This window comes from Emydura macquarii, unplaced genomic scaffold (assembly GCF_026122565.2).
Source record: "Emydura macquarii macquarii isolate MOO-44397 ecotype Brisbane River unplaced genomic scaffold, CSIRO-AGI_Emac_v2 contig_2636, whole genome shotgun sequence".
NCBI classification, from domain to species: domain Eukaryota; kingdom Metazoa; phylum Chordata; order Testudines; family Chelidae; genus Emydura; species Emydura macquarii.
The window spans coordinates 33,736,667-33,980,459 of record NW_027132773.1 but is presented as its reverse complement, the minus strand read 5'-3'; the positions used below and the strand labels follow the sequence as shown (position 1 = coordinate 33,980,459).

At 42.4% G+C, this 243,793-nt stretch overlaps 1 protein-coding gene and 1 long non-coding RNA gene across 3 annotated transcripts; one reads left to right on the top strand and one right to left on the bottom strand.

Moving 5' to 3' along the window:
- Positions 1-8,959: 8,959 nt before the first annotated feature.
- LOC137163704 (uncharacterized) lies at positions 8,960-15,834 on the bottom strand. Its single transcript, XR_010922799.1, has 4 exons — positions 15,158-15,834; positions 12,073-12,210; positions 10,183-10,341; positions 8,960-9,588 (listed from the first exon to the last, which is right to left on the bottom strand). It is a non-coding gene; the product is annotated as an uncharacterized lncRNA (long non-coding RNA).
- A 76-nt stretch (positions 15,835-15,910) lies between these two features.
- On the top strand, positions 15,911-163,536 carry GRAMD4 (GRAM domain containing 4). Of its 2 annotated transcripts, XM_067564397.1 has the most exons (20): positions 15,911-16,108; positions 55,911-56,121; positions 66,553-66,615; positions 80,726-80,846; positions 106,399-106,519; positions 115,820-115,881; positions 120,861-120,993; positions 121,851-121,876; positions 123,313-123,404; positions 126,410-126,501; positions 127,986-128,034; positions 128,942-129,013; positions 131,031-131,074; positions 131,177-131,286; positions 138,949-139,103; positions 142,997-143,144; positions 143,653-143,746; positions 155,444-155,528; positions 157,505-157,573; positions 159,196-163,536. In XM_067564397.1, exons 1-20 carry the CDS (start codon positions 16,080-16,082, stop codon positions 159,295-159,297), a joined length of 1,878 nt encoding a protein of 625 aa, XP_067420498.1. In that variant the 5' UTR covers positions 15,911-16,079; the 3' UTR covers positions 159,298-163,536. The 2 variants fall into 2 exon arrangements, with proteins under 2 accessions (XP_067420498.1, XP_067420499.1); XM_067564398.1 differs by lacking the exon at positions 66,553-66,615.
- The last annotated feature ends 80,257 nt before the right edge of the window (positions 163,537-243,793 follow it).

Genomic DNA, 243,793 nt, shown 5'->3' with positions numbered 1-243,793 from the left:
TGAAGGTGCATGTTAAAAGAGATGGAGAGCAAACACAAGAAAGAAGAAGAAGAGATGTGTAGGTACACACACAACTATAGAAAAAATATGTACAGAAAAACAAACCCTCGATCAATTTAGGTGCATATTTGATGACTGTTTTTGGGAAGGGATGAGGTGTGGCCTTTCACTCCAGGCCCTTCAGACATTTTGGCTGTTGGGCCAGACTTGTCTAATTACGTACCACTTTACAGCATGGCCAAGCTCTGCTTAGAAATACGACATCCACATTGCACCGCAGTATATCAAAAGTTGACAGTATTTTCTGGAGGAGCAGATACCCTGCATGACCATGTCAGGTTTGCTTGACCACTTTCAGCTTCCAGCGCCCCATTTGCATGAGAGACCCTAGTGACTATAATTCCTCATTACAGTAGACACTAAGGGCCAAATCTTTTGGCCAAAATAAGGGCCTTGGAAGGTGCTGATTACAGTGAACCCAGTGTTATTCCTCTATGCAGGAGCAGGGCAGAATGGGGAGAGTCAGTACAGGGGTATCCAACCTGCACATCATGGAGCTATGCCACCTGGGGATACTTCTGCTTTAGGATGGGTGGGGGTAGCAGGAGCACAGTCATGGCTCTGCCACTACTCTGCAATTTGGGACAAGAAGGTTTAATCCACCTTCTGACCTTGTGGGGCATCCCTGCATGATGTCTTTTTATTCAGAGACTAAAATTCAGTACTAAAGGAGCAATGCTTCAGTCATTACTCTGGCAAAACTCCCACTAACATTAATGGGAATTTTGCCTGAGTATGATCTGAGAGCCCTATGCTTCCCTCCATTACTGCATTGCGTAGCAGACAAGATAGAATACATTATTACTACACAGCACTTTGAAAAAGCCAAGCTACAAGAAATATGTATGTAACTCTCTAACCATGCCAATGAACATCACCTCTGGGCCAGAAGCTCAACACTCTCCATAAAAACAAACAAATATAATTTTTAAAAACTATATATACATACACACAGAACCTCCAAGTCCGTGGAAAAATTTAGACAGGGAAAAATACAAGTTCAGTAAACTGTACTCAAAAACTAACATCCTGTCACAACGAAATAAAGAAAAGTAGGAAAACAGATTGAATGCTATTGGTGGTTTTCTTTTAATTTATTTAAGAGTGAGAAGTTGCTGTTGTTTGATAGCATTTCATGAAACTAGATTCTATGTTGTTTTTAACTCTTGATTAACGCAGATTGCTTGCTTTTAAAGGGAAGGTATAAGAGGAAGTTCATACATACATCTTACCAGATTGATAAGGAGGGTCCGGACACACTGCAAGATTACAGTAACTCCCATTAAAGCCAATGGGGAGTCATTCATAGTATACCCTTCAGCAGGCAAATCAGGCTCTGGGGCTTTACACAGCAAAGCATTCAGTTTTGAGTATCTGAATAAAACAGTGTTGCCTCTGCACTTTTCTGAAACCACTGATGCAGAGGAAAGTGAACTATTTCTCCAATCCTACCACCATCTCCTCTTTCTTAATTTGTCTAGCATGTTGTCTGGAGTAATTCACGACCATAAGTGCCAATTGCAGGGCATATGTCAAAAACCAGGGCAGACATCCTGAACTGGTGGTATGTACTATAATTAGATTTCACCAACCCAGTAACAAATGTGAACTCCTTGACCACTATATTAATTTGCTATGGAGCCCGGACAGTCCCCTTGGGTGCTCCTGTTTATCTTGCCACCCAAGCAAGCTGGACTTAGAGATAAATGGTCACTTATACCAGAGATCACAAAATATTCAGATTGCTCCTAATCCCAAGAGACCAGTCACTTATCCCATGTCAATTTGTACCTTAGATTTCACACCAAAGACAATGCTTGTAGCCAATCCTATAGTAACCTAACCAAGGATTTAATAACTAGAAAAAAGAAATGAGAGGGTTATTTACAGATTAAAGCAGGCAACATATGTACACAAATGAGTTACTGTCTGTGGTTCCAAAAGGTGACAGAGATGTAGTAATCTGTACACTGAATGTCTTTTAGGGCTAAGCCAGGTTGAGTGTGGGGATCTCTGCTTTTACCAACCCTCTGAGAGTTCAAACAGGAAAGATGAAAAATTTTCATGTCAGCTATCTTTATTTCCTTCTTCTAGAACTCAAGATGATGGGATGAGCTTTCTTGCATATAGCACCTTCATGGGTGTAAGAGCATCATCAACCCAATCTTTGTATTGTGATGTCTCACAATGGCCTACTTAGTTTTGATAGTCCTTGATGGGAGGGAACCACTCCGCCTGCCTCTGCCGATTCACAAGTTCACAGCAGGCATTTTTACAGTTATAAAACAAAACTTTCATATTACCTTATAGCATGGGATACAGACAGTACAAGTAAGATTAATGCATACAGCAACTTAGAAGTGTTTTATAGAGTCTAAACACATCCTGAAAAGTCTAACACCTAACTTGAACAATATTAACACACCAGGGAGCTGGTCTCGTTTCCAGCTATGAATTTGTCACTGCTCAGCTGACACCTGGTCTACCTGTCTCACACATGTTCATAAAGTTCATATGGAATGCAAGGGTTTGACATTTAAAATTCTGCGTTGACTCTCAAAATGTTTAGAAGCTCTGAGATGTGGCTACTTACACAGCTCTTTTCCCACCTTTTGTGGGCCTCTTTCTCAGGAGTGGCCTGGAAAAAACATCAAACCACTTTTCTTTCTTGTTTGGTAACTTGGGATATTTCTTTTTAAGGGGAAGGCATTTTTCCAACAAAAGAAAGAACTGTGTCCTTGTCCCTTTTCTTGGGTTGGCTTCTTGACAGAAAAATCTCACAATCATGATTCCGCAGGATGTTTCACATTTCGTAACTTTTTAATACAATCTTTAGATATTTATTAATCTTTATTCCCACCTCTGCCCCAGTTTAAAAGTAAACACAGGGCTTCTGAAGGATGCCAGATTGTCCACCAGCCACGTATAGCATGGGCAACACACTGCCCCATTAACTTCCTTAAGCCCACTCCTGGATATTGTGGGTGGGATACTCTTGGCTCATTTATAGCTCAGACATCTGCTTTTAGACTAAACTCTGTTTGCTTTATTGTTACTTCATCTTTTCAGTTCCTATCCCATCCCTATTTTTCTGATGTGTCTTGTCAAACACTCTAAATTATCAATTCCCTAGGGCAGGGACTGTCTTCCTTGTAATTTGTCTGTACAGTGCCTAGCACAATGGGACCCTGACCTTTGACTAAATAATGCTAATAATGCTAATAATGGCTGAAAGGGCTACCAGTGACACTATAAGTGGCTTTAGCAGCTGCCCAAGGCACACCAAAGAGTGACTGCAGCCTATACTAGTATAATACAAAAGGCCACAGCATCAGGACTAGCTGAAAAGTTCCCACTGAAAAAGGTTTTGAAAAATTTGGGTTATAGACTAAACAGTCAATTTTTTTTTGCAAAAACTGTCTAGTTTCCATGTTCAATTTTAGTCAAAAAGATAAATACCTGAAAACTTTTCAGTCTTTAGCTACAAACTGAAAAATTATTTAGAAATGCTGCCACTAGGTCTCCTGGGAGTTGTTGTTAAGGTGCCTTATGCCCTCATATTCCTCTTCCGGCTGGGATCCCATGCTGGACTACATCTCCCATAACACACCATAGCCAGGAACTCCCATGGTGCACTGCAACGACTCATCAAAAGAGGAAACCATGGTGCATCATAGGAGAGGTAGTCCACCTAGAGAGCCCAGCCCAGCCCTAGGAACAGGTACGTAACTCCCATGAGGCACCAAGGAGAAATTTTTCAGCTGAAAGTTTTGGGTTTGTGATTTTTGTTGTTGATGAAAATGATTTTTTAAGGTTCTCATCAAACTCTTCTGCAGAGTAAAAATCATTTCCCAACCAGTTCTAAAGAGCAGGCTGGCTGCTACTACCCACCACATCTAGGACAACCAGGAGAGGGTCAATACAGTAAAAGGTGTCAGATATGTCCAGCTCTGTGCCAATTGTCATTTGCTTCAGTAAACTGAAGAAAATCATTCACATGCTTCTGGTTTTCCTGGTGAGGAGTTAAGCAAAGTGGGGTAGAAAACAAGCTGAAGAAATCTATTATATTTTAAAACACAAATTACTATAGTATATAGGTACCAGTGGGGGTCTAAAATAGGACGGGGAGTCAAGCCAAAAAATCATATCTCTGTCTACATCTTCCCCAGGTCCCGTAAATCCTGTCTGGAGCTCTGCCTAGAGAGACCCATCTCTAAGGCTGAGATGGTGGTTCAATGTCTGTGATCTTTCCATTCTTGGGCTCACTGATTAGATTGAACAAGGTACCAGCTAATATCAACTGTGGTAGGAAGGGAGTTGATTTGGTCATTTGGACTATGAGCCCCAGCACCTTTCACATATGGAGCCAAACAGCTGTCAGCTTTTCAATTCCTATCAGGTTGGACCAGACTCAAACTAGTGACCTTGAGCTGTTCAGCTCCATAGCCCATTCTAAATCACCAGTTGCTCTCCAGTCATAATACATTAATGAACCTGACAAGTTATATTGGCATAATTATTACATTGTTTTTCTGAGTTTTTTATAGGAAAAAAATGAGCATGTGTGGGAAAAGAATGAGATCTTAGCCTTCAAACTTTATTAGAGTTTGAATGCTCCTGATATTTATTAAACTTTTGACAAGCTATTTCAGTCCTTGTTAGAGTAAATAAAAGCCATTTGGACACTGTCACTTACTCAGCTCTTTACATCTGAATTGCTTTGTTAGTTCTGTCCAATTAATTCTCCTTTCTTTAATTTCCTCTTGCAGAATAAAATCAAGCAAATCTGGCCTTAATCCTACATGTCAAGGAATTTAAATAGAAATTTGCTGCTACTCTTTGTGTTATCATCTCCCACACACGAAGAAGGGTACAAATGATATACGTTCCCAGGGAAAAAAAGTAAAATCTTGTTGTAATGGGCTCTTTCATCTGTTCAAAAACATTTATAAAAGCATAGACAAAACATTTGTAAAATGCAATTTAGTAATGGCCAGACTGCCATCAAGTGACAGGGCTATTATTGGAACACTGTATTGCTGCAAACTGCAATCCATTCCTGTTTATGATACATGGTATTCTTTCTTAAAGGGACTCAACATTTGGAGTTCTCTAAACCTAATAGGTTAGGACTTGCATTAATGGAATTCTAGAAAAGAAATGGACACTTTTAGATTACTTGGATCTCAAGGGCATCTCAGGGTATAAATGTTTCACAGTGATGCCTATGGGGATGCCAAATAAAAAGCAATTATTTTCACTTGCATTTATTGTTAGAGACTGTAGCATTGATGTTATATTTGCTTTCTTCTGGAGCACTGAGAAGGGACCATTTATTAGGACAAGATGAGCTTACTCCAAATGACTAATTTCCTGCAATTGCAGAGCATCATGGGGATTGTAGATACCAACCCTCACCTTCTCTTTCCAGGCCTTCTTCTTAACAGACCATAATTAAAAAAAAAAAAAAAAAATCTAGTAGGGAGAAATATGGCATTTTTCACAAAGTGATCATTTTATCACCGACAGCTAAATTCTGCATTTGGATACGTGAATGCAATTCCTTTTGATTCTAACCAGATATATTTGAGCAGGAGAAGATTCAAAAACTACCAGATCTGGATTTATATATACACAAATATTACATAGGCTGGCAACAACTAAGGATTTCTCAGTTGCTGCCCGCCTGTATAATAGTTTCACAAATCCTATGTAACCTTAAAAGAAACAATGTCAGAAACAAATGTTATGATGTATTATAGCCAGAGGGCTTGGTTCCCCCACCACATGACTGTGCTTATACTTGTGTTTGTTTTCCTATACCTGTGTTTATTTGTTGTTTGGGGAAAACATGTGTGTTTTAAATACCAGAAATAGCTATTTTTGTGAGGCCTCTAAAAACAATGCTTCCTGTTCTCTCTGCCAGGGCTGTTAACTCTTCTCAGGGCTATGGTGATCATAGATGCTGATGCACAAGCAAAGAAATTGGAGTGTCATGAGATACTGCATACAGGATGTATAATTTGTATTTTTAAATAAGGGAAAGTAAAGTTCAGCCCCACTTATAATACAGGGAGAAGTAAATGTTTGAATAATAGAAAAGAGCACTGTTGGTAGAAGAAAAGCTATTCTTAGTAGGCTAAATACTGTTGTCTTTATGATGGCTATTGAAATCAATTAATGTTTAACCCGGATTGAGCCTCAGAGGCCTGATTTTCAGAGATGCTGGACTCTCATTAACTTCAGCTGGAGTTTGGGATGTTCAGCACCTTTGAAAATCAGGCACCGTATTCTTTGAGGATTTTACTATTATAAATAAAAGCATTTTTAAAAAAGCCCTTTTAAAAATTACATTTAGCTACACGTTAATAAGAACACATCATTTATTTTGGAAGCTCACTGTTCAGCACAGCTTGACTAATAAGGCTAATACATGCAAAAAAAAAAAAAAAAGGAGAATTAATGTTTTCTATAGATCAGTACACACCCAATGTTTTATACAGTACATCCAGTATGGTACATAGCAGAAGCTTGAAATCAACACTCAGCTAGCTCTCCCTAGAAGAGATCCAGGGCTTTGAAATGTATAGTATTATATTACACCTGAAGAACTCTCTCCACCCAGGCCAGTCCTGAAGCATGCATGACAAAGATGAATTTACATTAAGGGGAGAATGGATAGGCTGAGTCCCTAACCTGTACTTCACAAAGCACACAGATCCTGAGTTACGGTCCAAACTCACTCCCAGTTTGGTGTTATTAGTAAATTAAAAACATTGCAACAGATCCTGCCACTCTACGTTTCACTGTTTCTGGGATCGCCCTCCTTTGTCCTCGATCACTTTATCCAAGGGGAGACTCCTAACCCTTTTATAGCCTAGTTAGAGCTAACTAGATTCACCTGTCAACATGTCAGCAGTAATTACCATGAATCTTAATGCAGGATTTAGCATCTGCCTGTAGGGTGATTTAGCAGAGGAGTCCTGCATTTTCAGATAGGATTTACAGTCTCCCAAGCTCTTCTAAAGAGATGACCTCAAACAGAGCTATAGCCATCTAGCTTTGTGTAAAAAGAAAAAAAAGCATCTCAGTAGCTCAGCAACCATATAGTAGTGCCCAAGCCTGTACAAATTTTCTTTAGCATTTACAAAGACACAGAGATGCCAATTTGCAGGATGAAAATGGATGTGAATGTTATACTCATAGGCAACTAGCTTCCTGAATAATATCTACAACATCATACATATTAACAAGTTATTCTCTCACTTATTACATAATACCCAGTTCTATTGCCATTAAATATTGGAGAACTGAAATATAGATGTGGTAAAGTAAAGTATTAATACCAAGGCTAGTCATAAAGACCTAGTAAAGTATTAATACCAAGGCTGTTATAAATCATACTATATTTCTAACCGTCATTTGGGAAACTAAAAGAATATACTCCAGCTCTCTCTCTCTCTCTCTCATGTTTGTACAGCACCTAGTACAATGGCGGCTCGGTTTCTCAGTGCTACCAATAGTACAAATAACAGGTAACAATCTCCTAAGCTTATTATTATTATGCCTTTTATGTGAACCATTTATTAAGTCTTTTCACAATGGAAGGACTACTGAAGTCCCATGTTGTATTTTACATTGGTGCTGAAAAAAAGCATCTGTCCAAAATATATTAAGTCAGTCATGACTTGCAACTCATGAGGGATGGGGAGATGTGGAAAAGGAGAAGAGGTTAAGGCAGCTTTAAGCCATCTGGGGGCCTGATTCAGCTGGCTCTTCATGCTGCCTTATGGGAATTTCCATAGCACTAGGAGTTGTGGTGCTATCCCTGACATGTCCCTTCTGGCCCTAGGTAAGGTTTGGTAGGGGGTCCTTGGAAGATAGTCTTATGGCTGTCTTCCAGAGTGTTAGTGCCAGGGCAATCTTCCTCCAGCCAAACTGAGGCTTTTAATACCCTTTTATGCTGCTCTGGCCTCACCCCAACTACTTACTGTGATCACATCAGTTGGACTGCGTAAAATATGCATAGATCTAAAAACCTTCTGTAGTAGAGATTCATAGCTAAAGCCCATGACATTCTTTTAAATGTTGTTTTATTTTGTATTATTGTCAGAGGCCCGGAGAGGAGGGATGTTGGGTCCTGACACTTGGTGTTTGTGTGGGAGGCCTGGGGGAGGGGGGGATGTTTGATCCTGACCTCGAGGATGTGTGTGGGAGGCCTGGAGGCATTGCAAAATGAACCCACCCCACAGTGGTGGCTTCTGTCTCATGGGGCTGGGCTGGGCTCCCCACTCCAGGCATTGTGACCTGACACATGGGGTCACAACGCCAATTACTCAGATTGGGCCTGTCATGATGGAGGGGCAGTTGAGCCAAATCTGAGCAACGCTATGACCCGGTGCACCAGATCACAACACCCAGAGCAGGAAGCCAAGCCCAGACCCATAGGACAGGAGCTGCGGATGTGGGGTAAGGTTTTTTTTGTTTAATTTTATGGGTTGTTTTTAATTTATTTCACACTTGCATAAAACTCAGGGCTCCATTCGCAGCTATCTGTTACTGTGACGTTATTCTTTAAGGGAGGCACACCGAAATTGCACTTTTGTCCAAATTAAGCTAAGAAGGGGGCAGGCAAACCCCCAATACTGGTGATTATTTCTAAAAATTAGATTCACCAAGCCAGCAACAAACTGCTTCTCATTACCTCACTGGTTATCCAGAAGCCAACAACACAGTTCCCTTAAAAGCATCCAGCTCTCTGGCTTCCATCCAGACAGCCAAGTCAAATATGATGGGGATTTATGAAAATCTTGTCCATCATATAAACAGTTCTACCAATTGCAAATGACTGGACACGTTACACACCAGGTCAATGAATATTTCAGATCTTAGTCAAATACATGTTTACAACCAATTTTTATTAACCAAAGTAATATATATATATTTTTTTTAAAAAGAGTAATGGTTAAATGATTCATTATACATACAGATGAAAATAAATCCATAGGTCACTTTCATAGTATAGATGTTAAACTGAGTTGCAAAAGTTCTTTTAGGATTAGGATTGCAGCAGTGGTGGAATAAACTGCTAAATGTGCAAAGTCTCTCTGGAAATTACCCAAACAGCTTGGGGGTCATCGGTCCTTGTTTAGAGCTTCCTTGTTAGAAATTCAGTACAAAGAAATGAAGCAGGAAATGAAGACAAAATGGAGATGTCTCCAAGGCCTTATATACTTTCTTCCATGTAGGTGGGTACTTTTAGTCTTAACTTGTGGAAAATCACAGGACCAAGATGGAATCCAGGGTCACATGAACAAATCACATGTCCTCGTATGCTTTGTTGAGTCATAGGAGCAGCCATTACCTTTATTCTGGCTAAAATCATCACAAGAAGGCTCACCAGATGGGGACAAACTCCTTCTATGGTCTACTGTGCGAGCTAAGCATCCTTTAATGTGCCATTAACTTGTATAGTCCATTCACAATCTGCTGGCAAGACAATATACAAACTACCTTGTGGATGTTACCCTAGGAGCAAACACATTTGAAATACAGATAAAGTCATATTAATAACTTCTGATACAAAGATAATACATGCATATAAACAAGATAATCATATTTGATAGATTGTAATTTTTCTATTGATACCTTGCATGACATACTTCGTATAAGATTGCAATTATATAACAGTGATAGCAACAATTAATTATGCATGGTCATATTTTAATCATAAGCCATCACAGATGGAAGAACATGGGCAATGATCATACCTTTACTGCCACTAAGGTTGCTTACAGAAGTTTCAATGATTGTAGTGCCCACAACAGAGCTAATGCATTGTTGTAATGGAGAGTTCAGTTCTCTGTATCGTGGAAAGCATAGCATAGACTTTTAAACTGTCAATGTCATGTGTATACACGTGACATGTACAAACACAATCAAAGAAGATACCAATTTGGCAATAAATACCATGAACTTCTCATTCTATGGTCAGACTCTATGCAGAGAATTCTTATTGATATAAAAGGGTGTTCCCTTTGAAGACTTGAGGAGAGGATATGCCTGGTACCTGTACACCAGTAATAAATAATGAATGACATTTCTTTTAAATGAGTAACTTACCCAAAAGTATACAATCATCTCTACATTTCAGACGACTCATGAAAGATTAGCAGTGTGTGTTCTATTAATGAAAAGGTCTGAAATAAGTGAAGGTTTCTTTGTCATTACTGTAAACGGCGCCTGCTTCAGAGTGTAAAATTTAAACTCAGGCATTCTGGGCTGAAGAAGAAAAGAAGTAAATGGGTACAAATTTAGAATTATTACATACTCTGCCAGAAACTACAAGGCTCAAACTAGGACCTTCTTAGTTCATAAACAGCAGTTCTAATATGTGAGTCAACAGCAACCAACCTGTCCTTGACTGAGGCAGAGGGAGCTCTGCTGAGTTCTATCATCTGAAACTTGCTTTTGTGTATTTGACAACACTATGTCCATACTGTCATTTTAGAGACAGTTGATCACTCCCACCTCTGCCACTTGTTTTCATGACTATACTCTCCCCATCTGCTCCTTCATCATATTCATTGATGATTGCCTTTCCCCCTTCCCTTTCTCTGCTGATGTCTCCTAGTGTTCTGTTATTCATCCCCTCCTTCTCTCTTTCTGTACTCACTCCTGGGTGAGCTCATTCCTGCCTTGGTATCAGCTGCCACCTCTACACTAATGACACCTAAATCTCTATCCTCATGCTGACTTATCTCCCTCATTGATTATTGCTCATTTAATAACAAGAGAATAATAATCAGCATTGAGCTGAAGGCCAGAATATATGCAGTTTTTTTGGAGGAGTAGGGGGAGACTAGATGGCTGCTGCATTTCTTCCTGCATCTTTAATATGTAGTAAAGACATCTTTTAATGCTTATATATATTTCAATCAATAACATGGCACTCTTCTGCTAAGTGCTGTATAAATGTATAGGAAAACATGGCCCCTGCTCCACAGAGTTTAAAATTTCAGATCTTCCACAGCCTCTCCAGCATCTCCACATGGATGTCCTATCACCTCTCAAACTCTGCATGCTTGGAACTGAGTTCTTCCTCTCCTTTCTGTCTTTGTAGTAACTTTCCATTCCTTTCAGGCAAACTTGTAACATTAATGATGATATGAACTTCCCCTCCTCCACCTTCATCCACATCCCTTCTCTTGCCTAACTTTGTTTTAGAGTAATAAATGTTTATAACATTTCTCCTTTCCCCTACTGCTAAGACTTTTGTTACAGATTTCAAGTTCAAAATAGCTTCAACTACTGCAACTTCTTCCTCTACGGCCCCCCTGGATCTCATTTCATCCCCTTCGAGTGACAAAATGCTGCTAAAATAACCTTCCTTTTCCTTTTCCTGGCTTCCTCTTACCTTCCATGTCAAATTCAAGATTCTTGTCCTGACTTTCAAGATTCTGCATAACTTCCTACATTTTGGTACTCAGTTCCTCTTACTCTCCCTCCCAATGCCTACTGGATGTTCTGCCTAAACCTGCATCTTACTGACACCTTTGTATATTTCTCTCACTCTCATCTTCATGTCTTCTTCCCTGCAACCCTTATACTTGAACCACCTTCTGTTTACTCCAAATGACTTCCCTCCTCAACACACACTTATTTCACTAAGTCTTTTGGTGATGATCCTCTGCATCATTTTGTGACTGACCTTTCAAATTATGTACCGTATGTCTGAAATATCATGTCTCATTTCAATGTTAAGCTCTTTGTGGTAGAGCCCGTACCTTCTTTTATGTTTGTACAAGGTTAAGCAAACTGTCAGTGCTTGATAAATAATAGCAGCATAATAATATATTTATTACAAGAACCACTTGCACATTTGTTATAGATTTAAATAAACTTTTTTACATGTAGGGTCAAAGATATTTAGGAAGATAAATATTCATTCCTGACAGATCATACTTTAGAGAGGGTCTGTGAAATGACATAAGCATGATGATTAACACTCACCACAAAGGAAAATGTTGAGTTGTTGTAGGAGGCACATAGATTCCCCCCACTCTCTTTGTGACTCAGGTAAACCACCAAAGAGTGGAGGTGGATACTGTGGGATGGAACTGTTTTGACTCCAGCCAACAGCTCATGTGCCTTTTTTTTTTTAAAGGAGAAGATAAATTGTTAATCAGAATTTTTATTAAAATTCTTATTTAAAGATCCAAACCCAATACTTGGCTTTAGCACTCAGTCAAATTACTAGTGCACACTGAGTTAAAGGACACTGTCAACTGGAAGCCTTATTCATTTAAAATAAAGCATTTAAAGTAGCTTTCCAGCAACACACACTTGTCCCTCAGTCCCCCTGATGATACATGTGGTTCCACAATCACATTTTATTTCTTGAAGCTTTTTTTTCCTCCCCAGCTGCCATATAGAAACCACGGAAACTCACTAGCTAAAGTCCCAGTCTGCAATTACTTCCGTAGAGGCAGACCTTACACCAACATGGAGCTCTTTACAGGTTCTGAGACTTACTGACTGAAGAGAGAAAACACTGACAATAACTATGCAAGAAGTGCTTTTCAATGTACAAAATAAAACTGGGGGCAGGTGGGAGAGAAACTTACTGTCCCCCTCTAATTTATTTCAATTCCAATACTCTTAGGAGTTATTTGTAACAATAGTAGCTAAAAGTGTTCAATCAGAAGTGTGATATTTTTTAAGTTGACAGTATACCGTTAATCTAAAGTCTTAAAGAATTCAACCCAAAAGAGACAAAGACGACAATCAGAAGCTGAGAGACAATGCTGACAGTTATGGCTGTGGTAGGTCCTGAGTAGTCCTTTGGCACTTTCGAGGGGTGCAGGAAAGTCTTCTTGCTTCCCTACATTCATACAGTAGGCTTGACATGCTGCTTTCAGAAGTCCATGCCTGAATCCTCCAGAACTCCTCCCTTTATCTGATACAGGTGTTTTTGGGAGGGCAGGGAGCAGAGTACTTGAGAATCTGACAAAGTGTGGATCAGGAGATATTATAGGACTGCACTAGCAGTCTGAGTTAGCCCATGTGACAGCTAAGAAATGAAAGATCTGGAGTGGATTAGAGTGGGTGTGTAAACTGGAGAAAGGATGGTGTGGGGTGGAGAAGGGCCAGAGACCAAAGGATGAACAGAATGAAGGGGAAAGAGTGGCAAAGAGGAACATGGAATTAGGAGCAAAAAGAGAAAAACTGGCATGTGAAGTGGGATGAATGACAGTAGAAAGCAAAGGGGAATGCAAAAGCAGAGAGGGATAGAGGGAGAAAAGACAGAAGGGCAGGACATAGTAGGGACTAGAGAATGAGGGAGCAAGCACGAGAGGGCAAAAGTGGAAAGAAGGGGGAGTCTGCGGTGACAGATCTACTATTAGGCGGGATGGAAGAAGAGAGAAACAATGGATGAAAAGCAGGAGAGAGGAGATGGGATGAGGAGCGGAGGAAACAGAAGAGACAATGGGCTGGAGAGAAGGTCTTCTGCCAGAACAGCACTTTTGACAGTCACAGAGAGGAGGCACTGCTGCTTCAAGGAGAGATGATTCCAGCATCAGAAAGTGCAGAAGATTAAAAAAAGATGGAGAATAATCTCCTGACCTCAAATAGGACATAAAAGAAGAGACCAAAGGGAAGAAGATGAACGACTGTTCTGTTGGCTTCAACATGGTTTCATACTGCCCTCCTTTCTTCTTCCTCTTTCTTCCCTATTAAGAGTCCAAATCTGCTGCAGTGCCAATAATTGGCTATAGTTACATATCAGGAATGTGCCTCTGGGCCTCATTACAGCTAAATCAGCCTTTGTTCCTTGTGTTCCTGGGCGCTATTAAAATAAAACCTGAGTTTATAGTTCCTGCTTCTCCAAAATAACCACTACACCATTGCAATACAGTTTACGAGAGGATTAAGAAACAAATGGATGGAATTTAGAGAAAAGTTAAACAACTAAAAAAAATCCAAAACACCTTACCAATATGTAAGGAAAAATTAAATTGCTACTGGGTAAATAAACTCTTGTTGCCTTGCATGGCAAATACTATGAACAAAAGAGGGTGTAGGAAGTGCATTCATGTTAACAAATCCTTATTGTAATTAGCATATGTTCAGTGAAATATTAAAAAAATCAGGAAAAGAACAGGCTGTAATAGAACGGATACTGGGAAATGGAGTAAAACTCAGGAAGACCCAGCAAGATTCTCAAGTAGCACCAGTTTGAGAAACCAGAACTTTATTAGTAGTAACAGGAGCAGCATATGGGGGATGAATGAGACCATATCTGTAAACCTGATATGCAATTGCTCAAACTCCTTGGTTTGATTTTCTACCAGCTGACTCAGCCGTTGAACAGATTGACTCTCCCACCTTTTGATTCATAAATTCTTGATCATGTAAAAATAGAGTAAAAAACTTCATGTGAGCAAAAGGGCACAAGATGACGTGAAAGACAATAATGCTGAAGGACAAGGAGCAAGCAATGAATCACCACCATGTGAACAAAAAAACAAACAAAACACCCAACAACCACCTTCAAAGGAGAGTGCAAAAATATAAAAGTCAGTATCATTCTCTGCAGGAGTCCGAAGGATACAACACATAAGAAGCTAAATCCTGTCTCCATTCTACTAGAGATACAGAATGAGGTATATCAATATATCACAAAGCATGTATGACATATTGTTTAAATTGCACAAGAAAGTGCCCAATTATGTATTCCTTGGGTAAGGAAAGTCAAAAGAAGCTTTTGAATGTACAAGGAATGCCATATAATAGGTCCTTAAGTAATAGAACTGTCTATATATTCTACCATGTACAAAAAAAAATAATATTCAGGACAATATGCAGCAAATAATGCATGATAAATTATATATAATATATAACAAAGATATGCAGTGTTTACTAAATAACTACAGTACAGTATGTATAAGGTATTCATTAAATGTGTGTATTTGAATGACTTTCCTCCCACCCTCTTTATGTCCTGGTCTACTGAGGGTCTAATCCTCCGAACAGTTATGCACGTGAGTAATTCACTAAGATGAATAGCACCCCGGATCGCAATGGGACCACTCACCCGAGCCATGTCTGCAGGGTCAGAGCCTTAGACTGTGGGGCCCCGTGGGCAGGGACCTCCAGCCTTACACAGCGGGTCCTGAACGTTCAGGCTGTGGGGAGCCCAGCTGACGGCCAGGGGGAGGGGACTCTTCACGCGCGTGAAGCGAAGCCCATGCGGGGCGGCGGGGTCCATCCGAGCCGCAGGACAGGGCTGGGGGAAGCCACGAGCGCAACGCGGCCTCCGGACTTTGCAGGCGGCTTCTGGGTGCCCGCCTAATAGAAATGGCTCGTCGTGTGCATGAGATGAGATGAGATGACATGACATGGCTGCGCCGCTGCAGCAGAGAGCCGGGCACCTGGCAGATGGCAGCCCGGCCAGCGGGGGGCAGCGCGCCCGCCCGGCGAGACTCGCCCGCAGGCAATCCCCGGCAGGCTCCGCGCAGCGGCAGGTGCACGGGGCGGGGCCAGGTTCCCACCGCCCCGCCCCACGACCCTGCTGCCGGGCACCGCAGGGGAGCGGCACCCAGCTCTGCCTCCGCCTCAGGTAGCGTGAGCAGCGGCCGCGCAGCAGCCCGAGGCGGAGCCGGCTGGACCGCCGCCGCAGCGTCGCCCCTCCCGCGCTCGGAGCCCGCCCCTCAGAGCGCTGACGCGGCGGCGGGGCGCGGCTGCGCAGGGCTGCACGGCAGGAGGGAGGCGGACTGGCGCTGGCGCTCAGCGGCGGCGGCAGCAGCAGCAGCCCGGGCCCGGCGGAGGGAGGGAGGCAGGCAGGCAGGCAGGCAGGCAGACTGGCAGCGCGTCCACCCGCGGGCGGGCAGCGGCTGCGTGCGGGGTTGAGCAGCGGCCCGCCCGGCCCGGCCCGGCAGCGGGGTCCTTCGGAGCCGGGCGTCCCCTGGGCACGGCGGGGACGGGGGGAGCCGGGCAGAGCCGCGTCGGCTGCGTGAATGAGAGTGTGCGCCGAGTGCCGGGCAGGGTGAGTCAGTCCGCAGCGCCCGCCCGCCCCGCTGTCCCCTCCCCCCGGCCGCGGGGAGGGATGGCGGAGCCCAGCCCCGTGGGTGACCCTCTCTCTCCTTTGAGGGAATCACTCCCTTTTCTTCAGATCCAAGGAGCTCCCGCCCCCTTCCTCTCCAGTGTAGCGGCTCCCCTGCTCTCTCCTGGCGGTAAGGAGACACCCACTCTGCGCCCCCAATATCCAGTCCAAGGGGCAGGGAGCTGCTGCCTTCCCGTCAGTGGGGCCATTGCCTCGGCTGCCTTTTGTCTGGCATATGGGGAGTGGAGAGCAGCTTCCCTCTCTGCCCCCGAGGGACCTTGTGGAAGGAGCGGACTCCCTTCTCTGTGGCTGACTGATAGCCCCCTTTGGCTGGGCCCGTGAGAGCAGCGCCCTGTGTAGATACCAGTGTCATTTGTGCAGTGCTTTCAGGATGCGAAGGGTTAAGTATGTTGTGTGGGGTTGTGGTGCGAGGGAGGGAGGGAGCTGCTGTGTTGCGCTTCACAATTTGCATGCAGTTGTGGATTGGTGTGTGTTTCACTATGGGGGCTGTATGGTGGGTGTTGTGGTGTTTTATTCACTATTGGTGGTTGTGTGTAGGGGGTGGTTGTGTTTCACTAGTGGGTGTGACATCAGCATCCTGAATATTGGTGGGTATGCTGTGTCTTACTGCGTGGAAGCAGCACCCTATTTGTAAGGGTAATGGGGTGGTGTATTTGCTGGTGAAAGCAGCACTGTGTAAGTATGTGTGCTGTTGCCTATCTCACTGGAGAGCATGGAGGTGATTAGTCAGTTTATTTGCAGTGTGGTTAGAAATGGGAGGGGGGTTGTTTTTGTTTCACTTATTTGCTCTGTCACCTCTGGCAACTATCTTCTCTGGGCCTATGTTTTTCTCTGTTTAAAATGAAGAGAATCATTCTACTTTTTTGGGCTGCTTGTTGCTTTTGTTATGCTTTCTTTTCATATTGCTTTGGAGGGTCCTCTAGCTCTTCCACATGCAAGTTGTAGTGAGATTTATTCCTGGCTCTTGTGTTATTGGAGAGTGTTTAACTTGAGATTCCTCTCAAGGAGATAGATAAATCAAGGTTTACAATAAAGAACTAGTTTATTTTTGTTTTTCTTGATATTTCAATAGCTATGAAGTAAGACTTAATAGTGCTCTTTAAGAACACTACGCAGGATGCTAATAATCTTCATAAACGTCACATATTGGGGGAGATGAAGATACTTCAGATGCCCCTAAAGCACACAGGAACACTTTAAAAATAGCAACCTCCCATGCAGGATGCATTCATTTATGTAGTTTCAGGATTGGGGTTGATGGTAAATTGTCCTTCGCCAGACCTGCCTCTTTTCTTCTCCTGAGACTTTACTCTTAGACCTCTGTGCAGATACAAAATTTTGCATCTGCATCTGATCTGCAGCTGCGGTAATTAACTTGTATCCGATCTGTGGTCCATGCTTTATCTTTTATACATAACCACACCTTCATCCTGTGTGGATACAAAAATTTGGAGCCCAGCTGTGATCCACCTTAGCACTGTTCCAGAAGGGTAGCCATATTAGTCTGTATACAGCAAAAACAACAAGAGTTCTGTAGCACTTTAAAGACTAACAAATTTAATTTCAGCAGGCATAAGCTTTCGTGGGCTCCAACCCACTTCCTCAGATGCAAGTCTGTAGTGCATTCCTTGGGCTGTCTAATAGGGCTCTCCTGGAGCAGAAGTGAAGGACAGGAGTGACCAGCATGTTACTGCTCTGGTATATCACCAGTTTCTTGTATAAAGATCCTAATCTGGTCACTTCATACAAACTGATTAAATTTTCATTTGAAAATTCTTACCTAGTGGAGTAACACCTTCTGCAAGGCATTGTCTTTTTCTGATGTCTAGTTACTTCATTAGGTAGAGAATGAATGTTTATCTTCAGTTTGAATAAACATGCTTAAATGCCATATCAACAACGTATTATCTGAAATGCATTGATCTTAGCAATAAGGTGTATCCAAAATGACTGCCAATGTGGAGCAGGAGGCAGAGGAAGAATGGCAAGCAGGGAATATTTCTCTGAGGCTTTCCTCTGTCAAAGAGACTGAGGGGAGGGGGATAGATTGGAGGGTAGAGGCTCACTGGAGTTCCATTGATAGATGTCTGATGTTATACAGGCTAAGCTTTGTATCAGTAAGCTTATTTAGTAAATGATCTTCTGGTGAGGTATGCCCACAAATATATTGGTAGATTCCTCTCTGCAGCCTTTGCTGAGTCCATTTGTAGGCAAAAAATGATTACTCTTAAAAATATTTGCAAAGTGTTATCAAGGGTAAATCTAATTGCTGAAGTTGTGAACTCTTCTATTCTAATACATTTTTAGATTGGGAAAACTTGGTTATTAATGTATGTACTGGGGGGAGGAAAGAGTGGGGGGGCAGGAAAGATTGATTGCATTAGACCTTAACTTTCATGTTGGGCTGAGGGAGGGAGATGAGCATGTTTACTAAACTAAGGAATCTAGGTTAGAATGTCATATATGCTAGAGCAGCTGCAGACTTTTGTCTCAGAGCTTTTATCTATGGATGCTAAATTCTTGTTTGACTCTTCTCTTTAATGTGTTAGAGGTCTGTACAGCAAACCAGACTCTTGAGCACCTCCGTGTGTTTGTCTGCAGTTACTGAAAATGCAGAAAAGTAATATCTTTGTGGAAATGCATTGGCTTCCAGAAACACATTTTTTATGGAAGCCCTTATAATTTAAAGGGGCAATGTCAGTTTTACAGTTACAGTTCTTAAACACTCAATATCATGTTACTTGTAATGAGCAATTATGCAAACTAACTAAAAATCTGATTTACATTTCAGCACTTCCTTATGCTGCCTGTTATGGAGGCGGGAGGGGCATGTGTGAAATGCATTTAATGTGGATGGGGAAGATGAACTAGAAAGTCTTTCAGGTTCTCATGCCCTAACACAGTGGCACAGCATTAGACACTGCTCCAGTGAGGAGCAACATGCTGCCAGACCCTAGGTACCTGGTTCCTTCCAGGATTCTGCCCATTGGTTGTAAACGTGTCAAGAATATCCTTAAATCCAAACACACTTCTTTAAATGGAAAAAGGCTTTTGTCTTTCTTCCATGCTGGCTCCCATAGATACATCACAGGGATCAGCCTCTATAGTGACTGGTGGGGCCCTTGGGGATGGAGTGGAAGGGGGTCTGGAAACAAATCTCCCTCTGCAGCATTGTTCTTGTCTGACTCTGCAGATATATGTTGTGGAGCTAGTTGTCTCAGGTAGCGCAGCAACCAATTCCTGTGGAATGCCATTCCCTCTTTGTGCTCCTGCCCCCTGCTCCTCCCAACCCCCACAAGGTTTTTGGATTGTTATGAGGGATTCAGGTAAAGACAGCAGGTTCCTAGTGGAGTTGTGCTCTCAGGATAGAGGTAATTGGAGGAGCAGCAGAAAGCGATGCCTGGAGGTGACTTTCTTTTAGATTGTACGATTTGATGCATCTAGAGGTGATTTTTTTTATTTGACTCTAGGAGTAGGAGGCAATACCTTTTTTTTTTCTTTCTCTCCCTCCCTCCCTGTGATCTCTTCTCAAACCTCTGCCAGTTGATGGTAGGAGCTCCTAGGCACTGAATCCAGCTTCAGTTTTCCAGCTTCTCTGTCCTTCATTTGTTTTTTTTTCCATGGGAAAGGTTAACCCTAGTCCTTTGTTAGGTGTAAAATGGTCTCATCTCAAGCAGAACATTGATATTTAACACAATGTCTTGGCTCAGCTATACTAAGGCAGAGACTAAAGTGTGCATAGAATAACTTACAGCACGTTTCCCTACACAAATCTTACAGGATGACCTCGAAGCAATGGCTGAATAGCTCAGTGTAAGATGAATAGTTGAGGCCATTTCAGACATTCTTAGGCAGTGCCTGTATTGTTTCAAGAATGTTTGCAGTGGTGTTGTAGCAGTGTTGGACCCAGGATGTGAGAAAGACAAGGTGGGTGAGGTAATATCTTTTATTGGACCAACTCCTGTTGGTGCAAGAGACAAGATTTTGAGCTTACACAGAGCTCTTCTTCAGATCTGGGAAGAAAAGCTCTGTATAAGCTCAAAAGCTTGTCTCTTTCACCAACAGGAGTTGGTCCAATAAAAGATATTACCTCACTCACCTTGTCTGTCTTGTTTCAAGAATAGCAGCCAAGTGGGGAGGAGGGATGGGGACAGATACAAACTTAAATAAAACTTCTCTAAGTAAGTTCGTGTTTACATATTTCTTTTTTTGTGTATATCTCCATATACACTCTTAAAAAATGAATGTAGTGCCCTTGAAAAGTCATGGTCTGATTGACCTCTGGAGACTGAACTTCATGCACAGAATACATGGCGCATTGTCAGAGACAGTGCAACATTCCTTTGATGTGCTGCACCTAACGGCTTCAAACCTGACTAGGAGGGATCACTTCTGAAGTGAGTTCGGTCTCCAAACCTATTCAGCTGGCTTCCTCTGCTGGGATGGAAAAACCTGTGATTCCAGTTCTGTGATTCCACTTCAGGCAGGAAATGGACTGAGACGCCAACTTCATTTCACATAGGCTACCAGAAAGCCATCAGTTGGTGATGACTTTATCACTACCAAACTACACTGTATTACAGTTGGTGATTAGAAATGAAAGGATCCATACTGCATGATTGTCCAGTTCCAATAATCTCTTATTGGAGCAACTTGTATTGGTGAAAGAGAAAAGCTTTTGAACAACACAGAGCCCTTCAGATCTGGTAAAGGTACTCTGAGTGTCACAGCTAGATACAAGGTGGAACAGATTGTTTCAAGTGAATAGTTAACACATACAAGAGACCATTCAAGGTGAAGTGGCCTGTTAACATCTCTGAACATGTAGGACAAAATAGGGGGATTAGTGGGTTACAGATTGTTGTAATAAACCATAAATCTAGTGTCTTTTTATTAAGATCATGAGTTTTAGTGTCTAGTAAAGTTATGAATTTAAGCTCCCAGGCTCATCTTTTGAAGGTATTGTGCAGCTTTCCTTTGAGGACGAAGACTGAGAGGTCTGATATGGATTTATTGTTTTGTGAAAAGTTTGTCCACAAGTGATATGGTGTTTTTAGAGAGACCAAATGAGGGAGGTAATATCCTTTATCTCCATCATCTTGTCTCTCTAGCATCTTGGGACCAACATAGTTGCAACAACACTGCATACAACAATGGTGTTTCTCTCTTTATCGTTTTTCTGTGGGAGTTCATTTGAGTATGTAGTGATTGTCTGGTTTCACCCACATAGTTGTTGTTGGGGCAGTAGTCGTGTGTTAACTACTTATGCTAAAGAATCTGTTCCACGTTGCATTTAACTGTGACACTTTGAAAGCTCAAAAGCATGTCTCTTTCACCAACAGAAATTGATCCAATAAAAGATATTACCCCATTTACCTTGTCTCTTTAATATCTTGGGAACAACACGGCTACAACAACACTGCAAACAGTTCGAATAACTAAATCTCTTTTCACGTGAAACTACTCTGTTCAAGGGAAGCAGGTATAAATCATAGCTTCCAAGATATTTCTCTGCTGCTGTTTTGTGTTTATGAATTTGGAATGCTATTTAGAAATGTTGGAAGCCTTGCCAAGGCCACTCGTAACTTGTTGAGTTTTCTTTAAAGCTAGTTGCTGGGTTGGGATCCTCCCCAGTTTATCAAGCTTAGTAAGGATGCCAGCAGTAATTGAACCTTCCTAAAGCAGTGCTAAAGCATAAAGGGCCCAGTTCTTTACTCAGAAAGCTTGCAGTTCTCCCATTTGGGCTTGGAGAATAGGGTCTAAAGTTAACAGGTTCAAATGGCTATTCCAAAGCTTTCATGCCTGTACTCTGAGCCACTATCTTCTTTTCCTTCCCTTGTAAACTCTTATTTCCCTCATTTCCAAAACCATCCCATATTCTATAAACAGTCTCTAAGATTTCATTCTCACTAGAGCTGGTTGGAAATCTTTCAACAAAATGTTTTTCATTAAAAAATGCAGATTAATCAAAACCAAAACATATTATAAGGAAGTGTTGGTTTTGATGAATTTCCCATTTCAAAATTTTTTAAAAAAGCTTCAGAATTGGAAAAATATCCTGTTTTGGCATTTTGGAAACAAAGTTCTGTGTTTTTGCTTCAAAATGATTGTTCATTTTGAAATTTAATATATATAGTGTTTAAAAAAAAAAAAAAAAGAAGTCAGTCAAAAAATAACACTTTGACCTGAACTGATTTTTTTTATTTTTTATTTTTTGGTGTGTAGATATTTTTGTGATTTTGACTTTTATCCACATTGGTAAAAAATTTCAAAATCTCAGATTTTCCTGGGATGGAAAAATGGCTTCTTGTCCAGCTCTAGTTTTGATTATGTTGCTGGAAGTTACTTTCACTTTACTCTCCTAATGTTATTCAACAAGAGGTATTAGACCCCTGATGTTACCACTGAATTATGGTAATCTAAATCTATAACTGAGTTTATCAAAACTTTTTTCTCTACCTAAATGTTTGCTGGTGTGACAAGTCAGCAAGCTGAGCATTTTAGTTCTATGTATTCAGAAATGCAGCCGTTAGCTTGTTTTTGTTTTTGGAAAACAGTATTTGGTGCAGATAGATACATAATGCAGTACATGACATTGTGACTTGTTTAAAAAGCTTGAGTTGACCTCAAAAGTTATGTGTTTTCCTCCTGATTCTGTAAAGTCATTCTGTATGTATGTTAAAAAAGTGTAGACCCCTTTAACTCGTTAAAATTTGATGGATCACTAATTCGGCATATTTTTTATTTAAGTGATTTTAATAGATTGACAGCCGATGTTAAGGCCTAAGCTTGCTATAATTTTGAAGTTATTTTTTTAAAAGTATTTAGTTTTAATTAAAAGCCAATTTAAATACAAATCTGATTTTTAATCCAGTGTTTATCTACCCTATATGTAAAGCTCTATATATCCTTATGTGTGTAGATATAATATATCCTCCTGGTTAATACTTTGGCAGCTTCAGATAAAATCAGGTTTGGGTTTTGGATTTTTAGTATTTTGATGGTAAACCCTAATATGCTGAAAAGGCTACCCATTTTTGACACAGGTAGCAAGTAATCTGTGTTCTGTCTTGTACAGGAGGTCAGATTAGATGATCATAATGGTCCGTTTTGGATTTAAATCCATGAATCTATAAATATTGTATTAAGGATAGAAAAGTCCTCAGAAAAATCATGAAATTTACATAACTATAATCCTGATTTTCATTCATTTGAGAATAGTATATTTTTATCTGTAACTGTTTTTTTTTTTTTTTGTTTTAGTTGGACTGTAGTACAAATCAAAATAGATTTGGAAATACTTGCAGTCTCCTAATTCATTTTCATCTTCATACCTTGGATAGAAAAATAAAATTGTTAATAATCTACATATCATTATTGACTTATTTTTAAATTCTTTAATTGACACAGAATGAAAACCACATTTTGCTTCATTAGCTATGTCTTGATGATTATCATGTGTGAATTTAAAAAAAATCATTTTGTTAATAGCTATTTTGGGCTGTTTTTAGTTTAATATCAATAGCTATTTTGAGGATACTGCGAATAATTTTAAGGCTGATGGTTGCTTTTTATTTTAATGGAATGAAATTTATTCAAATAAGATATATCATTGTACAAGTGGTTACATCTGTTGATCACACCCTATCTAACATTCACATATAGACAGTGTAAATTGACTGCTGAAATCCTTGCCAGATGTTGTTAGTAGTAATTACCTCCTTTGACTTGGGTTCCCTTATGAAATCTGAAGGGAATCAATATGCTGTATTACCAGACTGATAAACAAATGATTACTTTTGGCACTCATGTAGCCACAATATGTAGCAAAGATAATACTACATATAAAATATTCTAATTTAATTTTGTTAAAAATTTGGAAATTTCATAACTGGAGGTTGATGTGGAATCTTACGTATTGTCTATATGGGGTGGAGGGGGGTTAGTTTGCACTGAGTTGATATATGCTATTTGGTAATATTATACATAAGCTGTACTAATAGTGTGCACACAGGACAGCTGTGCCATCTTTCAGTTCACAACATTGTGTGTCCATGGTGGGGGCTTTCAGTATAATAAGCAAGTGGCATTTTCGGAGGGTATCCCATGGTCCTTTACTTTGCTGTTGAGCAGTGTACATTCTGGGATTTTTCTCACTGCGTATTGTGGTACATAGACTGGAAACCAGTTGGAAGTCAGTGAAATTCTGGGACTTAGGATCAAATTAAAAAAACACTCATGATTCTGCTCTCTGTCCCATGCTGCTTCTCTTTCTGGGTGGGCTAGTGCAATTTTTGAGTTGTCTGACAACTTGGTCTCAGCAATGCTCAGCATCACTATGCTGAGAACTGTGAACATGCAGGGTCTGGTTGGACTCTCTTTGAGCTTTTGAAGCCAGGTAACTTCAGTTTTGGATTTCCCCAGTGCACCATCAAGCAGATGATGTGGTTGCAGCAGCAGCAGCTTCAGCAGCAGTGGAGGAATGAGGATGAGGAAAAAGTGGATGACATCGAGCAACTGCTACTGCAGGAACTTTTTCTAGAACAATTCCACACATTACAGTGCCATTGCTGGGCTTGGGAAGGTAGCGTTGATTGATGGAAAAGACTAGTTCTACAGACCTGGGATGGCCAGCAGTGGTGAGGGAAATTCAGGATGGCAAAGGCAACCTTTTTTGAGATCCATGCTGAACTAGCCCAAGAGCTGCAGCAGCAACATACCAACATGTGGTGTCCCAGACCTGTTGAGAAGTTGGTCACTTTTGCCGTCTGGAAGCTGGCCACCCCCAAATGCTGCCAGTCCACAGCACACCTATTTGGCATATGGACATCAGTGGTTGGGGCCATTGTCATTCAGGTTTGTGGTGCCATGCATAAAGTACTGTTGCACTAGGTTATAAAGCTTGTTAATGCTTAGGAGACTGATGGCTTTGCATGTATGGAGTTCCCAAACTGTATTAGGTGAACAAGGCTGGGTAAAGCCTTAAAGAGAAGGGCAGACTTACTTGTTAAGCAGTTACATCACTTCTGTTCATTCTGCATGTTCATATGCTATAGATTATGTGTGCATAATACAGATATGCAAAAATAGTTGCACAGCATGAGGAAAGGCAATATTTATCTTGAAGAGAACAAAGCCATGCCCATGCTAGTCTTATGCATACAACTTGTGACTTAAGTGCAATTAGTTTCCAGCTGCTAAGATTGTCTTATCAGTCCTGTAATATAAGACCATGTCAGAAACTTGCGTTAGAACCTCATATTATGACTTGCCATTTATACAGTGTTCTAAAAATCGTTTCTCAATATCCCTTTCAGGTATGATATTACTTTTACTTATATTTAGAATTTTGAATTCATTATTTAAAAAACGAAATAACAGAAAAACCAAGTTTTGAAGGCTGAAAGTTGGCATTTGAGTTTTCAATGATGAATACATAACCTGTGTATATAACAGTCTTTACCTAAGCCAAAGATAATTTGAAACTTGAAGTATTTAGAACTTTGTGGCAGAAACAAATGCTGGTTAGTCTGTTTCCTTACTAGAAGATGATGTGGTGGGTGAAAGAGCTGCCTTCCTCTATCTCCAGCCTTGCTTTGTCTTCTGGAGGGAGGCCTTCTGCTCCATACCACTATTGCTGTTGCAGCGACAGTTGGCTAACTACACTTTATACTTGCTACTGCTAACATAGTGGAATGTTGCTTATAATGTAAGAAATGTCTTGGCATGACTCTAATGTTAGGGTGGCTTTGGATACTGTTGTTCAAATCCAAGATCTGATTGGATCTGGAGCCTATTTTTATTATATTGTCAAGCCATATACCAGCTCTGACTGAATGTATAGCTAGGATTCTACCATTGGGAGTGGTAAGCGTTAAAGGAATTTGTCTAACTGCCTCTGTGCTCAACCTGACTCATAAAGAACTATTTTTAGGCTTTATTCCAGTTCTCTTGACCATCATTTATCACTTCTAAAGTACCATTCATTCAAGGACTTCAAAGTTATTTTTAGACATTAATTTACAAAGACCAATCCCCTTGAGGGACGTGTGGGATTACTTCCTGCAGCCACCTCTGGAGTGCAACATAATAGTTTGACAGCAGTGCTACTCAACAGTGTAGGTCAGAAAATGAAGACTATTGAATCCAACAAACTACAGATAGGCAGAATGAGTTAGCCTCTTGGGAAAATTACAAACTTCTATAGTATCTTTCATAATTACAAGTTGTTAGGACCTCTGTCTCAGATCCCAGGTGAAATTCAGGAGCAGAGTGTCCCTTAACACCATGCTGGGGTGCTGATTTATTAATGACTTGGAGATAAGAGTGACATCTATTTAATGTGCCAACATCACCTCCCAGGTATGGGTGACCTAGTCCAGCCCTGCTTTGCTTCTGAGACCTGAAAGATTCATGGCACAAAGCTTTATGGTTACAGACAAACTTGTATTCCTGTTTTACATAGGTCTAGGAGGGACTTCCTGGGTCATGGAATCCAGGCCCCTGCTAATGCAGGTAACACCGTCATATAATCTTGTCCATAAATTTATTAGCTTCATTCTTAGCTAGGTTGCTTTTCCCAGTACTCCTGTTGGGGAAGCTGTTCCAAAACTTCACTCCGCTGATGGTTAGAAATGTCTAATTTCCAGCCTAAATGTATTCATAGCCAGTTTATACCCATTTGTTCTTGTGCCAGCATTGTTCCTTTATCTTAAATAGCTCTTCTCCCTCACTGATGTATTTATAGAGAGCAATCATGTGCCCTTCGTTTTGCTAGGCTAAATAAGCCAAGCTTTTCGTCTCTTCTTCTAAGGTAAGCCCTTCATTCCCCTGGTAATTCTAGTAGCCCATGTTACTTGTTTGAATTCATCTTTTTTTGAATGTGGGTGAACAGAATAGCATGCAGTATTCTAAATGATGTATTAATACTTCCCTGTCTTTACTGGAAATGATGCATCCTAGGATCACATTTGTTTTTTTTTTAATGGCTGTATTACATTGGTAATAAAAGAGGGCAACCTTTTTAATTTTGTTACTTACGGCTTTTTTCTTTATATACTATACATGTTATTGTTTTTGCCTTTTAACTTTTTATGATGGGAAATTTTATTTTGTAGAATATTGTATTGCAGATGTTTTAATATACATACAAATAGTTAAAGGTTTTATTAATTTTTTTGCTTTTAAAAATACAATACACGAATGCTAATGCTCGCTGAAATACTTGCTTATGTAATGGATGCAGTACTTTTCATGTTAGCTTTTGTTGAAATGCTTGGTCATGGTTTTTGTTTGTTTGGTTTCACAGTGACATACCAGTCCCAAACAATTCAGTTCCTGTGTTAAGCTTCCTCCAGTTTTGTTGCTGCCCCACCTTGCAGGCTTTTGCATTTTTAAAAATTTTCTTTTTTGTCCATAAAGTTATTTTAATAGTTTTTAACTATTTTTTATTAAACCCCAGTAACTGCAGATTGGTGAAATTTAGTAACAGTTGGCACATTAATAAACTAAACATTTATTAAACAATATTTCATTAATATATTTAACCCTAAACCATTAGTTGGATTTGTTTTTAATTTAGGGCATTTTATTTTTATACAGTTGCTTAGTTTTAATGCAGTTATTCTTTTTTCTTTTTATAAAACACTACCCATATAGGTTTTTACTTTTTAACAGCATTTACTTTACACTCCAATTAAACAACTTTTGTATAGGAGTGTTAATGTTAAGCTCCATTTCTTATATTCACTGATCTTTCTTGGTGTTGTGTTGGTTTCTGCTCTAAAGAACACAGCCATGTGAAAAGAAAACACTACTTACTGTGGCTCCCTTTTGTAGCCTATATAGGATTTTAATTAAATAGCATGTTTTTACATTTGATTTACCCCTTTTAGGATATACGCTGTATGTTCCAAGGGAATGTAAATATAACTTCCTTCCATAGTGCAACCCTTACCCTTTATTTGACATAAAATCATGTTAACCACATACATTTTCACACCAAGTGTAACTTTGTTTCATGCTTATGGAATTTCCATGTACCTTTATTAAAGTGATTTGTCTAATTACTCAGAGCCACCTTAAGGCTCTGTGTTCCTAACTTTCCTACTCTTGTGACAGGACCTTTCCCCTTTACACTTACTCCAGAGGTGCACCGTCTCTCTTTAATTTTTCATTCTCATCTGTAGCTCTTCCAGCCACTGTTTTATTATTGCGAAAGGATCCAGAATCTCTTCCTACTGTCCTGGTTCTGGCCCATCCCTGCCACAGCTATAACCATATAGTCTTTATTTCAAAAGATGTTGAACTTTATAAAAACATTGAGGTAGCAAAGGCTGATAACATCAACTACTTGTGTTTGACTTGAGAGGGAAATAAAAATAGTTTAGCTGACTAGGAGGAAACATTGACAGCTGCTCAAGAAGTGTCTGTCAGTTTTTGCAATTTTGAATGAAAGAGTCAAATGGATTTTTAGTGGAATCTTTAAAAGAGCCAATTAATTTTAAACATATAAAGTGGGTTTTCCAAGTCAGGAGTATTTGTTGAGGTCCTTAAAATCTTGAATAATTACACAAATGTATTTGCATTCTTCTTGTTTAGCACACTTTGTGTTGTGCTTAATTGTTTACACAACTACACCCAGATTGCATTCACTACTTGTACATTTGGAGGCAGCCAAGTTCAAATGGAACCCCCTTATTTCCTTTTAGTGATTTTTTGACTCTATTGTCCATTGTCAAATGATTCAAATCAGGGTGTCTGTTTGTGTACAGCAGTCATTTACAATTGATTATTTACAGACCATTTGTTTTCCTTCAGAATGGCTGTAAAGGTTTCTGGGGACAAAAGCATAATGGTTATAGTCATTACCACCTGAACTCCTCTTGCATAATTTGTTTTACTACCAAGGTTCCAACAGGCAAGATTAGACTGAGTTGTACTGTCATAGCCAGGTTTTATTATCAAACCAAGCATTCTTCTTATTTAATGTTACATCAAATACTTCTACTACACCAACCTGCTTAATCCTTTTAGCACTCTGTAAAATGTTTAACATATGTATAAATATGCCCTTTAACTCCTCACTTTCTTTTGTTAAATCACTTGCTTATTTCCTAAAGTGACACATTTCTCAGCTATTCCAGAGGGGTAGCCGTGTTAATCTGTATACAGCAAAAACGAGAGTTCTGTGGAACTTTAAAGACTAACAAATTTAATTTTTGTAGGCATAAGCTTTTGTGAGACTCAGCTCACTTCGTCAGATGCAGAGGTAGAATGATACAGTAAATAAGAAACATAGATATACAAGTGCATAGAGAACAATGGAGGAGGTGGATGAAAGCCGGGTACTTGAGGGCTAATGACAGTCATTGAGTAGGAGGTGAGAATGGTGAGCAAAGCAATTTACCTCTTGTAATGAGAGAGCCATTCCAAATCTCAGTTTAAACCCAGTTTGAATGTGTCAAGTTTGAAGATCATTTCTAACTCAGCAGTTTCTCTTTGAAGTCTGTTTTTGGAGTTTTTTTTGGAGAAGTACGGCGACTTTCAGGTCAGTGACAGTGTGTCCTGGGAGATTAAAGTGTTCTCCCACTGGTTTATGGGTGTATTATTTGTTATGTCTGATTTGTGTCCATTTATCCTTGTGCGTAGTGATAGTCCAGTTTGGCTAATGTACATTGCAGAGGGGCATTGCTGGCACATGATGGCATATATAACGTTAGTGGATGTACAGGTGAATGAGCCCCGTATGGTGTGATTGATGTGGTTAGGACCAGTGATGTTGTCACTAGAGTCGATGTGTGGGCAGAGCTGACAACGGGGTTTGTTGCAGGGATAGGTTCCTGGGTTGGACTTTTTGTAGGGTGTATGGTTGCTGGTGAGTATTTGCTTCAGGTTGGGGGGCTGTCTGTAAGCTAGGATGGGTCTGTCGCCCACTGCCTGAGCAAGAGATGGATCATCTGCTAGGATAGGTTGTAGATCTTTAATGATGTGTTGGAGAGATTTTAGTTGGGGACTGTAGGTGATGACCAGTGGGGTTCTGTTGTTTTCTTTGTTGGGTCTGTCCTGTAGTAGGTGACTTCTGGGTACCTGTCTGGCTCTTTCAATTTGTTTCTTTACTTCTCCAGGTGGGTATTGTAGTTTTAGGAATGTTTCATAGAGATCCTGTAGGTGTTTGTCTCTGTCTGAGGGATCGGAGCAAATCCGGTTGTATCTTAAGGGTTGGCTGTAAACAATGGATCGTGTAATGTGTCCAGGGTGAAAGCTGGAGGCATGAAGATACGTATTACGGTCAGCTGGTTTTCGGTATAGGGTGGTATTAATGTGCCCATCCTTTATTTTTATTGTAGTGTCCAGGAAGTGGATTTCTTGTATGGACTGGTCCAGGCTGAGGTTGATAGTGGGATGGAAATTATTAAAATCCTGGTGAAAATCTTCGAGGGAGAGGCTAAGCTTCCCACTGCCTTTGGAGAACTCCCTCCTCCCCCCTGCCTGGCGCTGAACAGCTTTTCTTCCTTCCATGCTGAAACCAGAAGTGTCAGGTCCAAATTGGTGTCAGGGAAATTGAGCTATACTGTTTTCTCTTGGTAAATGTCTTTACAATGAAAATGAATAGTTGCTTTAGAAAATCCAGCTTCCTTCTCAGGGGCGGGGATTTCTGGCTCTTCCCTGTCTCTGAATTTTTTTGTGTGTGTGAACTTTGTCCATATAGCAATCTCTTGAATGAAAGGAGACAAAAAATTAAAACCCTTTACCATAAACAATCTGCATGAGGATTTGCATCCCCTTGAACCACTTGTGCATTTCTTGGGCGATGTGGAGGTCCCCTTTCTCTACCTCGTACCTTTGTGTGCATCTTTGTTCATGTCTGTTATAATATGGTAGTGCCCAGGAGCCCTGACCAATATTTGGGGCCCCTTTTTGCTCGGTGCTCTGCAAACATGAAGGACACGGTTTCTGCTTCACAGAATTCACTGTTAAAACTAGCAGCCTGCAGAGGGTGGGGAGAAGGAAATTATTCAACATACACTTGCTACTTTTGTAATTACATAAATATTGGCTTCCTTAACTACCTACCCCCTGAGCTGTCACTCAGTATAGCTGTGCTACCTTAGTCAGTGGCACAAATACCCTGACTAGTTCTCCTACGTCACACATACCGCTATACACCAATGACCCAGGTTCAGTTAAGGCATAAATCATTATCTGTGGCTTATTGTTTAAATAGTGGCTCTATTTTTTCCACATAGTTTACATTCCCTGTTACGTCTGTTTTGCAGGATAATCCTGATTCCTTGAGTAAAACAGATGTAATTTTTATCTTGCTGGTTAAGAGAAGCTGCACTGAGGGCTAAACTTTCATATGTCTGGGATTTAGTTGCATTTTAAGAGGAGTGTCATATGAATGCCAATACTGAGTCAGATCAGGGTCCCCACATGGGGGTGGGGGGGTGGAAAAGGGTACACTTTACTGGGGACTGGCGGCCCTGGGGGGCCTGGCCCTGGCTGCAACCCCTAGGAAAAAACTTTTAATGGCTCATGAGATTGCATGTATGGGATGAGGGATTGTGGTATGTGTGTGGGAGGGGATCCGTGTTACAACTTTATACTAGGCCTGAAAAAATTGTGCTTGGGCCCTCAGTCAGACCAATGGTCCACCTAGCCCAAGATCTTGCGTTCTGACAGTGGCTGGTGCCAGATGCTTCAGAGAGAATGAACAGATCTGGGCAATTATCAAATGAGTAATCCTTTGTCATCCAGTCCCAGTTTCCGACAGTGAGAGGTTTAGGGACACATTGAGTGGATGTTTTCAGGGGACTGTCCACAATGATGCCAAGATCTTTCTTGAGCAGTAAACACTAATTTAGACCCCATTATTTTGTATGCGTAGTTGGGATTGTTTTCTATTGTGCATTACTTTGTGTTTATCAGTATTGAATTTCTTTTGCCATTTTGATGCCCAGTCACCCAGTTTAGTGAGATCCCTTTGGGCTTAACTATCTTGAGTCATTTTGTATCATCTGTGAACTTTGACACCTCACTGTTCACCTCTTTTCTAGTTCATTTATGAACATGTTGAACAGTGCTGATCCCAGTACAGATCTTTGGAGGACCCCGCTATTTGGTGAAGACTTACCACTTATTCCTACCCTTTGTTTCCTGTCTTTTAATCAGTTACTGATCCATGAGAGGACCTTCCCTTTTATCCTATGACTTCCTACTTTGCTTAAGGTCTTTGGTGAGGAACCTGGTCAAAGGCTTTCTGAAAGTCTTAAGTACATTATATCCACTGGATCACCCTTGTCCATATGTTTTACCCCCACCTCCACTCAAAGAATTCTAATAGATTGATGAGGCATGATTTCCCTTTACAAAAGCCATGTTGACTCTTTCCCAACATATGTGTCTGTTCTGTAGTTTCAGTCAATTTGCCTGGTACTGAAGTTAGGCTTACTGGCCTGTAGTGGCCAGGATCGTCTCTGGAGCCATTTGCCAGTATAACCTCTGGAGCCTTTTGTCACAGCTAATTTTTGAAAAAGCGTGTTGTGAAAAACTGTCTGTTCTTGAAAACTGTCTGCTCCCCTGCCCAGCCCAAGTTCAGGTAAGGTATAGCTGTTTGAAGCTTTTTTTAAAATAGTCCAAGTATGTGTAGATTCAGATGAGCCTTATTTATATGTAGTTGTCAGATACTGTGATTAACAGACTGATATCAATGTCAAAGCTGACTAAGACATTAGGAAATCAACACCATGTTTTTGTAAGCACAGAAGACAGCTATATATAGATCAAGTAGGCAAAGGAACCATAATGAAAGAAAGGGATGGATTTTCAGGAGGGGCATAACTGTCTGAGCCACCAACCTCAGCTTGCTCATTATCTCAATTCTGCAAATAGAACTTTTTTAGCAATTAATCTGTTCATGAGCTGTGAAGGAAAAGAGAATTAATACCCTTGCCTTTTTATTTGAAATAAAGTTAAAATATTGTAAACACACTTAAATTCTTTTGGACTATTTAGATTTGAATTGTTTGACCCAGATGAACATGTAAAATTAACTTTTTTAAAAAAAGTCATGCTTTTGAAATGTCTGGGATGACAAGCTTTTCTAATCATGTCTCTCTATTTGAGTAGCTTTGATATTTGTGCAGGTATAAATATTCACAAAGCTTTTTTTGTGGTTTTTTTTTTTTTTTTGTTTATTTGTTTGGGGGAAGAAAAGAAAAACATAATAAATCTTGCAGCAACTTATTAATTACAATTTCTTCCTTTATTGAAAGGGACACTGCCCTTCTGTTGGCATCCAAAACCAAATTCTCTTCAGCATCCCTAGAGGATTTCCTCTTTGTTTGGTTCCTCTGTGTCCTTAATGTGGTATAGGGAACATTATCACAGTAGCATGTGTGTGCCCTTGCGAGGCATGCTAGCATGACAGTGTCAAACTCCCATCATTGCCTTAGCCCCTTCACTTGTACACTGAGTCCATTCCTCACCCTCCCCAGTCACGCATCATGTTTATATAGTTGGACTTTAAGATGTTTGGAGCAGGGACTGTGTCTTCGTATGATTCTTTCTCTTCTGATACTAGAACAGTTACCGAGGACCCTCTGTTCTGCATGGGCTTTTGGGCACTACCATTGTTTGTACATAAACAAAAATAGCCTACCTTCTTGGGCATGCGAATATCTTTGAAAGCAGCAGTTGCACCAGTAAGTGAATCCTCATGAAATTTCTCCATTGATGCAATTAGTTTTTATGAGCTCCAACACATCTAAATGACACACTGTTGGGCAGTGGAGCTGCACCTAACAAGCAGATATGGATGATGAGGGACTCACATAGACACTTTTATAGGGATGGTTACAGCTATTGGTCTTGTTTTAGAGTGTTCAGTACACATTGCTGTAATTAGAAAAACAAAACCAAAAACTTTAGCCCCTTTTAGGAATAAAAGAAAAAGTGTAACTGAGCTTCCGGTGTAATATGTATTGTCATGCTGAGGTATGTAAATTAGTGACTACTAAAATGTGTGTTAAAGTGCTTTGTTTTCAGGAGTTTTAACTAAATTGGAGAAACCCATTCATTTTGAAAATGAACTTCAGTCACAAGTTTGTAAACTACTAATTACAATACGAAAGCTTTTTAAAAAACAAAACTTAAGGTAGTAACAAACCCTATTGGAAATGAAATATTGATACACTTGTGATAGAATGTAGCCACTTTTTCAAAATGACTCTCATGGTTAAAACCTCCGCATAAATGATGTTGTTATAAGTGCAATTTAATGAAATCTAAAATATTACATGGATACAAAGTAAGAAATAATCTGAACATTTTCCGTAAGAATTCTGTCTTGCTAATGACCTGACCAGAGATATGTAACGAAGGCAACTAATGTAGCCGAGGAAAAACTGTTGTCCCTCAATTGCTTGCATTATTGTAGTGTAGGTATTTTTCTCAAGTATTCAAGGGTCTTGTAATGTATTGGGTTCTAAACTCTAGACTTGCATGGATGAGGGGGAAAAGTACTTGTCAATATGCTGTTGGAAAAATTGGTGTAATCATTTAAAGCAGAATGGCTAGCACTTCAGTTTGATACCTCCCCGGTCTAAAACCAGAGCTCAACTCTGACAGCTAGTTAGGCTTTCGAACCCTTTCTAATAGATTCTCATTAAATATTTCAAGAGACCTGTGACACTTCAGGGGTTGAGTACATGAATGGATGAATGGCAATGGAAATGCCAAACCAGACAAGTAAGTTACAATTTGGAAGAAGTGTTTCTTTATGCTTTTGTCACTTAAAGCAAAAATAACAAAGAAACAGTAAGGCCTCTGCCTGTCTATTTCTGCTGCTCTCTGAAGCTTCATTTCTACTCCCCCCTTCAAATATCAATATCGGAGTGTACAAGATGTTAATATAGGTTCCTGATCGTCTCTTTGGGGAATTCCTATATAGGGGAGTGCAAACACTGGGTTTTGATTTGTGAAGTTGCTCTTATGCTTCTGCCATGAGGATAGAGTTGACATCTTCTGCTCCCCTTTGCTGAAGTGGCACATGATTTAAACATTCCAGTATCGGGGGTAGGGGACTATATCTGTTGGTGGCAAGGTGCATCTATACAATGACACATTATCCATCTACATATAATCAAACTCTTAGAATGGATATAGCAAAAATGTTTTTCTGTGACTTCTTCTGGTTTGCCTTCATTGCATTATTTTCTTGACTATTTAGGCAGATGAAGCATGTTTATAAATAAAATCTACTTTGACCTGGTTGTCAAGAAGGCTAATAGCATATTGGGCTGCATTAGGAGGAGCATTGCCAGCAGGTCGTGGGAAGTGATTATTTCCCTCTATTCGGCATTGGTGAGGCCACATTTAGAGTATTGTGTCCAGTTTTGGGCCCCCCACTACAAAAAGGATGTGGAGAAGTTGGAGAGAGTACAGCGGAGGGCAACAAAAATGATTACGGGGCTGGAGCACAGGACTTATGAGGACAGGCTAAGGAAACTGGGCTTGTTTAGTCTGCAAAGGAGAAGAATGAGGGGGGATTTGATAGCAGCCTTTAACTACCTGAAAGGGGGTTCCAGGGAGGATGGGGCTAGACTGTTCTCGGTGGTGGCAGATGACAGAACAAGGAGCATCGGTCTCAAGTTGCAGTTGGGGAGGTCTAGGTTGGACATTAGGAAAAAGTTTTTCACTAGGAGGGTGGTGAAGCACTGGAATGGGTTACCTAGGGAGGTGGTGGAATCTCCATCTTTAGAGGTTTTTAAGCTGAGGCTTGACAAAGCCCTGGCTGGGATGATATAGCAGAGGTTAGTCCTGCTTTGAGCAGGGGGTTGGACTAGATGACCTCTGAGGTCCCTTCCAACTCTAATATTCTATGATTCTATGACCTCTGGACCTTATTGTGAACTGAAGTGCCAACATAGCAATAATACACCCTTAGATTCTGACTGCTATAATTTTGGCCCCACTCCCAATTTTAGAGGCATATATATCAACCACCTTTCAGCTTGCTTGAAAACTGGTTTGTCTGGTTATGGTTAGGCTCAAGAATGGATTAATCGTTTTCTGTTTTGGTGTGATTTATATTTTTATTAAATTTTCAAGTCCTAGTTTTTTATGAGTTTAATAGACTTTTGAGGTAGGACTTTTATGATCTCAAAACTGTGCTAGATCATTCACCAGCTGTTGAATTTCATTAGTTTGTTGCAACATTTCAGAGATCTGACAGTTTACATAACACGCTCATTATGCTGTTTCCTTTGTGGGGCAGGAAAATGTTTTATTTAAAATTAAGTTTGGAAGAATTAGGTTTTTATTAGTAAGTGTCAGTAAATGTCAATTTCACTGTACACACAAGCCAATGGAAAAAAAAATATTTCCATTAATGGTAATAGAAATTTACAGATAGGCAAAGTAAGAAAAATGCTGCTTGAGAACTTACTAGACTTGGACTTATGGATATTTATTTGTATATTTTGGCATGTGGAGTTTTTCAGAGGTTCCAAGGCCAGAAGGAACAATTGTGATCACCTAGTCTGTCCTCTTGTATAATACGAGCAATAGAATTCCCCAAAATAATTCCCAGATTGTATCTTTAGAAAACAGCCAATCTTGATTTAAAAATGGTCAATGATCAAGAATCCACCATGACCCTTGGTAAACTGTCCCACTGATTAGTCTCTTATTAAAAATGTAAGCCTCATTTCCTGTCTGAATTTGTCTAGCTTCATTTTCCATCTCTTGATGGAAACACCTTTCTCTGCTTGATTTAAAAAGCCCATTATAACATGTGTTCCCCATGTAGGTACTTTTAGATTATAATCAAATAACCCTCTAACCTTCTCTTTAAACTTGATTGAGCTCTTTGAGGGTGTCACTATAATGTACATTTTCTAATCCTTTAATCATTCTCATGGCTCTCCTCTGAACCCTCTTCACTTTAGCAACGTCCTTCCTGAACTGTGGGCACCAGAACTGGACACAGTATTCCAGCAGTAGTCACACTAGTGCCAACATAGAGGTAAAATAATCTCTCTGCTCCTGCTTGAGATTCCCCTTTTCATGCATCCCAGGATTGCATTAGTTCTTTTGGCCAGAGCATCACAATGGAAGCTCAAGTTCTGCTGATTACCTACCATGACCCCCAAATCTTTTCAGAGTCACTACTTCCCAGGATGGTGTGTCTCATCTTGTAAATATGGTCTATATTTTTTGTTCCTAGATGTATAAATTTAGATTTAGCCATTTAAAATACATATTGTTGGTGCTCAGTTTGCCAAACAATCCGGATTACTCTGAATCAGCGACCTGTGTTCTTCGTTATTTACCACTCCATTTTTTGACATCTGCAAACTTTCAGGTGATTTTATGTTTTCTTCTAGGTCACTGATAAAAAATATTAAATAACATAGGGCCAAAGAACCGATTGCTGCAGGTTGCCAATGGAAATAGACCTGCTTGATGATGATTCCCTGTTTGCAATTAGATTTCTGAGACCTGTAAACTAGTTTTTAATTCATTTAATGTGTGCCATGTTCCGGCTGATAATTTGTGTTTTAATTATTATAAAGCTTAAACTTGAATCTGTGTCTGTTGTTCATTATTGTCCCCCTCCCTCTGGATATTTCCCACAATTGTGATAATTTAAGTTGATAAAAATTAAAAAAAAATATTTAATATCCAAAATTTTGGGAACCGAATTTATAATCTATTAAAATAGAAAAACATTTAAAAATCAACATAGGTGATATCCATTGAAATATTTAAAAAATTGAATTCTGCCAAGCCTATTTAAAATAGAGCGTGTTAGCAGCAGTGTGGATCAAGGAATGTGAAATGGATATAATACTGTTTTGCTTAGCATTTGAAGTGTTGCTCCTCAACTGACAGATAACAGTATTGCTAAACTGGAGTTTAAAATTGAAAGACAAACCTAAGTAACCCATGAGCATTCCTTCTCTCCAAACACTGCACCCTCCCAGGCTTGTCTTGTACATGTGTATTAAAACACCATTGCTAGTGGCAGTGTGTCCTGGAAAGAGCATATTGAGGGAGGTGGTGATGCCTGATGCTACACTCTGTTACTGTGGGACATAGTACTGTGGGTACATAGCTGCATCAGAGCTCATTTCAGCGCTGTGTATCTGTGAGAAAGAGAGAATATAAAGGGGAAGGGGAACTGGATTTTTTTGATCTGACCCTGTTTGCTTTAAGACTTGCTCTAGGATATCTGATCTTTGAGCTTTCTCCTTGTTTCAAGCTCAAAGGAAAAATTATGGAAAACTGAACTCTGAAGGATAAAATTAACCACCTGTGCATTTTCTTACATTGACAGTACATCTGATTGTAACTCAGCTTAGAAGAAAAGAAGGTCTATAAAATGATAATTTGCTGATATGATTGGGTACACGCAAAGGTACCTTATGCATGAGGAAAAAACTAAGCCATGGTGCTCAGTTGATCCTGCAGCAGTGTTTTGAAGTGGTTTTTCTTTTTTCTTTTTTTTAAAAACACATTAGCTCTATAGATCTGTAATTTGGCCAGTTTTATTTTAAAATTTGCTTGAAACTTGCACAACAATTGTCAAACTAGACACAAACTTGTTTTCCTAAATAGAATTTAAATCAATTATTCATTGGCAGGCATACTAAAATAAGTTTCTAAAGCAGTCATTCAAATTCCTTTAATTTAAAGAATATAAAAGAGCTGTCCCATGTAGTACCTATGAGACCTCATAAGTGCTGGGAAGCAAAACCACAACTCCATCATATTAATAGTGGGAACAGTAGAGAGAGCTAGAGCCCTGCACAGATACAAAAATTTGGATCCGCAGCCGATCCGCAAAGATGATGATAAATACATCCACATCCATGGATGCAGATATCCATGGATTTGCAGCGCTCTAGAGATAGTTGGGTTAAATTTGGCTAAAACTTTGCATGTTAAATTGGTGTGACTTTTTGTCAAATTTGTCAAAGAGCTAGTCATGAGGTCAGAGGTTCTGTTCTTAGACCCTCATGAAAATTTGCCAAGATTTTGCTGAGCTAGCAAGTCATGGAAAATCATCATTTGCACATGCACAGTTCTCACAATTGTCGAAAGTTTCTGGCCATATTCCAATTTTTGCTGTGCTGGATCCTCCTGGATTCTGCACAGCTTTCTGTGGTGTTTGAGTGTCCATGTAGAATGATAGCTCTGTGTGAGCCACAAGAAAAATGAACGCAGTGGCTGATTTTCCCCATCACCAAATAGCCTATTAGAAGAAACACTGGGGCTGGGAGTCAGGAGAACATGTTTATTTTTACTAGTTCCATTGAGTGACCTTAATTGTCTGCACTTCATCCCTATTGTGTAGCAAACTCTCCCACTCTCTTATATGTGAGTGTAAATGAGGGTCAGAGAGGTTGCACAAGGTCACTAGGGCTGTTGGTGAAAGTATAACATGTCACTATAGAATTAGATTCTCATCATTCATTAATGGATAAATAAAGGCTGCTGTGCTACCTTGACTTTGGCATTTACTGACATTGACTGACTGCTTGTTCTCTTAACATGGTTTTTTTCTATTAAATCTTTTGGTATTGTTTTGAAAAACAATGCAAAATATAAAACAAGATGAATGGAATTGATGCCAAACATACACATGAAACCAGCAACTATGAGAGAACATCCAATAACTCTCAAGAATGAACAGTTAACACATAGGCGTAACAGGTGGACTGCTTTCTCTGCTGTCTCTGACCTCTGAGCTCCAGACATGCCCTATCAAGCAATCATGCTGTCTGGTCTGGTTGACTGTTCTACCCAGTAGCCTCCTCAAAAACCCACTGCAATTTGAAATTTATGAATGTGTTCAGTTCATGTGCCACTTTGTCTGTTAAGGAGCAGCTGGCCAACATACAGAATGTTAAGATGATTGAAATGATCTCTTTAGAAAACTACTGAACCAGCTTCCAATTTGCTTGAAATTGAATTGGGGGAAGTAGGGTTTCAATAGGAAGTTGAGTGGGTAGATGAACTTGGGAGGACTTCCTTAGCCAGTGTAATTGTTTTTAACTGAATGATGGAAAACAAATATATCTCAAATTCTCAAGTTTCTGAATGGAAAATGAAAACAGTTTTTAAAAAAATTGCAGCTAAGTGCCCAACATAGGCATATCTAGGCAACAAATTTTGAAATCTTTTAAGCTGTGCTTTTATTTAATTAAATATGATAAATAACATGTCTCTTGAACTCCTCTTTGGATAACATTTTCATGTTTTTACAGTACATTATTTCTGAGATTTAAAATAATTTCACGTCAGGCTGCAGAACAGTGCAGTTGTTACTGATATACAGGTAAACAGCAAATATTTTATTCATAGTCACTACTGTCCTTGAAATGTGTGATCTTCATGTGAAAGATCACCTCTGATGGCAAAAGGGATTCATGCAACATCTACTTAATAGAGCTGTTGGGGGGGGGGGGGGTGATTTCAGTTGAACATTTTGTGTGTGGTGGGGTGGAGAAGGAATTTTCCTGAAATATTTCCTGGTCAGTTAGTGTAGAAATGTTAGTTGTTACTGAATGCAGGGCTCTCGTCTTAGATTGGATGCTGTTAGTGTGGTGAGGACGACTGAGGAAGATAACTGTGGTGTTACGTAGCAAGATTTGTTTTCACTGCAAAGTTAATTCTTGTGGCTATACTACAGCTCTTCTGTTTTCGCACCTTTTGATAACTTGCTTACTGCAGGCAAGAAACTTACTGAAATGTGACACCTCATCCCACATGTGGATGCTGGGGCATGTGACTCGTTTAATCCTCTGAAGTCTTCCTGTAAACCTGTGCATGCACAATTTGTGCTATGTCATTATATGACTTCCTGGGGAGGTAGGGATGAAATGAGAACAGGAGGGTGAATGATCACTGCTGCAGCAATGTAGCTAAACACAAATGGCTGTAGCCAGACCCTGGGACACTTGGGGGTGATCAGTGGAGATACTTGGCACACCCATAGCCTGCTTATCCTAGGTCAGGGTTTTGATACATAGTCATACTCTTAAATGAGTCTTTTGATTTATGTGTTTTATTATGTTCTAGCCAATTGCAAGGTTGGCTATTAAAATGAACTGAGTTAAGGTGGTGAATTTTCACCTCTTGCTATTTATCCCCATACTTATTTAGAGTATGTTTTGCTAATCCTGGATCCTACTAGTCTTTCAAGATAGATTCATTTAGATCTTCAGTTTCTGAGATTTAACACCTGGCTTCTGAGAGGTCTTGCCTCCTAAACCAGGTCAGTTCTGAGAATTCAGTAAGTTTCATGCTTCTGTCTACAAAGCCTTCAATTTACCTTGCTCTCTTAAGGGAATTTGGAGAACACCATTCTCTGGTTGTGAAAATGAATTGTTCCTTTTTCCAAACACGTCATGCTGCCGCTGCCATCACATGCACATTTTGTTAATGTTAGCAGAGAGAACCAAAATTGACTTGGTTGGTATCTGAAATGGCAGTTTGCTAACATGTCTCAATCCTCCTGGTCATTGTTGAAGCAAATGCATAGGGATAATTGCAATGATTCTGCAAATGGTATAACTGTTCTGTTCTAATAAGCCTTCAAAATTCTGCCTTGCAAAGAACTACCAAAATGGCAATGTCTTAGTTTTTATTGCAAATCTGCATTTCTAAAGAGAGCATTAGAGGATTATTCTAACTGACACTGCTGCATATTCAATCTGAAAGTGGAGCTTGGCTTCTTTCTACTTTCTTGTAACAAAGATTCTACAGGCTCAGTTATGGAATGCAGAGGGTTTGAACAGATATAACTGATTTGACCCTGGTAATTTAGAAATTCACATTCAGAAAAAGTGATAGTAATCATCTCACTCTTCTGTTGCTGTAGTAGCTCTTCAAAGCTAGCAGGATTAACAAGCAGTGAAAATGTGTACTTATTAAATAGGTGACATTAATCCTATTGAGTAAGAAGGTGCCACTTCTTGATATATCATACAGGTTCTTCCACAATAGGCCTGCATGTCAAGTGTATGGGTAGGAACTGGTATCTCTTTGAAAAGATTTCTCTGTTTTTAACTTCTTCCAGGTTGGATCACAAGTAGGGGAGGAGGAGGAGAGACTGGGAGTGGAGGCTGGCTGGAGAGGAAAGAGGGAAATCAAGACTGGGAGTTGGGGGCCTGGGTGGGAAGAGAACTGGCATTGGCTGGACAAAAATACTAAGACAAGGAGTCGGGATTGGTGGGACTCAGACTGAGAGTCAGTGGATATGGGAAGTTGGGGTGGGTGTGTGCTAGTAGAAGCTGGGGCAGGGAAAGGCAAATTGGATGATGAGCTAAAAGGGAGGGAACTGGAACTGGCTGGGCAAGGAAATTGCTACAGGGATGGGAAGCCAGATAAGTGGAGAATGGGACTGCAGCAAGAAGCTGGGGTGGAGAAGAATCAGAACTGGGACAGGGATAGGTTGGAGGAGGTGGGGCAGAAGAGGTCAAGGTTGGGGGAAATGGGCAGAAGTGGCTGTGCCCACTGGAGTACATTCCATTGCAGAGCTTGGAATGGAACCCAAGATCCCTGAGTCTCACCATTCCTCTGTCAGCAAATATCTGTGAAATCCCTTGCAAAGTGTGTCTCATCCCTGTCTATTACTGGCCAGTGTAGAGGATGACCATCTCTTACTGCCATCGGTTACTCCATTAGCTCAAGTGGCTGAGGTCTGTGTGTGGTGGATCTAAAGGTTCCAGCTCTGGGAGTATAAATGTGATGGCCATGAATGATGTAATTTCTGACTTTGTTTGCTTTTTTAAAAATTTAGGAAATTACACATGGAAAAAGAACATTATTAAGGTTGCAAAGTCAGGCACTCAAAAGTTCAGAAATCCCAGGATTAAGATTGCCTATGCAACCTTAATTTGGTCCCTTGTGCGAATGAATTATGGTAGTCTTTATTTACATAATATACTGTTTTTCTGCAGGAGTTCCTCTCATTCACCGCACAGGGTAGATGGTGCTCACTTAATGAGCAGTTGTTCAGAATTTTGTTTTATCCTAATTGTTCGATATGTAGTCCCATTCCTTATTTACTGCAAACCCTGCTCTGAACAGAGAATTATTAATTTTCTCATGGAGTCTTCTGTTGTGCTTGTCACTATAGTATTTTGACTGCTTCACAAGTATTACTGAATTTATTTTCACAACACCCCATGAGATGAAGGGGTGGAATTATCCCTATTTTACAGATGGGGAAACTGAGGCACAGAGATTAAGTCCACAGTATCCACTAATTTTGAGGACTAATTTGAGACTTCTAGGACCTGGGTTTTTTCGTGTACTTAGCATTGTATGCTATTATGTAGCACTTCATATGTTAAAAGTACAGTTCCATTGACTTCAATGGCAGTGAGAGATCAGTGCTTCTGGAAAACAGACCCCAAGTTCTAAAGTCAGGCACCCAGAAAATATGAACCACATGCAGGTAGTAACCACCCGTGAAAAGTTTGTATTAAGTGACTTGCTTTTGCTTAGTATCACCTAGGTTCTATCCCTGCCTCTGCCACAGAGTTCCTATCTCCCTAGGGAGAAGTATTGAGGGGCCTTAACCATAAGACCATCCTTTCTCTTCCTGCAGTTCCTTCCTCATTCACAGCACATCTTCCAACTTCTACAACAAATGAAGGGGACTACAGACAACAGCCTTCTTCACTGCACAACCCTATTCTGCTCCCCTGAGCAGACTCATCCTGTGCACTGAGCAAGGCAGGAGTCTGAGGGGGTGTGTAAATCTGATTTAAAACTGTATCATAATGCATATGCCCAAGGGGGCTGAATTAACACAGGCACAGGTTTAATTTTGGTATTCCTTAACTTTTGAGTGCTTGCCTTTGCAATGTTAATGTTCTCTTAACATAGTTTTGTATGTAGTAATGTATGTAGTTTTACTAATATTTACTCTTCCCTTCATACTAGAGTGTAGATAAGTGACTTAATATGGCTCTTGTTATTGATTAAACTTGCAACATATTGAAACACTGTTTCCTGCTCTACTCTCCAAACCACTTGTCAAAGGGCATAGGGAGTGATGGTTCTCTTTTTTTAGTCATCCTGTGATAAGTTTAACTAATCAAATCTGTTTAAAATGTTTTTGCCAAATCTATCTCATGTTTAAGCTTCTTTTTCCCTGGAGCTTAAGTAAGTGTGTTTATAATCAGAGTTTCTCAAGGGTGAATGGGGGAGCAAGATTTTCTTCATTTTAGATTGTGGTTTTAGAAAAAAATTCAGCACATCACAACCCTTGTGATTTGCTTTTTGTGACCAAAAGAATAAAATCATGGGAGAGGAGTTTTGTGTTAAATTGGTAGTGACCTCGGAAATACCAATGATATCTTTCTTATTGATGGTCTCTCTGGGCTAAAGTAATAGAAATGTAGAAAACATAGTTAATTGAGTACCAGTTGCAGAGTTCAGCCCTAAGACTCCCCTTTTGTCTTTGGCTAAAGTCCAGTAACCAGCAATAACATTACTTGTGTGTTAAAATGTATAAAAAGCAAGGTTTCTCAGGGGTTTCTTTGTTAGAGCTCTCCTTACCCCCTTGGAGTCACGCCATGATAGGAGGGTGTCTCTTGGGCCTGAGCCTGTTGTAAGCATGGGCAGCATGTGTTGCCTGCCTTTGGGGAGGCTGAGTGGGGGGGCCACCGGCCTTCCACCTGTGGCCCCGCCCATGCTCCACCCACGTTCTCCACGTGCTGCTGTGGGAGGAGTTGGCCCAGCCTGCCTCCAGTGGCTGCTTCTAATCTAAGCATGGCAGACCCAGCCAGCCTGGCACGGGCGCAGTCACGGTGCCATAGCTACCCCCTCCAGCTACGCAGGGAACACAGTGTGGGGCCTGGCGCGGGTGGGGCACAGGCTGTGTCCCTAGAAAGCAAAGAGCGCCCACTTCCGATGGTGGTGCAGAGCCCAGCTGGTGCGGGGAGGATGTTCAGGCAGGCCTCACTCCCACTCGGCTTCCTCCCCTGCCCATTGCTCATGCCTTTCCAGGGAGAGGGTGAAGAGGCGTGAGCGGCAGAGCCTCCAGGGCTTGATCCCCCCCTCCGTTGCCAGCTGGGCTCCAGGCCACTGCGCAGGGAGGGCGGGTCAATGCTTCGTTCTCCGGGGGCGCAGCCTGTGCCCCCCTCCATCCTGGGCCCCCTGCTGTTTCCCTGCGGTGCTGGAAAGCAGTAGCTGTGGTGCCAGGCACCCCAGGCTGGGTCTATCAGATGCTGCATGTGGCATGTGGAGGCCAGGGGGTGGAGTGGGGGTAGGGCATGAGCCGGGCGGAGAGATGGAGGAGCTTCTGGCAGTGGCTGGTTGGGGAGGCGTAGCTTCCCCCAGTCTATTATTCCTGCTGTCTATGGTTGTAAGTATTTTGGCAGATGCTTATAATTGTTGTTTCTAGGGTATGGAATATAGGTATTGTGTATGTGCTTATATTTGTATTTTGGATGTAACCAATGTCAAGTGGCCTTTGGACTAGTAAAGGAATGCTTGGGTGGAAACCAAGTCATGGTAAACCTTAAACTTATTTCCAACACCTTGCCTTCTGGGACACCATTTCTACTTTATTTGGTCACAGTGCACACAGTGAAACTCTAGTGCAAAAGGCCCTCACCAGCCCCAAACCACACTCAGGTCCTTTAATGCTGGGTTTGAGAGGTGTAGGAAGTGCACCCTTTGAACAGGTGTGAAACTAACTCAGAGTACGCTCCAGGTTTGGAGCTCAATAAAAAATACTGGTGTTTACAATCTTCAGGTCCTGTATTCCCCCTCCCTACTCAATTTTACGGCGTAAGGAAACAGTTACGTTGCCTTGGGCAAGTCAATATATTGCCAGTGGCAGAGTTAGGCGGAGCTCTTCACTCTCTGTCTCATCCACTAGATCATGCCTTGCTTCTGATTTAAGATTCCCCATGGCCAAAAAGCAGTGGTAGCCAGAAAGCAGGTGCAAGGAAAAATAATGGAAATCTATAATTCACTTTGAGATCACACTCAAGGCTGGATTAAGGTAATCTAAAGCCCTGTGCACACATGGCTCTACCTCCATTGTGTGGTCACCACCCCCACCATGTAGAGAGGTGGTGGGAGTAGGGAGGATGTCCTCTTTTGTACTTCAGGAGTGGCAGCAGGTGTTCTATTCCTGAGGGAGAGGGAAGATGTTTATCTCACTAATGAAAAGGCAGGGGTGTCAGCAAGGGGTCCCCCAGTACATACCGCAATATATGGGGTAAATCTGCCAGACTCGCTGTGTTCTTCTCTTGCTGCTGCATGCTGTGCTCTCTGTAGGAGTGATGGGTTGGGATCCCCTACAGCAGTGAGTCTGGGAATTAATACCCCATTAAGATGCATGGGGCAGGTTCTCTTCTTTCTTGAGCCAGCCAACAGTTTCTTGCTTCTTGTTCACTTTATAAATATCAGTAGGGAACAGGAAGAACCCTTACACAAACAACAATTTTTATGGAAAAGTTTAGGGAAATGTCAAGACCCTTTAAATAAAGGGTGAAGGATCAGAAGTTGGATTTTTTTTTTAACTAGTTAACTCAAATTGCATCTCTTTGGAAGCTTCTTACTATTCCCAAATGTGTCGTCTTGTTGAATGCTCTGAAAAATGAGTCCTGCAGCTTGATTCTTACAATTCTGATGTCTTCAAAGGTTTAACCTGTGTTTATCTTCTAATGGGAATTAAAAAAAAAAAACTGACAAGAAAATCAGAATAACTTGAAACTTTTAGTGGCATTCTGTGATGATTAAGTTAATATCCTACTGTATAATACAAAGCATCAGAAATATTTGTCACTGCAGTGTAAGATAGACTTAAGGACTAAGATTTTTAAACCTGAGTGGTTAAATGTAGCTTTGGAACCTAATTTTTAATCACTGAAATATAAGTGGCATGACTCTTTTCCCCTTAACCTGCTGTCACCCCACCAAAGGTGCTGAGCTGTTGTAACTATCATTGACTTCAGGCTTTGTGCACGCTCATTTATTTCTGAAAATAAAGCTATTGAATCTGACTTTAGACACCCACTTTGAAAAAGTTGCTCAATAGTTTTATGGTCTTTCCATAAGTAGTACAGTTTTGCTTGCGGAAGTGTGCTGGGGATAGAGGAAGGAGAATGGGAGTGTAATTGACAAATTTACTTACTTACTTACTTACTGCCCGTGACGCCAGTGGCGCATAGGGCAGCAACAAAGTCCTTCCACTTCTGCCGGTCACGGGCCAGAGCGCCTATTGTTCCCCAGGTGTGGCGGTGGTCTTTTAATTCTTGTTCTATCGTTCGGCGCCAGGTTGTCTTTGGTCTTCCTCTCTTTCTCTTCCCGTCTGGTTTCCAGTGGAGTGTAATTTTGATAATGGATCCGTCCTCTCTTCATAGCACATGACCTATCCATCGCCAGCGTCTTTTCATAATTATAGTGGCCATGTCTTCTTGTTTGCACTGAGACAGTAGATCTTCGTTGGAAATTTTATTTGGCCAAAATATCCTGATTATTCTTCTAATTTCCACGAACAGGTGTGATGGGCCTCTAGGGTCTCCTCAAGGGACTTGTATGAATGGAGCCACTGACAGGATGATAGAGGTCTTGAACACCAAAACAAAGACAAGGTTAGGATTTTGGAATGTTCGTACACTGTATCAGACAAGCAAGCTGGCGCAAGTAACAGCAGAGATGCGTCGTTACAGCCTGCACATTTTAGGCATTAGTGAGAGCAGATGGACTGGATCTGGCAGAATGACAACATCAACCGGGGAGACAGTTTTATATTCTGGAAGAGAGGACAATCAGCATGAAGAAGGAGTAGCCATCATCTTGAGAAAAGGAATTGAAAAGAGTCTGATAGAATGGAAACCTGTCAACAGCAGATTGATAAAAGTGAGAATGAAGGGAAAGCATGTAAACATGACCATTATCCAGTGCTACAGCCCAACCAACGACAGCGATGATGAAGTAAAAGACTTCTTTTATGAACAGCTAGAGGTAGAAGTCAAGTCAGCACCTCGACATGACGTGATGATTATCATGGGTGATTTAAATGCAAAAGTTGGGAGTGACAACACCAACAATAAGCGTGCAATGGGAACACATGGATGCGGGATAAGGAATGAGAATGGAGAAAGACTGGTTGAGTTTTGTGACACCAACAACCTGGTTGTTGGAGGCACGTTGTTCTCACACCGTGACATCCACAAACTGACATGGTACTCGCCCAATGACAGAGACAAAAACCAGATAGACCACCTGCTCATTAATGGAATGTGGAGGAGATCACTGCTGGATGTGAGAGTGAAACGTGGGGCTGACGTTGGAAGCGACCACCAACTGGTAACAGCAATGGTACGACTCAAACTCCGGAAGGCGCAGAACAAACCTCACATACAACGAAGATTTGACACCCAAAAATTACAGGATTCACGCACAAAACACAGTTTTGTCACACAAGTGAAAAACAGATTTCAAGCGCTGCAGGATCTAGTCACAGAAAGCAATGCTGGCAACATCAACACAGTCTATAATAACATAAAGACTGCATACCAACAGAGTGCTGAAGAATGCTTGGGCTATAGGGAGAAGAGAAAATCTAAGCAATGGATCCAACCAAACACCTGGAAAGTTATAGAGGAGAGACGCAAGCTGAAGAGTCAGATGATCAGCACTCGATCAGCAAGATTACAAGAACACTATAAACAACACTATAGTGAGGCCAATAAGACAGTAAAGAGAATGGTGCACGCTGACCGCCGTGCTTTTGTCGACGACCTCGCAAAAGAGGCAGAAAGTGCTGCAGCTCAAGGAGAACAAGGACAATTGTACAGAATTACTAAGCAAGTGTGCGGCAAGTACCACTCCACAGTCAGCCCACCCATCAAGGACAAGCAAGGAAAACTCCTCACAACACAAGCGGAACAAGACGCACGCTGGGCTGAACACTTCAAAGAAATACTCAACAGAGAATCATCGGAAGAAGGTGCTAACATATCAGGAAGGGAGACAGATTTAGATATCAACATCGATCCACCTACCAAAGAAGAAATTATATCAGCAATCAAGAAACTGAAGAACAACAAAGCCCCAGGAAAGGACAACTTGAATGCAGAACTTTTTAAAACAGACCCAGAGACAGCAGCTGGAATACTGGAACCACTTTTCAGAACAGTTTGGACAGAAGCCTGCGTACCGGAGGATTGGACCAAAGGGGTGATCATCAAGATCCCAAAGAAGGGCACACTCAGTGACTGCAACAACTGGCGTGGAATCACCCTTCTGTCAATACCCAGCAAGATCCTCGCCAAAGTCATCATAGGTAGATTATCAACAGCAGTTAATGAAATGCTGAGAAAGGAGCAGGCAGGTTTCAGAAAAGGCAGGAGTTGTACAGAACAGATTTTTGCTCTGCGTAACATCATAGAACAGAGTGCAGAATGGCAACGACAACTCCACGTGAACTTTGTAGACTTTGAAAAGGCCTTCGATAGTGTAGACAGAGACAGATTATGGCAGATTCTGAGGGCCTATGGAATACCGCATCACATGGTGGAGCTCATCAGGAGCTTCTACAAAAACTACAGCTGCTGTGTCGGAGGAAGCGACATATGGTTTGAAGTTAAGACCGGAGTTCGTCAAGGCTGCGTAATGTCGCCACTGCTCTTCAATCTTGTCATTGACTGGGTGATGCGACGCACGACTGAGGAGGGGCATACCGGCATCAGATGGACGCTCTTCTCCACACTTGAAGATCTGGATTTTGCCGATGACTTGGCACTTCTTTCTCACACTCATCAGCATATGCAAGACAAAACAGACAAATTAAACCAGTACAGTTCACAAGTTGGCCTTAAGATAAGCCAGAAGAAGTCAGAAGTCATGATCTTGAACACCACAACACAAACCCCCATCAAGATCAATAACAACGATCTTCCCTTTACTGACAGATTTGTATACTTGGGCAGCATCATCACCCCAGATGGCGGAGGTAAGCAAGACATTCAGAATAGACTGAGTAAAGCACGGAATGCCTTCATCAGCATGAACAACATCTGGAAATCCTCGAAGTACAGCGTGCGCATCAAGCTGAAACTATATAACAGCTGTGTTCTCCCAGTGCTTCTCTACAGAGCAGAATGCTGGTGTATGACACAACGGGATCTTACTAAGCTGTCCACATTCCATACCAAGAATCTTAGAAGAATTGACAAATATAGCAATTTATTAATGGCTGTGTATCATAAATTAAAAACATTAAAAATTCTTCATATCTGTACATATCTTTGTACTGTAGTGGAAAATTTCTATTCCTCCAGTTATACTATATCATTGGTTTCCTTAGTATCTCAGGGAGGGTATTAATTCCAAATATTCATGTTAGCTGTACCAACATGACAGAGTTGTACTGATACCGCTGCTGCTAGTATGCTGTATTGTGCCCTGGGAGAATACGAAACTATGCAGTAACCAGTAAGGTAAGCTGACTATTTTTATAAAAACAAAACAAAACCCCAAAAGCTCCAAACCCCATACTATGCTGAGCGTGATTCAGAAGTCTGTTGCTTTCTATTAATTTTATCATTCTTGAAGACAGCTGAGGCTTTACACTGAGCTTTGTTTTGAGCACCCTCTTTCATGTAAATGACACAATCTGCCACTTTTATTTTGCAATGTGCTTTTTTTTTTTTTTTGGAAAGGGCTTAGGTTCTAAAACCAGTCTATTGTAATTGTAAGGAGGAATGTTTCACCACAGAGCCAGTACTGAACTAGTTACCTCTTTCTGGAATTGTAGCTAGTTGGTAAGAAATTAGAAATTGGTAAAAACAAAACCATTCATTACATAGTATTATGTTTTAGTTCCTGGACTACACAGATATATTCTTGACCATGAGCATTTAAATAAAAGAACATCTAATGCGCTGTTGATGGATACAGTTTCAAAACAACGTGATAGTTAAGCTCAGAAATCTCATAAGCAACTAGAATTGTGACTTGAGTTCCTTTTTTTCATGCTGTGGAAATGTAACACGCGAGAATCAAGATAATTTGATGGGCAGTGTAATGAGTTTCCTGTTACCAGAATTAACTTTGCAAGCGGGAAGGATGGGGGAGGGAAGCTTTTAAAACTATATAGTTTATTAATTGGCAGGGAAAATATTGCTCTATATTTTTGGTCTTGGGCACTTTATTTTTCAAAATCTGCTTGTAGGTATGACTTTGTGTTTAAAAGCTAATAAAAATAAATCTGAAAAACTCAATATTAGCAGATATTTCTGGCTTGTTGCTTTTTTTTTTATTTTTGAGAAGGGTGTTATTTTCCTATAGTCCTACATACACAATCCTGTTGTCAGCGTTGACACTCCCTAGTGGGGAAAATGACTAGAAGCAATATGAAACTGACAGCTGAGCTAGTGGAAATAGGGACATGCAAGGCAAATCTTTTGGGGACAAGATGGGATTTTATTGTGAATGTTTGCAATGTAGCTGTAATTTACCAGTAAATCCAGTTCCAACCTTTTCTCCCATTTTTATAGGTATTGCTTAAGTAATAAGCAGAAGACTTTTTTTCAATCTGAAGTTTACTTAATTTTGTAGCTTGGAATATGTAAAGCAATGAGAAACTGATTCATAATGATGTTCTGAGCAGACTACCTAAGTGGTGTCATGTTTGTTGCCTTCATGTTTTCAGCAGCTAGTTGCAGAAATGTTAAACTAGGCATGTTGTAACCAGAACTTTTGTATTAAAAACTGAGTTTACTTATGTCCTAATAGTGTTGCAAACATAGATTTTTGAAAGGAATAAATTGTGAAGAATGTTGTAGCCATAAGCAATATTACAGAATCAGAAGTAAGGAGTTCTCAATAATTTTCAGACCAGTACTGGACAAAATCCTACTTTAATTTGTACCACCCTTTTCAGTTTATAACTGAAGAAAACCATACTTTTAAACCCATTTAACTCTATTCTGACCAGTAAATTCTTTCCTGAAAAATAGAGAAGATGATTAAGAACTATTTCCTTTCCTTTTCTAATGGGCTGCCTGATGAGTTGTTTTGGTCCCTGACAATGTTTGTATTTTGTGGTAGCCTATTTTTGAGCTAAATTTTAAATTGAAGACTTATTTTGATCAGCAGAGCAAGTTTGTTAGTGTTTTACTTTTAAATATCTTGCCTTTTCAAAACTACAGATGGTAATAATACAATTAAAGGTGGGTATATCAATTACAGTGGCAATTTAAACAATCTGACCATATTTTCATAGAATCATAGAATATTAGAGTTGGAAGGGACCTCAGGAGGTCATCTAGTCCAACCCCCTGCTCAAAGCAGGACTAACCTCTGCTATATCATCCCAACCAGGGCTTTGTCAAGCCGCAGCTTAAAAACCTCTAAGGATGGAGATTCCACCACCTCCCTAGGTAACCCATTCCAGTGCTTCACCACCCTCCTAGTAAAAAACTTTTTCCTAATGTCCAACCTAGACCTCCCTCCCTGCAACTTGAGACCGTTGCTCCTTGTTCTGTCATCTGCCACCACCGAGAACAGCCTAGCCCCATCCTCCCTAGAACCCCCTTTCAGGTAGTTAAAGGCCGCTATCAAATCCCCCCTCACTCTTCTCTTTTGCAGACTAAACAAGCCCAGTTCCCTCAGCCTCTCCTCATAAGTCCTGTGCTCCAGCCCCCTAATCATTTTTGTTGCCCTCCGCTGGACTCTCTCCAACTTGTCCACATCCTTTTTGTATTGGGGGGCCCAAAACTGGACACAATATTCTAAATGCGGCCTCACCAATGCCGAATAGAGGGGAATAATCACTTCCCGTGACCTGCTAGCAATGCCCCTCCTAATGCAGTCCAATATGCCATTGGCCTTCTTGCCAACCAGGGCACACTGCTGACTCATATCCAGCTTTTTATCCACTGTTACCCCCAGGTCCTTTTCTGCCGAGCTGCTGCCCAGCTCGTCGGTCCCCAGTTTATAGCTGTGCATGGGATTCTTTCTTCCTAAGTGGAGGACTCTGCACTTTTCTTTGTTGAACCTCATTAGATTTCTTTTGGCCCAATCCTCCAGTTTGTTTAGGTCACTCTGTATCCTATCCCTACCTTGCAGGGTATCTACCACTCCCCCCAGCTTAGTGTCGTCCGCAAACTTGCTGAGGGTGCAATCTACCCCATCCTCCAGATCATTAATAAAGATGTTGAACAAAACCGGCCCCAGGACTGACCCCTGGGGAACTCCGCTTGTGACCGGTTGCCAGCTAGACATGGAGCCATTGATCACTACTCGTTGAGCCCTATGCTCTAGCCAGTTCACTATCCATTTTATAGTCCTTTCATCCAACCCATACTTCTTTAACTTGCTGATAAGAATACTGTGAGAAACCGTATCAAAAGCTTTGCTAAAGTCAAGGTATATCACATCCACCGCCTTCCCTACATCCACAGAGCCAGTCACCTCATCATAGAAAGCAATCAGGTTGGTCAGGCATGACTTTCCCTTGGTGAATCCGTGTTGACTGTTCCTGATCACCTTCCTCTCTTCCAAGTGCCTTAAAATGGATTCCTTAAGGACCTGCTCCATGATCTTTCCAGGGATTGAGGTGAGGCTGACCGGTCTGTAGTTCCCCGGATCCTCTTTCCTCCCTTTTTTGAAGATGGGCACTATATTTGCTTTTTTCCAGTCCTCATGCAAATATTTGCATTTAAATAACAGCAAGCTGTTGTCATGTCTCTACTAGATGCAAAGAAAATATTTTTGTCAAAAACTGAGTCTTTAAACTTATTGTGTGCCATGAATCAAAACATGTGCCTAAAACTAGTAGCATACCTATAAGACATAACTTGGAAAAGACTTGTTTTTGTCACAGATGTTGTTTTTAATGCTTATTACATGGGTTTCCTCACACATCCTTTCCCTGCTCTGACCCCCGCAACCTATATTTGCTTAATAGGTAAATACTTTATAGACTATGGAAAGGAGTTACTCTAGGACTCTCATCACTTTCAAATTCACATCTCTGATGTGTCAATAGTCTTGTGGACATATTAAAAGGACTTTGCCCAGTATACAAATGATGTGCCTTCTAAGACTTCACATCTGTTTTGGACAGACCAGTCTTTTAACTGAGGTACTATACTGGGAGAGCAAGGATTGTTTCAGGCTACTGGCCAATCCCTCTGCTGGACTCTTTTCCTCCAGTCTGTGCTCCCACTATGATCTAACATTTTGTTGGAATGTAAGGCTGAGAAAGGATAGAGCAAGCAGTGTATCATTACTGAGGATGACAGCAAGTACAAGGCAGGTAAAAGAAAACTGACTGGATAGCAAAGAAGGCTAACTTGTATTATTAGGCACCCTGCATGGGAAGTGTGGGGCTCCCATCATGACTGGAGATTTTGAAGGGCTCTGGTTCTATTTTCCTGAGGATAGGGAGGATGCACAGGCTTCTGTATGATATAAAGAGGAGTGGGCCAGCAAGTCTGCTCTGCTCCAGTCTCTTGATAAACAGCAAATACACTTTCCTTCAGCTTTGTGAGGTTAAGCTGCATCCTGTTCAAAAGAAGCTTTTGAAATGTCAAATGCTTTTCTGCCTCAAACAATTGAATCTGTGTTAAGAATTAAACTGAGCCCCTACAAAAATCAACCCCTTCCCCCAAGAAAATGCCTTGTATGTAATGGGTGGATTTTTCTTATTTTAAGTTTAGCCTGGATACAAACTGGAATGGCAAAGCATTTAAACCTCAGATCTTATATTATACTTTAAAATGCAGGTTAAAAAATTAAGACATTAGCTATAGGGATGTTGTGGATGGTAACTAACTTACACCTCTGTCTTTGATGGAAGACTGAGTTCACAAATTCTGCAAAAGCTAATATGGTATACAAACGATTCCATTTATAGCCAACTCTTAGTTATATATTTTTCTCAGTTCCATTTTTTTCAGTGCTAATTCTTCATGAAAGTGTTCTTTTAAAAATAATGGTTGAGACATTTACCCTTCTCCTGCTCCTGAAAAAACAAGAAAGTCTTTTTTGTTTCTCTAGAATTCTGTATGGGTCAGATAGCAGTGGCGGTTTTTTAGATGGATTTGATGACTGCCCGCACAGAGTGAATGTAGGTCACTGCTTCTCTTGAATACTCTTAATTTTGGTGAGTTCTTCAATTTCAGTTGGTCGTCTTAGATTTCTTCAGTAAATCCTATGCAGTATCTGTCTATGCAAGTCCGTGAGTAATACTTTGGCAGTGTGCTGGCCTCAAAGCTACTAATTTCTTGCTATGATTTGAAAGTCTCTTTACATATCTGATCTCGGCTATTCAGTGCAGTTGTATATCTTTTGATTAGATGGGGCAGCAAGTCCTGAGAGTAAATTCATACACACACTCTCGAATAGACTTAATAAAAAATCAGAAAGTCCAAATAAAACAAACAAGTCCTTTGCAGGTCATCGTAAGCAAGTTACTACGTGGTGGGAAAGGTCACCACCAATTATCAGCCATTAGAAACAGGCTCTGCCTGTTGTCATACTTGAAAATAAGTACTTCTTTGAAAGCTAAGCTTTATTACAGTTTTCCTTCTGTAAATAACTGTTTAACCAGAAAGCACTTGAAAAATTATTACAAGCACTCATCGTAATTAGAATGTTTATCTGTATTCGGGCATACTGCAAGTGTTTTTAAAATAATCTTTGGTATATCGTTTTCTTTTGTTTCTTGCAGGGACTCCGACCGTCATGTTAAGGTAAAGCAGAAAAGAGCAGTGCTGAACATGCTAAAGAGGTTAGACAAAATAAGGTTCAGAGGTCACAAGAGAGATGAGTTCCTTGATTTAGCAGAGTCTCCAAATGCTTCAGACACTGAATGTGGAGATGAAATTCCAGTGAAAATACCTCGAACGTCACTCAGAGAGAATGATGAACTAAGAGACCCTGTAAGTATTCAATCTGGCTATATTTTTAAAGTTATTATCAGACTAAAAGAAATAATGGAACATGGTAGCTGTTAATGCTACCCTCCTGTTTTTGTTTTTATTTTTTTTGAAGAAATATTCAGGATTAAGAAAGCAAATAAAAGGGTTCACAGTTTTTAATATGTTCATATTTTTGAACATTTCAGTTCTTTTTGTTTGTGGACTTTAAGCCTATTTATTTTAATAGTCCACTGCTATCTATGTCATGGAAGTGTAAAGTTAAATATGTGGTGGTTCTTTAGTCATGCTGTCTACTCTTGCTTCCCCTGGCTTTTGTGGTTTGATAGACTTGTGAATGCAGTTAGCACAGGAAAGGATGGCCAGTGAAACTTAGCAACACCAACTTGGATTTTTAGGGGCAGCAGAATGTTAATCAAGACGCCCTCAACGAACTAACATAATGTTGGAGATTTCTGTGAATATTATATGTCCCTTAATTTACCTGCTTGATATTATTCTTTCTAACTGCATGGAGTTAAATCACAGGAGATATTAGGGGAAAACAAGTGAAACCTAGACACAGTAAGATATCTCTAGAAAGAACACCAGCAGAACAATGGAGGGGGCAGTTAATTGGGAGATACTCATCTGCCTTTTTCCCAGGCCCGAGCCTAGCATCAAAGAGGACTAAACCATTTAAAGACCCCTGTCTATTGAGAAACAGGTGAGCAGGCAGCAATGCTGGAGGTGAGCCTGACAGACTCAGCCACGAACTTATGGCCGACCCTGGGCTTCTTCCTCCCCGAAACCACCGGCACCTGCCTCCTTCGGGTGGTGTGGTAGTCCTACAAGGCCGTCCTCGTGCACAGGTGGTAGCTCTGGCAACTCCATTGGTTCCTCCACAGAGGGAAGTTCTTCCAGGTCCTCTGGCCCCCAGGCTGCGGGCAGGGCCAGTAGGTTCTCCAGGTCCCAGGCTCTGTACTGCTCAGGTGGGCCCTCCGCCGGCTCCCAGGCAGCGGGGTAAGACCGGGTCGCTGGCCTGGGCTTAGCTGGGAGATCAGGGGGAGAGCGTCCTTCTCTCTCAGCCGTTCTCTCGACTGGGCTTGCAGGCCTGGGTTTTAAAGGCGTGGCTCTGCCCCCCTGCTTCCGGTCAGGTGGTGTCCCTAGGGCTTCTAAAGGCCTGGACCCGCCCACCTGCTTCCGGTCAGGGGTTTTCCTTTGGGGCTCTACCAGCCAGGGTGGGTCTGGCTCCCCCTCAGAGTCCTTCTCAGAGGGGGACCACCCCTCCCAGCTACAGGCCTGGAACTCACCCCCCTTCTAGTAAGAAATATGATGTGTTATCTTTATTGACCAGTTGTGGACTGTTTGTTCTTATGTTTTATCTGAAATTTGACATCTCAAGTAGCATGGTGCTCTCTAAGTACTTTCTAGGACACTAATTCAGTATTGGTGTACTAACTCATACACACCCAGTTCTTGCTGCACCTACATGTCCAGTGGTCATATCTACTCTATCCCATTTACTTAAAGGCTGCTGGTAACCATTTGTTAAACCAGGTTAGCTTGATCAGTGCAAGACACACGTATTTTTGTATTTTTCATGCAATGTTGATGAAATATAATAGCTGTTGAATTAATCAACACACTACCTGACTTTTAAGTAACCAGATCCTATCAGATGTCATGCTATTTCTTCAGAGCATGTCAATTAATTCAGACAGGAATTTGGGCTATGGATTTTTTTCCAAAGTTTTGTGCAAGGATTTAATTCTGTGTGCCCCATTAAATTACATGGAAATAAACAGCTAACTAGCTATGATTGCTTTGGGCAGGAAAAGTTCACCAGAAAGGATATCTTTCTTTCTATATAGGGAATTGCATCATTCTGCATAGACAGTTGAGAATATATCTCTTCCCATTAGACTTTCTAGACTGAAAAGCAGTTTGGTATGTGCTTATGTTCAGCAGCCCCATGTTCTCAGAAATGGCACTTTGCTGTATTTGGTCTATTCAAGAGAGTGTTTCTTTCCAGACTGATTATATAAATGCAAGCAAGCTACTCTGATTTTCCTTCTAGGGTTTAGCAGAGTTTCTGGTTAAAAAATAAAAGCCTTTTGTTTCTGGCCTTGCTAATGACTAATATGGAATTCTGAACTGCACCTAAGCTGGCAGTGATATTGGAGCAAGATGAGAATGTCTGTAGTGTTTGTCATGGGTGACAAATAATCAGATTTAACAGAGAGGAAAGAAAGCTTTGTGCTTCAAGGTACCAGGCTGTATAATGGGGATAAAATAATTCTCTATCTCATAGGGTTGTCCAGGGTAAATACATTATTTAGTTTGAAACACCAATACTACAGTGATAGGGGCTGTGCATAAGTGGTGATATCATTCTGGTGGAAACCTAACCACTAATCAGAATGTAGGTTCTGCCATGAAAACTCTTATTAGCTGATGGTGGCGTGTGCACATGCGTAAGAGAGAAATGGTGCCTGCTTTTAAGGACAATGGCTGTAAATTGAAGGGATTAGTTACCAAATGTGGATATCTGATGCCCGAAAACTTCAGACGTTATTGCAATATTAGTACTTCTGTCCCAAGATTAGTGTTTTTTCTAAGGCTAAATGTTTGGAATCTGCATGAATCTTTTTAAATCAGTACCCAAAACTCAAGTAAATCTGAATAGCTTGGTTCAGGATCTCGCTATCATGGGATTCCCCACCCCTACCCCCGAGAGCTACTAACTAGGTAAAACAATGTACAATATGCTCTCCTCATGGTATTTTCAGGAACAGCGATAATGTACAGTGCAATGTAGACATTACAGTGTCGGAAGGGGTTCTTCCATCGCTGTAGTAAATCCACCTCTCCAAGAGGTAATAGCTAGGTTGATGGAAGAATTCTCCCATCAACTTAGTGTTGTCTACACTAGGGAGTAGATCAGCTTAACTACATCTGTCAGGAATATGAATTTTTCACAGCACTGAGCCATGTGGCTGGATCAACCTAACTCTCTAGTGTAGACCAGGTCTTAGTCTTAATTTCTTCACTTTCCTGTATATTTTTTCCTGCTTTTGATGCTTCCCTTGACGGCATCAAAAGACAAGACAGAGTGCAAAACTGTTCTAGGCCATCACCCATGCTGTTTCAGCCAAGCAGAACTGAGAAAAATGGAGTACAAGTTTGATTTCTTATGAAATTAGTCTGAGCACATACTCCAGGGAGTACTTGGCAATGCTTTGGGCCCCACATTTCCATCCCTTAATGTATAAATGAACTCTTCTTGCCAATAGTGGCAGTTCCACAGTGTATCAAATGCAGTATAGTTAAAAGGGCTAACTGGCAGTTCTCTTAGATAAATAACTTGCTGAGGGGACTGTTGCTCTGCGTCTTAATTTCCTTTTTAACACTCATTTTTGTGTTTGTATGAGATCAAATTGATGGCTTTGTAGATTATTGCATCTTGTCTATAAAACTATAAAATTGGTGCAGCATAGGCAGTGTCACCTCTGTATTGTGCCATGAACATGAATGGAATGGAGCAAAAGGGAGTTCAGTCTCTTCCTTTCGGTTCTTGCCTTGTGAATTTGCCAACAAGAAAGCCAATTTAGGGCAGGCTTTGTGATGTGGACACTTGCCCACTACGAACTGGACTAAGGCCACCAATTATCTCTACGCAGCCCACTAAATCATTGTTAGATGGTGACTTTCAGTCACTACTTACCTATGTTGGGTTTCAACCAGTGACCTAGTGCTCAGTCCTGTAAATGACAGAGCATAATTCCCTCTACTGTGAGTACTTGCTTCAGTTCGGACTACTTACTTGTAAATGTTGAAAAGATGGGGCCCCAGAAGTGAAAAACTCCAGGCCCACTAAAATCCCTTGAGCCATCAGTTGCACAGCAACTCATGTGTTTTAAGATATTTTGGACTAAAACTTGACTCAAGCTGTTTGTAGAGAGGACTATATTTTCTTATATAATTAGGGTTGGAGATGCAGGTGAAAACTCTGAGTCCAGAAGGGGGTTCGAGCAGATGATGGAGCAAAGGAATGAGGAGGCTGAAGGGAAAAACCCAGATCTACAGATGGAAGCAGGACCAACGAACTCTGAGGGGAGAATGCTGGGTGAGGAAAGAGGCCAGTGGAAGCATGTGACTGAGAACCCGGCAGAGGAAAAGACAGGCTATTGAAGGAGAAATAAAGCTCAGAAAACAGGTTTTCAGAGTTGGAAAATGAAGAAGGGACACAGCAGGTAGTTGCTGAAGGTGGGAGGGCAAGGAAGTAGAGAAGAGCAGTTAGTCCTATATGAAGAATGGATGAGCCAATACCACCAAATAAGAGCCCCAGGAGAATACAGGAACGGTTGCAGAGGATTGCAAAGGAGAATAGTAGATGAGATGGTTTGTAGCCAGAAAGAACGGGATAGGCTGGAGAATTGCACCGTTACCAGGAAAAGGCAGGTCTACATGATTGGGGACTCCCTGCTGAGAAGAAAAAACAGGCCTGTAACCAGAGCTCAGAAGGGTGTGCTGTCTGCTGGTTGCTAAGTTACGGGATGTGGACCTGAGGCCGAAGAGGATCCTAACAGGAGTGGGAAAAAATCCTGATTGTCCTTCATGTGGGTACAAATGATATATCTATATTCTTGCTGGAACGTATCAAAGGAGACTGTGCCAGACTGGGGAAGACTCTTAAGGAAATAGAGGCTCAGGTGATCTTTAGTGGGATTCTGCCTGTCGCTAGAGGAGGACAACAAAGATGTGACAAGATTCTGATGATCAACAGATGGCTCAGGCAGTGGTGCTATAAGGAGGGCTTTGGGATGTATGGTCACTGGGAGGCATTCATGGACAGAGGACTGTTCTCTTGGGATGGCCTTCGACTGAATAGGGAGGGAAATGCACTTCTACGATGGAGCCTGGCAGAACTGATTGAGAGCTTTAAACTAGGGAACTGGGGGAGATGGTTGGGAGATGCCTGGGTAATCTCCATGCCTGATTTTAGCATTGAGAGGGAGGAAAATAAAGTGAGAAAGGGCACAGCAGTGGGGAGCAGAATGGACATTAAGAGGAAGGATAGTGTAGATACCAGTCTAATGGAGATATTGGCAATAGAATGACTGTGCCAAATCAGGTAAGGAACATGTGCGAAGCTAAACAGCAAAACTTAAGATGTTTGTACACCAATGTGAGGAGCCTGGGTAACAAAATGGAGGTGCTAGAGCTACTGGTAGAGGAAGTGAAACCAGATATTATAGGGATAACAGAAACATGGTGGAATAGTAGTCACGACTGGTGTACAAGTATTGAAGGGTATGTGCTGTTTAGGAAAGACAGATATAAAGGCAAAGGTGGTGCAGTAGCATTATATATCAATGATGAGGTAGACTGTAAAGAAATTAAAAGTGATGGAATTGATAAGATGGAGTTTGGGTAAAAATCACCAAATAGTTACTGAACCAACAAGAGGAGATGCCATTTCAGATTTGGTATTGGTGAGTAGTGAGAACCTCATAGAAGAACTGGTTGTAGGGGACAAACTTGGTTCGAGTGAACATGAGCTAATTCAATTCAAATGAAATGGAAGGATAAACAAAAACAGATCTGTGACTAGGGTCTTTGACTTCAAAAGGGCTAACTTAAAAATTAAGGGAATTAGTTGGGGAAGTGGACTGGACTGAAGAACTCATGGATCTAAAGGCAGAGGAGGCTTGGAATTACTTCAAGACAAAGTTGCAGGAATTATCGGAAGCCTGCATCCCAAGGAAGGGGAAAAAATTCATAGGCAAGACTTGTAGACTAAGCTGGATGAACAAGCATCTCAGACAGGTGATTAAGAGAAAGTAGAAAGCCTATAAGGAGTGGAAGATGGGAGGGATCAGCAGGGAAAGCTACCTCTTGGAGGTCAGAACATGTGGGGATAAAGTGAGAAAGGCCAAAAGCCAAGTAGAATTGGACCTTGGAAAGGGAATTAAAACCAATAGTAAAAGGGTCTATAGCCATATAAATAGGAAGAAAACAAAGAAGGAAGAAATGGGACCACTAACCATTGAGGATGGGGTGGAGATTAAGGATAATCTAGGCATGGTTGAATATCTAAACAAATACTTTGCCTCCGTTTTTAAGGAGACCAATTTTGAACTTGGGGATAGTGGTAGGGTGGCTAATGGGAATGAGGATATGGAGGTAGAAATTACTACATCCGAGGCAGAAGCCAAACTCAAACAGTTTAATGGGACTAAATCGGGGGGGGGAACGGATAATCTCCATCCAAGACTATTAAAGGAACTAGCACCTGAAATTGCAAGCCCATTAGCAAGGATTAGCAAGGAGAGTCCAGCGGAGGGCAACAAAAATGATTAGGGGGCTGGAGCACAGGACTTATGAGGAGAGGCTGAGGGAACTGGGCTTGTTTAGTCTGCAAAAGAGAAGAGTGAGGGGGATTTGATAGCGGCCTTTAACTACCTGAAAGGGGGTTCTAGGGAGGATGGGGCTAGGCTGTTCTCGGTGGTGGCAGATGACAGAACAAGGAGCAACGGTCTCAAGTTGCAGGGAGGGAGGTCTAGGTTGGACATTAGGAAAAAGTTTTTTACTAGGAGGGTGGTGAAGCACTGGAATGGGTTACCTAGGGAGGTGGTGGAATCTCCATCCTTAGAGGTTTTTAAGCTGCGGCTTGACAAAGCCCTGGTTGGGATGATATAGCAGAGGTTAGTCCTGCTTTGAGCAGGGGGTTGGACTAGATGACCTCCTGAGGTCCCTTCCAACTCTAATATTCTATGATTCTATGGATTTGTAATGAATCTGTAAACTCAGGGGCTGTACCCTATGACTGGATAATTGCTGACATTTTGATTTTTAAGAAAGGGGAAAAAAGCAATCCAGGTAACTACAGGCCTGTTAATTTGACCTCAGTAGTATGCAAGGTCTTTGAAAAATTTTTGAAAGAGAAAGTAGTTAAGGACACCGAGGTTAATGGTAATTGGGACAAAATACAACATGGTTTTACAAAAGGTAGATCGTGCCAGACCAACCTGATCTCCTTTTTTTGAGAAGATAAGATTTTTTGGATAAAGGGAATGCAATAGATCTAATTTACCTAGATTTCAGAAAGGCATTTGTTATGGTTCCACATGAGGAATTATTAGTTACATTAAAAGAGATGGGGATTAATATGAAAATTGAAAGGTGGATAAGGAACTGGTTAAAGGGGAGACTACAAGGGTCATACTGAAAGGTGAACTCTCAGGCTGGAGGGTGGTTACTAGTGGAGTTCCTCAGGGATCAGTCTTGGGTCTAATCTTATTTAAACTTTTTATTGCTGATCTTGGCACAAAAAGTGGGAATGTGCTAATAATGTGCCCATGACAAAGTTAGGCGGTATTGCTATTACAGAGAAGGATCGGGATATCATACAGGAAGATCTGGATGACCTTGTAAACTGGAATAATAGAAATAGAATGAAATTTAATAGTGGAAAGTGCAAGATCATGCATTCAGGGACTAATAAGAATTTTTGCTATAAACTGGGGACGCGTCAGTTGGAAGTGACGGAAGAGGAGAAGGACCTGGGCGTATTGGTTGATCACAGGATGACTATGAGCCTCCAATGTGATGTGGCTGTGAAAAAAGCTAATGTGGTCCTTGGATGCATCAGGCGAGGTTTTTCCAATAGAAATAGGGAGGTGTTAGTACCATTATACAAGGGGCTGGTGAGACCTCGTTTGGAATACTGTGTGCCGTTCTCGTCTCCCATGTTTAAGAAAGATGAATTCAAACTGGAACAGGTGCAGAGAGAGGCTAATAGGACAATCCACGGAATGGAAAACCTGCCTTAAGAGAAGAGACTCAGAGCTTGGCTTGTTTAGCCTAACCAAAAGAAGGCTGAGCGGAGATATGATTGCTTTCTGTAAATACATCAGAGGGATAAATACCAGGGAGAGAGGGGAATTATTTAAGTTCAGCGCCAATGTGGACACAAGAACTAATGGATATAAACTGGCCATCAGGAAGTTTAGACTTGAAATTAGATGCAAGTTTCTAACTATCAGAGGAGTGAAGTTCTGGAATAGCTTTCCAAGGGGAGCAGTGGGGGCAAAAAACCTACCTGGCTTCAAAACTGGGCTTGATAAATTTATGGAGGGGATGGTATGATGGAACAGCCTAGTTTGGCAATTGACTGTGATCTTTGACTTCTGGTGGTAGATATGCCAATAGCCTGTGAAAGGATGTTAGATGGGGTGGATTCTAAGTTATTACAGAGAATTCTTTTTTGGGTGTCTGGCTGGTGATTCTTGTCCACATGCTCAGGGTTTAACTGATCACCATATTTAGGGTCGGGAAGGAATTTTCCCCCAGGGCAGATTGACAAAGGCTTTGGGGATTTTTCGCCTTCCTCTGTAGCATGGGGCACAGCTCTCTTGCTGATGGATTTTCTGTACCTTAAAGTCTTTAAACCATGATTTGAGGACTTGAATAACTCAGTCATACGTCAGGGGTCTATTACAGGAATGGGTGAGTGAGGTTCTGTGGCCTGCGTTGTGCAAGAGGTCAGACTAGATGATCATATTGGTCCATTCTGACCTTAGAGTCTATGAGTCTATTAGATCATCTAGTCTGACTGCTTGTACATCCCAGGCCATTAGATTTTACCTGTTGTCCCTGTATTGAGCCCAATTATATGAGTCTGGATAAGCACATCTTCCAGAAATGCATGCTGTGTTGATTTAAAGACCTCAAGAGACAGTCCACCACTTCTCTTGGTAGTATGTTCAATTGGTAAATCATCTTCTCTGTTAATTTTTTGTCTTTATTTCTAATTTCAATTTGTCTTTCACTGCTAAGTTAAAGAGCCCTTTAGTACCCAGTATTTTCTTCCTGTGAAAATACTTGTACACTGCAATCAGGGTGGATTAAAAATCAATTAAAAAAATTATTAAAAATCTTTTAAAAAGTAAACCAATTTAAAATTAAATTTGAAATGACAACTTATTTTAAGGTCTAAACTTACTATAATCTATTAAAAGAGTTTAATTGTAATAAAAATTATATTCAAGAAGTTAAAGTTTACTGGCAAAGTTTTAAAGAAAGCCTGACCACTGAACTGGTAGAAATCACTGGCTAAATACTTGGAACCAGAATTTGAAGTGCTACACCAGCTTTTTACAGAAGTAGCATCTTCTGTAAGTGAAAAGAAAATATTTTCTTAATTTCATTCAGGTCATTTCAAAGACTAGTTCATTCAAATAGGTGGTTGAAAAAGAAGGAAACTTGTTTTCTCTTCTAATCATAAATAAAAATAAGGTGTGAAGATGTAAAATCTCAAATGATATGGTGACCAGACATAATAGGATCAATGCATTGACTGCAGATAATACTTCCTTTGCTTAATCAGTTTTAAATGCAAAATATGTTTTGATAAACTTTACTTATGTATCCAGCATATTTAAAGTAGTTTTAACTAATGAAAAATAATTGTAAAATGCTGTTTCTGTGCATTTTTAATTGAATTCCAATTTCCGTTCAAATTCAGCTTTGTAATAAAAATAAAAAATTCATCATCAGATAAATAAGAAATGGTGATAAAAGTAAAACTTAAGAATCTAAATATATGTGTTGCAAGGTGTATAAGTGCTTAAATAAATGTGTAGATACAGCGTATGCCCCTGGTTAATAATAAGTATCAAATTTAGTATGAAGGCTATATTTAGTTGCAAATGAACATGTTATAATGCAGGGGTTGGCAATCTTTGGGAAGGAGCGTGCCAAGTCTCTCCCCCGCCCCTCTCCCACGTGCTGTGGGCCCAGTGCCCTGGCCAGTGACTTACTGGGTGTTTGGCAGCAGTGCCGGCGGCGGGGTGTGTGTGTGTCTGCGGGCCATTTTCTGCTCTCCCCATTTCCCTCTCCTGCTGCAGGGATGGTGGGGAGTGGAAGTGAGAGGGGGGAAGGCTGCCTGGCCTCTGCACGCCCAGGGTCCCCAGAAGGGAGGAGCGGCCGCTACGCGGCCCTGCTTGGGGCCAGGAGTGGCATGTCTCTGGCCAGTAGGGCACTGCCGGGTCCTGGCCCACTTGGGAGAGGGGCGGGGCTGGAAGGGGGAGCTGCCGCCATGTGGCCCTGCTTCGGACCGGGAACGGTGCAATATGCTGCTCAAAATCATCATGCGTGCCACCTTTGGCACACATGCCACAGGTTACCAACCCCTGTTATAATGGATACCAATCAGTGAGAATCAACCTGTCTTTAGGAAAATAGATTCAAATCAGTTATTTAAATACAAGTGATGATAAATATCACTAATTTAAATCGGTCCAGTTGTAGCCCAGTTACCTCTGTCATCTTTTTTATAAGCTGAATAGATTGAGCTCTTTACATTTCTCAATATAAGGTATTTTCTCCAGCCCTTGAATAATTTTTGTGGCTCTTCTCTGCACTCTTATGTTTCAACATCCTTTTTAGGAAGTGGACACCGGAACTGTATGCAGTATTCCAGTATCTGTCTTACTAATGCTGTACATGGAGGTAAATACTTCACTACTCCCCTGTTTATATATCCAAGGGTCATTCATATTAGTCCTTTTTGCTGTCTCATACTCTGACTCATGTTGTTTTGTCCTAAATCATTTGCCTTAATCACATCACAATCACAATTAATCATTTGCCCTAAATCATTTGTCACTGCTTTCCAAGATACAGTTTCTCGTTCTGTAGGTATGGCATGCATTCCCTATTCCTATATGCACAATATAACTTTGCATTGGGCTGTATTAAAATGCATTAAATCATTGCTGTTGCTGATTGGTTTGTTAAGATGCAACATGTTCTAGTGGCTAGGGCTTTGGACTGGTAACAGCAGACTTGCTTTTTATTCCTCAGCTCTGCCAATTACTTGCTGTGACCTTGGTCAGTGTCTTGACTTCTGTCCCTTAGCTTTTCCTAACTATGAAGTAAGATGGTAATTCTTATTCACCTTTGTAAAGCTCTTTGTGTCCAAAGGATGGAGAACATTTTACGGAGCTAAGTGCTATTTAATTGGATTCATTAATATTTGTGTGCAAAGGAATTGTGGATAGTTGGTTTGTTGTTAGTTTGTATAGTCTCTTGGAAAAACCAAGGTTCTGTGCAAAACTTAAGGGCCTGCATTAAACTGACAAAGTGAGGACAGCAAATTAATGCTGGTACTTTGTCTTTAACTGGATACTCTCTTGCATGTTATCTGAAAACACCTACCATGAAAGTAAGTAAGTAGTGTTACTTACCAGCTACCCCCCTACCTGACTCCTAGGATTAAATCTGACTGAGTTATTGTAATGTACAAGATGTGCTAAAAATTAGTTGCTCAGCATCATTTTGGCATTTCCTTACTTTTGTCGATTTAAATCGAATCTTTAAAATTAGTGTCACCAAATTATTTCTACGGTGCTCTGAAGATGCAAAGCACCGTATGAATGCTACTATTTCTGTAAAATATCTTGTAGTATTTAATATCTAAACTAGAATAGTATTAGATATTGGGTTGTATGGCATGCAAGTGGATCCTCAGTTTTAACTTTTTGGTGCTCTTCATACTCTGGAAATAATTCAGAATTCTGAGTATTTATCCAGAGAGTTTTACCAATTTACACACTTCCTTTAACTTTTCTCTTGTTTTAACACCTCATCCCCAGAGCCCTTTGTCCCAGACACACTATCCTTCCAGTCAGACGTCCTGGACAGTACTTGACTCCCTTTATAAATAAGGCCACTCTTTTGGTGGCCAAATAATTTACCTTGAAACGACATGTAGTATTGATATGTGGCCACCTCAGTCCTCTCACATGCTGTTGCCTTGGAAATGGGAGATTGACTTCGTGTCAGTATCTAAGGAGATACTTGTTCTATGTGTAAGTAGATTAGTTTACAGTGCCATTTGGTAAGCCCCACCTGACACTATCTTCTTATCCCAAACCAGTCCTTTTTGTCTGTGATTTTCTTCGTTCTCCTTGGCTAAGTGCTTAGATAGCAGCTGCAGACTCAGATGTCCAGATGCTCATTTTTGCATATAGTATTTTGATTGAACTGAACTTTCTGTATTTTTAAGTCCTTTAGATTTATGCTTCCTAAAAAGTGTATCATATACTGCAGGCATGTTTGACATAGTGCAAAAGTACATGCCAAGAAAAAACGCCACATGCCTGAGCTGTGCCATTTACCATAAACTAAACCATCAAGCCAGGCAAATTACAACTAAAGTCACCCTCCTTCACCAACAGTGCACAATATCCACCATATTAAGATATATTTATAATAAATAAGAGGCACTGTTGTACAATAGATAAAGCCCAGGATTGGAATGAGGTGCACTGGTCAGTGACGATACTGGCCAACATCTTGATATGTCTTTTATCTTTTCTTTAAATAAGAGGCTTTGGATGTTAGATGTGAATGAGTAAAAAATGAGACATTGGAGGAATATAGCTTTGAGTAAAGCTGTTGCCCTTAAACAGTCTATTGCTTCTGATATTTTTAATGCAATGGATTGCCAACTATCATGCTCATGCTGTAAACTGGCTTTGTGACTGAGTGGTGTAAATATCCTCCATACTTAACAAGCAGAAGACAGAGTTTTTAGTCTGAGGAGTTTGCAGTTTGAATTTGAATACAGACTGAAGCTGAGAGATGATATTTACTGTGAAGGTCCAAACTGCAGATGCTTTTATACACACTAACCTTTAATTCCTGAGTTGGCGAGTTCCTGCTGAAACCACAGAACTTTGATGGTGATTTGAGGTAAGGGTGTCACCATCCTCCTTCCCCTCCCCCACTTCCGTTGTTCAGCCTTCACTCTCTTGTCTCTTGTGATGATGTCATTTCACTAGTTGTCCAGTTTTGTCATAGAGTCTTAGATCTTTTCTTCACTACAAAATCTAATTGTGTTAGAATGTTAACTAACTTGATGCTCCCTACAACTCTATATACAGGAATACTTTGTGGTCAGTATCGTATCAACTAGTCCTAGTTTTGTCCAGGCTAGAGGAACTGAACTGCTGCTAATGTGAGAAATTAGCAGAAAACTATTCTTTGTGGAAATCTTTCCAGGCTTTCTCTGCACATCACAAAAGTTCTACTTCCCTCCTCCACTTCCTTTCTAAGTGAGCTCGTTTCCTGTGTTTAGCCTCACTGGCAAACCTTGCCAACTCCTTTGTATTCTGAATTACTAGTAGCTTTGCTTCCCCCTTCCTGGTCACCCCCAGGCATTTGGGGATGTATTACATATTTGATATTAATCCTGTTCTGAGATTTACTTGTTTTTAAACTAAGAAAATGTAATTCCGTGGTGGCGTCTGGAATCATGTGGAATTGACTTTGGTAGAGAGATTGAAGAGGTGGAGACTGGGTTGTAGCTCATTGAAAGCAGTGTCCTTAGAGATTTCCTGATATGGTTCTGCTGGCCAGTGAATATTTCTGCTCAATATGGCATCCTATGCAGTTTGAGATGTGACATGCTGTGGCAAAGTTTCTTAAACAACTCTGTATTATCTCTTCTACGTTGGGAGTTGAGAATCTGTCACTTGTAAGTGCTTGATGCCAACTGCATAACTTATAGCTGAAGTGACTGACTTGCCAGCAACAAGGGAAAAAATAGCATGTTAATGCTTACCTTTGGGTGGTCTCATAGACCACCTGTCCTATTTTATACTATATGAGGCCAAAAGGGAATAGTTGTGCACTGTATAGAATAATGTATTGCCTAACAGTTAAATGTACACCTCTGTGCAACAGCTTTCCTTCCTGACTGTTTACAAAGTGTATTTTGGGGAACATAGGTAATGGTGCTGTTCATGATTAGCAGTTCTGCATCATCTGTCTTTTTATCTATAGTGGGGGGTTACAGATGTCACTGTAGTAATGCCACCTCCCCAGGCAACAGTAGCTAGGTTGAATGCTTTCGTCAACCTCGCTGCATTTACCCCAGGATGTTAGGTTGGCATGGCTGGGGTGTGGCTTTTTCACACCACTGAGCACGGTAGCTATGTTGACCTAAGTCTTAAGTGTAGACCAGGCCTGAGTTTCTTCAAATGTTCTACAAATAACAGCAAATGAAGCTTTGCAACAGCTTTGTAAGTGTACTAGAACAGTGTTTCTCAATCTTTTAAGTAGCAAGTACCCCCTAACTTCTGAAAATTTTAATAAGTACCCCAACACTCAATTTTCCACGGGATTTTGTATTTACAGACTGATATGAGCCATATGTTGGAAAAAGGGGCTGAGTATATAAGGCTGTGATATGACAGATGTCAGATCTAGTGGGTGTAGAATTATCACCTTTACACCAGGGGTGCACAACTCAAGTATGTACCTGGGCTAGAGGTGATGTTGGCCAAAGCTAGGAGGCTTTGAGCAGCATGCCAATGCTGGGGAATATAAAACGCTGCACCAAATTTTTTGCCATAGATTTGAGAGGAGGAAGGGGTGAGGGAGAGATAGGGAAGGAGGGTAACTGGTAAAATCTGGGGCTGTCATAGTTGTCAATTTCACTGTTCAGCTAGAGCAGTGAAATTGACAAGTTTTCTGGACACTGGGCTTTGAGCCAGGGAGGGGAGCTGCCACCTGGGCAAGTTGTAGGCGGCTGCCGCCTGGCTGTCAGCCCAGGAGATGGGTGACTGCCACCCAGCTGGGACAGAGGAGGCTTCCATTCTGGCTGGGACCCAGGGATATGGGGAGGCAGCTGCTGCCCATCTTCAAGCTGGGGCACTGAAGGCTGTCCCTCCGCTCGGAGCCGGGGCGCAGGTGGCTGCCGCCCAGCTCAAGAGACATAGGAGGGTGCCACCAGGCTCCCACTTGGGAGCTGGCTTCCCAAGTAGTCGGCAACTGCCAGCTGCCTCCCCTTCACTCTGTTTTTCCCTGGGTATCCCCTGCCTGTCTCTTGCATACCCGCAGGAGTACGCGTACCACAGGTTGAGAAACTATGTACTAGATGACCCAGCTTTACAGATGAGGAAACTGAGATGTGGGGATGCTAATTACTTGTCGCATTCACCTTACAGAGTTAGCCAATAAGCTAGTTTTCAACAATGATTTGAAAGAGGGTGGATTGATTTAAATCAGTGATTTTAAATCACCAATTTTAATCATGATTTAAATCAGCAAGCATTTGATTTGTAAATCATAGATTTTAATCATGTTTTGCCTTTGTACTGTATAGTTATTTTCTGAAAGATATGTCGATTCTCATTGGTTAGTAAGAATTAAAACATTTTAAAAATAAATGTAGCTTTTAATCTAAATTCGGAGCTTCTTTTGGCTAGCCAGGAGGCTACACGGTATCTGCACACATCTACAGTTGCTTAAATAACTTAACTTACATTTATTGAGGTTTTTAATTTTTACATTTTTATTAGAAAATGGTGAATGATGCATTTCTTATTTACTGGATTGATATTTTACTTAAGACTTGTGTCAAGCTCTAGTAATACTTAAAATCAGTTAATGCTTAAAAACAACAATTTACTTTTATTTTTCTAATTGAATAAAAGCTACCTTAAAGTTCTTGGATACATAAGGAAATTTTTTTTGCATTTAAAACTAATTGATTTACTAAATAAAGGAAGCGTTATCTGTAGTTTAGTGTACTGAACTGATGGTTTCTGGTAACCATATCTTTCAAGAGCTTAGAACTAGTAAATCTGATCCTTTTACACCTAGTTTTAATGGATAAATTGGAAGAGGAAAACAAGCTTGCCTACTTTTTAAACTTCCAGGTGAGGTTTCTTAACTTTGAATGAAGTAATCATCGAACTGAACTGTTTAATTAACTGAATTGAAGAAAATAGTCTCTCTGAACCTGCAGAAGAGGTTACTGCTGTCAAAATCTGGTTTAGGGCTTTCGTAAGCTCTAGTACTTAGTGAGTGACTTCCACCAGCTCAGTTGTCTGACTTTCTTTAAAACTTGGCAGAAAACATGTACTGTTTAATATTTTTTGTGTATAAATTATTTTAATAGATTACAGTAAGTTTAGGCCTTAACATAGGTTGTCAATTTCTAATTTAATTTTAGGTTTATTTTTTAAATAATAAACCTTTTATTTAATTGAACTAAAAATAAAATCCTGTTTTGTTTTTTATAAATCGATTTTTATCAACCCAGGTTTGAAACCATGTCAGAATAGAATCTGTTATATCACAGTTCATCAGTGTGAGATTCAAGTTCTGCATCTGTATAACTCTAGTTTAAGAAAACATGTACGTGTAATAAAATGGTACCGTTATGGTTCTCAGGGAAACTGAGAATCACATTTCATGAAAAACACCTGCTCAACAAAATGTCTCTTCAGTGAATGGATGCAGAGGCTCTTTCTCTTCCCTCTCATATACTGAATCAGTCTTTTGTCTCTCTTCAGAGACAGGGCGATCCCGTCTGTTATGTTTCTTTTTACCTTCAAGTGGCTTTGATTGTTTACAGTTGGTTTTCCATTGACTGTTCTTCTTTGAGTGCTTGCTCATGTCGACTCTATTCTAGGTGCGTGTGCACCTTCATGCATGGTTACCGGAATTTTTTTCCCTTTAGTAGTATCCATAGGGCTGGTTCTGGCACCCCCTGGAATCCCACGCACATGCCACGGTATATTAGGCGCCCTTCAGTTCCTTCTTTCCTCCACTGACGGTTACTGGAACTGCATTTTGCTTGCAACTGCAAGTGCCTCTTAGATTTTTGTGTTTAAGTGTTCCCTTAAGTAATTGTTAATTGAGTAGTTAATGTGTTTTGTTAGTCAGTAGTTGTAGGTAGCTCAGTAGTTAAGGTTTAGTCCCCTTAGGAATCTCCGCCCAGCAGTGGGGCATGCCCCGCTCTCCAGGTTTCAAGCCTTGTGGCAAACCCTTCCTGCTTAGCGACCCCCATGACAGTTGCCTGAAGTTTCTGGGGGAGTCACACAGGAAGGACAAGTGCTGAATCTGTAAGGCATTCAGACCACGGACACAGAAGGAGCGAGAAGTGTGTCTAAAGGCCTTACTGATGGAGGCTACCTAAGACAGCCTCTGAGCTGTCCTGCTCTCTGTTGGTGCTGAGCAGCGTGTCCCTCCAGCACGGTACTGGTCGTCGTCTTTACCGTTGAAGAAGAAGCAGAAGAAATGATGATCGGAGAAGGATCGCTTCCCTGTGCCAAAGAAGACCAAGGACGTGGGGTTGAGCGCAGGACCACCTTAGGTCCAGCAGACCGAGCAGACTCAACAGGAGCAGAGCTCGGCGCCTAGGGCCCTGAGCCCTCCGAGATAGCCACCTCCGACTCCAGGGAGCAGAAGAGGGCCTCTGCAGCTTGTGGTGCCGTCAATGCCAGAGGCATTTTAAGTGACAAGGGACTTGAAGGCCCTGTCCTTGCCCCCAACACCTATACCCCAGATGGAGCTGACAAAAGAGAAGGCACCAGCGTCGAAGGAAAAGCCCCAATGGGACTCTCCCCTCTCCCCCCCCAATGGCTGCATTGCTCTCCGGAGCCCTGATGTGCCTCCCCACGAGCCAAGTCACTGCGGGAAAAGCCTCTTCCTTTGAGGCACTGATCCCTGAGGATGCATTCCCGGTCACCAGGAAGATCACCGGAGACAGAGTGCCGATACCAGAGGCGCTCAGTGGCGTCGGCTCAGCACCACTTCGGTCACTAGCACCGAAGGCCTCACACTCGGCAGGATGGCACTGATCCCACTCCGGGTCTAGCAGATGTTCACCCTCGGGGAGTCGGCACCGATTGTGATCCCTGGCATCGACGAGTTTGCCTGTGCATTCACGATGCAGGACCTGGTCAGCGATGTCTGGACGCTTGCCCAGGGATAATTGGTGCCATCATTGATCCCTGACACCAAGACACTCACTTGCGATGCAGCGTCGATCCTGCTTCTCTTCCCACCGGAGACCTTCTCTGGCATGGACACCAGGGAGCGATACCACCGGTTGCTGACATCACGCGCCCCGTCATCGAAGCGGCGTTCGTTGGAGCACCAGGGGGCTCGGGAGGCCAGACACCGCTCCCACTCTCCATGGCACTGCCCTGTGGGAAAGGGGTCAAGCACAGCCCATCACTGGTCGTCGGGAAGTGAGTCCTGTTCCTTGGGAGAGGACAGAGCCTCAGCTAGCCATTCTGGTCAACACCATTGACCTGGGGTTCAGAAGCAAGGTCTCTGTCCAACCACTCCTATTTGGCGTCAGGGTCAATGGCCGGCTCAATGGCCATACTAGAATCCCTGGGGGTTCCCGATGGCCCCAGGATCTTATTCCTTCAGCTGATCGGGGAAACAATCCACAGCCCCAGCGCCCCCAGTAGAGATTTACAGTTTCGCTTCGGAGACTGAGTCGGACCCGCTGGAAGGGACATTTACAGCGGTCCCCCCTGCAGTAACAAGAGACACCACCACCTTCTGCGCCAGGGCAATCATTGTCCTCATCCCCAGATGAGGCTGTCACAACGGGGCCATCAGCTCCCCAGATGACTTCTGAGCCCACCAAGATCTTAAAGGGGTGACCTAAAACTTGGGGTTGGAAGCAGAGGAACTTAAGGAGACATTGGACAACCTCTTCGATGTGCTGGTAGTGGCGGCACTGGCCCCGGTCGCCCTGCCAGTTCATGAAGGAGTGGGTGGTCACTTGGACAGGGTGGTCACTGTGCCTGGTCAAGTCCTAGCATCCCTGAGTTGGTGGTTAGGCCCCCGGTTGGTGATGGAAGGGATGCCCTTTGCAGATCTAGTCCCCTGGGTTACCCTCGTATCGGACGCTTTGGATCTGGGGTGCGGGGCGCATATCAGCTCCAGTCACAGTACCCAAGGAACCTGGTCAAAGGAGGACTGCAGGTTGCACATAAATATCAGGGAGCTCTGGGCGGTTTGTTTGGCATGCGAGGTGTTCCTTCCTTACTTGAGAGGGAAGATAGCCCAGGTCCTGACGGACAACACTGCCGGGATGTATTATATCAACAGGCAGGAGGGAAGCTGCCCAGACCTGTGTCAGGAGGCAGTGTGTATGTGGGATCTAGCAGTAGGTCATGATGTTCACCTTGTTGCTTCACACCTCTTGGGTATCAAGAATGCCACAGTGGACCACCTCAGCAGGTCCTTCTTACCCTGCCACGAATGGTCGCTCCACCCGACAATAGCCGACATGATCTTCCAGAAGTGGAGGTTTCCCCAAGTGGACCTCTTTGTCTCTAAGTTAACAGGAAGTGCTGCCACATTTGCTCCGTTTGCGGGCTCGATGAAGGAGCACCATCAGATGCTTTTCTCCTTCCATGGTCAGGGCAGCTGATGTATGCCTTCCCACTTGTTCCACTGATTCACAGAGTCCTGTTAAAAATCGAGAGACAAGGCGAATGTCATCCTTAAAGCACTCGCATGGCCCTGGCAACATTGGTTCACAATGCTACTGGAGCTGTTGGTTGTCCCCACCCCTACTCCGCCCGAAGTTGCACAACCTCCTTTCCCTGGACCAGGAACGATTCCTGCACCTGGATCTGAACTTTCAGCATGGAGGCTGAGTGGCTGAGCCCAGAGGAGCAGGCTTGTTCATCTCAGGTGTAGACGATACTAATGATCAGCAGGAAACTTTCCACCAGGGCATCATATCTAGCCAAATGGAAGAGGTTTACATGCTGGGCCGCATCCCAGGGAGTTGTGCCCCATCAGGCATCAGTTCAGATGGTGTTGGACTTACCTGCTGGGTCCTTCAGGGCCTGGCTACTGCCTTGTTGAAGGTGCATCTAACAGCTATTTCAGCCTTGCACCCACCGATTCAAGGGAGGTCAGGCCATGGTCATTTTCCCCCAGGCCATGGCGGCTAGGTTCCTGAAGAGTATAGAGAGAGACTACCCCCAGGTTAGGGATCCATTACCTCCCTGGGATCCGAATTTGGTCCTCTCCAGGCTCACGGGGCCAACGTTTGAGTCCTTGGCAACCCATCCCCTCTTGTTGTGGTCATGGAAGATGGTCTTTCTAGTTGCCATTACCTCGGCTAGGAAGGTATCTGAAATTAGGGCACATACCTCAGAGCTGCCTTACACAGTCTTTTGTAAGGACGAGGTCCAGCTGAGGCCCCATTCAGCCTTTTTGCCCAAGGTAGTGTCCCAATTTCATTTCAACCAGGATATCTTCCTACTTGTCTTCTTTCTTGCAGCCACATGTTTCGAAGGAAGAGCGGAGATGGCACATGCTGGACATTGCAAAGAGCTCTGGCGTTTTACATTGAAAGGACAAAGCCTTTCCATAAGTCCACACAGCTTTTCATGGCGATAGTTGACAGAATGAAGGGCCTATCTGTCTCTACTCAGTGGATCTCCTCTTGGATAACCTCCTGCATTAGGTTCTGCTACGAGCAGGCGAAGGTTCCTCTTCCAGGAAGCATCACAGCCCATTCAACCATAGCACAGGCCTCTTCTGCAGCATTCCTGGCACAAGTGCCCATTCAAGACATATGCAAAGCTGCTCTATGGTCATCGGTGGTCACCTTTGCGTCCCACTACGCCATTGTTCAACAGGCATGGGACGATGCCAGCTTTAGCAGAGCGGTGCTGCAAATAGCTCATCGGTGAACTCCAAACCCACTTCCAAGGTACTGCTTGTGAGTCACCTAGAATGTAATTGATATGAGCAAGCACTTGAAGAAGAAAAGGTGGTTACTCACCTTGTAACTGTTGTTCGAGATGTGTTGCTCATGTCCATTCCATAGTCTGCTCCCATCCCTGCTGTCAGAGTTGATGACAAGAAGGAACTGAGGGGGCATAGGGCCGGCGGTGCCTAATATACCCCAGTATGTGCACAGGACTCCAGGGGGTGCCGGAGCCAGCCCTACAGATACTGCTAAAGGGAAAAAAATTCCAGTAACTGCACAGGGGCGCACATACACCTGGAATGGACATGAGCAACACATCTTGAAGGACAGTTGCAAGATGAGTAACAGTCTTTTCTAGGATGGGGCAAGGGTAGTCAATTGACCGATACATTACATAATCAGCTAGCCAGGAAGGGGTGACAATTCCCTCCTGCTTGAAAGGATCATCACTGAGACATGATTCCCTGGATTACTGACCCAAGACCATAAGGGTATAATTTTTAGTATAGTTACATTATTCCTTAAACGTTATCTGTACACACATCTCACAATAATTATGTGTATTGATAAGTTACAAGCTTTCAGTAATGACTTTACAAGCTACCCTTTGTAGATAAATACCATGAAACAGTCTATTAGTTGTAGAGAATTTCAGGTTTGAGATAGGACTTGATTGTAGAGAACAGTGAACCTTTTTTGCTAGTTGGCACCAGTGGGCTTCTGTGTCACAGGTATGTTGACAGGATACTTAATTAAAAAGTGTAAATCATTCCTAACAGTGGGAAATAATGTGCATACTTTGTATGTTATGAATAAATCACTAAGCTGCTTTTAAAACCATTGGATGGGGTACAAAAGAACATTTTAAAAACTAAATACTTATAATTGTTCTTTAAACATTCAAATTGTTGTAAATTAGGCCTGTAAAGCAATTACTCGTGCGATTAAAAAAACGTTGCAATTAATTGTGCGATCAATTGTGCTGTTAAACAATAGAATACCATTTATTTAAATATTTTTGGATGTTTTCTACATTTTCAAAAATATTTATTTCAATTTCAAAACTACACAGTGTTCAGTGTTCATTTTATATTTAGTTTTGATTACAAATATTTGCACTGTAAAAAAGAAATAAGAAATAGTATTTCAGTTCACCTCACAAGTACTGTGGTGCAATCTCTTGATCATGAAAGTCAAACTTACAAATGTAGAATAATGTAAAAAAATAATTGCACTCAAAAACAAAACAATGTAAAACTTTAGAGCCTACAAGTCCACTCAGTCCTACTTCTTGTTCAGCCAATCGCTAAAACAAACAAGTTTGTTTACATTTACAGGAGATAATGCTTCCTGCTTCTTGTTCACAATGTCGCCTGAAAATGAGAACAGGCATTCACATGACACTGTTATAGCCAGTGTTGCAAGGTATTTATGTGCCAGATATAGTAGCCATTTGTATGCCTCTTCATGCTTTGGCCACTGTTCCAGAGGAGACATGCAGGTGATGGGTTCTACTTGATAATGATCCAAAGCAGTGCGGGCTGACACATGTTTATTTTCACCATCTGAATCAGATGCCATCAACAAAAGGTTGATTTTCTTTTTTGGTGGTTTGGGTTTTGTAGTTTTGCATCGGAGTGTTGCTCTTTTAAGACTTCTGACACCATGTTCCACACCTTGTCCATCTCAGATTTTTTAAGGCACTTCAGATTCTTAAACCTTGGGTCAAGTGTTGCAACTATTTTTAGAAATCTTACATTGTTACCTTTTTTTTTGCATTTTGTCAAATCTGCAGTGGAAGTGTTTTTAAATCAAACAGCATTTGCTGGGTCGTCATCTGAGACTGCCATAGTATGAGATCTATGGTAGAATGCAGGTAAAACCACTGAGCAGGAGACATACAATTTTCACCCAAGGAATTCAGTCACAAATTTAATAAAACACATGATTTTTTTAACGACTGTCATCAACATGGAAGCATGTCCTCTGGAATGGTAGCCGAAGCATGAAGGGGCATATGAATGTTTAGCATATCTGGCATGTAAACCTTGCAATGCTGGCTACAACAGTGCCATGAGAATGCCTGACCTCACTTTCAGGTGAAATTGTAAATACGAAGCGGGCAGCATTATCTCCCATAAATGTAAACCAACTTGTTTGTCTTAGCAGTTGGCTGAACAAGAAGTAGGACTGAGTGTACTTGTAGGCTCTAAACATTTACATTGTTTTGTTTTGAGTGCAGTTATGTAACAAAAAAAAAAATCTACTTTTGTAAATTGCACTTTCACAATAGAGATTGCACTACAGTACTTGTATGAGGTGAATTGAAAAATAGTGTTTTGTTTTTTATAGTGCAAATATTTGTAATAAAGAATATAAATGAGCACTGTACACTTTATATTCTGTGTTGTAATTTAAATCAGTATGCTTGAAAATGTGGAAAAACATCCAAAATATTTATTATACATTTAGATTAGTATTCTATATTGTTTAATAGTGTGATTAAAACTGCGATTAATCGTGATTAATTTTTTTAAATCGAGTTAACTCAAAACAAATTAATTGCTTGAGTTAACTGCGGTTAACTGGCAGCCCTATTTTAAATATAACAATTCCATTAACTTGCTGAATTGGTTGACTAGATCATATACTGGTTCAGTTACTGGATTTTATTTTGTATAAAATGTTTCATTTCTTTCAAAAGTGCTCATGTTCTCACTTGAGCTCTGAATGTGTATAGATAATCAATCATGGGCTAAGAATAAAAATTATCTTTTGCTTTACATATAAAATTAATACTGTAAAATGGCAAACATTTAACAGCAGTGGCAACTCCAAGAGATTACACTCAAACTAATCTATAGGCTTTTTACATTGCTAATTATGATTGCACGTGGTATTTTAATTGACCATCTTGCAAAACAGAAATGTACCTTTCTTGTAATTTAACACAAACTGCTTCCAAAATTGTAGCATCCTCACTTGCCTCTTACTATAGAAGTGCATCTGTTCCTTTGTTGTTTCATGACATGTTATGCTGGTGGCTGCTGCTTCTGTTCATAGCCATGCATTCTTCTTTCACATTCTGCAGTATTTCCTGTGTTTAGTTTATGCATCTGCTGCTGGTAAAGACAGCAATAAATCACAGCCAAAAGATGCAAAAGACTGGAGTTTTTGCCCTGCAGCATTATTTTTGCCCATCAGCATTACCCCATCCCTTTAAAAATGCAACAAAATAACCCTGCTGGATTTTTGTTGCCTTTCTTGCATCGAGACTGCAGATTTTTTTTCTTCAACATTATGTCTTGATGCTACAGTATTTGTGTATACATGAGGATTTGTACAGAACGGCAGTCAATGCTTAGAAAATCTGTTTTTGTTAGGGCTTGTCTATGCTACTTGGGTTACTGCAGTATAGCTACAGAACTGCAGCTCTGCTGCTATGATACTGTAATGTAGACATGCACTACAGCGATGGAAGTAACTCCTCTTGTAGTAACTCCACCTCCCTGAGCAATGGTAGCTAGGTCAATAGACGAATGCTTTCACCGACCTCACTGTGCCTACACTGGGGATTTAGGTTGGCATAGCTGTGGCACTCAGGGATATGGATTTTTCACAGTCCTGAGAGCTGTAGCTGTGTCAACCTAAATTTGAAGTGTGGACCGGGACTTTGATTATTGCTTGTTTACATATTGGATGTTGTTTATGTTTTAATTGACCATGTATCAAATTAAAGAGAAAAAGGTGTTATTTGAAATGCACCTTTAACCAGTAGGAGGGTTGTGAAATGATCGTCATGTTGCAGCAAATCTAGAATCTTTCTAGGCAAGCGCACTGAGCAGACCTGTCTGAGGGAGATGCTGTGTGTGTTAGATCAGCTGTTATTGATTCATTTCAGTAATCTAAGAGGGTTGCTGAGTTGATTCATTTTAGACTTGGCTACAAATGCTTACACATAGCTCTTTGTTTACTGTCTGAGTAAATTGATGTATTTAAATGACACTTCAGGGAGAAGCTTCCTTCTGAGTTTTCAATGTTTTCCCCCCCCCTCCCTCCCTCCCATAGGCTGGTCCAGGGACCATCAACATGGCATCAGGAGTCCAGGATTTTAATAGAACAGAGTCTGATAGATTAAATGAGATCAAAGGTCACCTGGAAATCGCCTTACTGGAAAAACACTTTTTACGTAAGTAATAAAGAATGCTCTTGAATAATGGCTGTCCAAGCTTATTGAAATATGGCTTGTTGTGCATGAAGAGTGGGAAAATATGGAAAACCTGTTTGGTGGTGGCAGAGATTTTTTGATGTATGTTGTCTTTCTTTGGGTTACATGCAAGATGTGTATCATATGTGAAGTAGTCTTTAGAAAAGTGATTTTTTTAAAGCCTCATGAGTATAATTGAGTGGTGATAGATGTTTTTTAACAATCTATTTAGAAATTTGTAGAAAAAGGGAAAAAAATAAGTACTACTTCTTTCAAATATCTTATATACTATATGTAGCTGGTGAATGTTTCATACATTTTGACATCTGAGGTTACCTCTAAAATAACTAGGTGCTAGGTTTTTTTCCTTATCTAGCAGCTTAATTACGAGAAGGGGGAAAGAAGATTTTTCCTTTTTTTTAATACATCGAATCAAGAATTTCCTTAGCAAGTGCTCTGCTTTGCCAGACACTTCTTAAAATACACAAGTTTTCCCTTCTTAATTATGTGGAAATCGTTACTAAATGTAAAATAGCTACTAAATAAAATATAGGTATGATAGAATTCCCATTCATACCCAGAAGTTATTGTATTGTAGAACAGGAAAACTGTAGGAATCTCTTAGTAATATTGGAGTTCAGATTTGCCAGATAGTTACATTAATACATTCTGGTTGGAGCCAAAGGCAAAAACTTCTCTGATATTAAGAAAATCTTCTGACTGATTATAAAATTTAACACTGATGTGTTGTTAAAGTTGGTGTTCTTGTTCAATTACTTCCCTACAAGAGGCAGTTTTAATGTACTTTTTAAAAATGTCAAAATATGAAGTGTTTTTACATGCTCGAAGCCTGTTAGAAATAGTCAGAATACATGCTAGTTTATGAGAAATTATCTGTTTGATCTTGTATTTAGTTGTGACACTCAGTACCTTTCCGAGACCTGAAGAAGAGCTCTGTGTTGCTGAAAAGCTTGTCTCTCTCACTAACAGAAGTTGGTCCAACAAAAGATACTACCTCACCCACCTTGTGTCTCTAATATCCTGTGACTGACACGGTTACAACAACACTACATATATACATCTGAGAGAGGCAGTATAATCTCGTGCACACTGAGCATAGAACAGAGAGCTAGTTTTGGCTCATGTGGTTTTAGCAATTCACTTGACCTCTCTATTTACTCATGTAAAATGAAGATAATGCTTCCCATCTTTACAGAGATCTATAGATTAAATTTAGTGTTTATGCAGAACTTCACAGATGTAAAGAATTGTATGAGGGAGCCATATTTTTTTTTTGAGCTTGAAGACTGTCTAGATAAATAATTTGTACCCTTTAACTCAGTTTCTTCATCTTGCTCTATATTTATTCTGTTTATAAAGTTGTCAGATAGTAATTAATGCAAATTGTGGCTTTTTGTGTTTGGCTCAAAGGACATGAGTCCATGGGTTACTTCATCGTTAGAGTTCCAGGCCAGGAGATACAGTTCATGACATCCAGGTTGTGTAGACCAGTCTGCCCCCACCTCTTTTAAGAGAGCCCTTGTCATATTGCCAAAGCAGCCGCCTTGCTTAAGTTGCAATGACAGAATCTTGTCCTGGCTGAGGTTGGGTAGCAGCCAACTGTGGATACAAACGGAGATGGGATAGTAAACTGTAGTGTAGTGAAGAAATCACCAAAAGCTTACATCTTAAAATACATTTTTGGCCTGATGATAATCATCTGGCTGCTGATCTATTATACCGGACCAGAGTTTATCTTTCAGATATGGATCCTTTCTCTTTTCCATTTCCTGCCCCCTCACCTGTGCTTCCTAGAATAAACAAATGCTAAATGTTTTTTTTATAGATGATGATATCAGTCCAGATAATGGTGAGTATCACATGGTACTAGCAGTGTTTGGTGTCTCCAGAGGGAATATATGCTGAATAGAAGAACATGATTGAAATATGAAGTCTGTTTACTTTATTCTTGGAGGATAGGTTTCAAAATGGAAGACGAAAATTGAGCTATCAAAAGTAAAATATAGAAAACAGTAAAGAGAGGCTTGTCATGCAGCTATCTGCAAAATACATCCTATTTAAAGAGGGAATTTCATATTTTGAATATTAAGATAAATGGATGCTCTCTTCACTTATATTTCTTGGGTTTGCCAACAGCTGTGTATAAACGAAAAGTGGCCTGCTATTACATCTCATTCCCCTTTTCCACAGTGAAGCCTACAAGAAACTAGCCAGCTAATAATGACAAGGAAGGAGAATGGTTAGTTTATGAATACACAAAAGGCAGCCAGATAACTAGCAACATGTGTTCCAGCTGTCATCCTGTGAACCCTCTGTTCGTATCTGTTTCCCTCCTCCTTCTCCTCATTACCTTTGCCCTTCCAGATTGTAAGCAAGTGTATTGTGAGCACTACTGCAGGCTGAATAATCCTTCTGTTTGAACATAGAGAAGTTATAGAGCCATATTTCTTGCTGATTTCCATTCTTTATAGCTTTATGGGGGATGCACATATGGTGCAAGTTGGAGCAGGATTTGACACTTTGTTAAATTTTTGACTTTCATAATAATGCACATCTTCATGTCAATGAACTTGATGTCACAAACCCAGGGACTGACTTAAATAACAGATCAAAGAGAAAGAAGCTGGGTTGTGAAAGAGAAATACCTTAGAACATCTTTACAGTTAGCAAAGAAGTACTGATGTCCATATTTTTGTTTAAAATATGTACAGATGACTTTTTCTCCTAGTTAATGCCAGTGAGGGTCTCTTTCAAACACATTTTTTGTTTCCTGACTGATTCTAGGTAGAAAAAGAAGGCTTAATAGCAAATGTAGATTCTTGGTTTCCTTGTGGGTTTTTTACTGGTTTTTATTTGTGATCAAAGGCTAAGACTAATGCAGACACTTTTTTTTTTCTTTTTAGAATGTTAAATGCAGAAAAGACAGGGTGTATGGAGGGAAGGAAGTAGTGGAGAGGATGTTGAGGATGGTGGAAATCAAAGTTAGGCCGTCTATGGTGGTTCACACTAGTACAAGGGTGTATCTGGGTTATCTTGATGGGTTCAGCTCTTACTCCAGGCCATTTTCATGTTCGCTTGTTCTTAAATAGTAATATATGATTGGGTGATGTGTATAAATTAGTGCATTTATAATTAGTATACTTACTCTGGTTTGCTAATACATCCTATTTGGAAACTTGGGAAGTAATAAAATAATGAAAAGAGACCAGGGTGTGGGCAAATTCACCACACGTTAAAAATGTTCAGCTAAACAGTTTTGGGTTGTACGTATAGATATATTTATTACCCAATACAGCAGAAAGGTAACTGTGTCTCTACATAGTTTTTTGGTGTGACCACACTGGGAATATTGTGCCTACTTCTGAAGACCACACTCAGGGCTTGTCTTCACTTACCATGGAGATTCAGCGGCAGTCGACCGGAATTACACAAGCTACGCAAAAAACTTGCATGATTCCTGTCGACTTCTGTGCTTCTGTTCTGCGTGCCATCTTCACTGCACTGCGCCGACGGGAACCGCGTTCCCGTCAATGCAGCGCTATGCCACTTCAGCAGGTGGTCTTAATATGTCGATTTCTGGATCGACTGAGTGGGTCTTCGCTGACCGCTCAGTCGATCCAGATAAGTTGATCTGACGGTGGCGAATTTGCCGCCGTCAGTGAAGACGTAGCCTCAGAGTGACAAACTGAAGAAAATTGAGAGAAGATCAACAAATATTGTTAGTGGACTTGTGTGGTTGAATTACTGTACAAGGAAAGCTTAAGAGTGAAAGAAGTAGAGCTTTGGCAAAGCAGTGATTTGGTAAAGAGACATAATCTACAAATAACTTGCAGGTGTGAAGAATGAGGGTGTGGAGGAATTGTTTCGGGGGATAGACAAGGCTGTAACTAGTAATAGAAGGAGGAAATTGAGGGGAATTTGTAAACAATGAAAGGCTGAGCTGTTTTACTTGGTTCTATTGCATTTAAAAGCCTTCTTTTATCTACTGTGGCACTTTTTAGTATAATTATTTCACTAGATTTGCATACTACTGTCTCCCATTAGGTGTCCAGCTGTAATCCTGAACTCTGATGTATTGATTAGTTTGAATAGCAATCCCAGAAAATGAGTTGTTTATATATTTAGATGATTCATTTTGGCTTAATCTTTTAGCTCCATCTCATAGAATTTTACATCTCCTACATCTTGGCTTTGGGCATCATTCAAATAAGTAGTATAATAAATTATCTCCAGGTGGCTGATTTCTGACCAGGGTGGATTGATTTAAATTGCTGATTTTAATCTTGATCTAAATCAGCAAGCAGGGAAACCTTGATTTTAAATCGTACATTTTAATCATATATTGCATTTATACTTAATTATTATCCTAAAGAAAGGTTGATTCTCATTGATTGATAACCATTAAAACATGTTGATTTGCAACTTAATATAGCCTTTACATTAAATTTGGTGGTCTTTTTGCTACCAAAGAGGATGCACTTTATCTGTACACATTTATTTAAGAAATTATTTAGCTTAACTTACATTTATTATTAAATTTTTTTACATTATTTGTTAGAAAATTATGAATGATGTATTATTTACTAGAGTATTAGTTTTGTGCTTGTGACTTATTCAAGCTTTACTTGGATGGAAATTCAAATTCAATTACAATGCCAAAAATGAATATTTAAAAACATTACATTAAATAAAATTACCTTAAATTTGCTGGATAAATAAAAAAGGTTTATCAAAACATATTTTGTATTTAAAACTGATGTATTAAAAAGTTTATCTTAATTATTTTTGTAGTTAGTGCATTGAACTGATTGTTTCTGGTCACTTGAGTTAGTAGATTTTGTTTTCTCACACCTGCTCATAGACTGGAAAAGGGGAAAAAAGCTTTCCTGCTTTTTCAACTCCCAAGTGGTTTCTTAACTTTGAACTGAAGTAGTTGAATGAACTTAAATGAAAAACATTCCCTCTGCATTTGCAGAAGAGGCTACTGCTATCAAAAGCTGGCTTAGCACTTCAGAAAACTCTGCTCCCAGGTGCTTATCCAATGACATCCACTAGTTAAGTTGTTTGTCTTTCTTAAAAATTTGATAACAAATGTGCTGCTTGATATTTTGTATTTAATTTAAATGATTTTAATAGACTATAATAAATGTAGGTATGAACATAGGTTGTCAATTTCAAATTTAATTTTAAATAGATTTATTTTTAAAAAATTAAATTAATCTTAAAGTATCTGATTTAAATTAAAAGAAAACATTTTATTTATTTATTCAACTCTGATTTTTATCCACCCTGTTTCTGAAAAACAGATACAAGGATAATGCATAACTAATTAAATTATATTTTTAAATCTTCATCCTGTTTTATTAGTGCCTCTGCTTTCACTTGTCTACAGGCAACATCCTGCTTTATCCCCAGAACTCGCCTTCTTTTGAATTAAGTGAATCTGTGTTCTCCAGCTGACACGATATTAGACACATGTGGTGTCCGTTTCTCTGACTCTTTTGTGCTATTGCAAATACATGAGTGCTTACATTTATATATAATGTTAGTAGGTGGTTGAGGAACCATAATTAATTTTCATTTTAGGATCTCAAAGTTCCCTGCAAACACTAAGGCTTGGCCTACACTTAAAACTTAGGTCAATATAGCTACGATGGTCAGGTATGAAAAATCCACACTCTTGAGCACCATAGCTATGCCCCCCTAATCCCTGGTGTAGACACAGCTAGGTCAATGGAAGATTGCTTCCCTTGGCTTAGCTACTGTTGTTCAGGGAGTTGGAGTTCCTACACAGATGGAAAAACCTCTTCTGTCCTGTAGTCTGCATCTAGGCTATGGGGTTATAGTGGCACAGCTGTAGTGCTGTAGCTATGAGGCTTTGGTACCCATAGTGAAGACATGGCTTAAGACTCTCATCAGTAAGATGGTGGTTTTATAGGTATGGCAAGTGACTTACATAGAGAAATACAGAGAGTCAGTGTTGGAAATAGGACTCTGGTCTCTTGACTTCCATTCTTTTCTAATTCCTAGGCAAAGATCCCACCTGATAAGGGCCCATATCCTCTGATTCCTCAGTAGGTGATTCTGAGGGAGGAACTCTCCAGGAGGAGACCCTCATGCAGCTACCATCAAATTACTACTTGAGAGGAATAGTGTTGGCACCCCACCCTTCAGGAAAGGCATGGAGCCTGCCTCCAAACTTGGTGGATCTCTATGATTTGATAAAAACAGTGATTAAAGCACTGGATTCTGAGCTATTGTCCTTAACCAACAGGGATATCCTGGATTTTAGGGAAATGTAGGTCATGTGACGTGCAGTTTCTTTACAGAAGGATAATCATTAGGATTTAATTATGAATATAATTCAACAAATGCTGACTATGGAGACTGTTCATACTGGTGTTAAAGGGGCTATTACAGAGTGTGCTGTTAAATATGCTTTAAAAAAAAACCTTAGCCAAATGTAGATTTTCCATGAGCTCTTAACAGGTAGCACTAAGTTCACGTTTCCAGTATATAGCTTCCTTTTTGCACATACTTATCATACTTTTGTCAAAGTTTCCTATTTATGTAGGCATTTGCAGTGCTTGGTTTCAGATTAGAGCTGATTTAAATTTTTTTGGTTTTGTTTTTGTTTTTACAAGTCTGGGGAAAGTAATTTTAGCCCTTTCAGAGTTACAGGAGAGTGAGGGAGATAATTTCCATTAAAAAAAAAATGCTGTTTTGCTTGCCAATTCAATCTTCAATCTGTGTATGCAGCTATCCCCCACCAGGGAGTCTCTATGATAAGTTGGGTGGAAGTGGGGTAAACTAACGTTGGGAATGATTAAAGAATCACTTTGATGATGCTTGCTGGATATCAGTGTTACGCTGTCTGGGGTGGCTCACGACTGAAAGTGCTTACTTCAGGGCAGATTGTCAAAAGCAGGGCAGACTCTGCAAACTGGTGAAATCTAATTATAGAACATACCACTAACCTGGTACCAAATGTGAACTCCCAAAGTGCCACAGTTGACTTATAATGGAGTCAGAGGCAGTCCCCTTACACACTCCAGTCTGTCTTGCTACCCAGGCAAGCTGGACTATGTGATAAATGGTCCATTACACCAAGCACCACAATATATTCAGGTTACGCCCAGTCCCAAGAGACCTGTCACTCACCCATGTTGATTGCATTCAAGATCTCACACCAAAGAAAATGTTGGTGGTCCATTCTCTACTAAACTAACTAAAAGGTTATTAACTAAGAAAAAGAAATGAGAGTTATTGAGAGGTTAAATCAGGTAAAAATATATGTACAGGTGAGTCAGTCTATAATTTCAAAAGGTAGCAGAGATGTAGTTTTCTGCCAAAGGGGTAGCCATGTTAGTTTGTATATAGCAAAAACTACGAGAGTCCTGTAGCACTTCAAAGATTCACAAATTTAATTTCTGCTGTTACAGCCCATGAAAGCTTATGCCCGCAGAAATTAAATTTGTTAGTCTTTAAAGTGCTACAGGACTCTCGTAGTTTTCTGCCAGTTTACCAAAAGTCTTTCAGGGCTACCCAGAATCTCTACTTCCTTGGTCATTTTTCTGCCCTGTTAGAATCTAAGCAGTCAAGAGATCAAGCATTTTTCCTTGTGACCATATTTTATATCTTCTCACAGAAAACAAATTGACAGCAACAGTTTCCTCTCAGGTCCCTTCTTCCTGGGGAGGGGAAGAGGAGGAATGCACTTAACGAAGTCTTTGATCCTTGATCTCGCACAATGTCTCATTTGCATTTAATGAACAGGATTTAATATGTTGTTCAAGACCATCATTTGCATTACACAAGGCTTTTTCCCCCTGTTTGATGAGTTACATAGCAAATGCTTGCTATCACTTTATAACATGGAGGAGAGTTGTGAGAGAATAATACATGCAACATCCTACAAGCATTTTATAAAACACTAAATACATTCTTATCAGCTTAACATCTAATACTTATTTTGATCATACTAATACACAGGTAAGCAAGACTTGTAAGTATTCAATGAGGCCTGTGGCCTTGACATGAGCTGGCATCTGGTCAGCCAGCGTCACAATCAGCTAAGAGACGTTTAGGAGCTTAACAGGGACCTCCATGCCCTATGTGTGACTTTGCTTAGAGGGCTGGACAAGCTGCTTATTCTCCCTGTCCATCTTTACTAACCCAGATTTGCCTTACTGCCTCGACAGTTCACATGAAGAATTTCTCACTGAAACTATTAAGCACAAAAAAAAAAAAATAAAACAGCATTAACCGCAACAGAAAATTTTGCAGTTCTAGATAGGCTCTGCAGTTTATTATTTATTGTATTAACTGTAGCACCTGGGAGCCATAGTCATCGATCAGGACCCCATTTTGCAAGGTACTGTACAAACACAGAACACAGACACACTTCCTGCCCCAAAAAGCTTACATTTTTGCTGCATTTGGTAGATGTCTGGAACTTACAATCATTAATGAAAAGCCTTTCTTGTCTAAAAATTTAGCCTACAAAAGGTGGCTGTAGCCACCAAGGTAGAAACATATCTGTTCTTCCCCCCACCCCCGTACATCACATTTACTTCAGGAAGGTGTGAATGCCCAAGACGAATTAGGATATCTTACATGTTAGTAGGCAGCTTTTTTCTTTTAAAGGTGATCTGCAAGGAAAACTAGCTGGTCTTGTGCCTTTTTGCCTTTGCCTTTCACATACTGTAACTGTGTTTGTGGTATATTGGCCAGCTATAGAAATAAAGCATGGCTGAAATGCAAGGCTTACAGGCTGAGGCCTATAAGATTTCAGTTTACTGCCATTAGGCTTCAGGCTTAAGGACACTTGACATAAAGGGGTGACACTGTAATTTACCACATAATTATCAATTAATTCAGCTTAAAATAAAAGCTACAATCGGAAGATGGCATAAAGCTCTTTACCAACCACACACCCACCTTTGCTCCTTTTTTATTTTAGAAATAGGTTTTGTCTACCCTAGAAATCTCTATGGCATTTGGCTACTTAGTGAAATTATGATGTTACAAGAGACTTAAACCTGAGCAATTGAGAAGGGAAGGGATTTTAATCCCTGTTTAATGGCACCTCCTCATGCCTGATCTGGGGGAAGGGGTTGTCTTCCTTAAAGATTAAACACCCACTGCAGAGTCAAAAAATAAAGTAGGCCAGCATATCCTGTGGCAGTATGATTGGTCTATTTGAGACATTTAACTCCTACTCATCCAGTGGTGTAAACCTCAACAGAAGTAAGAAATCCATACATAATGCAAGTTAAATAGGGGGTAAATGTGTAAGACTTCAAGCAACGTGTGCTTAGATACTATGAACATGCCTATCTTGGCTTTGTCTAAACTTCAAAGATAAGTCGACCTATGTTAGGCCGACTTACAGCCACTGCATTTTACTGTGGTGGCTGGTCTCCACATGACTTTCCTTGGGCACGTCCTCACCAGGAGCACTTCCACCAACCTAAGAGGGGCAGTGTGAGTAGCGAGAGCCTGATGTCTCAGCTCCACTGGCAACTCCCTGGCGGAAGCCTGGAAGCCCCACAGGCTCCCAGGCTTCCTCCCCCCGACTCCTGCCACTTCTCGCTCCACTCCCTGGCAGGAGCGGGGTCCAGCCTCAGCACTCTAAGATCTCCATGTCTTCTAGCAAGTCTGGGAAGACCAGATATAACATTTTTGGTATTTCTAAGTTAAAAATCTATTAGGGAAACTTCTTTTTGAGGAATACTGCTCAGGGCTCCTTTGTGCACCATATTGAAGTGCATCAGATCTCCACTCCGAGAGGGACTTTAACCCAGTCAGAAAAGAATGCTGACAAAGCATTTCCTTAAAATAAAAACAAAATAAAATAAAAAACCCCAAGGAAATTAAATACTTAACTATTCTAATGTACCATTAATGTTATAAATTTAAACAAGACAGAATGAGACATTCAGGTTTTCATAGTGACACATTTCAGCTACACTCTGTGGATACATATAGGAAGTTCTCATATTTTCACACCATCAAACTGTGCACATAGCAAGCCTCTGATCGTTACATGAGGTGATCACTGCTCCTTTACCTGCCCCCTCCACTCATTGTTTGTTACATTCACTTGTCTCATATTAATTCTAAGATCTTGGGGGCAGATGAAGAAACTTACATATGGGATAGGTCAGATTTTTTTCTTAAAACCAGTAAAAGGCCATGCCAAATAAAGGAAAAACAGTGCTGCAGTCTTGTGATTGATTTTAATCCTAAATCAGAAAATTCTAAAAGCTGTGCTTGAATATTCAACCTTAACTCTTCCCTGATGCATTAATACAGGATGAGAGTCTGTGCTGTGCAAGTGCAAAACTTCTAGCCCCGGAGGAAGGGGGTGGTGGCTCAAATGGCTTTTTACAACCCTTGCTGCTCTCAGAGCCAGAGGGACTTCCAGCAAAGTTTTGGCAGCCCTTATGGTTTCTAAACTACAATAGCCTGCCTATGCCTGCTTTATGGGCAACAGCGCTGCTTAGAATCTCCTCAGCAGTACATGCTGTGACCCTACCCTCAGCAAGCCCCCTCTCTCTCAGGACTTGGGGGTGGGGGTGTTCCTTTGAGGGCAGCCTCCAGTTGTATTTCTTAGTTCTTACACTGGGAATTCTCCCCTGCTGGAACTGGGGCTTTTATAGCCTTTTTATGACTCTGGTCCTCTTTCTGGCATACGGGGCCTGGAGCGGGCTCTCTTTCATAACTCGTCACATAATGTAATATACAAACTGCAATCTCTTACATGCTACTCTGTAACACTGATTTATCTATCCTGGCTTCACCACCATGGCATGTCCAATTTTCTTCAGTTAAATGAAACTTTAGTATTTTTCAGCTCTTTCCAAAGGTCTGTTTGTTTTACAGCTGAGGAGGTTTGCAAGCATTTGCCTTATTACAAGATCTTCCATCTGTTTATAGTTTTAAAATAGTTTGAAAAGACCAGCTGTCCTTGGAGAACTCAAAAGTGCATTAAAATGCTACAGTGTATTTTTTGAAAATATAAATGTGTGAAATACCCAAAGTTGGTTGGGACTAGGTTTCACAGCCTTCGGACAGAGGATTTCCATTTGTATGAAAATAGGAAAGCTTGGAAGGGGCAGTTGAAGAGGGAGAGATCCCCAAATTGTATGTATATATCTAAGGCTGAATTTTCATCCTGAAATGCATACATTGAATTGGGGAAAGCTGAGTTGTTTTTCTCTGAGGCTTTTTAAAAAAATGATTGATTTAAAAAGGATCATGTCTTCAAGGGGTCTGTTTTGCGATTTCTGGAGTGTGAACATGTGTTCTCCCTTGTATGTCTAACTATGGCTCTGATCATGTAAACTTTACCTGTGGAAATAATCCCATTGTGTTAAATAGGTCTACTCTCATGCATAGTCTGTCATGTGGGCACTTTTTTGTGGAATTGGAGTTTGTGTGCAATATAAAATTGCTTGACTGTCTAGGAAGTGAATGAAATCTTACCCCACTCCCTATATTTCTTTTTCATGTTTCCCTTCAATACCTATAATATGTTGCTATAATGTTGGCTGCCTTGTGTTTGCTGACTTTGAGGTGAAATTGTCTAAATTCCTATTGTCACAAAAGCTGCTTCCCAGTACTTTAGCGAGCAGCATTTTAGGAAGCAACACTTTGCTGCTAGCTCCCTGAACACAGCAATGGTGGTGTTTGTTAGAGAAATAGAACCATGAATCTTGATAAGCCTGTGTCAGCTAGCAAGTCAGATGGTAATGTGTATCCAAAGCCGGAAGTCACTGTATCTAGGCTTTAGAGTAGACTGTGCTTGAAAAAATGCACCTGCTCACTTGCCAGTGGACAAGGACATTGACAAACTGAGTGGGCTTTTCAGACAGCCCTGGCTTGTAATTAGAAAGCATTATTCTCTAACTGCTAGGTCCTGCTGATTCGCACTTACCTTTGCTGTAAGATCTTAAACGGAGATTGTAGAGTGCCAATTTCAGGAATACTCCCAGCAATCCATGAGGCATAGCAGCCAGGAAAGTCTGAGGCCTGGTCTGTACTATAGAGTTGACCTTATTATGTCAGCATCCACACTACAGCTTTGTTCCCATCAATGTAAGTGCCATACTACACCGACATAATCCCCTCCACGAGAGGTGAAGAACTTATGCTGGTGTAGTTAGAGTGTAGAAGACAGTGTGTGGATTACTTAATCAGCTGCTGGCTGTCATTCTTGTCAATTTCATGACTCCATGCTGCAGCCCTAAAATTGACAAGAAAGCCCTGCTGACAGTTTGGGCTGTCACACAAGGGTGGGTGGGTGGGACACTCCAGCTAGAGTCTGGCTGTCCCCTGGGCTCCAAACTCTGTGCTCCCAGCCAGCCTGCTTTCTGGCCTCAGAGCTGAGCTTGCCCCAGGATCTTGGGTCCCCGCTGGGAGCCTGACAGCAGCCTGGAGCTCCAGGCACAGAACTCCCCACCAGAAGCCCACTGGGAAGCTGCATGTGGTGCCCATGCTTCCCCCACTACCTCTTTTAAGTCAGTGGAAGCGCTCCTGGTGAGGACCTTTTGCTGTTGACCTTTAATAGGTGTTTTCCAATTTTTTTTAATGATTCACACAGTAAACCCACATCCTAGTTTTATAATGTGCTCTGCTTAGTATCATAGAATACTGAAATAATTCTGGGAAGTGTTACAGTTCAGCTATAGTGAATAGAACCCCCTAAATCAGGGGTTCTCAACCTTTTTCTTTCTGAGGCCCCCCCAACATGCTATAAAAACTCCAGAGCCCAGCGGGGGGGGGGGGGTGTGGAGGGAGGGGACTTGGGGCTCTAGGTTTCAACTGGGGGGTTTGGGTGGGCTGGAGGCTTGGAGCTTTAGCCTTGCAGAACTGGAGGCTCTGGGGGCTTCTGCTGCAGGGTGTGGGGTAGGATGCCAGTGGGACGCCGAGTTTGTGCCAGGGCATGGAGCTCTGAAATTTCTGCCCTGGTCTCAGCCAGTCAAATGTCGGCCCTGCTTCATATACCCCCCTAAACTAGCTCGTGGTCCCACAGGGGGGTGTGGACCACCAGTTGAGAGCTCCTGCCCTAAATGGAAAAATAGTTCTGAAAAGCTTCTGGCAACTATTTAATAGCAATGAAAAAGCTATTTGTATTCATATTTTTTTAAACATTCCAGCTATGTCTTTAGTACCAGTGTCAGTTGTGTGTGTGTGTGTGTGTGTGTGTGTGTGTGTGTGTGTGTGTGTGTGTGTGTGTGTGTTTTCTCCAGGTCCTGGCTCTGCGCAGATAGCCAACGCAGCAGACTTTGATAGTATTACACAGAAAGACCACAGACTCGGTTTGGTGGTGAAGGTGCTCGATCAAGTTTTTTGCCCTCAGGACATAGTACTAGTTTCCCAGATCAGTGTCTAACACGAGTGCCCAGTGGCACAGACTCAGCTCAGTCAGTGATGGAATGTTCTGCTGCCCCCTCAGCTGGACAAAGAGTTAAGGTGAGGAACCCCGACATTTATAGACGGAGACAAACCACTTACGTACCACGTTACGCGTTTCATGACAATTGCTTGTTACCTCCCCTTGTACCTTGCTCCAGATGTCGCAGGCGAAATATCTTTTTTTCATCACATCTGTTAAACCCTCTTATCTTGTGTTGGATCAAGATGTACCTGGGCTAATCTTTTGGAGCATGTTCACACACACAGAGTGTCTGTTGCTTTTTAGGAGTGCCTATGTTTTACCAATGTATCAGACAGTAAACTTGTAAGCATCTGCTTTAATAAATGACCCGACTTTGGTGCATGACATGCCCTGACTTTGCTGACTAAGGTGCAGCCCTCAGGTCTTACTCCAGGCCCATTGCTCCTGGCTCTCTCTCTACTACATGAGCCCTAAACTAACAAGTGAGCATTGAAACAATATATTCGGAATTTTTTGATGTCCGTGATCATTACAATTAAATTTAAAATTGAACCAGGCTTGATGTTCAGAATATCTTGCTAAGTATAGCATTGAGCAGCCTGGGAAACCTAATCTTCATATCTGAAACTTTCTGCCAACCAGGGGCACTTTTCTCAGCATTTCTGTACCTTTAACACAATTACTGAGTAATAGAAACATAGGAGGAAAGGTGTAAAGACTCATTGCATGTTATATATAGAGGCACAGTATCAGCTCATAAACCTTTAGTGTAATTATTATTTTGCACATATCAATAATGACACCATTTTAATTCTTTAATTGCAAACTATTTTACTTTTAGGAAAAAAGGAAACTAGTGCAGGTACAGTTCCAAAAGTTGATAGTAATAATAAAATTCACTTTGTATACTAGAAAGATTTAAATATTGTTATGCACATAAGCAAAACATAATGACAATCCTTAGATGGGTTGGTAACTTCTTATATTGAGAAAGAGGTAAACTTTGATTGAAAAATTATTTCCCTGGAAATCATATTTGTGAGTGACAGCTGAGCATCAGTGCCTGTGGGCACATGGGGAGCAGGAAGACAAGGTATTGGAAGCTGCAGGAACAACAAAGGAGGAGGCCAAATCAGTTTACCTGAGATATTAATTTTTAAGTACATCTGACACTGTACAATTCCTTGTGTATAACTCTGTAAAGCTTCTGAATTTTTTAAAATTGTTGTATCACTGTGGGCCAAAACTGACCTGACAGTGCCCCTTCAAAAACTCTGAAAGTACAACATTTTGTTTTTCAGTAGTGCTTTAGGATAGGGTTTGATAAATGGCTGAAGTTAGAAAAGGAGGTGAAGTAGACGTAGTAGGATTGTTTCTGTTCACCAATTTTCAATGTTCTTGTCAATGACAGGGAAGAATTTCTACCTCTAGAAAAGCAAATTTAGGCATAGGGAAGTGGCAGAAACAGAAACGGGGTGGGGACAGGGGGAGGAGAATTGCCTGACTGAAGATCTTTGTGTCATTTTTCAATAAATGGGCATGACCTTTTTTTTTTTTTTTTTAAAGTGGCAGGTCACTTCCTCCTTTTCCCACCTCTTAAGTGAGTCCTGCATACGAGTGAACCCAGCATCAGCTTGAGCTGCAAAACACCCATTAAGTCATAGGCCTAGTCTGCACTTACCCGGATATTCGGCAGCAGTCAACGGGAGTTACGCAGCTACACAGAGTTGCTTGCATAACTCCCGTCGATTTCGTAACTTCCCTTTAGCGTGCTGTCTCCACTGCAGCTCGCTGACGGGAAATGTGTTCCCATTGACGCAGCACTATGCCTTTTGAGGAGGTGGTTTAATTTAATTGAATTGATTTTCGGATTGTTTGAGCGGGTCTTCACTTCCATTCAATCGATCCAGATAGATCGATCTGATGGCAGCAAATTTGCCACCATCAGTGTGTACATACCCATAGAAGCCTCTCTGTACAAATGACATGAAGAGCTCTGTGAAAGCTTGTGAAAAACCTTGAAAGTTTGTCTCCCTCACCAACAGAAGTTGGTTCAATAAAAGATATTACTTCATCCACCTTGTGTCTCTCTACAAATGTCAAATTCATTTATATTTTCCATGTTTAAACTATTTGTTCGGTAGAGGAAGGATTTGGTGGGGAGGAGGAAATGCAGATATGTTAAATGCATTTTAAAGGGACACTTGAAATCTAATCAGTTTAAAAAATAATAAAGTAGTTTCAGCTATAGCACCTGTCCCAGAGTTCCTCCTGCTAATATTTATGGCTATAAGTAAATCATGTTTTCCTATTCTTAAAAATGCTTCTCACTAGTTAGTCAGTCTTCCTTTTGTCTGCATGGGTCTTTTACAGACTAACTGCTGCACTAGGGAAACCATTAAGCTGACAATACACAAGTACTGCCAAATGCATGAAGTAAACCAAACTAACAGAGAAATATTTTATCTCTAATATTTTGTGTATAGTGAGTTAAGGTATTTTGGTTACTACCTATAAAAGTCTATGCCCTATTCATGGCCCTTATCATGGTTTCTGAATGCCTTACTAATCTCATGCTTAAACTAGTGGGTGTTCAGACAAAAAAGCTAATGATGTCCCTTTACTATCCTTTGCAATTGCATTTCAGCTGAAATCTGAATGAGGTGAAGAGCACTTCCTTTTCTCTCACTACAAACAAGTCTGACTAGCTGTGACGACTAACTCTGTATTTTGAGAAAGTTAAATGTTTCAGAATAACTAAATAACATACAGAGAGAGGGTTATTTGAAAGGAAGAGCTGTGGTTCATTCAGCATTAATCTGGTGCACAGTTTTGACTGCAGTGGCAGGTCTGATTGTCATCTTTTCTAGGGGCTGGTCTACACTACAGAGTTTTGTCGACAAAACAGTGGAGTTGTACACACTAAAATGCTCCTCCCATTGATGTAACTCCGCTGTTATGCCGATATAATAAAACCACTTCAATGAGAGATACAGGGCTTATGTCGGTGTAGTTAGGGCGATGCAGAGTCAGTGTAGACACTGTGTTCCTTACATTGGCTGTCATTCTTGTCAATTTGGAGCCATGAAATTGACAAAGTTGGGCAGCTAGAGCCCAGCTGCACACTACTTGGCTGGAGAGCTAAGGCTGGTTGAGAAGCAGCAGGAGTCGGGGGGGAGGGGAGCCTGTGGAGCAGCCGGGCTCCTGCCAGGGAGCTGCCAGTGGGGCCGAGACACCGGGTTCTCGGCTCCTCACGTTGCCCGTTAGGTCGATGGAAGTGCTCCTGGTGAGGACGTGCAGCACTGGCCCAAGGAGGGTCATGTGGAGATCAGTCACCATAGTAATAAATGCAGTGGCTGTGGTGGTAAGTTGGCCTAACGTAGGTCGACTTATCTTTGTAGTGCAGATAAAGCCTAGATAGGCATATTCATAATGTCGAAGCACACGTTGCTTGAGGTCTTTCACATTTATCACCTATTTAACTTGCATTATGTATGGGTTTCTTTCTTCTGTCGAGATTTACACCACTGGATGAGTAGCAATCAAATGTTTCAAATAGACCAATCATGCTGCCATAGGATATGCTGGCCTACTTTATTTTTTGACTCTGCAGTGCTCGGAGAGACAAGGTGGTTGAGGTAATATCTCTTATTGGATCAATGTCTGTTGGTGAGAGAGACAAGCTTTCAAGCTTATACAGAACTTTTCTTCAGGTCTGGTTTCCATTTCAGATGGCAAAATCCGATATCTTCCACCATTGCATTTCTACAGTGCTTGGCAGTTCACCAAACACACATGACACTTGAAATTAAAGTATGTTGTCACTAAGGCATTCTTCCTGTAAATGAATATATACCATTAGTGTTACATCTTAGATGTAGGATGCTTCTCTTGACAGCTCTATAGAACAAACTAACCATGAGAATTACCTGTACAATATATTTATTATAACTCAATTTTAAATGATTCTAGGAAGTAGGGATGAATCTGACACTTGTTACTTTCATTGTATATGCCCTGCAAACTGGCTTTTTGATAACAGAATCCTAGTACATTTTAAACAATTAGTATGGTTTCACTTATTTGGATGATGAATAAATCGAGGGGAGAGGCCCTTAGTGAAAAATGACTGTTCTTAATTCTTTTTTCATTGGAACTCTCATCCAAGAAAGAATGGGGAAGCTGTTAGACACCAATATATTGGGAATTGCAAGAGCTTTACATAACATTCATCATACAAAATAACCTGCAACATTGTACTGTCTGTCACCTTTGTTCTGAGCTATCAATATAGCTGCAGCAGCTCATAAGCAGGAAGAGAATGATGATGTAATATTTAGCCTTCTGTGGGTATACAGACATACACAAAAACATCTAAGGCAAGATCCATATTCACTCATCATTCACCTAGATGTGTAACTATAGTTTTAAGAGCAACTTTATACATCCTTAATAATAATAAAAAAAAAAACAAAACCCACATCTTTGGCCAAAATCAGAGTTTCTGTCCCAAGGAGTTTATAGTTTAACTCACACCTAGACATGAGACAGCAATACAAAAGCAAAGTCATATGGTATGAGTACACAAAGGTCAACGTAGGAAGACTTCCCCAAAGTGAGTTTTAAGGAAGGATTTGGAGGAGGATGGAATTTTGGTGCCACAGCTGGTTTTCATGCTCTGCAAAGTCCACAATCATGAGCCTCTCTGATTCAAGGGAACTCTAAATGTAACAGAAAATCTTGATACACGTGTGTGTGTGTGTATCCATAGCCTACTTTCTTGCAAGGATATTCTTGAAAGTATACAGTGATTGCTAGGCTGAAAAGAAATAAACACCTGAGCTCCAGTTTTGCCGTGGAAGAAGTTGGATGTAGGGATCTAAAGTGTGTGTGCATGTATGTAGGATTTTTATGTAAAGTGAGGTAGTTAAGTTTGGCGTGTCACACAAACTCATTTTTCTAGTACTCTGTGCATGATGGTGGACAGGAATTGGTTATATTTAGGATGCAAGGGAAGAGGCACATGGAAACTGCTTCTCAGGCCTGCCATAAAGTGCTAAGGCACATAGGAAGTGGGGAGGGGAAAGTCAGATCTAAGCATAGAGATCAACATGAAAAAAGGTGTGAAGCTGAGAGATGGTAAAGAAACCAAGGGAACAGCTAATAGAGAAAATGGGGATCCTAGAGTATTGGTTTGGGGAGACAGTTGCTGCATGTAGCAGCAGTTAGGTAGGGGTAGAGGGAGGGTTTGTCTAATACTGAACATGCAAGTAGAAAACTGGATCTTGAGTGAGATCTTGCTGCAGAGAGATGCCCCACTTACACAGGCTCTTATGTAGCTTTGTATTAGGTTTTGGTAGTGTACTGTATACAGGTCATTGCTGGAAAACATTTGCCTCATTTATTTGAAAAATATGTATTGGGAGTGGACAAATTCATTCCCACGTTTAAGGAATTGTAACATTTCCTCCTTTTAGCAGAGGAAACACTTTGTCAGTGATTGTTTTTTGTCTCCTGCCATCAATCTAATTGAGGGATTTTTTATGGAGTTTTTTCTTTTGGCATATCTAGCTGCTGAGTATTATGAATTTTAAAATGGCAAGCAATAGCATTGGTGCTTTTTAGGCTTTCATTTGTGTTTTCCCCTCAGGCAGAAAGTTAACTTTTCTCTGAACGTTTGCGCAATTGGATACACTGTGGGAGGTGGGAGGAATGGGATATTATTGATCTATGTGGTTGACTTAAAATATAAATATTAGTTTATAGTTTATTTTTATTACTGATATTTGGGATATTGACTTTGAGTTCTGTATCAAAGCAATAGAAGGAAGCCTGTTAATTTGTATGTCAGGAGTCCTGCTCTGAGCTCTGTCAGCCAGATGCTGACATTTTGCAAGCAGGATCCTAGATCTGACCCTTTTGGAAAACTTGAAATGTTAGTTTTGGGGGGGGGAAACAAAGTTGGCAATGGAAGCAAATACTTTAACAAGTTATTTTACAGTGTCTGGCACTGCCAGTGTTGCTGACAGATCCGGTTTCACAGTTGTGTGACTGGGATTTAGTATGTTAGTCTGTACCAATTACATTACATGCTTGAACTGAAATAGTATTCAGGGAGTCATAGGGGGATTTGCCATAATTAAAACAGACATGGAGGGACTATTTCTGGCGTAAGCTTACACTGGGGAAACACCAGAGTTTAACAGTCTATAACTAGAGGATATATTTAAACTTTCCATTACCACTTTTATTCAACTCATTGTCCTCAGTCAGTATAATACAGTGCCTGATAGTGTACTACTTTGGTAAACATAAATCTTGCCTTCAGAGCTTTACTACAGGCCTGCACTGAAATTTGATGTACAGTCACACACAAACATACTGTCAGGCTGCCTGGAGTGGCTCAGTAATGTGGGTGCCAACTTCAGCACAGATTGTCAAGAAACAGGCACACAACCAATTTGGGGTTTATGTTCTATAATTGGATTTCATTAGCCAAGTAACAAATGTGAACTCCACAAGCACTATATCAGCCTTAACATGGAGTCACAGACAGTCCCCTTGGGTACTGTACTCCATCTTGCCACGCAGGCAGGCCTGCCTTTGTGATAGAGGGTCCTTTACAACAAAATTCACAATAATATTTAAGTTACTCCCAGTCCTAAAGAACCAGTCACTAACCCCAGGTCAGTTGCACTGCAGCTCTCTCACCAAAGACTGTACTTGTAGCCAATCCTGTAATAAACTAACTATTTCTTTTTTTAGTTAATACATCTTTAAAGTTATTTACAAGGTTAAAGCAGGTAAACCTACAATAAAATGTATAAACAGACAAATGAGTTAATCTTAGGTTTCAAAAGGTAATATAGTAGCTGCTATAATAGGCGATATTAATAATATAATATCTAACTATGACACTCTGAGTACATTTCCCAGATATGAAGAAGAGCTTTGTGTAAGCTTGAAAGCTCTCACCAACAGAAGTTGGTACAATAAAAGATATTATTTCACCCACCTTCTCTCTCTAATATCCTGGGACCAACAAGGGTACGGCAACACTGCATACTTGCTCTCTATATGTCCTTGGGGCTAACCCAAGCTAAGCAGCTTGGGGATCCCTTGCTTATACTTAGAAATATTGCCCTCTTCAAAGTCCAAGCAGCATAGTGATAACAATTTCTCCTTAATAGGAATTTTTATTCTCTTCTCCCGGTGTTCAAGATGTGATGGGATTAGGGCTTGTGCACATACTCTCTTCCTGTGTGTGAGAAGCAATCAACAAAGTGTTTTGTCCAGTGATGTTCCACAATGGTTTGACTGGGGTCTGTAGACCTTTTGTTGGGGAGGAGATGACACTTATTATGGTAAATTAGTATTTCACACATAGTAATGCTTCTCTTCTGACTGTGCGGTGTTAGCAAACATTTTTATAGTCACAAAGCAAACCCTTAAATATTACCCTATAATATGGGATACAGATATTATAAGTAAGATTAATACATGCAGCATTCTAGAAGCATTTCATAAAGTCTAAACACATTCTTACAACTCCAATATCTATTTTAACAACACTAGCACACCAGTGAGCCAAACTGGTTTGCAGCTATGCGTTTGTCAGAGTTCAGTGGGGCCCAGTGGCATTGGCATGATCTAGCACTTGGTCTGCCAACAGGTCACATACCTCTAGACTTAGCAAGCAATGCTGCTACATAGATTATCTGGTAAAAGGCACAATAGATACTGCAGCAGTTTATGATCAGTATTAAGAGAAGACTATCCTCCTTACCACATGCCATAAGGAGTCTTCCCAATCTATAATGTAACATGTTACTATTTTATTATATAGACACTGAATACTTTTGAAGTGCAGTAGTTAATTGTATGACAGCCTAATGAAAGTGGTCTTACAGCTAACTGATATCAAAGGATGTTTGATTTAAAAAAAACCCTGAAATGTGCATTATCTGCACAGAGCTATAGATGTCTGACCGACCTAAATGCTTTTCATATTATTACAAGCTCTAGAAATTGTCTTCTGGCATCAAGATGTTAACACATAGACAAAAATTCCTGATTCAGACAAACTTCCTATTTTCAAATAAAGTTCTAGATCTAAAACATACAGAATTTGGTTATAATATTTATGAAGAAGGCAGGTGGGGAGGAGGGGAATACTCTCCATTGTTTTAAGGACCATTTAATTTTTTTTATTTATGCAGCACCCAAGGCCTTGTAATAGAATGAGACATGACCCTGTTACCGTAAAGATTGCAGGGCGCTTTTGTAGAATCACCTTAAGTACTAAAACTCTACATTGTAATTACTGAAGAATCATGCTGGTAGGTAGGTCCAATATATAAAGTGTGTGGGAGTCTTTCTGTGGGCTAGAAGGAATTGGGAGCTATGATATAGAAGGTCCTGGAGGGAAACTATAGTAAAAGCCAACTTGGACTGAGGATGGGGGTGTGTGTGTTGGGAAGTGGGATGGTTGTCTTTAAATTACTATAAGATTAAATCACAGGAGGGGTGAGGGGGGGCTGAATTTCAGATACAAACTCAAGTTTTTGTCACCTGATGAGAGTGCAGTAAAGATTCACTCACTTAAAATGCTTTATGGACAAGATGCTAATGTACCCAAAGAATTTTCTCCTGTAAGATTCTTGTGGACTTTTTTTGAGAAGCTCTAACATCTCCATTGTCTGTAGCAGACTTTTGAAATTCTGCAAGGATACAGTTCTGGGCTAGACATGTCTGTCTTTGTCTTATGGAATTCTGTTCAGATTTGGCTGAGTTATAAACTGTTGAAAATTGCTGCTTACTCTTCTGTTGCTTAGCAGGATTTGGAAGCATGCCAAACCAACTGTGCATGAACATTCTAAAGAGCCAGACTTTTACACTGCTGCCAAAAGTAGCACTGGCAGACATTGCTACTGAATGTGTCTGCTACTGCTCTTAAGGTAGCTGTACTGGTGGGAAAGTGGGGAAGAGGGTCTTCCTCAACACCACTATGTCCTGGATCAGTAAGTACATGGTCCCATTCTGCTTCCCTTCTGGGATAACAGCTTTCTGCTGCTGCTACCTCATGTAGTTAGTTATGTGCTGTAGGACAGAATGTCCAGAGTTCCAACTACTCTGATAGGGGGGCTGTTTTTACCCTTTGTTTTCGTTTCCCAAAAAAACCTGGGAAATCACATACTAAAAATGTACATTAAAGGACCATGGTTTGAGTTGCAAAATTACTTACTTGAAAGTTAGGAAATGTCAGATTAATGATTGTCCTTGCAATCTTAATTTTGCTCTCTTGTGCATGTGCTTTATGGTACAGTCTTTAACTTGATGATCACATACTATTTTTTCCATAGGACCCCTGCCTCATTCCGTGCATGGGATAAATGCACAAGGGAGCTGAATTAAGGTTCCATGAGGAAACTTACATTTAGGAATTTGCTAACTCATCCACAGCAGTGGTAGAGACTCTCCTGGCTGGATACTCACCAGCTGGTTGTGTTTAGGGCCCAGCAAGATGGGCCATGTGCTTTAAGCCAGCTGAGTCTGAACGAAGTCCAGGCACTGCTTCTGGATGAGGTCTGGAGGCACACTCTTGATCTGGACATGTGAAAGTGAAAGCCAACAGACACCCAGACATCTTTTGCATAGAATTCTAAACACAATCTCTCTACTCAGGTATCACAGGAAATACAGATCTAGACAATAATAAACACACCTATACACATTTCTGTGCTTCAGTGTTGTCATTGTTCTGGAGTGTCCTTTGAAATTAGGGCAGAGACCTCTGAGAGAGAGGGTCCACAATCCTTCTCTTCAGCATCATGGAGTCCTCTCAAGGTCAGTTAGCACTCTTCTTTCCAGAGGGTCCTGCAGTTAAGCAGGACCCTCTGCTATGAAAGCATGCCCCTGTCTCCTGCCCAAACTTCCTATGCATCTGACTTAGAGTTTATATATCCCAGCAACAACACCTGCTTTCTTTATTCTGCTGGTGAGGATTTTTCACTCTCCACATCTCCAACCACATGTAGAGAAACTTGGTTGAACTGGTTTCCCTCGGCTTCAATCAATCTATTGTCCCAGGGCCCAAAAATTATAGGTCCCACCATTGCACCTGGTCTGGGAAGGACATGCTACAGCCCTGACAGTAGATGGCAGTCTCCACATCTATATTTATGCATTTCATGGTACAACAGTTTCAAAATAACTTTATAACATCAACCAGAACTCATAAGTTGTACATGGTGCTTGACTTTTTCCAATTTAATGTTATATGACTGAATCAGTTAAAACAAACTGGGGAACGAGAATAAGATCTAAGCAACAGTCTTTCATGGTGATTGAGGTTTATGCGCACCACTTGGTGGTTCTGTTGTGTACATGTACACCATACAGTCATTTCCTCTTTAACATTACAATGAAGAATATGTATATTTCATTCCCTCTGGCCCATTACATTCTCACCCAGCATTCAAGCTTCACATGATACTCTGTTGCAATATTTGACTGACTTTTAATAACCGAATTGTCATCCCCCACCATTGACCATTACACTGAAACTGTTTGTTTATCCACAAAACACACATAGTACATGCAATAGCAATCAGTTACCTCCCTCTGCTTTTCCTAATGTGCGGCAGTAGACTTGAAGGATACTCCTTTAGGGGTTTGAGGGTGGCTTTGTTTTTCCATGCTCATTCAATACTTGATCTTCATTTTGCAGGGAGTCCTTACAAGACATCAGTGATATCTATACAGAATGAAAGTTATTAATATATGGGTGGAAATTGAACCAGTAACCTAGCAATAAATGGAGCTGTATCCTATTATGAGTCACTTGAGACACTTATTTTACCCCAAATATATTGCTTTGCAAAACTGTTCTAAATATTTAGTGTATATTCAGGAAGAGGAGGTAAATAAAGAGTGGACAGAACATATCTCTGTCTGCCACCAAGTCACTTAAATGTTCTTGCAAATTGCACAATCATCTGATTACCAAAGACTTACAAGAAGGAATGTGAACAGGCACAGAACAGCTTGCCAGAGGACAGGACATAGTCTTATGAACATGTGGTATTAGTTTATATGAAATAACTTACAGCATAGATCTGTTTCTGTGAGGATAGCAGGATTAGCTAGTTTCCCTTGTTTGGTTTGATTTGAATTTGAGATATTACAGCTGTTTTGCTGCTTATTTACAAAGCAATTTTTAAAAAAGCAACAAAATACTGAGCAGAGTAACTTTAATTTTAAAAATTGTAATGAGACTTCTTGTTGCATTTTGTGTCATGCTTTTGTGCATCTGTTCAAATTGATGTGCTAGAAATGACATTGAATCCTTTCCTTCATCAGAGACTCATATGGAGTTGTGAAAAGGATACTATCAATGAACATTCCAACCTCCAAAACTGCAAGATTAATTAGTCATTAAGTAGGCTTTTCATTGGTTGTACTGGTTGATTCAGCACAACAGACTTTTCTTAAAAAGCTCATCATAATACCCTACTGACTATAAAAAATGTAATCTACATCTTGGATAGTAATGGGTCTGAGTGGCAAAGTTCATATTAAAAACTTGTCCAAATTCAAGAGTGTTCAGATCTAGGGATTTGGTTTGGGCCTATCTCTAATTTAAAGGGAAAATAAAGAATTGCCTTGTATTTCCTGTACTCTTATCTTACTGTAAAGAACTCTCCTGTCTATAGAAAAATTTCCCTGTTCCTGGGATCCAGTCTAGAAAACTGTATTGGGTGTGCCTCAGGTTTAATTGATGTTTCTTTTTTTTTTACTATTTTAACTGTTTTTTGAGTACATTGTAATTAAGCCCCTCCTTTTTTAATAACTGCTAACCAACGTTACCCTTCTGTGGTGCATATGTACACCTTGAAAAATAGACTGCCTTTTTATGAAGAGCATATTCAACAGTAATAACAATATTGTATAATTTGGTATTTCTGTTCTTCTGGACAATGTATTTGCATGGACCTAATGCATATAAAGCAGTCCATTTGGTTACTTATTTGTCTTTATGGTTTTTTTTTTTTTTAATTTCTTAACATTTCGAGGTAATTAAACTTTTTTTCCCTCCTTTCTTAACAGAGGAAGAGCTCAGGAAGCTCAGAGAAGAAACAAATGCTGAAACCTTAAAGCAAGAACTAGAAAAAGAACGGCAGAGACGATTGGAACTAGAACAAAAGGTTAATGAAGTTCTTAAAACAAGGTAAGAGAAATCACAGTATAAAATATAGCTCTTAAGTGTGGCACTGAGTGAAGAGTGACAGAGAAACATTTAAAAACTCATGCTTGTTTATTCATCCAGGATTTCACTAGAGAGAGTAGGGAAAGTCAGAAGATGGAAATTCATGGATAAAAAGTGCAAAAGGGACCATTGTGATTATCTAAGCTGATCTCATGCATAACACATGCCATAGGGCTTTCCTGAATTAATTCCTGTTTGAATTAGAACATTTTTTAGAAAAAACATCCCATCTTGATTTCAAAATTTCAGAATCCCCCACAACCATTGAAATAACTTGGGAAGTTGGTAAGCTTTCTCACTGGTTTCTCACCCTTTCTCCTACCCGTTTTTTTAAGTTCCATTTTTTCAGTCTGAATTTGTCCAGCTTCAGCTTCCAGCCACTGTCTCTTGTTACGCCCTTGTTAGATTGAAGAGCTCTCTGTCAAATTTCTGTTCCCCATGTAGGTACTTACATTTAAGGGGTGACTTAAGTCTATCTTGGCTCGTCTCTGAACCTTCTCCAAATTATCAATATTCTTCTTGAATTGTGGATGCTGGAACTGGACACAGTTCAGGTAGCAGTCTCACTAGTGCCAAATACAGAAGTAATGGGAGCACCCCTACTTCTACTCAGAATTCCCCTATTTATGCATGCAAGGATTGCATTAGTCCTTTTGGCCAGAGCATTGCACTGGGAGCTCATGTTCAGATGATGATCTACCATGATTCCTGTCACAGCCCTGGTTGAGCTCCCCCTACTAGGCACTCACCAGGTTGCTGTAGTTGGATTGACATGCTAGGCCTAGGTAATTTTTAAGCTTCACTTGGTCTGGGTAGGCTCCAGCACAGTTTGGTCCAGCCTTTGTGGTACACATCTTGTGTGCCAGACTCTGTCTGATATCCCTTTTGGCAGTGGGACTCCATGGCCCAGCTACCCCAAGTCCCCAACTACCAGTGCTGACCCACCAAGAAACCCCCATAGTTTAAGTACAGTTCTTCCCAGAGCTTCGTCCTGTCAACACTGATATCTTCTTCCGGGATACGTGATAGTTAAAGCTTAGACACAGACTTTGCAAAAGGATTTTTACAATCAACCAGTCTTCATGTTAGACACCACAAGACGTGTGTGTATATAGATCAAGATAAAACAAATACCTGAACACTGTTCCCTGCCTCAGTTTCCTTGCCATCTTGAGTGTTCTTTGGGAGCAGGGTTAGTGTCCTTTCAGGGTTCCAGGTCCTGCTTATGGCTTCTCCTTTGGAATGTGGTTTTCAGCTCTCACTCTTGTAGGTTTCCTTCTCATTCAGAATACAGAATAATTATATCCTGTTACTCTAAACTTTGGAACCCACAAGATCCTATAATGGCTTGGGTATGCCAGTGGACCAAACCCAAGCCTTAATTCTATAAGTGGGTGATAGAAAGTGCTCTGCCATAGGAGATTTACAAGGGTTCACCAGAGGTTTCCATTTAAATCATTGGAGAACTCCCTAGACCTGCCTGCCTTGATTTACCCTTGGTATGTCATGGGTACAGCTCTGTGATTAAAGGATTGACACTCAAACAGTAATTTCTTCAAAAAGAAAATGTCTCTTTATTCAGTGCTAATTCTAATGCAATTGGATTCTTAAATTGAAAATCAACACAATGTAACAAATGAAATAAGCTCGAGACAAAACAGAACACCATAGACTATGTAACCTTAGATGAAGCAAAATCAAATAAAACATAAACCATAACAGTGTAATGCAATACTCATAACATAATGTAGCATTTCTTAGCACGTATTATAACAATGTTATGAATACTTAGTGCTGCATAGTATAGCAGACATGTAATATTGCAACATATAACACAGAGAGAAAAACCCTTCATGCATATCTCAGGAGTAGAACTTCAAAGATACAAACACCCCGGGAATGGAAGTTGTACATAACACTGAAATGTTTGTAACTCTGAGCAAAACATCATGGTACAGTACCCTGCAGTCAGTGTCTTCCAGCTGAGGCTGGCAGAGATCTCGGCAAAGGTGGCACCTGGCAGCACCGCCTGGTTTGCAGGCAGTTCCCTGCCCTATTCCTGTTTCTTGCCTTTGGGCTGAATTGGGGAAAGGGCCTGACCCACACTCTTGGTACTACAAGCCCTAGCCCTCAGTCACCTCTTCCCAGGGCTCGCTGTGCTTTGTGCACTGCTTGCCATGCTCCAGAGGCAGCAAGTGGCAGGGAGCTGGTGCCAGACTTCTGCCAGCGTCCCTCCCTCCACTACTCCTTGCACTCCCAAAGGTGCTGGCAGGATCCAGGATTGCAGCCACGGGCAAAGCTTGGGCCGCATTGGTGCACAGGTTGTAGCCCTTTAAAACTTCTCTAGAGCACAGCACCTCCACTCCATCTCCAGACCAGATTTTGGCTGCAACAGCAGCAGCTCAGTAGATCCCTGTGGCAGCTTCTTTCCCAGGCGAAGTGTCTCCCTCCTAACGGGGCGGTGGTGAAAACAGCTTCCCCCTCCCAGTGGGGTGGGGTATAAGGCGGGGTGGAACAGCATCCTGAGCTTACAGGAAACAGCGCAGATCCCAGGCTGCTTCTGTTCTGCATGCCTAAAATGAAATACACACACAGTATAGTACAGGTATTTGCTTCTCTCCCCCCCCCTTCTTTCTCCGCTGCTGCCTGATTGCATGCTTCCAGTTTCACGTGGTGTTTGGTTGTAACTCTGGTCTTGGTATCTTTGAGGTTCTACTGTATGTATAAAGCCTTAATACAATGTTGTAATATAAAGCCAAACCTATTACAGTATAACACCCAGATTCCTTATACAAATGGATAAAGTAACATTACAATAATACACATTCAATAATGTTACCGCAAACTACTAGGAGTGTTGATCAGGCAATCATAGAATGGGTGGGATAAGAGGCCATTCAGATGCAAGCATCCAACTTTATTTACAATCATACCCATACATTCCTTATCCTTAAGAGTTGTGCTTACTTTCCTTCTTGATCAAATCCTTCTGACTTGCCTCAGAGTTCTTTCTGCTCTGTCAAGCTGATTGCAGCTGCTGCCTTCTTTTGTCTTCTACTTCTTTTCTTGCCATCAAACCACCCATACTCAAACCTTTCAGCTCTCTGCCTTATATATGATTTTCTGCCCTTTCCTGATTGGTTGCTTTCTTAATGTCAGTCAACAGGATCTTCTCCACCTGGGGTGATATCATTTTCAACCAATCAACTGTCCAATATGCTAATTAGCTTTACTTGTTTACTTCAAACTTGAACCTCCTTCCGATCCTCCTTCCTACCTACTGATCCCTCCCTGCAGGTATTAGGAGTGACCTTTATTTCACCCCAGTCTGCTTTTCTGCTATTGGTCAGTTTCTTAACACCCCCATTTTGTTTCTCTCTCTCTCTCAGCATGACATCATTGGCCACCATTTTAGATTTCTAGCTAAAACTTGCTCTAAACTATCATTATTTATTACTTATCAAAAGGCTTAAGCTTAAGCTTAAACTTAAAACTAACTATATTTCTATATTTCTATTTGTGCCTAATTATTATGACACTGTTACCATCTTTGTTATTTAAATTAGAACAGATAAAATCCATGATGGTTTTTCTCCCCTTCTCTGCCAGCTTTTCAGCTGTGTGGCTAAATGCTGTCTCTGGTGCTGATCTCCTTGCATGGACTAGAGCAGTGTTTCTCAACCTTTTTAAAATTTTCAGAAGTTAGGGGGTACTCTGCAGCAGTTTTTCTTGTCTTTGTCTTGCTGGCTGGCTGGCTGTCTCCAAACTTCTCTCTTTCTCAGAGGCAGACTCCTAAACTGTTGCTGGCAGCTGGCCTTTTATGTTACATTGTAGCTCTCTTTATATACCTTGCTATTCTTAGAAGCCATTATCTCATTCACATCTGCTCAGTCGTAGCCATTACCTCAGAATTCTGGTGGACAGCTCTGACCTTTAAAACAAGTTTTAACCTGTATGGGTGGATTCTGACCAGGCAGCTGCTCAGCTAACTGACCTCTATCACCCCTTACTGTTCATGCTCAGTAGCCACCAATCTTGCACGTGCTCACTGGTGTCATTTACCTTAGAGCTGGGATTCTACCAGTCCACACACGCAAACTTGGCTCTTTCTCAGGGCACCTTTTTCGAAATCTTGAGGTTTTCACTGAGCATGCTCAGGGTCCGCAGCGTCCATCACAGGGTGGAGTGATTTTTGCTTATTCAGAATTGAGATCAGAAATATGAAGTAGAGACTGGAGAATTTCTCTAGTAATAGGAGAGCTAGATAATACAGGAGCAGAAGTTATAGGTAAGAAATAAAACTAAATTAATAAATTTTCAGAAGGGGGTTTGAAGGAGAGTTAAAAAGCTTGATGCAGAAAGTGGAATGTCATTTCATGTATAGAAGCAACATGAAAAAGGCCCAGGAGGAATAGAATACACGTCACTTTCTTTTATTTTTTTAATTTGTAGATTTAGCAGTCGGCATTTCAAAAACCAAGTTATCCCTAAATATTAAATCTGTAAAAGTGCTGTGGGAATCATTCAGCATAGGGGAAGTTTGTAAGAGTATGTCTGTACTGATGGCGGCAAAGTTGCTGCCATTAGGTCGATCTTTCTGGATCGATTGAGCGGTCAGTGTAGACCCGCTCAATCGATCAGGAAGCCGATATAGTAAAACCACCTCCTCAAGTGGTGTAGCGCTACGTCAACGGGAACACAGTTCCCATCAGTGCAGTGCAGTAAAGATGCTGCGCAGAAGGGAAGCACAGCAGTCGACGGGAGTTATGCAAGCAACTCTGCGTCGCTTGCGTAACTCCCGTTGACTGCTGCCGAATCGCCAGGTAAATGTAGACCGGGCCTAAAATCTAACTGAGAAAATGAGTAAGAACTGAGAGCTAAATTACCTGCCCCTACTTCAGTTGTCCTCTATGGTCTGTTCCACATTAGGAAGGTTGTTTCTGAATAGTGTTGTGTTGCCAAGTTCTTTGCTTTTCATATTTACAGAGAAATTACTTTCATGTCTCTCCTTTTCCAGTGGTCAGGTAGGTAGTGACATAACTTGGCTGTCTGAAGATCAGTTATTTGGCAAGACCTAGAAACTTTCAAATCCGTGGTATTGGATCTATTCATGCTCAGTCCTTATAAATCAACTATGCTATTTAATTAGGTTGTGCATAACAAAGGCTTGTGAAGCATTGTATCACATTCCTTTTTATTGTTGTCACTTATTTCACTAAGGCGTTGAATTCAGATTACGTTTTGGTCATTTTTGGCAGAGATAACTACCTGGCTTTCCTCATGCTTACTCTCCACAATGGCTTGCCCCTGTTAGATCTGGTATTCCTCCCCTGGCTGTAGTGGGATTTAATCCAGGTTGGTGGATGTTATGACTTGGATAGGTTTAGCTTGTGGTTCACTACTGCAGGATGGAAGGGAACCTTCTCCCAATGCAACAATCCCTTAACTTTTGAGCGATTGCTAGGAAGTATAGCTGACTAGCAGGCCAGCTGGTGCATCATGTCCTTGAGGGGCCATGTTCTACCAGTTACAAGATCCTGCCACCTTCCTAGTGCTGCATATGCTGCATCCTACATCACTCGGCAGCTAGGGGTATACACTGCTCCTGTGCAGATGAGCAGCATTGCATCAGCCTAGTTGCTCTTCTGCACCTCACAGCCTATCCTGTTGAATTCTGCCTCGTATGCAGGATGCCTATAATGGAAGGAGGTACCTCTGCTCATCTTCAGTTTGCTGACCTAGGCGGGATTTAGCTCTTACTATTTATGGGGAAAAAATACACTTGAGAGCACCTACATCATAAATCTTTGAGAATGCCAAACTGCAACTACATGACTTGCCATACTTTTGCTTCAAGCAGTAAGTTTGGCAGTCATGTCAATGAAGCTCTTATTAGAGCCTATCCTTCAATGACAGAGTAATTTCTCCAGTGGAGCAGTTCAGTTACACGGAGTCAGAGCCATGCTGTATAGATTGGAAGATGTATGAAGGTCACGGTTTTAACTGAGAGCATCCTAGCAGCAGCTGGCTACGGATCAAAATAGAGTTGCAGAAAGCTGTGTATCGGAACAGAAGTGTGTGTACATCTAAATACATTGTGATAACACTTGCATCTAAATGTACCAAAATTAAACTGGCAGGATATTGGACTTGAACCAATTGTGTTTATTGTAGGCCTTTCAGGCACCTATCACCTCAGCTGTCCTGATTTGTTCAATATACAGAAATGTTGGGCTTTTGTATAACCTGTATTTTCCCACTATTGAAAAAACAGTAAACTTAGCAAGCTTTAAAGGTAATTTCATTATAAGTTGGTATCTGTGCACTCTGTGCTGTTCTATAGGAATTTAAACAATATCATGTTTAAAGAAACTCTTTGTCTTATTTTTAATTTAGTGAAGAAGAGTACCAAATGGCTCTAGTAATAATGCTGGCATAATGAAAACTTACAGAGTATTGTTCTAGAACTGTGATTCTCAACCTCTTCTGCCCTAACCTCCCCCACTCAGGGCTTGTCTACACTAGAAAGTGTTGTCAGCGCAAGTTACAACGATGATCAAAAAGCGCCATAATTACAACGCTTGCGCCTGTCCCCACAGCACTCATTGTGTCGCTGAAGCATGTCCACATTTGGTGCTCTAGCATTGGCAGTGAGAGCAGTACACTGTGGGCAGCTATCCCACTGTGCAAGTCGCCACCTTATGCCGCTAAGAGTTGTGGGGAGGTGGAGAGGATCACAGTGCATCATGGGTGCAGGCTCAACGTCCCATGATGCAGTGATTTCTGTCCTGTCATTCCATTGGTTTCTAACTCTGTTTTGCGGCATTTTTCAATGGCCCCAGTTTCCTCTGAGTCCACCGTCTCTATCTGAAAGGATGAATTTTGCACTGCCCTCCACTGTTGTCAGTGTTCTGAACATATCATGACTGCTCATGCTGTATATCATGAGCTCCCAACCAGAGCAGGAATCCGAGGTGCCTGACCTGCTGTGTGCCATGAAAACAAACAACGTCAGATTACTGTTTGCATTCATGGAGCATTTGTACATGGTGCACCGCCAGTCCAGCTTGCACTGTGTATCAATGTGAGTTGCAGCCACTGTGTGCAAGAGACAAATAAGGATTGCTTATTCTTCACAGAGGATGTATTTATTAAATAACAATTATTCACCACACACACACACACACACACACACACACACACACACACACACAAAGCTTGGTGGGAGGGGAGAAAGCAGTGAGGGGCAGTGTGCGCTATGACAGCTGGGTGTAAGTCTAGCTATTGTTTTGGAAGCTGTCTCAAAGGGTGGAGTGAACAGGGTACTGAGATGGGCCCGGGAGTTTTGTAGGAATGCGTGGATGGAGTTTGGGGAGGGCATGGAAAGCAGTTCTGTATTGGCTTCAAGGGGGCGAGCACATATGAATTCAGTCTGCAGCATTATTAGTGACTTTAACAGCTACTGTTTGCTCTTCAATGGCTTTTATCATGTGCTTGTGACCTGCTATCACTCGCTCCTGGTTTTCCCTCCACTCCTGCCTATCAATATTTTGATTTTCGGACAGAGTGCGTCTCCATGTCCTTTTCCTTTTCCCGCCTCACAGAAGTGGAGGAGTTCTTGAAACATCTCCTCTTTGCTTCTCCATGGTCATGCTCTTATCAGTCGCAGGTGCTCAGCAGGTGTGGAGGGATTTCTCCTCCCCACCTTCTATAGAGGCACAATAAACAATGAACAGAAGCATGATTGTGAGTGCAATAAGAGCATTGATTCATTACTGTAAAATACACATCTTTCTCACTGTCTCTTGGCAAGTGCACAGCTCAATGATCAGCCAGGGCTCAGTGAATTGTGCCTGGGGGGAGCGGACACTCGAGCTGGGGAAAAGGTTCTGGGTGATTGTTTGTGGTGTTGATGTGGGTAGATAGGGACAAAATTTCAAATTGTGCCACTATTTTCCACAGACAAGGACCATAGAAGCCGATATTTCACTCCTAAGTAAGCAGGAATGCTAGGGTGCATCTTCTTAATGTGAGCAGTTTCAAACCGGGTCCCTAGGCCGCTCACCTGTGTGCCACTTTGGTCCCTGCACAAGTGATTGCCCATTGGCACTGGGAAGAAACAAAGCAGTTCTGCCAAGGAATCTCTGGGAGAGGATTGGCGAGTACCTCGAGCAAAGTTTCCTAGAGATCTCTCTGGTGGATTTCTGTGAAATCTTGGTGTGCATAAACACACTTTTCCACCGTACTGCCTAGCTGCACAGGGGAATGGGAAGACCATGCAAACACTGTTATTGTAGATTTCTATCTCTTCAACCAGCTTTATAATACAACAAAGCAAAGGACAGCTTTACCTCATGTAATCGAGTAGTATCAACTCAAAAAAATCACTTACCCGAGTTCCCCTCTCCTGCCTCATGCACACCAGAGCTGGAGGGTTGGGACTGGCTTGAGCCCTTTGGGGTCAAGAGGAGGTCCTGACTCCCCATGTCAGCAAATGACCTAGTCCTCTGCTCCTCCATTTCATCCTCCAACTCGACCTCCTCATCCACGACTTCTTTATTGGGATTGAGTCTGGTGTCTGCTGACCCCGGGCCCATGGAGGTATCCATAGATCTCTTGTTGGTGGAGGTGGGGTCACCAACAAGAATGGTTTCCAGCTCCTTATAGAAGCGGTGTGTACACCACCACTGTTTTGGCACCAAAAGCTGACTTTGGTCATCAAAAGACTGTAGTGTAGACTGGGCCTCAGACAGCAATATGGGAAGGGATCATGGCCAGGAAATTCTGATGCATTTTGGGAACCCCAGTTCTGGGTTGTGCTTCACATATCTCTGTACTTATATATTGTGTCTTGGAATGAACTATAGAATGGCTGGCTGTAAACCTACTGGGAGGAGAAATTGAACACTCAGGAAAGAGGGTATGCTTTAGCCTTTCACTGTAAACATATGCTGTTTTCATGGATTCTAAAAATCTGTGAAAATAAATCTACAGTGAATATTTCACTTCTCCCATGGCCACCGGTTCTGCTTGCACTGCCATAGAAACAAACTTGAGTTCCTCCTTCTGCCTCCCTCCTACCATGCTCTTGTGCAGCCTCTGCCATGGAAACAGACAATGGCAGCACTTCTCCCATTTCCCAGCAGATGCAGTCCTACAGCATGAAAATACCTGTGTGGTTCATTCATGGGAAATAACAGGCATGAAATATTCTGATTTTACAGGAATTCATGTCTTCTTGTTTCTTTATATCCCTTATAGAACAGAAGAGCTGCCTACAACTCAGCAACCCGCAAAACCACCGACACAAGTCAATGGAACAGGTAGTTTTGACTAAGTCAGTACTAGTGACTTGATTTACTTTAACAGTTTTTCTTCACATGAGCTCTTCTCAAAACTGTTCAGAAAGATGGTACTGGAACAATTGTGTAAAAGCTGCTCGTTCTTTAATCAAACTTCTGGAGAGCTATATGTGAGAGATGATTTGGGATATACTTTTCTGTTCACCCAGCCCTGCTTTAATTTAACAAACTGAAATTTACAGGATGAAAAAAAAGAGTGCTCCCTATCTCTCTTGATTTCCTTTGAAGTTAAATCAGAATGCTGTTGTTAAAATGTTCTTTAGTATGTGGCATTACGTAGAATTTCTGTTCTCTTCTAAAAGTAAAGATGAATGAGAAACTCAGTAGGGGAATGGAATTACTGATTGACTAGATTTTTTCCCCTCTTTTAGGCTGTTATGTGATATGAATTGGATAAAATATGGATACCTAAAAGTATTGAGATGAGCAGACTCTTAAACAAAATCATCTGATACACCTAATCTATGTCTATCATCTCTAGGTTTCCTTCACATTCATTTTGACAGAGTGTACCAGTTTGGATTTTTAAAGAAAGGGTCCATGGATTGTGAGAAACATAGAAACAAAATATTAGCGCAACTGAGACTATTCCAATAGCTTTCTGTCGGTTTAAAACTACTACTTGCTGATGTAGTGAGTTTAAAAAAAAAAAAAAAAAAAAGGGGGTGGGATGGGGGGTCGGTGTCATTATCTCATTTAGTTGTACTATAAAGGGTTCTAGAATTCAGAAATAAGTTTTTTTTTTTTTAACTTTTATATCCCTTGGCTTCTAATAATGTCTAATAGTGTCTGCAGTGACTCAACTAGAGAATATCACTATATTTCTTATTTATTGTAGGTACTGCATAGACTTTTGTGTATGACTTTAATTCGTTTGGTTAAGGACTGACCATTTTTCTTAATGTCTAGTCTGCCTAAAAGCATCTCTCTGGCTCAGACTCTTTATCAAGCATTCTGCTACTCCTTTTTTTAATACATGTAATAATAGATTAGTAACACCTCAGATGTCCTAATTTATGGAATTCCGTTATTTGAATGTTAAATACAGGTTGGGTCCCAGAGTAGCTGTGATCTATCCCCTCCTCCTGTACCATGCTGTGTTAAGTTTTGTAGATGCTAATCTTCCCTATTCCTGCTTCCAAAATTCAGCCTTGAGAGTGTGTTTCTGTAAAGTAACTTTCCAAGCTACAGATATTGTTAAAGCCAAACATCATAACAAGCTTTCCTCCTGCACACCAAAAAATCAAGGGCCTAATCCTATTAGCTCTTTGCACCTGGAATGCCCATTGAAGTGAGTGGAAGGTCCTCCAACTTGGCGGATCATGCCCTACATAGTTTCTCAGAAACTATGCTGTATAATTGAGATGTGGAGGTATAGTGTATAAGCATGACTTCTGTTAGAATGGTTTAAAAAACCTCCTTATCCACACCAGAGCCTGAAACATGGCAGGCAGGCAGTCAGTCATGGTTCTGGCAGAATCATGCTGGTAAGTAGTTTTTTTTTTTTTTTCCATTTTAACATGATTGTTGGCTAGCTTTGTCCTTTTCTTAGTTTGGTTAGGAACTTGGATGTTTGCATTCTTTTTTTTTAAATGTTCTTCAATGGAATATTAGAAGTGGTGAGTCCTAGGTCAATCTTATATGTGTGCTAGATCCACTTAATCAGAGAATGCTTTATCATATTTCTAGAAACTTCATTTGCTAACGTGTGCATTTAAATAATCCACATTCAAAGGGTCTTGATGTACGTTTGTAATAAAAGGTACTATGTTAATTGAGATCTCGCTTATTTCTTTAACCTGCTATATTCACAGCAAATCTTCTGTTTTAAACCTCTCTTTATCCTAACCCCAGAAAAAGTTTGAGATGAGGTGAAGGTAACAAGCACATGTATGGTATGTGAATTAGAACATAAGAACAGCCATACTGGATCAGACCAATGGTCCATCTAGCCTAGTATCCTATTTTCTGACAGTGACCAATGTCAGGTGCTTGAGAGGGAATGAACAGAACAGGTAATCAGGTGATCCATCCCCCTTCATTACCTTGTGAGAAGGTTATAGTTTATATTAAAAACCACAATCCTGGATTAGGATTTTGAGTTAAGGCTACACTTATAAGTAACCCAAACACAGAACCTATAAGTATTCACTGTCAAGGCAGCCAGTCTGCCTAAACGGTGCTAGCATCCCATCTCCCCTCACTTTGTGCATTAGAAAATTTGAAAATCTAGGACACTGGTTTTAAAATAGGTAGCCTACATACATGTTTCTGATACTAAGTGTAATTATGCACACCTTGGCTCTTTTGATGTAACTGCCATAATTTCGTGCACAGGATTATTCATTTAGACATGCTATTTTTGTGTCCAATGATATGTAGATGATAGGAAGAGCAGAATCGTGTGTGATGAGCACTCTTTGATCGTAGACTTGGCCCTTAAGGAGAACATGTTACTGATTGCTTTAGTATATAATTTGTCTATCAATAACTCTTAAAAATCCCTTTTTTTTTTCCTCTGGGATGTGAATGATTAAATACATGGAACCCTTAACTTTGGTCACCAGCAAGCCAGGAATGTATGACTCAATAAGGGTATTGAATTTCTACATTGCCACCTTTTGTGATGCTTTCTACCTGCACACATTCTAGGACCCATTTTGTTTTCCTAAATGTGGCAATCTCAAAGCTTGCTTCAACTTCCTGCTGAAAACTGCCATGTCTACAAACTGCCTTGATAAACATTAAGAATAGTATATTCACATCTTTTTTTTTTTTTTTAAGGAAAAGACATCTATTTCCCAACCTAGGTCTGTGTACCATATGCAGCAATATCACATTTGAAATAAAAAAGATGTACAAATGTTGTACGTCTGTCAGAAATTTTGCCAGGTGGTTTGGCCTACCAGTGATGAAATGGGTAAAGCTTTGATTTATAGTTAAAGTAAAAATGATGTAAATAAGAGATCTATTTCCTCACAGCATAGCTTGGAATACTTGTGAATTTCACTTATAAAAGTTCTCGGTTGAAGAGGGATCTGTATCTGTTACAACCTTATTAGAATGTAATATCTTTATTTTAACTAGAATAGGCCATAAACTGGAATTTCTACTCTGCAGGAAGGTAAAAAAACAAAACAAAAAAAACCCAAAACAACCTGAAGCAGAACACGAACTGAAATTTGGAAATTTCAAAATATAAATGAAATATCGTTTTGACCTTTTTTGAAATTTTTTCCAAGGCTCCCTGTGGTTTTTTGGGATGTTGAGGAGCTGGTAGCCCCAAATCCAAGACTGCCTGTCTGGTGGGCTCCCTGGAACCTATGGGAGCTTGGGCTGCTGAAGGTCTGGGAATTTGGAGCCAGGGCTTTCTGGACCCCCATCATCTGTTCAGGCAGAGTGCCACAGAGCTGGATAGATGAGCTGTCAGGAAAGCAGGCAGATTTTGAGCCTGCCTGACAAGCAGGCTTCTGTCAGAGACCTGCCTGGTTTCTGTCAGAATTTTGTTGAAATCAGGACATTCCTGCAGAATGTTTCAACTTCAGTGAATCAATATTTTCCATCAGAAAAATGTTGTGTTGGACATCTTTCAACCAGTTCTTATTATAAATCTCTCTATAAAGGCAAAATATAAACTGTTGAATAGAATCTGTATTACTCAGTAATTTAACACACATCTTTCCTGTAGATGTCTGGTAATGGACTTAGTGTGTGGACTTAGTGAGTCTCCATATGTTGCAACAACAGAAAGCAAATTACCAGAGAATGTGGCTTTTGTGTCTTAAATCCTGTCTTAACTAAAATTACATCTGTGGGACCTAGCTACAACACAGTTCCAATTTACATGTAGATTGGACCGTAACATGTCCAAGGCACAACTAGGGAAAAGAGAAAGGTCCAGCCTATACTACAGTTGTAACTATATTATGGGGGGAGAGAAAATAGTTTGTAAGTTGGTTGATTGTTGAGTAGATGGGATCTTAGAGCATAACCTGCCAGTATTAAGGCTGTGTGTTTGTTACAGTGTGACTAATTTAACACAAAAAGACTCTTACAGTCTATGACTGGACTCTGAAGTTTTATGAATTTGGCTCTCCATGTTGCCAATGCAATAGTGTATGGGTTTTAATGGTCTTTGGTACTACATAATATTTACTGTGTTTAAACGATTTGTATTGTAAAATAAAGGATATTTGACTCTTGTCCTTCACTTCCCATGAAAACCAATTTAATAGTAATTAAATTATTGTCATGTCTTTTTAAAAATTAAATGATGACTTCTCCACTTTTTATGCCAGGGCAAATATCTAATTTCATTCATCAAATGCTTGCCTAGATGAATATATCACAGTTACCATTCGCTTTGGGGTTAGTCAGTATTTTTGGAAGGTCACAGCAATACTTATGCACTTGAAGTCCCCAGACACTCATTGGTTGTTCGAGCCAGAAAATCCTGGCAACAAAGGATCAAATAAACCAAAGACTTGATATGAAAGGTGAAGACTAAATAAATACTAGAAACTGGAGAAATTTGGGGGCCTTCTATATATAATTGGTGGAGTATCTGAAACAGAAGCAATCCAGAGCAAAAAACATACAAAATTATATTAACTTTTAATAAAACTTTACCTAGAGGCATCTACCTTTAGCTTTAATATTTCTTCTTAATGATCAGGAGATAAATGTTCATTTAAAAAAATGGATGGCTCTAGATTGTTTTCCATCTCTAGAGGAGATGGGGAAGGAGCCATTCAATCACACTGGAATCTGCAGTGGGATTCTTCAGGGATATAACTTACAAAGAATGCCACTAAACTAAAAACAAAAATTAAATCTGGGGCAGTTGTTGTTGCATGTTACATGAGAGAGATTCACTTTCAATTAATTTTTCAAAAGTTGTTTTTGTCCTATCATACAATATATGCTGTTTGGATTTATAGATAAACGCAGTCAGATGATGTGTTCAAGAGTCCAGAAGTGGTTTTATGACAAATTTGGGGAGTATGTTGAAGACTTCAGATTTCAGCCAGAGGAAAACACAGTGGAAACTGAAGAGCCACTTAGCGCTAGAAGGTAAAAATACCTGTAGAACCCTTTTTTGTTTTCTTTTGGGATAAACCAACATCATACTTCTCTGAAATGATTCTGCTATAATGAAATACATATAAGAAAATATATTTGTTTGAAAGTAATAGAATTTGAAGTAGCAGGACTAATTTTGGATCTGTAAGTGTGCTTCTGAATTAGCTAAATTAGTGTTAGCAGCAAAGAGTTGAAGTCCCATATTTTTCTTCAAGTGTAGAGTGAAATTAGACTTGGGGTATGTGTCCACTGCAGCTTGGAGTGTGCTTTCCAGCTTGGGTAAACAGACATGTGCTAGCCCTGCTCAAGCTAGGCAGCTAAAAATAGCAGAATAGCTAGCGATGGCACAGGTGATAACTCGGGGTTGCCAGCCGAGTATGTACCAAAGGGTCCAGGTGGATTTGTATGCACATGGGTAGCCTAAACTGTCACTTGCGCTACCCCTGGTTACACTGCTGTTTTTAGCATGCTAGTACAAGCAGTGCTAACACATCTGTCTGTCCATGCTGGAAGGTACTCTGAAGCTGCAGTGCAGACATACTCATAGGCTAGTTACTGGGACTGCAGTATACTATATAAGATTTTCTTTACCATTAAGAATAAGTACCTCATTAGACTAGTGAGATTTTGGTTTAAATTTTGATCTGATATAAGGTAGGGCTTAGTTGTAACTCATTTTGAAATGCATTTTTGGCAGCTCAGAGTAGCTTTTTATCACTGATACACTAGATGTCTAATGTATGTGCAGTATATATTGTACTAGAACAAAAGTTGTACAGATATGTTGTTGCACTGAAATGCTTAATGTCTGCTTAACATCATGTTGTATTATCCATGTTTTCTCCTAGGTTAACTGAAAATATGAGAAGATTAAGTAAGTACCCAGCAACATCATTGTCTTGACATAAAATCTGATTTTTTTATCCCTTACTAGAGTTGTAACTTAATATTTGTGCATATAAAAATGCAGAGGTTCTGAGAAATACTTCCACCAGTTTATAAGTGGAACCGTTTCTGCAGCCTTGAATTAATCCTTGGAATAGACAGCATCTTAACATCCCAGATGTTATACTGCTTAATTATATGCCACATTATATAATAGTGGCAGAAGATATACCTATAAACTATAATAAAGTATGATAAATAAATACACAGTCCGTGAATCTTAATTCTTCAAAGCTGGGTAACTGAAAGCTCATCTTACAAACCCTTGCTCCTACTTAGTTACTAGAACTATTAGCAGAGAGAGAAGCCTGCTAGAGTCAGTAAACGTTTACAGGCTTGGGCCCTAACTGACAAGAGGAATTAATTGTTTCAATTTATCCCAATGCTTTGTACAGCCTAGTTTCAAAAGTAAAATTATCAGAGTGTTGCTTCCATTATTTGCTTTGGGAGACTGTTCTATGGTCTGTCCTCCTTATTAGGAAGTCAAGGGAGTCCTGTCTGAGTAAAAAATGTAAGATCAAGCCCTCTGTATTTACCTGGGAGATCTGAATAGTTCTTAAATTCCCTCAGATGAGCAACAAGGGCTAGACTGACTTAAGTTGGTGCAAAGGGCTATCAAGACTTCCCTGAGCCATCCAGATTCCTTGTGCCCAGAGGGTGACTCACCACAAAGGAAGAAAAGCTGTGATACAAGTGCTACCCTCTCTTGAGGTTCCTGCGGGGGCTGGACAGCAGCCTTAACTCTGAGTACAGCAGTGTCAACAGGAGCTGCCAGAAAGAGTGGATGAACCAATGAACTCCTCCAACACTACTGCCCTCCCAGCTAGTTCCATCCACTCCTTGGGATGTGGTGTTGGCCCTTAGAGTTAACCTTTTGACTCTGCTGACCCTTAAGCAAATCTAGCCTTTGGTTAAGAATTTCCCATGGAAGGCAGATCAGGGATAGTTGAACTTTGAGCATTACAAATTGAGGGCCTCATCCCTGCACTCCTTGAAGTTAAAAGGAGTTTTGACTAAGGACTACAGGGAATCTGATTGGGCCCATCAATAGGATACGGGTTGGAAGGAGAAGAGTAATTAAAGGATCTAACCACAGTGCAAATCATATTTCTGTGTGGTTTTCTTTAATTGCTCAGTGATCTTCAAGTCTCTTTAGTTACGTATGTTTTTTAACTACTTTGGACACTGAGATTTTGGGTAAACTCTGTCATTTAAATAAAAAAATATGTAATCCAGTCCATAAATCTGTCTTAAACATTTAGTAAAGGTCCTAGATTATTCCCAGTTTACTTGTTCATTGTTTTACAAATTATTCAACTGCTACTAATTACTTACAACATTTGATTTTTTTTTCCTTTTGTCTAGAGAGAGGTGCCAAACCTGTTACTAATTTTGTGAAGAATCTTTCTGCCTTATCAGATTGGTATTCTATCTACACTTCTGCTATTGCCTTTATTGTAAGTTAGCCTCTTCCACCAAGTGTAATAACTCTTGAAATAAACTTCTTAGCCATCACCTAGTGGCAGTCTTTGAAAATGTGTACTATAATTCAGAATTGCCATGTTTTCTAAAGTCAACACGATGTAGTATAATTTACGTAATATTTTGTTCTATGTTAAATAAAACTATCTTTCTTATTTCAGAACTATCTTTAATGTTTGGGATCTTTGCTCATGTTGAAACGTAATATCAGATATTCAGACAAATGATTCCGTATTTTCAAATGGTTTACAGCTTAGTGGTTGTTGTCCTCATTGTCCTATTGCCTGCCACCACTCTCTCCCCGCCCACCTGAAAATGCATCCAGTCATCTGACCAACGTTTCACTGTGAAATACCTTGTCAGTCTCAGTCCAATTCTTAATGTGGACAGGTCCACATCAAATGCAAGTCTTTCTCGTCAATACCCCACCATAACATCACAGTTTGCACCCTTGTTGCTATTGTTAGCAGAGAGGCCAAGGGGATAGGGACACAAACTGAACTAGAATTGAGGCACACTGGTGGGTTTGTGAAGAGGGTTTGACCTGGTGCAGGCAATGTCTGGTCTGTGGATAATTACAGGATTTTGGTCTCTCGATCTGACTGTCTGGATACACTTCATCCACACTACATCTAATTTTAAATATACTGGAAAAGTCTTACACTTGAAATTCTAATTTAAAAATAAATTACAGGAAACTGAATTGAAGGGTTCTAGTGACATCACAAATCATGCAAGTGAAGTTTAATTATTTTACTTAAGTTACAGCTGCACTTTCATTGGTTATAGCCCCGTAAGTCAAAATGGGCTACTGATTAAATATAGTTTTTAATACACGGATCAAGGAACATTAAAATGATTCATCTCCCTTCTGGGCTCCCTTACTCCTTCCAATACTGCCTTTCCACCCCTTTCCCCAAGCAACGTATCCACCTTCTTTCATCTCTTCATCAACTTGCTTCTCATCTGAAAAGTGATTTATATAGAAGACAGTGTGGTCTGGAGAAGAGCCATGGTTGGGTCTGGGAACTCCTTCCCCTAATACTGGGCTGGGCATTGTCTTACTGTGTGGCTTTGAGTAGAACACCTTGCTGTTTCCTTGTCCATAAAATGGCCATAGTCTGCTACCTTTTCAAAGGTTGTGAAAGCAGTAACGGTATGTGTGTAAACCACATCAGAGATGTAATCTGTTATATAAGTTGTGATACGACCCGTGCCCAGGGTTGCCAATTGAAAATGCCAAGGTCAGGGCAGGCTGCAAAAGGAGACCAGATTCTCCCCATGCTGGTGGGTGACACTGAAGCCCGGCTTCCCAACCAGCCATGAACTGCTTCTGATTACCCCACACTGGATATCATGAAGCCAGTCCACAAATGGTCCACAGCCTCCTTTACTGTATTTCAGCTCCAGGCTCCCAAATCAGCACTAGGTCCAGCAAAGAGACCAGTTACTTAAATTCTCTGCTCTTTGCTAAAAAGGTTCCCTCTGACCCCAAAGGGTCAGCCACAGCACCAGATCAATATAAGTTTGGATCTTACTTAAAATACCACGCTGGCAGCCAATCCTTTAGTATCTAAAACTAAAGGTTTATTGTGAAAAGAAAGAAAGAAACCATGAAAGAAATGTTAAAGGGTTAAAGTGAATCACAGATATACAAATGATTAAAAGTCCATATACTTCAGGTTTCTGGAAGAAATGTGGATTTGCAGGCTTGTGTAGTTCTCTCTGGTTCACATCCAGTACCTGGATGGGTCTAAGTCCTTCGGTTCAGTTGCAAGATGAATTGGTCCAGAGATAGGTGTATGTCTGCAGACTGGACAGGAACAAAGACAAGATGGTTTCTCTGGCTTGATCTTATAAACCCCCTCCTCCGGCCATGCGGCCTGTGGGCAGTCACAAGACCCAAAATGAAGTCCATAGTCACATGGGCCAATCCTGGTGACTCCTCTGGTGTGCCTGGGGTCCATAGTCACATGGGACAGTCATGATGCTTCATCAGGTAGGCTGCCTGCAATGGAGTCCAGAGTCACGTAAGCAGGTTCTGATGACTCAGTGGTGATGCTGGCCTCTCCCTCAGGGCCCCTTGCACCTGGGAATGCCTTAATGGGCCATTATGCAGGCCATTGTTCTGCAGCCTTCCTATCTGGGGTGTTGCCTGGGCCGAACAATTTGAAATACAGATCTCTCAAATACATCTATAACTTCCATTTCAAATATTACACATGAACATAAGTATTATTATCTTACTTAGCACATTATAACCTTCCTAACAGTACCTGACATGGCATATCCCACATGGATTATTATGATTCTGCCATACTGATGTCACCCAATATACTAAATGCCCCCCACTCAAGCCAGCCCGCATGACACCCCCAACGCGAGACTGGTGTAGAAAGGAGTAATCGGAGCTCCTAAATACACCTCAGGGGCCCCCCTTATCCAGACAGCATGACATAAGTACTCAATACTTTTTTACTTTTTTCTTAAACATCTTAGTTTTCCTTCCCCTGCATGGTATTAAATTTGGTGAAGCATTGGGATATTGCTTATGTGAAAAAATACAATTCAGAAGCTCATCCTGCTTCCTCTCCCTGAAGTGCCCAGTCGCTAGAACCACTTGGACTTTCACTTGCTAGGTCAGACTAGAGGATCATAATATGACCCCTTCTGGCTTAAATTCTAGTAATCTAATAACTTTGGCTTCCTTCAACTCCAGTGATTGAGAGATTCACTGCCACACATGCAGCTCAGGGCTGTTGAAGGAGCAGGTCTCTGAGATTGACTGAATCTCATAGTTAACATTTTACACTGGGTGTGTGAATCTGGTGTATTTTCATCAGTCACAGGAGTGACTTCACACCCTTAAGTGTTAGTGGCTTGGGGATTTGTGTTTTTTTAGCACACAGTTCAGGTATTGTTTCATACAAATCACTGTAATTTAATTTGTAATCAGCGACTTTTTCTTTTTTATCTGCAGATTTACATGAATGCTGTATGGCATGGCTGGGCCATTCCTATGTTCTTATTTTTAGCAATTTTGAGGTTATCCCTAAATTACCTCATAGCCAGGTACTTACTTTGCTTAAATATTAAGGATTTAATATTTGTGTAACTTATTTTATCTAGAGGCTTTTATTTTGTTGTTCTTACACTGAAATAATTATAAGCTTTTAACTTTGCTAACAACAAGGGTTAAAATGTGGAATTTAACAAATTCTAATGCTAAGACAAATATCAAGTACCAAAAGGTAAATTCTAAAGCTATGACAAATATCAAAAGATATAGAAGCCAGATTAGTCTTGTGATAGCTCTTTATGACCCTTCTAAGTAATACTCTTGGTTTTCAATGATTCGGGTCATCATAAGTGTTGCTGCATATTCAATGACTTAATGCAATACATTATTGTTATAGCAAAATCCACAAAAAGAACCAGTTTCCATCTTCTGGTAGTACTGAAAGTGTTTGGAGAGCATTACATTACAGGCTGAAATTTTTTTGTACAAAGAACTTTTTCTTTCATCCAGGCTTAACACAGGTCGAATTAATATTTTAAGTTGGATACAAATATGCTAATGAAAAGATATTTAATTTTTCACAATTTTAAACCTAACTAGTCTTCATATACGTAGATGTAATGCCATTCTTTTTGTTGTGTAAAACTCAGTGGCTATATAGAATATTTATACAACAAATTTAAAAATACAGCATATACTGACTATTCTGAGAAACAGGCATTTAAAAATGTCCATTTCCTGAGAGTCATGAAGAAGCCTTCCAACCAAAACCTAAACGTCAGCTTGAGGACTCTTAAGAGTGCAAAAGCTCACTTCCAACACTGATCACTTATTGTAAGCTATAATATATATCAACAGTTCTACAGAGGAAGGGGGAAAGCTCAGATCCTTTCACTAAAGCTTTTTCAAATTAGAATTTAATAGGTCAAATTTAGTTCCTGGAAGTGTGCAACTGCAGTGACTTCATGGGAGCATCATATGTTTAAACCAGTGCTGAGATGGATCCAGAACATTTAATTATTCAAATTGTTAAGAGGACTGTTCATTGCAATTGGCTTAAGCAACATTGGTATATATTTATGGAACAATACTGTAATTCCTTAATTACTGCTTTTTGTCAGAAAGGGGTTGATATGCTTGTTTTTTAAAATAGAACTCTTATCACAAATGATGATTTTGAACAATTGATGCGATGTTTTGCTCTGCAGCTTAGAACAAAATTCTAAATCAATCATTGTAAATAAACAAGTGACTATAACTTCATTACCATAAATCAGTGTAAAGTGTTTGAAATATCAGGATCATATGACTGGTTGTTAGAGAGAGAGTGAGTGTGTGGTTGTTAGAGAGAGAGCAAGTGTGTGTGTATGCAGATTTAAAAGGACACTGTTAGCTACCCTCTTGTAGATATTTAACAACTTCATTATTTTGTTAAAGTCGCATAAATATTGTTTGCAGAAAAACATTTAAAACCCTGTAACCTTGGGAGACTTGTGGAAGATGGGATATCTACATAGTTTGTTTCTTTGACTTTTAGGGGTTGGAGAATACAGTGGAGCATTGTGCCTGAAGTTTCTGAGCCCATTGTAAGTCTTTAATCGTCAGTTTGCACTGCGTGTTGTAATGCTATTCCAAAACTCTCAAAAAACCTATGTGAACATAGTCCTTTCTAAGCCTTTTTAACCACTCAGTTTGTGGAGGTATAAAAATACACAGCTATCACCACTTTTCTGTCCTGTCTTATTTGCAGTTTTGAAGCCAAAATTGCTCCTTCTTTTTTTACTGGAAAACATTGGCAGCTTCATCATAAGCTAAAGTGTAAATCGAATTTCTGGTTTATGCTGAGATTTGAGATAAATCTCATAATTTAATCCAGTGGACTTTTCAGTTCAGGAAACTTGCTTATACTATTAATGAAAGTCCACTGTAACAGTGTGGAGCTGTGAGTAGCCTTCAGCCTGTGAAAATTAATTGCTGATTTGATTTAACAGTCCAGAAATTCACACCATCTGCAAGAGTTATTGGGAACAAATACTGATAATAAATACAGAGCTTTTTGAATTACAAACCTGTTCAGTAAAGTTTATTGAGGATTTTGGAGTTCCAGGGAAAACCTTGTGATCTTTAATGATAAGATATTTTTATTATAAGTTTCTAGACCTACAACTTCACTAAATAGTTTTTAAACAGAAATGTAAATGATCAGTGTCTAGAGCAGGAAGGGCAAAGGGCATCAAATTTACACAAACTTGTATAGGTCACAGAGGAGAGCAGTTTGTTAATTAGCTATTGCTAATACAAATCATGGCTAGCAGCGGAAGAATTAAAACCTGTAAGTGGAATGTAGTACAATTAGAATATCGGATGCACAGTCGGTGGCTTTATAGTATATGAAATGTTTTGATTTTTTTCACTAGTAGTTTTCTAAACTATAAAGAGCAGTGTTAGAGCTGAAAGCTAAATTTAATTGGAATTTTTTTTGTCTTTGCCAAGGAACCTCCGAAGGAAGACCTCACAGTATCAGAAAAGTTTCAACTCGTTCTAGATGTGGCACAAAAAGCACAGGTATTGTACTCCATACAAACTTTTCTGTCAATGTTCCCTAGGTAAAGAGGGTGCATCTTGAAAGAGCTCAGTATACGGTTTGTGAAAGTGTGTCAGAACAAAATAATTTATCTGGTAATCTCTTTCCCCCTTATACATTTAAAAGAAATACCTTGTAATGAAGAGGTAGGAATCATGCTAAACTGCCTTATAGTTGAAAACAGCATGCTGAAGTAGATAAGGAAAACTTCAGATGAATTTTATTTTAATTTATTGAAACCCTCTAATCGGGGTTCTAGATTCTCAAGTATAACAAGAAATAAAATCCAACATGCAAGCTGCTGAAAACAAACTTCCTGGCCGTCCAGACCAATTATATTCATCCAGAATAGTAAAATAGTAACCCTCCCCTATAAGTGCCTACCACCTTCAACCACCATCCCTTATGTTTTAAAAAAAAAAAAAAATGGAAATAGATGGCCTTCTGGGGAAGGCTAATGACTTAGTCTTAAACCAATACTTTAATCGCCACCTGGTGGCCAATATGCATCCGCGCTCTGCTCTGGGTTCCCTTGGTGTAATGTGTTTTCTGTGAAAACTTGATTAATAAGTGAGCTGTTGCACTCTACACTAGCTTTAGTTAACTGTAGCTAATGGTCCCAAGGTATAGACCCATGTTGCAATATTCTAGTCTTGAGATGACAAAGGCATGCGCCCTCATTTACGCAATCTGACATTTCCTCCTGATTGTCTTGCCAGCATCTGAAACTGAACTCCTTATCTTTCCTCCCACACCCTCTCTGCTCACCCTATTCTCGTTCATTGTTGAATACACCATCATGTGTCATGTAAATCAGGCCTAATGGGGAATCTTCAACTCTTTCCTCCTCCTCCTCAGCTAACACATTCCAGCCAGTGTCCAAATTCTACTGCCTCTTCATCCACACTACTGTGGTCTGACCTCCTTTCTGTTCTTACAGCTAAAATTCTCATTCATGTCCTCATCATCTCCCACTGCAACTACCTCCCTGACACCTACATCAACTCCTCTCTTCCATACAAAATAAGGCTGCTAAGATAACTTTCCTGGCTCATTGTTTTTTTCACAATATCACTCCTTGAATACCTCTGCCCTCCCCCTTGCCTTCTCCCCTACTGCATCAAGTTCAAGCTTTGTGTCTTTCTTCCAGTTCCTGTGTAATTCTGCCCTCCTTATTTATTATGTCTGTCTTTTTCATCTCTCCTCACCCTCTCTTTCTCCTCTACTGCCAATAATGCCAGCATCAATATACTGTTTAGCTGTTTCTCCTGTAACAGGCAGGGACCATGCTCTCATCATGTTTCGTAGAGCATAATGTGGGATCTACTGAAAACAAACCATGTAATTTAGGGTGCCTCGATAGCAAGGGTCAAGGAAAAATGATCATTAGAAATTCTACCCAGCTGTCAGTAGAGTGGTTTTGGATAAACCGTGTTCTTCATAGGAGCCCTGTGGAATCTAACAGGCTCTGTCTGCTTCAAAGGGTGTACCATTCAGATAGTCTCCAGCCTTATAAGAGAGGTGGGTCCTGACCCCAAACCAAAGAAGCTAATGGTCAAACCAAAATAAATACAATAACTACTTCCTGAAATTTCAGTCCCATCCAAAACATATTAATTCAGATCTGACATGTTGTCTACTTGTTTGTTTTTTGACTTCTCTATTAATTTAAAATTACTACCAGGGGACACACATTTTCCAACCATAACAATAAAGTTAAGCAAGTCCTTCCACTTCAGATAACCAGTGATTAATAGGTCATAAATTGCAGAACAAGATGTACAACAAAAAGAAAATCCCTTGAATGCTGAGTAAATAAGTGGTAAAGGGAAAGCATGCATGTTGTTAATAGTGCATATTTTATAATTCTCTAGACTTTTAACTAAAGCCAGGAGGAACTTAAGTGGTTGGCTTTCAAGGATCATTTAACCATAGAAAATAGCTTTGCTTTCCACCAGTTTGTCATCTTCAGTTAACTGTCTCTTGCTTTTAATGCAGAACCTATTTGGCAAAATGGCAGACATATTGGAAAAAATAAAGAAGTAGGTTTATATTTTTTTCTCCCGAATAAACCATTTGAACAACCATCTGACCAGCTGAAAACAAAATGCTGTAACAATTAATTATTTGTTTTGTTTTTACAGCTTGTTCATGTGGGTCCAGCCAGAAATAACGCAGAAGTTATATATTGCTCTATGGGCAGCTTTTATTGCATCCTGCTTCTTTCCCTACAGGATTATCGGGCTTTCAATGGGTAAAAAAATATATATAATTTTTATATCACAGGGTAGACTTAGCACTTTACATTTTATAATTTGTTTCTTGAAAGACTATTCAGTTTAAGAAGGAAATGTTTTAAGATCATCCTTCCTTCAAAAATAATTCCATACATTAAAGCACCGTATTTACTAAAGTCATCAGCGTTGTTCTTGGCACTGTGTTCAGATACACAGAATAAAGACACAATCCCTGCCCCATGAGGCATGCAGTGTAAAAGACAGAATAGACGACCCAGTGAACAGTAACTTTGGGAAGTAGGGGTGTTGTAACAAAATAGACATGGTGATGATTTGCCATTGATATAGGTTAGAATTCAAAGACCTCACAGAGATTTTTAGGAAATGTGTAAAACAGTGGCAACCTGGGACTAAGTCTGAGGCATGTGGGGCAGCAGGAAGGAAGTTATAAAGCTAAGAATGATAAGAAAAAATGGAGAGCAGTAATGTTGTTGATAGAACAAGGACATAATGAACAATAATAGTAGGGACAAAATTGTCCCTTCACATTTGTCCGTTCTTATATTTGATTGGTTAGGCAAGGGGTAGCCAGTAGAGGGATTGAATAGAAGGGAAAGCTATGTGGGCAGTGGCCAATGATGATTTTTGGCTGCTGCTCTCAGTATTCTGGGCTTCTGATATGTGTGGAGAGATGTTTTTAAAATGAGGAATCAGGTGAGAAAAGCCTCTTCTGTGTAACATGTGACAATGCCCTGTGAATTAGGAGTGCCCACCATGTCTCTGAAATGAAGCTTGTGTCTGAAGTGTGCTTAAACCGTAGGTAATATTTTAAATGTGATATTGACTTTAAATTGTTACATTAGATTAAGCATCTACACACACTGGCTCACTTTATATGGTGGTTGAATTGAATGGCTGGAAATGTTTTTCCAATGGCTTTCAGAATGAGATTTCACTAACTCTGAAAACTCCTTTTAAAATCATTAGTCCCTGTTAAGAGATTAGAGGTTTGAAGTACATTTAGTAACCTGGTTTAATGGGAGAGGATCTTTTGTGTGAGATAAGAGGACATAATTATTGTCCAAGAGCACTCTGTTACAAATTAGATTCTATCTTCGAGTGATTGCTCATATGCATTCCAATGTAGGTGTGTGAGCGCCCCGTGCACAGATTCCCGGAACTTTTTCCCTAGCAAGCCCCTCATGGCCAGCTCAGGCGCCCCCTGGAGTGCTGCGCTCATATCGCGGTATAAAGGGCACTGCTGGCACCGCGGGTCCCCAGTTCCTTCTTTCCGCCTGTGACGGTTGCTGGAACTATCGCCTCTTGCTGCGTGCAAGTAGCTCATTCCCTAGTTGTTTGACTGTTTTTCAAAGTTGTTGTTTATAGTGTTTATAGAGTTAGTTAGTTTATAGTTTAGTGTTAAGTCTGAACCCCGGACGGGGTTCCTCCTTCTGGAGTCATGCCGGGCTCCACTGGCTTTAAGAACTGTGTCTTGTGCACCAAAGCCTTTCCGATCAGTGACCCGCATGACCGTTGTCTCCGGTGCCTTGGGGAAGAACACCGTCGAGACAAGTGCAGAATCTGCAAGTCCTTTAAGCCTCGCACCCAAAAGGAGAGGGACGCGAGGCTAAAGGCAATACTTATGGAGTCGGCGCTCCGTCCAGCCTCTGAACCGTCCCAGTCTCCGTCGGCACCGAGTGTGTCGTCGGTGCGGAGCGCCCCCCCACCGGCACCGCTTTCGGCACCGCAGAAGGCCTCCAAGGGTCCCAAGAAGTCGGCACGGCCCTCGGCCGCACCGGAGATCTCCCCCCGGCCCTCGCAGGGCGGCGGGAGCACGGAGACGCCCCAGTCACGGGCCGTAGAGGTTACTCCGGCACCGGGGTCTCCGCGCGGGTTGCCTCCCCCGACTCCTGGGGGTGGGGGAGTGCACCCGCAAGGGCCGTCGACGCCGGAGGCATTTACCGCGGCACGGGCCCTTATGGCCATGCCTATGCCTCCGTCCCCCCCTCGGCCGAGGGACAAGGGACCTGCGTCTCGAGGCAAACCCGCGCTGGGTGGTCTCGGTGGTTGGAGACGTTCCCAATCCAAGTCTCCTTCCAGACGGTCATGGAGGGTGGAGAGCGTCGGCTCCCCTCCGAGCTCCGACTCTAGGTCGTCGAGCGACTCGGCACCGCGGCACCGTGGGCGGTCCCGAGTCCGTCGCCGGAGCCGTGTGTCCAGCTCCAATGCCAGCAGGGACCGAGACTCGGGCTCGCACTCTTCGGCACGGAGCCCGTCTCGGCACTGCTCCCGGTCACCGTCGGTCTCGAAAGGCCCAGAGGCACTGATGGCTCCGGCACTGATGGCTCCGGCACCGATGGTCCAGGCACCGTTAGGCCCGGCACCGATGGGGGCCGCACCGATGATGGGCCCGGCACCGGTTGGCCCGACGCCGACATCGGGGCGACAGGACTCTCCTCTACGTCGCCGTCATCGGTACCGCTCTCGGTCCCGGGGAGGGAAGCGGTACCGCAAGTCCTCTCACCGCAGAGGCCGGTCGGCTACGTCGTCGTCATCATCCTCGACTTCCTCGTATCGCCGGCACCGCCGACGTCGGCACCGGTCCGCGTCGTCCTCGCCCGACCGCTCCACGCGTCGGCGACATAGACGACGCACGGCGGGCTCGGGGGACAGGAAGGCTGTGCAGCTGCAGCAGCCTTCCCTGCAGGCCCCAGGATGGACCCAAGGGCCTTGGCAGTGGCCGTACTGGGGGCCTTGGAATGCCACTATGCCCCAGGGCTCAGTGTCGCTGCAGTCGGCGGTGGCTCCCCCGTACCTCCCGCACCTAAGGTTCAGGAGCAAGGGTCGGAGGATTCGGACCCAGGGGAGGGACCCTCCACTGTGCCCCTACCCTTCTCTTCCTCCTCATCGCCTGATGAGGCAGCAGCCAGGGATCGTAAGGGGCCCCTGTTTGACTTTAGGGCTCATCAAGACCTCCTAAAGAGAGCGGCTGAAAACTTAGGCATGGAGTTTAAGCTCATGTCCGAGGAGGAGGACCCCCTTTTTGGGCCCTCGAGCTCTCTGGGACCCTCACGGGCCACCTTGCCAGTACATGACAATGTCATGAAGATAGCCAGGAAACTCTGGCAGACCCCGTCCTCTCTGCCCTCTACGTCCAAGGGGGTGGAACGCAAGTATTATGTCCCCAAGGAACCATTTGAGTTCCTCTACAACCACCCGGCACCTTGCTCCCTGGTGGTCGATGCGGCCAACCAGAGGGACCGCCAGGGGAACCAGGGTAACACGCCCAAGGACAAGGAGGGTCGCAAGATGGACTTATTTGGGAGGAAGGTTTACTCTACTGCGGCGCTGCAGTTTAGAGTAGCGAACCATCAGGCCCTGTTTGGGAAATATAATAAAAACTTGTGGGCCTCTATGCAGAGGTTTGCCTCCCAGCTGCCCCCGGACCAGGAGGCAGACTTTTCCACTATCCTCCAGGAAGGGGCTGCTGTGGCCACCGCTGCGCTGCAGTCGGCTAGTGACGCGGCGGACACAGCCAGCAGGGCTATGGCCTCGGCGATAGTGATGTGCCGCTGTTCATGGCTTCAGGCTTCTGGCCTCACCCAGGAGGTACAGCAGGCCATTCAGGACTTACCGTTTGATGGCCTGGGTCTGTTCTCGGAGAAGACAGACGACAAACTCCACGCACTCAAGGACTCTCGGGCCACCCTGAAGTCATTGGGTTGTATACCCCTCAGGCCTCCAAACAGCAGTCCAGACCTCAAGCCCAGAGGCAACCACCACCCCCGCCCAGGCCGGCTCCTCGCCCCGCCCAGCAGAGGAGGGGTCGTGAGCGCTACCGCGGTCCCAGCAGAGGAGGCCGCCAAGGGTCCTCTGCAGGGGGCCAGCAGGGGCCTTCGAAAGGGGGTAATCCGAATAAATGTTTTTGACCCAGAACCGGAGGGTGGTACTCTTCCTTCTCTCTGGGATCTTGGCCGGCCGTTCGCAGATAGGCTTCGCCCTTTCCTTGCGGATTGGGAAGCCATTACTACGGACCGGTGGGTCCTGTAGGTGATTGCTAAGGGGTACTCCCTCCAGCTCACAGCTTTTCCCCCCAACAACCCTCCGCGGCTGTCCCCCATTGGGGATCCGGCCTCGGTTCAACTCCTTGTGCGGGAGATTGGGTCGCTCCTCACGTTGGGGGCAGTGGAGGAAGTCCCACTGGCCGAAGAGGGCAGGGGCTTTTACTCTAAATATTTCTTAATCCCCAAGGCGAAGGGAGGCCTTAGGCCCATTCTGGACCTCCGTGGCCTAAATAGGTATATTAGGCGGGTTAAGTTTCGTATGGTCTCCCTCACCACAATCATTCCGGTCCTTGACCCAGGGGATTGGTATGCCGCCCTTGACCTAAAGGATGCATACTTTCACATCTCAATATTACCGGCCCATAGGCGGTTCTTGAGGTTTGTGGTAGCGGGATGCCATTATCAGTTTCGGTCCCTACCCTTTGGGCTCTCCTCAGCACCTAGGGTCTTTACTAAGTGTATGGCTGTGGTGGTAGCCCACCTGCGCCGTAAAGGTGTTCAAATCTTCCCCTACCTGGATGACTGGTTAATCAGGGGGAGGTCGAGTTCCCAAGTGAGACATAGTCTGTTCCTCACACGCGAATTGTGCGCTAGACTGGGGCTGCTTATCAATGAGCAAAAGTCCACACTCACTCCGGTACAATGTATTGAGTTTATTGGAGCCAGGCTAGATGCGGTACAAGCCAGGGCCTTCCTCCCTCAAGCAAGATTTGAGGCGATGGCAGCCATCATATCTGATCTCCACTTGTCCCCCATGACGACAGCCAGGCACTGCCTGCAGCTGTTGGGACATATGGCGGCTTCTACATATGTGGTGAGACTGGCACGATTGAGGCTTAGACCTCTCCAGGCGTGGCTGGCTTCGGTGTATGTACCACACCGGCATTCTCTAACTAGAATGGTCCTGGTTCCCCCACAGGTGCTGTCATCCCTCGATTGGTGGAGGGACCCGAGGGAAGTGATGATGGGCGTCCCCTTCAGAGAGTTCATCCCATCTGTGACGCTCATCACAGACGCATCCGATCGGGGATGGGGAGCCCACATTTCTCACGATCAGGGCACCCAAGGGCTTTGGTCACTGGAGGAGAGAGCTCTGCACATCAACGTGCGCGAGCTCAGAGCGGTCCGATTGGCCTGCAAGGCCTTCCTCCACTTCCTCAGGGGCAGAGTGGTCCGAGTCCTTACGGACAATACGGCAGCCATGTTCTACATGAACAGGCAAGGGGGGCACGTTCCTCGGCACTCTGCCAGGAAGCCATTCACCTCTGGGACTTCGCGGTGAGGCACGGGTTTCATTTATCTGCCTCTCACCTCCCGGGGGTACGGAACAGCGAGGCAGACCGCCTCAGCATATTTTTTTCTCCCCGCCACGAATGGTCCTTACACCAGGACATAGTGGCTTGCCTCTTCCAACGGTGGGGTACTCCCCGTCTGGACCTGTTCGCTACAGCGGAGAACAGGAAATGCCCGAGGTTTTGCTCGCTCAGGGGTCACGAGCCGGGCTCTCTGTCCGATGCCTTTTTGATTCCCTGGACAGGGGATTTAATGTATGCTTTTCCCCCTGTCCCGCTCCTGCCACAAGTCCTCCTCAAAATCAAGAGGGACAGGGCGGACATTATCCTGATTGCCCCAGCGTGGCCGAGGCAGCATTGGTACAGCATGCTGCTCGACCTCTCCATCACCGAACCGATTCCGCTACCCAGACGGTACGACCTGATCTCCCAGGACCATGGGAGATTGTTGCACCCCGACCTGGACTCCCTCCACCTCACCGCCTGGAGACTTTGTGGTTGACAGAGGGAGAGAGAGCCTGTTCCATGCAGGTTCAATAGGTCCTCCTGGGCAGCAGGAAGCCGTCCACGCAAGTAACATATAAAGCTAAGTGGCGGAGGTTTTCGGGGTGGGCAGAAGCGAGAGGGTTACACCCTAGCATCTCACCTATACAGGCCATCTTGGAGTACTTACTGCAGCTTAAACTGCAGGGCCTGGCTTTGGCCTCCCTCAAGGTCCACCTAGCAGCCATCTCGGCCTTCCACCAACCCATGGAGGGCCGCTCCCTGTTTTCTCACCCTATGTCGGTGAGGTTCCTTAAGGGGGTGGAGAGGACTTTCCCTCAGGTGCGGGACCCGGTGCCACCCTGGGACCTCAACTTGGTCCTTAACGGGCTGATGGGTCATCCATTCGAGCCCTTGGCTACATGCTCCCTTCTACTTTTGTCATGGAAGGTGGCCTTCCTAGTGGCTATCACCTCGGCCAGAAGGGTCTCCGAACTGAGGGCGTTAACCTCGGAGCCCCCTACACGGTTTTTTATAAGGATAAGGTCCGGCTGAGGCCTCACCCGGCTTTTATGCCTAAGGTGGTGTCTCAGTTCCACTGTAACCAGGACATTTTCCTTCCTGTGTTCTTTCCAAAACCCCACGGGTCGGAGGAGGAAAGGAGGGGGCATTCGCTGGATGTCAGGCGAGCCTTGGCCTTCTATCTCGAGAGGACCAAGCCTTTCCGGAAGTCGACACAGCTCTTCGTGGCTGTGGCGGATAGGATGAAGGGCTTGCCTGTCTCCACCCAGCGCATCTCCAAGTGGATTACTGCCTGCATTAAAGCATGCTATGAGCAGGCAGGAGTACCCCTCCCAGGGCCGGTGAGAGCACACTCCACTAGGGCTCAGGCCTCTTCCGCAGCCTTTCTAGAAAGGGTTCCCCTGCAGGACATCTGCAGGGCAGCGACCTGGTCGTCAGTCCATACGTTCACGTCGCATTACGCCATCGTGGAACAAGCAAGGGAAGACGCAGGGTTCGGCAGGGCCGTGCTGTCTAGAGCAGGTCACCGATAACTCCTACCCTCCTCCAAGGTATGGCTACTCAATCACCTACATTGGAATGCATATGAGCAATCACTCGAAGATAGAAAACAAGGTTACTTACCAGTAACTGTTGTTCTTCGAGATGTGTTGCTCATATCCATTCCAAACCCACCCCCCGTCCCCACTGTCGGAGTTGGCAGAAAGAAGGGACTGGGGACCCGCGGTGCCAGCAGTGCCCTTTATACCGCGATATGAGCGCGGCACTCCAGGGGGCGCCTGAGCTGGCCATGCGGGGCTTGCTAGGGAAAAAGTTCCGGGAATCTGTGCACGGGGCGCGCACACACCTACATTGGAATGGATATGAGCAACACATCTCGAAGAACAACAGTTACTGGTAAGTAACCTTGTTTTATTATAGGGGAAAGTAAAAGGATTACTGTTTTAATAGAAAAACGGGCAAAAGGGCATCTCATGTTTCTCAGTATTCTGAAAACAGCACATGAATATTTAATTTTTTAATGCTTCTCAGCATTAAATACTAAACTTATGCAAAGAAACCAAAATTATAGCAGCAGAAATCTTGCTTAAAAAAAACTTGCACTAGCAATTGTAGCTCCCATGTCCTCCACCTGAATTATTTTTGAGAGACAAAAGCGTGTGTGTGGAAGTGCTATATTTTTATACCATTATTGATTAGAAATATAATTTCATTTATATGGTTTATTGATGGACTTTATGGAAAAGTGATGGAAAATCTGACAATCTTGATGATAGTTATTGTGTTTGCTAAAAACATTTTTTTTTCAATTGTTCAGGACTTTATGCTGGAATTAAGTTTTTCCTTATTGATTTTATCTTCAAACGATGCCCAAGACTTCGAGCTAAGTATGATACTCCTTATATCATCTGGACAAATTTGCCTACAGATCCTCAACTCAAAGAAAGGTCTAATGCTACAGTATCAAGACGGGTAAGTAAAGTTTCATGCTTTTACATATCTGATGGACAACTTTTTTTTTTGTTTCCAGTGACTAGAGCACATTGAGGGAGGGGTAATTGTTAAACCTAATTTCAGTGTTCACGCTCCAGTGGTAGTCTGACGTCTTTATTTTTAAAGCATCCGGGGTCCCAATATTCATAAAGTGACTTGCTTTTTTGTAGACAAGCAATTTTATTTTAATGTAAAGAAGAGTTTGGCTGTTCTAAGGATTATAACCAGAAAAATTACTAAATATAACACACAGGTGTCCATATTAGTCTATATTTCCATAACAGATTTGCTCACATCACAAGTAAGAACAAGATTTTTACCATATGCCAGAAGTGAATACTCAACCTGCTATCTGGGTGACACTTAAAATTACTCATACAATAATAAATAGTTAAAATTTAACAGTTTAGTTTAATAAATGATTAATAGATGTAAGAATGTTACTAACAGTAGTAGTATGTCTTATAGAGAGTTATAAGTCCATCAGTAGAAAACATGGTAGATAACTATAAGCCATGGTCATAAGGAGCCTTCAAAATTTTGGACTCTAACAATTGATTAATCATTTATTAAAACATTATTTTTTTTTTATAAATGTATCATTAATATAAACTGCAACCTCATTCTGCTTTGTACATAATTACTAGCAAAACGGTAACTTTGCTGATGCATGAAGCAGGTTGGAATAAAACATGCTTTTCCACATCTTTTGGATGTGTAAAACCTTGCTGAAGACTAAGATATATTTACAAGGAATGTTTACATGCAATAGAGCTAGATAGAAATAGAATTTTATCTTAGAATTTTCTATGGTCTCCATTACCATACTATCTAAGCATTTTGACAACTATTTATAGCAGTGGTTCACAACTTTTTTCATTTGTGGATCCCTAAAAAAATTTTGAATGCTGGTGCGGATAACCTTTGGAAATCTTAGACATAGTCTGCTGTGGACCATAGGTTGAAAACCACTGTTCTATAGTAATGACAACCTTTCACAGATCCCTTAGACAGTCTGCGGACCCCCAGAGATCTGCGGATCACAGGTTGAGACCCACTTATTTATAGGACTATAATCACCCTTTAAAGAACAGTATGTCTCTTCTGTTATCTGAAAGATTTTTAAAATACTAGTCTTCTAAAAGTGCAATATTTTCCAACAGATGTGATTTCTCCCCCCACCCCCAAAACCACTTCGATAGTGTGTGGTTTCTAAATTCAACCACTAGCACTCAGTAGAGAGAGGCATTGTCAGGTTTAACAAACCTGGCTGTGGATCCACTGATCCACAGTCTAAAACTACTGAATGAAACCAAAAGTGGTAGCCAACTTTATCCCAAACCTGTCTATTCTCCACACAATCCTTAACCAAAGGATTAAGTGTTCATGACTCAAGACTTTTCTGAATCTCTGACAAGAGGACTCATGCTCTGTTTAAAAGTAGTGCTAACATTAAACCAGCTGCTTGTTCGTTAAGCAAGGAGCTGAGATTGAGAATATAATACTGAGAACATAAGGCTTCCCCTGTAAGCTACAACCTTTTTTATTCTTTCCTATCCTTGTAGTACAGTAACTCTGAAGGAAAGATAAATAGACCATGTCTGCATAGCCATTTTGTAAGACTTGATTCATAGCCAGTGGTTTCAGTGCACAGATGTCATTTGTTTTTAATTTTTCCATGTTTTAGGGCTCCTAGTAAGAGTTCTGCAAACTTACAATGAAATCAGAAGCAGCAGAGGGTAGTCAATTCTTCACAGGACTGGTTTTGTACAGATTAAGGGCTTGATCCTCCTGCACACACATGTTGGGCATGTGTGCATTGTCCAGCTGGTGAAACGTGTGTGATGGGAATGGCAATGGAGCCCTTCATATGTAGTTTCTCTGAGAAACGCCAGCCTGTAGAACTGTGCATTGTGCTGCTTGTCAAGACAAAAGACACAAGAAATAAAGTGCAAATTCAGCTCTGTTGCTGCCTTGTCCGAATTCAGGCTTTGGGCTAGTTCTGCAAAGGGCCGTAAGAGTTGCAATGCCTTAGGTGCCCCGGGCTCGCTTTACAATCCATGGGGAGAATTAGCACCTAAGAAAGGGATTCTCAGAAATCAGAAAATTGAGCGGGGAGCCACCTTAATTAGCCAATAGGAAATGCTGAGGAGAGAGGTGGGGCCTAAGCCCTGCCCCTCAAAGGGAGTTAAGCGCCTAATTCTGGGGCAGGAGGAGTTGCTTCCATGCACTCAGGATTCCCAGCCAGGAACCCTCTCCTGGAGTTAGGTGCCTCACTCAGGTCATCCCTTTCTAGCAAATAACGAAAGACAGACAGACCGACAGAGACTCCCTGTAGCCAGTAGCCCAGTGGCTGAGACGTGGGAGAGTCCAGCCCAGTTCAGTTCCTTGCTCCAAATCTGGCTCACTGGGGATTTGAATTTGAGTGTTCCATATAGTGGGTGAGTGCTCTAAACCACTGGTTTATTGGGTATAATCACATACACCCCAGCTAGCCACAAAAATTCCTGCTGTCTTTTCTGGGGGCTTGTACTCTGAGTGTGCCTACTGAATTGGGCCCTGTAGGTGAGCTAGGAGAGGGTCTGCCTCATGTGAGACTCCCACCAGGACTTAGGCATGAGCTAGGATGCAAAATAATTTGGCGGCATCAAGACATAAGCAGTTTTGCAGATGCCTACTAGCCTAAACCTAGACACCTAAATTCCCTGGGTGCCTACAGGGTTATGGTGACAGCTGAGCAGGGGATTCAAGGGTCAAAGTGGCATCTATATGTTGGACTTAGGTGTATAAAGAGGCAGTTAGGCATGTAAGTTGCTTTGTGAATCTCACCCTTTATCATAGGACAGTATCCAGTGGCTTAGGAGCTTTGTCTGAAAGTTGATTTTGCTTTAGCACATAAATGTTTGAAAAACCTCCTCTCGTGTCATCAGTGTTTAATAACCACTCCAGTTTTAAGAGTGTTAGCCTGGGAAATTCAGATCAGCTTCCAAACTTGGGCAGCCGAATATGTGAATAAATCAAAATGGTGTGCTCTAACCACTGATAACTTGTTTTAAATTGCATTCATTGTGTGCAGTTTCTTGGTATGTGAGTAAGATCTTGCAGCTTCATTCAATTCATGTTTTATTCTGTATATGATACTGTTAAATAGATTTCACTTTTTTTCTTTTGTCACTGTCACATTTGTGTTTGTTGTTTCTTTTCCTGCTAGCTGTCAGGGCATGAAAAGGTATGGATCTTAGCGTGGAAAACTTTCTTTCAATTTGAGCATTTGTGTTCATAACGAGCTGATGCAGTTTTGTGTTTGAGTGTTTTGTTTTAATGTTTGCTTTTTTTTATTCTTTATTTATATTGTGTTCTGGGTTTGGTTTTTGGGTGTTGAAAATCTTAAATGCTGCTTTGGTTATATATTAACCGGGGAAGTCCTTCCCCTTGTCGCCGCCCCCCCCCCCCCAACCTGCCCCCCCGCCCCAGCAAATTACTTTGGGTTGTGTGCAGTGACATATCCATTATTATTCTGATGTATTCCTTGGCGTGCAGGGGTTGTATTTAAATACAGCTGCCTCTTGCAGAATGTCTTTTGGAGGGGCGAGAGAGCATCTGTCTAAAGAATAAAATTGCAGTAAACCAGCACTTCTTGAAAATTTATCTTCAGATAGGATATTAGTGCATTATGGTATAGCAAGAATACTGTGGTATTGTACCAAGTCCACTTTTGCTGCAGATAGCAAGAATGCTATGCAAGCTTATTTTTAGCTATCCTTTTAAATTCAATTTTAAATGAAAAAAAGTTAAAATTAATAAATGACTAATCATTTAAAGAGTGCAATTAAATTGGATTAAACTGAACAGCAATATTTATTTCCCTGCAGCTTCAAACAGCATCATCAAGAAGTTATGTGGGCTCAAGTGCCCCAACTGGAGTAAACAAAGATGAAGACAACAGTCGTTTTCATACCACCAAAAGAGGCAATTTCCATGAAGTCTTTAACCTATCAGAAAATGAGCGTCCTTTGGCAGGTATTTGTACAGATATGAAGGTTACAGTGGTGGGAAAAATTAACTCTTTTGAACTAGTCAGAAATGTAATTTAAAGTTTTGGGCCCTTGTTTACATATCCCAGCACTATTCAGAAATGAACTGTATTCCAATATTATCTACTCTAAACTGGCATAGGTAGGAGATCAAGTTAATCTTTTAAACTGAAAGAACCCATAGCCTGGCTTGTCTCTTGCGGTAATACAAATTTGATAGGGGAGAAAAGATGCTTAGTCAAATCAGAGGAATTTAACCCATTCTTTGAAACAAATATTTTAATGTTTGGAAAAACTTTGCCAGCAATGGCTAGAAAGCAAAGCTTTGCAAACATAAAAACATACAGGAAGCTTCATTTACAATGTATGCTGCTTTTTATAGGAGAACTGTCTAATTGCTGGAGAGCCATCTGTCTGATTTTAAGACTTGCATCTTTCTTTCCTACGACTGTTTCCTTGACACATTTTATTTTGTGTTTTGTGTTTTCTGGTAGTATGTGAAAATGGTTGGCGCTGCTGCTTGATTAACAGAGACAGGAAGATGCCCACAGACTACATTAGGAATGGAGTTCTTTATGTTACAGAAAAGTGAGTCGTCGTCACTTGGCAGTATATTGTTTGGGGTGGGAGGACAGTGAAACAAACTTATTGGGAACTCATTTCCTTTTGTAAATACATTTAAACAAAGAAATGCAAATATAAATGTAATCCTACAGGAAAAAGCTTTTAACTACCTAGCTTCCTGACATTTGGAGTCCATACAGTTTATTTTCATAATTCTAAAAATATAGAGAAACTGAATAGGGAAGCGACAATTGGAAATTGGAGCATGGCAGGATTTAGCAATGTGTTAAGTGTCTTAGAAATGTTTGTAGATCCATATGTAGTGTTTAGTATGTTAGCACTTGTTACAGCGAACAGTACAACTAAATTATGAAATTGTAAAGCTCTAGCTACTTTTATTAACTGTGATACAAACATTCACTCATTATACTGCAACAAATGTTCTCTGTTTTACTGTGTATTCCAAGTACAGCCTAAGCCCCATTAAAAATGAATGTATGGTTTCTTTAAAAATTAAAAACACAGTTGAATAAGTTAAGCTTTGGTTTCAGAACCAAAGCCGTTTGCTCTGCACACACCGAGTGGGTATTACCGGTGCTGTTTGGGATCTTAAACTGAAATCTCTTCAGTGTATTAGAATCTAGTGGAACTAAACCTAATCTATATACTGTGACATCTAGTGACAGGAAGAATTCTTCCAATGTCTAGAATTTTTCAGGCTTTATTTTAGCATATCTTTAGGTTTGTCTGCATTACGGCAGTGTGCAGCTAAATCCCAGTTCTCATTAGTTTTCATTTTGGGAGGTGGTGGGGGGGGAGGTTCTAAGGATGAGATGGGTTTTTTTAACTTTCAGGACAGTGGACTACTTTTGCTGAATTTAAAACATTTCTGTGTTTGATCTCTTTACATTGACTTTCACTGAAAGGATATGAATATGAATGTTTATGCAACTTACTGATCTCTTAGAGAAATTAGATGTTCAAATGATGGAGTTTAAGAAAGTTTTGTTTTAACATAAAAATCTTCTTCAAATGCTTGCTCATGTTAACTCCATTCTAGGTGTGTGCAGGCCCACATGCATGGCTACCAGATCTTTTTGCCTTAGCAGTATCCATAGGGTTGGCTTTGGTACCCTTTGGAGCCCCATGCTCATGCACTGGTATATGAGGCACCACTGGCCCTACGTTCCCTCAATTCCTTCTTTCCGCCCATGACGGTTACTGAGACCCCTTCTCTCTTGCTGTTACATGTGCTTTGTTGTTGTTGTATAGGTTCTTCTTCGAGTGCTTGCTCATGTCTATTTGACTATAAGTGTGTGCACACCTCCGTGCACACTAACCTGGAACTTTTATCCCCTTAACAGGTCCCATAGGGCTGGCTCGGCGCTCCCTGGAGCCCCACGCACATGCAGCGGTATGTGAGGCGCTGCTGGCCCTACACCCCCTCAGTTCCTTCTTTTTGCCCGTGATGGTTGCTAGAACTAGCCTTGCTTGCAGCAAGTTCTATTCCCCTTAACTTTGGACTTGTTTGTTCTGTGTTTAGTTTTTAGTTAGTTAAGTACTTAAGTGTAGGTAGAGATAAGGCAGTCCCAGTGGGACTTCACGCGACCAGAGAATGCCCTAGTCGCCGGACTTCAAGCCATGTGCCTCCTGCGGGAAGGCCTTCCCGCTCAGCAACCCACACAACAGCTGTCTTAAGTGCTTGAGGGAAGGCCACAGAAAGGATAAGTGTAAAATCTGCAAGGCTTTCAAACCGAGGACTCAAAAGACAGAGAAATACGGTTGAAAGCCCTGCTGATGGAGGCAGTGCTCTGCCCGGCATCCGAACTGACCTGCTCCGCCTTGGTACCGAGTGTGGCATCAGTACAGAGTGCGCCGTTGGCACCGTCTGTGACTCGGCCCCATGCAGCTTCACCGGTACCGAAGAAGAAGAGGAAGCCGTCAGTACGGGCGGGGTCGAGTACTGAGATGCACTGAACTCGGCCCTTAGAGACCAAGGAGCTCGAGACAGCGACGACTTCAGTCAGCGAAGGCTGCTAAGGAGCCGCAGGGCAAGTGGAGTCAGAAATCATCGATGCCGAGACAGCGGTCTGGTACTTCTAGCTCTTTGAAGCGTGACCACGCTCGTGGGCACTGTGCACGGCGACAGAGACTTTCCTCGTCGTCCTCTAGGTTGGAGGCATTGAGGGGGTGTTCTCTGGCACGGAGGAGTGCCTGTGACCCGGGACAGACATGGTACTGCAGGTCCACGGCCTCAGACTCCAATGCTGCTTTGGGGTCTCCTGGGAGGGCAGTCGTCGGGTGAGTTGATGCCTCCATAAGGTGCCAGAACCCTGGCGCAGTTAGCCCCTGGATGGCCCCAAGGACAGTGGCCACCCCAATGGCCTTATTAGGCCCCATGGGGTCTCCAGGTGGGACCTAGACCCCAATCCATTAAATCTTCGGGGGTGCAGTCCGTGCCTCCGGTACTGGAGAAGGCCCATCGGCATCACTCCTTGGATGAGAAGTCAGACCCACAGGAGGGAACCTTAGTGGATACAACCCTTTGCCAGCAGGGGGCATACCCGCAGGCTGCACCACTACAATCCTCCTCACCTCAGGAAGCAGTCTCCCAGGACCACTCTGCACCACTGGATGATTTCAGGGTGCACCAGGAGCTGCTCAAGAGGGTCACCTTCAACTTGGGGTTGGAGGTAGAGGAACTAAAAGAGGCCACAGATAGCCTCTTTAATGTGCTGGCTGCGCCTGCCCCAGCTAGAGTGGCCCTCCCAGTCCACGAATGGGTCCTCAGAATTGTGAAGGCCCTCTGGCAAACCCCTTCCTCGGTCGCCCCGATGTCAAAGGTGACCAAGAAGAAATATTACATCCCGGCCCAGGGGTTTGAGTATATGTTCACCCACCCCGCCCCTGGAACTCTAGTAGATGCTGCGAACCAGTGGGATAAGCAGGGTCAACCAGGGTCGAGTCCCAAGAACAAGGACAATAAGAAGTTGGACTTGTTTGGGAAAAAGATTTATTCAATGGCAAGCCTTCAAGTTTAGGATTGCCAACCAGCAGGCTCTCCTGGGCAGGTATAATTTCAATCTGTGGGACTCTCTCAGACGGTTCGCTGAGGCCCTGCCCCAGGACCAGCCGTAGACTTTAATACTATCGTGGAGGAGTGTACCGTGGTAGCTAGAGCAGCAGTGGTAGCTAGATGTCCTCGGATGCTGCTGACTCGGCGCGCAGGGCTATAGCCTCTGCCATTTCTATGCGAAGATGCTTGTGGCTGCAATCCTCGGGGCTGTCCCAGGAAGTTCAGCAATGCATCCAGGACCTTCCCTTTGATGGGTTGGCCTTATTTTCGGACCAGACTGATGCGAAGGTCTGAAGGACTCTAGGGCCACGCTTTGCTCCCTGGGCCTCTACACGCCCCAGTTTTTTAGGCGTCAGTCGCTCCCAGGCGCAGCAGCAGCCAAGGTCTCACCCAGACCTTTCCAACCATATAGGCAACGGGACAGAAATAGGGGGTTTAGAAGAAATCAGCCCCCTAGCTCATCCTCAGTCCCCCAGCAAGGGCCCCCCAGGAGGTCGGGCAATCAAAGGAGACAATTTTGTTGGTGCACCCGAGGGTGTCACCCAGACAGTTCTCCTGGATCCATCCTGCCCTTTCCTAAACAGGCTAAGGCCCTTCTACCCCGAGTGGGCCAAAATCACTTTGGACTGATGGGTAGTCTCGGGGGGCTATGCCCTTCAATTTACATCTCCCCCCACCAACAAACCTCCCCCTCCGTCCCTCTTCAGGGACCCTTCTCATGAGCAACTTCTCGTACACGAGGTGGACACCCTCCTCAGCCTGGGGGCGGTGGAAACAGTTCCTCAGGGCAGAAGGGGAAAGGGTTCTATTCGAGGTATTTCCTCATCCCCAAGGCGAAGGGGGTCTGAGACCCATATTAGACCTGCGTCGTCTAAACAAATACGTCAAAAGATTCAAATTTTGCATGGTCTCCCTAGCTTCCATAATTCCTTCCCTGGATCCAGGAGACTGGTATGCTGCCTTTGACGTCAAGGATGCATACTTTCATATATCTATCCTCCCCAACCACAGGCGCTTTCTCCGCTTCATGGTGGCTGGTCCACTACCAGTTTACAGCCCTGCCCTTTGGCCTGTCTTCAGCTCTGAGGGTGTTTACTAAATGCATGATGGTAGTGGCTGTCCACCTGGGATGAAAAGGTGTGCAAATTTTTCCTTACCCGGATGATTGGTTGATCAGAGGCAGGTCCAGGTCCCAAGTACAGAACAGCGTGACCCTCACTTGCTCCATGTGCCGCTGGCTGGGGCTACTCATAAACAAACAGAAGTCCACATGAATCCCAGTGCAACACATAGAATTAATTGGGGCTACCCTGGACACTTCCCAGGCCAGAGCCTTCCTTCCTCAGCCACGCTTCGAGGTGATGGTCTCCATCATCTCCCAGGGGCACTGATGCCCCATGACAACAGCCAGGCACTGCCTGCAGCTGTTAGGTCACATGGCGGCCTGCACTTATGTAGTGAGACTCACTTGTCTGAGACTCAGACCACTTCAGGCATGGTTAGCCTCGGTATATGTTCCGAGCAGGTACCCACTGGACTGGGTGGTCACAGTTCCCCCACCTGTCCTAGCCTTCCTAGATGGTCCTCTTGGTGGCGGACACCCCGGGCAGTGTTGAAGGGTGTTCTGTTTGAGGAACTGGTCCCGTCAGTCACCCTAATTTCCGACACTTCGGACGTAGGTTGGGGGGCCCGCATCAGCACCAACCTAGGCACTCGGGATCTGGTCAAGGGAGGAGAGGCACCTGCACATCAATGTGAAGGAGCTGAGGGCCATTTGCCTAGTGTGCAAGGTGTTCCTCCGATTCCTGACAGGCAGGATGGTGCAGGTGCTGATGGACAACACAACAGCCATGTTTTACGTAAACAGGCAGGGGGAGCGTGCTCCTCAGCCCTCTGCAAGGAAGCTATCCATTTGTGGGCCTTTGCCGTGAGGCATGATTTCCACTTGATGGCCTCTCACCTTCCGGGAGAGAGGAATGACCAGGCGGATCACCTCAGCAGGTCGTTTCTACCCCGCTACGACTGGTTGCTACACCCAGAGCTGGCATCTATGATCTTCCGGAAGTGGGGAGTTCCCCAAGTGGACCTGTTCGCGTCTGCCTGGAACAAGAAGTGTCCAAGTTTCTGCTTGCTCTGGGATCGAGAGACCGGGTAGATTTCCGACACGTTTCTCATGGACTGGACTGGGAACCTCATGTACGCATTCCCGCCCATTCCGCTCCTGCTCAGGGTCCTGCTGAAAGTAAAGAGGGACAGAGCAGACGTTATATTGATTGCTCCAGCCTAGCCGAGACAACACTGGTTCAGCATGCTGCTGGATCTTTCGATCGCCCCACCCCTGGAGCTCCTGAGGTGGCACAACCTTCTATCCCAGGACTATGGTCGCCTGTTGCACCCGGACCTGGACTCCCTGCACCTCACAGCCTGGAAGCTCTGTGGCTGATGGAAGGCAAGAGAGCCTGCTCAGTGCAGGTCCAGCAAGTCTTGCTTGGCAGCAGGAAGCCTTCTACACAGGTCGTGTATCAGGCTAAGTGGTGACGGTTTACCTATTGGGCAGTGTCCCAGGATATCCCACCCAGCCTCTTGTCTATACAGGCGATCCTGGAGTACCTGCTCCAACTAAAACTCCAGGGCCTGGTGCTGGCCTTGTTGAAGGTTCACCTGGTGGCCATTTTGGCCTTCCATCAGCCGCTAGAGGGGAGATCACTGTTCTCCTATCCCATGTCGGTCAGGTTCTTCAAGGGGGTGGAGAGGCTTTATCCACAGGTCCATGACCTGGTGCCTCCCTGGGATCTCAATCTGGTCTTCGAGACTTACGGGACCCCCCTTTGAACCCATGGCTTCATGCCCTCTGCTCTTGCTTTCATGGAAGGTAGGCTTCCTGGTGGCCATTACCTCAGCTAGGAGGGTCTCTGAGATTAGGGCCCTGACCTCGGAGCCCCCTTATATGGTGTTCTGTAAGGACAAGGTTCAGTTGAGGCCGCATCCAGCCTTTCTGCCCAAGGTGGTTTCCCAATTTCATTATAATCAGGATTTTTTTCTCCCCATGTTTTTTCACAAACCTCATGGTTCGGAGGAGGAGAGGAGATGGCACTCGCTGGATGTGAGATGAGCCCTGGCCTTCTACATCAAGCGTGCAAAGACGTTCCGAAAATTGACGCAGCTCTTCATTGCAGTGGCTGACCAGATGAAAGTCTCACCTGTCTCCACCCAGTGCATCTCCTCATGGATTACATCATGCATCAAGTTCTGCTACAAGCAGGCGAGGGTGACGCTTCCAGGAACCATCACATTGTACTCAACCAGAGTTCCAGCCTTGTCTACAGCTTTCCTGGAGAGAGTGCCCATGCAGGATATCTGCAGAGGCGCCATCTGGTCATCGGTGCATACCTTCATGTCCCACTACGCCATCATCCAGCAGGCGAGAGAGGACGCGGGATTTGACAGAGCAGTGCTGAGGGAAGCTCACCGGTAATTCCAACCCGCCTCCAAAGGTATTGCTTGTTAGTCACCTATAGTGGAATGGATATGAGGAATCACTCGAAGAAGAAAACAAGGTTACTTACCAGTAATTGATGTTCTTCGAGATGTGTTGCTTATGTCCATTCCACAACCCACCCCCCGTCCCCGCTGCCGGAGTTGGCAGAAAGAAGGGACTGAGGGGGCGTAGGGCCGGCAGCGCCTCATATACCGCAACATGTGTGTGGGGTTCCAGGAGGGCACCAGAGCCGACCCTATGGGGTCTGCTAAGGGGAAAAAAGTTCCAGGTAACCATTTATGGAGGTGTGCACACACTTATAGTGGAATGGACATGAGCAACACATCTCGAAGAACAGCAGTTACTGGTAAGTAACCTTGTTTTTCTTCCCCTTTGTTTTTCTGTATATAGTTAGTAGTTAACTTCCGATACGCCCGTTAGGGATGTTTGTCCGGGAGCAGGACATGCCCCACTCCCCAGGCTTCAAACCCTGTTCTACCTGCCATGAGCCCTTCCCACATGACCCACACAATAGTTGTTTAAAGTGCTTGGGGGACAGGCACAGGAAGGACAAGTGCAAAATTTGCAAGGGCTTTAGGTCAAGAACGAAGAAGGGTTTGAGAGATCCATTTGAAAGCCCTGCTCATGGAGGCGGCACTGAGACAGGCCTCGGAATTTCCCTGTTCCAAGTCGGTGCTGAGCACATAAGCTTTGGTGCAGAATGCTCCACTGGCACCGGGCCCCTCTCGATGCCACTTCTCTTCATCACTGAAGAAGCAGCACTCTGATAGACGATGTTCCCCTGTACCTAACAACAAGAAATAAGCGGGGTCGGGTGCAGGACCCTCATCAGGCCAGCTGCCTGCATTGGGATAGCAAGAACTGGCTTGTGCACCCAGGGCATCGAGCCCAATGAGGGACCCACTCCCGACTTCAGGAAGGGGGCCCCTCCAGTTAGTGGTGCCGTCAACACTGGAGGGTTTCAAGCAATCAGGGAACTGATGGCCCACCACTACCTCCCATCCCAGGCATCCTTTGGCTCCAGAGTCTGGGAAAGGGCTAGTATCAAAGTGGAAACCCACAATGGGGCCTCCACAGTGGATGCATTGCTTTCCTGAAACCCAGTGCCGTTCTGTATCACCTCGGTCCCAGGCACCAGCACAGAGGAGGTTCCCACCTTCAAGGCACTGGTCCCCGAGGTTGTACTCTCTGTCTTCTGCGCCAAGATGCTCACCTCCAGCAGATTGACACTGATCCCAGTTTCCCCTGTACAGGTCCTCACCCTCCTGGCACCGGTCTTCAGTGGTGCAGCACCAAGCTCGGGACTCCTGGCAATGGTCCCCAACACCTCTGTACCATCATTGCTCATTGGAGCACTACTGCTCCTGGGATTCCTGGCACCGGTCCCCTTCCTTGTGGTACCGCTCTCCGGTACCACATTGTAGCCAGGTGGCAGCACCTTCAGCTCCTCCTTAGTCTCCAGGAGAAGAATCTTCCTCGGGCTCGGAAAGGGAGCTGAGTCCCTGAGCCAGCCAACACTGAGCTTCAAAGGTGCAAGGATTTGGTGTGGGCCATTCAACATTGGGTTGGCCCCAGGGATGATGGCCAGTCCAGTGGCCATACTGGAACCTGTGGGCAATCCCCATAGCACCAGAGCCCTACTCCTATCAGTTGTAGGGAAAATGCTCTGCAGTACCGACAGCCCCGGAAAAGGGTCAAGATTCAGAGTCCGCTCCGGGCACCGAACCCCAAGATCGGGCAATCACATCAGCCCCCTGCAGCAGGAGGAGAGGCCACTCTCCCGACACTGTTATCCTGGTCATCCCAGATGAGGCAGTCACCAGCATGTGACCCTTAATCCCATTGGATGACTTTCGAGCACACCAGGAGCTCCTCAAGAGAGTGGCCTTCAATTTAGGTATAGAGGCAGAGGAGCTCAAGGAATTCACAGACAACCTCTTGGACGTTCTGACAGCTGGAGCACCGGCCTGGGTCATGCTACCAGTGCATGAAGGGGTGGTCAAGGACCATGTGGCAAACACGATGTTCTCTGCCACCAACATCAAAAAGGGCAAAAAGAAAGAGGGACAAAAAGAAATTCCCGCCTAAGGGATTTGAGTATCTCTTTTCACACCCACCTCTGGGATCCTTAGTGGTGGTTGCCACAAATGAGTGAGACAGGGCAGGATCAAGCAAGCTCGACCCCAAAATATAAAGAACCTAAAAAGTTGGATCTGTTTGGATGGAAGATTTATTCCACAGCCAGTCTTCAATTTAGAATTGCTAACCCTCAGGCACTGCTGGGAAGGTACAATTATAATATCTGGGATTCCCTGGCAAAATTTAGAGACCTGTTGCCATATGAGCATGCACAAGATTTTGCCGCTATCTTGGAGGAGGGCAAGGCGGTAGCGAAAGCTGCCCTGCAGGCAGCACTGGACGTAGTAGATTCAGCGGCAAGATCAATGGCCTGTGCTGTGTTCATGCACAGATGTTCATGGCTGCAGTCGTCAGGGTTGTCCTAGGAAGTGCAACAATCTATTCAGGACCTTCCCTTTGAGGGCAATGCACTCTTCTTGGACCAGACTGACGTTAGGCTCCATAGTCTGAAAGATATTAGAGCCTGCGCTCATTAGGTCTTAACACACTGCAGGCTTCGAGAAGGCAATTTTGTCCTCTGCAGCAGCAGCCTAGATTCCAAGGCCCTCCATATTTTGGCTTCTACAGAAGAAAGTAGAAGGACAGAAGCTTTAAACGGCATCATCCTATTCCACTTCTCATCCAGGCCCCTCTCAACACCCAAGTGGGCAAGGTCAGCCATTTTGTGAGCGTGCCCGAGGATGGTGTTCCAGTCTCTTCCCAGGATCCACTCTCCCCGTTATTCCTGAACCTCCTCTCTCCTTTCCTTCCTGCAGGGGCCCAGATTACCGTTAGCTCCTCAGTATCATTTCGACTGGCTACACCCTGCAGTTGTCGTTCCCTCCCCCCGGACCCTACCACCCTCCTTCTCCATCCCTCTTCCAGGACCCTTCTCACAAGCAACTTCTCATTAAGGAGGTGGAAAGCCTTCTGAGGGTGGGGGCCATAGAGGAGGTTCCTCCGGACATGAAAAGAAAAGGTTTTAACTCCCATTACTTCCTCATCCACAAGGCAAAGAGGGGCCTCAGACCCATCTTAGATCTGCGCCACCTCAACAAATATCTCAAGAGGCTGAAGTTTTGCATGGTCTCCCTAGCCTCTGTCATCCCATCCATTCCACTTCTCAGTTTTCCCCAGCCACATGACATTCCCCTGGTTTGTGGTGGGCCATTCTCACTATCTGTTTACAGTGCTGCCCTTTGGCCTTTCTTCCACCCCAAGGGCCTTCATGAAATGTGTGACTGTGGTGGCCGTTTACCTGAGTTGACAGAGAGTGCAGATCTACCCTTACCTGGAGGACTGGCTAATTAAGGGCAAGTCACAGTCTCAGGTCCAGCACAGCCTCAGTCTAATAAGGGCCACCTTTTGGTGTGTGGGCCTAATGGTAAACGAACAAAAACAGATGCTATTGCCAGTTCAGCAGACAGTGTTTATCGAAGCGGTCTTCGACTCCACCCAAGCCAGAGCCTTCCCCCCAGGAGCCTTGGTTTCAAGCCATGTTGGACCTCATCAGACACATCTAAGCTTTTCCCCTCGCAGTGGCCTTTGCTTGCCTCAAGCTACTGGGGCATATAGCAACCTGCATGTACATGATATGCCACATGCCTAAGGCTCAGGCCTCTACAGTCGTGGCTGGCCTCAGTGTATATTTCAAGCAGATACAGCTTGGACCATATGATCACAGTACCTCTGCATGTTTTGTCATCCCTGAACTGGTGATTGAACCTGTAATCAATAATGCAGGGCATGCCCTTCGAAGGGTTGGTCTTTTTGGTGACCCTAGTGTCTGATGCCTTGGACCTAGGAGGGGGGTGCACACATCAACAACAATCTCCTTACTCAAGGTATCTGGTCACTGGAAGACCGCCAGCTCCACATAAACTTCAGGGAGCTCAAGGTAATACGTCTCCCTTGCCAAGTTTTCCTCCCTATGTGGCAGGCAGAGTGGTCCAGATTCTAACGGACAATTCTGCCGTGATGTTCTAGATCAATAGACAGTGGAGCCCGCTCTTTGGCCCTGTGTCAAGAGGCCCTGCGCTTGTGGAATTTTGCTGTGCAAAACGATGTCCACATCATGGCTTCTGTTCTGTTAGGGACCAGGAATGCCCTAGTGGACCTTCTCAGCAGGTCCTTCTCACCTTGCCACGAGTGGTCACTCCACCCAGGTCGTCAGCATGATCGTCCAAAGGTGGGGGGTCTCCCCAAGTGAATCTCTTCACATGCAAACTGGACAAGAAGTGCCATAAATTTTGCTTGATCCACAAGCTCGAGGAAGGTTCACTGTCCGGTGCCTTCCTCCTCTCGTGGACAGGAACACTCATGTACGCCTTTCCGCAAATACCACTGATCTACAAGGTCCTGTTAAAGATCAAGTGAGGTAGGGCGAAGGCAATTGTGATAGCTCCTGCATGGCCACGTCAGCATCGGTTTGGCACGTTTAATATACAGTAGACTACTTGTTGCATCTTAAGCTTCAGGGTCTAGCTATCTCATTGCTGAAGGTTCATCTGGCAGCCATCTCAACTTTTCATCTTCCGATCCAAGGGAAATCAGTCTTTTCTCATTGCATGACAGTCAGGTTTCTTAAAGGCCTAGAGACTTTACCCTCAAGTGCAGGATCCACTACTTCCCTGGGATCTGAACCTAGTTCTATCAAGGCTGGGGTTGGGGTTGGTTCTGCTTTGAGCAGGGGTTTGGACTAGATGACCTCCTGAGGTCTCTTCCAAATGTAATGTAAAAAGCCGGCCCTGTAGGTAGTGCTAAGGGAAAAAAATTCTGGTAGCCATGCACCTGGGTGCTCTCACACCTAGAATGGAATGGATATAAGCAACACATCTTGAAGAACAACAGTTACAAAAGGTCAGTAACCGTGTTATCATAATTAGAAATGACATTTTTCACACAATTCCTTGCAAAGCTGTTTTTAATATAGAAAATTTCAAAACTCGTTCAGAAGAAGGCAGGATTTTAAGAGCTTTGGTTTTCGGACTATTGTACCAAATAAGCACTTTTTTTCCTTTGTCTTCAGTTACTTATGCTTTGAAAGCTCCAAATCTGGCTCTTCTAAGAAAAATAAAGTTATTAAACTAACGGATATAACAGATATTCAGAAGGTATGTCTCTGTTTTGTTGAGTGTAATATGGGAAGTTCACTTTTTCTGTTCTGTTGTTAATATTACTTTGTTGTCAAAGAGTTTATCTTTAGGAATTAGGTTGTGGGGTTTTAGATTTTATAATGCAAGGAGACATGCAATCATTTGAGCAAAGGTGATACATTTATGCAACTATTTAACTGAATGTTGGGGTTTCCTTAATGCAAAATTGAGATGTATGTGAAATAATGCAAAGCAACTCAATTGAATCTTCCAGCAGAAGATGTTTACATGAGTATATGGCATGCTTTGAACTCACAATAGCTCAAATACAAACATTAGAGTTCTTTTCTGATAATGCCTTGAAAACTAATCTTTTCTTATTGACTGATTATAATACAAAACTTAGTTTGAAAGTGTGACTGGAATCTTCTAATTCAGCTTCCTGAATTCCTCATTCCTCCCTCTTTGATTGTATGGAATTGAAGCCCAGAAGTGACCATTAGATCAACTAATCTGCCCTTCTGCATATCACAGGCCATTAAAATTTCATCCTGTTACCCACCCTATTTTGAGCCTAATAATTTGGGTTAAACGAAAGCATTTCAATCCATGGGAGAGTAAACTGTTGTGCATCACTGGCAGAGAACAAGAGAGACTGAAGTGTCCCCATGGCCTGTGGCCCCTGCAATGGCAGGGAATTGATTAGGTGTGATATTCCCATGTGACCTTTCACTTTCCTTTCAAATTTTCCCTCCAAAATTGAAATTCTTATCTCCTGATGCCTCTTTATTGCTACTGACAGTTGAACTACCCTTCCCATCAAAAACTCTCAGCCTCTGTCATGTGTGACTCACTCTTCAGTCTCACAGTATGTCATAACAATAACTTTCTAACCAAAATTCTACCCGTTTCCCTCTCTCTTAAAATCCTAATCCATGCCAGTCCCTCTCCTGTGGATAATTGTATCTTGCTTCTCATTTCACCCTCTCCAGCCCATTCGGAATGCTGCTCTGTACCCTCCTCCCCCTTGATTTCAAGTCTTTGTTCAGCCTCTCATATATACAGCTGTCTCCATTATTTTGTCTAAGTATTTTTTTCCTTTCCTTTAAATACTTCCTTAAATCCTATTTCTTCCAGGAATCCTTTTTTCTTTATCTGTAATCTCTCTCCTCTTTCATGCTGACCAATGGCAATGATGGTCTCCAGCTCTCATAATTAGGAATGATCATAGAATCATAGAAGATTAGGGTTGGAAGGGACCTCAGGAGATCCTCTAATCCAACCCCCTGCTCAAAGCAGGACCAGTCCCATCTAAATCATCCCAGACAGGGCTTTAATGATGCTTTAATCTCATGTAGGGCCTGTAAGTGGTAAGAAATGAGAGACTGAAAAATGAACAACCCCACAAAAGACATGCCCCAGGAGAAACTTACATTCTTGAATATTATGCTGGCACTTCGTTTTTCTTGGCTTTGGTTTCTATTCAAGTGGTCCATTCTTGCTACAGTACTTATGAACGGCAGTGTACAGTACTTTGGTTATTGGATTTTCAATGTACTGCTTTTTAATGATGAGGATTCTTTAGCCCAATAGGAAGCCATGATTCCTGTTCCACTATATCTCTGAATTGTCACTTATCTGTATTTCACCTTAATAGTCTCCGCTGTGTGCACTTAATGCGCACTTAACAATGGCAGACCTCCACCAATGATCTTAGAACATGCTTCTACAAACTGATGTTAAAAGTACAAGGAAAAACTATTGCATTGGTATATTTAGTTTGTTACAACCAATTTATTTATTTATTTGGAAAATAATCTTTGCAGTTGTCTTTAAATGTCATGTCTGTCACTTTAAACAGTAAAAGTAGGCGGCTTTTAGGGACATTTCAGAGGTGGGTGGGAGGATCAAGAGTACACTGGTTACATCACATTCTCTTTCATTACCATTTGTAATTGTTCAGTATGTAAAGTATCTTTGTTTATTTTTTGTAGTACAAAGTGCTCTCTGTTCTCCCAGGATCAGGGATGGGTATTGCAGTATCAACACCATCTACACAAAAAGTAAGTAGCCAGCTGTATCTGTATTGCTGCACTGCATCCTCCTGTGCTCAGGGTTCCTGTTCTGTTTTCAAAGCAACATAAATGTCCTCCGTTTCTTTAGAGCTCTCTCTCTCTCTCTCTCGCTCTCTCTCTCTCTCTCTCTGTGTGTGTGTGTGTGTGTGTGTGTGTGTGTGTGTGTGTTTGTTTGTTTGTTTGTTTGTTTGTTTGTTTTGCAGGGATGCAAAACCATGCTCTGAAATGTCCCTAGCTTTGTTTGCTAGAAGCTGGGAATAGGAGACAGGAGTAGATCATTTGATGATTACCTGTTCTGTTCATTCCTTCTGAAGCACCTGGCGTTGGCCACCGTTGGAAGACAGGATACTGGGCTAGATGGACCATTGGTCTGATCCAGTATGGCCATTCTTATATTCTTCTATATAACATTTTTTTGCTCTCACTCTGTTGCTTTCACGCTGCTATGTTCTATTCATTTAAATAAATTCTGGAAGCTTAGTGCATTTAGTATACAGTTGACATTGTCTGATCTGGTTCATTCAAGTGGAATCCAGCAACTCTGTTTTAAAAAGGATTTTACTTTATCCCCTCACCTGTGATGCCCACTGCTCTTATTCCATACTTAAATTCACCATTTCCTTATCAACCTTCTTCATGGCGATCATAGGAGCTGTTTGCAGCAGTGTTACTAACATGTTAGAAATGGGAGGCCACATTCTCTGTATGTAAGTTTTGGAACAGTGCCTCAGGGTAGTAATATCCACTATGCACTTGAAGAGTAATGTAGTGATTGGGGTATTTTGAAGGTCAATATGATTTTTACAAGTCCTCCACCAAGTTTTCCAACTTCAGAGTCATGCTGTGACTTTTGAGGACCTGTGCACTAAAAATTGATGAGGGTTCTGTAGTTTGACAAGCATTTCAGGTTTACAAAAAGCAATTCTAATAAGCAGGGAAATATTGAGCATTACCTTGTCAAACTAATAACTTGTAAACAGGTTCCTTCTGATTCATATGCTAGTTAGTGTGCTGAGCCTTCTACACCACAGCTGGGCATGCAGTTGAAAATTATTTTTTGTTAAGGAATTGTCTATTAAAGTATCTTTAAGAATCTTGAGTCAAGATGTTTAAAATTGGAAATCAAGTGACCTAAAAGTCAGTGCCACTGCACCATTTTAGAAATATTAAGACCCTTTTTTAAGAGCTCTCTCTCTCTGGCTATCAGGAAATCTAACAGGACCCAAGCAGTTGGAAACTAAAATAGAACAATTGGAATAGAACATCTATTAGCATTCTGTGCAAGTGATACATGTGGTCCAATGCATTATCAGAGGAAAATGTGAAGATGGAAATTGCATATCTGTGGGGGAGTTTTTCTTAGGATTCTAACACTGAACGGGTACTTAGACTTTTAAGAAAAAGCCCCATCTAACTTCCATTATGATCCTGTTTAGTGTTTCACTGGACCCAAAAAAACCTACAGGCTTGTAATAAAGGCTCGTTAAAAAGGGTGGGTGGAGAAAGGTAATTTGAAAGAATCTGACCAGACTTTCCTTAAGATTTCAGGAAACTTTTAAATTTCTTTTAGACTATAATTTGATTTGATTTGATTTTTTTTTCTCCTGTAGCCATTAGTGTTTGGTGCCATGGTACACAGAGATGAAGCTTTTGAGACAATTTTCAACCAGTATGTGAAAATAACCTCAGCAGCATCGAACAGCGAAAGCTAGTATCTTCAGAAGATCTAGAAGAGACTCTTTATTTTACAACTTGGTAGTGAAAAATTGAACATCCTCATCTATTTTGCAATAATTTTTCTTTTCACGTGGTTTATATTCTATCTCTAACACTTGATTTATGTATTTTATATATGCCTTCATGTTTGTTTTTAAGGTTTTTGTAAAAAAACAGTGAAAGTGCTATCATCACTATTAGCCTTGCACATTAAGCACTTTTAATGTTTATTTACTGACATTAAAAGCTAGGAAGATATTTGGAGAACTGACTAGATAGCAAACAGACTGTAACAGATTCATCCTTTGGGTAACTCCATTGATATCATCAAGGATTAATTTTGCTCACTGTCTGTTAATTTTGCCTGAACTGAAACACTTTACAATAGTTTGATGTGTGTTTCTTGAGTACAACAAACACAGAATTGGGTACTTTATGAAACTAGTATCAACACCTAGAAAATATCATTATTAGCTGGTAAGAATATGATAACTAATAAGGCAGTTTTTCTTGCTGATTTCTGTACTATAAAAGAGTTTATTTTTAAACAGTCTGGCCAGATTGTTTTTCCTGCATACACAGTTCAAATTCCTTGTACAGTGAATTCAGCGTTACAAAGCAGAAGGGAATGTTTGGAACCTTATCTTCCTTTTCTGATCAACCAAAGTACAAGAATAAGAAAGGAAGCTACTCTTCCAAAAAAAAAAAAAAAAAAAAAGAGGACAGCAAAACTTTGTTCATAAAATGGTAGGCAGCATATATTTGTATTCTTATTGATGTTTGTCATGGAAGGGCTCAATTATTGTACTTGTACACATAACGTGGCAAGATGCACGTACGTTCATGCAAAAAGATATGGGCATATTTTTGTGATGGGGGAGTTGGGAATAATTACGCCCAGGCAAAACTTGAGATCATCTTTGTATATTGTGTTCATTTGTATGCGGGGTTGTGGGGTTGTTGGGTTTTTTTGCAAGAGTTCCTTGCAACAGAAATATCAGGATAATGTAACAAATGAAATCATTATTTCCGGTAGAAATTACCATGCTTCTATTTGGATCTCCCCTTTCTTTATTCCATTTTTCCAACAACAGAACCTGACTTTGCCAAATGGAGCAGTTGATGCTGGGCCCACCTTCTCCATAGTTTTTCTCTATTGAGGGGCAAAGCGTATAATAACTTTTGTCTTACTTTAAGTTTTGAAAGCTTGCATATTCCATGTAATAAAGCCCATTTGAGAGTTTAGGATTTCATTTGCATTCTCCTAAAGGCACAGCCGAATGTATTCTAGCTCTAGCAGAATGTATTCTAGTATATTTTCCCCTTACCGCATCTTTTGAGGTTAGTAGTATTTTTATTGCACAAACTTTCCCATAAAACTGATCAAGAAGATAATTCTGTTAGTCTATCTAAAAAGTCTTGATTTGAAAGTCAGTACGCTTCTTAGCCCTATTTTCCGTTTAAATAAATTTTGTGGGATGTTGTTATCCAGAAGATCTTTAAACAAACTGCAGGTTTACATTCAGTTAAGCGTATCAACAATACAAAGATCCAGGGGAACATGACATTCTGAAACTGTAGAAACCTATTTCAAAGTGGCAGTGAAGATAATCAATATGAATATTTAATTGACAGTATTTCTCCATATTGTGCTTAATGTTCATATGTACTGGGACTCACTCAGTTGAATATTTAAGGCACAGAACTGTATAGGCTAAAGCTCTGTGCTCTAGACATAAGTGTATAATATGTAGCAGAATCCATCTTAAAGAATTTAAAATTAATATCCATTCACTGAGTCATCAGTTCAGGAAATCACTTAATCATGTGCTCAAGGATTGTCCTGAACAGTGATGGACTTCAGCACGTGCTTAAAGACAGTATGAAGAGGGATGTTTTCCTGAATCAGGGCCTTGAAAGTTTACAATATAATTTAAGTTGGTAGGAGATCCAATTACCCACTATATAACAGGGATGTTAACCAAATACCATTTTGAAGGTACTTTCATTTGGCATATACAGGCTTATAATAAATAAAACTATTATTTTTAATTTTGCAGATTTTTTTGAGAAAGCAGTTTGATTTAAAGAGAAAAAATTGTCATTTATACAACAGTAATTTATTATACAGTTAGACTTTTATAGTTAGCCTCCTTTAAGCATCAAAGTGACAAATGAATTACAATAATAAGCGGCAAATAAATAAGCATTAAAATAGCTTAATGTTATGTACAGCTTAGCCACATACATGGTTCATTCAGTTGGTCTTAAAATCCCTTGGGTGTATGTGAGGTTGTCATTTTTTTTGAAGAAACAGACGATTATATTTTTTACAGAGAGCAAGTGGTTTTTCTTATTTTTGTATAATTTTCAAATGTAATTTTTACCTTCACTCTGATCATAAGGCATTGGTTTTAGTGTAATTGCAGGTAACTGCACTTATTACCTCCTTCCCCTACTGGCTGACTGTAGTATGTAATATTGTCCTATATTCTGGTTCCTGAAAGACAAAAATGTTGTTTTAATGATGCCAAGACAGTTAACAAGACTCATGCTTTAAAGAAGAAATAAATAAGTTACCATCTTCCCATATTTAGAATCCTCCTACATACAATATGCTTTTTCTAAACTTTAGTTTGGTCAACAAACGTAACCTTACTACTAATACCGATTTGTCATTCAAAATTAATCTGCTCTTTAACAATATGTACTTTTTAAAAAAGAATTGTTAAAGCAGTAAACTTATTGCAAACTACAATGCAACATTGGTTCATTCTGATAAAAATAAAATGAACTGGATTTTTTTAAAGAGTAAAATGTGTAATATAACTGATGGTTAAACATTCATGTATATATTTTTCAAAGTTCACTTTACATTAGGTTGTAAGAATTACTGCAAAGTAACTGCTCTCGTGTTACATAATTAAAGGAACTAGACAATAAATTTAGTGCACTTACTTGTGAGTATTGCTACGCCTTTGTTTCTCCTAGATCCTGAAATGCTGGGAGGCAATGGGCAATTACATAATGTACTTGTGTAATTACACTGAAGTTAACAAATTTATTTACCTTCCTACATGCAATTTGCAGTATAGTCTTTGATTCCAGGTTGAGTGGTGCCACTTAATGTAAAGTGTTACTTTTTAACAGCAAAAAGTGATGTTTTTGCCATACTGTTGTTCATTTGCTGTTAACAGTTGTAATTCTGTTGATGTATATGGTTTATTGTTGGATCATTCACATTTAATTGGTTTAACTTCTTTCCTAGAAGTATAGTGGTTAGTTTGAGTTCCTTTCAAGGAAAAGAGGAAGATGAAAACTTACCACATTTTATTATTCATTAGTGACCTTTTAAATACAAATTCCTGATGAAAAGTTCAGATACAACATGTTTTTCTGTACTTACGTCACTTTTGTGAGGTCAGATTGAATATAATGAGCTACTTATAAGTGGCAACATTGCAAAAAAGCCAGCAGCAAAACCTTATTACTGTCCATGCAGACCAAGTAAGAGAAGATATTTTATGTGAGAGTGAAGAGGTGAATGTGTGTACATTTTTTTTTCTTTTGGCAAATTAAACTCCTACAAAGAAAACTGGTCATTTTTATTGAATTCTGTAAATTTTGGCTGATATTTAATTTCTATTACTAATCATTGAAATATAGTGGATGTTAAAATAGTTTTTATGTCTGAAGTTTGAGTCTATTTTGAAGTTGTAAATAATTATTAATTAGCAGTGTCACTTTTGTTCAACAAAAGACTTATACTGTATTGAAGAATTGAAATAATGAAACAATTTGCCCTGTACATTTTTTAAGAATCTTGTTTGTTTAAAAAAAATCTTGTATAAATGATAATTTTTATTTAATTAAATAAACCTAAAAATGCTTTGTGCTAACAGGTATATTTTTAACAACCTTTCATCATTCAGATAGTGTGAACATAGCCTTTCTTTGATTTCCACAGACTGAGGTTAGTAAAAATTACCTTTTTTATGTTTATAGCCCCCTCCAAAAGATCAAACAGGTTCTTTCATAAGTAGCAGCATTATGAGCTGTTGCTTGAATTTTTACATCTACAAACTGTTATTGAATAGCTTATATAGCTTGTTTGAGATTAAGAAAAAATTTTCTGTCTCCATGCTGTTCAGATTTTTTTATACAGATTTTCTGCAGTAGTGGCCCATAACATTTTCTGGTTTTATCTAAGGTAAATAAATATGGTCACCTGAAAATACGTTGTATTCTCTTCTACATGTCTGTATTTAATATAGGGAACACCATGAATGTTACATATACAATTGGCAAGAGTTCACAGCCCACCCACTGTAACTATTCAATAGTATGCAAGGTTTTTTTAAGTATAATGATTCAAAATGTTTTATCAAACATTTGGAGAATTTAAAAAAAAAATTTGCCAGACATTTGAAAGTGTCTACTTTATATTGCATTTAACACAAATGAATGTGGATGAGGAATAAAAATTACTCATACATAATACAAATTTCCCCAGTCTCTGAAAAGTCTCTTCCTCTTATCACCACTCCTTCCTCTTTTCCCCCTGCCCCCAAAAGTCTGTTCACAAAACAAGTAGGGAAGAAAGTAATTTTCCTGTTCTGATCCTTTATTAAGGGCTAACTTCTAGTCCCTCAGTTATAATCATACTAGATGGATTTTTTCCAGGAGAGTTCCACAGGACCTCGGGGACATAAGAGGAATTCCGCTTCCAGGGCAGGCTGTGCCATGGGCTGCAGTAACCTCTAACACCTATGACATCTTGTGAGGGCAGGGGGTGTGCTAGGGAATCCACATAGTCACTGATCCAGTGGCCACTCTGCACCAGATTCACCTCTCTGCATGGCTGTGGATGAAGCCCCCAATAAAGCATGCGTCTAGTGTCTATGGTGTTGAGACACTTTGCACGGGTTCATTGCCCCTTGTGCAGCAGTACTGCATCAGTTCCATTGCCCATTGGACTACACATGCCTCTGCCTCCAATTGATTGGTTTAAAAATACCAAACCAAAAGGTTGAAGCTTCACAAATTAACTAGTCCAGCCATGTTGCTTTGCCATAACCATCCTACTCACGCACTTCACTCCATTGGAACATTTCTTTTAAATGAGTACATGTTGCTTCCTTTATTCTGATATCTTACTTCCTGCTGAAGTTGGACTAAACAGCTGGTAATTTCCTGACTGAAATTTTTCAGTTCCAAAAATTTTTCTTTGGCCATGCTCAGATCCTTTTGTATGTGTTCCCATGAGTATTTGTGCAAAATGAGTTTTATTTGTACCAGTGCTCACAAAGTGAATCTATTCTGCATGTCTGAATTTGAAGCATGCACACTTAATGAAGCAAACAAATGTTGATGAACGTGTTCAAAATTTTGGATTTCCACTAGCAAACTATTGAGTAAACAAAACTTGTGATTCTCAAACTTTCCTAAAATAAAATCATGACAGTTGTGATTGTTCTGACAGTCTGTGAAAGTGATTAAATTCATTGAATGAACTGTTTGACAGATTGATCCCATAACTCTAATTGGGCAGGAAAGAAAGCAAGTGTGCCAGCTATTACCTGTTCAGCATCATAAATGGATTCAGTGCTTTAAACTAGGAAATAGGAAACCATGGTGTCCTGTGGTGCCGCATCTTACAGGCTTCATGGGAATCTCCATGCATTTACGCTAGTTTGCACCAGAGTTGAATTTGGCCTTGTTATTTTAAAATGACCCCGAGAGACAGATGTGGCAGTCTGGCTGACAATAACAGCAGCTTCCCTAGGGATCTTTCTGATGCACTAACACTCCTGGTAGCTAATCATAAAACTATCTAAAATCGTTTGTCAGCAGGCCACTGGTTCCTTTAAGAGATCCAAATGTGTCTCCTATGTTATAAACTGCTAAAACTAAGTGATTCTATCGTCTGAATCACAGAAGTAGGGCATTTTCAAGTGAACAATCCCCCATAGCAACAATATCCACAACTCAGGGGCTGGCAGCCTTTAAGTCCACATGCACTTCATAAGATGCCTTAGGGAGATAGTTGTTCTCAACCTGTATGTTTTAGAACCTAAAGATTTCTTTAAAGTGGGATTTGAATGATGTGTGTTGGAGGCTTCTCCATCTTTGGGCATATATAGATATCTAAGCCCTTATTTAATTACATGTACATTTACCTCTGTGCTATGGAGTTTACATTCAAGTCAGTGGAAAATGCCTCTATTTGGGATTTAAATAAAGGATACAATATTCCTTTTGTTTCTCCACTTTTCTTGCCAGCTTCTAGGAGAAAACTGACCACATAGAGTGTTACTTTCCTCCAGTCTACCTCTCTCAGGAACCTTTCTTCCCTAGTTACTGATCCTGAGGTGTCTAGCTTGCTACCTCCACCTGGTCTCTGGGATTCACCCACTTCTCTCTGACTCTCTTACACCAGCTCTTATTTCTCCCTGTGATCCTTTCCTTCTGGCTCTAGCCTTTAGTGTACACTGGAGTGCTCTTCACTCAAGCTTCTTGACTTCTCCTTTTTCTTCAGTTATCCCCTTCTCTATGATTTTTTCCCTCTATATTTGGTTTTGGGTGACCTCATCTGTTTACATAATTCACCCGCTATCTGCATGCTTAAGTTACATCTCCATCCTGCCCTATTTTCTCCTATCCAATATATCTCCACTGTCACTGACATATTGTCATGGATGGCCTGGTGCAAGCTCAAACTGAATATGGCTAAAGAGGAGCCACTGGTTTGTCTTCAAATGCCCTCCTCACTGCCCTCTTTCTCTATTGCTGTGGATACTTCCACCAATGTCAAAGTCACTCCTGCTCATCTCTGACTCCTCCCTTTTTTTTTCTCCCTTCACATCTAAATTTTCTAAGTTTTGATGCATCTTCCTCTACAACATATAAATAATCCCTACCTTCCTGCCCTGACAGCTAAATCAAGTGTCCACACCCTAATCAGCTCATGCTTCAATTATTGCAGCTGTCTCCTTTCTGGCCTCCATATCATCCTCCTTCAAACTACAAATCATAGCTGCTAAAATTATCTTCTTCACCTTGTCAGCATCATGCCCCCTTTGCATTGGATCTTTCTACTGGACCATATTTGCTCATCATATCAAGTTCAAATGTTTCACTCTTGCGTTAAGGCCCTCCAAAACTTGGATACAACTGAGGTCAGAATATGGTCCTTAATACTATGCACACTCTTTCCAGCACAGAAAGACAAACTATTTTACAAGACCTTCCTTACAAATGCAATCTCTAGCTTTATCCAGCGGAACACGCGCTCATAAGGGGGAGGAAAAAACTAGAACACACTGAATATTGCAAGATGGTGTTTAGGAAAATTTGTTGGAATTCCAAATTGCTGTTTGTCCAGCCATCTGTGTGCCATCTGAACTCCTGTTCCGTTTGTGAGCCTTCAGTGTGGGACTGTTCAGTGCTGATCTAGCTCTGCCCAGTGGACGCAGTTACGTGGATACTGGGTGCTTTTGAAAATCCCGCCTTAGGTTTTAGTTAAGGAGAATGTTAAGAATGATTGCTCTTTACACTAATACCTGTATTCTCATGGAAACAAGGATATTCACTGTTCCCAAATCATTAATTATTCTTATGTGTAAAAAGTCATCTAATTTGCAAAGGATTTGTAAACAGAAAAAAGGGCTACATTTTCAATAAATATTTGAAAAGAATTCAACGAAGGCTAGGAAAAATAATTGATATTTAAAGAACACATGCTATTTTTATTGATATTTGGGAGTATTCTGCTAGAAATTGGTTTTTGATTTATTGAAATGGGGACCAGTGGCAAAATACAGAATAACTTTTGGGGTAAATTTTCAATATAAATGGGACACATCAGTATCTGTTTTTGCTGCTCACTTAAAGATGCGTGGAATCATATGAGCTAATTTTCAACTGTACTTTTTTCAGTTTGCTGCCTGAAGAACCAATTGCTCAAATACTTAGGGGCTTCTTCTACTGTAATTACTGCTCTATCTGTTTAATCAGGCTCTCTCATATTATGCGCCTGCAACTCCAGTTACTTTTTAATTACAATATTGGAAAATAGGCTGCAAATCACTTATATTTTTCTCTTAAGAGTTTCCTATGTGCTTGTTCCAGGGCTGTGGGAACCGAGGCAACTTTACCCTTCTCACTGCCAGGATTGGCTGGGGCACCTGCACCGATGGCAGGGCAACATTTCACCTGCTCCTCTTTCAGGGCTCCTTCTGGTGATGCCCAGCAAATATGGAGCAAGGAGGAGGCAGAGCAGTTGCATTAGGGCTTTGCCATCAAGAGAGGGAAAGGTGACAGGGCTACAAAGGTCACAGGCTCAAGGAAGTACAGGGTTTCTCCTTTGGGTCCCTGTCGCTCCCCTATTCATCCTGTCTGTTTCCTCTCGGAACGCCTTGTTCTTCTGCTGGGACATGCAGGCTACTGGCCTGTCACTTTGGGACAGTCTTTCCACACCTGGAGAAGCTGTGTGCACAGAAACCAGCTCATCCATCTTTGAACCCTGTCAAGGGAAAGACCACGATAGTGTTGTGCATGTATTGGTGTTTGCATGCAGATGGCAGTGGCGTACCGAGAAGGGAAGGTGAGGGGGCCATGCTCCCGGGCGCTGGCCTTGGGGGAGGAGGGCGCCAATCAGCCCCTCGGAGGAGGAACTGCTCCCCTCTGACATCCCCGGCCGCCGCGCTGACCCGGCCCCTCTGTCCTGTGCTGGGTGCAAGGAGGGAGCCATGAGGATCCTGGCCATGCAGGAGCGAGGCAGCCAAAGGCAGGGCTACAGGGCAGAGCCTGTCATACCTCCCACCTGCCTCCTGGCAGCCCCCTCATACTTATCCACTCCCTGCTGCCTCCACAGCAGGGGGGATTGCGGGAGAGCAGGAAACGGGCCCACAGACACCTGCCCCGTGGGGTGCTGCCACCGACCGGAAGGGGTGTGCAAATGTAAGTATTGGCCATGGGTGCCGGAGACCCACGGTACACCACTGGGAGACAGGGCAGTATCGCCAGACCTAGAAGTTAAAAGTCATGAGTGAGAACTGCAAAATCATGAGACTGAAAAAGAAATAGGGATTTTTTTTTGGGTGGGGGAAGGTTACACACCCCTGTTTCTGCTACGTGTGTGTGTGTGTGTGTGTGTGTGTGTGTGTGTGGTGTGGGGGACACACAAAATTACAGATTGAAAATGCATTCAGAATGTGCATGTGCACAAATGTGACTGTGCTCTCTGATTGCCCAGTCCTGACTGGCAGCCTCTTGCAGCTTCCCCCCCACCCCTCCCCAGCATGTCCTCGCTGCCCCCACTCCAGTTCCCTGCTCCCTCAGCCCTCATACAGGCTCCAGCCAGCAGCTTCTCAAGCCCCCAGCTCCTACTTCACTGGCAGTTGCCCCCTGGGTTCCTACTTCCATTGGCTCCCCCTCCATACATGGGAAGAGAGGGGGGAGAGCACAGGCTGAGCTCAGAAAGTTGCCCTCAGAGTACACAGGGATGCCCTGGAGGCAGAGGTTATGGCTGCCTGAAGTACAAGCAGCCTCCAGCAGCCAAAAAAGGGAAATCTTCTCTGGCAAAATTCCTGAGGTGATGGTTTGTTTTATCGGAGCCTCCGCAGTCATCCTGACTCTGTGATAGTGCGAGTGTTGCAATGCTGTTAGTAGTCTAGCATTTCAGTAAAGCATATCCAGCACACAGGCTCTAGCACACCTGAGCTGCTGTTTTGATAAAAGTAAGGGCAGGATGGCTCCCTCCAGCAAACAGTCTGAGAAATGATTTGTGTGAAGGGAATAACCTGGGCTTTCACAGGTGCCCAGAGGAAATCCAAATGAATGAATGTTCTCCTGCCCTTATGTTATTTATTTCAAGTGCTGCTGTGTTGCACAGTCTAAAATTCTTAAGCAAACTTCAAAGGGTCAACCTTGGATTTGTGTGAGCTGGCAACAGATACAAAATCAGGACAGCCAGCCTGCAGCAGACGAAACTTAATGGAAGCCTTACCTTCCTAAATCTCTGTCTTTCTGGTTCTGGTCCATTGTCTTTACAAAGTGGAGGAGGCGTGAACTAAGGAGAAGGCCACTAGCCTGAAACAAACTCAAGCATGAAATACTTTGATGCAGTCTAAAAATGTTGTTTGTCCTTCTGAAGTGCAGTTGCTTTGGAAATCATACTTACGGATTTTTGGCTTATGTCTGCTATTGAAATAGTCCTTTTAAAATACTTCTCCATGTTTGAAATGTAATGGCTGAATTTAAATGTACTGTACAGGAAGAAAGTTTTACAGCAGGTGTGAAAGCTGGTTTCATGAGTTGCTTTACATTAAGCTATTTATATTTTTCTGTAATTGGAAAGCACAGATGCATACTACAGGCCATATATTATAATCAGTGGATGCTGGTAACATTCTCCCCTTGAATCTCATACAGAACTATAATGATCAGGTTTTGGCTGCCTGTGTGTGCTCATACCTACTTAGGAATTAAAGCTAATTTTTTTATTGCTGCAAAGGAGTTACTCAGCTCTAATGGAACAAGAATCTTTTGCAACCTGTCAGCTTTTTTATTGCAGTAATCTCATTACATTGTTCATAAACACATCAGATGCTGGGCAGGCCTATAAAAGCCCTCAACTGAAATAATATGAAGGTATGTAAGTGAAATAACTGGACTCTGAAGTGTGGGAAACCATGTAATAAACAGCTCTGAGTCAGAGCTCTATTTTGTCAAAAACTGCTTAATTCAGGCCAGGGGTCCACACTGTTGCCAACTCGCCTGATTTTATTGAGGTTCCTGATCTGGTGTTTATCTTATATCCCCAGCTCCTGTAGCCATGGGAATACATGACAATATCATCTTTCAGTTAAAATAAATTTGTTTCCAACCCTCAGGACTGCAGAGAAAACATTGAAACTTAAGAGTTCAAACAGCAGAAGGCAAATAAACTGAAACGTGGCCAATGTGTCTTTTAAAAAAACATTTTAAAGAGAGATGAACCCATACAAGAATTTTACATTTAAATGCATTTGCCAAAAGTTGCTCTTGATGCTGCCTTTGGGAAGAGCTACTACTTAGTCCTTTTTTTTTTGTACATTTTAATTAACACTGGGCGGCTTTGCCACATCCCTGTGTCAACTGTTCTGCTCAGGAACTGAATGGCCCTTCAGCGGTAAGCATAATGTTCTCTGCCTTGCAGAGTGATATTCATATTTACAGTATAGTTAAAAAATTACTTCCAGCTGATTACTTCCAGCTTCCTCCTGTATTGTTATGGTGTCTTTTTCATACATTTTAAAGTCCAGTCGTAAATGATTGTCTTGACAGGTGTGGAAAGCTCAGCATATTGCAGGCAGTCCAAGATTCTCAGAAGTGACTAGTGATTTGGGGTGTTGAACTTGAAGTGCCTTAAGGATCTTCAGAGAGGCGGTGCTTAGCACTGTCTCACGTTGTGCACTCAGTTTCACTAATTGCTTTTGACAGTGTTGGCCACAGTCCCTTAAGAGGCTACGTAACATGCATGAGATATTGGTTAACCAAGATGAAAACATCACAGCTTAGAAAGAAGAGCTCTTTTTCTCTGCCAGCCATCCATCTTTACAGAGTCCTAACAAGTTGTCATGTCCCATCAAAGATAAAGTGCCTCTTCGTTTCTTCCCTGTTTTTGTGTGGCTTTGCAAGTCCAGGGGTTAGAAGTCTTCATTAGTATAGCCCGTCTGTCAAAACAAAAAGGATTTTAGTGTTAAAACATTTTTGGATTAGCTCCTGTATTCCTTTTCTCCAGCTGTCCAATCTTAGTTTCCCCCTCCCAATTTGCATTGGTGCATGTCAAAGATCTAGCAACTAGATACTATGGTGACTGTTGCTATACTAACAACTTAAATAGATTGCTTTGCCCTTTTGGAAGACACCTGTGAGCTGGTCCGCAAGCAGATGGCATTTCCACCCTGTTCCTGTCACAATACATATAAACTGTAGATGAGATGATCCACAATTATCTCCTTCCTCAGGTTTCCTTTAGTCTTTAAACTGAAGTTGGTTTGTTGTAATTTAAATTAACGTTTTCCTTGAGTGAGGTCAGGGCCTCAGGCAGAACTCAGACTCTTTTTTACTCCTGAATGGTAGCTGATAGGATACATCTGATCTTCTTGTCAGGATGAATCAACATAATATGTCATTGCAGCTCTACTGCCTGCCACAGTTGCTCTGAGTATCCGTAGTCCATCACTACCTAAGCTGTTGTATAGCTATAATCAGTGTACCACACAAATGACTCGGAAGAGGAGGGCTGTTTGCAATTAAATATTTCTATAGGACAAGCAAAATATTTTTTTTCTGTGACAAGTGCTAGTTTCTTTGGAAAAACCCAACGTAAAAAGCCACCACCACCAAAAATCGCAATAGCTACACATTTACTTTTCTAGTGCCGCAGATGAAAAATCTTCTGGGTGCAAAATACTTTAATTCTATAACAGATATTTTACTGTTTGCCTTGTAATATATATTTCGCTATAACCTTAGTTTTATACACCTGTACGTGTCAGTTATAAATTCAGACTTATTAGAACACACTCCATAGTAGTGGCTTCAAATGCTCTAGAATATTGGAACGTGACTAGTATGTTTATACGGGATTTTAATTTCCAAAATATTTTATATAATGCCTATCTGCAACAACATTGTACAATAAAACAAATACAGGTTAAGGGGCAGATTCCCCTCTCGCTTACACTGTTGTAAATCAAGGGAAAGACGCTGAAGTTATTCTTCCCTAAAGCTTGTGTAAAGTGAAAAAGAGAATCAAGCCCTACATCACTAAAAATAGCTAAGAATAAAACAAAGGCAAACCAATGATTGGTTATTTAAATTGCTTAGTGTTGACCAGTATGCTTGGAGCTGTATAATGCAATATAATACAGTCCCTGTCCAGCAGAGTTTGTTTTAGAACAGTGTTTCTGAAACTGGGGGTCCCGACCTTCACAGAGGCTTGCAAGACTAGTGTAAGGGGCAGTGCAGTATTGCCACCCTTACTTCTGTGCTGCCTTCAGAGCTGGACAGTGAAAGACAAGAGGCTCTGGCCAGGTGCCCAGCTCTGAAAGCAGCGCCACCACCAGCAGCAGCACAGAAGTAAGGGTGGTGTGGCGTGGGGGCATCATCACAGCCTTAGATATTTTCAAAGAGGGTTCCAGCAAAAAGAAGTTTGAGAATCCCTGTTCTAGAATGTAGACACACTGAAGATGGTGCAATGGGAAATCCAGAGTGGGGGAAATGGAGGGGTTTTTCCCTTAATTTCCTCCAAAATAATAAACTCACCACATATCAGATCAATAGATCATGTCAAATACCTTCCACATTAAAAAGGATTTTAAATGAGATTGATTCTTTGGTCATCCTCAGTACAGAAGCAAGAGCATTCCTTAGCACTGTCCCAGAGCCGCAGAAGCAAAGAGACATTTCCCTTGCAAGTCTGGGAAGCCAAGCCTTGGAGGGCACAATGAAATAGAAATCTGAAAAATATCTGGGACCATTCATGCGTTAGAAGTTACAACCAAGATCTGCCCACAGAGACAGTAATGAAGGGAGCCCAACAGCAGATAGGAGTGAGCAGAGGAGTCTGTCTAACAAGAATGGAGTTGCTACATTCTGTACAGACTGCAATTGATAGATCAGCATCACAGAGCAGATTGTGGCTGATTCATGTCAGTGTCACAAAGGTGCAGAGCACCACTGCTAGCTCAGCATAGGAGAGACATAACTATCGTTTGGAGCGTGCAGTAAACAGTCAGCTGACAGCAGCTTTATGTGGCTGAAAGGTAAATTGGGATTGAAATGAGTGGTGTACATCATAACTGCTTTCAGATACTAAAATATAATTCTCTGTGCAGCCTGGAGTAATTATCATTTACCAGACAAAGATAAAAGTAGCCCGTGATTTCACTCCCAAAAGCATAAGAAATGCAGGGATGTTTAAAAGGTTTGTGATATCCCTACCTGGCAGAGTTGGTATGCAGAGCAGCTTTGTTTTAACTCAAACCCCATTGAATGTGATATTTCCCACTATCTCGTCCATTCAGATGTGGCTTCCAGTGTGAATGGCAAAGTAGAAATGGCAGGGTTGAAATTAAGAAGAAAGCCATGATGCCTTTGAAATATCTGAAAATTCAACAGCACTTCATCATAAAAGTGACAGAGTTGAAAACAGACAGTGTGGCAGCTCATTTCAAGGGAAGAAAAAGGTGAATGAAGAAATGAAAAGTAAGAGACTAGAGTGAAGGTCTGGATCCGTATCTTTGATAGGCCTGGTCTACAATACAGAGTTAGGTCAACGTAAGGCTGCTTATGTCAATCTAATTGCGTAGATGTCTGTACTTCAATGTTCTTCCCACCGCCTTAACTCTCACGCTACGCTGACCTAATAAACCCATCTCCACAAGAGGCATAGTGCTTAGGTCCACGCAGTTAGGTATAGACACTGTGTTGCTTAAGTCGACTTTAATGGCCTCCAGGAGGTGTCCCACAATGTCCCACCATGGCTGCTCTGCTCACCGTTTTGAACTCCCAGCAGGCAGGTACACAGGTGCACACTGCTTCCCATTTAAAGCCCGGGCAACTTTTGAAATTCCATTTCCTTTTTGCTCCTTTGTGGAGAGCTAACATAGTAACTGACTGGCTGACCAGGCCAGCTACGTGCAGCAAACACACTCCTGCCTGGAGTACGTGGGAGGGTGGTGGATCTCCTGGGTCAGTGGGGAGAGGAAGTTGTGCAGTCACACTCCGATCCATCTGTAGGAACTTGGACATCTATGGCCGGATCACTCAGGGCATGGTGGAAAAGGGCTACAAAGGACATGCAGCAGTGCCACATGAAAATCAAAGAGCTACGACAGGCATCCAGAAAGCAAGGAAGGCAAACAGTTGCTCTGGTGCGGAGCCGCAGACATGCTGCTTCCACAAGAAGCTGCATGCCATTCTTGGCAGCGACCCTATATCCACCACCAAGCACTTCGTTTATACTTCAGGAGAGCTGGTCACAGGGCACCACAATGAACCCTGAGGATGAGAAAGAGGAATATGGAGGACAGGTGACCAGGGGATCTAGTGGTATGGCAAACCAGGATCTGTTTTTGACTCCTGAGCAGTCAAGCCACTCCCAGCAGTCAAGGCTGATGCTGAGGAGGGAACCTCTGGTAAGTACTCAGTTTGTTTCAGTATTGCAGGGACACATCTTTTCATATACTTTTTTTAAAAATCAGACTAGAAGAGGTTGTGAAATAATCAATGGCGGTATAGTTGCTTTCTGCTTCTCATTCCTCTGTACAGCAAGGCAGAGGGAGCCCAGTGGAATAGTTCCTGGAGGTAGTCTGAAATCCTCTGCCGACGGTTTCTGGGTAAGGCTGCCTTATTTCTTCCGCCATGGTAGGACACTTTCCTATACCACTCAGTAATTACTTTAGCAGGCACCATTGCAGGACACAGGCTAGCAGCATACGGACCCGGTCTGCCGCCGGATGCATGCAGCAGCTGCTTCCCTTCAGCTTTGATTACCCTCAGGAGTGAGAGATGAACTAACATCATCACCGCCTGTGGAGAATGGTGCCAGTATTCAGTTCAATTGCCCTATCCGCTTGTACTGATGCCTGAGTCCTCCCCTTCCCCTTATTGTACCGACTCATCCCCTCTCCCACCGGACTGTACTCACCATGGCTGGGACTGCCACGGGCTCTATGAATCCCAAGGGCAAGTGAGAATGTAGTTCTTGTAGTGTGTGGATCAAGGGGAGTGAATGCACTCACAATAGTACCTCTATCCTTTGTTTTTTTTAGCAGCTGCAAAAGCAGTCTGAAGGGTCTCTCCATCCAGAGCGGTGGAGTGGCTTGACTAAATAAGAAAGAGAAAGAGGAGGACAAGGAAAGATACGTTCCAGGATGTCCTGCAAACCTCTGGCGCTTTGGATTGTGAGCAGAAGGCTTGTCACAATCAATGACAAAATGCAGAGGGCTAGTGAGGACAGGAGAAATGGGCAGCAAGCGATGAGAGTGCTGCCTAGAGAGCGAACAGACCGGCTGCAGTTCCTGATAGAACGTTAAGCTAAACACATCTGTGCTCACCTCCCCCTGCAGCCCATAGAAAACTACATTCCAGGATCTCCCTACACTCCTCGCCCATCCCCATTCCACATATCTTCTAGGACCGCAGCAGTATCCCAGGTACTCCACCCCACGGGAGAGTACACACAATGACAGCTGCACATACACTCAGCTGTGAGAGGTGTATGTGTTTGTGAATTCCCTGTTCCTTCCCCTTTAAAGATACTTTTACCTGTATGTATGCAGGCTATTTCAGCTTTAAATAGGTATGTTTGCATGGGTATGGAATAAAAGTATATTTTAGAAAATTAGCTTTATTGGTCTCCAACATATGGTGGCTGTGGCAAAAATTCAAAGATAACATCAACAGTTGCATTTGTATTGTTATATTAGCACACATACACACATCACTCATTACAAGGTTCATAGCACAGTGCAAAAAAAAAAAAAAATGCCTGACACAGCACACCACAGCAACACATCTTACCCGTAGCTCATTGTTAAAATGCTCCTTTAAAGCCTCCCTGAGTCAAATAGCCCACTGCTGAGCCCTTCTGATAGCCCTGGTATCTGGCTGCTCAAAATCGGCAGACAGCTGATCCACCCCTGTGCTCTACCCCAGTGGAAACTTTCTTCAAAGATATTATGAAACGCACAGTAGGCAGTTATGACCATGGGGATATTTTTTTCACTGTGGTCTAATCTCTTGAGCAGACACCATCAATGGCCCTTCAAATGGACAAAGGCACATTCAACAGTCGTTCTGCAACTGCTGAGCCTGTTGTTGAAGTGCTCATTGATGCTGTTCAGGTGGCCAGTATATGGCTTTGTGAGTCACAGAAGTTAGGGGAAGGCAGGATCTTTCAGGACCACTATTGTATTTCAGCATCCCCAGTGGTAACCCTTTGGTCTGGAAAGAAAGTCCCTGCTTGCAGGTTTCTGTACAAGCCTGTGTTCATAAAGATTCATGAGTCATGCACCTTCCCTCATCACCCGGCGTTGATGTTGGTGAAACGATCCCGGTGATCCACAAACACTTGCAACACCATAGAAAATTGTTGATTTTACTCCATGGCAAGGTGGTCTGGTGCCAAAATAGGGATATGCGTACCTTCTATTGCTCCACCGCAGATCAGGAACCCTACTGCTGCAAAACCATCTACTGTTTCCCACTCATTGCCCAGAGTCACAATCCTTCATAGCTGGATGTGATTAATGGCCCTGCATACTTGCATCACAGCAACCCCAACAGTGGATTTTCCAACTCCAAATTGATTCCTGGCTGATCAGTAGCAATCTGGCTTTGCCAGCTTCCACAAAGCAATTGCCACTTGCTTCTCCACCATGAGTGCAGCTCTTGTTTTGGTGACACTGCACTGAAGGGCTGGGGCAAGCTCCACACACAGTTCCATGAATATGGCCTTGTGCATTCTAAAGTTCTGCAGCCACTGCTGCCATCCCATGCCTGCATAGCGATGCGATCCCACCGGTCAAAGCTTGCTTCTCAGGCCCAGAACTGATGGTCCGCCATGTGCAGCTGCTCCATGAATGCCAACAGTAATCTTGAATTGTTTCTTTCCATGGTGCACAGCAAGGCAGCCACCAAGACATCACCATCATCAGACTCACAGCTCAAGAAATACAGCAGGAACTTTGTGTTTGTAACACTCAGCACGATACTGAAGAGCAGTGCAGGATCCATGCTTCTAACAAAGATGGCAGACGTGTAGGCTAGTGAGGCTTTTGAAAAGCGGCGCAAAACATAATTGGATTCCCATGGAATGATGGGATGGAGAAAACTGCATCATGGGACGCTGACCCCATGTTCCCAACCATGCTTGAGCAACTCATTTTCACCCATGAGGCATTGCAACCCTTTCCTAAAAACACCCCGCACTAGATGGTGGTGAGTTGCACAGTGGGATAGCTAACCACAGTGCAATGCTTTCTGAGTCGATGCAAGCACTTCTACTGTGGACGTGCATCGGCAATGCAAGGAGCATAGTGTGGACATGTGGTTCAATTACTGCGGTGGCTGTACGTCGACGTACCACATGGAAACTTAATTTTGTAGCATAGACAAGGACATGGTGTGTCTAATTCTAGAGAGTTATTCTATCTCCAGCTTGATCTAATGATGGCCCAGAACTGTGATTCTCTATATGCATGTAAAGTTCACACTTTAATGCATCATGATTCTTGCTTTCAGAGCACTGTAGAAGTAGCCCAGCTCCTCCAGAGCTTCAGTTCTCCTAGCTTAATGAGCTTGTCTAAGGGTATGGCTCTACATAGCTTGAGTATCTCCTGTCGAATTTCACGATAAGTGTAGAACAGGCCTAAAGGAAAAAAACCAAAAAGGATGAAAGTTGGTAATAAATTGTATGTTTTATTTCCTGTTATAAACTTTTTTCACAAGTCTCTTAATTTGTTCTCATAACATAGACATGAGGGATATGTTTTTTTTTAAATGTAACATCAGATCAGTTATCCTTTTTACGGACCTGGAATCATTGAGAGAACAATCCTTAACTCACTGAATGGTTAGTATTATTCTCCCTGATGTCTTAGTGAAGGAAGCCTACACACTAACAAATTAACCAGCTTCCTCCTCTGTTTATTTGATTAACAGATGAACAAGATGGCAAGACGGACATTTGCTATTGGTGCATATTACTTTCAGTAATTAATAACCATGGAATAGGACTTCATTGGAAGTCAGTGAGAACTGCAGAAATGAGCTGTAAGCATGTTGGGGGAGTTCTGTTATTTGCATAAATACTACTGTGAAATGTTGGACCTGTGTCTCTTCCTCTAAAGAGCATATTTGACATAGCAAAAAGAACTGGTATTTAAAAATGCTACTCAAACTGTTCACACTAATGGGACCAGTAATTGGTAATTGAGTCTTGCAATGGGTTTTAGAGAAAAGGCACAGGCTACAGTCTGCCACAGAATTTGTTTCTATGGGAGACCCTGGGTAGCAACAGTGAAACAAAGTTATCAGGTGAGAAGTGAACAGCATTTTAACAACTGCTTCTTATCAAGACAATCTGATTTCATTTAACCTATGGAAAATTTCTTGAAAAATGACAGCTTTTCTATAGATTTATGAACCATCCCATAGAATGTAATAGTAAATCATATCCCTTCTATAAGAAATCTTAAATAAAACAACCCTTTAAATAGAAGTAAGTGCTGCAGGTTTTTAGAGTAATTTCTTTAGAATTCTATTAATTTAATCTCTATTCAATTTATTGGGTTTTCCATAAGGATACAGTCTACATATTGTAATGCGCTCTGATCAACCAATGAACTATTATTACCTAAGCCTTTTGTGTACTACTGGAGCTGTGGCAGGCAAATCTTGTTTGAACAATCTCTACAGCAGAACACTGTACACTCACTTTCTCTTTTTCTTTAGCCATAATCAGGGTCTACCCACACCACATATCTCTATAGCATACAATCCATTGAAGTAATGCCTGCTTCACACACCACTTGCCTTAGACTTGTATATCGTATCAATAAAGTATGCCTTCAGGATGTCAGCCTGGTATTCAAAGTACTTTTGATATTTACTTTGGAGAATCAATAGCTTTTTCCATTGGGCGACAGAGATCACTTGATGATTACCTGTTCTGTTCATTCCCTCTGAAGCACCTGGCATTGGCCACTGTCAGAAGACAAGATACTGAACTAGATGGATCATTGGTCTGACCCAATATGACCATTGTTATGTTCTATATTCTTATCTTCTGAAGGAATACTATCCCTCCCCCCAAAAAAGTCCACTGAAGACTGGAGGATAAGACATACAAGGAGAGCCTGGGAGTACTAAATTTATACAGTTTAGAAAAGGGAAGGCTCGAGGGGATATGATCCCAATCTATAAATACCTTCAAGGTTGTAATATAAATGAAGTCTATAAAGATGACAGAACAAGGAGGTAAAGAAGGAAAATTTTAGGCTAGAAATTATGAACAAGTTCTTAAGAGTAATTGGGCAGAGGAACAATAGGATAGACTACCAAAGTACAGTTAGCGAACTCACCATTACTGCAGACGTTCATGAACAAGCTAGATAGACTTTAGAGGAAATGATGGAGTGAGCAGCCTATAAAGATGTAAGGGATCAGAACAGGCTAAGTGGTCTCTTCTGTTCCAATTATATAAGAGTCTGGGAAAGAACAATCTCTCCAATATCTCACTACTTTCTGTGGTTAAACTGAATTCAGTTCTCTTAACATGAAACATTTTTACTGGCCCTTTTCAAGCTGCTAACATTACAAACTTGTCATCCAGAGGTTTAAAAAGCCCTCTCCTAAGTGACCACAGGAGCTAGTGAACAGGAGCAGCAAGCAGGGGACTTTTGTGAGGGAGTTTAGAGGAGGAGTGGGGGGGGGGGGCTAGATCTACTTCATTAACATGCTTTAAACTAAAGAAAATAAACATCCCCCGATAAAAAACAAACAACAATAAAGGAAAATGCTGCAGGAGTAAAAAGAGAATGCAGGCAGAAGTCCAGGAGCAGAGTGGGGGCTATCAAGTTTATTGCACTGAATACAGCATGTATGATTACCTGTCCAAGGGGCTGGTGGCCTATGTATGCATTTGGTGCAAGGAACCCCTGGCCCTTAGAGACCATGTATGTGCTTTGGAGACCAGGGTGGCTGAACTGGAGGAGCTAAGGCAGACTGAGAGGTACATAAATGAGACTTTCTGGGACACAGTGGAACAGTCCCACCCCTGGTCTGACAGCCTCTCTCTGTTGAGGAGGATGGACGTTCAGGGAAGGAGAACATCAAACTGGAGGGGAGGGAAATGATCCTTTGGCTGGGCCCCTCCTTCCAGATGATGTCATGGCATCCTCTTGCACTGAGGATACCTCTCTGGGGGAGGGAACTTCAGTTATTAGGAAGAGACAGGTAATATTAATGGGGGATTTGATCATTAGAAAGATAGATAGTTGGATTTGCGATGATTGGGAGAACTGCACGGTGACTTGCCTGCTGGGTGCGAAGGTTGTGGATCTCTTGACAGACAGACTTATGTGTAGTGCTGGGGAGGAGCCGGTGGTCATGATACATATAGGTACCAGTGACATAGGGAAGGATAGGAGAAAGAGTTCCTGGAGGTCAAATTTAGGCTGCTAGGTAAGAGATTAAAGTCCAGGACTTCCATGGTAGCATTCTCTGAAATTCTTCAAGTACCATGCACAGAGTCAGTTAGACAGGCAGAACTGCAGTGTCTCAAACCGTGGATAAGATGATGGTGTAGAAGGGAGGGATTTAGATTTACTAGGCACTGGGGAACCTTTTGGGAAAGGGGGAGCCTATACAGAAAGGATGGGCTCTACCTAAACCAAAACGGAACTGGATTGCTGGCACGCAAAATTAAAAAGGTCATAGAGCACTTTTTAAAGTAAAGGCTGAGGAAAAGCTGACAACTGCAGAGGAGCACATGGTTCAGACAGAGAAATTCCTTAGGGGAGGATATATTAATGGAGATTCTCTATATCCTAGTGAGGAAAGGATGGAAGAGGATAAAATATGGGTAGGCTCTGATGAGAAACAGTCAAATGAAAAAGAGTCCCATTCAATTACATCACAGAATGGCAGACAGCTAAAAAGTGACAATTTTTAAAAGTGATTATATGCAAATGCTAGAAGTCTAAATACTAAGATGGGTGAACTTGAGTGCCGCGTATTAAATGAGGATATTGATAAAATAGGCATCACAGAGCTTGGTGGAATGATAATCAATGGGGCACAGTAATATCAGGGTACAAAATATATCGGAAGGACAAAATAGGTTGAACTGGTGAGCGAGTGGCACTGTATGTGAAAGAAAGCATAGTGTCAAATGAAATAAAAATATTAAATAAACCAAACTGTACCATAAAATCTCTATGGATAGTAATTCCATGCTTGACTACTAAGAATACAGCAGTTGGGATATACTACCGACCACCTGACCAGGATGATGATAGTGATTGTGAAATGCTCAGGGAGATTAGAGAGGCTATAAAAATAAAAACTCAATAATAATGGAGGATTTCAACTATCTGGGTACATGTCAGGATGAGATGCAGAGATAAAGTTTCTGGACACCTTAAATGACTGCTTCTTAGAGCAGCTAGTCCTGGAACCCACAAGAGGAGAAGCAGTTCTTCATTTATTCCTATGTGGAGCACAGGATCTGGTCCAAGAAGTGAATATAGCTGAATCACTTGGTAATAGTGACCATAACACAATAAAATTTAACATCCCTGTGTGTGTGTGGGGGGGGGGGATGACACCAAAGCAGCCCACCACAGTAGCATTTTATTTCAGAAAGGGGAACTACACAAAAATGAGGAAGTTAGTTAAATAGAAATGAAAAGGTACAGTGCCAAAAGTGAAATCCCTGCAAGCTGCATGGAAACTTTTTAAAGACACCATAATAGAGGCTCAATATAAATGTATATCCAAAATTAAAAAACATAGTAAGAGGACCAAAAAAGTGCCACCATGGCTAAACAATAAAGTAAAGAAGCAGTTAGAGGTAAAAAACGCATCCTTTAAAAAGTTACATTCTATTGAGGAAAATAAAAAGGCGCATACATTTTGGCAAGTGAAGTGTAAAAATATAATTAGGAAGGCCAAAAAAGAATTTGAAGAATAGCTAGTCAAAGATTCAAAAAGTAACAGCAAAATTTTTTTTCTATCAGAAGCAGGAAGCCTGCTAAACAACCAGTGGGGCCACTGGATAACTGAGATGCTAAAGGAGCACTCAAGGAAGATAAGACTTTTGAGGAGGAACTAAATGAATTCGTTGCATCAGTTTTCATGGCTGAGGATGTGAGGGAGATTCCTAAACCTGAGTCATTCTTTTTAGGTGACAAATCTGAGGAACTATTCCAGATGTCATTAGAGGCTGTTTTGGAACACATTGATAAATTAAACAGTAATAAATCACCAGGACCAGATGGTATTCACTCAAGAGTTCTGAAGGAATTCAAATGTGAAATTGCAGAACTTCTAACTGTGGTATGTAAACTATCATTTAAATCAGCTTCTGTACCAGATGACTGGAGGATAGCTAATATGATGCCAATTTTTAAAAAAGGCTCCAGAGGTGATCCTGGCAATTACATGCCGATAAGGCTAACTTCAGTCCCAGGCAAATTGGTTAAAACTATAGTAAAGAACAGCATTATAAGACATATAGACAAACACAATTTGTTGGGGAAGAGTCAACATGGTTTTTGTAAAGGGAAATCATGCCTTGCCAATCTACTAGAATTCTTTGAGGGGGTCGATAAGCACGTGGACAAGGGTGATCCAGTGGATATAATGTGCTTAGATTTTCAGAAAGCCTTTGACGAGGTCCATCAACACAGGTTCTTAAGCAATGTAAGCAGTCCTGAGCTAAGAGGGAAGGTCCTCTTCTGGATCAGTAACTGGTTAAAAGACAGGAAACAAAGAGTAGGAATAAATGGTCAGTTTTCAGACTGGAGAGAGGTAAATAGTGGTGTCTCCCAGAGGTCTGTACCGGGACCAGTACTGTTCAGCATAATCATAAATGATCTGGAAAAAGGGGTAAACAGTGAGGCAGCAAAATTTGCAGATGATACAAAACTACTCAAAGTAATTAAGTCCAAAGCAGACTGTGAAGAGTTACAAAGGGATCTCCCAAAACTGGGGGACGGGGCAACAAAATGGCAGATGAAATTCAATGTTGAAAAATGCAAAAATGCACATTGGAAAACATAATCTCAACTGTACATATAAAATGATGGGGTCTAAATTAGCTGTTACTACTCCTGAAAGAGATCATGGAGACATTGTTGATAGTTCTCTGAGAACAGCCGCTTATCTGTGCAGCGACAGTCAAAAAATCGAACAGAATGTGGGAATCATTAGGAAAGGGACAGTTAATAAGACAGAAAATATCATATTGCCTCTTTATACATCTATGGTACACCCACTTCGTGAATACTGTGTGCAGATCTGGTTACCCCATCTCAAAAAAGATATATTGGAATGGGAAAAGGTATAGAAAAGGGCAACCAAAATGATTAGGGGTATGGAAAAGCTTCCATATGAGAAGAGATTAATAAGACTGGGACTTTTCAGCTTGGAAAAGAGGGGGGATATGATAGAGGTCTATAAAATCATGAGTGGTGTGGAGAAAGTAAATAAGGAAGCGTTATTTACTCAGTCTCATAACACAGGAACTAGGGGTCACCAAATGAAATTAATAGGCAGCAGGTTTAAAATAAACAAAAGGAATACTCCACTTATCCTAGCCAGCTATCCCTGGAGCTACTGAACACTGCATCATTCCACTGGCTTTGAAGAAAACCAAATCTGCTAACTATTCTCTGGGCATCTACCACTGGAGGGGGACCTGAGGGATCTAGTCCTCACAAGGGCTGCTCTCCGGCATCCAGATTACATTACACTGTGCCTTTTCTCTTTTCCATAGGCCCATTGGACTCCAAGAGTCTCCTTCCTGGTCTGACAATGTTACCTTCAAGGCCTGGGTTGGGTACCAAAGAGTTTCTTTCTTTCTTTCTTTTTCTTCTTCAATGCTCAGCCATAGCAATTGTTCACCATTTGGTCCATTTCTATGCAGCTGTAAGGGCTTGAAGGGCCAAGAGCCCAAAGTTGGAACAGCTTTGATGCACCCATGTAAGAGTGGGTCTATCTCTGGGCCACCTCCACCCAAGGAGAATTTTATCCAAGATGTTACAAGCTACCTGGAGAATAGGGTTCGTTGGAACACCTTGCGGCATTCTGGCGACATGTCCAAAAAGCGTAAGACGCCATTTGCAGACAGTGACCCCAGTAGTCTGTCGACCATAGTGACTGTAAATGTCTGCATTACGAATGAAGTCATTCCATTTTTTTCCTAATATAATAAATTGGCATTTTATGTGGAAAGCCTCCAGCTTTGCCCAGTCTGAATGGCATAGTGTCCTTGTTTTGCAACCATACAGCAGTATGGGGAGGATGCAGCTTGAATAGATCCTGAATTTGGTGGTCATGCCGAGATGATGTTTGTTCCATACTTGTTGTAAATGACCAGTGGCAGATGCTCTGATGCCAGTCCGGTGAAGAATCTCCATAAGAGCTGGAGGAACTGGTGACTATAAAACCCAAATAGCAATATCTGGAGACTACATCAACTGTTTCATTATTCAAAGAGATTGGACTTGCAGGTGGGCCTGGTCCTAGATTTTGCAACTTTGTCTTTGACCATGAAACATGTAAGTCAACCTTGGCTGACTCCTTCTCCATTTGCTGGAATGCCTCATGAAACCTGTCGGGGATCTGTACTAGAAGAACAATGTTATGTCATCAGCATAGTCAAGGTCTGAAAGCGAAAGATCCCCAATCTTAATGCCTATGGACCTGATGGAATGCTGCATTATGAAATCAGTTGCCCAGCAAAAGAGTGCAGGGGCCAAGACACAGCCCTGCCTGACACCAGATGCTAATTTAAAAGGTACTGACATCCAATTCCCAAGATGTACATGGGCAGTGGTTCCATTATGCAGCTTGCTAATCAAGTCCAGCAGAGTGGTTGGAACACCTACCCCCTCTGCAGGACTCAGTCAACTGAATCAAACGCAGCCTTAAAATCGACTAAGATCGTGGTTTAAAATGGCATCTAACATGGGCCTGTTCCTCATAAATCCTGACTCTTGGGGGCAATGCTTCTGATATAGCAGGGGCTCCAAACGTAACAGCAGAACATACATAAACACTTTCCCTAACATGGACAAAAAGGTGATCGGCTTGTAGCTTTTACATTCACTGCACGGTCCCTTGCCCTTATAAAGTGAGACCACAATACTGTCCTTCCAGGTGGTTGGCAAGGTTCCAATTCTCCACACCAGGCAAAAGATGGCCAGAAGGGATACCGCTCCAGGGTCAATATTGCATTTTAACAGCTCCGAGGGGGTGGGGGTGGGAGGGCGCAGCGAAGAAGATACCATCAGCACCGGCTGGGCATCCGTTTTTCAGTTTGCAGATGACATGCTTCACTTCATTCATTGGTGTGTCAGTACAAGTGTCTGGGTTCAAAACCACAGTGGCTGCCAAATCATCCAGCTCTGAGCAAGCAGTGCCTGGAGGGTGGTTTCGGGTGCTGTGATAATTTTCCACCCAACATGAGAGGATGTCATCATCTGATTTACATGGACTGCCTTGGTGGTTGTTCAGGATGCCATTCATAGTGACTATCTCTTGAGTGCTGAGACTGTGGATTGCCAGCTTGAAGTCCGCCCTGGCTAAGCCAAGTTCAACTTCATCCACCACTTGGCTATAATATGCCTTGCAATCACAAAGTGCCAGAGCATTGAACTTTCGCTTCAGGTGATTACAAGTGCACTTATTGCCACCCTGGTGGGCTGTGGCCTTCAATTTAGTTGCCTGGAAGGCCTCCTCTGATAGCCATGGTCGACATGCTGGGTGCCTGTAGCTTATCATGTGCTCGGCAGATTGGCGGAGGATGGAGGTGAATGAAGACCAGGCGAACTCAACGATATCTGGGAAGTCAGCCAGAGCCAAGAATCTATTAATGACGTTGATACAAAACCTGTTGGTTAAACCAAACATTTGGAGAAGTGCATCAATGTCAAACTTCTTCACTATTGCAGAGGACTTATTTGAGCGTTGAACCATCAGTGCCATGTGGGCAACCACTAGGTGGTGATCCGTATTTGCAGCACATTCCACACCACAATATATTCTGCAGGAGGCAAAGAGATGACCATCACATGTGATGATGTGGTCCAACTGCTTCTGAGTAACACCATCATGAGAGGATCCAGGACATCCATTGTGTGTGTCATTGCTTGACCTGAGAATGGAGAGATTCTGAGAGGTGCAGAATGTGAGCAAGCAGCAGGTTTGAGTATACCTGAACTGTGATGGCCAGTGACCAGTTCAAGCCCAATTTGCAGGGAACCAGTAACTGCATTTAGGTTGCCCAGTGTCACAAGGTTATCATGTGGAGGAACGGTGCATACTAGAGATTCCAATTGATCATAGAAATGACCTTTGACTAAATCAACTGATTTCTTTTTTGGCACATAAACTACTATGACAGTGAGGTGACTGTGCTGATGTTTAAGACATGCAATAAGTAGTCAAGAAGACATGGGTGCCCAAGTTATCAAGGAGGACTTGGCCTCGCCTTGCAGCAGCAATGCAAATCCATGTAAGCGGTTGGGACCACCGGAATACAGAAGTAATGAATCTTCCACCTCATGGTGTCCGTGATCTGTCAGCCTTGCTTCCCTTAGAGCAGTGATAGATGGTCCATTTCATGTGAAATAACGACTGATGACCATGCCTGTAAAGAGTTGCAACATTCCAGGTTTCAATTTTGATGGATTGATGGAGATCCAAGCTACAGTTGAATACGTTGTCACGATATACTGCAAATGCACCTGCTGACATCAGAGGATGCATGTCCCCAGGAGGCTTTGGCATGAGCCCGTCACATTTGCGCTGGAGGAGGATAGCAGTGCATCTGCAGCTGAGAGTAAGGCAGGGGCTTTAACCCTGGAGCAGAGTGCTAAGTTTTTCATATTGATCAAAACCAAGAGCGAACAGAAGAATTTGGGATCAGAGAAGAGAAAGACCTGTTCTGGCCCATTCACCCACTGGGTGTTGATGCCTGACTCTGGGCCTGCCCCAGCTGCTTTCTGTAAAAGACTGGCTACAGATCCAAGTCGCACCGCCACTGGGGAAGGCAGCTGTTCAGCTACAGCTACTGTCATATCTGTATTTGGGCCACCCAGTGACATCCATGGTCATAGGATAGGGCTGGATGTCTCCATGGATGTAACCTATATATAATCACTTTCCTTTGAACAGAATCTCTTAGGTTATCAGCTGTCCATGCACATACGTCTGCCCTGAGCCTGAATCCATCAGGTCTAACACCTCTGTCCCATTTACGATGACTGGAACTACATAGGCTTTTGAAGCAGGGAGATCCTTTTGGGTTTCAAAGGCACAGGTTTAGGCATAATCATAGTCCACATTGGGACAATTCCAATACCTGTGGCCTTCCTGCCCACAAGAGAAGCAAAAGGGGACACCCAGTCCCACAATGGAGCCCCCATTCTCTTTAGTCAGGGATCCCATCACTTCACGTCCCTTGTTCCCACTCATAGGCTTGATACTGGGGTCTAGCCCAGGTCTCGACTTCCCCATAGGTCTGTGGAATCCTTCCCAGTGTGGGCCTTGTAACCTCTACCATCCCCTATAGTCCCAGCCAGCTTACTTTCATAAAGGGGCCTGTTTCAAAAGCCTCAATAGTCCCACAATCCAGAGGCACCTCCAGGAAGATCTGGTGGTTATCTGGTAATGACAGACCCACTACTTGGACCCTATTAGTAGGATCTGACAACATTTCTCCAGGCCATCACCTCCACAATTTCAGGTGACAGCACCTCTGGCCGTAACTAGTGAGAGCAGACATCCCCCCTCTGCTTGAGTTTGGGACAAGTTTTGTCTGACACAGTAGTGATATCCCTCCTCTCTGAGCCCCAAACAGTCCAAGACAGATGCTTTCAGCAGCCTATAGCCCTTTACCAAGGCCCCAGCCATAGCATGATAAAAAACCTGGGATTTCCCTGTCAAGTAAAGAACAATCTTGATGGCCATATCTCCTGGGTATCTGCCTGATGCTCAAAGGTCTTTAGGATGGCTTTGGGGTCACCTTATGGCCCCATCTTAATGATAAATCCTCTCCTAGTTACGTGTAGCCATAGCATGACACCAACCTGTGAATCCTGGCCATCCTGTAGTAGAAGCAAAAACTGCTGCTGGCTTTCCTGTTGTTGTTTAAACTGCTGTTGCTGCAATTGTGGCTGTTATTGCTGTAGTGACTGTTGCTGCAGCTGCTGTTGTTATCACTGTGCCGAAAGCTGCTAGAGCTGCTTTTATTCTTGTAGGACTTCAGGATCTAGTTTCATGCTACGGCAGTTTTCCTATGTTCTCCACCATGTGTAAAGTAACTCAGGGGCATCCTCACCAGCCCAGGAAGAATTCAGTACCACACACAAGTCTTTCTTCCAGACTCCTTCCTCCGCGCATGGTTTATGAATAAACACAAAACCTCACAACATAACACAAAACAAAATTGACTCCCAGGTTGCCACTGCCAGCAGGCCTTTCTCTCTGCATTGCTCTGTCCTCCTGGAAGAGGACATGCCCCTTCCTTTAAAGCCGAGCTGAATAATGTTACAGTACAGGCACCCCTTTACCATTTCCTGGCTGTTTCACCCTGCCAGAGGCCCAACTCGGGATAAAACCAGATGTAGAAGTATCAGAATTTCCCACGGGACAGAAATTCCTATTTGCAACCAGATCTAAAAGAAGCAGTGTTAATGCAGAGTGGTCAATGGGACTGTTGCTGGTTAAGGCTATGATTTTGGTGTGGAGGTCACAATGTTTATCATAATTGTGAATTTTAGTAAAGTTTGTGACCCCACTCCCGCATGGTGGCAGGTGATGTGGGGCCAGCTCCCCACTCCGGCCATTGCAATTTGGCCTGTGTGGTCACAATGCCACTGAGGTTTGGCACATCCTCCCCTCCATAGATGCAGACAGAGGGACAGATGTACCAGAATTGAGTAATACTGTGACCTAACATATAGGGTTGCAACTCTCAGAATGGGTAGCCAGGCCCAGCCGCCTGGGACAGGATCTGCCACTGTGGAGTGTGTGGGTTAGGCTTCCCCTCCAACCCCACCCCTGGGGCTCCCCTCTTTGCTGGAGTAGGCTTGCTATCTCATCTGCTCCCTCCCCTCCATCCCCTTTGTTGTGACCTTTCCCTGATTAAGGGTTTTTCCCTGCACCTCCACCATGAAATTGACTAAAAATTTGCATGACAAAATCATAGCCCTTACTGATGATGAACAATCAGCCATAACATATCAGAGGAACGGCATTCAGAGATGCTGACATTTTTGGTATTGTTAGAAGTATATAATAGGGAGTTTTAAAAATGGTTGGGTGTTAAATTTTTAGCACCGCTTTAAGCATACGTGTCACAATGCAAAATTTGGGTCTGACATGCAACTGGACGAACTTGTGAACATTTTGTGACTCCATGCAATGGTTAGGCTCAGGGAAGGGTTCTGTTATCCACCTGTGTGGGATTATTGTCTGTACTTTCCAGCATGGATAAGTTCTGCTGCTGGACATACTTGCACAAGGGGCTGGTTATCCTCTGTATCAGAGGTAGTTATAAAGGTCCCCATTACTGTGAAAATATGGTGCCTCAAGTCTTAAATGTATTCATTCTCACAACGGCCCCATAGATAAGGAAGTGCTAATTATAAGTGGAAATTGAGGCACAGAGATCCTAAGTTACGTGCCCAAGGTTGCACAAGAAGTCTTTGGTGGAGCAGGGATCTGAGCCTGAGGCTCCCAAGTTGTGTCTCTAACCACAGGACTACCCTGCCTCAATCTCCAGGTGGGATTTGGAGTAGCTTTTGAAGCCAGAATAGCTGCTAAGTACTTCTTTTATATTCCCAGGATCACATGTAAGTACTTGACCCCTATCCTCTGACCTCCACCCCCTGAAATGCCAATTCTGAGTCCTGAGCAACCTGCACAGTAATAAGCAATAGCAACCCTTGCTGAGCAGGATGAGAAAAGACACTCCTTCTGCTCAGCCACTGATGGGTATTGAGCAAGTAATTTCGCACCTCTGCAGGCCTAAGCACCCTGCTTAGTTCCTTGCTGGATAGAGCCCTTAATAGTTAGGGAATTAAGAAAGGGGAAAACTAACAGTTTGTAAATTGACAGAGCGAAACGGGTACCCAGAAGTCATCTACTACAGGACAGACTCAACAAAGAAAACAACAGAACACCACTGGCCTTCACCTACAGCCCCCAGCTAAAATCTCTCCAACACATCATTAAGGATCTACAACCTATCTTAGAAGATGATCCTGTACTTGCTCAAGCCATGGGAGGCAGGCCTATCCTTGCTTACAGACAGCCCCCCAACCTGAAGCAAATACTCACTGGTAACCATATACCATACAACATGAACATTAACCCAGGAACCTATTCCTGCAACAAACCCCGTTGCCAACTCTGCCCGCACATCGACTCTAGTGACACCATCACAGGTCCTAACCACAACAGCCACACCATAAGGAGCTCATTCACCTGCATATCTATTAATGTAATATATGCCATCATGTGCCAGCAATGCCCCTCTGCCATGTACATTGGCCAAACTGGACTGTCACTACGCAAAGGAATAAATGGAGACAAATCAAACATAAAAAATGGTAACATCCATAAACCAGTTGGAGAGCACTTCGGTCTCCCAGGACACTCTGTAGCTGACTTGAAAATTGCCATACTTCAACAAAAGAACTTCAAAAACAGACTTCAGCGAGAAACTGCAGAGCTGGAACTCATATGCAAACTTGACACAATCAGACTGGATCTGAACAGGGACTTGGAATGGTTCTCTCATTACAAGAAGTAATTGTCACTGTTCACACATTCTCACCCTCTAATCAACGGTTGTGAATAGGCCTCATCTACTCTAACTGAATTGACTTTGTTAGCACTTGCCCTCCCCATTGTTTTGTTTCTTACCCTTGATTTCCATTTCATGCATCTGAAGAAATGGGTTGCAGCCGACAAAAGCTTATGCCCGCAGAAATTTGTTAGTCTTTAAGGTGCTACAGGACTCTCATTTTTTTTAGTTTGTACCTTGTGAGGTGTTCACTACGAAAACTCACCCAGTTTTTAATGAAAATGTGAAAAATGTGGACCTGTGTGAGAAATTTGTATCAGTTTCCATTCCATCTTAAAAAGATGTTTTATGAAAGTTTGCAGTTTTCACTACATAAGCATTTTGCCAATGAAAACAGTTTTTTACACTGGTAAGACAGATACTTTTCAACTGCCAAATGCTGCCTTTCAACAGAGTAGAAGTTGCAAATACTTTGAGAAGCACATGCACACATATTTCAGTTTTGGAACAGTGATAAGATTTTTTTTCATGTCCATTAACTCTAGAGAAAGCACAGTGAGGTGTTTTATTTTTTAACAAAATATTGGAACCTTAAAAAATAGCCCTCGGTCTGCCTACGTTTTTTAAGTGACTGGTGATTTTGAGTGCCCAACTGGAGACACCTTAAAGGGGTGATTTTCAGCACTTTATGAAAAGGTGCTGAGTGCCTGCCCTCTGGAAATCAAACCCTGTTTAAGTGTCTCAAGCTGGGCACCTGAGAATTGAGGCACCTGAAATAAGGATGACCATTTGTGCTCCCAGCTCTTTCTACAACAATATCATATAGTATATTTCAAGGTACTCCAGCTCTCACTGTAGGGCTATGGCCAGGATTTGTCCTGTTACTTAGAACACCTGTAGCAGCTCTTTTACAGAGAAGGTCAACATATTTGTTAAGGAGCCAAATCACCTTGCATTGGTTATCTCTTCATATGAAAGTGTAAGTGCAATATCCCACATAAGCACTGGATGGCAGTAAATGCTCAATAAAAACTAGCTGGACAAAGGCAATTAAATAAACAAAGAAACTGATGACTTCAGCCGGTTCAATGGCCTGTTCTTTACGAATGACTCTTATGGAATATAATATGTAATTGTAGTTGTCCCCATTCATTAGAAAGCTGTGTGCACGAATAAAATCTGTCTGCTTTAAATGGCTAAAGAAAGAAGTTAGCTGTCTCAGATGTTTTGAGAGTAACCAAATATCAGGCAGAAGTGAAGGCCTTTTGTGTGCAGGACAATTGCAAGAGGATGAACTAAATCTATTTCTTTGACAATTTGAGCAATTTAATACATTTTGTTATTTGTTGAAGTTTTGCAGGATTGCTGGCTTGTGATGTATATGCAGGCAAATGAGTGTGTCGTAGTTCTCTGTCAAACCCAGTATCATTTTTGATGACATTACAAATCTGGTTGATGAAGATAACTGTTAGCATAATATGCCTGGACTGCTGTAAGGCATCTGACTTTAATACTGCATGACATTCTGATTTAAAAATTAGCACTATACAAAATCAATTCAGCCCATATTAAATGATTTAAAATTGGCTAACTGACAGATATAATAAAGTAATAGTAAATGAGCAATCATCATCCAATGGGAGTGTTTCTAGTGAGGCCCTGGGGATCTGTTCTTGGCCCATTCTATTCCGTATCTACCAGTGATCTGGAAGAAAACAAATTCAGTGCTGGTGAAGTTTGCAGATGACACAAAACTAGTGGAGTAGTAAATAATGATAAAGAAAGATCAGCTGTGCAAAGTGATCTGCATTACATGGTAAGATGGGCTCCCTTGAACAACATGTGTTTAAATGTAGCAAAGCTCTGGGTCATATATCTTCGAACAAAGAAAGTAGATTATACTTACAGGATGGGGGAAGTTATTTTGGAAAGCAGTGACTCAGAAAAGGACTTAGAGGGGATGGTGGATAACCACCTGACCATGAGCTCCCAGTTTAATACCGTGGCTAAAAGAACTAACCCAGTGCTTCGATGTATAAGCAGGGGAATATCAAGTAAAAGTAGAGAGGTGGTATTAACATTTTATATATATGGCATTAGCGAGACTGTTACTGAAATACCATGACTAGTTCTGGTGTCCACACTTTAAAAAGGATGTTAATAAATTGGAAAGGGTTCAGGAAAGAGCTATGAGAATGATCTGAGGTCTGCCTTATAGGGAGAGACTAGAGAAATTCAATCTATTTAGTTTATCCAAAAGAAGGTTAGGAAGTGACTTATTCATGGTCTGTAAGGTCCTAAGCAGGGAGAAGATTTCAGAAAGTAGATGCCTTTTCAATCTAGCAAAGGCAAAACAGGATCCAGCTGAAGCTAGACTAGAAATAGACTGAAGATTCAGACAGAGGGGCAGGGACTTCTTGATTAGTGTTTGGATAGTATCTTCCAGGATGGAGTACTGAGCTCCAACTGGTGCCTTTAAGGTTGAGCATAATACAAATAATATAAACAATATGTGAAGTTGTCTTGGGCCAAATTTTGCTCTCAGTTACACTCATGGATATCTAGAGTAACTACAGAAGTCAACAGTTATTTTAGCTGTGTAAATCAGAGCAGAAATTTGTCCTGTATTAGCTATGCAAACCTAAATGTTAATAGTTTTGCATACCATATATATGTATATGTATAAAGCATAACAAATTATGTTGCCATGAAATATGAATCTGCTGGAAGTAAGATACACACAATATACTGTAGTCCAGTGTTTCTCAACGACCGGTCCCTGAGAGCTCTCTGACACGGTATAGGAAGCCTGAGATCTTCCTAACACAGCTTAGGGATCCGGTCCCTGGTATCAAAAATGGTGCTGTACTCAGTATGGTTTATATTACATATGATGAATATATATACTGTATTTGCAATAAAAGTATAAAAATGAATCTTTTGCTTAAAGAAAAACTAAAGGACGTCAGATAAATATTTCAGTACATAGTAAATAAGAGGGGAAAACAATCCATATTCAATGTTTTCTAAACACCTTGTTCTGTCTGTCAGATCTGATGATGGCTGGTGACTAGATTCTTCAAAGAAGTGCTGCTTTGCTATTTATTTCTTATTTGTACTCCTGAGAGATCTCAAAACATTTTAAATTTGATTTAGAGAAGTTTCATGACATAAATTGAACATGCTACAGAAAACAGTTTACTTTCATGGTCAATATGCAGACAATAAAGTACAATAAAGGTAAAGTAATTCTATTTTGTGACACTTGCCTTTTATGTTTATGCGTTGGCTGGATTTTAATACCCATCACTTGTTCGGAATCTCTTAGATACTTTCTTTATTTTGAATCCTATTTTGTCAAATCTAAATCTTCATTGAGTCAAGAATGTAAAGCAGATGTGCGTAATCTTTGCCCAACTGAAGGCCACATTACTTAATTGCCTGAGAGCTACACCAAATCTACATAAAATGGAACAGACAGATAGGGAGCTCTGCATGATAGGAAATGTAGCTTCAGAGAGCTGCAACTCTGTATTAATGAAGATGGCAGCCATACTAAAGAACTCCATAGGCTGCATTTCCTCATTCCAATATAAGACATAGCATCAAAACAAGCTACTCAGAAACCATCAACATGGAATTTAAGTATTACTGGAAAACAGAATGAGGGGGTAATGCAGTCATGACCCTTAACATTAAAGTCCTGCAACCTCCACTTGGAGTGTGCCAGCTTCTGGAGTGCCAGACTGAGCCTTCCGGGATTCTAACCAAAGGACTATGACTGGGACTTCACTGGAGCAAAGACACTGGGAAGAGTTGTGAGTATTGGAAGGTGGGAAATTTGTTGATGTGTTTACTTATTAGTAGTTAACCCTAACCCTTTCCTTCCCCTGATCCTGTTTTCCTGCTCCCAGTAAAGTCTCCTTGGGTTATATCGTTATTTTGGAGTATGTCATTCCTTTGCTGGGGTTTGTGTTGATGTACTTTATTGTTTCTTATGTACTGGGTTTATTACTCCTTGCCATCAATAGCAGTACTAGTAGTATTTGTTTCTCCATGGGACCCCCTGTGCCTTGGGCCCAATGAGGAGGCACCAGGCATCACAAAAAATAACGTAGAACCCAATCCATGTGAAGACAGGAAGAAGTCACTCCAAATAGCAACCACCCTGGGAGGAGGCTTGAGCCATACCTCAGGGGATGGGCTACAATTCTAAAAGCCAAAAAAAGTGACACAGTATAACAATTGTAGGACTGGAAGGGACCACAGTATGCAAAAATAAAATAATTGTCTCATCTATCTCAAAGCTACTTTGTTTTCTTGCTTATTTGTTGTTGTTGGGTTTTTATTTTTTCCTGGCAGAAATACAGGCAACACTGTGCTACCAATGTTATAATTCCCAGACAAAAACTTGGCTAGGCTGGAGTTAAGGTTGACAGTGCATATCAGTAATATAGGAGAAAAAGGCTTTCAGGAACATTGTAGCTATCAACAAAACATTAGAAATCTAGGAAATTCAGAGGTAAACTTAAAAGAAACTGAAACACTTGAAAGAATGGACATGCACAGCTAAGTTACCCAAACAATGTTACCAATGGCCCTTTAGTGATACAATCCTCCCACCTTGCTATCTTAGTATATTTCATACAGGAGGGGTGATGTGTTGATTTGGATCGAGGATGTTTTCCTAAGGGCTTAAAGAGACTTGCAGCTATTGGTGCAATATAGTGACCACGCACTTAACTTTCTTCTTCCTCTCATCATGTTTGTCTGTGACATTTAGGGTATTTGTACAGATTATGGGTGGAGTCTCAAAAATGTGCATCACAAAGCATTCATTTTGCAATTGGTTTCATGTGTACAGTATGTCTCTGATGTTTTGTTGCCCCGCTACGCTTTGTTCAGAGCATAACTAACTGTTATAATGTCATGATCTGATAGTGGGACATTGGACATGCTGGCTATGTGTCTAATGATACTTGTGTACATGAGTGGAATTTTAATGAAGACAGGCTTTGGTAAGCTGTTGTCTAATCAGGAATTTGTGAAGTGCTTGATTTTCTGTGGATTCTGTGTGTCCATAAAAAAGACTGTAGCCAGCATGAATGCTGTACAATTAAGAGTAATGCATTTTAGTGTTTTTGGCTACTAATGAAATTAAATTCTTTGGGATGGATAAATCAGATTCAGAAAAGTTTCTGATTTTTCTCAGGGTTTCTCCACAGGTGCAGAGGTGAAGTTTATCTGGTGACTTTAACTATGAATATCCATCCTTTGGAATGTTTTGGTTAGCAGGAACTGTGGAGATGGTCCATAGCAGCTCCCGTGGATGTTAAGAATTCCCTAGGAAGTCAATTCGGAAGTGGGAGCAGTAAGTAAGGTAGGGATTCTGTGGGAGCAGGGCAGGCTGGGGAGTACGGGTCAGAGGAAGCCATAGGACATTTAGGGTCTCATTTGGGCTCAAGAAGTCACAGGGGCCTAATGAAGAGGGAGTCCCTGTATCTTCTGCTGCTAGTGACTTTTGCCTCCCTGCTCCACTTGTAAAGATGCACACAGGGCACACTGTAAATCCCCAGAGCACTCTAGTAGAACATGAAGAGTAAGAAAGTCATTTTTTCATGGTGGTCACAGAAGTCTAGGTTTCCTCATAGCGGAATGAAAGAAGCCTCTTGGCCTTGTCCCTCCTATGCCTGTTGAGACAAGGCAGCTGCTGCTGAGAGGAGAGCAGAGACCGGTGCCTTAAACACAGGGGGAATGGAAGTGGGGGAGGTGTGTTACCTCAGAGCAATGAAAGGCGGGAAGAGGTGTTTCCTTACCTCCCAAATGTAGCCTAGAGATTTCTCAGCACCCCAGAAGTGACCTCCCTCTCCACCGGCTTTCCTGTCTTCAGGAAGGAATGGCTTGGGGTTGAGGGGGAAGGTACTGGCATTTTCCTGATGGCACTTCTGGCTCAGCCACAGCGGAGAAGAGTAGAAATCAGAAGGAAATGGAGGATGAAAATTCCTTTGTGCCTCACTCCACACGTGGTGTGGGATGAAGAACAAGTTATGCCAGGAGAAAGCATTGAGTTAGCAGCTCTTATTGCCAGCAGAGCTGAACAAGTCATCCTTGACAAACAACTTACTGGATGAATGTTGCCTCTTTTTACTCTCTGTCTGTAGCAAGCTATTATCCCCTCAGATTCATTATCTGCAACAGAAAGAACTGGTTTTGCCTGTTGTCACCCCTGGATTGATCATGGACAGTTAGTTCTCTCTGCTGAGTATTTGTTATTCAGGCTGTATTGGTCTGCTCCACTGATGACAGGGCTACTCCCTCACACCCTGCTGCAGGAAGGACAGCAGGACTTTCCCTCCCATCTCTCTTCTCTAGGACATGACAGAGACTAATTTCCTTTCCTCTGCTATTGGGGGGTGGGAGGGAAGGGCTGAACATTGTCCTCCTGCTCTGTGTAGTGGTGGGCGTGGTGACAGAAAGAACCACTGTCTCTCCTATTTTCTGGGAAGACCGGTTGGGGAGGAGGGACAGCAAGGAGAAGGTCACTCTCCCCCATCATTTTCTTCCCTCCAGGGGGAACAGAGAGTCCGTTAGCCAACCCGGCCACTCCATCACGGAGACAGTTTCCATCACTCAGCATCACTGAATGTGAAGCTGTGTATTTATATACAGCAGAGAGCCATTCAGTTCTGAAAGAAATCCATATTGGTTTGCTGCTGGGGATAATTTTTCAGTGGGTCTCATGACGAGATTTTCCTTTTCCAATATGTCTCTTAAAACTTTATTTGCAACTTCTACCCACAAAAAACGGATATTGTCTCTTTACCTGGGCATGGGGATCTTCCCATGCTGTGCTGTGTTGCCCACCTTTGCAAGTTCTCTGTCACTCTGCATGACCAATCCTGGATGGTAAATTAGAAAACGGATCCTAAATGTGACTATTTGCTTCTGTGAACCAGGTATCATGTTTGCTAAGTCTTTCTCCTTCCCCTGTTTTATACTTGTCCTTCTCAAACTGCAGCCATGTATGACCATCCTTTGGAAGTCCATAGGATCCTGACTTCAGTGAGCATTGTAGGATGAGGCCCTAAAAATCATTCCAATTAACACTAAATTTCAGTGGGTTACACAGTGTAGGTGATGCACTCCATTTTCCAAATCTGCTTCTACAGAGCCAGCTGCCTGCAAGATTTGCAATAAGTTGCACAGAAGGGGAACTTAGAGCCTTGTTTGATATATCAGAAATGTAGTGACTTAGTTTCCCTGTGGAGCTCATATATTTTGGGGGTATTCTATTGTGCCCATTGCCATTGTATCTAAGCACATTCCATATTAGCTGTCAAACCTCCTGGTTTTGCCACAGTGATTTGCCATCCTGACCAATCTCCAAAATCTGTGTATCCAGCGATACCCAGGGAAGGGGGCTAGTTTTGGAATTTATCTCGTGTAAAACTCTTAGATACAATTTCTATGACTGTGGTCCAGTTTACATTCCTACTCCACATCCCCCCACAAATAGTATATTTAATTGCATTTTAGAATCATAAAAATATAAGGCTGGAAGGGACCTTGAGAGATCATATAGTCCAAACCCCATGCTGAGGCAATGGTTTAGTATATCTAGACCATCCCTGAGAGGTGTTTGTTTAACCTGGTCTAAAAACCTCTGATGACAGGGATTCCACAACTTCCAAGGTAATCTACTCCAGTACTTAACTATCCTTAGAGTTGGAAAGTATTTCCTAATATCTCACCTATATATTTCCCTTGCTGCAGATTAAGACAATTACTTCTTGTACCTACCTTCAATGGACATGGAAAACAATTGATCACCATCTTCTTCATAACAGTCCTTAATATATTTCAAGGGTGGTATCAGATCCACCTTCAGTCTTCTTTTCTCAAGACTAGACATGTCCAGTTTTTTTATCCTTTCCTGCTAGGTCAGGTTTTCTAAACCTTTAATCATGTTTGTTGCTCTCCTCTGGACGCTTTCCAATTTGTCCACGTCTTTCCTATAGTGTAGCACGCAAAATTGAACACAACACTCCACCTGAGACTTCTCCAGTGTCAAGTAGAGCGGAACAGTTACCTCCAGTGTCTGACACATGACAATCTTGTTAATACATCCCAGAGTAATATTTGCCTTTTTCAAACTGCTTCACATATTTTACTCTCATTCAATTTGTGATCCACTATAACCACCCCCATCCTTTTTTGCAGTGCTACTGCCTACTCAGTTATTCCCCATTTTGTATTTGGGCATTTGATTTTTCCTTCCTCAGTACAGTGTTTTTCACTTGTCTATATTGGATTTCATCTTATTGATTACAGACCAATTCTCTAATTTATCAAGGTCTAAATTCTATTCTTGTCCCCTAAAATGCTTGCAACCCCGTCCATCTTGGTATCATCCACAAATTATATAAGCATGCTTTCCACTCCATTATCCAAGTCACTAATGAAAATATTGACTACTGATAGATGCCCCAAAGATATATTCTCCCAGTTTGACAGTGAAATCACTGAGAATGTTTTTTTAACCTGTTGTGCATCGACCTGATAATAATTTCATCTAGACCACATTTCCCTAGCTGGCTTATGAGAATGTCAGAGGGGACTGTGTCAAAGGCCTTTACTATATAAATAAATAAATAAAATCTCCAAGACATCACATCTACTGCTTCCCCTCTGTTCACTAGGCCAATAACCCTGTTAAAGAAGGAAGTTAGGTTAATCTGGCATGATTTGTTTTTAACAAATTCATGTTGGCTATTACTTATCTTATTATCCTCTAAGTGCTTACAAATTGATTGTTGAATAATTTGTTCCAATATCTTCCTAGGCAACAAAGTCTATAATTTACTGTGTCCTCTTTGTTCTCCTTTTCAAAGATACCATGTTTGGCCTTCTCCAGTTCTATGGGACCTCATCCATCCTCCCTGAGTTCTCAAAAATAATCACTAATCATTGTCTCAGCTAGTTACTTAAGTAACCTATGGTGAACTCACAGGCCTAGCCAACTTAAGTTCACTGCTGTATTGAGGAGGAATCAAACCTAAGTCAGCTGCTTGGACTGCTAGTGTCTCTTGCCACTATACCATCAAAGCAACAACTAACAGCAGTAGCTGAAACTACTTATTACTTCTGTACATACCCACAGTAATTTCAAGTATCTTAGAATCTGCACAGCCTCATCCTGCTCTTTCAAGTTCAGTTTAAAAATAATTGGTAATAAGACCCTCAGTGTGAAGAAAGAATATTGGCAGAAACAGCTATTTGGTGAGAATGCTCTCTGCTTTCCTTGCTTTTGCTGACAGTTATTGAAAAGTTGAGTTTTATATGCTTCAGAGTTTTTCTTTATCATCCTGTCATCTTCTGCTTAATTCCGCAGTGAATTCAAAATCCCAAAGGCCTGATCCTACGAGGTGCTGAGCATCAATTTGGAGTTGATGAAAGCCCTCAACTATCACTCCGACACGAGTTGAGGTTCCATAGTATCTTCCAGTTTTAGGCATTTAATGACAGGGTGGCCTGTTTGCATGGAAATAAGCATTATCTCTTTCAATTTCTTATGAGTGTTCAAAAAAAAGCTAAGTAGCATTGGTATTGATCATTAGTCATTTTTGCAGGTTATTCTAGGGTATTCATTCTCAGAATGCACATCAAGTTCAGTCAACAAGGGGTTATTGATGGCAAAAGTGCAGAGATGGAAAACCTATGCTTTTCAGCATAACTGTGCTGCACCCCATTGAGCAGTGCTTTAAAATAAAACATATTTCTATTTCGAATTCAGATCTTTACCTCAACAATATGCTTCTATCTCCATGGAAATCCTTGTGTAGTATAGAATTTGCAACATACAAGCAGGCAACACAGAGAAAAGATATTTTTCTCTACAGAACAGGGCTAATTCTCAAATAGCTGTGACTCACAGTTGCCAGTTATTCATTCAGTGCAGACCACTCAGTTTAAGGTATTTTAAACACCAGGAAACTATAGGGCTTTACAACCTCCTTCTGATTTGAAATACAAGCAGATAAGTGCAACAGATTCCCAGGTTTGATTTTGTACTATGTGTCAGAAATAGAGATCTGCAGTAGCTTCTGCAGAAAGAAAAGAAGCCCACAACATGACTGGACATTCCTGGATAATGTGCAACACTCTGCAAATGCTTGTTAAAGCAAAAATGATTGCTGAGTGACGAGTCAGATTGGTACAAAAATCCCTTTGTCCCTAATGTTCAACAGAACAAATGCATTGTTCCCCCACGCTGCTCTATAGCTCGTTTGCCATATCTATTAAAGCAGCACATTTATAAAAATATCACTGTGGAACTGGTCTGTTAGGTCAATGCTCATTCATCATTTTCTCTTTTTTAAGCATGGGCTGCATAACAAGCTACTTAGGGGCACACATTTCAAGGGCTTGCTCTAGTGATAGAAAGATTCCCTCTCCCAGAAGAAGCCACTGTCCTGGAAGATGATGCTCTGGGTCTCTAATCCTGGGAGCACGGCTGTACAAGGAGACTTCATCTAGCCACTTAAGACAAATTCCCTTTCCAGCAGAAAAGAGATGGGGAGCAACCCAGAAAAGGGGGAAAGAGAAGGCAAATGGGGGTCATGCTTCACTTACTAAGGGTAAGCACCAGAAACATTATTTACTTAATACAGAACATAATGAGGCCATCCCTGCTAATGTAGTAGGATGATGGTACCAAAGAGAGCCTGTCGGCATGGTCCAGTAGCCAGACACTGAAGTGGGATTCAGGAGAGTGGGGTTCTAGTCCTGACTCTGCCACTGCCATGCTTGGTGACCTTTGGCAAGTCACGTCACCTCTCTGGGCCTCTGTTTCATCATTTGTATAATGTGTGTAACAGGCCTATTCAATGAAACTGGACTCAGCTCTCCTGTTCCAATCCAGGTGCTTCCAGTTGGGCCAATTAAGAGGAGATGGGTAGCACCTGGGGGCAGACCAGGCTGAGTCAGTCAGGAGATGAGAGCACCCACAGACAGAAGGTGGTTCCTTGGAGAAGGCAGGAGAGTAGAAAGGGGTTTTCTGGCTGGTGTCTTTGAGCCAGGGGCAGAGGGATAAAGGCAGGAGGAGGAAAGCACAGCACAGCAGCAGCAGAGGGACATGCCTGTTGGCTTGAAGCCGAGGGTTGAAAGAAGGGGGAGCTACTGAGAGGCTGACCTGCTGACATCTCTTTGCTGGAGAACTGGACCCTGAGGAACAGGGAGAGGGCCGAGGGGACTGAGGGATCCTCCCAGCAGAAAGTCTGTGGGAGTTCCAAGTGGGAAGAGCAGGGTTGCACCCCAGAAAGAAGGTTTGGGGTGACTGTCCTGTCGGAGGGATGGAGCTGTGGCAGAGGACACTGAGGTATGGTGATAACGAAGCTGGATTTTAAGGATTATGTGCACTGGGGGGTGATGTGGACTATATTTGGGGACTTTTGGTTAACAAGACAATGCAAATAATCCATAATCAGCTATATTGATGGACTAGAGAATAAACTTGAATGAAGTTAGTGGGGACCCAAGTGGGAAACTGAGGTTAGGGGCCACTTGCTTCTGCTGTCCCCAGGCCAGGAGGGGGTGCCTGGGACAAGGCCACTCACTTACAATGGTGTAGTTGGCAAGATGAAAAAGTCCCCTCCTGTCATGGAGGGATAATGGAGCCAAAAAGCTAAGACCCTCTTTTTTTTTTAAATGGGAAATGTTCACCCTCCCAAATTGAGCTTGGAGGGATGGATGGCAGCAACTACATGAGCGCTTGATCCAGTTTCTGTCAGCAGCCCATATTGTACTCCCTGCAGTAGTTTGCAGGTCTGGGGACTGTCTCTAAGATAGCCCCATTTTCCCTGCCTCACAGACTCCATCTTTCTCTTCCCCATGGTCCTCAATCTTATCAGGACAGGTATTGAGTACATGTCCTTCTGTCCACAACTGAAACACCTCTTAGAGGGGGTTTTCTTCCTTCCTTGTCCCAGTGGTACACATCTCCCATGGCTCTTAAGGGACAGGCGCAACTTGACCCGTTGCTCCTCTTTTCCCTTTACATTTTCAAGTGCTTAAAGGGGCATACCCATGTGACATGCCCCACCTCTTGATGCTTAAAACACTTGGGCAGGCCTTGCCACCTCCAGACCACGCTTGGAATATCTCTTCCCCAACCCCACTTCGATTGCTCCCCTGCCAGCTGGGGCTCTCCACTCTGGTACCAGGCTTTTCACATTTAAAGCACAGCAGTATCTCAATCCCCAGCTGGTAATGGCATTCTCCCTGAGGTCACTGCTGTGCCTCCAGCTGCGCTGCCTGCTGACTCCACAGGAGCTGCCAAAGAAACACATGAGTCCACGGCTGCTGCTCAGCCAGTAGCCAGACCACATCCTCCATCTTTTCCATTGCGCCGTAGCCACTTCCCTCCTTGAAGGGAGGGAGTCTAAAAATTCCTGCTGACTACACCAGTTTGTGGTTGCCAACCCGAGTGCCCTGCCCCTGTTTTATTCTTCTTTGGATTGATTTTTCTCACTCTCAATTCTTGGCATCTGGGTTTTTTATTAACTAAGTTCCCAAAAAATAAACAGGAGAAATCTTCCACTCAGCCTTAAGCTGGGCAGACCTACTCCTCTCTGAGGTACTTCCACTTCCTTGGTGTCCTCTCTCTCTCTGTAGCTTCACAAAGCAGTCCCTTTCTAGCTCTGCTCTTCCTTTACTCTCACTAACAGACTTTATCAGGTTATGGCTCTTTCTCCTTGTAGCTGCTGCTCCTCTCAGCTCCACACAATCTCCTGTTACCTGAGCTTCCCCTGGTTGCTGTCAGGCTTCCTGTCTCTTCCAGCTCTCATCTCCTGTCCAATGCCTGACTGACCATTTATAGCCTCCAGGAGCTTACTTCCCCCCCTTAATTGGCCCAACTGGGAGCGTCTGGACTAGAACAGGAGAGCCGAGGCCAGTTTTGTTTAATGGGCCTGTTACATGTGGCTAATGATACTTACATTCCTTTGTAGAATGCTTTGAATCTATGGATGAAAAGCACTGTATAGAAGCTAAGTATTATTATTGTCACTTCTATTCTTGTAACCCATGACAGAAGTGCTCTTTTACTAGCTCCAACAGGAGGAATGGCCTGCTGGAAATACCTTGCCTAGACCTAAGGTTGTACAAGTACAGCAATGTTCTTCTAAGGCCTAGTCAGGCTCCCCTTGAAGTCAACCAGAGTTTTGTTATTGGAATGGGGTGGACCTTTAATCCCTGATAAATCCTCAGGACTGCAAATAAATTGCTAGAGCAGGTATGAGTAGTGAAATATGATGTGGTAGAATATCTAGGTTTTGCCTTGATTACTCTGTTTCGATGGGGAGAGGTGATTACTCTCTACCCTTATGAATGCGTATTACGCTATCGTTTTGAAATGGAAGCCATTTTTAACTGTGCAATAGACTCAGATCTTAGTTACACTAATGTAAATCCAGAGCAACATCTCTGAGATTAATGGAATTACTTTGCATTTACGCTGGTATTATTGCCAGCTAAGTAAGACTCCATTGTTGCAATAGAGCATCAGTTGTTGGGTTGCTGACAGAAACGTGCATCAAGCATAGACGTGTGTTTTGATGTAATTTTGTATTTCTTGATAAAGATCGTGGATTGCAAATTTGTGGCAGACCCAGGGGTTACAGCTTTAAGTCTGGGGGTTGGGGCAATGTACCATAAGCAGCATTCTTATGTCAATCCTTTTTTTTCCTGAAAATCTCTTTGCTGTCGGATGCTTTAGAGCAGAATGAGGAGATACAGTTCATAGTAAATCTCTAAGCTTTGTTAGAGTAGGGGATGATCACATTGCCTAAAAAAGGAAGGGCTGGCAGAACAAGCAGTGGAGAAAAACAGGCCAGAGTTGGATAATCAGTAATAATGAGACAGGAGGATGTTTGCCTTGCATTTACCTGCCTCTCTTGCAAATACTATGAGGGAAAAAGTTGGGAAGGCGCTTAGACTATAAGAATAGAGCCTAGACTTCTTAAAATTGATGGTCAAATTCAAGATAATATTTACTGAAGGCTGCTTGTTTCAGAGCTAATATCCCTTTATATATACACCAATATACCAGTGCTAACATATTCAGTGCTACCCTAAATGATTGGCTATATTTTAAGCCAGTTGCATATAGGTTAATTGCTGTGTCTCTGTGTGATTATGTGAAAACATACCACATCATTCTACAGTAATAGCCCAAGATTGGGATTTTCAATGGAACCTAAGAGAGTTGGGTGCCTAAATCCTGCTGACTTTCCATGGGAGTTGGGCACCTAACTTGTATAGGCTCCTTTTACAATCCCAGCCCAAACTACAGTGTACAAAAATGTTACTAATATTTAGCCCCCTACTGTGGAATGTTTAAATCCTTTTAAATTGTAATCACATTGCAATAATAGTAAGTATCATTATCCCCATTTAGCAAGTAGGATAACTCAGGTTCAGAGGTCAGGTGTCTTGCTTGTGGTCACACATCAGGTCACAGGCAGAAAGGGAACCCAGGTTCCCCAACTCCCAAGTGCTGATCATAATTCACAACTGCCCATTTAAAAAGTTATTTATTCCCCAGGGCTCCCTCATTAATCAATAATTGTAAGAGGATGGCAGTGTTTGATTTAAATAACTCCACCCTATTAACTGTGTTGGTCCCATTGTGAGATGGTTCGATGGGCTCTGCTAACTCATAGGAGAAGGTGAGTGCTTAGAGGATCTAGGGGGTGGGCTGAGCAGTTGTCCAGTAAAATCCTTGGAGCAGCCAAGCCGGAGAAGAAGATCTGAGCAGAACTTTATTATTTTCTTTGATAGCCAATCTTTTAGGCAAAGGCTGAGAGCCTGACTCTACCATGTGTGGACTTTAGAGAAGGCTGGAAAAGATCACAGTTGTATTTTCTCAAGTTATTTTCCAAAGTCATGAAATATAAAACTCAGATCTTCACTTTTTTTGAACTGATATTGTATTGCAAAACACAAAGATTGCCAATCACAGCCTAAATGCTACAGAAAGAGCTTTAAAAATTAGCACCAGTGGAATCTCAGCAAGGTATTACCTCCTGTGACTTCTAGCTGCTAAAGCGCCAACACTATTATATATGCAAAAAATTAAGATCTTTGACGTTATAGCTAGTGAAAAATCTGATGGAGTTATTTTTATAAATGCGTTACAGATTTTACATACTTAACCTTTTGTCCTGGAACTTCTCATTACTAGTTTTAATAATGCCCAAGAGATCTGAAGCTCCGATAACTCAGGTTAAATAGAACACAAAATTTAAATTATAGTTAATGTGGTTCATTCCCAAGATCCACAACTGCAGTTTGGAGTGAGTAGTAGTAAGCTAACACTGATAGGTTAGAAAACATTGATTTCTACCTAAGGAGATTTCATAACTAGATGGTAAAACCTTCACTTGAACATTCAATGGGAAATGCTATGCTTTCTCACTACTCCTAAACATATTCTGTCATTTTGAAAGATTATACCTCTTGCATTAGGCCCATTATCTCTATCTATTGGGTTTTTTTCTTACAAAGTGGGGTAGATTCTGGTCTCATTTACACTGATGTAAATAAGGAGTGACTGAACTCACGACTATGGAATTACACCACTCTATAATTGATCAGAATCAGATCCAGTTTCCTACTCACAGCTTTAAAAGGGGCCCAGCCCTGCTCACGTTGAAGTCAATAGCAAAACCCCTTTTGGTTTCAAGGTCAGCTTGATCAGGCACCAAATGAAAGAGCTCATGCAACTGATAAAACAATGGAAATAATAAGCTCCTTTTGTTGGGTTCTTCCATACACAAAGAGCAACAAGATACTTCAGTCAGAGAGATCTTTAGTTTATATTAAGAGAATAGTAAAGCAAGAAAGAACACAGCAACACAGTGGCTGCCTTTATATTGCCAAAATTAGGACCCATAATTTACCACAAATACAGGCTATAGAGTAGAAAAAATATTCTGGTGTTTTTACCACCAAGTCATCTAGCCATCAACAAGTGGCAATTTACAGGTCCTAATTTTCCTAGTGCAGAAAAAGATGTGTTTCAGCCCTGTAACAGGTTGCCTTTCAGTACAAAAGACAAGCTGTCTCTGAAGGCAAGGGGAAAATGTATCTCCTTTTAAAAGGTGCTGCACAAAGAAAACAAGCTAGAATTAACACAAGCCACAGCCACCTTTGTCTGGTTTGCTAGTTAATTAAAAGGTAATCTAAACTCCTAGGTGTTCAGTTGGTGCTTTGTGTAAACATCAGATTCCATTTTAATTTCTTAATTGTTTAAAAAATAAAATTAAGCATCATTCCACAAAGCCTCATAGGATCTTCACATTTCCAAAACAAAAATAGATGGAGAATTACTGGAAATTTCAGAAAAATCAGAACTTTGATCATCCTAAAACACATAAAAATGTGCACACATTCAACAGGCTTTTTGACACAGTCCAACATGACATTCTGAGAGGTAAGCTGGAGCAATGTGGGCTTGTCAGAACTACCATTAAGTGGATGCATAATTGGGTAGTCATCTGCAAACAAACAGTAACCAGTAATGGAATGATGTCAGATTGGAGGGAGGTCTCACATGGGATTCCACAGGGATCTGTTCTGGGTCTGGTGTTGTTTAACATCTTTATTAATGACCTGGATGTAGGAGTAGAGAGCATACCAATCAAATCTGCAGATGACACAAAACTGGGGGGAGGTTGCCAACACTTTGGAGGATAGAGTTAAATTGGAGAACTGGGCTACAGACAATAAAATGAAGTTCAATAAAGACAAATGTAAGGTGCTATACTTAGGGAAGAAAACTAAATGCAAAAATACAGAATGGGAGACAACTGGCTTGGCAGCAGCACTGCTGAGAAGGATCTGGGTGTTGTGGTGGATCATAACTGTAACTTGAGTCAGCAATGCGATGTTACAAAAAAAGCAAATGCAATTTTAGGTTGCATTAACAGATGCATAGCATGCAAGTCACAGGAAGTGATAGTACCACTCTCCTCGGCACTGGTTAGGCCTCAGCTGGAATACTGTGTCTAGTTTTGTCACCAATGTATAGAAAGGATGTAAAGAAATGGGAAAGGATCCAGAGGAGAGTGACAAAGATGATCAAATGGGTGGAATGCAAACCATATGAGGAAAGGCTGAAGGAACTGGGTATGTTTAGTTTGGAAAAGAAGAGATTAAGGGGGGAACTGATAGCTATCTTCAAATACTTGAAAGGCTGCCATAAGAAAGATGGAGAAAAAGTTGTTCTCTCTGGCCAGGGCAGGACGAGGCAATGGGTTCAAACTACAGCACAGCAGATTTAGATTACATCTCAGGAAAAACTTCCTAACTGTAAGAACTGTAGGACAATGGAACATATTTCCTAGGGAGGTTGTGGAAGGTCCTTTGCTGGCGGCTTTCAAAAGGAGGCTGGATAGCCATCTGTCCTGGATGGTTTAGACCAGCACCTCCCGAAATGTGGGTTGTGACCCAAGTGGGGTTGCTTCATCAGCAGATGGAGTCACAGCAATCCCTAGCGTGCAGAGGATGCCATTTTACAAAATCGCCTCCTCTGCACAGCGTGACCTCATACATGTCGCATGGAGGAAGCTATTTTGCTTTACAAAATGGCACCCTCCATGCAGCATGACCTCACACTGGGTGCGTGTTTGAGGTCATGCAGTCCAGAGGACACCATTTTGTAAAGCAAAATGGCATTCTCCTTGTGGCATACATTGCATGTACAGTGCGTGTGAGGTCACACTGCAGGGAGGACACCATTTTTAAACTGAAACTTCCAGGCTGTCTGGGATAGTGGGAAACAACACATCTGAAAATGTGGTCATGCAGGGAAAATGTTTGGGAACCATTGGTTTAGACTCAATAAATCCTGCATCTTGGCAGGGAGTTAGACTAGATGACCCTTGCAGTCCCTTCTAACCCTGTGATTCTAACAGCACATGCACAGTGTGCATGCAGTTTTCCCTCCAGGGGAGTGCAGGCAGCAGAGGGAGTGGTCAAGAGGGACCCAGGACTTTCAGAAATGGAGATCATGTAACAGCTGTAAGTAGTGCAGGCCAAATGGCAGCACCCAGCAACCTCCTCATTCATCTGTAAATAATAGTTCACGAGCCCAGAGCAGAACCGGTGGGCCCTGTAGGGTGGAGCAAGAAGGGAGATAGGCTAGGAGAAAAAGGATGTCATATATCATAGGTACACATGGGGAAGGCTTTCAGAAGTTGAGAGAGAACATCTGACACCCCAAAAGCAAAGATGGAATCTCTCCTCCTTCCTTATATAGGGGCCCCAGGGCACCATTTACCCTGCTGGTTAGTGATATCATTCACCCCCTCCTGTGCAGTGAATCGAATGTATTTATCTATGGCAATTGTAGTGCACATTTACTCTCCTAGGCGCCAGTCTGGGCTTGATGAATGCCTCAGGGCTTGGCGTGGCCATCCATGTCTCTAGTCTAAATGATGCTGTGCCTGTGTGTTGGGGGGAACATGCCCAGCAGGCCAGTTTTATGTCATGCTCATTTGGCAGCTTCAGCAGAGTGCACTGGCCCTGACACCACTGGCCACATCTACTGCCCTGAAATCCAATCCCCTTCCCAGTGCATGCCCCCAGGGAGCGCAGTAGCTCTCCACCTTAGCTTGTACTCCACATAACTGTGAGGGGAAGGTACTAATTGCACCCATTTTGGGATATGGTCAGGTCCCAATTATAGTCTGTAGCAAAAATCCCACTAACTTCAGTGGAAGCAATATCACCCTTCAGGGACGTTATTGTCTCTAACCGTTAGAGACTGCTAGAGACCGTTATATTCTCCAACAGTCTCACTCTGCACATTTTTTCTTGGTTGCAGAGAACACCGTTACAAGGAGTGATCAAGACCCAGTTGTTTATAGTTCAGTGGACTCCTCCTGTGGTTGTCAGGTTCTAAGCTCTTCAAGGCAGGCACCATGTTTAGTTTTGGGTTTGCAGAGTGACGAGCACATCACTGGTGCTACTGAAATACAAACAGTAAATAATCATGTTATCTCCTGGCCTTCTCATTTGAATCTCCCAGTTCGGATGAAATTAGTTGTTTCTAGTAAGGGGGCACAAACTCTAAACAGTGGGAGAAAACTTCTCTCTTGTGCAGCTGTTTGTATACAACAGTGATCAGAGCACAGAAAGTGAGCCTTCAAGTGGTTCCAAATACAGTTATTCCTGACCACCGAGCGCAGAGTTTAATATTTGTGCTTTGAATATATTAAAAGATAAAAAATGAATTGATGGCATGATTCCTTCCTTAAGAAGAAAGAGGAAGTTAAAAGTTTTATGCATCTGCACATCAAAGTGTTATTACTAGCCAAGGTTTCTTTTTTATAATTTTAGCCTATATATTAATTGAATTTCAATGGGTTGGTTGTGCAGTGTATTCCAATCTCCATATCAGTCACATTTTATGAACACCCCAAAGCTCAGTGTCTGTGAAAGAGTGAGGAAAAAAGCACGTTTAGGAACATCAAATGGGAAAGCAGGTCTGATATCTTTTGTCAGTAGAAAGATTGTTTTAATACCCTGTCGGTCACAGCAATAACCTTAAACAAATAGATCACTTGTATTTACTTTGTAATATCAATGCTTTTACAAGATTGACTACCTAGTGGGATTGTCTGTACAAATTTCACAGTTGTCCCCAGGCAGCTCTGTGAAGAGGACACTTTCACTCCATATGCCGTAGAAAGATGCCTTCAGTGACGCTCTATGAATTAATCATATCCCCAGGGACTGGAAGAGGATAATCATAGAAAAACTCTGTAGAAGTGACTTGGAGAGCTCCAATAAGCTGTAACAGCACCTGGCCACTTTGTACAATGAGGCGCAGTTATATCAAATAGGCTGCTACCTCCAAGAGGAGATAGCTCTGAACCTCATGGAGCTACTCGGGTTAGTCAGAGATGAAATGAGATGACTCCACATGATTTACATTACAGATTTGTGCATGCTTCCCACCACCTGAGGCCAAGAGGTTTAGCAGAGAGGAAAGGCACTAAACATTTATCTAGCCGATGTCTCATTTTTCAACTCCCCTTCCCCACTGCTCCTGTATTAGAGAAGCACAGCAAGGACAGGCTGTACTTTATTTAATGTTAAAATGCAAGTGCCAGACAGCAAGCTGAAGGTTTTGGTGAAATGGTGATATGTATCTTCATCAGTTACAAGACTTTCATGCACATTTCTTCCTTTCACAGAGATGCACTCACCCTCCCGCCAGGTCATCATACCCTGAAACCAGCTATTATACACAGCCTTCTCTAGGTGAGAGTCCCCCCACCGTACATAAATTCAAGGGAGTTTATATTAGTCACTGGCATCCCTCACACACCAAAAAAAGGTAAATGTATAATTAAAACTGTGATTGTTTTTCTATTCTGGGCATTCTAAGATGTTACAGCAGGACTTGGTTAAGTTTTATTGCATCACTGCAGGACAATAAGAGGTTTCTTTGTGTGTAAAGTAAACACACAGATGTCCAAATAAAACTGTTTTGTGCAGCGTGTGCTAACCTGCAATGGTATGAAGTTGATTTACATTCTGAGAACAGTAGGTGCACAGTGGTGACTTTTCCTCTGTGTGAGACCCATTTTGTTTTATTTTCTCAGGAGCTGGGTGCCAGTCCATTAATCGATTTCTCTGGATCGACTGAGTGGTCAGTGAAGACCCGCTTAGTCGATCCAGAAATCGACGTACTAAGACCACCTTCACAAGTGGCGTAGCGCTGCGTCGACGGGAACGTGGTTCCCGTCGGTGCAGTGCAGTGAAGACGGCACGCAGAAGAGGAGCAGAGAAGTTGACAGGAGTTATGCAAGTTTTTTGCATAGCTTTCGTAACTCCCATCGACTGCTGCCGAATGCCAGAGGTAAGTGTAGACAGGGTCAGAGTGTCTTGTTGAATCCAGTGCTAGATTCACACACTTTTTATTTCTAAAATCTATAAAATTCTAAAATGTTTAGCCTACAAATTTCTTTTCTCGCTAAAGTATTTGATGTTCCCTGGCTATTTTGATGTGAAGCCTCCTTCCTCACTATAGCAGTGAAATCTCCTGGGAGAGCACATCAGTTGTGATTACCTGACTGCTATAGGAAATGGCACAGAAGTAAGGCTATTTCTTGTAGATGAAAGTGTTGATTGCAGCTAAAGGCTGCACACAGGTCCTTTGAAATTTCCATTAGTTCTTTTATTTATCAGGAGAGCCAGGGTAGGCCTGTTTGCCTCAGTGATCCTTGTCAGTTCAGCACAGCTTTCTCTTGTCCAGCTACAGTAACAAAATAACCAGGAGTCAACATGATTGAGAAACATTATTGCAGACGAGTCACACGAGTGTTTGTGAAGGGTAATGCTCACCGCTAGTGCCACCTAAGGTAAGTCTGCACTGCAATGTAAGCCCTGGGCTCAAGCCTAACCCCCCTTGCATCTACACTGCAATTGTGCTAACCCAGGACTTGGACCCTGCGGGGCTGGAGGGTCCAAGCTCAAGTTAAGCCAGGACCCAGGGTCCGAGCCCTAATGCTTTGCAGTGTAGACACAGCCCCACTTGCCTAAGGTTCCAGGAGTCAGCTGAAATTGTCCCACAATTCCATGGGACAACTTCCTTTATCCTCTCTATCCCAACAATCTGCAATCCACTCTATTGAAAATGGAAGCCACTCTGGTCACTATTAACCCATTCTCTTCTGATCATCGATTTGCAAGCACACAATCAGACAGCCTCCTGGGTTAGCAGTGGCGAGCGAACCAATCAAAACTTTTGCAAAGTGAGCTGCCTCCTCTGAGATATGGTTACTCTGACTCATCTGAGCACTGCATTGTGGACACCACACAGCTTAGAAAAGTCTTAACATAGGGTTAAAATACAAAGTAGATGCTCAAGCCCAGGCTTCCCTAACATAGGTCAGCTGATTCAAGTCCCACTAACCCTGGGCTCAGGCTCAGATTTGGGGGTAGGCGATCCAGGCTTTGGGGGTGCCAGACTCAGGGTGCTGTTTTTGTTAGCGACAAAAGTGAAAATAGAATGTTTGAAGTAAAATATTTCAGGTAATCCCTATATTGATTCATTGCACTAACCCCCTCAAATGTTCCAGACCTTTGTAGAATCTCGTGGAACCTTCCAGACTTTCTGAGAACTACATTTTCCTCGAACCGCCTAGATTTATAGATCCTAGCATGCAAATTTATCATCTTATATGACAGGGATAAATCATGCATGCAAATCATGCATCGAAGTCGTGAAATGGGCTACAAATGCAATAGAAAATAAGGTATTCAAAAATTTAACAAATGAAGGGGGGAGGGCGCTAAAGACACACCTTACCTGAGACACTATTTGGTCTAGGGCTGGCCCTGCCTGAGCTTAAATTGCAGTGTAGACATACCCTAGTGGTCAGATGGGGTGCAGAGGTTGACTTCCTCCCTGGTGTTCCCTTTTCTTACCACTGCTCCACCCTGTGGTTCTCTGTCCTTTCAGTGACTCAGTCCTCCAGCCGGGGCATGTTTTCAAGACCACCCCTTTCAGGTTATAACAAGAGTCAAATAGCATCAGGATTAAATGAGGGATTTAGGGCATCCCACGTAGAGTCAGGATCTTGTATTTTAAGGGTCTTCCCCTAATTCGGTTCCCCACCAAGAGAGAGATTTCTTTCATTGCCCTCATTAGGGGCTGGGAGGGGAAGCCAGGCCCAGCCTCTCCACCAGGCTCTAATGCAGGGCCCAATGGCAGTGCTATGCAGCTGGGGTACTATGCAGCTGCCTCCCTGGATCGCTTCCTATCCGCCTCCTCTTTCCCCACTGGGCAAAATAAAGAACTAAACCCAGAGATAAAGTCTCTGACCTCCATAGAGTCACCAGCCCCATCTTTGCAGGCTAGGTCAGGTCATTATCGCCAGGCCACAGGGAGCAAGGACTCCTGCAGAGCTCCATCGCAGGAGCTCACAGTGCAGATCAGCTCACCTCCACTGTCTGCCTGCTACGGGGCTACTTTGCTCACCTCTCTGTGCCCCTCCTCCAGCCGGTGCAGGCTTTGCAGGTGCAGTGGAGTGGGCCCCCTGGGCACAGCACAGCTCCTTAACCCTTTTTCTCTCCAGCGTGGAGTGTGTATACCCATCATAGTGCCTACATCTATATCTAAACCAGTACGTTTTCTCACTGTATGGGAATGTCTAGGCAACAAAGAAAAACCTGTGGCTGGCCTGTGCCTGCCGACGTGGGCTCGGGGGGCTCGTGCTGCGGGGCTGTTTCATTGCTGTGTAGACTTCTGGGCTTGAGCTGGAGCCAGAGGTCTAGGGCCCTCAGGGTGGGAGGGTCCCAGAGCTCAGGCTCCAGCCTGAGCCCAGAAGTCTACATGACAATGAAACAGCCCTGCGGGCCCGAGTCGGCTGGCATGGGCCAGCTGCAGGGTATTTTTTGCTGTGTAGACATACCCTATAAGGCATGTCCACACAGCGCCTCATAAACCACTCCCTAAATAATAGCTAAACACTCAGATTTTCAGAGTACCAGAGAATTCCATTTCCCAGCATAAATGACAGACCTTGTGGCACTTCAATTTAGAGTTGCTGTGATCAGTTAAACTCAGATTATTTAAGTGTATCTGTAATATCTGCACAGTATAAACAGAAATGTAACTATTCGAATGCTATTGCTGTTTACCAGCTTAGTCCGTTTCCCCAAAAGGACTCTGTGTGCTTTCAATGGGCATTTTGTCTGGGAAAGGCCTGCAGTATGAGGTGGAGGGTGAGAAGGAGGAATACAAATCAGGTGTTTTGAAGTGGCATACCTTTAAAGGGGAAGATTACACAGAAGCAACTTTACTTTAGAGGTGCATAGACTTGCCAGAGCAGGGCTGAGCAGAAATGAGCACATAATCCAGAATTTTGGCTTATTTGGGGAAGATTGTTTGTTTTTTAAATGTAATATCAAGGCTGAGAGGCTTATCAGTCATATAATAAATTATTAATTAATATCAATAATAATGACAGACCTCAGCTATTTTAAAACACTTGTTTTAATAATTAATAAAATCAGAGTACAGAAATTCAACATCCTTTTTCATTAATGGTCCCCTTTTCCTCTTTTTTTTCTTCACTTCTCTCTCTTTTTCTCTCTCTCTCCTATAGGATAGGAACTAAATCCAAATCCTACAATGACTTGCACAGATTAAATCAGGGCAGAATTTTTGTCCCCATATTTCTCTCTCACTCAGTCCCTGTGCATAGTCTATTGGTTCTCTTTCTCCTCACCTCATCCCAGTCCCCATCCTACCTCCACTTATGCTTCAGACTTCAAACGCTTCTCTCATCCAGACTTCCCTTTCTAACTCTTCTTTTCCTCTCAACCATATTCTGCTATTCATGATGTCAAAGTCATTTGTAACCTGACTACAAAAGAATCATAGGCAATCTCTGTGGGTGATGAATGGTAAAATATCTTCCAGAAAGGCAAGTTGGAAGAAGTTCAGAGCTCTACTCCCTTTGTATGCTTCATCTTGAACAATGTATCCTTAAATCCTATTCTTGAGAGGATATTCTCTCCCTAAGGAACTATAAATGGACGGATAACAGAAGCAGATGAAAGGAGAATTGTACTTTAAAAAAAAATACACCTAGACTGCTGCTGCTTTTTCCCCTCCAAAAGTTTCAAAGAATAAACAGCTGCTGATGGTCGCAAGAAACAATATCTTTTCATACAAAACCATACCGAGCTTAAGAGTGAAGCTACACAATATCAGGATTATGCTGAGTGGAGGAAGTACTTAATAATAATAAAGGACCTGATTCTTTATCTTTACACTGAAGTAAATCAGGATTAAAATCCGTGTAAATGATAGGAGAACAAGGCCTAGTGACTGTTAATAATAAATAATGACTACTTTTTCTGCTAATGCAATTCTATGAATATTGTGCACTATTAATTAATTAATTAATTAATAAAGAATCATTGTGCACTATTTTCAACAGATACAGGACTGAGGGGGTCTAAACTTGCTGGAACTTTTCAAACTACCTCTTCGTAAATTGTGTACAGACTCAGCCACTGAGTCACCTTATTTCTTTCACATAATTTATTGGATTCTAGTGCTGGGACATTTTTAGATTGTTTTAAAGGAATGTTGCCTTCTAATTTCAATGAGATTCAGATATAAAGGCCAGATCTTTAGGCATGGCTCAGCTGCACAGAGAACCAGTCAAGCAGGTGAAGCACACATGTGGCTTAAATTCAGTTTTGCATTCCCTGATCCTGCTTCAGTTCTCGGCAGGACTAGATGCCCTGCACTGTGTTAGAGTAGCCTAAGTGCTGCTCTAACTTACACCAGCTACAAATAGCCACAGGGACCAAAAATCTAGCTGAGAATCAAGGTATCATAAGTGTGTATGAGCCACACCCACTCTTCCTCTGGCTATACCTTTGCCAGACCCTACACTGGTTCTACACCACTAGAGGCTCAACCATATACTGTACTTAGCCCATTGCCAGGTAAAATGGCATGAGCACCAGATTATCCTAGTAGTGCAGCACAAAGTAGTGGCACTACACCAGGGAATCTGGCCCACTGTTTCTCTGAATAGTCTGTTATTTAGGCACTTATATTTTTATTAGGGAGGATCCGAAGAGACAGTGTTTGGATCTGTGTAGTTTAGTCTGGTTAATGTTTGAGAACTAATGGCTACCATTTATTTTTTAATCCAACTGTGCTGAAATTCTGTGAGTAATTCTCACGAGACTTTGGTCCAGAAAGTCAGAGGTGTCATGTGAGCCACTGTTCTCATGAGATTTCCATCTGGGGTTCTTCTCATGAGATTTCAGCTGCATCTGAACTGGTAACAGAAAATATGGTCCCAAATTTGCTGCCATTCAGAATCAAATCCTTAGCACTGGGTGTGTGGATTTGGAATTGAAATCTGATACTCTTCCCCCAGGCTGACATTTGAAGGGGTTCAGATATGAGAGTCTGTCTTTGCCCCATGTCTGTCTTTCATATCCACAATGTTCTCTTCTTAACTCCACCTTGAGGAACTGAACATTAACACTGGTTGCAAGGGTGTGGAGGCAACATGGCCAGCAATATGAAGTGACAGAACACAATTGTTACTCTCTAGTGACCATATCTGGTTGATGCAAGGAATGACAGGGACAGCTGCCTCCAGAATTTTTCTACTAGAGGAGTTTGTTTGGTTCTGCCTTTCATTTCACCTTTTAAAATCAAACAAGTCCAAGGAAAGCAAGAAAACTGTACAACTGTACACATGTGTTCCAAGGCACCTGGGGCCACCCATGCAGTTTGGGTATTCCCCACCATCACCCTTTCTAGTTGTACCCAGGATCTGCATGAAGATGGTGAAACTGTATGATCGAGCTAAACACCTGGCACTGAATTGATCAGGACATTACTGGGATGTTGAATGAGCTCTCTTGCCTGATTGAGATGGTAACTGAGATCAATGGGCGCAAACCACTGGGACATGTATTAGTGCAGGTACATAGGGCTGATACATGTTAACATTGATAGTTAGCTGGCCATTCACCCCGGGCCTGGCACCACACTTGCAGAGGCCTTAATATTAAACTCTCAGCACAGCCTCTTTGCTGAGCCCTAGAGTGATGCTTGCCATTCAGCTCTGGATTCCCTTCTTACAACAGGGCTTTCGTAGCTGCTGCAAACCCATCTTGTGTGAATGTGGCAGACTAGGCTTCAGAGTGTCCCGAGAAGCGTGTGTGACTGAATGGGAAGCAAATTGTGGCACTGCTCTGGAGCTCACCCCGGAGGCGACATCCTGAATTTATCGAAAAACCAGGGGTAGGCAGAGGTCAGTGGCAGTAGATGAAAAGTCTCGGGTTGCCACCTAGCCTGGGACTTCTTGGAAGTAACATTTATACCCATGAAACCTAAGCCCGTAACAACGACATACCACAACATGATGACGTCTTTGAAGCAACCTGGTTACCATGTGACGTCGCTGTGATGACACCGTTATGCAACATACTGGTATCAAATAGCGATCCATAATACAAAGCTGGTAATATTCCTGGATCACAGCATGGCAGCCTAAATGGCACGAGACTGGGTTGCATGCGTGTGTCCCAAGGGACAATCTGGAAAAAAGAAATAATTCTCTAAGGTGGGTGGAGAGGTTGCTCGCAGAAGGGAGCTGGAATTTGCGTTTCGTGCAGCTGCCGTCTTACACAGGTAAATGGCTACAGTGGCTCAAAGGGACTGTAGGCTGCTGAGCTAGTTAATGGGCATTATCTGCGCAATTTTGCCCTTTGGATAGATAAAACACCACAGTTTTTTATTCATGTTTAAGAAAAGGCCAGCTATGACACTAGACATCTCTCACCGATTTAAAGTACCTGAGCTCAGTGCTGGAGTACCGGGGGTCTTGGGCAGCGGTAGGTGCCCTTATTACATTTAGGGGGCTGCCTCATGTCTCTCTTATGCAAAGATACCTGGGAGGGGGGCCAGATTTCGTCCCCCTTACTTCTCAAGGTACCTTCCTTGCTCAGCCACACAGTGGGCTTCCGCTTGGGCTTGTCCTGCAGCACATCCCGGGGCTACACGGTGCTGCAGACACCAAACCAGGCTGAGGAGCTGGGCTGCAGCACCATTCACACACTCTGGGCCCGGTACATGCTACCTGTTCTGGCCCCAGCCATTCAGCAAGGATCTGGCAGCTGAAGCTGTAATCAGCTGCTAAAGGGCGCTACTTGAGCTCTTAAAGGAGCCATGCTTCTTCTGGGCTAGCAGTCCCTGGGGGTGAGTGTAGCAGCTTGGCCCCCTGTGGCAGACTCCTGCATGTGCTCCCAGTATGGGGATGACCTCACAGCAAGGAGTACTGGAGTGTGGGCCCCCGTGTGTGCCAGGATCTGGTTCATAGACTCTAAGGTCAGAAGGGACCATTAGGATCATCTAGTCTGACCTGCACAATGCAGGCCACAGAATGTCACCCACCCACTCCTGTAGTAAACCTCTAACCTAAGACTGAGTTACTGAGGTCCTCAAATGATGATTTAAAGACTTCAAGGTACAGAAAATCCCCTGGCCTTACACAGCCCATGGAGGGGGAGAGGGGCTCAGTCCGATCCCGCTTGTGTGCAACCCCAGGGAGAAAGTAGCTGGTTCCATCACCACCCCCACCAGCAGATCTGGGGTATCAGGGTTCTGCTGGCAGTGCAGCCAGGCAGCTTAGAAGCAGCATGACTCAGTGCCCAGGAGGCAGGGCCCAGGACTCCTGGGTTCTATTGTTGGCTTGGGGCCCCTCTACTTTCTCCACATAATTCCAGCATTGCCTGTGTTACACTTTGACTTTAAGCAATCCCTGGAGAGGACCGCCTACAGAGTGCCAGACCCCGCCAAGAGCTCATACTTTCCCACATGGGTAAGACATGGGCTTGCAACACCTCCCAGACAGAGCCTTGGGCTCCAGCACTCCCATTTCTCATCATGAGCTCTGCCCAGCGAGTCCTGTTCAGAGACTTTTATCCAGCTAGGGGATGGATGCATTTCAGCAAGAATCGGCAGTGAATCGGCAGCCCTTTCAAAACAGAGTGGGGTTTATGAGTTGGCTGGAATACAATGTCGGGCAGCCCTTAGGTTAGCACAGAGAAGCAAAGGTCAAGTCAGAGTTTGGCCTGGCCAACACCAAGGCTCCCCTGAGCCATGCTGCTGTAGGAACCATCTTTGCTTCCTCTCTCTCTCTTTGCTCTTTTATCTTAGTGCCAGGTAAGAGCTCTGTGTCTCTGCCAACCCAGTTCTTATCACGGCCTCTCGTCACCTCTGCCTACCATCCTCCTGCTGCAAAGCCAGGCTGAGTTTACATGTGCAATCAGCTGGGAGCCTTCTGTTGATAAGTGTAAATTGTTCAGGTGCTGAGATTTGCATTGTCTGTGTAGGGTCTTCTGAGATGGGTTGGTTCCAGGCAATCGTATCACCCAAGACAACTAGGTGACACAAACACCTCATTTCTCCTGCTTGTCTTAAGAGCCTTAGTTTAACCCTGCTGAGCCCACTGGATACCAAGGTAATAGGTATGAAGTAAACTGATCATTCATAAAAATATTACAGATAATTTCCACATTCATCACAACATACAAATGACTTTTGAAGCAATGGAAAAGATTTCAGAAGTGGGGCTATAAGAGTTGGCAACTTGCTTCAGCTGTATGAAATAGAACTCCACAATTTTGTACAAATTGAAAAACAACAGTGGTTGTTGCATGTTAGTGTTTTGGGAGGCTAATTCTAAGAGGGAGCTGAGGAATAAAAGAGATTTTGTTATACACACAGAGACGAAAGGAAACAAATGCAGCTGAGCACAGTTTGTTAAAAATTTAACAAGTGAGAAGGAACTTGGTGGGGGTTTTCATAGTAAGATAAAAGTCCTTAATCCTTATTTAATCCTTGCAGGGTTATTTATAATATTGAAAATAATGGGTCTCAGAAGGGATTTAGAATTTTTACAGAGAGTGAGCTAAACTGTAAGCTGTGCACTTGTATTTGTAGCTCTGCTCTGGACACATCTGCAGCAATGAGGGCTGTGTGATGCTTTCTTCATACAGAGCTGGTTTTAAAGAACATTGGCAAAAACCATGCATCACATTCCCTTTTCTTCTCAGTATTTATTTAACTGAAATACAGAACATAAACTCACCCTTCTCCTCACTTTCCCCACTCAATGATTCCGAAATCTCGCTTGTACCATCCTCTCCTGATGACTGACTCTCTTTGCCCCCTCTTTCTTGCTCTTATACTTTGAGAAAGAGCGAGAGAGGTAGTTGGAGAAGGGAGTCTAGTGTCAGCATCTCGAAATAATACCCCGCTTCCTTCTACCCGTCTTCCTTCAGCTCACTGAATGAGCTGTCTACAGCCATTGCCCTGCGTTCCTCTCCTTTAACGCCATCCTAGCTCTCCTCCAGCCCAGCTTCTGTCCTCTGGAACTGCTGTCACCAAGGTTTCTAATGACCTTCAAATGAGTGACTCAATCCATTTGTCTGGCTTCTCTTATTCTTCCTCATGCTGACGAATCTCAGATCTGCCGCTCCACTACTATCCTTGAGCCAATCTCACATTTCAGCCTATCTATATAATTTAACAACCTGTTGAGCGACCTATTGAGCTACGGGCATATTTAAACTGAAAATTCACATCTTATTGCTGTAACCCATGTCCTTTCTCACCTCTCCTTTACCACTCTCCTGTTATTCCCAATTGTCATGTCACATCCAAGAATACATTGTAAGTTTTTTGGGGCAGGGACCGGGCCTTTCTATCTGACTCATAACTACAACACTTTTGTATGCTGTAAAAATAATAATACACCTGTAATAATGTCCCTCCCCTCGTTTCTAGTTTGCTAAAAAATGGAATCTTAATCTTTCTCTCATTTCTAAGGCTCCACACCATAGCAAAGGATGGCAGTGTATTGTTTCCTGGCTAGAGGTTATCTATAGTTACGTAAGAATATATTTTTAAGAAGTGCATGCGGCTGGCCTTGTTGACACTATTTTGTCGCTCAGGGGAGTGAAAAAAACACACCCCTGAGTGACATAAGTTTTGCCAGCATAGGTGCTTGAGTGGACAGCGCTATGTTGGCCAGAGACGCTTTCCCGTCGACATAGCTACCACAGCTCATTTAGGTGGCTTGATTATGTCAGTGGGAGAGCTCTCTCCCATTGACATAACAGGGCTACGCAAGCACTTTTACAGCGGTACAGTTGTCCCGATACAGCTGTGCCACTGTAAATTTTAAGTGTAGACTAACTCTTACATTTGAAAAAAACTGACTATAAGTATATATATAACATATAATATAACAAACTAACAGCTGCTGTCTGTTGCCCCAGTGGAGGGCTAGAAGCACAGGGCCTTATTTAAAGTAAAATGAATTCCTTTTCAACCTCTTGTGTTACACCCTTAGCCACACAAAGGGATACAACCTAAGCAGACTCAGCTTTCAGGACTTGCCTGTCCTCTGCTTTTTTCTCACACGCTGAGGTTTGGCTAAGGTTTTGGCTAGTTGTTCAGGAGCTGTTAGGAGAGCCACCTGTGCAAGATGAGGAAGGTGAAACCCCTTGCTCTGTCCATTGCTGCACTTAGTCTGACAAAAGAAGTTCCCCTAGCAATATACCGTAATATTGTTTTTCCAATTTGGACTCTGCTGGTTTTTATTTTTCATGCTCTATCTGTGTTGTCACTTAGTTGATGAGGCAGGTGTTGAGGGAGAAAGATATTACTTTTCTCTTTATTTAGTGTTTGAAAACTTTTAAGTGGATATGTTCAAACTACGTCACCTCTGATAGGATCAGGGTTTGAGATACTCCCTGGAATATCAGAGAAACCGATATTAAAGAAGGACTAGTGCTAGTAGGCAGTCCAGCCCTTCACTTTTCCAGTGCAAGATTGTTCCCTACCATATATTGTCAGTCTAGGGATTCCAGTTTTCAGTTTAAACCAAAAACAACTGGTTAAATTGCCAGAAATGTATTTATTCAAGTTTTGATTTTAAAAAATAAACTCTGGAAGAGATCAGAAAATATCAAGAATTCACGACTAGTGTGAGTTACAGCTTCTATAATCACCTGTTCATGTTCTCCAGGATTCCGTTCATGATCATGCACTACAGCAGCATGGTAAGCATTATTTTTGTGTGGTGACAGCGGCCCACTCGCTGTTCACTACTCTGTGTCAGCTGCTCTTGTCAGGCCTGACATACTGACTGTTGTCATGATATATACCTAAAAGGTAGCATTGCAAAATGAACAACTCACTGCAATACATCTTGCGTGATTACGGTGACCAGATGTCCCCCCATATTACCCCATACTGAATGTTCACACTTGCTATCTGGTCACCCCATGCATGATGCATGTCTGAGATGTGTACAAAGAGTTTTGAGGGAGAGAGATTTGGATTTGGGAAGAAGAGAGAAAGTGAGAGGTTGTTGGGGAAAGACTAAAAGAAGGAATTGTACCTAGTATTTCAAAATTGTTCTCTTCAGTGTCCCAGACTTCTGGGTGAGAAGGGACCGTGTCTTGCTACACGTTTGGGCAGTGCCCAGCAGACTGTGGACACAACCGGGCTAATAATAATGATGAAGATAAATGACAGAAGGCAGTGGGATAATCACACACTTGTCTGCTCATTAGAGTAATTTCTCATTTGGCTTCCACCACCTTCCTTCCAAGACTATAGTATAGTCCTATAGATCTCATTGTCAGAAAGTTTATACTTATGAAATATGTGACAAACTCAAAGTATCAATGTTTTCATTACAAGAGCACAAACAATGACAGAAAATGTAACCAGCCAAAAACAAAAGGGGAAACTTTGCTTTTAATAAAAGGCCTAGCAGCTCTTAAAGTTTCAGAAAGCTTGTACATATCTAGATTTCGGGCTTATGTTTTAGCTGTCAGCTTACTCCAGAGCTGTGATAGGCTGCAAATTGGTTTCCTTCTTTCCCTTGTAGGCTGAGAACTGGAAATGTGTTTGTTCTTTTCCCTCAATCCTCCTTTTTTCTCACTCAGCTGAAAGGGCTGCATTTCAAATGAAACCACTGTAGGTTTTCAATAATAAAATATCATTGTGCATTATGAGAATCAACCAACTGGCAAGGAGAGAAATGACTAAGCAGGAAGTACACTTTTTTTTTAACTCATTCCAAAATTGACCTGACAGTTTTCCGCTATTTTCTTAGCAATGGATTTCAACCAGTTCAGATAAATAATTTTCAGTGCTTGGATTTCTCCTTGGCACTCAACGCTCAGATCCCTCCACAGCACTTAGCATGTCAAAGGCTGTCAAACAGCTCAGAGCCTTGCCTGTAAAACATACTACTACTAACAATAAAAAAAACAAAAACAAATGTAACAAGACTGTGTTTCGGCAATAGGCTTAAATCTCATGCAAACATTCCAGCACCCAGACTAATTAAAAACAGCCCAAGTGTTACTTCTTGCCTGCAGCACTTTAAGCTTGTACCATCATTAAACATCCTAATTAATACTAGAATACACTGAAACAAGAGAGGTATTTTGGATTTTTAGTTACTAAGGGAAACCTAAGTGCTGTATGTTAAATGGTTTGGCCTCCTTTTTGTGTAGAAAATCTGCTTTGTAACTCTACCGTGTGCACCTGCTGTTCTCTTTCTGATGGATGTTGCTATGGAAGCAAACTGGGGAAAAATCAAATAGCTAATAATGTTTCTGCAAATGATTGCACAGGTGGGGTTGGAAATTACAGATGAGACAAGTTAGTTAAGCAGTAGATCTGAACTATAACAGCAATTTGATCATAGGTTTCAAAACGTTTAGATTTTTATTTTCCTTTCCTTTCTCTTTGTGTATGTTTTATTGAAACTCCACACTCCTGTCAAAATCAGACCAGTGAGACTTTCGGTGCTCTTGGCTAACTGAATTTATTTGAAGAGTTTCAGGGATCTGCCAAACCTTTGGATAAAACAACAGGGAGAGGGTGTCGGGGGAGTGTTGCTAGATGAATGGGGAAGGAGTGCAATGGACGATGCTCATGGATGTCAGGTGATATGGTTTAGCTTCCTGGAGGCTTGGGGATAACTGGTATATGACTCTCATCAAAAGAGAAGAGAGTGTCCATTTTGTTTCATGTAGCAATTTGATAATATTATGCAAAGGTGGTAAGAGGAATAGGTATGTGACATAACACATAGAGCTTTGGCTAAAAAACTTCACAGAGTCTCTCTCAGATAAGTACTCAAATCAACTCAAGCCACGTTCAGCACTGAAAACACAAAAAGCCATGCAGTGTCTGTGTTGTGTGGGAGGGGAGTGATGCATCTTGGTTTGGGCTGCTCCACTGGCCTGTATCCCTGTGCCTCACTTACAGCAGAGCAACCCAGCCTTCTCTCTGGGACAGTCTCCCATTGCTGTGCTCCGGCATTCCCATGCCCCAGCCCATGCTAACAGCCCCCACTGTGTGGTGTCCTTCCAGCCCCATCCTGCAGGCCTATTTTCAAGGGTATCTGGGCCAGCTGATTGGCCCAGAGCTGGCCCAGTGGACTGTAGCCAACAAACTCTGGATTTGGGCAGGGGTGAGTTCCCCCTCTGGCATGCCATTGCCATCTTCCAACAGGAGGAGGACTGGAAGCTGGGAGTGGAATTTCCTGTCAGCTCTAACTAGTTAGGGCTTTGGCAGGTGGAAAGGACAGCTCTCCCCTCACCCATCTCTGCCATCATGTAAAGTGGGGAATGTGCAACTGAAAAACAAAGAGAGGCAGGGATGAATTAAAACTAATTATTACCCAAAAGGCATAGGAGAGGCGTTGTGCGGGCATGCAGGGTCACGTGCCCCTCCTCCCCAATTTCTGCTTGGCCTGCCAGGAGGGGACTGGGGGAAGAGCTCTATCCTTCCTCTGCTGTGCCTGCCCCCAGGCACATTCGGCTCCTGTCCTTAGCGGCTGGGCCCAGGCAGGGAGCAGAAGGGGCAAGCTGCTGCCACCTCCCTAGCCGGGCTGTCTCTCAGGCAGCTGCGATGCTGCACAGAGGCAGTGACCCGGAGCAGCCACCTTCAGATGGTGTGAGAAGTGGCTCCCTCCTGCTCCCTGCCTGGGCCTGGCTGCCAGGGATAGGGGTCAAATGTGCCAGGAGGGGCGAGGTGCAATGGGAGAAGGACAGAGCCCCCATTCCCCGCAGGTAATTGGTAGGGCGAGGAGAGCATGGTGACCCCTGGGCTGGGTGCAGGACAGAAGGTCACTGGAGAAGATGCCAGGAGCAGGTTTCCTGGCCTCTGCTCAGCCGGAGACAGGGGCATTGCCCATGCCTGCCCAGCTGAGGTATCCGCGAATTCTGGGGAGACACTGGTGCTGTGAATTTTCCCAGGCCAGGCCCCAGCTGGACCCAGAGATATGTGCTTCCTGCTACTGTGGCCCCAGCGCCCCAGGAGCTGCCCTGGCCCAGGGAGGTGGGGCAGTCACATCCTCCCACCCCTTTACATTGTGTCCCCTCTGGTTCCGTATCAGGAGGCATGAGTCTTCTTTGCCAAAAGGTGCCATCCAAACCAAACTTCAGGGAACGAGTGAAAGTTAAGCGGCAAAATTGTGAGCCTGCCAATTTGTAACACCAAGCTCACCTAGCACCAGTGGACACATGTCACAGTTTGGGAACCCCTGCTCTAGCAGATTCCTTTGGTTTATCTGTCGTTCTCTGGGACGTGTGTGTTAGGCAGAGGGACGGTGCACTGTACAGATGTGTTCACTTTGTATTAATGTGAAGTTCAGAGAGAGCGAGGCGCTGCTAGAGTATCTGCAAAGGACCTATATACATATAAAAAATTGCCAAGATTCCCGATCGCACCTGGCTGTCCTGCCAGCTTGCAGCCACTGCAAATTATTTTTTTCTGCATTCAAGTGCTAAATAAAATCAGTTAAACTAATGAGCCTTGCTGTCCCCTTAGGAAAAGAAATAGGTGCTCTGTGCTTTAGGGGCTAGATCCTGCACCGTTGGTATCAATGAAAGCTTTGCCATTGACTTGAATGGCTAGAGGAGAAGTGAGTTTAAATGTTCAAATCCTCACGTTCTCATTATAAACTAACATTCAATATTGCTGCATAATAAGTCTATTATTGCTGCAAAAGTCTATTAACAGTACCGTGGGTGAGACATTATTAGTTACATTACGGTAACATCCAGAAGCCTCAGTTAGAATCCTGTCTCCATTGTGCTAGATGCTGCACAAACTTTTTCTGCCTTGAAGAGTTTACAATATGTATAATGCAGATCCTGGACTAGGCGTAACAGGTTGCTGAGTGGAATGGCCAGAGTGGCTGCCATAATGCAGAGATTTGGTTTAGCCCAATCTCCACAATGTGACTGAGGGGCAGCAATGCAGTCGGTCAAGCATGGTGGAAGAGTGTACAACCAGAAGATTGAAGGGTAGACTGCAACACCTTGATATCTTCTGATGCAGTAGTTAGATGGCTGAACAATTTAGCTATCAACTTGTGACCCATACAAAAGAAGTGCCCTCTAACAATCTCTCACTATTTGGTATAGCAGTGTCAGGTGTCATAGCACTTTTAACATTCAAGGTGCTATTCAGTTATTACTGAATATAATAGGTACTACTCACTCTTTTAATGGATTTCCTACTTGCACACTGAGATCAGAGTGCATGTCATAAGTCCTACTCTTTGAATGTTTCTCTCTTTCAGGAAGGCAAGCACTACAAAAATGCTTTTTTCCACTTCTCCTTTTAGCTAATTCTAAGTGATGATGATGCTTCCATCTATTAGCTCCTGACTTTTTGTTTCTTATTGAGATATAATCAGAAATGCAGATACACAGTCATTCTGAAATATGGACATAATTACTGGGCTAGACTCGTCCTTCAAGTATTGAAACAACAGTTACATCATAAAGGCAGACACATCATATGTTATGATCCATGGGTTTCAAACGTGGGTCTTCAGGGTTTATAAAAGTAGCCATGCACCAACCCTCCATCTGCTAAACAGTTGATGCTTGCTTATGTGGGACCCATGAAGCATAGCCCCAGTTTGAAGCTCCGCCTCTGTAGTCCTATTGGTGGAGACCCAGAGCAGCTGATTGGCCTTCTGGCCCTACTTAAGATAGCAGCAGGAACAGGGAGCTGTCTGAACAGCTGGGCTCCACCTTTTTCTGGACCATGTGCCTTGTGCTTCCTGCTTCCCTGGCTTGATATCCTGGCATCCTGACCCAGTGTGACTCCAGGAATCTGATTTATACTTCTGACCTCCAGTTTGTCTCCTGACTCTGACCACCTGGTGGCCCAACTCTGGTTCCTGACTCACAGTTCTGCTCTCCAGATTGTCTCCTGGTATCCTGATCCAGCTAACTCCTGACTCCTCTTGTGACTGTGGACTATGGCTTGGTCTACACTGCCACCAGCGGTCAAGGGGAGATATGCAAGCTACATTACATAGCTTGCATATCTCCTGTCAACTTACTTACGTTGCTGTACCACAGCATCTTCACTGTGCTGCATTGACAGGAGACACCCTTTGGTCAATGCAGCCTTATTCCTTTCAGAGAGGTGGATTAATGCCGTCAACTGATGAACACTTCTGGGATCAATTGAGTGGGTCTCCATGACCCGCTCAATCGATCCCTTTGCATTCATCCCCAAGGAGCTGGCAGTGTAGACATACCCTCTGGCAGTCTGGGCACCCACGACCTGATCATGACATCTTGTTCCGACCATAATTACCCTGAGAGGCCAACCCTGGTGCAAGAAGGATGGACCCAGCAACAACACTGCAGCACTAGAAACATTGGACTCATCTAAATGGGCCCTCTGCCATCAGGTGGATAATCAAGCACTGCAAGACCAAGTTGCGCAGATGACTTCAGACAAACAATGGCTACAGGAACAAGTGAGGCAACTCAGCAATGAGAGCACTGTGCTGCAAATGTACCATGCAGTGCTTTGCCCTGAATAGGGACCTGCAGTACTCTTGCCCCAATGGTTTGATGGGAACCACTGGTGATTCCGGGGCTTCATGAACCAATTCTGCCTTTTGTTTCTGATGCGTCCTCAAATCTATGCCACTGATCAGGCCAAGGTGGCCCTGGCAATCAGCCTGCCAACAGGAGATGTGTTACAGTGGGCCTCCCTGTTGCTGGAAGTCCATTGCTCAGTGCAGTTGGACTGGGACTCTTTTCTTCAGTTGATATCCACCATCTTTGATGACCTTCACTGAACGCGAATGGCTAAGGCCACTTTGATGGGACTCTAGCAGATGGGACTGGCCTCTAATGCAGTGCACTTCTGTCAATTCACAGCGGATACAGAATGAAACGAAGCAGCACAACTATATCTGTTCCGATTGGGCTTACATGAAGAAATCAAAAATGAACTTGCCCACATAGAGATGCCAATGGACATAGATGTCTTTGTGGACCTCACTACATAGATAATCATCTGTGAGAATGAAGGGAAGAGAAAGGAGGTTGCCTGCAGCCTCCCTTACCATGTGTCATGACCCCAGCTTCTGTATCACCTGCTGAACCCATGCAAGCCAGCAACTCATACATGAATAAAAGGAACAGCACCACCTGTGCTACCTGTGCTTCTGCTATAGTGAACCTGGCCATGCCATCTCAGTTTTCCAAGTACAGATGCCAAAGAGCATGGTGAAACAAGCCAGCTAACCAAGGTCCAGTGTGGGGAATCAGCCTCGACCTTGAGAGAAGAGAACTTCCCCATACCTGGTCCTCACTGAGACGCACTGTGAACCTCATCCACAAGCTTCCCATTTGCAGGTGCCTATGCAGCTGCACATCGTGGGGGAGCCCCAACAGATTCCCCTCCAACAGGCCTTCATTGATTCAGGAGCAGCGGACAATTTCATGGATGCACCTCCAGCTCAGGCCGTACATATCCCCTTGATATTCAAGACCATACGTGACATGATTGAAACTATTGATGGCTCCCTATTGTCCTCAGGTACAGTTGTGGAGCAGTCTGTCTCCCTGGAGGCCATTATTCAAGGACATAGAGAAAGACTACAATTCTGTATGATCCATTCCCCTCATTTCCTCCGATCCTTGGCATCTCCTGGCTGACCCTGGTGAGAACAGAAAGTCATCTTCCCATCAGAATTTTGCCAAATGCATGGCCAGGGACCAGTGAATATGGCACCCGGACCCAAGAAGACTCAAGTAGGGATGGTTGCCTGCATTGAAACACCCACTGGGGGAACTCAGAACTTCCTCCCCAGGAGCTGTGACTACAGTGATGTTTTTGAGAAGAAGAATGCAGACAACCTCCCCTGATATGGGAACTATGGCTGTCCCATAGAACTGGTGAAGATATCCTTTGGACTAATGTACGCAATGTTGGTACCGGAACTGGTGGCATTGTGAGAATAACTCCAAGAGAACCTAGTCTGTGGGTTCATCTGCAAATTGATTTCACTAGCCAGTGCCTCAGTTCTTTTAATAGAAATGAAGGGTGGCAGACTCTGCCTCTTTGTTGATTACTGAGCCCTAAATCAGATAACAATCAGGAACCATTACCTAGTACTCCAGATCTCTGAGTTGTTGGACCATGTGTGGGCTGCTGCAAATTCACGAAACTAGATCTCCAGGGACCTTACAATCTCATCTGTATCCAAGAAGGTGATGAATGGGAAACTGCCTTCCAGACCAGCTATGGCCCCTTTAAATATTTAGTTATGCCATTTGGACTGACTAATGCTCCACCAATGTTCCAGCATTTCATTAAAGATGTGCTACAAGACCTACTGGATCAGTTCATGGTAATATTTGATATATTGATATTCTTGGGTGATCTGGACCAACACCACCACTCATGTCCACACAGTTCTGGAGAGATGATAATACGGTCTCTATGCTGAACTAGAGAAGTGTGCATTTGACTAGACCTCAGTAGAGTTCCTAGATTTTCATCTTGTCCCCAGAAGGCATCAAGACGGACCACACAAGGTCCAGGCTGTCTACAACTGGGCAGCCCCACTCCCCCACCACCCGCAATGTGAGTGACCTACAACATTTTTTAGGCTTTGGGAACTTTTACTGGAGGTTCATTTAGAATTTTTCTAAATAAGCCAAGCCCTTCACTGCCCTACTCTGAAAAAATGCCAACTTACATTAGTTGTCTGAGGCCCAGTATGTGTTTGAGCAACTAAAACTTGCCTTCACCGCTGTTCCAGTACCGGCCTACCCCAACATGATGCAAGTTTTTGTTGTGAAAGCTGACACGTCTAGTATGGTGATTGGGGCTGTCTTCTCCCAAAGCCATGGACCCAAGCAAATACTTCCTCCTATCACCTACTACTCAAGATAGCCTACATCCTGCACAAGCAGTTCCTGTCAATTAAGACTACCTCTGAAGAGTGGCAACACTGCTTGGAAGGGGCTGTCATTCAGTTCAAGTGTTCATTGACCACAAGAACATGGAGTACTTGCTCAGGGCCAAGACCCTGAACAAATGACCATGTGACGGGCCCTATTCCTCTCCAGGTTCAACTTTACCTGTACCTACCAATCTGGAACCAGGAATGGCAAGGTTGATGCCTGGTCCCAAAGATATGGCCCATACCTATGAGGCTCCAGTCTGGAACCAGCCCACATAACTTTCTTAATGCAATTCACTACCAGATCTACTTGCACTAGTCCACTCTGTCTCTGTCTCCAGAATTCCATCCAAGAAGTTGGCCACTGTCAACTGAAAAATGCATGACACCTGGGACGGGATTCCGTTTGTGAGGGAGTGCATCTGTTGCACCCCACCCCACCCCAACCTTTGATGGTAGGAGTTCTTCAACTGTGCCATGACTCCACCATGGAGTTCCATTTCTTCTGTCCCATTTCTTCTGGTGGCCTTGAATGCATCCCATGATAAAGACCTTTCTAGTTTCCTGCCAGGTGTGTGCCCTCATTGAAAACCCTTGACTCTAAGTTCAAAGGGGCAAATTATGGTACCTGACTGATGGGAAGGCTGTGGCCCAGAGCCAAAGGAAAGCATTCAAGCTTCTGCCCTGGTTCGGACTTTCCATTAGAGCCACCTGAGAAACCTGGACCCACATTGCCTAGAGAGGATGGGGTGATGTCATGATCCCTGGGTCTTGAACCTGAGTCGCATTGGTACGGGCACGGTCGTGTGCAGAGATGCACCGGCCACAGCCTGTCGAGTCTTCTCCGGTGCCTGAGTCTCCGAGCAGGGAGCCTCCCCCAACTCCTGGGAGTGGGAAAGTGCCCTGCCGATACTGTCGACACCGGAGGCATTTCAGGCGGCAAGAGTCTTGTTGGCCTTGCCCACGCCACCTCTGCTCCCGCCCCCCACCAAGGGAGAAGGGGCCGGTGTCCCAGGGCAAGCCCACATTGGGTCCCCCCGAAGGGCGGTGGAGATCCCTGGTACAGGGAGGAAAATCTCCCACCAGACGGCCACCGGACGGCCAGTTGCTCCAGGTCGGCGTCATCAAGCCAGCCTGCTTCAACTTGGGATGCGAAGTCTTCCTCTCAACGTCGGTCCCTGGCACCAGAGGCAGCACAGGCCAAGAGGCGGCACCATTTGAGGTCCGCCAGACGAGGCTCAGACAGCTCCGACTCTGCATCCACGGCACCGAGTGCACCCACACCAAGGCGACACAGAACCTGGTCACTGTTGGAGGATTCGGCACCGAGGGGCTGCCCCGCACTGAGGGGGGCATGAAACCCAGTCGCCGGAGTCAGGCTTGGCACAGCGGAGTATGGAGCGGCGCCGGTCTCAGTCACTGAAGGGTAAGCAGCACCGTAAGTCCTCAGTGCCGAGACGGTGCTCTGGTACCTCAAGCTCCTCGGAGCGCACCTATACTCAGCAGCACCGTTTGTGGCAACGGAGGCGGGCCTCATTGTCCCCTAGCTTGGAGGAGTTGAGAGAACAGTCCCTGGCACTGGGCGGCACCCTGGACTGAGGCCATGCACGGCACCGCAGGTCTAGTGGCTTGGAGTCCCACAGGGGGGACTGTCGTTGGGACAGCCAATATGATGCCCCCACAAGGCGTCACAGCCGGCGGCGCAGTCAGCCCCAGCTTGGCCCCAGGGTCAATGGCCGCAGCAATGGCCTTATTGGGTCCCATAGGGAATCCAGATGGGACAAGGGCCACAATCCATCCTGTCAGCGGGGCTTCGCTCCATGCCTCCGGCTCAGGAGAAGGCCCATACACACCTCATCAGATGAGGAGTTGGATGCCAAGGAGGGACCTCTACGGGTGCATCCCTTCGTCAGGTGAGGGAACACCTGCAGGATGCACCTCGGCAGTCCTCTTCCTCCTCACCGGATGAGACAGTCTCCTGGGACCATATGGCACCACTGGAGGATTTCAGGGTGCACCAGAAGCTCCTCAACAGGCTGGCCTCTAACTTGGTGCTGCAGGTGAAGGAGTTAGAGGAGGCTGATGATACCCTCTTCAATGTGCTGGCGACAGTTGCCCCAGCGAGAGTGGCCTTACCAGTCCACGACAGGGTCCTCAAAATTGTAAAGGCCCTGTGGCAAACCCTTTCTTGGGTTGCCCCTATGTCAAAGGAGGCCGAGAAAAAGTATTATGTCCCAGCCGAAGGGTTCGAGTATTTGTTTACTCACCCAGCCCCAGGAACCCTGGTGGTAGGCACAGCCAACCAGAGGGACAGGCAAGGTCAGTCAGGTTCCACTCTCAGGGACAAAGACAGCAAGAAGCTGGATTTGTTTGGGAGAAAAATTTATTCCACGGCAGCCCTGCAGTTCAGGATTGCCAATCATCAGGCCTTCCTGGGTAGATACAACTTTAATTTGTGGAAGTCCCTCAGGCGGTTTGCTGAGCCCTGCCCCAGGACCAGGCCGCAGACCTTACCACCATCCTGGATGAGGGAATCACGGTGGCTAGGGCAGCGCTCCAGACAGCCAGTGATGCTGTTGACTTGGCGGGTAGGGCCATAACTTCCGCCATTGCCATGTGAAGGTGCTCATGGCTGCAATCCTTGGGCCTGTCCCAGGAGGTGCAGCAATCAATTCAGAACCTCCCCTTCGATGGGTCGGCCCTATTCTCCGATCAGACTCATGCAAAGCTGCATGGTCTGAAGGATTCTAGAGCCACGCTTTGCTCCTTGGGCTTGTACACGCCCCAAGCTTCCAGGCGGCAGGCATGGCCCCAGGTGCAGCTGCAGCCAAGGCCTCCAGCTAGGCTATTTCAACTCTATAGAAATAGGGACAGGAATAGGGGGTTCAGAAGTAGGAATCAACCCCCCAGCTCATCCTCAGCCCCCCAACAGGGGTCACCCAGGAGTCAGACAACAGTTAAATAGTTTAGCCCTGCTCTTTGGCCTACCCATTGGTGGTGGACTCCCCGGGCAATGATGAAAGGTGTTCCGTTGAAGGAACTGGTCCAGTTGGTCACCCTAAATTCTGATGCTTCCACTGTAGGATGGGGAGCCCACATCAGCACTGATCCAGGCAATCAGGGGCTCTGGTCGGAGGAGGAGAAGCTCTGGCACAGGAACGTGAAGGAGCTGAGGGCCATTTGCCTAGCTTATGAGGTGTCCCTCCAATTCCCGACAGCCAAAGTGGGGCAGGTGCTAATAGACAACCTCATGCCTTCAGGAAAGGTAGCCTTCATGGTGGCCATTACCTTAGCTAGGAGGGTCTCTGAGCTTAGGGCCTTGACACTGGAGCCCCCTCATACCGTATTCTATAAGGATAAGGTGCAGTTGAGGCTGCACCCAGCCTTCCTGCCGAAGGAGATTTCCCAATTTCATTGTAACCGAAATCAATTTCTCCCCATGTTTTCCAAACTGCACGGTTCAGAGGAGAAGAGGAGATGGCATCTCCTCGCGGGTTACATCATGCATCAAGTTCTGCGACCAGCAGGAGAGGCTGTCCCTTCCGGGAATCATCACAGTGCACAACCAGAGCTCAAGCGCCATCGCCCAACAGGCGACAAAGAACGTGGGATTCGGCAAAGCTGTACTCACGGCAGCTCACCGGTAACTCCTACCCACCTCTAAGGTATTGCTTGTTAGTCACCTATAGTGGAATGGACATGAGCAATCACTTGAAGAAGAAAACAAGGTTACTTACCAGTAACCTTCTGTTCTTCGAGATATTCTTCGAGATGTGTTGCTCATGTCCATTCCACATCCCACCCCTTGTCCCCACTGCCGGAGTTGGCAGAAAGATGGGACTGAGGGGGCGTAGGGCCGGCAGTGCCTCATATACTGTGCACTCACCTATAATGGAATGGACATAAGCAACACATCTCGAAAAACATCAGTTACTGGTAAGTAACCTTGCTTTTCTGACAAGATCTGCTGGCAGTTAGCTGTGGAGAATATCTCAAAGTGAAGTTTAAACAACTATTTAAAATGATAGATGGCAAAACTGGGCTGAATTTTGCTCTCAGTGTCAGCCATGCAAACCCACTGACTCCAGTGGGGAAGTACAGGTTTGGCTCACTGGGCAGTATTTGGCTTAGCATGTAGAATAAAGGATGAGGTGGTATAGTAAGGAACTCCTGTCCAATTTGATTTAGTAGGTGATAAGAAAAACAATTTTCAAATGTGTTCGTGTTGTTAGACGTGACATAGGAGAACTGGATAAGATGAAATGAGATTCCCCATAACCTTTGTCCAAACTCAAACCAAATCTAATTCTGGACCCATATGACTCTTTGAAAAAGTTAATTTAACTGTCATTTTTATCTCTTACATCTTTATACTTGTCGGTTCTGGTTGGACCTAGGAGCAGAAGCGTCAAGAATACATATTCTTTGCATTATTACATCAGGCAATTGATCCTTCAAGTGACATGTCTCCAGCAGCAGCCAGTAAGACTCCAATCCTGCGATAAGATATGTGCAGGCAGAGCCCTTTTGAAAGAAGGGGGGCTCTGTGTGAACTCATGCATTTGCCAGTGCACTTCTCAGTGTAGGGTTGGGGCCTAGGATACAGATAATTTGTATGGGATAGTTTATTGGACTCCCTTTTGGTTGGTGAATTGTCTACCACCAAGTCACAATTTTCCCAAATGTATTTGTTACGTAACTTCTGTGAGTACATTTGGGCTACAGCTGATTCACGAACAGTTTGTTGCATGTATTTTGAGCTTGTTTTGATTGGACACATGGGTCATGTAGTATATTTAGTGCCTTGGCTGGATGAGCATAACTTCTAGCATCGGGTTGCTAGTGTGACTACTCAGGGATACACATTCAGGAGCTGTTTTCCATGCAGATGCTGCCATAGTTGTTTAAATTTGTTCTCTTGGTGAACATTCCTGCCAGTAATCTCCTTTGCGTCGATATTTTCAGGAAATGAACACCAAAGGGAGTGCATACAAAGTAAATTAATTAAAAAGAAATTGAATAGTTGCAGAAAAGTTAGCGGAACATTTACCCAATCCTTCTGCACCTGGCCAATTGTACAATGCTGCTCATGGGAAGATATGCTCTTTTTAATAAAACAATCATCCTGATTGACTGGCCTGAAGCAAGAGATTTATTTTTTGTGTTTTAGCATGCAAAAATACAAATGTTATTATTATAGGTCATAAAATTATCTAGAGAGACAAGGTAGGTGAGGTAATATCTTTTATTGGACCAATTTCTGTTAGAAGGGTCAAACTTTTGAGCTTCACAGAGCTCTTCTTCAGGTCTGGGGAAGGAAACCAGCGTGTTTAAGCTAAATATGAGTTGAGACAGATTAAGCATTAAGGGTTCACACCTGCTGTAGGAGACCACTTAAAATGAAGTGGGAAATTAAGGAGTAGCCGGCAGTAGGAGTGATACAAATTGTGGTAATGAGCCATAAAACCAGCAAGTCCATGTTTTAGTGTCTAGCAGAATTATGAATTTCATTTCCCGAGCTTGCCCCTTGAAGGAGTTATGCAGGTTTCCTTTGAGTCTGAGGATTGAGAGTCAGATATGGAGTGATCACTTTGTGAAAATTCTTTGCCCACAGGTGATGTGATGGTTTTTGTCTTTTATCATTTTCCTGTGTGAGTTCATTTGAGAGCATAGTGATTGTCTGGTTTCACCAGTTTTTGTTGAGGCCTTTGATGCACAGGATGAAGTATATCACATGATGTGATAGGCAAGTGTTGGACCCACTTATCTTGAAAGGTGTTTAGTGGGGCTATTGATCATCTTAGCAGTGGACATATGTCTTCAGTTTCTGCATCTGTTGTTATGGCAGGGTCTGGTGCTGCTTTGAGTTGGTGTGTCCTGGTCTGTGGGGAGCTTGCTTCCGAAGATGAATTTGGTAAGGGTGGGGGCGTTGTTTGAAGACTTGAAGAAGAGGTTTGGGAAAGATTTATTTCAAGATGTAGTCTCCATCAAGCCTGGATTATAATTGTTTGATACCCTGCATGAGTTCCAGTATGGGGCTTTAGGTGATAACTAGGGGTGTGTGGTCAATGGTGATGTGGGTTTTTTTTGTTTTTTGTTTTGTTTTTTTTAATGAAGCAGATTGTCCCGGGATATTTGGATGCTCATTCCATGATGTGATCTACTTCTTTGGTGGAGTGCCCTTCTTTAGTGAAGGTGGTTTTATGTTTGTTTAAGTGTATAACCTGGACTTTCTCTTTAGAGCAAATTCTGTGGCACAATAACACTGCAAACATAGAATCATCTAGTGACTTTTTATATTCAGCTCCAAAATTTTTACTCTAATCCTTCTGTATTGTACAGACTGGCCATGTACTGTGTGAGCAGGAGGTCCCTTTTGTTTGTTCTAAATTTACATGCTCTTAGCCTCTTTAAGTGGGTGAGATCGAAAAGGAGGTACTGGTCAGTTTCACTATAATTGTCATAATCCTAAATTCTTCAATTAAGTCCTCTTTATTTCCTCCCTTCAAGAAGAAATATTCTTCCTCTTTGAAATACCTCATCAAACTAAGCCCAGCTATTCCATTAACCATTTATTATCCTGGTGAACATAGGTATTTAATATATATATTTATAGTAGTACCCAGAGGCTCCAATCAGGATCAGGGTATTAGGTTCTGTACAAGCACATCAAAGAGACATCCCAAAGAAAATTACAATTTGCATTACCCATCACTATACTAGTTCAACCTGTGGTGAGTTCATCAAAACCAGACACAATGATCCTAATGAGAATGTACTATTACATGTTATAATGTCATTGTAAAGTGTTGTGGAAAATATATTCCCTTAAGGTTCTGCATTTGTCTTTCAAAGGAATACATTGGCTGCAGAGCAATTGGTCACATGACAAAGGGCTGCAGGACTGGACCCTTAGTGGAACTTATCAATTGTACCATATTACTTGGGGCAGTCATTTTTCACCCTTCTTATTTAGGGTTATTAGTGGGGAAATTCAGGGTGCAGCTATTTTTATTTCATGCAGATTTTTCTTTTTTGGCTTGATAGTAGATCAGAAACTGAGTTCCTGTTTGACCAGGGTTGGAATGACAAAATAAGGACTTCTTTTAAATCAGATATTTATTGGTATCACTGTAGATGGGAAAAAGAATACAGTTTTAAGGAATGAAATATATTTATGCCATAGCAGTTAAATCCAACATCCTAGAACTAATTTATTATTTTATCCTAATTCCCCAGATGACTGTACTGATACCAGCCTAATATATTATGAATGACTGGGACAAAGAGGCTACGTATATTCCTGGAATGTATAAATGCTAAAAATATTTGTACCTGTTCCCTGAATATCCCCATAAGAAGGTAGCCCTCAACAGTGAAAAGCAATTAAGCACTTTCACAGCACAAAATCGTGATTTTTTCTCATGGTAACTGATGACCTTATCCTTTGGCTCCAGTACTTTTCAGCTTTTGAGAAGTTAAAATGAGTTCAGCATATGCAGCGTTTGTATAACATTTCCCACTGAACAAATGTGCTCTCATGCATTTTATTCAAGTTTCCTGGATCTCCACAAAGCTATCTGTGAAAATCAGGATATGTTCATCCATATGTGCAAGCTATGCCTTACAAACTTCATTTATTGCAGTGCAGTGCTGCTTACTTAATACCCAGGAGTTTACTTACAGAAACACCAAGAAATGGATGGCTTATAGTCTTTTGGTCCAGGTGGTGTAAATTCTGATACCATGGGTTTGACCAATACTTGTTTTTCCCCTCCTTCACTTGGAGTATAACAATGAGTTTGGGATCCTAGTTATGCTGATTTTCTCCTAGGATGAGTGGGGAAGAATAACTTCAAAGATTTTCTTTAGGAAACCCAAAGTTGGAAGAGCTAAGTAGAAATAAATACATTTTGGGGTTAAATAGCCTGCACTAGCTCAATCCTTCTATTACCTGCAGATTGTACTTCAAGGGGTATGAATATGAACTTTGGCTAATCAAAAATAGATTTAAGCTGGATGTAAAAATTTACTGTCGGCCTCCAGTTCTGCCTATTTGTTGATGCATGTGCAGATCTGATTTGCCTCCCTTGGAGCCTGCAGTCTGTCAGGTTGCCATTCCACCAAATAATATGCATAGTCATTGATCTCCACTAAGTGCTTCTTCCCTTGTGCATTTTGCCAAGGCAGATAAATATGGCCATAAGAGTCCCATGCTTTTCCCAGTATAGTATATGGCTTATAGGAAGCTGAGGTCACATTTTATGTTCTACATGGGTGATTTTTCAGTACCCAGGCAAAACCCACATTGGGTCTCAAACACGGTTTATTAAAGATTCACTTATTTTCATAAAAGAGAAGAGGCTATGGCTAAACCCTTGTATTTTGTATATTGTCAAAGGAAGAACTTTAATCCTTTAAAAAATCACCACCTACAACTGAACATTATGTTAAAACACACCAAGATAGTCATTAAAGTCCCTGTGTTATGGGTGGGAGAAACCCGTAAAAACTAGGAACGCATCTGCTAATGCTGAGAATGTGGTTCTTAATTTTCAAAGGGTTTCACAAAATTTAGTGAAATGACTCACACTTAGACATATTTCACTGCATGACATCAATACATTCCTACTGACTTCAACACTTGTGGTGTTGATGAACCTGATATAAATGTGCACATAGATATATTGCAAAATGGATGAACAAGTGTAAGTAGTTGTTATTTTAGGTATAATAAGAACTTGGTATTTTGCAATGTGGTAGATACTAGATAAGAAAGGCACAATTCCTCAGCATAGTTGGTGGATCACAGCATTTATTCTTTAGAAATTGCTGCTTTCATTGTTGGTGTTAATCCAGTACTTTGATTAAATTCCCTCTTCTTCTTTCTTAGGTGTCACCATTGTGTGAACTTAAATAAGTTCCCAGTTCCAAGAGGCTCATTTATATGGTATTTATGTGACATCTTTCTCTTTCTTGTGTGTGTGTGTGTGTGCTTGTTTTGATTTAGTATATCAGGTCCCTTTAGTACCAAGAAAATACGTTGCTTCTCTCTGGCTGATAAATTCTGATGATTGCTTTCGTTCTGTTTTCTTATGTGAGGAGACATTTTAATATTGCCTTCTCATCCATCAAATCTCTTCTTCATCTCGGAGACTCAAGCAACTATTCTTTTGGGAAACGATTTCTTGTAAGTGTTATTTTCTAAAGGTGAACTCTGTCTGGTCACTGCTTTTAATCATATTTTAAAGGCAAAGGGTTTGCTGAGACATTATGTTATCAAAAGAATGTTTTAGCACATCTCCAGGGACATTCATTTCCAAACTTGGACTCAGTCTTTTTTTCCCCTTTCTGTTGTCTAGAATTTGCAGAGAAGTAAGGAGTCGGTGTTTTCAACCTGTATATTTTCCCAATAACAGCTTAGAGTTGGCTACTCCTCCAAAATATAAAGTCAGATACTATTCCTGGAACACACAGTGAACCTCATCTCTCCTAAAAAGAGACATTTGTATTGATATTCCTAGGCAGCAAAAGGATTTAATTTCTCATGTTGAGGCTGCAGATCACAGCAAATAGAGATTTGTCCTTGTGTCCAAGGGGTGATAAGATTTCATTTGTTTTCTCCTGGCAAGGATCAAAGATCCTGTTTTTGTCACTAGGTCTTTGATATGCAGAAACAGCCACCTAGGAAGCCAAAATGGCATTATACTGATTCTTTGCACCTGGATGGTGTTATAGGTGAACAATTAGCAGACTCTTGCTTGAGAACCTCAAGAGACCATGACATCAGACATTGTCAGGCTTCACAAACAAATGAACAATAATGAAGCTGGGCACAACAGGAAGTATATGTTGGTACAATCAGCTTCTGGGTTGCATCGATTGATCTTTTGTCAGATTCCATGTTAGGCATTTGGAGTGAAATGTCCTTTGTAAAATCTCATTATTATTTTCAAAGGAGCAGTGTAAGTGTTCTGCATGGCAGGCTGAGTTGGGCCTGGCTACTGGCCAGCCACAGTAGAAAACAAACTTAGTTGCAAGATGATCATTCCTTGCTACTGAAAGAAAACGAGTGTCATTTTTCAGTCTTAGCACTCGGTGTGGTGTCTGATGGGTGGCTGACAGGTTCTCCCCCATCATACTCTGGCTTGCTGCAGAAAATGTCATTTTAAATCACAGCAGGAGATGTGATTTGGTGTATTTTAGGGCAGCAATTTACCCATTTTTAGTACCCTGAGTTACTACTGTGTTTTAACGTACCAGACACATTTCAAACATTCTACTGCTCTTGAACCTGTAGAGTTCTTGTCTGATCTCAGCCATGCTGGCAGTGAGTGATAGCAGAGCTCTTCCATGTACTGGTGTCTGGTTCCCTAAGTAGCATCCCCAGTCCCCGAAGCCCTAAAGACAAACTTTTTTTTTTTCCCCCCAGGAGATTTATTGAGGCCAATACAGTCCTGCCAATTTTACTGCTTTCCTGGTAGGCTACTGGTTTTTAGCACTTCCTATTGGAAAACCTGAGCACTCTGGATAAAAGATGGTTATTTCATATCGAACTGGAGTGATGCATACCTGTAAAATAATAGATCAGGCAGCTATATGTTTCCAGCAAAAATAATAATCTATTTCCTTGTTTTGCTTGTAATTTGGATTATCCAGATCCAGATTCACCAGACTTTCTAACAAGACAGATTTCTAAGTATATTTCTTTATTTTTTCCCCTTGTCCCTTTTTCTCAGGCTTCCCATTTCATCCCATTTAAGTTTGAAATTTGCTTTGAGAGTTTCTTGGATCCCTTGTAATATTTCAAGTTGCCCAGGGAGTAAAAGAGCAAGCTGTTTTGCAGTAAAAGAAATGGGAATGACTTATTTATTTGGCTTCTGGACTTTTCACTGGGGCAACTTCAGGAGTCCTTCATTGCTAGATCTTCTAATCCCCATCCGTACAGAGAGTGTTTGAAATGCCTTAATCTTCCTGAATTTCTCTTTGACAATCCCTCTGGAGTTGGCTAATATTTATAGTAGGGAGGATCCTTGTTTCCTTGTCCCACCTTCTTATGATTTGTCACCATGAAAATGAAAATAAGAACAGTGTAAGAATTATGACATGGACATAAATGTGTGTTTATTTGTTTATAAGAGAAGCCAAATGAGTACAATCTATACACTGTTGTTATCATTTATTTTCTTATGCCCCATTTTCTTATGCCCATTTCTGGTGCCACATGGGTACATAAAACAGACACAGTCTTTCTCTGGAACACTTGGAATCTAGGCTCCTGATCCTGCAACTTGATCTGTGTGGGAAGCCCCATGCATTCACCAGGAGCTCCACTGATTTCAGGAAGATTGTACTTCAGCATAAAGGACCGCCTGTGAGGATCAGATAAAAGGATTGGTATTGAGGTGCAGAGGAGACAGAAGAGATAGGGGACATAAGCAACATGGGTTACAGGAACAGGATCCTGGGTTAGCTTAGTGGTGTAGCTCATGTCTAGTTGTTGTTTTTTCATAGGTTTATTGATTTTTAAATATAAGTATTTTGGGGTAATTGAAAACTGAGTCAGGATATTTGCTTTTTAGTGATGTATGTGTACAATGGGAATAGATGAGCTTGAGACTGCTGGGGAGAGAAGGCAGGTGGGAGAGGGGATAGGATGGGGCAGGGCAGAGGATGAAACAGGGTAAAGGACAGTAGTAAGCAACCACCAGTAGGACAAGGAGACAATACTGCAAAGACTCAAATTGGAGAGGTGCTCTGTGCAGAACCCAGGTAGCTTCAGGAAGAGAAGGCTGGGAAGGAAGCCTGATGCTGGATGTGGGGTTTGGGCAAAGGCAGAGGGAGGGACAGTGGCCCACCCTCACCCCTAGTGCCCTATCTCCTGGGGCTGCAGAGGCAGCTGTCCATGGTTGAAATGCAATGGTAGTTGGTGATATTGCTGCCCTGGGCACAGACTGGTGAAAGTGGACCCTAGTCCTCCAGCTCTCAGCAAGGACTGAGTCTGCTGCTCCCTAGGGCTGGCCTGGAACCAGTGGTGGGGCCACTACTCTATGTAGTGCTGTTTGTGATGGGAGGGAGGGAGGGGTACAAGACACCTATGGGCCTGGGAGACTCCCCATTGACTTTGCTCTTCAGGTGGACAAAGGGAATTGGCTGGCTCCCTCCTTCTGTCACTGGTGCTCTGGGTCCAAAGAGGGAGCAAATCCCACCTCTCCCCCTCACCCCCCCAGTTACTGAAGGATGGCTCTACCCCATGTAGAAACCATGCTACCTATGTGATCTTGCTTGGGATGGGGTTGGGATATTAAGAGCGTAATGCCTGAGTGCCCCTCCTCAAAGTCATCTAATTATCCCCCTACACTAAGGTTTTGATAAAGTGTAACTTAAAATTAGAAATGCAGTTCTTCTACTTGTTTGTCCCTGAACTTATGCAAATACATGAAAATGTGCACACATGTACAATCCACTGCTTTGGATTATTTTAGTGAGTATGCTCATGGGCCGTGGCCTCAGTGATTTGTAGTGTTTTAAACTACAATACGGTCCTGTGTAGACCACTGGCTGGAAAGCCACTGTGGGATCTCAGCTAGTCCAGGAGGGAATCGAACTTCCAAAAGGGCAAGACAGAAGGCACGGTGGAAAAATGCCAACCAGTAGGCACAAAGCAATGCATTGAAGCTTCCCTTTCAAGTCCTAGACTTTGCATAGTTTTCCCACCATTCATGAGATTCTTAAGTAGCAAAAAGGTCACATAAGATAAAGCTATTTTGATCATGAAAATGAACAAAAATTCCTCTGGGTCAAATTTTTTGCAAAAGTCATAATCAAAACTTAGAGTCATATTCAAAGATTGAGATGCCTGTGATGTTACTTAATGAGCCATATGCATCCATAATGTAACTCCATTGTCAGTTGGGATTGAGGTATTTCTTCTAGTATAAAAGCTGTCACTTGGGAATGGCAGAAATGGGAGAATGGCAAATTGAACATGGAAGTTCAAACCCTCCT

Excerpts from the sequence above, each read along its gene's own strand:
- GRAMD4 (XM_067564397.1), top strand. The coding sequence starts at position 16,080 with ATGAGAGTGTGCGCCGAGTGCCGGGCAGG. Across the intron at positions 80,847-106,398 it reads ACTGGAAAAACACTTTTTAC|AGGAAGAGCTCAGGAAGCTC; the intron begins GTAAGTAATAAA and ends CTTTCTTAACAG. Across the intron at positions 143,747-155,443 it reads GTTCTTTATGTTACAGAAAA|TTACTTATGCTTTGAAAGCT; the intron begins GTGAGTCGTCGT and ends CTTTGTCTTCAG.